Source organism: Peromyscus californicus, unplaced genomic scaffold (assembly GCF_007827085.1).
Source record: "Peromyscus californicus insignis strain IS unplaced genomic scaffold, ASM782708v3 Scaffold_9__1_contigs__length_137607984, whole genome shotgun sequence".
NCBI classification, from domain to species: domain Eukaryota; kingdom Metazoa; phylum Chordata; class Mammalia; order Rodentia; family Cricetidae; genus Peromyscus; species Peromyscus californicus.
Window position 1 is genome coordinate 106992286 of NW_026294617.1, and position 271011 is coordinate 107263296.

At 44.8% G+C, this 271011-nt stretch overlaps 7 protein-coding genes across 9 annotated transcripts; 3 read left to right on the forward strand and 4 right to left on the reverse strand.

Moving 5' to 3' along the window:
- Window positions 1-29006: 29006 nt before the first annotated feature.
- Window positions 29007-53454, reverse strand: Lrit3 (leucine rich repeat, Ig-like and transmembrane domains 3). Its single transcript, XM_052730625.1, has 4 exons — window positions 52190-53454; window positions 48443-48915; window positions 33340-33645; window positions 29007-31347 (listed from the first exon to the last, which is right to left on the reverse strand). The coding sequence occupies exons 1-4, from the start codon at window positions 52387-52389 to the stop codon at window positions 30200-30202; spliced, it is 2127 nt and encodes a 708-aa protein (XP_052586585.1). The 5' UTR covers window positions 52390-53454; the 3' UTR covers window positions 29007-30199.
- Window positions 53455-53566: 112 nt separating this feature from the next.
- On the reverse strand, window positions 53567-73167 carry Rrh (retinal pigment epithelium-derived rhodopsin homolog). Of its 2 annotated transcripts, XM_052730627.1 has the most exons (8): window positions 73058-73167; window positions 71227-71396; window positions 66203-66393; window positions 62496-62595; window positions 61816-61969; window positions 60826-60994; window positions 59648-59826; window positions 53567-57938 (listed from the first exon to the last, which is right to left on the reverse strand). In XM_052730627.1, the coding sequence occupies exons 2-8, from the start codon at window positions 71333-71335 to the stop codon at window positions 57824-57826; spliced, it is 1017 nt and encodes a 338-aa protein (XP_052586587.1). In that variant the 5' UTR covers window positions 71336-71396; window positions 73058-73167; the 3' UTR covers window positions 53567-57823. The 2 variants fall into 2 exon arrangements, with proteins under 2 accessions (XP_052586587.1, XP_052586588.1); XM_052730628.1 differs by lacking the exon at window positions 73058-73167 and having other exon boundaries at window positions 66476-71343.
- Window positions 73168-74013: 846 nt separating this feature from the next.
- Window positions 74014-82343, reverse strand: Gar1 (GAR1 ribonucleoprotein). Its single transcript, XM_052730629.1, has 7 exons — window positions 81863-82343; window positions 81465-81705; window positions 79872-80026; window positions 79434-79493; window positions 76245-76395; window positions 75114-75182; window positions 74014-74772 (listed from the first exon to the last, which is right to left on the reverse strand). The coding sequence occupies exons 2-7, from the start codon at window positions 81691-81693 to the stop codon at window positions 74759-74761; spliced, it is 678 nt and encodes a 225-aa protein (XP_052586589.1). The 5' UTR covers window positions 81694-81705; window positions 81863-82343; the 3' UTR covers window positions 74014-74758.
- Cfi (complement factor I) lies at window positions 81692-136909 on the forward strand. The gene is made up of 13 exons (XM_052732228.1): window positions 81692-81708; window positions 81777-82080; window positions 102857-103277; window positions 106420-106573; window positions 110290-110471; window positions 115444-115557; window positions 115814-115924; window positions 120003-120095; window positions 122438-122541; window positions 122709-122812; window positions 127194-127471; window positions 128866-128970; window positions 129302-136909. Exons 1-13 carry the CDS (start codon window positions 81692-81694, stop codon window positions 129517-129519), a joined length of 2205 nt encoding a protein of 734 aa, XP_052588188.1. The 3' UTR covers window positions 129520-136909.
- Window positions 136910-137384: 475 nt separating this feature from the next.
- Pla2g12a (phospholipase A2 group XIIA) lies at window positions 137385-153907 on the forward strand. Its single transcript, XM_052730574.1, has 4 exons — window positions 137385-137694; window positions 146985-147061; window positions 148370-148535; window positions 152982-153907. The coding sequence occupies exons 1-4, from the start codon at window positions 137472-137474 to the stop codon at window positions 153098-153100; spliced, it is 585 nt and encodes a 194-aa protein (XP_052586534.1). The 5' UTR covers window positions 137385-137471; the 3' UTR covers window positions 153101-153907.
- A 6206-nt stretch (window positions 153908-160113) lies between these two features.
- Casp6 (caspase 6) lies at window positions 160114-174568 on the forward strand. Of its 2 annotated transcripts, XM_052731198.1 has the most exons (7): window positions 160114-160173; window positions 164810-164850; window positions 165580-165729; window positions 166156-166232; window positions 170961-171136; window positions 173058-173214; window positions 173826-174568. In XM_052731198.1, exons 2-7 carry the CDS (start codon window positions 164822-164824, stop codon window positions 174065-174067), a joined length of 831 nt encoding a protein of 276 aa, XP_052587158.1. In that variant the 5' UTR covers window positions 160114-160173; window positions 164810-164821; the 3' UTR covers window positions 174068-174568. The 2 variants fall into 2 exon arrangements, with proteins under 2 accessions (XP_052587158.1, XP_052587159.1); XM_052731199.1 differs by lacking the exon at window positions 160114-160173 and having other exon boundaries at window positions 165583-165729.
- A 2084-nt stretch (window positions 174569-176652) lies between these two features.
- Mcub (mitochondrial calcium uniporter dominant negative subunit beta) lies at window positions 176653-246808 on the reverse strand. Its single transcript, XM_052731197.1, is given in 9 exon segments — window positions 176653-176865; window positions 178023-178139; window positions 179028-179069; window positions 179071-179232; window positions 180523-180683; window positions 182323-182427; window positions 189472-189642; window positions 190945-191020; window positions 246226-246808. Coding segments are annotated over 9 exon segments (1011 nt in total). The 5' UTR covers window positions 246325-246808; the 3' UTR covers window positions 176653-176787.
- Between the last annotated feature and the right edge of the window lie 24203 nt (window positions 246809-271011).

The window sequence follows — 271011 nt, forward strand, 5'->3', positions numbered from 1 at the left end:
ATTTCTCCTGTGTATTTTATAGTGGAATTTCTAAGATTGTTCTTTCCGTATCAGAGCGAAATCCCTGCAGCCAAGTCAAGAGATGATACAATGTGCATAGACACTTTTTCTTTCAGCAGGAGGGTAATAAAGCATCACCAGGGGCCAGAAGTGCCGGGTGGGGGTGGGGGTGGGGGAAGGAATGGGTTGTTATGATTGAGCTGTGTTAGATAAAGAAAATATAAGGGAATCTTGTAAAAGCTGGGGACCCTGGAAGTCCAGCAGAGCCAGGTGCACCTCCTTCTCGGGTAACTCAGGCTGTCTTTCCACCTCTGAGTGATAGAAAGCAGTAGTTAGCTCTCCACTGGCTGTCCCCTCCTGCACTCTCTACTTGAACCAAACTCCTTCAGGAATATTCTCAGGACCCCCCAAAACACCCAACTCTGGCCAGCCATTTGCTTTAGACTTGATGAACAATGGGGATTTCGGTCAGTTGACTTTATCCTGGAGATGGGACTTTCCTTTAAGTTGTCCCGAGGTAGGTTCCAAATTCTAGTTAAAATATAGCTTAACACAATTATCTCAAAAGCAACAGACGCATTGGTGTATACCCGTCACAGAGAGCAGAACAACCCAAGCCCTTTGCCCATGCTTAATTGGACTTTATTCTCAAAGGCAAAAGGTTAAATCACGTTTCTCGAATTCCAGCCGCCCTATGCCAGGCAGCTCTGACCCTGTATAAGGAGAAACAGACCCCGAAGGGGCAAAAGAAGTCATGTGGATGGGTGCACAGACTGTCCCATTGCTTTCTAGACTCATGGAGACTCAAGACTGAGACTGAATGTCCCACAAACAACCTGCACTGGGTATTCACCACCAACCTTGTCAGCCAGCTTCCCCTTCAACAAAGCCCACTTGCCAGTATTGATGATGACGGAGAGCAAAGGGGTTGGGAACACAGTAGAGCATAAAGCCGAATTATCGCATTAATATAAACACACACGGGACATAACCCACAACTAACTCTATTCGTTTGGGTTTGGAAATATTCATATCATTTTTGATTAGGAAACATTGGCTTTCAGGCTGCTGAGGCTGCTCCGCAGGTGGAAGTAAAGGCTGCCAAGCCCGTTGACCCGAGTTTGATTACCAGAACCAACGTGGTAGCAGGAGAGGACTGACTCCTGCAAGTTGTCTTCTGCCTTCCATTGACGCACATGGCACTCTCACTCACACCCATGTAGACACACTCACAATAAGTAATCACAATTTTAAAAAATGTAAATGTTTGTTTCCTTCATTACATGTCACCTGAGCTAATATCATTGATGCTGAACACAACGCTATCACCTTAGGAGATGCGGAACCAACAGGGACAGAGTAGGTACTTCAACTGATGGCTGATGGTAAAAATCAATCCAGCAAATTTCCAGACTGCCCACAATTACCCAAATAGTGAAATCGCTGAACTAAGCTACCTAACTAGAAAGGGCTTCCAGAGGGGTGTAGAAAGTCTGGATTCTTACTTCCAGCTCTCTTGATGAGGCACTGTGGTAAGGAACAGGAGCTCAAAAGATCTCAGAAAGAAGCAAGAATTTTAACAGCAACTTGGCTGGAGGCCATTCACATGGCATTTTGGCAATGAATCTGGTTGTTTTCTGCCCATATCCTGAGAACTTCCTGAAGCTAAGTTAAAAAGTAACAGGCTAATTTCTTTGACGGAAAAAAAAATTCAAGACTGAATACTTTTGAGTCTGTGGTGTGGTTATTTTTGATAATGCTTGTGCATATCCACAATGAAAAAGAGCAAGTCTGGTAGATGTGATCCTTTTAAAATTTTTGTTACAGTAAAACTCTAGTGTATAGATCTTAAGAATATGATCTAGTGAGTTTCATAAATGTATGTGCATATTTTACAAATGCCTCAGTCAAAATACAAAATGCTTCTGTTAGCCAGATTGCAATGGAGCCATCCCATGGCCAGCCATTGTTTTTGTTTTTCTTATCCTGTGTTAGATTGTTGTTGTTGTTGCTCTTAGACTTCATAGGTATGCAATTGTATGGCGTGTCAACTCTGTTGGGTTCTTCTGCTCAAGAGGTTCTGAGATCTGCCTGAGTTGTGCACGTTAGTCCTTTCTTCTGTTCTGAGCTGGATTGTATGCTTCTGTAAGAATGCACCACAACTTGTTTACCCAAAACCTTATTTACACGTGTGTGTTCATGTCAGTGCTCAAGTATGTGTATGTGCCCATGTGTGACTCCAGAATGGCCAGAGGTCATTCTGGAATGTCATTCTTCAGGTGCCTTTGATTTTTGAGACAGTCTCTCACTGGGACCCTCAGCTTGCCAATTAGGCTGGGCTGGCTAGCCACTGAGTCACAGAGATCACTTGTCTCTGCCCCTTCCATGCAGGGATTTCAAGTACATACCACCACATCAGCTTTTTATGTGAGTTTTACAGGGACTGAATTCAGGTCCTCGTGCCTCCACAGCACACATATCACCAACTGACCATCTCCCAGCCCTGTTTATCTGTAGCGAGTCTTTCTCTGTACCACCAGTGCAAAAAAAAAAAAACAACACGGAAACTTATTAATTGTGAAAGCTCGGCCTGTAGCTTAGGCTTGTCCCACTAGCTCTTATAACTTAAATTAACCCATTTAATCTATGTTTTGTCTCATGGCTTTTTACCTCTCTTCCATCTTGTACCTCCTGTTTCCTCTCTGTGTCCTCTGTTGTCTCCCTCACACCTATATTCACCTCAGCTTCCTCTCTCTCTGCCCACAAATCCTGCCTGACCTCTTCCTGCCTAACTATTGGCCATTTAGCTCTTTATTAAACCAATCAGAAGGTGCCTTGGCTAAAACACATTTTCACAGTGTACAAAAAGATTATTCCACAATGTTTACCCATTATCTTCATGCTGGACCTCTGGGTTGTTCTAGGTTTAGCTTGATGAGTGTTTTCATCTCTCTGTAGTTAATATCTAATAGCTGGTTCATAGGGTATATGTTTAACTTCATACAAAACATCCAAATATGTCTTCAGAGTCGCTGCCCGTATCATGCTCTCACTAGAAATGTATGCAAGCCCCTATCATTCCTTGCCCTCACCATCACCAAATTGTTAGTCTTTTTAACTTTAATCATAACTGTGTGAATGACATAATACTCATAATTTCAATGTCTTCCTCTGATAACTGTCGTGTTGACCATCTTTTTACAAGTTAATTAGCCCTTCATGTACCCTCCTTCATGTCACCTTTATCCCCTTCTAATTAGAGCACTTGACTCTTTATTATTGCATTGTTTGTCAAATACACACACATCTATCATCTACCTGCTCCTTCTTCTGCTTTCTGCCGATTTCTTTTATGTCTTCTCTACAATCAAAACTCCACCACCCCTGAAGTTTTCTCTGGCTACCGGTGACTGGCACCGTTTGCCTTGTCGGCAAAATGAAGCAGTTATTTACTTTTCAGTGATCCATAAAGATGTGTCTGTAGATAATGAGAGAAAGAGACAGCATTCAATCTGATGGATGATGTGTGGATCTTCAGGGACGCTTCAGTCAGCACTCAAGATAGGGCATGAAATATGAATATGTGAAAACAACACGAAGAATGAATGCAGGTGAAGTTCCTGTTTGTGACATAACCAATAAGGGGTGGGACTCCAAGCTCTACTCTAAGATTTCTGAGTGCCCTGAGAAAGGCAGGAGGAAAGAACGGAGCCACCTTAGCTGAGACGAGAAGACTAACTCAGTCAGTTTTTACAACACAGGATCTGAGATCACAGGAGAGCTTACGTGGTTGAAATCCATGTCACTGAAAGAGGCAACTCTCTCTCTCTCAGGGTCACCAGAGCTCTAACTTCCCTGGGTGCACTCACACATTCATCTCGACCTTGCAGGACATGTACTTTGGCTGCACTAAGCCAAGACTACAAATCGAGGCAGCTCGGAAACTGTGCAGATGAGACCGCTCGTGTGCAGTAGTGAACGCTCGTGTGCAGTGACAGTGAGTGCTCGTGTGCAGTGACAGTGAGTGCTCGTGTGCAGTGACAGTGAATGCTCATGTGCAGTGACAGTGAATGCTCGTGTGCAGTGACAGTGAATGCTCATGTGCAGTGACAGTGAATGCTCGTGTGCAGTGACAGTGAGTGCTCGTGTGCAGTGACAGTGAGTGCTCGTGTGCAGTGACAGTGAATGCTCGTGTGCAGTAGCAGTGAATGCTCGTGTGCAGTGACAGTGAGTGCTCGTGTGCAGTGACAGTGAATGCTCGTGTGCAGTAGCAGTGAATGCTCGTGTGCAGTAACAGTGAATTCTCGTGTGCAGTAACAGTGAATGCTTGTGTGCAGTGACAGTGAGTCTAAACTGTGGAGGGATTCTGTTTATAAAAGGAAGTTTTTGTTGACTTCACGGAATGCGCCAGGGACCTTCATCTCTAGTCCCTCCAGTGCAGAAGTGAGAGAAAACAAGGTCCTATGTGACGATACCGACGCGGCTCTGGCCTCTGTCCTACCACGTACACTGTGGCAGAAAGAGTGTGTGTTATTGTGCCTCAGGCTGAGGCCACGGCGTGTCCAAATGTCACTTCCAGAGGAGACAGTTGACTCCGCAATTGTGTCCACAGCGAACAAACAGGGCAGAGGCTGTGACTGCTGGCCTTTCACATGACAATGTCGTCACCATCCCTGGACTGTCTTCTTACTCTCTCTGCTAACAGGGACATGTTTTGTGTCTCGTCAGTAGATAAATGGTTGCTTTGATAGATGTCCACTCCTCTGCATTTTTCTGAAAGTGACAGCACTTTATTCTTTGCAGGTGAATGATTTTCCATTACACATACAGGAGCAAACATATTTCTAATCTCCCATATTTACTTAGACAATTGTAAAAAAGCATAAAGCCGAATTGAAAGTTACAGTTTTAAATTTTATCATTGACAATTCGCATTTGATGCTTACAGGGTCTTCTTTACATCGGAAAAGCATTAAAAATGCACTGGTATCTACCTGCAAGCTTGGGTGTGGTCTGTGCTGCTTTTCAAATGCCTTTGTTTTGAGGAAAACAGAAACTACGTTCATTGATTCCCAATCTTCTAACGAACAGGCTTGTTCTGGACTTTGGAAACGTCTCTCCACTCCTCTCTGGAGGTCCCTAAAATATCATGCTGCTTGGCAGATAGCTTGTTTTTATTTTAAGGTCAATTATGTCAGTGGAGTTTCCTCCAAAATGCTTCTGCCAGGTTCACAAGTCACGTGACCAACCATGCCTCTTGTCCATGCAGACAGTGCTTAGAGCAGAGGAGGCCCTTGGTAAATATATATATATATATACAGTTTAAAGTGAATGTGTGAATGGCTACTAGGTAAAAGCAAAAAGCAGAGAAGAAATAGTTTCCAGTGTGTGCATGTACAGACCTAAGTACAAAGATTCTCAAGATAGGCCTGCCAGCCCTCTGTGACGCTGACAGTTATTTGGGTGCCATTTCCTTGTGGAGGTCACCCCCAAATACAGCATCAGTCCACAGGAAGACCCCACTGACAACGTGGGAATGTCTGAAGAATCCCCAAGGAGAATGTGCCATTTCTACCACAGAAGGAAGTAAAGCCACTTGGGAAGGGGAGCGAGAAGCTCTGCAAACCTCACGCAACCTCTCAGCTGCCCAGGGAGCAAAGCCAAGGCGTGGTTCTCACCCCCAAATGCCACGATGAGAGAAGGATTCTGGTGTGTGGCATCTGAGTCCCGCAGCTAGGGACACACCCTCTTTATTATTTTTTTTTCTAATCACAGCTGTCCATGCTGTTCTTGGACGGCAAAGACAAGGAAAAGGCCAACTGGGCAGAACCTTAGAGAACTTTGGCTAAGGTCATGGGAGTGAATTTGGCAGCTGGACTCGCTAGCTGGACAAACTGACCTTTGCTGGAACGGATCCGTTTTTCCCTAGCACTTCAGTCGGTGGGTCCTTGTTCCCATTTTCCCCAGCATGCCAGAGCAGCATGGCTTGCAGCAGTTTGCACTTACCGACCCTGGCGTGAACGTTCACCTGGAAATACTGATCAGAAAGGCCAGCCATGGGCCTTTCACTTACTTGGCTGTTCACACCTGTGTTTTCTGAACTGAATAAAGAGTGTTCTGTAGCACATTAGTCCACTCGTGCTTTTTTATTTATAGTCCCAAACACCCATTTAATTGCATTCCTGCAAAGGGTGACTTTTCTGGGGACAGAAAAGTCAGCTATTTTCCCAGTCACATTTGCTCTTCGGTGCCAAGAATGTCCAGGTGATGTTCAGGGGAATGTGTCCCCACCATGCGTCCCCACCCCCCACCCCCGAGGTCCCCTTGGGTCACCTGCATTGAGTTTAAGCTCATGGAGCTGAGGAAAATTCTGTTGCCCACTTGAGCCCACAACTCCCAAGCAAACCTTGTTGTCCTGGTTTGACTCGGCACCAAGTAATTCACCTACATGAAACTGGAAAGCCTATGCGTCCACGGAGGTGCTAATGTCCACAACTGGTGTATTGTCTCGTGGCCCTGTGAAACAGGACAGAATTTAAATGACTGCGTGTGTGCTACAATTCTCTTTTCTAAAGTCCTCACATTAACTCTCCGTTTTGAGAGATGCGAAGAAATCACGGGTTCAAGGGTTCGTTCCAGTTCATTCACAGAGGAAATCACTTTGAAATTTCTGAGACACATCTGTTTTCAATTCTCTTAAATCTATTGTGTAGATTCAACTGCATCTAGAGGGGTGCACAGGTTTTCTCAACCCAACACCAAGGTCCTAGTGTTTTTTTATAGGAAAAGTGGTGATGTCCCAGGAATAAGAGCTCTAGAACCAAGGATCAAGGAAATGTTGCTTGAATCACGTCTGAATTTGTAGTGTGTAGCACGGGCTAGGCGGTATTAGGAAGCACACACAGAATGGTGTGTAATGTGGGCTAGGCTGTACTAGGAAACACACACACACACACACACACACACACACACACACACAGAATAGTGGCTCTCAGCATCAGCCAGGCACAGCGTAATCACCAGGGACATCTGTGGGGCATACATGGGCTGCAAAGAGGGTGCCTAGAGAAATTCAGATAAATAGAGCTTAAGCTTTTAAGGTGTTTACGCAGAGAGTGGATACAAATGGTGAGGAAGGAAGTTAGCTCAAGTTATTTATGCTAAGATAAGATACTAAAAAACAAGAGATAGTGTCAGGACATAAATAACTTGTAAATAGGGTGCCCTTTAAAATGATTGGTTGGTTCCTTCACCCCCTCCTAGGGTTTGGAGGTTTTCTGGTATAAAAGAAGCTTACTGCTTATCAATAAATGAGTTCTTGCTTGACTTGACTCCCTGCGCTGGGGAGTCTGATTGTCTCCAGGTAAGAGGGAGGCTGGGAGACAGGCAAGCAGTGCGCACTTGCCTTTCCTCGGTTCCAGGCCACCTCTTCACAGGTGACCTAAGTTCCCGGTGGGGCAGGTCCCCACAGACATCTGCAATCCCACACAGCTAGTGTACGTCTGATGAAGTCTGGTGACTGGATTAGCATCTTTAAAAGGTCCAGTGGAGCAGTCAAGTTTGAGAACTCAGGGAAGAAGCTTCGGGCTTCCACTCTCCATCATCCGTAAGGCGGGCAGACTGTCTCCCAGATTACCGTTTTTCTCGGTGACACAGTCACCTGGGTGAACTGGGGACCCTCCTTGTGGTGTGGGCCCCCACTGAAAGAATAACTCCTGCCATCAGTTCATCTCGGAGACAACCGAGATGTCCAGACAGGTGTGTCTTCCGTGGTCATCCATCCTCCTTTTTTTTTTTTTTTTTTTTATCATCAATGCCTTACATTTCTAATGTAAACAGCTTGATCTGTTGTACAGTTATGAGAACGATTTTTAAATTTAAAACACTGAGTTAACTTTTATTTCACTCAAATTTGACGTTGCATCTACCCTCGATTTCACATCATATGTAAATTAGAAGTGCATGCAGGCTTCACATTTCAAAGTAAAATACAACTATAAAGAGCACAAAGACTTTAGAGAATGCATATGCACTGTGGGAAGAGGAGGCCTTGGCAGGTGTAAGAAAGACTGGAACTATTAGAAAGAACGTCTCCTGATCAAGGAGGCAAAACACTAGAAATGATCCTAGCCGATGAAACAAGGCAAGGATTAATCTCAGCAAAGAAAACACAAATTCGAGTTGAAATTTAAAAAGGATCATTTGGTCGTCCACCAAATAGGCAATTGTCTGGGTCCTAGGTAGTGCTTTCAGTGCGGGGAAACAAATACCCAAGACAGAAGGCATCTACTATCCCGGGTGAGAGCGGTTTGGAAACACACATCACAAAGGCAATTTGTCTCTATGCTTCTTCCAGAAATCTAACCTCAGACAACAGCTGGACACACTGGCAAAGGGTTAAATTAGGCCAGGCAGTGGTGGCCCACACCTTTATTCCCAGCACTCGGGAGGCAGAGGCAGGCGGATCTCTGTGAGTTCGAGGCCAGCCTGGTCTACAGAGTGAGTTCCAGGACAGCCAGGGCTACACAGAGAAACGCTGTCTGGACCGCCCCTCCTACTGCCACCCCCACCTCCGCCAACCGAGTTAAATCAGGACACTCCTCCAGCATTTTCTGTAGCATAGCATCACATTCACACTTCTCTTATTCAGTATCTAATTTTGTGGGCCAGCTCTGCCCTCTCTCTTTAAGGCAGGCTCTGCCATAGGACACAGGTTGGCCTGGAGCTGTGAGGCTCCCTCTTCTCAAGTCCTGGGGTTGTTTTAGGCTGCCTGGTTGCATTTATTTTCCTCTCTTCTCACTCTATCTTCAGCGAACAGCGCCCCCCTTCTGTATCATGGCCCCTTCTGTTTGCTCCCCTCTTCTGTCTTCTCTCCGCAGCCCTAACACGAAGCCTCTCTCTGCCTTTCACTCCTTCCTCAGTAGCTCTCCTTGGGATGTGCGGCTCTGTGCTTGCCTCTCTATGCCCCGCAGTCACTAGAGGTGAAGTGGCGATTGCTTGCCATTGCCTGCTCCCGTGTTTTCCCAGCAGGCTTACCCATCTGTGCAGTTTAACTTCTGCAGCCGGTATTCCATCCTCAGAGCGGGGCTGGGGCGCATGCCCAGTGCTCTGATCCGCACCGAGTCCAGTGCGGGAGAAACGACACCTGAACTCTACCACAGCTTAGTCCTCCTGGAACACTGTGGATGTTTCAAATGGAAGACATCGGCCAACAACATAATCCCAGACGCACGCGTTCTAATGCAGAGCACAAGAAACACGGACGGTCAAAGCCATGGGTCTCCTGGCATTACCAGTTCCACAGGATGGGTTCCAATGAGATCCCAGGCGAGGACTTTGCAGAATGATTTAAGAATGGTCAACAAAATCAGAAACTATGTGAGTAAATTGTGGAAGGAGTTCATAGACCACATAAGCAGGTGCAGCAAGTGAGGAAGAAATTACAAGATGGGAAAGATAAAGTCCACAAAGAGACAGAAGTACCAGGGACAGTCTAGCTGAAAACCTGAAATTATGAAAGGCTCCCTAAGGGAACGTCTTAAAATTCACCGGAATTACTCAGCAATGGAATGGATTAAATGAAAGGCAGGATATTACAGTTTGAAAGCAAGGTGGATGAGTTAGAACATTCTGACAATAAAGATAAAATAATACTAAAGTACAAACAAGGCATGCAAGATGGAACACCATTTAAACATTAGGCTCAAGATCATGGCATGAGGAGGCAAAATACAAGCTAAATTCATAGCAGAAAAGTCTCAAAGCTTAAAGATATGGTCATCCATGTACAGGAGGCAGCTAGAATTCCAAACAGACAAAAGCAGAAAAGAATCTCCCCGTGTCAGATTCTGGGTAAAACATTAAGTACACAGACGAGGAAAGAATGTTGGAGGCGGCATGAGAGAAACATTGACTCCTTGTGGAGACAAGTCCATCAAAACAGCAGATTTCTCAACAAAATCTACAAGTCAAGAGGGCGTGGAATGATGTGTTTCTGGCTCTGAATGACAATATCTGCCAACCTGGATTATATATCCAGCACACCTATACATCATAATTGAAGGAGAAAGGAAAAATCCTAAATACACACAAACTAAAAGGCTCCACAATCACTAAACCATCACTATAATAAGAAAAAAACTGACAGAAGACTGAAAGAGCAGACGAGAATTATGAATGTACTAAACACTACCAAAACAACAAAATGGCAGGAATTAATATATAATACATATCAACAACAACTCTAAATGTTATGTTCTCAATTCACTAATCAAAAGATCTAGACTAACAGATTGGATTAAAAACCAGGACTTACCAATTCGTTGCCTACAAGAAACACACTACACTGGCAAAGACAGAGCCTTTGGAAGTTCCCTAAAATACAGAAGACAAAGCCTTAAGGCAAAAGCAAAGAAAAAAAACAATCCAAACAAATGGAAGTCAAAAGCAAAAAGATGCAGCTTTGAATATCTGATGAAGTATTCAGGAGAGATAAAGGTCTCTTATTAATTAAGAAAACAACCTATCAAGATCTGAAACAACTTGAAGCATACATGCTCTGACATTGGTACACCCAATTTCATAAAACAAGCACCACTAGATAATAAAGTCGCAGATTGATCTCAACATAATCCCAACGCTCATCAAAAGATAGGCGATCCAGATGATGAATCAGCAATGGAACTTCAGAGTTAAATGCAACTGTGGACCAAAGGGACTTAACAGACACCCACAGATGCAACAACCTGCATGCAACAATTGCAGAAAACACATTCTACTCAGCAATCATGGAAATTCCTCCCAAATATACCATATTTTAGGACACACAATGGATGAATTTCTAGACACATTGACAAAAGGAATAGAGTTCTCAAAAGATGAGTTACAAATTGTTAATCGAAAAAATTGTTCAATATTCTAAGCCACCATTGAAGTAAAAAATCTAAATTACATGGAGATTCCATCTCACCCCAATCAAAATAGTTGTCATCATGAAAACAAATAACAAGGCTAGGACAGTAGTGTAGCTGGTAAATTCCCTGCCTTGCAAGCATGGGGACCCAAGTCACTTCATTTCTCTAGAATCAGTGTAAACAGCAGCAACAACAAAATGGCAGGTGAGGTACTGGGCACTGGCAATCCAGTACTAGGTGGGTGCAGATAGGTGGTCTTTGAGCCATGCTGGCCAGCCAAGAGAGCCACTTGGTGAATTCTGTGACAGTGAGAGACTCTTTCTAAAATAATAATAATAGTAATAATAATAATAATAATAATAATAATAATGTGGAAAGCATCCAAGGAGTAGAAGGGAAGAGACTGTTGTCTGGCCTCCACACACATGTATACACATGTACCTGCAAACACATGAACACACACACACAGAAAGAAAGAGAGAGTGTGTGAGAGAGAGAGAGAGAGAGAGAGAGAGAGAGAGAGAGAGACAGAGACAGAGACAGAGAGACAGAGACAGAGAGACAAAGAAAGGGAGGGAGAGCAGGATGCAGGAGGTGGGGATCTTTATGCACTGATGACGAGAGCTTACATTAGTCAAGGCACTATGAAAATCAGTATGGAAATTTAAAAAAACCTAAAAAACAGAACTATCATACAATCCACAATTACCACTCCTGGGAATATACCAAAGGAATTTAACTCAGCATACTACAGAGATGCCTACCTGTACATCCATGTTTTACTGCAACATTTTTTTTTTTAACAGTAGTCAACATATGGGACTCAGCCTATATGACCATCAGTGGACACATGGAAAAGATGTTGTATGTATATAAACCAAGCTTTAGTCAGCCATAAATAAGAATTAAGTTGTCATTCTTGGAAAAGTAGATACAACTAAAGATAATCATATTAAGTGAAATAACCCAGACTCAGAAAGACAAACATATTTTCTCTCACATGCGACCATTATCTATCTACGTCCATATCATCTATATCTACACATCACATGCATGTGTGTGAGAGTATCTGAGAGAAGCAAGGAGAGTAGGAGGAGTCGGGGAGGGGATGGTTGAGGACATGAACATAATTAAGTACATTCTATACTAGAAGGAAAATGCCTTTATGAAAAACAGCCAGCATGGTATTTACATAAAGCAGACACACAGACTGATGGAACAGGACAGAGAGAGCCTGGAAGGAAGTCTACACATCTTTAGCCAAGTGATTCTCTTATAAATATGGCAAAAATAACACATTGGAGATAGGTCATCAGGAAACTAGCTATCTACATGCAGAAGAATAAACCTAGACCCCTATCTTGCACAAGCTACAAAAATCAACTCAAATGTAAGACCTGAATCTAAGAAACTACTCAGAGCAAACGTACGGTAAATGCTTCAGGACACTGGAATGGGCAAAAGTATTTGAAGCCGAGGCCTCCAAAGTACAGGAACCAAAGTAAAGACAGACAAATGGCAGCACACACCGAGAGAGAGTGCTGTGTGGCACTGGGAATGTCAGCACGGGACTGAGAAAAGCGGAGTGGAAGGCACATCTGCAACCGTGCATCAGACAAGGGGTGTATAAAGAACCCTGAGAGATCACAAAGCTTCGGGAAAGGGCACTACATCTAAATGGACAGCTCGCAAAAGAAGGTGAATGAGTACACGATGAAATGTTCAACATCACAATCACCAGGGAAACGGAAATCAAAGTCACAATGAAGCATCTCCACAGCATAGTGAGGACAGTTATTATCTTAAAACCTAAAAATGACGAGGATGTGGGGAAAAGGGAATACTTGTACATTGTTAAGAGGAATGTGTAGACTCGTTATTATGGAAACAGTAAGGAAGTTCCTGGAAAAAACTAAAAACTGAACTACTTTATTATGATGCACAAATCCCACTGCTGAGTATATAACAAAGAAAATGAAATCAGCTTTGAGAGACATCTTCACTCCCATATTGACTGCAGAACTATTCACAGTAACCAGGAAGTAGAAACAAACTATTGGCTGAAGAACAAGTAAGAAAAGGTGGTACGTAGATGACAGGATACTATTGGGTCATAAAAAGTGAAGTCCTCTCCTGTTCAGCGACATGCATGGTCCTGGAGACTGTTTTTCTAGATGAGATGAGTCAGGCACAAAAGGACAAACGTCACGTGATCTCACTCTTGGGTGATATCCAAAAATGTCTCATAGATATTGAAAGCAGACTGGTAGTTACCAGAAGGCAAGGGGTACAGGGAGAGAGGTGGATGAAGAAAGATGCTACAGTTAGGAGCATGAAGTTCTGAGGTGCCCTTGCTCAGGGGGACAAATGTAGATGTCAGTAAAGAACTTCACATTTCAAAAAGCTGGACAGATTTGGAAAGTTTCTACCATAAGGAAGTAAGTGTATAGGGAGGTGAATGTTTCCAATTATCATCATCATCATTATTTCTCAATGTTTAGGAACATTGCATGGTACCCCATTAATATATACAACTCAATTTTATGTGTTAAAATTAAAATGTGAAATATTTATGATATAAAAACTAGTTTCAGAAATAATGTATATAGTTTCTTCTCATTTTTAAAATGTTTACATTTAAACTAAAAGTCTGGAAAATTATACGCTATAAACAACTGCTGTGGCTTCTTTTGGAGACATCTCTCCATGAAGCCCATGGGGCTGGCTTTGAACTTATTATGTCGTCCAGGGTGGTTTTAAAGTCATAAGCCTCCTGCCTCTGCCTTCCAGTTACTGGATTACAGTCACGCATCAGGCCAAATATACTGACTCTTAGAAGTTATTATCTTTAAACATTTTTTGTTTTGTTTGTTTTTCAAGACAGGGTTTCTGTGTAGCCCTGGTTGTCCTGGAACTCACTCTGTAGCCCAGGCTGGTCTCAAACTCACAGGGATCTGCCTGCCTCTGCCTCCCAAGTGCTGGGATTAAACATGTGTGCCACCACTGCCCAGCTGTCTTTCAACATTTTTTTTTTTTTTTTTTTTTTTTTTTTTTTGGTTTTTTTTTGGTTTTTCGAGACAGGGTTTCTCTGTGTAGCTTTGCGCCTTTCCTGGGACTCACGTGGTAGCCCAGGCTGGCCTCGAACTCACAGAGATCCGCCTGGCTCTGCCTCCCGAGTGCTGGGATTAAAGGCGTGCGCCACCACCGCCCGGCAACATTTTTATATTTATGTATTTTATGTGTATGTGTGAGTGTCTTGCCTCCATGTGTGTCTTGCTCTTCGTATGTACTTGGCACCTGAGGAGGTCAGAAGAGGGTGTCAGATCCCTGAAACTGGAGCTGTGGATGGCTGTGAACCACCAAGTTCACAATGGGAACCGAACTTAGGTCTTCGGCAAGAGCATCCAGGGCTCTTAACCACTGAGCCATCTCTTTAGCCCCAACAGCTGTTGTCTTTGTGAAAGGATGGAACAGGTACGATTTTTTTTTTTACTATAAGCATTTCTAAGCAGCTCCTATATATATAATATATATATATATATATATATATATATATTATTTTGATAACTATAAAACATTGTAAAGCTGTTTCCATTTTAGAAAAAACAGCACCTCTCCTCTGTGATACTCCAGCCCTCGCAGATGCCTTTGGACACTTCAAGAATGCTGTGACTTCTTTAAAAGGAAGGGAAGATTGCCACCTGACTCCTGTGCAGCTCCCAAGCTCAATGGATGACAGAAAGCTGACAAATTTTATAGAATTAAACTGATCAATTGTTTCTGAGCTCCTTTTCCAACAGTGAATTAATCTATACAATGTACATGGCTGTCAAGATTTCTAATATGAAGCAAAAATAGTTCAAGAAATTGGCTTTAAAGGAGCCTGGTGTCCCCTTTCCCTCTATTCTGCAGTGGTTATAAGTACTGAAGAGAGTGAGAAGATGAATGAATGGATGGATGAAGGAATGACACAAGGAATACACTCTCTCCTATAGCCCGACCAGATTCTTTTGGTGGGAAAGAGCTGATTCATTTAAATCTTCTATTATCCATTGTAAAGATTTTTTCCTTGCAAATGAGTTAAAGGCCAACAATTGGATTAACATATTAGTGAATATGGGAGCCATAGAACTTTATTTTCTGAAACAGTTTCTGTGCTCATCACCATAACACACATTAAACCATCAGATCTAGTTTTGGCAAACTGACAGACATGATAAATCCTTCTGGAAGTATGGTCTCTAAAACATGGCCACCACCAATACACATACCGTAGGTCAAGAAGTCCATGTGAACTCCAAGAGCGTGATGAAAGACCAGTTTATGAAGGCATATTCTATGGTGCATGCAGGAATGCACACACATGCATGCTTAAAGCAGCCAAGAAGCTAAGATACACCCGTGAAGACGTGCTTCAAAAATAAAAATCCTGGCTGTCCAATTTTGCAAATTGCCAGGGTGGAAGTTAAGAGTCGGCTGAAAGTAAAGGGATATGCAGAAGGGGTGTGTGGGAAGGAGGTTGAAGGGAGCCCACAGGAAAGGGAATTCACTGAATGTTCTATTTGTGTTTCCCAGAACCTACTCCATCAGTGTGGAGGAAAGAGAGACAGCTGCCGTTTGAACATTGGCTGGTAAATGGCACAGGCCGTGTTCAAACAAATACCCCAAATGCCAGCCCCACACAGTCATGTTCTAATAGCACAAGTGCAGGCGCATCCTCTCAAAAGGGACACTTTAATCACATCAGCATCAATGTGCAGCTTCCAAGTTCTCACCACTGCTTCGGCATTAGCCTGTCGTTAAGAAGCCTCAAGACCTGGTCCGTGAAGTTCATAACACGCTCATGTTTCTTGCAGCTTGTGTTGAACATACATACACACATACGTACATGATACATAGATTCCAAACCCCAATCCCATTCCACACGGCTTTTCCTTGCCTTCCTCTGTCTCACTTCTGTATCCCTCTACCCCAGGAAAACCTTGGTTCCAAGATGCCAACACATCTACTCACTTGTTTTACCCTGAAACGCACAGGAAATTGCTTCAGAATCATGGCATAGGTAATGATCCACAAAACAAACCTACTGAAAATGTTCAAATTGCATTCTCTTGGTTCCCTCAAACTGGGGATGGGGGAAGGATAGTGATTTTTGTTTTTTGCTTTTTTTTTTTTAAAGATTTATTTATTTATTTTGTATACAGTATTCTGTTTGCATGTATCCCTGCAGGCCAGAAGAGGGCACCAGATCTCATTACAGAAGGTTGTGAGCCACCGTGTGGGTGCTGGGAATTGAACTCAGGACCTCTGGAAGAACAGCCAGTGTTCTGAGCCTCTGAGCCATCTCTCCAACCCTGTTTTTTGCTTTTTTAAGTTGTACTCAAAGTCTACTTGAGGAACCTTCTGGAGAGACGGAGTAGACATACCCCTTCCCCACTTTCTAAGTAGAAGTTGCACTATCTCAGGTATGAGGGTGATAGAAATTTCCTTTCACAATTTTAGCTCAATTAAAAGCACTGACCTGAAAATATACAGAAACACAGAGCTATTGAGAAAGAGAAGGCAGAACAGCCAGGAACCTCAAGACCCGAGAAGAGGTCCCTCCTGAATTCCCGTTCCTCATTTTGCTGTCACTGCTGTTGGTTTTGTGCCCAGGTGTTCCAGCATTAAACTCACCTGGCCAACCCAGCCATGGTGGCCCAAGAGATGACCACGGCGACAGCCAGAACGCTCTCTAGCCCAACAGGGCAGGAGAGACACATTTTGACAATACCCACCCTAGTCCAGTCAGATACCACGGGGATAAGTGGCTCCATCAGACCCTGGTCTGCAAAAGCCAAGGAAGAAGCCAAGGTTTTTACCTCCGCCAGGCTGTCAGAAGCCATCCTAACCCCTTCTCAATCACAGCTTCATGTGACATCTCAACTAGCTCAAAATAAAATTGATAATCCAAAAACAAAAACATGGCTGGGCAGACAGCTTAGTGGATAAACCGCTCGCTGTACAAGGGTGAGAACCGGAGTTCAGGTGCCCAGCACCCACGTAAACGGGGAGGGGAGGATGGTGGCCCATCCATAACCTCAACGTTCAGGAGATGGAGATGGGATACCCCTAGGGCAAGCTGGGCAGCTACACTGTAGAACTGGCAACCTCTGGGTTCAGCCTCGGTGAGTAAAGCGGAAGGCTATCAAGGAAGACATACAATGCCAATCTCTGCCAACCCCACCGCCATGCACATGTGAGCCCACATACATGCAAACATGTGCGCACACACACACACACACACACACACACACACACACACACACAGCCCATAACTCCAGTGCTAGGCAAGGCAAGGTAGGAGGAACAGAAGTTTCAGGCCAGCCTAGACTGCATGATGAGACCCTGTCTCAAAATACTAAAACCAAAACAATAGATTACCTGTATTTTTGTTCTTCCTTACTTGGAAATTCAGTTGAGGTTCATTTGTTTCTGTTTATATTTAGTATTAGCTTTGGTTTGCCCATACTAGAGGACTTGGTTTTGAGTTTTGAATGTGGACAACATTAGTATGCTTCTGAAGGGGAAAAATGACCGTGACAGACACTCAGAGACACAGCTCCTCCCCTGCTCCTTCCTCCCGGTCACGTCCTCCACCCGGCTCACCTGTCCCTGGACTGTCCCTGGACGGTGTTCCTCATCACTAACCTGTTTTTCTGCTTTCTGTTTTACCTTCTCGCGGTTCCTTTTCCAAGGGCAGGCAGATCCGTGCGGATGCATTCTATCGTTTCCTTGTCTCTACACAGAAGCTGCACTCTTAGAGACAGCTCCACCAGGGGCAGAACTTCCCCTTTACAGTTTCTTCATCTAGCCCTGCAGCCTGAAAATCTCGGCATATCACTTTGTAGACATCTTCTTTCAGCTGTAGGGTAGCAGACGGCTCCATTGTGTTAATGTTCCATTTCTTTTTTCAACTAATTTTCAATACTGGAAATCTAGGTAACAATGACAAAAAAAATACTGGAAAGGATTAATTGTGCATATCTTATTTTTTTTTCAAGGAATGCTTTTAGGATAAATTTTCTAGAACTTTGATTGCTACATGCATGTGAAATCTTGTCAGACACTGTCAGGTTCTCTACCATAGCGCTACACTTTCCATTCTTCCCACAGTGGTAAGAGAACATATCTATTTCCCAACATAGAATAAAGGGTAAAGATTGTGAATTTTTGCCAAGCACATGGAAGGGAAATATTGTCCCAGATTTTTTTTCCTCAAAACAGAGCATTTCTGTTACTATAATTTAAACTGAAACTATGTTAATTTGGACACATTTGTGAATATATTAGAGATTGTATATTGGTAGTTTGTGACAGTTGTGAAATACTTTCTTTCATTCAATCTTTATATTTTTGCCATGCAAAAGCTGTTTCACTTTTATGTACAAATACATCAATATTTTTATTGCATTTACCTTTTGAATCATAGTCATAAAGTCTCATTCTAAAACAAGTTCCAGAGAAAGCCCTTGGCATCTACTACATGCGAAGTTTCAGTTTTTATAGTTAGAACTCTGATACATATTCGTTTTATTCTTGCTGTGTAAGAACTTGATCTAGGGCCACCTTTTTCAAACGACTGATAAATGATGGCGCCGCCATCATTTAACTAAAGCTGGCCACTGTCTCCAGAGAGTTCAGATGTTTAAGGAATCTCCACTAATGTACTAAATGTTGCTGAGGCTATTTCTAGTCTTTCCAGGTACCCTATTTTTATGTTTGTCTATGTGCAGAAGACAAAAATTTTTCATCATAAAACCAGGGTTTACAATCTGGTAGAGATAATTCCTTCCCGTGCTTTTCAATGATTTATTCCCCCCCCCCCCCCGAACTTAGTAATGCCTTATCTAGCCTTTTATTTTATTGTGGGTGCTCAACAATGCAACTAGAGCAACTAGGAAGAGGCTCTGCAGTCACCCAGAGAAGGAGAGACGTTCAGCTCAATCCAGCCTCTCTTTGTGCCCACAAGGACACCAGACATGTGAGGAAGAGGTCATCCTGAAAGTGTGTCCTGCCCTGGCCACCCCTGCTGACTGTCATGTAGATTGTGTGTGGGTAAGCAATGAGCAGCTCAGCTGAGCTGATTCCAAACTCCTCAGCCATAAAATCATGTCTAAAATATAATACTGTTTCAAGCTTCTGCATTTAAACCTCTCAGGAAAAAAGGGAAACCTCTGTTCTCTGTGGCCTTGTAAAGGAGAGCTTAGCGTTCTAGAAATCTCAGCTTGAGGAATGCATGGCCGGGCAGCTCACAGGCCCAGGGGTGAACTTACTACTGTTATTTTGCTAAATAGATAAAGTATAAAATTCATATCTCTCTATGCAGAGGTTAGTGGAGTTCTCTGACCTCATCAGAGAAGTCTCTTTGTACAGCAGTTTGGCTAATGCAAAAAATCAAAATTGGTTGAAGTGCAGAGAAGACTATCAGTGGGGTGCTCACCCACAAATGGGTCATCTGTATGACATCCTCTCCTCAGGGTTCAGGGACCATCACACAATGGAGGATGGAAAAGTTTTAAGACCCAGAGCTCAAAGAGAACTGGACTGAAACAGTGACTTCTAGACAACACAATTCACTCATGAACTCACAGCAGCTATGGTTGCCTGAATATGACCCACACAAGATCAAGTCAGTCAAGACTCTAGCCTAGATGGGGAAAGGGTTCATGGGCCCCCACCCTAACTCAGGAGCTATGGACAGTTGATGACTTCTAGAGGAGAGAGAGTCAGTTTTCTTTAAGGGTGCAATTCCTGGTAGGTCAACCAGGGGTCAGGACAGCACACCGGGGAGCTGACAAGATCTGGGAGAAGTTAAAGGATGGAGTGATGAATGCGATCATGTGTTCCACATCCATATTTTACTTAAATTTTCTCCCTTCTGTGTGTTTTTTTCTCCTACTGTCACGCTTTTGAAGGGCACCATGCCTTGTCAAGCATTCTCTCTCCCAGAAGCCAGCTCTCAACTCTGGTCTCACTAGCTTCAAGCTCTTCCTTGAGCACAAGCTATGAAACACCAAGTCTCTGGGAAATGTGGGGATGGGGGCTGAGTTGAGGGGAAAACTGGAGGGTGGGAAGAGGGAAGAGGGGAATCTGTGGTTGGTATGTAAAGTGAATAGAAAATTTCTTAGTAAAAAAAAAAAAAAAGAAACACCAAGTCTCAGACCTCTGTCTGGTGGATTAGCACTTGTTCGATTACAGTTCCTGGGTGTGATTTCATCGGTGTTCAGCATTTGCTGTCTGCTCCTCTCTCCATCTTGCAGGCTCAGAAGCTTTCATTCTCTTACTCGCCATAAGCTCCAAGCTGTAGCAGGGTAAAACTTGATGCTTCTTTCTTTTCAAAGCAATTTGAAATCCGAGGTATGTTCCCTTGGCCAGTAATCCCACACAACATCAGCCATTTCTGATTATATTGTATTTTATAAGGTTTGTTGCTGTTGTTTGGAAGGATGCACAGAGATACCACAACAGACCGAGTGTGTGTTATCATATAGACCAACTGTTACTTTGCTTTTTGAGGTCATTTCTCACCCCAGAGAATACGATAAGTAGCTCAGCATCATGTATAAAGTTACTTTAGGAATATAACTCTTTACTACTGCCATAATGTGAAATATTTGGGAAGTTGGGTAAAACAGAACAAATAACAATAAAGGGGGTGTTGAAATAACAGTAACAATAGGAAAGCTGCCTTTCTGTAAAGCCTTGACTGGGCCAGTGAATTACACTAAGCGAGTGCATAACCATGGCGTGGTTTCTCCTGAGTAAAGTCAGGAGTGGTGTACCCTATGCCAACGACAGGAAAGATGGCAATGAGTCTTCACCTCTGTCTGGTTTTGTTTGATTGTGTTGTCTTTTTTACTTGACCACAGGAAGTCTGGCCCTACTACTACCCCAGTGTTTTCCTGAGGGAAAACAAGGAGATTTCTGGACAGCATCTCAGGATGCCAGAGGAACTAGATGCATGATCGGCCTCTGGTGGTCTTTGCCCACTGCCAAAATCACAGACCCAGGCACAGCCCATCTGTGGGGTGCTGTCCAGCTTGGGTGCTAGGGAGGGGTGAGGTGGTCTGAGGCTGACTGCCTCCTTACCTTCCGTGAGCTTTGAATTTATTCTGAGGTCCAGGCTAGTGTCCCAGGCTCATTAGCCGGCTTTGGGGTTTTTATAGTTCTCATAGGCGAGGAGTTGCTAGCTGAGCCTTCCACTGGAGGGGATGTTGTGTTGTGTGATATTTTGTTTGTGTCTGACAAAGAAAGCTTGCTTGGAGTCAGAGGACAGAGCTAGCCACTAGTTAACCATAGAGGTCTGGAGGTCTGTATAGAGAGAAATAGGAAGTGATAAGGCAGAGTGGAAACAGGATCTCAGCCCTTCAGGTCCGAGGATCCGGAGAGGTGGGGAGTGACTGTGGCTGCTCCCTTGCTTCTCTGATCTTTCAGATTTTACCCTGACATCTGACTCCTGGCTTTTTTAACTTTATAATTGATAAGATTAATTATATTTATGCTTCAGGAATGGACTAGGGGCTCCAGCATCTTCCTTACTCTTTCTTCCCTTTCTTATTCTTCCTACTGTGAAGGCCTATAGTCCTTCCTACCTTTTCTTTTTCCATTCTCAGTTCACCTCCGGTCTTTCTGGTAGTGGACAGCGGCTCTGTTACCTTCTACACTAATCTCTATTCGTCTCCTTTCTGTCCTGTCCACACATCATTTGATGTGGAGATGACAAAATCAATCACTAAACGTTCACAAGCTGTTGCCTGGAGCCTTTTAATTGTTTCACAATTATTCAGCTAGAAGTTTTTTTTGTTTGTTTGTTTGTTTTTTTGGTTTTTCGAGACAGGGTTTCTCTGTGTAGCTTTGCGCCTTTCCTGGAACTCACTTGGTAGCCCAGGCTGGCCTCGAACTCACAGAGATCCGCCGGCCTCTGCCTCCCGAGTGCTGGGATTAAAGGCATGCACCACCACCGCCCGGCTCAGCTAGAAGTTTTTGAATTTAAAATAATTCTTTCATTGGCTGTAGTAGAATTTCCTGTAATCCTGGTACTCAGAAGGCTGATGCTGATGCAGGAGGATTGTGAGTTCAAGGTCATCCTGGCATATAAAAGGAGAATTTGTCTCAAAAGAAAAATATAATCATAAAATATTATTTTATTTATTTATTCAGAAAGACACTTGATAATACACCTGATTTTTGGAATTGTGAGTCTATTCCATAATTCATAGTATATCCTTTACCATTTTTATGTCTCTGAATCTCAATTTTACAATCTATTATGAATAAACACATGCCAGTAAAATTGAGCAGCTTTATTTCTTTCTTTAAAATTTTTTCTTTGCATTATTCATTCTCTTCATTTGTGCCGTGTGTGCATGTACACACATGGTGTATGTGCATGTGTGTGCATGTGTATGCATGTTTGTGTGTCCATACAGGCGTGCATCTGTATGTGTGTACAATGTGTGTGCATGCCTGAGTGGTGCGTGAACAGGAGGATACAGATGCACACGATCATGTGAGTACATGTGCAGACCATGTTTTGCCCTTGCTCTCTGAAAACAGGATTTCTCACTGAAATGGAAGGTCACCATTTTGACTAGCCTGACTGGCCAGCACGCTCCCAGGATCTACCTACATCTGCTGGAGTTACAGGCCAGCCACAGGCATAGACTCAGTCATGCCTAGCTTTCTGCATGCCGGGGATCAGAGTGCAGGAACTCATGTTTGTACAGCAGACACTTTTACCTTCATATTTTTCATACTCTTTTGGAGACCCAAGTCCAGGGGTCAAAATTATTTTTTTCTTTGGACTTTCGTAAATGCTTTCCAAATTCCAGGACATACTTGTTTGACTCTGTTGCTAGAGTTTTCCTGCCTGGCCCACAGTCAGGACAAATCTCTCTCACCCGCCAGTCCCAAGCCGCTTAAACCCGATCAAATAAACACAGAGACTTATATTGGTTACAAACTGTATGGCCATGGCAGGCTTCTTGCTAACTGTTCTTACAGCTTAAATTAATCCATTTTTATTAATCTATACCTTGCCATGTGGCTTGTGGCTTACCAGTACTTTACATCTTCCTTATCCTGATGGCGACTGGCAGTGTCTCCCCCACCCAGCTTCCTGTTCTCTCAATTCTCCTCTCTGTTAGTCCCGCCTATAATTCCTGCCTGGCCACTGACCAATCAGTGATTTATTCATTGACCAATCAGCAACACATTTGACATACAGACCATCCCACAGCGCTTCCCCTTTTCTTTTCTTAAAAAGGAAGGTTTTAACCTTTACACATCTTTAAAGTCAGCTTGGTATATTTGGGAATTTGGGCGTAGCTTTTCTTACTACTTCCTGCTGGAGGGGGGCGCTGTATCTTCTGGGGAAACAGAAAATTTTAGGATTATGGAGTAGTCCGTGAGGCTGTATCGTCTGAGCCAGTTGCCTTGAAACCATTCTGGATGTTGGATCATCTGGGCCTTGGTGTCACCTTTCAGGGGGTCTTGGCTGGTCAAACCTGATGTATCTTAATCTGGAACAAATCCATAGCCTCTGGCTTTCTGTGGGAACAAAAGCAGAGTCTCCTTTCCAAAGTAACATATCCTTATATCCAAATTTTGAAGTCAAGGTACCTTTAAAATATACATTTTGGCATAACTCAACAGTTTTTACAATGAAATGTTTTTCTGGAGTTAAAAATCCTAAAGACAACACAATCCAGATTCTCTGTGTAATATTTATCTTTACATGGCTTATTTTTTATATTAATTTTACTGTCTCTTTAAAGACTTTATTTTTTAAAACTATGTATTTGTTTCTATACTGTATATATCACCTTTTTTTGTCTCTTTAAGCCTATGTATATTTTACACACATTTTAAACTATTACATCTGAATCTGTCTTATTGTGAGTCTATTGCTTTAAGCTGCAGCAGCTGTGGCTGCTGGCTCCGCCCATCTCAGCTTCCCAACATGGCGGTGGTATTACCGCCAGCTCTGGGAGCCATTGTGGGTCCATGCCTTTATCCAAGCAGCCTGCAGCCCAGAAACCTCCCCTTTTGCTCTGCACCAGCAAAGGCTAAATCCACCATGCAGCTCAAAGTGCCACTTGCAAAGGTCTCATTCCCGCCATACTGCAGATTGCGCGCACACGCCAGTAGCTCAAACCGGCAGCTGCCACTCATTTGAGAGAGACAATTAGGAACTGTTTTTAGTTCTGTTTTAGAATCTTTTTTCTCAGTTTTTAGGTAGAAACTCTTGCCCCACGTTGGGCGCCAGATATTGGTGAAATTATTAAGGCCACTCCACGTAGTTAAAGGGAGATTTATTTAATGGCATAACTTACAAATCAAGGGATAGGTAGGTCGCGGAGTCTGGGGAAGGTGTATCACAGTCCAGCGGTGTTCTCTGGAGCTCTGCTCGGTCCACCTCCACTATCCAGGGTCCTGCCCTCGAGCGAGCGCCCGCCGATCCAGATCTCGGGTCCCCAGGCGCCTCCCTTGGCCCCGCCTTGTAGGCATGACAGTTGCCGAAGTCTCAATGGGGGTTGGAACTTCCAGATCAAAGCTGGAATGGCTACCCACTACATGGCTCTATTCAGTGCTACCTTTTTTTGAACATTTTAAGAAGCTGGGTATTTAAAGCTGGGGAGATGGCTTAGCAGCTAAGAGCACTGGCTGCTCTTCCAGAGGATCAGGGCTCAGTTCCCAGGACCAGCACGGTGGCTCACCACTGTCTGTCACTCCAGTCCCGGGGGATTTGATGCCCTTTTCTGGTCTCTACAGGCACCGCACACATATTGTGTACAGACATACACAGGCAAAAGACTCAGGCACAGAAAACGGAAATAAATAAAAGTTTCAAAAAAAAAAAGAATCTAAATATTTCAGTATGTTCCACGTTATAGCACATGATAACAAAATAAAGTGTTTCTCCTAAGTGTAAAATATACAATCATTGGGGGAAACGTAATGTTAGTGTGGTGTGTGGCACGTGTGTGTCATGGTGCGTCTCTGGTGACCAGAGGGCAACTGTGCTGAGTCAGTTCCCTTCTTCCTTCTTAACGTGGGCTCCAGGGATCAAATTCATGTCATCAGAATGCCATTGTCAGCAAGTGCCTTTACCTGCTGAGCCATCTTGCCGAACCTCACAATCACTTTTAAGTGGCATGCATTGGCTGTATGTCACTGGGTTGGCTCACTACAGTGTCTCCAGTAACACTCTAAACCATTAATTGTATGGATTTTGTGCTGCCCAATATGACAGTCTTCCCTACCTGAGAAAGCATACTTAAAAGAGCAGGCTAGCAATGACATCACTGGGGTATTTTGACTATACCTCCAATGTGCATGTTTTTGAAGTAGACCACTTACAGGGTTGCAGCTTTCACTGTTAGTCCTGAATCACTTGCAGCACACCTCATGTGCTAACACTGAGCTGAGGATAACCCAGGGCTTTCTCCCAGCCTCCTGAGCCCACACCTCCAACCAGCTTTGCCTTGATGGTCAAAATCAACTCCAGGCTGGATTTGATTTTGAAGGAAATCAGTAACATACCATGTCTGATGTTCCAGGCCTCCTGTCTTGACAAACTGTCTTTGTGTAATCTGGGTGCCAGACCCACACCCACTGGTGGGCTCAGAAGTCTGCAACATTCTCCCACAGCAATAGAATTGCTAATACAGTGTGCATAATTTACTATTTATCTGAATCTTTAAAAAATCATGATGACAAAACTGAATGGCACCTGTATCATAGTAAATAAATAAAATTTTATTGACCTTTTAAGTTAAAATAAGTTAATCTAACATAAATTTAACAAAATTATTCGTAAAAATTATTTTTAAAATCCTAACAATGAATACTAAACTAAAAGCTTTAGATCATAAGACAATGCACTCAGCGGTGAGAGCACCAAGGAAGGATACATAGGAGGGAAAGGAAAGGAAGAGAAAGGAAAAGAAAGGGGAGGGGAGGGGAGGGGAGGGGAGGAGAGGGGAAGGGAGGAGAGGGGAGGGGAGGGGAGGGGAGGGGAGAGGAGGAGAGGGGAGGGGAGGGGAGGGGAGGAGAAGGGAGGGGAGGAGAAGAGAGGGGAGGAGAGGGGAGGGGAGGGGAGGAAAGGGGAGGGGAGGGAAGGAGAGGGGAGGGGAGGGGAGGAAAGGGGAGGGGAGGGAAGGAGAGGGGAGGGGAGGGGAGGGGAGGGGAGGAGAGGGGAGGGGAGGGGAGGGGAGGGGAGGAGAGGGGAGGAGAGGGAAAAAACAGAAAAGGGAGGGGAAAGGCAAAGAGAAAGATAAAGGCAAAGAGGAGGGAAAATGGGGAACTTACAAACCTTGGGAAGTTTTAGAGTCTAAACAAAAATTCTTTTTTCTTTATAACAAGGAGATGTTTAGAATCAATAACTTTTAATTCTCCGGCTACCTATAATTTCTAGGATGTAGTACATTAAAAGCCAACATGTGTCTTCCACAAAATAAATTTTATCGGAACTTGCTTCTCAGAATATTTCAGGACTCCTGACACAACTTTAGAAATCTATCCTATGCCTCAAAATCTTCACTGCACAGGGAATATAGTTTGATGTAATGGTTTCTTCTATGATCTCCCTCACTGTGCACCTGCGAGTCGGAACATTGGCAGGATTTCTAGCCACACCAAGGGATGTCAAGGGAACCCAAAGAGTGGGTAAGATTGTAGATAGGAGTGAAAGACAGTAACCAAGACAGAACAGCCATGCTTCTCCAGGGGCAGTCACACGAGAGGTACCCAAGCAGCCAAGCCAGGTGCTGTGTAGGACAATGTGGCGGTAACAGTTGAGAGCTTGACTGTGATGGGCAATGCCTGGGTCCTGTCTGTGGCGTGGTGACTGAGCAAACTTGGGATTATTATTTCAAAGCCCTCAATCTACTTGGCAGAAGGACTTGAGCATGTTACTCAGGGACTGCTGCCATCTAACCCCAGCAGGTGTCACAGGGCTTGACATGCCCTTTAAGAGATCATACTGCCTCACCGAGACAGTACCTGGAAGGGCAGAGGACTACAGTCACATCCTTTCAGTTCATTATATTGTGATTCTGCTAGTGGGTTTAATCCATGAGTCTGTGGAGAGTCCCTCTGTTGGTGGACAACTGTCAAGCTCCCCAAAGAGAAGCTGCCCCTTAGCCTTACTTTGCTACCTAGCATCATGGTTCCAAGGAACTTCTAAGTGAGATGCTCCTCTGCACATCTGGAACTGGAGACATATCATGTGGCACTCAGTGCTTCCAGATTTTTCCTCCTCATCAGAGCCCGTCCATCTTCCCAAGAGGTCAGACAAACTCAAGAATAACTTTGGCAGGTTTTGCCTGGTGGCAGCCTCCACAACAGAGGCACACAGAAGTACGTTCAGAAGGCAGTAAAGGACATAATGAAGAACACCCTCCAGGCCCACTGTGGAGCAGTCTGTGGGGCAGCACCAAGGTTCTCGACCACATCTGGCCACCAGTCGCTTTCTCAATGCTCCCTTGGGAATGGAGGTCATCATTCATTTAAGTCCCAAATCCCCTCTTCTTACCAGTTTTCAGGTCTAAGCGTTGGCTGGCTTGCCACAGGCCAGCTTCCCTCCTTTGGGCAATCATCAAAGGTCAGTCTTGGTTAACAGTTCATTCTGGAAGTGCTGTATAAGGTGGATAGGGACCACATGCTGGTGGCGTGGCCACACTCCTTCAAAGAGTAGATGACACAGACTAGGAAATCACAGTCCAGAGAACACTCTCCAAGTTTGATGGATGCTTCTCTTCCTCATGTCTGTCTTCAGCCATGTTACTTACCAGGTGCTTCCTTCGTAAACCAAATAGAACTTCTTGCAAAGGCTAGCTCTTTCTCACAGTTCATGACTAGGCCTGTAGTGAAGTAGCCCTGTCTCCCGATATCCCCAGGCCAGGATGCAAAACACTGCTAAGTGACAATGTCAGTCCTCTGAAATGCTGGGCTGCACACTATGCCCTTCATCAATCTTCATAGCCACACTACACACCACTCTTACGATGCGTACAATACTTGTAAAAAGATTATTTAAAAAAAACTAAACAGCATTTATGAAGTCTTTATCCCATGTGTTCATGGCCCTACTGTAATTTCCCTGATTTTTTTTAACTAAAAAAAAAAAATATTTTTTTTTGACCAAATGAATCCACTGACATTTCTCTTTCAAAATCTTAAAATGCCCTTTTCGGGCATTGTCTTTCAGTCCATTTGTGTGGTTCATTACTGTGCTGGCAGTTTTATGTCAACTTGACACAAGCTAGAGTCATCTGAGAGGAGGGAGCCTCGATTCAGAAAATGCCTCCATAAGACTGAGCTGTAGGACATTTTCTTAATTAGTGATTGTTGTGGGAAGGCCTATGTACCACCCCTGGGCTGGTGGCCTTGCATACTATAAGAAAGCAGGGTGAGCAAGCCTTGGTGAGCAAGCCAGTAAGCAGCACTCCTCCATGGCCTCTGCATCAGCCCCTGCCTCCAGGTTCCTGTTGTGTTTAAGTTCCTGTCCTGACGTCCTTTGGTGGTGAACTGTGATGTGGAAGTGTGAGCCAAACAATCCCCTTTCTGACCAAGTTGCTTTGCTCAGGGTGTCCATCACAGCAACGGAAACCCCGAGTGAGACAATTACATTTACTGACTTGCATGTGCTCAACTAGCCCGGCACCTCCGGGATAGAGCCAACTCAGTCACGGCAGATAATCTTTTTGATGGATGTCTGTACTTCCCTTTTTGAATCTCTGTTCACCAGGGCTCTTGGCCTCTTTCTCTTTCTTGGTGACTCACTAGCTTTCTTGCTTTCCAGCATTCTTGTGTTACCATGACTTTACCCAGTTTGTTGTTAGCCTGAAACCAGCTGTATAGAGGGAGTTTGAGAGCGGTCTTCCTGCTTGTGTATTTTTATTTATTTATTTATTTATTTATTTTCTTTCTTTCTTTCTTTCTTTCTTTCTTTCTTTCTTTCTTTCTTTCTTTCTTTCTTTCTTCCTTCTTCTTCTTCTTTTTCTTCTTCTTCTTCTTCTTCTTCTTCTTCTTCTTCTTCTTCTTCTTCTTCTTCTTCTTCTTCTTCTTCTTCTTCTTCTTCTTCTTCTTCTTCTTCTTCTTCTTCTTCTTCTTCTTCTTCTTCTTGATCCATTCATCACACAGCAATGAATGAGTTGTTTAATCTCTGGTCCCAGGGAACCTGAGGCCCACTTCTGTCTTCTGAGGGCACTGGGCAAACAGCAGGTCCTCAGATGTATGTTCAGGGAAAACACCAATCCCCACAACAATGAAAAAACAAACACAAAGGAGCAAACCACTATGCCTCAACAACAACAGAAAAGAAGTATCAAAGGCCTTCTCTCTACCTAGAGAGCACAAACAGGTCGAGGCAGAAGACAGCTGAGCTTAGAGTCCTTTGGCTGCTGTGCATCTTCTGCCCCTTAGAAGATGAAGAAAGGGAAGGGAAGGGAAGGGAGATGGTGAGATAACCGGGGAGGTGGAAAGAAATGAAGGAGGTTGTTCTTAGATTAACACATCACGAGACCCATACAGTCCATCGACCGTGTTGAAAATACAACCACTGGGTACCGTGTTAAAATACAAACCCTAGTTCTACAGAAGTTTTGTGTTTGTTATGTTCCACTTTTTGTACTTAAGCTGACTAATATCTGACTTCAAAGAATGAGATAGAAAAAGCTATTTGTGGACATAAACTTCGTTAGGGTCTCTGTTCACGCACCAGGCAGCAGTGGCGAATGCCCACAGCAAACCCCCTATAGCACTTTGAGGAGTCAGGGCCACCAGGCTTAGCTGGTTATGCTAGCATTTCCTCACAGATCAAAATATACTCTATTTTAAATGCAGAGTTTACCTATCATAAGCATTTTCTTGTCAACTTATTTTAGGAACTAAATTGTCCGAAAATTATTATAAGCTTATTAAATACCACTCAAAATTATTTATATGGATGTCATTTGTGTAATAAAAATCAAAGTCATTTGTTGTTTTAATTGAGATGTTCCTCAACTAAATTAAAAAAATACATCAAGGAGTTGGGGATTTAGCTCAGTGGTAGAGTGCTTGCCTAGCAAGCACAGGGTCCTGGGTTTGGTCCTCAGCTCCGGCAAAAAAAATACATCAAAAAAATTTGTGATTCTCATAGACGATATGAAAGTCTGTTCAAAAGCCATCCAACAGAGGGTCTATGACAGCCTGAGCACCCTCACTTCTTTGCTCACATTCATCTCACCTGCAAAACCTCAGCAATAATATTCTGGTCTACAGCCATCACTTCTGTAGTTCACCTGAGAGTCCACACTTGTCCGAGAACACAGCAGCAACTTCTCTGCATCGTCTTTGTGCCTCCGTGTCCACAGCTCTCCTATACTCTGTGATCTGGGCGACAGGGTCTCAAACTGGATATAGGTCTCTTTTGCCAAATCATCTTCCCAGAAAGCGTCCGATGTGCATTGCAATTTGCAGACTTTATATAATAAAAAACAAATGAGGGGCACGACTATAACACAGGCAGTACTGGTCACCACGATCAGGAGTGACCACTGTGAGTCACGTTCTTCCGCTCTGTTGGTAGAAAACAGGATACACTGGTCCTTCTGGGGAACCGCTCCTTTGGGACAGACACATGCTATATACTGACTGCCGGGTTCCAGGCCATCTATGGTGGCCTGGTTCTTGCTGTAGTCTGCATTCACTGGCAGCAGGTCCTTCTCTCCGTACTTGGAATACAGCACAGTCACAGCAGACCCCCGTGTGGTGGTGTTCCATGTCAAAGTCACACTCACTCCCGTTTCGCTGGCCACCCTGAAGTTGTCTATAGTGGCATTTGTTTCCGTGGGCATTGCCTGGTCCAACAACGCCAACTCCTCTTTCTTACTTGCACTGACTGGAGGAAACTTACTTCCATTCTTCTCCAGCTCTGGGCTGCTTTTCCCGCCGCCGCTGGGGTGGAGCAGGAAGGGCTGGTGGCTCATCCTGATGGTGCTTTCTGAGCTGCTGGTTTTGACACTTGTGGTTGCCAAGGCGACAGAGAAGACAGGAGGCAAAGAGAAGGAAGAAGGAGGCGATGTCGATGTAGATAGAGCAGTCGAGGGAGTGGAATAGGACGCAGTAGAAGAGAGCCCGGGCGACAACCACGACTTAGGTAGAGGTGTTGATCTTCCTGCTCCTGGGCGGGGATCCTGTTCAGGGTGCTCTCCAGGGCTCCTTCCTGTAGTGTCCGGTACTAGGGTGGTCGTAACATCACCAACAACAGTCACCGAAACCACAGCTTCTGATGTCCCGGCTAGATTTTTGGCTTTACACCTGTAATCCCCAGCATCCTTGTGGGAGATGCCTGTCAAGCTGATGATGGACCATCTGACTCCTTCTCCTGGAGACTCCTGAATTACTAGAAGAAAACAGAGGAGTATTCCATGAGGGAAAAAGGACAATTTGGAGCAATCCCACCAACTAGGAGGGAAAGAGATTCTGTACACGTCCCTCTCACACAGTTTGGGGAAAGGGCACTTTGGATGCTCTTGCTGGAAGGTGACAGTGCTGAAAATTGTTCATACCAAGTCTGGGACCTGCCGAGTGCTGTGGGGTCTGTCTGCAAGGACATGATTGCTGAAAAGTGTGTGGGGATGGAAATCAGGAGATCTGGGTGTGTGGGGATGGAAATCAGGAGATCCAGGTGTGTGGGGATGGAAATCAGGAGAGCCGGGTGTGTGGGGATGGAAATCAGGAGATCCGGGTGTGTGGGGATGGAAATCAGGAGATCCAGGTCATAGTAAACGTTTGTCTCCCAAGCAGCACGCATTGTACACAAGGAAACTGGTAAGTACAGACCCGTGTCTCTGCGTTTATGAAACAAGAGGATCAGAAAATTAATTTTCAAAGCTGCCTCCCAATTTCGATTGTGAATCTATAAAATGTTTATCATGAGACTCTACTCAGGGCTACACAGAAAACAAACAAACAAAACCCAAACCACCACAACAACAAGACTTTACTTAACTATTTCTCAAGATGTTTTCTCATTGTAATTTAATCTACGCACATGCCCAGTAGGCACCAGAGGTCATTGTTGGGCATAGGGGACTTATGGCTTCTATTCCAAACCATTCATCCCTTTTTGTTTGTTTGGTTTTTGAGACAGAATTTCTCTGTGAACCCTGGTTATCCTGGAACTTGCTCTGTAGACCAGGCTGGCCTTGAACTCGGAGATCCGCCTGCCTCTGCCTCCTGAGTGCTGGGATTAAAGTCATGTGCCACCACTGCCCAGCTGTCATCCATCCCGTATTAAAATCAGATAAACTAGAGAATTATAAGCTCACTTGTTTGCAGAGTAATATATAGAAATATGCAGGAAATTGCAGTATTTATTTGCTAAACACTAAAATTTTATCTGAAACCAAGACAGAAGCTTCCAGAAGGATAGTATTACATAAGGCAGGGTACCAATAGCCCAGATGTGAAGTCAGTAACTTAAACTGTGGGCCATCTGCTAGCAAGCTACAGGAATATTAGACCTTAACTTCTCTATTCCATCAATTTTTATTTTTTTTAACCTCAATCATAATTTTATTGTAAGAGTCCCAAGACTAATCCTATCTTTACTTAAGTGGACCAAAGCCTGGACTTGATCATCACAGGGTTTGAAATGCCTATATAATTAATATTTCTAAAAATTATATTTCTGCTCCAAAGTAAGCTCTCTGCATAATTTAGTATTTAAATGGAGTTGTTCAATATGAAAGCCTTTTTAAAAATGTTCCCAAGGTTTTGTACTTTAAAGCGGGTGTACCCAAGGTAACAGGACAAGACAAAAGCCTTGGTGGCAATCATTTATTTACTTCTACATGCAGTTTCTACATAAGGGAAGAAAATCTAACTTTTTTCTAAGTATTTATACAAAGTGAGAAAATATTGATCAATAAAATGTACTCTTGAAATCCCTTGTGTCCGGACAACTAGGACTATAGTACAGAAAGCCCTGGGTTTGAGTCTAAGAACTGAACAAAATCTCATTTGAATTTGTAGGCTAAAGGTGTAACTTTGCTGGCAGAGCACATGCCTAGCATACATAAGGCCCTGGGCTCAGTTCCCACCACTGAAAACAAAAACAACACTATAAGTCTTGACATTAAGAGAATTAGCCAGCCATTTAACATATGCACAAAGAAGCCAGGTGTGGAGGCACATGCCTTTACTCCAAGCACTCTGAGGCAGAGGCAGGCAGATCTCTGGGTTTGAGGCCAGCCTGGTCTACAGAGCTAGTGGCCAGAGAAACCTTGTCTTGAAAAAATGAAAATAAAATAAAATTTAAAAAATTGTACAAAAAACATGAGATGAAATCCAGATTTTTGTGAACTTGTTCATGCCTGAATACTAATTATACCTGTATGATTAACTGGTGAGCTGTCGGATCTGGTCCACATCAGCTGTGGGGTAGGGTAGCCAGTGGCATCACACCTCAGCAGAACGTTACTACCCAGAGCAGACGTGATTTTGGTAGCCGAGGTCATCACTGAGGGCTTCAGACACTGTTCCAGCTCCGCCCTCTGAAATAAGATTCCTTCCAGGCGCTCGGGTTCACTGCAGACCATCAGAGGATCCAGAAGTATAACAGCATGGTCAGCAACTTTCGACAACTCAATCAGTCTAGAAATGTGACAGTCACAGAACCAAGGGTTGTCCTGTAAACCTACAGCACACAGAGAAAAGGGACAGTGAGGGCCATCCTGAGGAATTCAGTTTGCAGCACAGCTTGTCTGGTGACAGAAGGTTGACACACTATCTCCCTAACAAATGAAGTTCTGGGAGGGACAAAGTCCGGTCACCTGCACATCCACTGTGCCCTAGAAGCCAGCAATCTCAATGAGCAATCCTCTTCTACTTGTTAATGCTCGTAACTGGTATTACCCGACCTCCACTCCAAACACTAACCTATGTGTCATTTAATCCCAAGGACCCTGTGAGGAAGTTGGTATTGCTATTATTTCCATTTTAGAGGTGAAGAAACCCAGGCGCAGAGGAGCCAAAATCTGGACCGACATCACATAGCTCATCAGTATCTGAGCCAAGATTTGAACCCAGGTACCAGAGAATGCCGTTAAGTACAGGGATAGAGATGCATAGTCCTGGAGTGCTCAGAAAGTACCTTCCAGCACATCACACGGTGCTAAGAGTTGCCCAGCTCAGCCTGGAATGCTCCGTGGGTTTGTGTAACTTGAAGACATACTGAGGTAAAATGAAGCTAGTGCGGCCGAACCAGCAATAGGAAACGAGAAGACCAGAAAGTGACATTGCATGGATGTCATACATGGTGGCTACCAAGGTGATGTGCCCAAAATCTCAGTGCAAGAGGCACCAGCTGCAAGGGACATAGATGTTTAGGTGGAAGTCCCATCTCGCCCCCTCCCCCCTCTCTCCAGACTCTGGCCCTGAGAAAGCCCACCAAGTGGCTCCTCCTCCTGAGATGTTCCAGACCACACTTCCAGGGTATTTAAGGGCATTTAAGGTCTGGCCCATGGACTTGCCTCGTGGTTTCTCCTCTTCCCGAGACCACCCAGTGTAGGTAGAGTTTTCCTGCCTGGCCCACAGTCAGGGCAAATCTCTCTCACCTGCCAGTCCCACAGCCGTCAGACCCGACCAAGTAAACACAGAGACTTGTATTGGTTTCAAACTGTATGGCCATGGCAGGCTTCTTGCTAACTGTTCTTTCAGCTTAAATTAATCCATTTTTATAAATCTATACCTTGCCACATGGCTCGTGGCTTACCGGCATCTTCACATGCTGTTTCTCATCTTGGCGGCTGGCAGTGTCTCTCTGACTCAGCCTTCCACTTCCCAGCTTTATTCTCCTCCTTGTCCCGCCTACACTTCCTGCCTAGCCAATGGCCAATCAGTGTTTTAATTATTGACTAATCAGCAACACATTTGACATACAGAACATCCCACAGCACTTCCCCCCCTTTTTTTTTTTTAAAAAAAAGGAAGGTTTTAACCTTAACAAAGTAAAATTACATATAATTTGGGAATTTGGGCGTAGCTTCTCTTACTACTTCCTGCTGGAGGGGGGCGCTGTATCTTATGGGGATACAAAGAAAATTTTAGGATCATGGAAAAGTCCATGAGGGTGTATCGTCTGAGCCAGTTGCCTTCAAACCATTCTGGATGTTGGATCATCTGGGCCATGGTGTCATCGGAGACCTTTCAGGGGGTCTTGGCTGGTCAAACCTGATGTGTCTTAATCTGGAACAAATCCATAGCCTCTGGCTTTCTGTGGAAACAAAAGCAGAGTCTCCTTTCCAAAGTAACATATCCTTATATCCAAATTTTGAAGTCAAGGTACCTTTAAAATATACATTTTGGCATAACTCAACAGCTTTTACAATCAAATGTTTTTCTGCAGTTAAAAGTCCCAAAGACAACACAATGCAGATTCTCTGTGTAATATCCATTTTTACGTGGCTTATTTTTTATACTACCTTTACTGTCTCTTTAAAGACTTTATTTTTTAAAACTATGTATTTGTTTCTATAACTCTATATATCATCTTTTTTGTCTCTTTCAAGCCTACGTATCTTTTACACACATTGTAAACTATTACATCTGAATCTGTCTTATTGTGAATCTATTGCCTTAAACTGCAGCAGCTGTGGCTGCTGGATCCACCCACCTCAGCTTCCCAACATGGCCATGGTTTACCGCCAGCTCTGGGAGCTATTGGGGGTCTATGCTTTTAGCCAAGCAGCGTGTAGCCCAGAAACCTCCCCTTTTGCTCTGCACCAGCAAAGGCTAAATCCACTATGCAGCTCAAAGTGCCACTTGCAAAGGCCTCATTCCCGCCATAGGCAGGTCGAGCACGCACGCTAGGAACCCACCAGTAGCTCAAACCAGCAGCTGCCGCTCATTTGAGAGAGACAATTAGGAACTGTTTTTAGCTCCGTTTTAGAATCTTTTCTCAGGTTTTTAGGTGGAAACTCTTGCCACCACGTTGGACACCATTTGTAGCTAGAGTTTTCCTGCCTGGCCCACAGTCAGGGCAAATCTCTCTCACCTGCCAGTCCCACAGCCGTCAGACCCGACCAAGTAAACACAGAGACTTGTATTGGTTTCAAACTGTATGGCCATGGCAGGCTTCTTGCTAACTGTTCTTTCAGCTTAAATTAATCCATTTTTATAAATCTATACCTTGCCACATGGCTCGTGGCTTACCGGCATCTTCACATGCTGTTTCTCATCTTGGCGGCTGGCAGTGTCTCTCTGACTCAGCCTTCCACTTCCCAGCTTTATTCTCCTCCTTGTCCCGCCTACACTTCCTGCCTAGCCAATGGCCAATCAGTGTTTTAATTATTGACTAATCAGCAACACATTTGACATACAGAACATCCCACAGCAACCCAGGAATGCTTTGCTCAGATTAAACCCGGACTTTAATTCAGCCTGATCTGATTTATTGCATCGGCGGAGAAACTCAATTTCGGGATACAGAAACCTTTCAATAGAGGCTGAAGGTTTCCAGTGCTAAGCTCCTTCGGCGTCTACCTCAGCCTTGGGAACTGTGAGCTGACGTCGTTTGGCCCTCAAAGGAGCCTGCCACTGAGAACTCAAAGGAAGGTGAGTGTACAGTTATCAGAAGGGAGAAGAAAGATCCTTGCCGCGGCGTGCCAGAAAGCTCAGTGGCACTGTCATCGGGGTGAGCGTGAAGAGTAGAAAGCATGATTATGTACAGAATGTTCTCTACCTAAGGGAATGCCCAGAAAAAAACACAGAAGCTGGTGCTGGGGAGGGGGCTTCTTGCTAGTAAAGGAGGCCACAGCCGAAGAACCCTTCAATATAAAAGAGCCAGAGTCATTGGGCTCATTCCCAGCCTCTCCAAAATTACCAAATTAAGAAAGGCATTCAGAGAAAAAAAAACAATCCATAGCGAGACTTTGAAAGTCTTGGAGAGACCCAGGAAGGTTCTTTGGAACGTGCCCTCGGACAAATGTCATTGAAGATACTTTCCTGCAACATAAGCTTGAGACAAGGCTGACCTTGGAGACTTGTAGTTACAGCTTTACTGATAGCATGGCACCTGGGCTGAATAAAAAACAGAGAACTGTGATTTAGGTGAGTCTGTCAGTGCTGGATGAGGAACTGTCCATCTGGGCTGTGTTTTCACGGGAACTGTGACAGCAGGCCATGAGGGCTCCTTCTTCTGCCTGGACTGGTTTGCTGTGGGATGTTCTGTATGGCAAATGTGTTGCTCTGATTGGTCAATAAATAAAACACTGATTGGCCAGTGGCTAGGCAGGAAGGATAGGTGGGACAAGGAGGAGAATAAAGCTGGAAGTGGAAGGCTGAGTCAGAGACACTGCCAGCCGCTGCCATGACAAACAGCATGTGAAGATGCCGGTAAGCCATGAGCCACGTGGCAAGGTATAGATTTATAGAAATGGATTAATTTAAGATATAAGAACAGTTAGCAAGAAGCCTGCCACGACCATACAGTTTGTAAGCAATATAAGTCTCTGTGTTTACTTGGTCGGGTCTGAGCGGCTGTGGGACTGGCGGGTGAGAGAGATTTGTCCTGACTGTGGGCCAGGCAGGAAAACTCCAGCTACACTGGTTACTTTTTAATCTCGTATTTGAGAAGTTTGTTTTTCTCCTCGGAGTAAATAACCTTGAGTTCTTCCCTCTTACATTAAATCCTGTGAATCTGTGACTAGTCCGCTAATAAATGTTAATTTGCACCCTTTTCTTTTAATATTGGCTCCTTCACCTGGTTGTATGCTGTAAGCAAACTTCTTGGTTTCTTTCTTATATTGAACAACTGAGTGTGGCTATGAGACTTAATACCTAGGCTGAAATTCTAATTCTCAAAAGCTCCACAACATTATACAACATGCAGTAACCTCTCCCAGAATGTAAATAATGGCAACTATTCTGCCACAGATTTACATAGGAAAAATGCACTTAATTAGAATAAAGGAGATTTAGGAAAAATTAAATATTATGATTTGGTAAACTAGAAAACCTCTAAAATAACCTTTCTGCATCAGCCTGTACAAAAACCATTTAAAAAACAAAGACCTTTAATATAAGACCTGAAACTAAGATGCTACCAGACGAAACATGTCAAGATATAAGCAGAAACAATGAATTTCTGAATAGGATTTCAATACCTTAAGTAATAGCAAGAACCGACAAATGGCATTCTATCAAATTAAAAGGTTCTGTACAGCAAGGAAGCAGTTAGCAGCAAAGAGACAACCAACTTCCAGAACGAGAGAAGTCTATGCAGCCACTCACCCAACATGGGGTGAGTAACCAGAATTCATGAAGAATTCAAAGAAGTAAACAGCACAATCACAAATAATCTAATCAGTAAGTTGGCAAATGATCTGAACACTTTCCAACCAAAGAAGTATCAATGGTCAATAAACATATTAAAAACTATTTCCTATCCTTAGTCATCATGGAAATGCGAATTGAAATTGAGAGTCCATCTCACTCCTGTCAGAATGACTAACAGTAAGAAAACAGAGGACTTGGGATGCAGCCTGCTGAGGGAAGCCTTGCAGGTGCCTGCCAGGCTTGCCACCCTACGTTCAATTCCCAGTGTGAGGAGGGAAGGAAGGGAAGAAGTGAGGGAGAGAGGGGGGAGGGGAGGGGAGAGGACAGGAGGTAAAGGAAAGGGAAGAGAGGACAGGAAGACAAGGCAGTATGAATTCTGGGAGAATGCCGGAGAGGAAGGCCTCGCATATGCTATTGGTGGGAATATAAATTAGCACAGCTACTACAAAAATCAGGTTTTTCATGCTACCATTCACACAGGCAAGTTAAGACCTCAGCCAAGGTGTCCATCAAGAGATGAATGGACAAGGAAGCTGTGCCATATACACACAACGGAGCTTTATTCGGTGTGGCTGTCTAGTTTTATGTCAACTTGGCACACGTTAGGGTCGTCTGGGAAGAAGGACTCTTGAGAAAATGCCTCCTTAGAAAATGCCTGTAGGGTTGGAGAGATGGCTCAGCGGTTAAGAGCACTGACTGCTCTTCCAGAGGTCCTGAGTTCCATTCCCAGCAACCACATGGTGGCTCACAACCATCTGTAATGAGATCTGGTGCCCTCTTCTGGCTTGCGGTCATATATGCTGTATACATAATAAAAAAATAAAATCTTTAAAAAAAAAGAAAAAAGAAAAAAAGAAAATGCCTGTAGGCAAGTCTGTAGGGTGTTTTCTTGATTGAGGACTGATGTGGGAGGACCCAGCTCAGGGTGGGCGGTGCCACCCCTGGGCAGGTGGTATACTTGTACTAGATGGTACAAGCGGGCTTAACAAGCACGCCATGAGGAGCAACCGAGTAAGCAGCATTCTTCCTCTGCTTTAGTTCCTGCCTCCACGTTCCTGCCTGGCTTGAGTTCCTGCCTGGCTTGAGTTCCTGCCTAGGACTGTCACCTGGAAGCACAAGATGAAACAAACCCTTTCCACCCCGAGTTGCCTTTGGTCATGATGTTTTATCACACTAATAGAAGCGTGAAATTGTCATTTTTGGAAAAATGGATGAAACTGGAGCTCATCGTATTGATCCAAAAATCCAGATTCAGAAAAACTAACATCATGCTTTCTTGTAGAAGGAGGGGGGAAACGATATGAAGGTAAAAGGAAGACTGTTGAGGATATGGAAGGAGAGATGAGGGAGTGGTGAGTACGAGATGATCATACAGGATGGATTTGATTAAAATACATTATATGTATGCTTGAAAATGTCACAATTAATATATGATCACTGAAAGAAGACCTAGCCTGGAGATGCGGCTTGGTGGCAGAACACTTGCCTAGCATGTGCAAGGCCCTGGGTTCAATCCCCAGCACCCCTCCCTTTTAACAAATGATATTTGGACCTTTTTCACTCTGACCTACACAGCTGAGCAAATTTATTGGATTCGTTGGTATACACAGTGTCAGAAATTTGTAAAAATCGCAAAAGGTTAGAAGTCAACTGGAATTCCAGAAGCACGGACTGTAATTAGTAATAAGTCAGTGAGAGAGATATATGGCTCCCCCCTCAGAACTGGTCAGTTCTCAGAGTGCACATCCAGTCATGGACCTGCTCACTAATTTAGGAGACAGAACACTAGTGAGAAGGACAAGAGGGGGGCAGGATGGAACAAGTCAAGTGCTTCCCATTATGTCTATACTGTCACCATGCCAAAGAATGTGAGAAGGAACATGTGACATCCAAAGATTCAGAGTGGCACCCATGTACACCCGCCTTAGTGTGGAGAAAAGATAAAGAGATAATTTATACGGTATTCATATTGACATAAAATATGAAGAGCATTATGTTTTAGATCAATCAGTTTGGGCCAACATTCAATGTATAAAACTCTATGCTCACCACAGTCAGTACCTGTTTTTAAACTTCTGAGTGTGTGCCTGTGTGAGTGTATGTGCAACATATGTGTGCAGCTGTGCACAGAGGCTGGAGGCATCAGGTCACCTGGAACTCAGTAACAGACAATTGTGAGCTGCCCGATATGGGATCTGGGAACTGAATTCAGGTCCTCTGCTGGTGCTTTTAACCATTGAGCTACCTCTCTAGCCCCAGCTATTTCATTATTTGACTTCAAGATGGATGTTTAATCTGCCCGACAGATCAAAGTCACCATTTCCTATAACAGTTATGTGTGAAGAATACTTTTCTTTAAAAATTCCTTGGCTGGCAATGCCGGACATTTTCCCACATGTCAAATATTGCACTTGTCAAGCACTGTAAAAGCACCAAGATTTGACCCCAGCCCACAATGAGTGACCCATTCCAGTTTGCCCAGGATTTTACTGACTTTCCGCACTGAGAACCACACCCTGGGAAACCTCTCAGTCTGGACAAGCCAGCCTGCCACTGTGTTATGGAACTTTGGCCAGAGTTGAAGGTCTGATCATCACAGCTATGTAGAGAATAATTATCTTTGTTATACAGGCAGTGAGCATTGGCTCTAGGAGGAGTCTTATCTCTACCTTACAAAGATTTTTCTTTAACAGAAATCTTGACAAAGAGCGCAGAGTAGAAGGGATCGTCGGTTCTCTTTTCAGAATTGACGGGAGCGTTGGTTCTCACTTCAGAATAGAAGGGAGCGTTGGTTCTCACTTGTGCCCTCAGACATTCGGAAAGCCGAGCACAGCAAACTGTCCAATGAGGACACTAAGCAGTCTCAGTTCTCACAGCCCCACGACCCTCCTAACGAAAAGCAAACCAGGGCTCAGGAAGGAGAGGAAGCCTGTCTACAGGCAGGATTTGAACAACATCCAGAATGCTAGCTTGCTGTGACTCACACCACACTCCGCTCTTTGCGACCTTGGGAAGACATTGCGTTTCTGATCCCACACCAGAAGAGACTAAAGCACAGAGGGATTACTACTTTGACTTCTTAAGTCACTTAGCGTCCCAAGTAACCCCACATTTCTTTAGCCTCCTAATCTAATAAGCCTTCTACCGTAATTTATCTCTGTCAACCAAAAACATCTACATCCGTGGGTGGTGGCTGTGTTATTATTGTCTTTAAGTAAAAACGTCAAAGCAGCAGTATCTATCTGCAGTACAAATGTCTCTATACATTAACAGTTGCATTCATACTTTAAAACTATTAAAATATGTCAGCTATGAAAAGATCAAAAATCAACTCTACTGGTTACATATAAAAGCTATATAACCAAGAGGACAGATTTTTAAATTCCTTAAAAACATGAAGCCTATTTGCTCCAGTTTTGAAACATCGAAGGTCAAAGGTACCATTTTTAAGATGGGAATAAACATACAAGAGCTAACGGCGTTCATTCATCCACTTTGTGTTTTTCCTCATGGGGACAAAGGTACAAAAAGTCACCAAGGTTAAACTATTACTCGCATTCTTTGAAGGAAATACACCAGTCACAACCACAGTGATTTGCAGGAATTAATTTGTTTCATGACTACTCTCGGATGGGGCCACTGCGTGCTGCTTCAGCCCTTCAGAGAGAGAAATTCAGTGTTTGTCATGCACCAGAACAGTTGGGTCACATAGGCTCTGTGTGTGCGTGTGTGTGTGTGTGTGTGTGTGTGTGTGTGTGTTTGGGAAAGCAGAGAGAGATTCTTAAGCAAAGCTTATTCTGCAAAGGCTAACCCTTCCCAGCAAAGCTGAGGCCTCGTTTAGCTTTGTGGAGACTGCTGTGCAGCCACACAATGGGAAGGGAAAGCCTCGCTTTGTGGAGACTGCTGTGCAGCCACACAATGGGAAGGGAAAGCCTCGCCGGCAAAGGATGTTTGTTAGAACAACCAGACGTCTAGAAAATAATAAACCGCAACTCCTGCTTTGCGTCACATACAGAGACTGTTTTGAGGTGGGTCATAGTCCTAAGCATAACAGGTAAGGATATAATATTAAAAACCGAATTTAAAGATTCTGCCTATAAAGGAAGCAGAGTCCCTCTGTGATCTGGTGGTGGGTGCATGTTTCTTAAATGGTTCTCAGAAAGTACTAAGGGTAAAATAATAATAAATCACATGTTACCAAAGTTTAAATCTTTCCTACCAAATACTCTATATAAAAGATGAATAGGTAAGCCAGAATTAAAGAAAGTGTTTATAACTGATTAAAGACACACATTCAGCAGTAAAGAAAAATGGAAAATGACCCTTCAAAATAGGCAAAAGACCTGAACAGACAGTTCATGGAGGATTATGTACATGTGGCTGGGGAGAAAATGGCAACCTAGTTGACATCATTAGTCACTAAAGGAAAGCAAAATGATTCAGCTACCTGATTGGTCTGCTGACTCCCCAGAGGAGCTGAAATGGAAAGGCTCAGCACTGTCAAGTGTTGGGGAGGGTACGGAACACCCAGGCTGTCACACAGGGCTAGTGACAATGCAGAGTGCTATATATCCCCTTCGGGAAATGAGCAGTTTCTTTAAAACCTACATGTTCCGCCATCCTTTAGCACAGCAATGTTGATCTTAGGAACTTATTCAAGAGAAAGAAAATTATACACCACCAAAAAAAAACCCCTTTGTATGAGAGTATATAAATAGAGTCAAATTCATAAAAGCCCAAACTGGAAAGAGTCAATGCATCCAACAATCAGACAGGCTGAATAACTGGTTCACACAGTGAAACTCTGCACTAAGGATTGTCTGACAGGTGAGATGACATGAGGCAGCCTTGAAGCAAGCTGCTGAGATGAAGAAGCCAGGCACAAGCATGTATGTTACAGGACAACATTCCTGTAGCATGCTAGAGCAGGTGATGGAAATCAACAGAAAGGCTACCCAACATAGGAGTGTCACTGGGAAGTGGCACAAGAGATCAAGATAATGGCCGTTTTGGGTGATGGAAAATTCCCCATCTTGATGAAGGTATCATTTTCAAGGGTACGCATTTGTAAGAATTTAGCGAATTGTATACATCAGATCTTATATTTCACAATGTACAAAGCATATCTCAGTCCCTCAATTTAAAAAACAAGCTGACAAAAGACAAATGATGTCTTTGGAGATGAACTATGAATTTGAGAGCTGATTGTGCCTCCTCAGCTGTTAAAGAGAGTGCTGATAAATACAAACCTACCTCCCCAGGCTGGTGTGACCTGGCAAGAAGGCAGAGTGTATTCATAGACTCTGGAAAATGGTTGTTGGACTGAATTAATGCCTTCGGGAAAATCTGTGGAAATATTCAGGCTGCCACTGCCCTTCAGGCAAATTCCATTCTGTTTACAAGTGAACAAATTTAGGTACCAATGAAAAAACACTGAATAAAGCATTTGGTGCCCCCTCCAACTATGAGTTTTCCCCTCTAAGGTAAACAGTGACTGTCTTTACATATGTGCCTGTGGAAATACTTGCTGGTTGGAAATTTACTTGTATTAAAATCTTTAATTCTAATTCCATAGTTAATTTAAATGTTTACCCACATGACTCTAGTTTGGGCTTTTATCAATACATTATGATGTTCTAAGTTGGTGGTTTTACTCACATAGATGAGAGAGAGCAGCTGAAATTTTGTCGCTAGTTTTTTTTTCCTTTTAATTAAATAAACACACAATCTAAAAAGGGCAGCCAAATGAGCATACATTCCATACTTCATCACAGAGGAATGGGAAGAGGCACGGGTCCTACCCCAGCTTCCCCACCGTGTGGTGCGTGAGTTGGGGCAAGTGTTGACTGTGCCTTGTGTCTTTATCTGTTATGTGTTATAACATGGTCCTTACCACAAGTTTAGACCCAAGCCCAGAAGAGTAGGCATCTGTAGAACCTCCAACTATTACCAGCAGCAATTGCAGCCACAGGAGCTGGATGTGCAATATCTACCCTCCCGAGCTTTGGTCGTGCTTTGGCCCTATATGTCTTTCTTTTTTTTTTTTTTTTTTTTTTTTTTTTTTTGGTTTTTTCAAGACAGGGTTTCTCTGTGTAGCTTTGCGCCTTTCCTGGAACTCACTTGGTAGCCCAGGCTGGCCTCGAACTCACAGAGATCTGCCTGGCTCTGCCTCCCAGTGCTGGGATTAAAGGCGTGTGCCACCACCGCCCGGCTTGTCTTTCTTTATTATGTCTTTATTTCCCCACTGGAATATGATTATTTGTTCCATGCAACTGGCTATTAGAAGTATGTAATTTTTTTATGTTTAACATGTGGCCCACATTTAAGAGATTTCCTGAAGTCTCAGAAGAGTCTGTGGATTTTGGAACAGTGTTAGGACTGTTAACAATTTGGGAGATTTTTTTTAGATATGAACTCAATGCATTTGCAATATGAGATAAAAATGAGGGGTTGAATGTTATGGTTGATTCAATCATTCATTAATTTATAAATATTCCATCTCGTTATTTTGAGAGTGGCTGTATATGTGAGCCACAGCTCAATATCCAGCATCTAAGACTCCTGATGGAATCATCTGGGCTCCAACAGTGCTGGGCAGCCCTTCAAACCAATGCCCAAGGCGTGCAAACCACACCATCAGGTTTAACACAGCAACAAGCCGCTCTCAGTACTGATCTTCTACATTGGTTCCTTTCCCATTATTGTGACAAGGCAACTTCAGAAAGGGAAGGTTTGCACATACATGTACTCACTCGCACAGCCATTACATCTTATAGAAAAAGTAGGTAAGTAGGTGTAGATTAACTGAATTCAGGATAGGGGCTGAGGCTCAGTGATACAGACTTATATATTTAGCAGGTGCAAGGCCCTAGGTTAGATCCTCTATTGTAGGATATTTTGATCGCACTCTGACACTCCTGAGACTGACGATAAAGTTTACCTTGAGTCAGATGGTGGACCTGGCTATTAGCTGACCAAAATTAACCATAGAGGTTTTGGAAGATAAACACAGGAAGTAATAGGGAGGGGCTTAGAGAGAGGCTTGGCCCTTTGGATTGAGGAAGGAGAGAGAGAGGAGGTCACTGGTCACTTCTCTCTACTGCTTCTCCTATCAATTAGGTTTTTTTTTTTTTTTTTTTTTTTTTGGTTTTTCGAGACAGGGTTTCTCTGTGTAGCTTTGCGCCTTTCCTGGAACTCGCTTTGGAGACCAGGCTGGCCTCGAACTCACAGAGATCCGCCTGGCTCTGCCTCCCGAGTGCTGGGATTAAAGGCTTGCGCCACCACCGCCCGGCTCAATTAGGTTTTTACCCCGATATCTGACTCCCAAGTTTTTACTGATAAAAGAATAATTAGATAAATGCTTCATCTGACACCCTTTTATTTTGACTCTTTAAAACTTTTCTTAAGGTATAAATATTATCTCTAAACTTCTAAGATTGTTGTAAATATGTTTAAACTTTCTGTTGTGATATTAATGGTCATATAGAGTACTAACTAATTCTAGAAATAGGCTTCATCTAGCTTCCTATACATGATTTCAGGCTTGAGTCTGAAGCAGGTAATTAGGAATTAAGTTTGTATACCCCAGGCATATTGATAGATTGTGGTCCTTTAACCTCTCTGAGATCTGCTGCATATGACAATTTAAAATGTTTAAGTTTTCTTCAGTGACCTGTGACCATTCCTGACAGTGATCTTTGAGGTCCCTAAGAAGATGATGGGGCCCCACAATGATGAATCCACTTGGATTGTAGTAATGCCACTAAGGTGACAAACACCACTCAAAGATCTGCTTTGGACTACAAACTGCTCGGGACAGTTTCAAGGTGGTTAGCTAAGATGGTCCAGCCTCATAGACTACTAGGCCAGGACTTCAGACAAGCCCTGCACTTTCCCATCACACTGAGACAGGACAACAGCTAGTTCTCCCAGGACTTAATCATTATCTCCGTTTTTCTCAGGGTCCCTTAAAGATGCCATCACCCCGACAACCGGAAGTAATTTAAGAGCACAACGCCCACATTCCCAAGAGGTGGGGTGGTGGTTTTTGGTCATTCAATGGATTATGGGTGTTTATCATTGTTTAGTGGGATTGGTAAAAGTTGTTGTTGGTCATGGTCAGGGAGAAAGCTGAGCAAAGGAGATTAGATTCAGGTATCTCATTATGAAAAGAAAAAGGGAGATATAGAAATGATAGTATAAAAGGGTAGATTATTGAATCTACTTTTAAACCAAAAAAGCAACTACTTGTCTTAGATATTTTACATTGGTATGGATTTTTGTAGATTGATAAGATTTAAGGTTATTTTTGTTATATTGTATATATGTTTTTACTCTTGCTTAAGGTATTGTACCCATGCAGCTCATTTAACAATGTAAATTTCTAGTCCTTGAGAGCTATTATTATAAACTATTTAAGATAATTAAGAAATACATGTTAGTAGTTAGTCATCTAACAATCAAATTGTGGCCATGTTAAATATATTTTCAAGGTCAAACAGATATATTTTAGATGGATAAATGGTCTTCAAACACTTCAGAGACCTACAGAATATGGCATTTAAGATGTTTTAATAACATAAGGCTTTTCATGACAGTGAGGCATGTCTGCTCCTGACAGCACCAATTTCCTTCAAAAAAGGATGATGGGCATTGAAGAACCTCCATATGGAGTTTGCTTTCATTGTGGCAAAGCTAGCCATTTGGGCAAGAAACTCCCCTTGCCTCAACTGCTGACAGTATGCTGTTCAATTGGACAGGCAGGACACAAAAGAAGGTGACTGCTGAACTTTGTCAAGACAAGGTAGGACAGTCCTTCAAAATTCCTGCCTCACAAAAAAGTCTGTCAGATATTCTAGGCCTGTAGGCCAAAGATGGATGCCCCAACATTGCAGAGGAATCTTGGGTGACTATCCAGGCAGCCAGCTGTCTCTGTCATTTCTATAGTGTTGGAAGTTGTTTGCTCTGTACTTCCTGTTTACTTAAGTAATATATCCTTCTCAAGTCTCTGATAGGGGTTAAAGATTAGATAGTTATATCATTTTCTTTATTACCAAATTAAAAAAGAAACTTACAAAAGAGATGTAAAGTTTATAAGGTTGAGAAACATAAAAACTTAATTTGTTTATCTAAGAAGATGTTTTAAGGTCTAAAAAGATACAGTTAGGATGGTAATACAAGTTATGATAGAAAGCAGCTTAGGTATAAAACTTTGGACTCCCTAAGATAGGATAGATAATATGATACTTTCTCCAAATTTGCCAAATATAAAGGACTGGACATTGTGATTGTAATTCTTATCTGGTAGTAATCCTTATTGTATATAGTTTTATTATGTTAGAGTTAAAACCTTTCCTTTTCATTTAGATAATACTTGCTAATTGTTCTTATTATATACAGTTTTACTGTGTTAAAGTTAAATCCTTACCTTTTTTGTTTATTTGTTTGTTTTGTTTGTTTTTTTCAAGACGGGGTTTCTCTGTGTAGTTTTGGCCTGTCTTGGATCTCGCTCTGTAGACCAAGTTGGCAATCCAGAGTCAGATCTATCTGACTCTGCCTCCCAAGTGCTGAGATTAAAGGTGTGTGCTACCACCACCTGGCCTAAATCCTTTCCTTTTTATTTAGACAAAAAGGGAGAAACGTTGTGGAATATTTGTGTACACTGTAAAGATGTGTCTCTGCCGAAGTTGCCTTCTAATTGGTATAATAAAGAACTGAATGGCCAATAGCTAGGCAGGAGAGGAGAGGTGGGATTTCCGTGGAGAGAGAGAAGAAGAGGAGGAGGAACCTAGGTGCTTGGATTATGCCAGCGAGACTCTGAAGAAGTTGAACATGCAGTACAGAGCAGAGGTAACTGAGCCATGTGTCAGAAGGTAGATTAATAAAAGTGGGTTATTTTGAGTTATAAGAGCTAGTTGGGAACAAGTCTAAGTCAAAGGCCAAACTTTCATAATGAGTAATAAGTCTCTGTTGTTATTTGTGGGCTGGTGGTCCCAATGAGAAAGTACTGCTACAATCCTCAGTTTTATACACACACACACACATACACACACACACACACACACACACACACACACACACACACACACACACACACACCTAAAACCATGCATAACAAGGTACCTACACATAGGATGCCCAGAAGTTTGTGAGCTTACCAAGAATAATTCTTCTCAGTGGAAGATCCAGGCTTCTGGAAGGTGTCACAGCTAAATGGGACCAGCTGTCCAGGAAATCTGGTGGCAGTGTGGCTAGTCTGTTGCTTGACAAATCCAAGTAGGTAAGGTTCTTCAGATATCTGACCACCTCGTTTGGCACACTGGCTATCCTGTTATTGTGCAAGTCCAGTGTCCGCAGGTGGGGCATGTCCAGCAGAGACCCCCACGGGAAAGCCGTTAGGGCATTCCCATCCAAACGCAGCTCATGCAGCTGCTTCAGGTTATAAAAGCTGCTGGACTCCACGCTGGCCACCGAGTTGTACGTCAGCCAGAGATACTGCAGCTCCACCAGGTAGTAGAAGGCCTCTGAGGGGATCCTTCGCACCACAGTCTTCTCTATCCGAAGCTTCACAGTGTCCACGGGGAAGTTCGTAGGAACTTCATTCATATCCAGGTCATTACACAACACTGACCTAGTAGGGTCACAAGAGCAATGCAAGATGATCTATTTACTCTCCAAGACTCATTGTAAAATACAGCCTTATTTGAAACATGTATCAGTTTTTCATTCCCTACTAGTTTCTGACAAAGTATTTGTTTAGTCTGGAAAACCTATTTATTAATAATGTCACATCATCATCATCTCCTTCCTCATCATTATCATAATATGGTAACCATTAAATTGAACCATACCAAATGGCCATTTTCACAGTAAAAATTGATCAAATATGAGCAATTTCATGGTGTTCAATGGATATTTATGGAGGGTCTTTAATGCTCGGCCTTTGAAAACAGGTCACATCCATTTCTTTATTAATCATAACACCTGTCCAAAGAGGCAGATACTAGGTGACAGAATAAAGCTGAGCTCTGCTGCCTTCTCTGTGGCCAGGGAATGCCACTTCACCAGATTCACAGTCCCATCGTCACATTATGATGATTGATTTAAACGGATGTAAGATTCCATGTCTTCCTGGCATGTCAGTGCTCGGTCAGCTTTGCTGCTATTACCAACAACCTGTTAAACATCTCAAATAACTTGTGCCCACCAATGGTAGATGACTTCTCAATGTCATCCAGCTAGTGGGAGGCTATAAAACTACCTTGCAAACCCACTTCTGTCCAACTCCAAAGTGAGTGAACCTCTTTAAGAAACAGCCAATTTTAAAAGAATCCCCTGAAAACCATAAATTGGGAGGATTTATGGTTATAAAGTGTTTGTCTAGCATGCACCAGTTCCTGAGTTAGAAGACACACAATAAACCAGGCATGGCTCACACCTGTAATCACAGCAGTCAGGAGACAGAGGCAGGAGGATCAGACATTTGAGGTATCCTGAGGTATAGAGACTTTCAAGCTAGCCTGGGCTATATGAGAGTCTGTCTTTTTTTTTTTTTTTAAAGAATCATAATTGATCCTTTTATGAGAGAACCTCTTCTGGGGGAGGGGCAGCAAATGTCCATACATTGCTTTCTGCCTAAAGAGTAGACCAGAAACAAAATGTATTCCTGTTGGCAATGACTGACTGAAGAGCCCTTGAACAAGCCATGCTGTGAATTTGTTTATTAGCATGAATAAAATAGAGTAGGGGAAAAAAAAACCTGTCCTGTGTGTGGGTTTAAATGGGAGGGATCTCAAATCTTAGATTTCCTCTACACCCATCTGAAATGCTTAAAGTGAATAAGCAGTTTTGAAAAGAAAATAACATTCAAATTGGGATGCATAACAATAAAATGACCATCCTGGAACCACATCGCAGCAAGCCCGTGAATTAAAAAAGAAAGAAAGGAAGGAAGGAAGGAAAGAAAGAAAAGTAGCCCACAGTGTAAACAGGAGAAGACAGTAGAGAGCCACGAGGCCTTGGCAGCGGCACCTCCCTTCTGTTCCTTTAGAAGACCACAGGGAACCATGAATGGTCTCCAGGCTACTTTTTAGTTTGACCTCTCTATCACAAGTTTCAGAGTCGCTTTGCACCAGAATGATAGCGTTTCCACTCCTTAAGTAGGCATTTCAATGTGCTATCGTAGGAAGAAGCTGGGTCCCCAGCTGGAGCCACAGCACCTTGGTTAGCTCAGTGGCTGCATCACAGGGTGCTGAGACCCAGGACGAGGCAGACATTGTCCCTTGCAGTTTTGTTTCCTCGCTTACCCTTGACAGGTACTGAATAGAATCCTTTTCGGGTGGGTCTCGGTGGGCATAATGTTCTGTGGTTTTTGTAAAACCCACCATGGCGGGGCCACCACCGAGAAGAAAACATTCTGACAATTTTCTAATTAGTGCCCTGGCCTGGTCATCGATTGCCGTGAGTCTCTGGGAAAACAGGCTCTGGCGTGTGTTCATGTCATTGCGTTTTACTTCTCAGGGAATGTCTCAAAAGGGTAGTAGAAGTAGGCTAAATAAAACTATTCACAAATACATTTTAAAAGTATTAACTTTTTTTTGTTTGTTTGTTTTTTTCCAGACAGGGTTTCTCTGTGTAGATTTGTGCCTTTCCTGGAACTCACTCTCTAGCCCAGGTTGGTGAGTATTAACATTCTTATCATCACCATCATCATCATCACCACCATCACCACCACCATCGTCATCATCACCATCATCATCACCACCATCATCTTCATCACCATCATCACCACCACCATCATCATCACCATCATCACCACCACTGTCATCATCACCATCATCAACACCATCATCACCACCATTGTCATCATCACCATCATCATCACCATCATCAACACCATCATCACCATCATCATCACCATCCTCACCACCATTGTCATCATCACCATCATCATCACCATCATCAACACCATCATCACCACCATTGTCATCATCACCATCATCATCATCATAAGCATTGCTGTGCTGGATATCAGACTCCTGTCCTTAGACATGCCAGGCAGTGCTGTACCATTGAGCTACACCTCTCAGCTCTAATTATTATTTGATTAAAGTTGTGTTATTCTATTAAATTTTGTTTCAGAAACTCATTGTTTATTTTAACTATCAAAATCCATTTAATTTTTAGTAAATACTTTCAGAAAACCAGAGTCTACTGTGCCCAGCTAACAAGAGCTCTGTTTTGCATTTGTCTACATGGAAAAGGATTCACATGCATCATAAATGAATTATAATTCTTCCTATGTTAAATCAATGTAAAGGCTTAATAACTTCTATGAGGGCCTACAATATCTGCTACAGGTGGTATTTCCCAAACACCTTTACTTTGGTAAATTCCATTCAAATAAAAAAAATGAATTATTAACCTCACCAACTTCATTCTTGTCCTTCCTTCTACCAAATTGACAGTGTAAACTATTCCCAGGTGAAATGGGAAACTCTGATAGTGGAGAGCATGGATAAGCTTGCAGCTCCTTCTCAGCCTCACTCTCTTGTACTTTCTGTAACAAGCCTACCCCTCACCCCATCCCACCCCAGCCCACCCCAGCCCACCCCACACTGAGCATTGCTTTCCAAGTGGTGTTTTGTGCATATGAGTGTAATAAATAATTTTGCAAGCAGAAAGTGCTTTTGAAGTTTCAGAGAGCCTTCTGAGGCTTCTGTTGTTCATGATAAAAATAACAGGGCAGTGGGCAACCAGCTAATAAAAACTGAACCTAATCTCGTAGAATCTAAACTTCCCCTGATTTTTAATTTAAAAAATTGCTTTTATAAAATCAGACTGGTTTGTTGGGGTCCTTTTTACCAGGACAATCAGAATACTTAGTAGCAAAGAGAGGAGCATACCTTGATCCTGAGCCGTCATTTCTGCCGTGATAATCACAGGTGCACTCAGAGGGACAGGTACAGCTCACTCCTCCCAGAAAACTAAGCATAAGGCACAGACATGCAAAGAGCCACATCGCTCCAAAGTGGCTATCTGAACAAAAGGTAAGTGGCAAATCAAGAGCATGTAGAAGCTGGTGTGCTGGGATGCCAGCCGACATTTAGCATCAGCAGCTTAACCAGATTAGTCGAGATCTGCGTTACTTAACCTTCAAGTGTCTTGCAGGGGATCAATGCACCCAGCCTTTGAATATGGGCTCAGCCAAGTAACACACTTGCTTCGAAAATGAAAATCAAACCCTTCAGGACAATTTCAATAGCTGCCCATGTCTAGATTCACAAGGAAACCCTTAATCAGGTACCTTTCCTATAGATGGAACTGTCACTATGGCTTAAAAACACATCCAGTGTTTAAAAGAACTCGGTATGTTGGCCTAAGCTAAAATTTTCAGTAGTTTATTTATATATTCATCGTCTCTTTTACTTCTTGCATCTTCACCAGCAAGTGTGACTTGACTTCAAATTTACTTCAAATACAGTTACCAGTGTTGCCTCATTCTGTTCATCTCCCAAAGCCAAGGAAGTGAGGCCCATGTCGTCGTCATTATATGAAGACTCTTCAATCCACTCCTGATGTGTCAGGGCTATGAATCCAGTGACAGTATGTCTTGAGTCTCTCCAAGATCATCTCTGTAGGCACATGATTTTCCTAAGCATGTTCATTTCTAACGAAGGTAACTATTTCTGTTCAAAACTATATTTTATTCCAAGTTTGGAGCACCAAAATCCTACTTAAAGATGAGCTCAGGGCTGGAAATGCAGCTCAGTTGGAAGAGTGCTCGCCTGGTATGAACAAAGCTCTGGGTCCAGTCTCCAGCCACATAAAACTGGGTATGGGGGTGTGTGCCTATAGTTTCAGCATTTAAGAGATGAAGGCAGGAGGATCAGATTCGAAAGTCATCCTCAGTACATAACAAATTGGATGCCAGACTGATACATGGATGCCATCTAAAGAAGAAACACAGAAGGTCAATTGGCATGTCTTTTAGCAATATTTAGCAACAAAATCATTTTTGAGACATTGTCTCGCTATGTAGACCAGGCTGGCTTTGAACTCATAGAAATCCATCTGCTTCTGCTGGGATTAAAAGCCTGCACTACTATTCCCTGATGCAGGGGGTAAAATTTTAACCTAATTTAATATCTACCTCTACACTCAAAATAAATGAAGTTCACGACAATAATAAAATGATTTAATCTTCGTAGTATATAATTCTGTCCATCAAGTCTAAACATGAGAAAAGATTAGATAACAAGAAGCCTGCCACGGCCATACAGTTCGTAAGAAAAAAAGAGAGAGATTTAATTCTGTAAAAATAAGAATATTACATGAAATGTTATCAAACACTAATAGAAATCATATATAAGCAATAGAGTCTGGAAAAAATTGCTCAGTCTTAAAAAAAAATCATATTGCAGCTGTTGAGACTACACAATTCACTTGTTCACCAAATATTTACTGAGTACTTGCCAACCTCCAAACCAAGTACTAAAGGTACCAAGATAAGCACCACATGGTCACTAAGCACTACAGAAGGAACTCAAGGGATAGAGACACAGGTCAACGAGGAAGCAAGAGAACATGTTCAGCCTGTGTAATCAGGCCAAGCTTTCCTGTTGGGTGGCCCCTGAGCTCCCACACAAGCAGAGGGAAGCAGGAAAGAGTGTGCTGTGTGTGTATAAAGCTTCAAGAAAACCTCAGAGAAACACAAGCGTTTTCTGTTGCTCAGGGCTAAGCAGCTGAGGCTACAGAGAAGGGGCCTTAGATGCCCTGTTCAAGAGCCACACTCAGCTTCCATGCAGCAAAAGCATAAAGGTTAAGCCGTGAGTGGCTTATCAGGTCAACAGATTACAGGGGATTTCTTGGTAGCAGTCTGGAAGGGTTCAGAGCAGCGGTTCTCACCCTTCCTAACACTGTGACCCTTTAATACAGTTCCTCATGCCATGGTGACCCCAAACCATAAAAGTGTCTTCCTTGCTACTTCCTGTCATTTTGCTATTATTATGAATTGCAATGTAAATATCTGGTATTCAGGATATCTGATGTGGGACCCCTGTGAAAGGATTTTTCGACACCCCTGTCCCCAAGGGGTCACAACCCACAGATTGAGAGCCACTAGTTTAGAGCAGGCAAGAGGGGAGTTGGAGACTTTAAGGAGGCATCCCTGGCTATGGTCCGAGTGAACAGCCATGAGGCTGTAACCTTGGTGTGCTGGTAAGAGTGTGGATAATAGAGTTTGGAGAAACACAGAGGTGGGAGAATCACTTGATCGAGTGTGGGGATGAAGAAGACCGGATTAAAGAACAATCCCAAGGTTTCCTAGTGCTCACGACACAGTGGTGGGTGGTAGGTCTGGGTTTTGATGGGTGGTAACTCTGAGTTACTGGGCACAAGAGGAAGGACATAGGTTGGTGGCAGAACTCTGCTTACTACGTGACCAAACTGGTCTTTGCATTGTCAGGTTTACGGACGTTCTGACCTAGAGAAGCAGGCCAGTTGAGTATGGAAAAGCTGTGTAGAGGCAGGGCGTCAAGCCAGTGAGCCCAGTGACTATAGGGAGCCAGATTCCACGCTTGTAGTCAGTCTTGTTGTCTAAGTTAGCTGATTGATACAGGGTTAAAACAGTAGAGCACCACTCAAGTCCTTACAGTAAAGTGAAGTTATCCTTTACTTGTTGTTAGAAGTGAACTCACAGCTTTGCAAACTAGAACCCACCATCAGGTCTCTAGTTACCGTGTCAAAACTGTCTCTGCCACCTCACTGCTCCCATGACCCTCACATGTCTCTGTAAGCAGCTCAACTGAGGGGGCTGAATGAGCCACCAGCTCCTGGCACAATGCACTCAGGGCCCTCTGGGAACACAGAACATTTTAATGTTGCCACAGGAGAATTATAAAAAGCTGAAAAGTCTCTCTGGGGCCAGGCTGAGGAGGGAAGTCTCTCTGGGTCTGTGCTGAGGAAGGAAGTCTCTCTGGAGCCAGGCTGAGGAAGGAAGTCTCTCTGGGTCTGTGCTGAGGAAGGAAGTCTCTCTGGAGCCAGGCTGAGGAAGGAAGTCTCTCTGGGTCTGTGCTGAGGAAGGAAGTCTCTCTGGGGCCAGGCTGAGGAGGGACGTCTCTCTGGGTCTGTGCTGAGGAAGGAAGTCTCTCTGGGGCTGTGCTGAGGAAGGAAGTCTCTCTGGGGCTGTGCTGAGGAAGGAAGTCTCTCTGGGGCTGTGTTGAGGAGGGAAGTCTCTCTGGGGCTGTGCTGAGGAAGGAAGTCTCTCTGGGGCCAGGCTGAGGAAGGAAGTCTCTCTGGGTCTGTGCTGAGGAAGGAAGTCTCTCTGGGGCCAGGCTGAGGAGGGACGTCTCTCTGGGTCTGTGCTGAGGAAGGAAGTCTCTCTGGGGCTGTGCTGAGGAGGGAAGTCTCTCTGGGTCTGTGCTGAGGAGGGAAGTCTCTCTGGGCCAGGCTGAGGAAGGCCTTGGCCTTGAAGCTAAGGGAGCCAGCCTTTCTTCACAGTTGTGGTGATAAACTTGACAGGATGTGGAAGCATCGAGGAGACAAATCTCTGGGCATGTCTGAGGGACTTTCTAGACTGGGAGAACTGGGGTGGAAAGAGTCCCTCTAACTGTGGGCACCACAACCCCACGAGCTGGGGTCCTGGACTAAAAAGGAGACAGCACGTGAACACCAGATTTGATGTCACTCTGCTTTCTGTCTGTCGTTACCGTGTGACCAGCTACCTCAGCTGCTCCGCACGCTGAACTCAGTTCCCTCCAACCCTGCCTCCCTTACCACAGCGACAAGAAAAGTCACTAATACAGCAGGCTGCTGAAAGTTCGGTTTGAAAGATTTGAAGGACTGGAATGAGTTTTTTAAAAGCTGGCTATGGAGTTAATGCATGATTGCCGTGGGCAAAGGCAGAAGATGGAAAACCAAACTAGAAAGTTCTAGCAATTTACCATCGTCTACACAGAGAATGGTCTCATAAACCAGTGGGCAGGATTTTAATATGCTGACAAAGGGGTTAAGGAGGCAGTTTACGGGGCGGGGGGGCAATACATAAATATATATAGTCTAAGAAGCACTTAAAGAGATGTGAAATAAGATGAATTCCTACTACAGTATATAACTCATAACTGAAATATTATAGAGCATTATTTTAAGGAATATGAAGCGAAAGAGTATACATGGCCAATACGATGCAGACCTACCATCTAGAGATAGCTAGTAACAATAAATTCTTTTACATTTCTATCCAATAACCTTAGCCTGGATAAGACTCAGATAGAATAAATTGATACCCACCCCTACAAAGATATTTGTATTAACATGTCCCCAATGTTGGATCTATTAAAGCAAAAACAACTGAGGCAGGCATGGTCGTACACATTTGTAATCCCAGACACTGAGATGCCGATCACTGCAAGTTTGAGGCCAGGCTGGGCTACATAGGAGACCTTGTCTCAAAAGAAAGCTAAGCAAAAAATTGAAACAGTTTTGTTGTCTACTTTTTCAGTAATTGTATATTGTGCTATGTTTAATAGTCACAGGCATTAAAAATGACAAACTGAGCCGGGTGGTGGCACACGCCTTTGATTCCAGCACTCAGAAGCCAGAGGCAGGCGGATCTCTGTAAGTTCGAGGCCAGCTTGGTCTACAAAGTGAGTTCCAGGACTGCCAGGGCTATTACACTGAGAAACCTTGTCTTGTAAAATCAAAAAATAAAAAATAAAGGGCTGGAGAGATGGCTCAGTGGTTAAGAGCATTGACTGCTCTTCCAGAGGTCTTGAGTTCAATTCCCAGCACCCACATGGTGGCTCACAACCATCTGTAATAAGGTCTGGCGCCCTCTTCTGGCCTGCAGGCAAACATGCAGACTACACACTGTGTATATAAGTAGTAAATAAATCTTCTATTAAAAAAAAAAAATAAAAAAAAAAAATAAAAAATAACAACAAAATACACAGATGTTATACTGTGATAAAATGTATATGTGCAATGGACTGGCATGATAGAAAGCAGTTGTGTTTAACGCCTGAATATTTTTGTTTAAATAATATGAATTAATAATTGATTCTAAATTCAAATTTTGAGATCCTAAAAATATCTTTATAGCTGGAAATATCAAACAACTCATTTCAGCAATTAATTATAATCTTGATTAACTTATTATTAACTTTTCCTAAGACTAAAATATTCTAATATTCTAGAGGCTGTTTCTTGTCTAATAGAAAACTCAGTGCATTTACAGGTCCTCGATACACTGTAACGTGTGCCTTCTAAAGAGAAGGAAAAGAGACTGTCGTTTTGTGTGCCTGGGTTCACCAAAGGGGGTCTGAAGACTCATTTATCCTCGAGGACACAGTGACTCTTCAGCACCTACTGCACAGACAGAGCTGGGTTGCCTGCCTGGGAGGAACCTGCAGTCCAACGGCAGCGTCTCTGTCTGCACTCCATCTAAATGGGTTCATATTTAAAACAAAATTAATGGATTGCCAAAAAAAAAAAAAAAAAAAACAAATAAAATGTTTGGTGGTATATTCTTTTCTCAAATCTCAGATTCTTCCAGGAGTCAATGGGCTTCGAGGCATATCCATTGGTACAGAACTTGTCTCAGGCATTGCTTGGTGAGGCTGGCATTTAAACATGGCAAACATGGCCTTCCGAAACCTGCCATAAGCAAAAAAAAAAACAAAAAAAACGTTATTCTATGATGACATGAAACGTTGAAGGCATTTGCGGTTTGTCTAAAGAGCCACTACTGCTGATGGGCATCTCTAAAGAAGTCGCTGCACCCAACCACCATCTCCAATTGAGAACCTTTATAAATATACAGACAGATGGCATGGTTAAGACCAACTTTGTACCACCGATGACAAACCTGGAGGACATCTGATAAACTCAACATCTATGTACATTTAACATGACACCTCAACTGCCAAGTGCAATAAGTTCATTTTTCACAGATCTGGTCCTCTGTGCAAAGGCCAGTTCGATTTGAGGAGGCTTGAGGATGGCTGGTCTATCCCAGAGAACTTCCAGCAGATTCTGACCTCAAAATATGCCCTTTGGTCTCCGTGTGTGCTCTGCCTCATCTGCAAGTTTGTGTGCTCTTCACGTAGCTACACTAAAGCTGTTCTCTCAGATCTATGCATTAGCATACACATTTAAACAGACACAGCAGCAGCAGTCTGTGATTCAGCAGGATTCAGCACAATTGGTTCATCATCCAACAGTAACAGAAAATGAAATAATCTAAACTTGACCCAGGAGTTCAGTAAAGGGACGAGAGCGTCTCTATTACACTCTGTGATTGACTGCTCCTGGTGAGTACACAACTAACTACCCACTGAGAGCCCAGAGTCTTGTCTGGGCTTGTTGCCTGTTTACTCTTTTCTTTGGAAAACACTATTCCATATACCTTGGTGGGACAACCATCCAAACCCAGTTTACCAGTGACCAGCCAGGAACTTTTCTGCCATGTGGTCATTTGAGATGAAGGCTGTCTTTGGATGCTGAGCGTAGAGTTTAGGTCTGGGTTGCCCAAGGATATTTCTGCCACCATGTGGAAAGAGTCTGTCACAAGAGTAGAGCTCTAAATATATAAGGTCTTGGCTGTTTTCAGCAGTTTTATAAGCCAAATAACCTTAAACTAGGTTGTTGTCCTGGCTGGTTTAATGTCAACTTGACACAGGCTAGAGTCATTTGGAAACAGAGAATGCCCCCATCAGACTGACCTGCGGACAAGCCTATGGTGCATTTTCTTGATTGACTACTGATGTGGGAGGGCCAGATCACTGTGGGCAGTGTCATCCTGAGCAGGTGGTCCTGCGTGCTATAAGAAAACAGGCTGAGCAAGCTTGTAAGCAGCACTACTGCATGGCCTCTGCATCAGTTTCTGCCTCCAGGTTTCTGGCCCGAGTTCCTTCCCTGACTTCCTTTAGTGATGGACTGTGATGTAGAACTGTAAGGTGAAAGAAACCCTTTCCTCTACAAGTTGCTTTTGACCATGGTGTTTTATCACAGCATTAGAAATCCTAACTATGGGCTGGAGAGATGGCTCAGAGGTTAAGAGCACTGGCTGCTCTTCCAGAAGTTCTGAGTTCAATTCCCAGCAACCACATGGTGGCTCACAACCATCTATAATGAGATCTGGTGCCCCCTCTTCTGGCCTGCAGGCATACATGTAGGCAGAACACTGTAATATAATAACATAATAAATAAATAAATCTTAAAAAAAAAAAAAGATGAGAGAAATCCTAACTATGACATCTGTCAAAGTCTTCTGTCACCTCTGAAAGTCTTAGAACACTAGTCACTGCCTTTAACATTCTTTCTGTGTTATCATTTTATTCAGACACACAATAAACACTACTTACTTCTTATTCGCAGCAACATAAATACAGGGGTTGTAGAATGTAGAGGATTTTGCAAACAGCGGAGCTATGATGGCCATTGCAGGAGGAATCTTTTTGGGGTCTCCAAAACAAGCCCACAAGCACACGATGGAGTAAGGGGACCATGCCAGCAGAAACATCAGTATCATTATCACAGACATCTGCAGAAAGAGATAACCACCAAGCCTAGCATCTAAAATGCTCACATGACTACTACATCTGCAGTAGCATGAGGATTTAGGCTAGAATTTTGTTGGTGACATGGAAGAGGCTGGGGCTCTGCCTTCAGTGTCCTTTGTTTCGGCTCCTGAGCTCATCTACGATAACAACTGCAAGTGGCTGTGCGGAGCCACATGTGACGTTGCTGCTAAGGGTGTGACACCCCTGCAGGGAACACCCTTTCATTTGGTGTGCTGGGGGAGCACGCAAGGCTGGCTTCAAGCAAACATGCATGCAAACCCTCTCCAACCCACTTCGAGTTTCACTGACAACTGCCCACCCCCCTTATTATTTACTAATCCCAACCAAACAAACTTTCTAAACTCCATGTGGAAACACAGTCCTATGTTAAGCTCGGTGAGTTCTATCAGTAGCCACGTGGCAGCATGTTTTACATACAGTACAAACTATATGGAGAGGAGCCCTTTGCACCGTGTGTATATGAAGGGAAAGTCTCTGCTGACAGAGCGGCCTGACCAGGGCAGATCAATGCACTCCAGGGTATAGGAAGGATCAGCTCCAAGGGGAAGACAATGTGAACCTTGTGTCCGGTGTGTTTGCACATACCAAAAGGAGACAGAAAGCTGTATAATCTAACCAAATACTGCTCCCATACCTCAGGTTGAGAGAGAAAGGTGTGTCGAGGTAGGGGGTTGGGAGGGCCAGGACCAGGACCTTGACACGGGAATCCTCAGTCTACAGGAGGAAGTCCAGGGGTCGGAGCACACAGAGACATCCAAGGAACAGATAGGCATAGTATTCAACCATATGGGGACAAACACCAGCAGAAAGAGCAGGGCAGTGAAGATAGGGGGAAAGGAAAGGAGCCGGGGGTGGGGGGGTGGGTGATGGGGATGGGTGCGGGGAGGTCCTGGGACTTTCCAGCGATGTATATTTAAAGCTTTGCTACCAATAACATTTCAAGGATTTTGACTTCTTACCTTTGTGACATCTGCCTGGTCGGCCCAGTCTCTGTTGAGGTATGCAGTGCAGTTCCGGGCAGCGTAAAGTCTCATGGACTGAGTGACATGGTAATAACAGTAAAACATCACCATCAAGGGCACAATGAAATTCACCACAATAACCATCATGGTGTAAGACACAAAAGATCTGGAAATAAGAAACAAAGATCATGACCATTCGTTTAATACCCTAAACCAAGGAAAGGGGAACAGGGTATAATTGCTAGAAATAATAGCAGCAGTCATTTTATTGGTAAAAAGCTTAGGAAGTATATTTGACTTATATTTCATAGTTCACTTAGACCATTAAACCTGTGGGTTAGTTTGTGCCAGCTAACTATCTTTGTAAATAAAGTTTTATTAAAACACAGTCATGTACATTCATTTATACTGTTGATGGCTACTTTCACAGTATGATGGCAGAGCTGAAGTGTTGCCTGAAGTTTGACCCTTTACAGAAATATTTTTAGAAGATTTTGTTTTTGAGTCATCTTTCATTTCCCTTAGTGAACGAAATGATCCTCATTTCCATGAAAACCCAGAGGAATGTCATTAAGTCAGGGCAAATCCTTGCAGGGACCCTTAGCATACTCTTGGACCCCAGACCATCTGGAAAAGAGAACACAGAGGTGGCCTCGGTTTGGGTTAGAGCTGCCTGCTCTCTGGCTTCACTAACCCTCTTCCCACGTGTGACCCAACTTTGAGATGAGTAAAGAGTGGGAGGGTGTCCCCACACTGCCTGAGCAGAGGACAGAGGAAAGAGCAAAGGACTAAGGAAAGGGACAAAGGGAGCCAGGCAACCTTGACTCGCAAGCAAGCATAATCCACTCTTTTCTGTGTCTCCATTTGTATCACACCATCACTACCAAGGACGCTTTCTCACAGTCTTTCCAAGGACACTCATGGATAGAAGGGGGAGAGATGTCTAGCTCAGGAGCATCTGACTATAAAGTGGAAGCCCATCCTTACGCATCGTTTTTCCGCCAGTTTATGGTACACGTGGCCCCAGTAGGATCTGGGGCATAACTAGCCCACCCCACGATGGGCATCAAAGCCCAGAAGAGGCCGTTGATCCAGGCGCCCAGGATCATGCTGAGGTAAGTGTTGGAGGTCATGCTTCCTCCTGTTGGGAAGCACATGAAGCATTAGTGTTGTTCACAATGACAGGACTCACTTTGGCTCCACTGATGACTCAAAAGAGTCATCAAGCACATTCTCTACAGAGTACCTTAGAGCACACAAAGCCTGCCGACGGGGTTTCACATTGTGACAAAAATGACAACCTAAAATCTCAATGATAAAAGTGTAGAGCGTAAGCAGGAACAATAAAAGCTTTCCAGGCCAAGGAAAACAAGACATACAAAGTCCCAAAGGGTGAAAGTGCCTGGCCAGTATCCAAAAGTGAGAGTGACCCTGGATGAAAGGTAACCAGGGCCAATCCTGCAGGGCCTTGCAGGACACCTAATGGAACCTGGATTGTATTTTAAGTATTGTAGGGAGCCATCAAAACTTTTGAACAAGGGTTTCCAGAAAAATAAGACTGAAGCCCGATTACAAACCATTATGCTTGTACCTTAAAATGAATACATGTTGAGTGACTGTTACATCATAAATGACTTCATTGAGAAGGACAAGAAACGTGCTATTACCTACATCAGGACAGCAGACGGTCAGGTACCGGTCCACAGCTACAACTGTGAGCAAGCCAATGCTCACCATTCCAAAAAAGATATTCAATCCAGCATAAACCTGAAAAACAAATGGTTAACAGTCCTCCCTGCCAACGCCCTCCCATGAAACATTTACATTTGTTACTGTGTAGATACGGTGTATGTGTATGTGCACGTGTACATGCCAGGGCACGTGTGTGAAGGTCAGAGGACAATTTCTGGGCGATGGCTGTCTCCTAACACCGTGGGTTACAGAGCATGACCTCAGGCTGTCGGGCCTGCATAGCGAGCGTTTGTACTGGCTGAGCCATCGTTCCAGCACTAATCACTTGTAGTCTTGTCTCATTGTTAGAATACATTTCAAACATATTAAATGCTCATTATGTTGGAACTGTGGAACAAAGGTTATGAGGGTAACCAAGCACTTTTGGGTAGAATTTGAGGCCTGCTCCACAGGAGGGAATTCACGCATGACACCATAAATATGGTAAAAAAAAAAAAAAAGGAGGAGCCTACCCCTGTTGTCTTCCTAAACGGGCGAGCTCTAACTGACTTCTAAACATGCTTAGACACACAGGCGTGTGCTACCCTCTGCCCCTGGCCAGAGAAGCTTCTCTCTGCAGTAGTCAGCAGTTAGTGCAGAGGCTCTTAGCTGGTCAGCGCTGAGAACAAGTTGCTGAGAATAATTGGGTACTCGGCCTGAAATGGACATCTTTATCAGTCCCTCCCCAACAAAAGGCTCAGGGAACATCACAAAAGAAGGGACAGAAAGAGTGCAAGAACTAGGGATGGGAAAGAACACTATGCAGTGCTGCCCTCTGGATATGGCGTGGCCATTACACCCATGATGTATAGCAGTTATGGTGACCTGTACAAGATCAAGCCAACAGGATCTTTTAAAACTCAACAGGCAACACTAATTTCATTCACTGGGTTACAGAGTATGTGTGAGAGTGAGAGAGAGGGGGAGGGGGAAGAGAGGACATGAAGGGGGCAGAGGGATGTGCTGGTAATGCCTGGGGGAGTAACAGGTGGTGGAGGGTTTGGGGTGGATATTATTGAGATACATTGTTTACATTTATAAAATTGTCAAATAAATAAAAGATATTCTATTATGGGCTGGAAAGAAGGGGCTCATCAGTTAAGAGAATTTTGCTGCTCTTGCAAAGGACCCCAGCAACAACATGGCAGCTCTCAACTAACTTCAGTCTGAGAGGGATCAGATATTATCCTCTGACCTCTGCAGGCATCAGGCACACACATAGTATATATACATACAATGGAACATACACGCAGATAAAATACTCATACACACACACAAAAAGACAAATATATACATCTAAAAATTTTGAAGATATTCTATTATGCAAATCCATATTTATTGCTATCATATTTTATGATAGCATCGAAGTGGAACCAAACTCAATGTCCATCAAACGATGACTGGATAATGAAAATCTGATACATATACAAAATGGAGTATTATTCATCTGTAAAGAAAAATGAAACTTTGGGGAAAAATGGGTAAACCTGGTAAGTGTAATATTAATGGATAAAGCTCAGAATAAAAATTGTATGTTCTTCCTCATGTGTGGATCCTAGCCTGTAAGGTATATATGTATAAATATAAACAGGTTAAATGTAGGCTCAGTATGTAAGTTGGAAAGTAGACCAAGAGACAGTAATATTAGGTAATGAGGAAGAACAGATATAAACAAAAGCATAGAGCTGTTATTTAAAAAAAGGATATAAAGCGAATTGGCTTTCTATTTTTAAATCTATTATATGTTTTTTCTTTTTTCAGGGTAGATAAGTAAATTCAACTTTCTGATTAATAAAGTAGTAAGAACCATAAAAAATTAATGTAATTGATAGTAAAAGTATAAAACTATAAGCAAAGCTCTATCGCCTCAGAAAGGCCATTCTGACTGTACAGAAGTTCACTGAGCGGCAGAGTTTGGAACTGGGCAGTGCTGAGTGGCCTCCTCAAATCAGCTGTGTGGTGTTCTTCTCTGTGTGTTAATTTAAAAAGTAACTTTCTTTTTAAAACAGAAATGTTAAACCCGATCTTAGATTTGATATTGCCTTCAGTTTTGCTTGCTAGCATTTTCAATTCAAAGAATAAAGAATTAAGCTGGGCATGGTGGCACACACCTTCAATACCAGCACTGGGGAGACAGAGGCCAGCAGCTCTCTGGGTTTGAGGCCAGCCTGGTCTACAGAGTGAGTTCCAGGACAGCCAGGGCTATACAGAGAAATCTTGTCTTGAAAAAAGAAAAAAAACCTATTTATTCTTATTTTATGTGTATGAGTGTTTTGTCTGCGTGCACATAAGTACACCATGTGTATGTGTGATGCTGGATCCCCTGGAACTGGAATTAGGGGTGGCTCTGAGCCACTATGTGGGTGCTGGAAACTCAGCTTAGGTCCTCTGTAAGGGCAGCAACCACTGAACTATCTCTCCAGCCTTAAGTGGTGGTGTCTGAATGGGTGAATAAAGAAACAGTGAAGGGATAAGACAGGGGCAGTGAGAAAAGCAGAAATCTCCAGAAGTGGAAAGGGGTGTTAATATGACTGCACGGGGTTTGGTGATTACACTGGTAAGGAGTAGAAACAAACATTGTCTCTTCCTGAAAGGAGGCCATGGTGCAAGACAGAGCAGGGTACCTACTGAGCTTTCAGAGAAATGGGTAGCACAGAATGCCTGTGTTAACTGCCAACCCAAACTGGCGGAGTATTTCTGTACCTCCTAAGAGAACCCACATCTGAGACAATCATTCATTTACATGGTTGTTATCTTTTTAATGTGTCTTCCATGTAGAGTGTTTACTGAAGCTCTGTTTATAAAAGAAAAATTCAGGAACAAATGCTTAGTCACAGGGAAATAAAGACGTATGTTGACAAAACAGTGCATGCAGGTGGTACAAGACATACATACATGCAGGCAAAAGACTGTACACACAAATATAAAATATTAAAAACTAAATGTAACCTCAATCATTACTGAAGCTATTTCCACAAAAGTAATGAATCTATTATCTTACAATATCTTGTTTTAAATTACTAGATTTTTGCTGTTTTTGTTTCTTTTTTTTTTTTTTTGGTTTTTCGAGACAGGGTTTCTCTGTGTAGCTTTGCGCCTTTCCTGGGACTCGCTTGGTAGCCCAGGCTGGCCTTGAACTCACAGAGATCCGCCTGGCTCTGCCTCCCGAGTGCTGGGATTAAAGGCGTGCGCCACCACCGCCCGGCGATTTTTGCTGTTTTGTATGTGTGATGTATATGTGCATGTAAACATGTGTGAGGTACACACACACATGTGAGCATTTGGAGGCCAGGGGTTGACATGGGTGTCTTCTCTCTTGCTTTCCACTTTTTAGTTTTATTTTATTTTTTGGGGTCTCTCCCTGAATGGGGTGTTTGGTTAAACTGGCTTGCCTCGAAGTCCCTTGGATCCAGCCACCTGCCTGCCTCTACTTCCCTCCAGCTGGAATTAAAGGTGTGTGCTGCCACACTTGGCTTTTCCATGGGTGTTGGATCCTAACTCAGGTCATCTTGCTCCCACAGCAAGCACTTTACCCACTGATCCACCTTCCCAGCCCTAGTTCTTGGGATTTTTTAAAAAGACATTTAAATTTGCATCTGTTTTCTTTACTTCATTTCATTTTCATTCCAAAGAGCTCCAATACCTGACAGCCTGTATATCCGAATTTCCAACTTCCATGCAGATCTGAAGCAGCAGACATGGGATAGCCAATGCTACTGACCCCTATATCAGTGAAAGCCAGGTTAATAATCACTGCATTCGTGGGTGTCCGCAGTTCCTTGTACTTAATGAAGATGCCCAGAACTATTATGTTGCTGAGAATGCTTATTATACCTAAGGATACACACAAAAGGATCATGCATTTTGTTTAACATTAATATTTAGAATAGAATAAAAAATTAAATATTGAAGTTACTTCAAAAAAGATAGCAATCCAGCTTAGTCCTTTGGTTTGAAGAGGTCCTGCTCTTCTTAAAACCGTAACATCTTCTGTAAAACAGAAATGAAATGAAAACACAAAGAATCTGTTGATTGTGGAAGCCAGCACTGAAGGCTGGCTCAAATGTCATCACCATTGACCATCTGTCCCTAAATACTCCTGTAGCTTTCATGACTCCAACATGTTGGGATTTTTAGGATACAGGAATGACCAGCTACCCTCTCCTGTGGAAGACTACTAAATTCCTCTTCTTTCTGCTTAGTTTCCTTTCTCAAGCCTCAATCAGTATTCCATCCTAACAGCATTTCTGTCACATTTATATTTTTTTTATTTGGTTCATTATCATTAGGCACATTAAGCATAGTAAGATCATGTGACTCCCCCAATATTTCTTAAAATTCAACTTGTCAAAATTGAAATTCTTCATTCAACGCATGAGTTTGTGCACACACACATGCAACCCCCCCCCCACACACACACACACAATACTCTTAGAATGCATACTGCAATATTCGACCATCCGGACAATAGGCCAAGACAGATTTCTGGTTCATTGGAACATCACATCTGATGACACCATAGCTATGCGATCCTCAGTCTTGGAATCAAGACACTCAGCATTTTCAGTGTCTCACCGTTGGACAGGCCCAGACAGCTTCTTTAGCTTGAGGACTAATGTTATTAAGCAGCATGCTAGTGTGGCCACTGATAATAAGAACTATTATTGAGCACACTGGGAACAAATGTTAGCCACATCAACATTCCCTACATGCTGAAAGAATGCATATGTTTTTCATGAGCCAGATGTAGGCCATCTCAGGTCCAAGTGGTAGAGGCTGCTGTAAATCAATTTCAATGGAGAAGCTAGAACCATTACTGGACTTCTTTCTAGAAGGTTACACAACAAACAAAAGAGAATTGTGTTTCCCAGGAAAAAGAACTACTTGATGAGCAATCCCCAGTTACGGTCCAAACTAGTGGGAGTAATCCCAAACACCAACACATGGAAGGATCAGCTAAGTCAGAACTTCCATTCTATCTTGGTGCTCCCATCAAACTTTGTTAGCATCCTTTTATTCCAATCTTCCATGTCCCTGTTCTCTGTCCTCCACATGGCTGGTACGATTGCTCCATCAAATAACAAGCAATAGCTCTACTGGAAGCTTCCAGTTCCCCCAGTGCTTGAAGAATGAAAAGCCCAGTGTCCTAACCTCATTGTCTAGGCTCTTGGCCCAAATCTGTTGTTATCCTCTTTCCCCACGCATGAAATAAGCCCACTGTTCTAGCAGTCTGCAAATACATCAAGCGACAAATCTTGACTTCATTTTTTTCCCACTTGAAACACCTTGTGCTGTTCCTCTGTATATGTAAATGCTAGCCATCCTTTAAAGTTCAGGCCAAGCCCAATGCAGCTCTGAAGCAGCCTCCTCTTCATGGGACTCTATATTCTTCTCCATCTGTTCCGAGGGTGCTTGCCTGTATTATCTCATTCTGGAGTGATGCTAAGTCATTCAGCTCTTACATTGTCCCACCTTCTACATCTCAGGCTCCTAATGAACTCTATCTTGAGTATGTGCCACACAGCACGTTTCTGATGATGGAATACCACTAAAACTCCAGTCAGCCCAGTTTCTATTATTCCTTCAAGCACCATGACAGCAAATTTGACAGTCCTTTGGCTCCTTTAGCAAACATACAAGAACTACAGTGGGGACAAAGAGAAGAAACACCTTGTGATTTGGATTCAAAAGGGTTAAATACGGCACATAAATTGCTGCCTCGCAAGTACATAGTCAGAAGAAAGTAACTACATTTTGGGGGAGTCTCCAATATGTTGGTACTACACAAATAATTGACCCCTTTACTCTATTCTCTCTAGCTATCTTACACACTGCATTATTTCCCGGGTTGCAGGTACTTTCCAATGACTGTACAGTAGATCCATCAATCTAAATTCTAAGTAGTCCTACTCTCCCACCTTTTGAAATCACCCCCCCCCCCCCCCGCCCATTCCTGTAGCTCCCCTTCTATCTCTTCTTGGTCTACCTGATAGTCTTTCTTCAACACTACCATATTAAATGTATATTTTCAACTCTGTCCTAGACGCCTTTCTTTCCCAGTTCAGCATTTTGAGTGGGTTCATTGCATCTGAGATTGGTGTTGTAGAACTCAAGGCCATATGCGAAGCTGAACTTGGGGGCATCATCCCCCATCTGTCCTTCCCCAGGTGTGTTCCCATCTTGGTGAACTGCATCATCAACCGGTAGCATCCCCCACCCCAAGCCCCACTAGAAGTCATTCTCGATGCTCCCTCTTCTTTCCCAGCCCCACATCAAACCATCCATTCTACCTTCCAGCTCTCGAGAGAGTCTACTTCTTTGTGCCTCCCCTAAGTCCCTACTGCTCCAACTTTGGGTCACTGCAGTGGCCTATCTCAGCTACCATCACAACACACATCTGAAATGCAACAGATACTGTCTCTATTTAACCCTTTGGTGACTCACTATAACCTTACAGGTTATGTGGTCCAGTATTGTTTGGTACTCAGTCAACTTTTTCAGCCAACCTTTCACTGCAATTTTACAATTCACCCATGACAAATTATGTCAAATCCATACACTTATCATACCCTCAATTCTCAGCTTTAAGTGATGGAAGAGAGAGTACTCAAGCATATTAAATTAACAAAATACTTGTAGCAATGGAAAATGGTAAAAGTGTACAGGAGCTCAAATCCAAACGAAAGATTAAAATAAAAACTGAATCTAGGGGGTGGTAGAGATGGTTTAGTGGCTAAGAGCACTTGCTGCTAATCTAGACAGATGACCTGAATCCTGTTCCCAGCATCTCTGTTGAACAGTGCAGAACCACCTGTAACTGCAGATCCCCAGGACCTGACATGTGGCAATCATTCATCAAGACACACACAGACACATAAGTAAAAATAGATTAGTACAACTAGGCCAGGCATAGTTCAGAAGCGGGAAGATCTTGAGTACAAGGCTAGCCTTAGCTACACAGATAGTTCTGGGCTAGTACAGACAGTAGAGCAAGCTCCTGGTTCAAAAGAATTAATTAAATACATATATAAAATCAATAAACTCAACAGTAAAAGAATCTACATAGGCACATGGTGAAAATAATAAATGGAATGATACTCACGGGCACGCACCCTTCCCCTCCGTTCTCATTCTTATTTGGAAGCTCAAGCGGTTTTTTTGTTTAAGGAGGAAAACAAGGGGATGGGAAGAACAAGAGATGCTTGACACACAGAACAAAGCAGAGGTGAGACGCGCTTCCTCCCATTCCTCTGCAAAGACCTAAGCAAAGGTCGCCTGCCCTGACGCTTCCTAACAAAACCGACCAGTCGAGTTACAGAAGGAAGCGCTAACAAGTAGGCCTGTTACAGCTGAGGACCACTTACAAGCCTGTGCTGGGAAAACCTCTTCAGCTCTTCGTCTGTATGAATCAGGGAACAAAACTCAAAAGCAGCTACAAGATCTCCTTAGGAAATTTCCTTCGCGTACTGATCTTGTGAGCAGATTTTTCCGCTCTGTATGTAGTCTCACTACATAGCCCACTCAACTCTGAAATCCTCAGCAATTCTCCTGCTTCAGCCTCCAGAATACCAGATAAATTTTGGATTTTCCCTGCCACCTACAATTAGCTGAACCAAAACTTGTCCATAGTGTCTCCATGTGATTCTAGAAATGTGGGCCCACTTTCTGCCTCTTACCACACAGAAGTATTCAAATGAATTAATCACTGCACCACTAAAATTAAAAGGAAATTGGAGCCCAAGTCAACTGTGAGGTAAAAGCTAGACAGTTGTAAAGTAGACAATATATCTACCTTATATATCTCACTCTGTTTTTAGAAATATGATTGAAATTTTCAGAAAAGCCAATCCAAAAGACAATGAATCCAATGTAACAGTTACTAAAACCTGCCACTGCCTACAGTTTGAGATTAAGTGGTTGCTGATTATAAAAGACATGGCACTGACAGAATTTGTCATTTCCTTCATGCTCTTCTCTACAAGCAAGCCTTTATCTTCATTTAATATCTGTACACTCAAGAGCATATATGCCCAACATCTATCCATGCCCCGCAGGCGCCTTGATGACATTTAATATACTCTTCCTAACAATCATGACAGATCCCTTATTATCATTATTTTACAAATGAGAAAACACAAGAGTAAGAAGGTGAAAGTCTTGTGTACACTTTCAAAGACACTAAAAGCCCACCCCTCTAGCTCCCGTTTCCCATGACTGCCTGCTGGAGGAGCTGAATTTGCATACTGTATCTGCACACCGTACTTTCTTTTTCAAACCTGAGCTTTGCCTCCAGTACCTTTCAATCTTGAGTTAGAGTCTACCAAGAAGAAAACTACGCAAATTATGCATGAGAATGGTAAATGATATAAAGCATACTTCTACCATGGTGCACACTCAGCTCATGTTTACATTTAATGTAAGAACCAGATATATGACAATTTTTATTCTAAAACTTCATTTTATAGCGTTTCTCGACCCTTTACTCTCATTTATTAAAGTCTTCCATGTCAAGAGGCAGCGTTAACAATGCTTTTGTTTATTCCTTCATTTCCATTTTCTGATTCTTACAGCTCCCTTGGTTACCAGCTAGCCCACACTGCACGCCTGTACCAAGCACCTCCACTTTTCTCCCATTCCAGAAGCAGGTAACTGAATAAACACCCGTACCTGCCACAATCAGGTAAGCTGCAATGATGCTGTGTTCGGTCTTGGAGAAGACAGAACTGTCTTCATCCCTAGAGCCTGAAGTGTTTAAATCTGAAGTGTCGCTCAGCATTTCGGAGCGTCCAGACCACCTTCGGAACAGCCTTCGGGTGATGGCAAGCAGCTTCGACAGCCTGTCAGGAAAGTTCTTTCAGGACAAATCATTTCCACTTCTAGACCTCAAAGAAAGGCTTTTTCATTAGAGGCCCTCCATTAACACACTTAATTAGGCTGAAGAGGAAAAGATTTTAATTCCTAGAACAAGGGGAAAGCTCCTTAAAGAGAAATCCCAACCACCACACATCTTAAGCAATTTAGTTCCTGTCTTTTATTTATAAGCAGATTACCAAGCAAATTCTATTCAAACAAACAAAAACAAATGCAACTCAGAAAAGCTGTCAGGAGCTGACTGAGTGTCATTCGGCCTGACATTGAGCACTCCCCCATCGTCACCAGCTATTCAGTGAAGGACTGCATTTCTGTTCTCGAGATTGAACAGCTACGGACTGCATGAGTTCCTTCACCTCAGGTCCCTGTGTTTACTTTTCCTAAAAATTTGAATACACTATTGACTCCCTACTTCCAAATCTCTCCATGAAAGGTACCAATATTGCCTGGTGTAATCCTCATGCTTTATTTTCTTTTCTACTCATATGAAAATATAGCCTAAGAAGTTAAGTTTTTTTTTCCCACCTTCCTTTCAAATAAAAATGAGGAGATCTACTATGTGTAACCGGCATGTCTCTGTGCATGTAACACACAAACACACATGGTGCGGCTTGCTTCCCCAAAATACCATCCCATAAATACCAGTCTAAGCATGAGAGCCACGTGTTCCACAGCGTGGATATGACATGCTCTATGCCACCTCAGTTAATTCTCCCACAATTTAACATGCATTAAGTTCACATTTGGTCAACCACTCAGTTTATCAAGTACAGGATAATCCTAACTAGTCTATATTGTCACATGAGAACCTAGTATGAACACGCATTGCTAGGGTAAAGGGGTATCTCAATTACTTTTCAACATTAAACTATAATTCTGTCAGCAGAACTTCAAAGCAAGGCCCAAATGTCACCAAATTTCAGTGCAGCATGTAACGGAACCACTAGAGGGCTGTACTTGCTCATCACCATTTCATTAGAGGGCCTTTCTGGTTGCACAGTTCTGTCTAGGAAACAGGTTGGGCTAGCTGACCAGTATTTGAACTTTTAAAAATGTGATTAAAAAGTGCTTGTTTTTAATAATTGAACGTGAACCAGGAATATGAACCTATCATGTAAATCTCAGTATTCCAGTTCAGGAGGAGAGGTCGATTTGACTTTGAACTAAAATATTTCAATAAAAACCTGGACCTAACAAGAGGGGTGAGATACAGAAATGAATGTTTAATGACTAAACTGTGTAAGATAAAAAGAGAAATTACACTGAGCATGGTCGTGCACTCTATAATCCCAGCACTCAAGGCCAGCCTTGGGTATAGAGTTTGAGGTCAGTTTGGTATATGAATTATGTCTCAAATAAACTAATTTTAAAAGTGTGTAATTTCTGTTTGTCTAGCAGTCTCTACAATCCCACTGCCTTTGCCATTTTAACAGCTCTTATTAATGTTGCACCCATCCTTTGGTGCTAATGCCCTTCGCAAACTGACCAAACAGACAGAACGGCTGGCCCCGAGGCTCACGTTTGAATGTTTGGTCCCTAGCAGTGAACTACCGGCAAGGATCAGGTGGTGTGCCTTGTTGGAGGGTATGCATGCCATTCCCATGCAGATCAAGATGGGAGCTCTCACCTGCTCCTGCCACCATGCCTTTGCCCTGGCCTATGGAATTACAGCACCGTGATTCTGTTAACAAAAAGGGGTAGAACTCAGACACAGGCACAACTACATGCTACTAAAACAAGCACTCAAGAATAAGCGACTCATGCTAGAACAGACTCGAGAGGGAACCAATGAAGGAAACAACCGACAGCTGGCACACGGTTCCGTACTGAGGTGCCCTCACTTGCGGGCACACGGTTCCATACTGAGGTACCCTCACTTGCTGGCACACGGTTCCATACTGAGGTACCCTCACTTGCTGGCACACGGTTCCGTACTGAGGTGCCCTCACTTGCAGGCACACGGTTCCATACTGAGGTACCCTCACTTGCAGGCACACGGTTCCATACTGAGGTGCCCTCACTTGTGGGCACACGGTTCCATACTGAGGCGGCCTGACTTGCTGGTACACAGTTCAATACTGAGGTACCCTCACTTGCTGGCACACGGTTCCATACTGAGGTACCCTCACTTGCTGGCACACAGTTCCGTACTGAGGTGCCCTCACTTGCAGGCACACGGTTCCATACTGAGGTACCCTCACTTGCTGGCACACGGTTCCATACTGAGGTGCCCTCACTTGTGGGCACACGGTTCCGTACTGAGGTGCCCTCACTTGCGGGCACACGGTTCCGTACTGAGGTGCCCTCACTTGCGGGCACACGGTTCCGTACTGAGGTGCCCTCACTTGCGGGCACACGGTTCCGTACTGAGGTGCCCTCACTTGCGGGCACACGGTTCCGTACTGAGGTGCCCTCACTTGCGGGCACACGGTTCCATACTGAGGCGGCCTCACTTACTGTAGTGCTTATTCTTGACAGCACACTAGCATGGTGACCAAAGCCAATTTCATTTATAGCATCCCTACCCAGGAAATGAAACGTGATAGGTAGTGAATATTTACTTAAAATGAAGATAAGTAACTCTTTCAAGTAAAACATTTTTTCAGAAAACTTTTAATAACCATTTTAAAATTTCTTTTCCTAAATTTCTTGAACTATAGTTTTCACATGAACAGAGCTACTCAAATCTTAACGGATTAAAAATTTTTAAAACAATTATTAACTGCAATTCTGTGTATTATAAAAACAGCTTTATTCTGTGTATTATAAAACACAAAAGTGAAATACAGCAAATGCTGCTGTTCTGTCCCTTTTCAAAGGCATTCTGAATGAGGAGTTCATTTCTAAGCAATTTTAAAGTACTGTTCCAACAGCCTGGTTTGCTGGGGTGGGGAGTTGTTCATTTGAGTGTGTCTGGTGCCTTTTAGAATCATAGTAGTATCTTTAAACAAATCTCACCTACCCCACCTTTTCTATCTGTAATTCAAGTCTAAACTTTGCTTGTTCCTCCAAATTTAAAAAAATAGGGTTGGTCCAATAAACACTAAGTTAAAGAAATAAAAAATTTTATTTAAAAAATCCAAATATGCTCCAAATAAAAAGTCCCATTGTTCTTTAAGCACCCAGAGTGCCAGGCACTGTACAAGGCGGGTTCTTCATGCTCTTCCTGGGCCAAACTGACTGTCTGTCTGCCCCTCGTTTCTCCCCAATGCTGACGATTTACTCCACTGACACAACGCAGCCTCAAGGGTGCTCCAGAGAGACTTCAGTCACAGCAGCAGCAGGTCCCTCGGTGAAAACGGAAGTGGTGGTCTGTCAACTGCCATATCTAATGTCCTCTTCCTGATCAAAAGACAATCAAGAGGGCTTGTAACAGTGCTGGTAACCAAATCGAGTTTAACAGCAGCGGGAGTCCCCATAGTGTTTGATACATTTACATTACCAAATACAATTGCCATTCATAGTACACATTTTTTTCTTTTGGTTTTCAAATTTTAATACAACCAAGTAATTTGGTGAAAAATTAAGAGAAATCCATATAGAATGGTATAGAACAGAGCTATAAATTAAGTTAAAGCCAAGAACATCCCAGTGTTTGCCACACTTGTTGGGAGGGAAAGAAATCAAAAGATAGTATCAATCGACAAATCCAGTTATTTAAAGACATCTTTTCTCATCCTCACCTCGGAATCCACCACCTCCTCTTCCTCCTCTGAAGCCCCCACCTCCACCTCTTCCACCTCTGAAGCCACCTTAAAAAGGAAATCCTTGTTAAACAATGATAGCCTCTCTCTTCTGATAAACTGTAAAAACTGTGCAATTCCTATAATCATAAAAACTAAATGTAAGTTCATCTACTGTGTTTTACATAAACTTTTAGAAGATAAAGATGAAGAAACAGCCATTTCCCAAGTGGAGCAGCAGGGTAAACAACCTTCCGTTTTTCACATTATCTCCTGTATGTGTATGTATATGTGCCACAGTATGTGCATAGAGGTCACTGGAAAACTCGTTGGAGAAATTAAAAGAATATGCTTAGACATAAATAGATATAAGACCAGCTCTCGGCATATAATCAAAATACTCACTGATAACTAAGAAACTACAATTCAGTTAAGAAATTCCTATACAGTCATATACTACATAATCATGTTTCATGCATAACATATTAAGTCTCCTAAAATTATAATGGACCTAGAAAACTCTACTATCTCACACTGTAGAGGAAGACAGCACTCACATGCTCACAGCACTTTGGGACTATATAAGCCTAGTCATCTAAGAGGACAGCACAGATTGTTGTGTACAGCACCAATACCCGACAATGGTTAAAAACAACTGCTACAGGCTTGTGTGTTTCCTCCCGTTATACTACGACTCTACAGTACATCCCTTTCACAAGAAGCTGATCATAAAAGGCGGCCCCATTTCACCAGCATTAGCCTCCATCCTTCTCCTCTCCACTGCACTAAGAAGCCATGCTGAGTGATCAAGCTCTACTGGAGGACCTGTGTAAGTGTACACGATAAAACTGCCCAACGCTGCATTTCTCAGAATATATCTGTCATTAAGCAATGGTGACTGCCTCTATTAAAGTCTCCATTAAAACATGAATAACCCAGGGGCCTGAAATCCTGCAAAGGTAAAGTTCATTTTCTTTCTTCTCTTTAAGCTGTGGAAACATGCATTTCTATCTATAGATGTGGTCAACATGTAAGAGAAGCAAAGGCAAGGAGTCTGGCTACATGCAAAACTACACTACACTGTGTAAATCACCTGTGGCTACAACCTCATTAGAAACCCCAAGAACTTACCACCTCTTCCACCACCTCGGCCACCACCTCCTCTTCCTCCTCCTCGACCTCCCCTGCCACCGCCGCCGCCGCCTCTGGGAGGTCCTTTCTCACCAGGAGGACGAGGCAGAAACCTCTGTAGCGGCAACAGCTTAAAGGGATCTATATAAAACTGAAAGTTGAACAGTAGCAGTTAGTGAGCTAACCTGAAGGGCAGTATGCTACAGTCCAAACTACTCAGGTTCAAATCCCACACCTACCATTCATACTACACAGCTCTGGGGAAAAGAATTCCCCGCCCACCTCTAAATACCTAGTTTTCTTATCTATAAAAATGTAGACAAAAGTGCCTATCACAAAGTTCCATGAAGATCATAAGATACACAAATCAGTACTTTAGACTGTATACATATGCAAAAAAAAACTAAGGTCAATTCAATCTCATGTTTTTAGAAATACATGTCTCCAAAAATCTACATCTTCATTTAAGAGAGCTGCCAAGAGAAAAATTATCAGAATCGTAACACTAAAATTCAAAATTCTGGTATTTCTTGAACATGATATTTAAAAGCTAAGTCCAGCCTATATTTAGGGCTAAATAGGACATTGTATAGGTACTAGAATGTAAGGAGGTATATGGTTTTCCAGATGCAAAACACAAGTGAGGAAGGACTTCAAAACGGAAATAAGTATGGTATTTAAAAGTCATGTCTACCACCATCAACAGAACCCCTTGTTAACTTTCCACACCCCATCAACTCAAAGCACTGCCTGAATCTGCACTGCCCAGTCTACCCACAATACAGACCTACTTAAGTTTAAATCAGTGATCAGACATGGGATGAAAACTTAAGTTCAGGAGATATGTCTGGTGCTGTGGGATGGTCTGTATGTCAAATGTGTTGCTGATTGGTCAATAAATAAATCACTGATTGGCCAGTGGCCAGGCAGGAAGGATAGGCGGGACTAACAGAGAGGAGAATTGAGAGAACAGGAAGCTGGGTGAGAGAGACACTGCCAGCCGCCACAATGAGAAACAGCATGTGAAGATGCCGTTAAGCCACGAACGAGCCATGTGGCAAGGTATAGAAATGGATTAATTTAAGCTGTAAGAACAGTTAGCAAGAAGCCTGCCATGGCCATACAGTTTGTAACCAATATAAGTCTCTGTGTTTATTTGGTTGGGTCTGAGTGGCTATGTTACTGGCGGGTGTCAGAGATTTGTCCTGACTGTGGGCCAGGCAGGAAAACTCTAGCTACAGTCTGGGCATTCCATGTGTCCAGTGCTATGTGACTAAATGCTATTGAACTGGTCAAGGAATTAATTCCATCATCACAGAAAGTACAATTAGGCCAAAATGCTATCTTTAGACTTTATAACAACCTAGGTTGGGTAAGGAGGACCTGAACTCGGACACAGTAGACTGGAAACCAAAACAGGAAACAGGATGGAGGTTGGGGGGATATATAACTAAATAAATCCTCAAACAATCTTGCAGTAAGAAAGGTAGGGATCAGAACGGCTTCAAGTTCTAACAGGGAACTTCCTGTTTTCAAGCCACACCCCATGAGAAGCCCTCCTCAGCACTGTTTCTCTCTAAGCTCTTCAGCTCCACGCACACCTTTTCAGAGTTATCTACAACCAGTGGCCACTTGCTATCAGCAAGTTATTGTCTCCATCTACTTTCCTGTTGTAATCTGGCTTCTGGACCCACCACTCCACCAGCTCTTTGACATCTGACTACCACGCTCCTGAATTCACTGACTACTACTTGTACCGCCTTCCCCCCCCCCAAACTATTCTACTTTCATGTCTGTTTGTATAGCATGTTTATGCCCCTCTCCCTTCACTGGCAATTGTGTCAGTCCTGATCTTCTGACCACCAAGTATCTTAACTCATTGTAACCCAAATGAAATTCACTATCTTCTCTCAACCTATGTTCTCCAATGCTGCCCAAGTCAGTAAGTAGGATCATAACCCAAAAGATGTTGAAAGCCAACTTCTAAGAAATGGCTGGCTGAGTTAATTACCAAGTCCCACTGATTCCTCTTCCTATATATATTTGTTCACAACCCCACCTCCTCTTCTCCATTTCCATGGACTCTAAATCTACCCCACAGCATCCATGGCTTCGTGCAGCCTAATGGCTGGCCCTTTCCAATGGGCTTTTCTGTTTCTCCAGTGTTCTTTTAAAGCACAAACGTAAAGATCAAGCTCACCCTATTATTTAGAAACAGTGCTAAAACTAAAACCTAATCTTTCTCATGACTTACCAAGCTCCTTCCTATCAGCCTTTTAATTCAGAACCTCCCCCACCTATCCTAAATGTTCTATGTCCATCGGATCCTTCTGCGGTTTGCCATCCTGATACTCCAGTTTTCTCTATGTAGAATACACTTCCCACTCTGTGGCTAGCCCAGTGCTTAAGTATTGGCCTAACTACATCAAAATTCTCCAGCTTTCTCTCTTGAAACTGCATTGTGGATGCTACCTGAGAGCAACTGGGTCAAATTTATAAGAAGGGGACCTAAAAGGATGTCATCTTAAGAGCTATCCTCAGGGATCTGTGATGGTTAATTTTAGCTTTCATTTCAAAAGCACCATCTCAAGGAAGGCTAGGAATAAATTTAGTCCCACATTAGTTTCATGTCAACTTTTTTGTTTTTTTAAATAGCATATACCATGTTAACAAAATACCTGTGAAACCCTTTAGAATCTTATCGACGTCTGCCAAGTAACTTATTTGTTTCTAAGACAGATTATTGCTATGTATCTCAAGATGGCCTGCAATTCAATATGTAGCCTAAGCTAGACTCAAAGCAGCTGCCCCCTGCCTCTCTGCCTCCAAGTGCTGGGACTATTGGCTTGCAAAACCATGCCTGGCTAAAACATTACTTTTCAAGACTAGAGAGCTTAGACTGGGTGCAGTAGCACATACCTGTAATCGCAGCACTCAGGAGGTGGAGGCAGGAAGATCACATCATGTTAGAAGTCAACCTCATCTCAATAAGTGAGTTCCAGGCCAACCAGGGCTACAACACAGAGACACTTGGGGAACAGTAAACTCAACGCCTGTGTTACTGTGCACCAGCTTCAGAGCTTCCCTGCATCACAGTGCAGGAGCCCTAAGGGTCTCAAGTAAGACCATCCCTAAGGCACACACCATTCTCTTCTGAATCTAAGAATTGTAATTCTAAGTTTGGCTCACCTTCTGTAGCTTTTTAAAGGAAGATGCCTTCATGTTTTCTGACAATTTAACTGAAAAATACTATTAATTACATTAAGGAACAACTAAGAAATAAAGATGCAAGAAGACATTAAACTTTTGAGTTTAAGCATTTAAAAAGCATGCCTGGCTATAAGAAACAAAGAAATTTCCAAGAGGAAAAGATATTTTCTTTAAAAAACACAATCAGTACCCCAATTCTACCATGATATTCCAGTGGAACCATCCTATGCAAAGCAACAGCAGAGCCAATACAATCCTGTGGCATCTGTCCAAACGGCTACTATTTCCAGAACTTCCCAAAAGGACAGTCTACTAAACGAAGCAACGGATTTGCTTTAACTGATATTTAACTGGCAGGGAGGGGAGGGACAATAATTCCTCAATGAGATCACTGGCTCATCCCATTAGAAAGGATACAAAATCTCTAAGTTGTCCAAATATCTCATCCACTTTCCCGATCTGTTCTTTGTTTTCTAAATAAACAGGAGCGTTGAAGTAAGGCACCTTGTTCTCCTCTGTGGTGCATTTACACACGATGTCATCTTCACAGGGATGCATGAACTCTCCTAATACTGAAACAGCACAAGAAAACAGACATGAAACCATTTCAGATATTGACCAACTGTGCTGGACGCATTCTTGGCCACCTGGTCTCTCCCCATATCGGATCTCCTTTAAGGCAGAGCTCAGTTATCAACACTGTGGTCCTAAGTTAGACGCCATTCATTACCTTGGGACTCTCTGCACCCTTGTACATGAAGCTAGTCACCTCACGGCAGCCACACCTGATACACGAGGAACCAGAGCAACAAATGAAGGGCTTAGAACAGAGCCTGGGACATGGACACCTTCCAACAAATGACAGCTACCGTACCTTGGCTTTTACAATTTCATTAACATTTTTCTTTTCCCCAGCCTAGAAACGTGAATCAGTCTGGTTTTTGTTGACTGTCCCCTCCTTCCTTAGAACTCGTTACCACTACCACTTCTTCACCAATGATCACCCTTTCCAGGGAAGTCTAGAATTACAAAGTAAGTACCATTGTTTCTATAACCTAGAATTAACTACCATAAGACTACAAAACTCCCTCCCTGCCCTTAACAACTAGAACCTTTTATTCTCAGCATTAACCAAGTTCTACTTATTGTGTTTCCTTTGAAATTTCTTTTTCATCCGTGTGTCCAATACACAGCCTTCAAGATAGCTATGAACTGAGTGTGGCCCAACACAAAATGGTACACTTATTTAAAACATGTTTTTGCATGGTTGTGCAAGGGAGTGTGAGTGTGTGTGTGTGTGTGTGTGTGTGTGTGTGTGTGTATGTGTGTGCTAATTAGACTACGGTTCTGTAGTGTGAACTCTGTAGATGACAATGTTAAAAGGCTGGACATATCTCCTAGCTTTCCACTTTTTCTTCATGTCACCTTATTGAACACGGCTCTCAGTATCTCATACATGGCTTACTACGACTTCCCCTTGACTTTCACCATTTTGTCCAGCAAACCAATCGCGCATACAGATCCACCCCTCTCCTCTTTCTTCCCATGACTCCATCACACCTTTCTGATAATTACTCAAAATTACTTTAGTTAGGCATTTTTCTTGCCTTCTCCCAAGCCAATTTCCCATTTTCCCTTGCTTTTTGGTAACCGACAGCACGGACTACGGAGGCTAAAAACGTGGCTTTGTATTTCAACTGTATTATTAGGGATCACAGCACCAATCTTACTACGATAGCAAAGAAACTTAATCGTGAATCATTTTCTCTCTTAGTACGGGCTGGGCACTCAATATTGTCTAATTCTCAACTTTTCAGTCCAAACTCAAGTTCACCTCCGATCGCATTTCAGTTCTCATGATCACTTCCTTATATGCTATGACATGATTCTCAGTCAGTGTGCCCTACAGACTTGCCTTTCGGAGCCTTACTATCAGACGTGCTGGAAACACAACCCACTGCCCGATTCCACTCCCACTGCAAAGGAGCTTAAGCTCTGAAGACGACTTACAGACGACACGTTCTGGGGGTCCTTGATCTTGGAATTTATTAAAGCCTCCACGACCGCCCCCTCGTCCAAATCCTCCTCGGCCGCCGCCCCTGAAATTGCCGCCGCCGCCGCCGCCGCCGCCTCCGCCTCGGAAGTGGTTGTTGCTACCCCCGCCACGGTTGAAGCCGCCGCCTCCACCACCGCGATTAAAGCCTCCGCGGCCTCCGCCGCCTCCTCCTCGGAAAGACATGTTCTCTCGGGCCTGGTGAAAGAGAAGGCCCGCTCCTTCGGGTCACTGCGGGCTCTGAGCACAGTCCCCTCGGCTCCACTCAGGACACCAGGACGGGGACGGCCCGCGCCTCGCCGCCACATCCCGGCCCGCTCCATCCCACACCCTCGCCCGCCGCCGCAGCACTCACCGCGCCACGTGCGTCTCCGGCCCCGGCTAGGCGCGAGCGCCGGGGAACACTTCCGGCGCGCTCAAACCTCCTCGGCCACCGTACCGGTGCACAATTTTACCGGGCTAGAAACGCCAAGGACTGCTCTGCGGGAAGAGCCTGTCACTAGCGGACGCTGCGGTCCTAAAGCCTCCCCTAATACAGGGTACAGCACCGGAAGAGAAGCAATCCTGTCTAATGTAATCCCCACCGCAACCTCTCCAGATGCACGAAGCCCGGGATGGCGGAAGTGACGTAAAACAGCGGCGCCCCCCAGCACGCGACGTTTCCGGAAGTGTGGTCGCGCGTTGCCCTTGGAGACCACAGGCGTCTGAATCCTTCCATCCTACTAGCCGGCGAGGCGTTCTGTCCTTGAGACGTGCTGGCTTGGCTGTGGTTGGTGTGAGAAGGTCCCAGCCTGACTCAGCTCCACAGAGGGTGGCCACATCTCAGTTTGAGCGGCGCTCCGCTCCGGGTCCGGCCGGGGCACGTCAGAACCTGCCACCGCCAACTGCGTTCTTTGCAGTTTCTTGCCTTCCCCAACCCCCCGCAAAAAAACAAACAAACAAACAAAAAAACCCTGTGTAACTCTGTATGCTATATTGTTTTTGTTTTGTCCTGTTATTATTAAAATAGGAAAATGTGTGTGTGATCTGATAGGAAGGTAACCATCTTTTAAAATTTAGTCCCAGATAGTTTATTCATTCATCAAATATGATGCACTTTCACCTTCCGTCTCCTTGACCCTCTCATCTCCGACATTGGTTTCTCTACATCGCTAAAACATAATAAAAGAAGTGACCTTTAGTTATTAAATTTGACTGACTTGTTTTATATCCGAATTGTCTGATATCAACATCTCTTGATATTTGACAAGACCACCTTTTATTTGAAAGAAGGCAAATATTGATCCCCATATCAGAAGGTTGTTGTGAATAAATTTATTTATTTATTTATTTATTTATTTATTTATTTATTTATTTTTGGTTTTTCAAGACAGGGTTTCTCTGTGTAGCTTTGCGCCTTTCCTGGATCTCGCTCTGTAGACCAGGCTGCCTTCAAACTCACAAAGATCCGCCTGGCTCTGTCTCCCGAGTGCTGGGATTAAAGGCATGGCGTGAATAAAATTTTGAAAGATCTTTGTAAAAGATACAGAAACATTAGGAATTCAAGTATGTCATTTACCCTAAAATATAGACTTCTGGAAGAAGTACATACCAGCCCCACATATAAAAAGAATTTGGCAAATGTATTTTAAATTCAGATGTTATAGCTGGATATATATACTTGTATGTAGGTACATCATAGGAGAGTAGAGTTATTTGTGGCTTTGATTTTGACATTGTCATGTAACATTAAGTTCAATGTTTGTATCTCCATTTGACCTCCCACTGTTATCTCCAACTCTGTATGATAAAACCACTGAGCCTGTACAAGACCTTCAGGAACACCTGGCAACTGACCATTTTATATATAAGTAAGGAACTGACATTCAGAGGAGAGAAACCTCCCTAGCTAGTAAGGGGGACCACTCAAACCTCAAACTCGCAGAAGGCCATCCTTTCCCCTCTCCCTTCTTTTTTAAAAATAATTTATTTTTATTTTATGTGCACTAATGTTTTGCCTGCGTGCATGTCTGTGTGAGGGTGTTGGGTCCTCTAGAACTGGAGTTACAGAGAGTTGTGAGCTGCCATGTGGAAGCCTCACAACTGCTGAGCCATCTCTCCAGCCCACCCCTCTTCCTTCTTTCTCCCAAATTGTAGATCTTTTCAGTACCCCCGTTTGTCCTCACAGCAGCAACAGACTTTGGGTTTCCAATGCCTGATACAAACCTTTAGGCATACTCTTCTTTTCTCATCAGCACCATCCCTAGCCTAGGTTTGTTGTCTCTTATCAAACATGATGAGTTTCTATTGATTCTTTGTGAAGTAACTTTGTATTGTCTTTAACTGATTACAGGCCTTTGGACACTATCACTTATTTTATTCCCACCCCAAATCACTCAATATAATCTATAAGAATTCAAATGCCCAAACATTACAACAGACAACATCTCACATTCTGGGGATGCTTGTTACCCCAGACTAAATAAACACTTACAGACTTAATTTCTTCCACTTGCCCTGCATTGGATGATATAGTGAACTTAGTGAAGTGCCTGTCCTGTACAGTCTCCTTCTCAGCCCCCAGGCATCTCTGCAGTTTCCCTTCTGAGTATGCCTAAAGCCTATTACTGAAGCTTTCTATATGATTACTAATCGGTATTTGCACACACTATCTCTCTGGCCCATCAGGTCAGAATTATTGCCTAGCTGTCTTTATAGGCCTTTATCAAAACATGTCCTCTTTCCCGAAGAAGCTCCATTTTCCATCCTCTAGAACAATCCTATATTTTGGCCATAGAAGAATGCTCTAAATAATTTTACCATTTTCAGGGCCCCTCCATAAGTTACACGCACACAACACATGCGTGAATGCATAAGATAGCACAGTGAGCAATATATGACCGAATAGTTGCCAATGCTTTTTTAACTGTATCAAAATATATATAATGCAAGTGTCACCATTGTCATTATTCTTAAATTGTTCAGTAGTATTAAGTGCATTCACACAGCTGTGCAATGCAGTGCTCTTTTGAATAGAAAGCAATGTTTTTACTGTGAATCTATGGAGCTACAGAGATGGCTCAGTGGATAAGAGCACTTGCTATACAAGCAAGAAGTCCAAACACACAAATAAAAACTGAACCTTGCTTTGGGTGCCTGTAACCCCAGTTTTGAGTAAGGGAGACAAGTGGGGCCCAGGAGCTCTTCGGCCAGCCAGCTTTGTTGAAAGAGTGAGCTTCAGCAAGAGACACTGTCTCCAAAAAAAGCATGTGGAGAATGAGAGAGGAAGACATCTGACATCTTCTCTGGCCTTGATACGCACATCCATGAGTGTGTGTACCCATGGGAGCACATGTGCATGAGGAGAGAGACAGAGAGAGAGAGAGAAATACACACAAATGAGAGACAGAGAAAGACAGAGAGACACACAAATGAGAGAGAATTTGAATCTGTTTATTTTTGTTCAACTTGTTATCTACTCTAGGTAGGCTTTAAGAATGTTAATTAACCATAACTAATGCAATAAGTGGAAGAGAAAAATTTTCCTTTTAATTTAGCAAAGATTACAATTTGATTTTGAGGAATGACAATTTCTTCTTATATGTCAAGATATATACATAAAAGTAGTATTCTAAAATAAAAGAAATAATGAAATTTACCCATTTAGTTTGAGATACTTGCATATTATTTGCTAGATAGGTGCTCAGTGCCCAGTTAGCCATGCAACTGGCACGGATTTCACCTTCGGTTGAAGTGACACAGCATCTCCCTTTGCTCTTCATGCTTGTCCAATAACAGCAGGAGGAAAAGTGTGCTTGCACAAACAAGAAACTGAAGAGCACGGTAAAATTTCTATTTCATTCCTGTGAAGGGCAGAAAGATTTTTTCTCTTATGAAATCCAGAAGTTAGAAACAAGCAAGTTAGGACAGCTCATCACCTGCTGAGTCGCAAGCCAGGACAGCTCATCACCTGCTGAGTCACAAGCCTTCCCATTCTTCCACTTCTCTCGAAGCCAGGTGCCCAGGCTGAGAAAATGTTGGGAGAGGGGCTCTCAGCCAGTCACATGGATGTCGTGTCAGAGGAAAAGGAAAACACTGCTCGGTTTATGCTACGATTTCCCCCAAATGGATTTCAATAAGGCACGAGACCTCCTCGCTTTCAAATCTAAGCAGGGTTAAGGTGCTTTTAAATGTCTTTTTGCAGTATGACTTTTTTTTTTTCAAAAATTCAACATCTATTCAAGCCCAAGGATCTTATAACCGAGTTCAGATATTTTCCCAGAGATTTGGAGATACTTGCTGAACTAGTTCACGCGGTGAAAACTGTCTGCTACGGATGCTTATTTCTACAGCCATCTTTCATCTGCAAGTCATGTGGGAACCCCTGGCCAGCTGGTTTCTGAGAACTAGTCCCACACTTTTCAACTCAGACATGCTCTTAAGAACTCAAACCTAACATTTATTTTACAGCGTAATAAATTACATGGATGCTTAGTGGCCTCTCTCAGAAATCAGCCATACGATTTGTGCGAGTAATAAGAGATTTAAATGGTTTTTGACCAGTTTATTTTTAAAAACGTTCTTGAGGGAGCTGGCCCATGTTTGGTAAATACTGTGTTTTCATTTTGAATTGTTCCATACAGGCTGATGTATAGAAGGCTTGAACTCAGCTGATGGCCCAGCTCTGGGAGGTGAGGCCTGAATGGAGGAAGAGTGTTGGTTACAGGGGCTGCTCAATCCCTTCCTCCTCTTTTGCTTCCTGGAGACTCTAAGGTGAACTGCTGTGCCATGCTGTGCCATGCTGTGCCATGCTCTCCCCACCTTGGCAGACTGACACTCTGAAACCATGGTCTATAATCAATCTCAGCACCCTTAAAAACGTTTGTGACCCCAGCATTTCTCTGCCGGGTTGGGGGCGGGGTTGAAGCAGTGTGCTGTGAACCTATTAGGATGTGTCTTTCCGTTACAGGAGTGGAAACCACCAAGGAGCCTATCCCTTACAGGCATCCTGGGTACCGGCACGAGCACAGCTCTTCCACGAAGTGCCTTGCGTTTCCCAAAGGAAGACACCATGAAGTGTATCTTCACTGTCCCTTGCTTGAGGAGGCAGCATTTTGTATCAATTTTCCCTTCAATTCCATTAGAATTTTGAGTTTACAGATGCAGCCCTTGTTCAGATCTGATAGTTCATCAGCCAGGGTGAGAAATGGTTGGGATTTTGGGTGCTATTCAGCCTCACAATATCAATCTCATCAATTTATCAGAATTTATAAAATTTATTTTTACGTGTATGGGTGTTTTGCCTGTGAGTATGTCTATGTACCTCGTGCATGCAATGCCCTCGGAGGCCAGAAAAGAGCACTGGATCCTCTGGAACTGGTGTTTCAGACCAATGTGAGCTGCCATGTGGGTGCAGGGAATTGAACCCAGGCCTTCTGGAAGAGCAGGCAGGGCTCTTAATTGTTGAGCCATCTCTCATCAGCCCCAATGGTCAGGCCTTGAAAGTGAAACCTTCTTAGTCTTTCATACTCCATCATGCCCTGGTTTACTCTCTATAATTTGAACACTGGAATGGTCTCCTTTCCATCATTTTCTTTTTAATATCTTCAGTTGTGGGCCTTCGTTCACTTTTCAGTGTTTTTGTTGTTGTTGTTGTTGTTGTTGTTGTTGCAAAAACATTTAATATAACTTAGATGTATAAATGTCCCTTCATGTTGCTTTCTTCTGTTGTTCCTACACTTAGAAATTCTACCCATTGGCTAAAGAGATGACTCAGTGGTTAAGAGTGCTTGCTGCTCTTCCCAGTTGAGTTCCCAGGACCTATTTCCAGAGATTCAGTCATCTGAAACTCCCATTCCAGGGAATCCAATGCACTTTCCTGGGCACCTGAACACACATGGCACACACTTACACACACACACACACACACACACACACACACACAATCTTTTTTTTTTTTAAAGAAATTCTACTCATTACCTAAGATTTAAAACATGTTCAGTGGGATTTCTTTTACAAATGACAACCTTGATTCTAGCTTAGCAATATTTTAAAGCATAGTAATAAAAGGTAAACTGAAAATTTTCAGCAGAAAAGAGAATCAGAAACAGTTTGCATTCACTGGGATAGTGTACATTCAGTGTCTCCTCAGTTCTTGTGATGGTTAGGTTTTTGTTAACCTGACATAAGCTAGACTCATCTGAGAAGAGAAAACCTCAATTGAGAAGATGCTCCCATCAAATCAGCCCATAGGCAAGCCTGTGGGCATTTTCCCAACTGATGATTGACAATGAAGGCCGGCCCACTGCTTGTGATGCTTGCCTGGGAGGGTGGTCCTGGGGTGTATAGGAATGCATGCTGAGCCAGCCAGTGAGCTAAGCAGTGTCCCTCCCTGGCCTTCACTTCAGATCCTCCCTCCAGGTTCCTGCCTTGAGTGCATGCCCTTCCCTCCTCCGTGATGGACAAGAGAAAGCTAAAGAAGCCCTTTCCTCCCCAGGTTGCTTATCACAGAATTAGGAACCTAAGTTAGACAAGTCTTATCTCCTACCTTCTGTCCTCATAAAATCAGAAGAAATCTGGGTCCTCTGGACTTCCATAAAACATGTTATTGTTTTCTCAGTGAGTAGTGATAGCATGCAGGTGTTTTGATTAAGATATGTGTGCTCCTAAGGACAAGAGAGGAAGCCTGGGCACAGCCGTTAAGTCAGAATGTCCTCTCTACAGTGAAAGATAAAATATTTCATGTTACACGCCCCACCCTCAAAGAAGCATTCGCCTAGTAAGATTTCTGGGACTCTTTAGACTCTTTTGACTGACAGAAAACCTGAAGGTATCATGAGGTGTCAACCACGGAGAAGAACAGTGTGTGGTATTTGAGGAGGACTCAGTGAGAGACAGGAATGCGAAATTGATGCGATAGGACAGGCCAGTCCACCCAAAACATAGAACTATACTCATTTTGAGAAGCAACCTGTACTCTTCTGGTTCCTGATAAATGTGGAATAAATAAGCCAAGGATATCATGTTATCATGTGTCTAGAACTACATTACAACCTCTACCAGAATACTCCAAGAGAAACGACACTAATTTTTAGGACAGTTTGATATTATCCAGACTCAACCATCTGTCAGCCCAGCGCTGGTATAAGGAACACAAGGCAGACGAGGCCTTGGAGGCAGAGATGGCAGCTACCCACGAGGTATTTAGCCACTATTTATTTAGCCACTGTCTTCAACAAATGCTCAATCCAGTAGCCACAGAGTCTAACACTGTGCCCACAAGATGGCACAATTCATCAAGGAGACCAAGTTCCAACTTAGTGGCTAACTGCCTACATCTGATCCCTTCAGTCCTAGAAACAAGAGTCGTATATTATCACCACAGTAGATATATTTGAGATATGGGTGTGCCTTTGGGGCCTACAGATCTAGTTAGTAGCATAAACTAAAGGATCTCAGAGTAGTCACGTCTTCCAGCAGGAGAGCCCACATAACAACCTGCCTGATAAGGGTACTCTCGTGACAGCAAAAGCGATACAGAAGTTGGCCTATGCCCATGCATTCCACTGATCATATCACATACCACACCCACAACAGGTAGTACAGCATTGGAGGACCTGCTGTGTGCAGAGCTAAGGTGCCAGTTAATGACATTCTGAGAGGACTGCTGCTGTGTTCTAGGAATCAATATGCGCATTTTACAACGGCCTCTTATTTAACAGTGTGTCTCTGATAGGACATCCAAGGGATACAGGAATGACCACAGTTACCATCACTCCCAGTGAGCAGGTGGGCGCTCAATGCTTCCTGTTCTTACAAATGTATACTCTGTGGAGTTATACTCTTGGTCCCCCAAAGTACCATACTTTCACTAGGGGTACAGTAAGGATACTCTTGAACCAGGAGTGGTAGCATTCACCTCTAATCCTAGCACTCAGGAGACAGACTGAAGAGGATCCCTATAAGTTTGAGGCCATCCTGGTCTGCATAGTAAGGGACAGGTCAGCCAAGGCTACATTGTGAAACTGACATCCTGCCTCAATATCAACAAAATCCCATAGAACCAATGAAAACTAAGGCTGTTTCCTGGTGCACACTGGGCTCTTTGTGTCTAGAGACCAAGAAGAAGGAACAGGAGCCTTGGTCTTGATGGGATAATTGGCCTTAATAACTCAGGGGAAGCAGAACTCCTGTTATCACAGCAGGGATAGGGGTGGAAGAAGTATGTGTGTCACGTGACTGCTGGAGTGCCTGTTTTGACAGTAAAGGAACAGCAACTTTGAGCTGAGAATGGAAGCCAGGACTTCCACCTATGCCCGGAAGAGGCTGTGGGATACACTGCCAGGTAAGCCACTGAAACCACAGAGGTCAAGCTTGGAGGGAAAGGGGTATGGAATCAATGAAGCAGAGACAGCAGTAAGCGTCAGCTGTGGCCTCAGCATCAACTGCGATGCCTGAGTTAGTGGAGTTTTCCCAATAACTCCCTCTTGGGAAGTTTCTCTCAGGAAGGAGAGGCCCATGGGAATTTTGGAAGAACTGCTTTTGGAGTATACTTTGGAAGGAGTTCAAAGAGTATCAAAGGGTATCAAAGGGGCCAGAAGAGACAGGTGAGTCCCCAGACATGTCCTTCAGGGAAGGACTTGCCGGCTGGCTGCGAAGAGTGCCAGAAAACACCCGACGACAAGAACTTGTCAGGTCCTTCGGTGTCTGTCTGCATCTGCTTTACCCCAGGGCATGGTGTCCTGAGCAGCGCCTGTGACCGAACAAGGTGGGATGTAATGGTCCAGTCTTTTCCTCTGAAGCAGGGAACTGGCCAATCACAGTTCTCCAGAGCACCTCTTAAGCAGGCCAAGGCTTTGTTGGACCCACACAGATGCCCCATTGCTCCTCCTGCTTTTTGCTGTTACTCTCTTCCATGGGTACTGATGCCCGATGGAATCTTGCACCAAGACTGTCTTAGATCTGCCTCTAGAGAACGCAGACAGGCAGCATTTCAGCTGCCACAGGTCTCCCCTCCTCAATCTTAAGGCAAAGGGTGTAATTTTATTTGCCAAATGACATAAAAGAAAAAAAAATTGCTTCCATGGTACTTTCTGTGTTCCCTGAAGAACAGAATCAGGGCATTGTCAGGGCCACGATGGAGCAATCGGTCTCCCCTGGTCCGAACACTTCCTATTGGTCGCCTGCCTCGGATACTTACTGCAAAGGCTGGTTTTTTTTGTTTGTTTCAGTTACGGTAAAACTCTGGATGTTAGCCAAGTCCTCCAAGAGTTCAAAAGTACAAAGCTCTAGGAGGCTTTTCCTTTTTAAATATTTTTTCAGAGGTTAAAAATTAAATTTCAGGGGAGTATATGGAATGGACAAGAGTCTTCCGTGGAGACGGCCTGCACACCTCCAGCATGAACCCCGCTCATCTTCTTCTGCTACTTTTGTACCTCCACTTGAGTTCCTGCAAGGTGAGTGACACAGTCATTATGGAAACTCTTTCAAGGAGACATTTTCAAGATTATAAAAATACAGGAAAATCCTTAAAAGATGTGATTTCGACTTAACTATTACTTTAGGGTAGTTGTTAAGAATGCAACTAGCCGGTCTCCTTATTTGTTTCTTGATAAGAGGAGTTTAAAGAAATAGTTTTTTATATGCTTGTACATGCTCATTAACATTGAGCTGAACAGGAGCTTCATTGATTCACTGCTATAAGTTATTGAAATATTAAATCAATAAACATTCACCATGCTTCTTCATGTAAGGTATGGTGATAGGAAAGTAAGGCTGATTCTTCTTTCAGTATCCTTTTAAGGAAATTGTAGAAAGATGATTAAATACGTCAAATGGAAAATAATAAACAAGACTTAAATTACGTTTGAAAATGCAAAATGGGGGAATAGCACAAGATCATGAGGATATTCCTTACTTATAACGGTATCACATCCTGATGAACCCATCATATATTGAAAGTATTGTTAAGTGGGAAATATATTTAATGTAACTAAACTTCACAGTGTAGCCTAATTTAATCATGCTCAAAGTACACTAACCTGAAGTTGGACAAAACCACCTAATAAAAGCCCATTTTATAGAGCACTAATTATTTTATACAGTTTGTTGAACACAGTTCTGAGTACTGGGAATTTTGTATACATATCAGAGTGTCAAAACACAATGTCTAGGATACACTGGCAAGATGATATTGCTCACCTGATGATCGTGTGGCAGATGGGGTGTTGTGGCCCAGCCTTTCATCAGAATTTCACCACTGTCACTAGTCCAAGAAAGATCAAAACTTGCAGCATAGTTTTCTCCTAAATATGTATCATTTTCATACTATTATAAAGAACAGGGTTATAAAATATCTCTGTAGAACAACCACTTGGCAAATAACTTTAGTGAGAGGACAAATCACCCGAAGCTGAGAGGTCAGGAAGAGACTATTGGATGAGAGGGATTTATGCTGGACCCGTCATTCCAGATTCAATTGGATCTTTGGGGAGAAAGAGTGATGCTTTGCAGCCCTTTGAGGCAGAAAAGGGAGCAGATGTTTTAAGCACCACTTGTCTTCCAGATAAGCAAATCCACCCCATCAGAGTGAAGGCTTTGCAATCTCCAAAAGAAGATAAAGCTGCCACAGTACATTGTCTCTTAAGGCTAGCCATTCTTAAGACATCTTAAATATCCGTTGATGACTGTCAACTTTGGTGATCAAGGAACCTTGAGATGGCATGGCCAAAATGTTTTGTCTTCCTGCAGCTTGTAGAAGCAACTGTGTAATGAAAAACCACTTATGAGATCTGAATTATGTATTTGACATGTACCATTTAAAATGTTATTATATTTATAAAGTGGGACTAAGCTAAACATTTATTGATAAAAATGGATTATAGTATATTTTGTTATAGAAAATACACTACACACATGTGCATAGCTATATAGACATGGCCCATAAATGTATAGTATAACTGCTTCTATATATGATAATTGAAAGGTTCTTGCTGTGTTCGTGACAGATATTTAACAGCTGTTATCTCTGGGAATTGGGTTCACTGCTGGTTTATGTTTTCTAGATTTCTAAATTTCACAACTCAAAAAACCCTTTTTGTCAAAACATTTATAATTAGAAATTTTATTTAAAATCTCTCTCTCTGTATTCTAGTTTCGTTCCTGTTACTGTGATAAATACCCTGACAAAAAGCAGCTTTATTACGTTTTTTTTTTTTTTGTTTTTTGGTTTTTCGAGACAGGGTTTCTCTGTGTAGCTTTGCACCTCTCCTGGAACTCACTTGGTAGCCCAGGCTGGCCTCGAACTCACAGAAATCCGCCTGGCTCTGCCTCCCGAGTGCTGGGATTAAAGGCATGCGCCACCAAGCAGCTTTAAAAGATAGGGTTTATTTGGTTTCTAATTCCAAGTTATAGCCCATGACTGCAGGAAAGTCAGCACGGAGAAGTAAAGCATTATATCTATAGTCAAGAGCAGAGAGAACAGACACATGAATCCTTGTTTGTGCTCAGCTAGACTCCCCCAGTACACTGGTGTAGAACCACTTCTCAGGGAACGGTGCTGCCTGCATCAACCAAGTCTTTCCACATCAATTAGCAACCAACACTGACCCCTCACAGACATGCGCTTCACTCTGGCCAACCTGATCTACAGACTTGGTCATCGAGACTTTCTTCTCTGGTAATTCTAGGTTGGGTAAAGTTGGCAGGTAAAATTAATCAATATGGTCCCATTTGTTCCTGGAACCAATTTAAAAATAAAATAAATATAGTAATACCCCACTTGAAGAAAGAAAAAGTGTCTCTCTTTTATTGAACAGTCTTCCAAATAAATAAATAAATAAATAAATAAAAGCAAGCTTCCAAATAAAGCTTTCTTCGGTGTTTTAAGAGCTAGCATTTGGGGCCCGCTCAATGGCTGCCTGGGTAAAGGTACTTGCCACCGGAGCGTATGACCTGAGTTTGTCCCTGGCACCCTCATGGTGGGAGACGAGAGCCAACTCTCACAAGTTGTCCTCTGACTCCACACACACAGGCTGTGGCTCATGCACCCCACTATCCACAAAAACAAATGAATGTAGTGAAATAAAAGAAAGGTTATTATGAAATTTGCAAAAATCTCAGGAGTTTAAAAAACATTAGTTTGAAAGAAACTGAAATTTTTTATGTCACCTTTTATAATGTAGTTTATTATAGAAGCAACCTAAATGTGTTCCAATAGCTTGAACTGTGTTCTCAAAATGAAATTATAGTCAGCTGGGGGACGTTTTTGTTATTTTTACTGCTAGAGGCAGATTTCTTCCTCAGATTTCTGATTTGATTTTCTTAAATCAGAACATCATGATAGGTTGTCGTGGAAACGGTGAAGTCAACGAGGCCTCGCTGTAAGATACCCATAAGTTGCTTTTAAGAACCAAGAAAGAATGTTACCAGACAGGACCCACTTTGCCTGCTGTTTAATATTCTGGCCATAGAAATGGCAGACTGAAACAGAGAGCTTGTTCACACTTCAGTCAGCTGTAGACAGGGGGAACTAGTGTCTGCCTCTGAGGAGAGGCTCTGGGCTAGTTACAGCAGAGGACAGCAGCAGGAGACTGGAAGTTAGGAAATACTTGGTCTATGCATACATAGTCAAATGCTCCAGCAGTTCCCTTGCCAGTCCATATGTCAGAGGCTGAGCTAAAGCAAATAAGTATAAGCAGGTGAGGGGCTTCAATCTGGAGTGTTTGGGGTTTTTTTGTTTTCTAGATTCTCCTCAGTTTAAGATCCCACTTCCCCTTGGCTTTGTCTATTTCTAACTCTTTAGGGAATCAGTGTAGGGACTGGTTCTGGGTACCTCCTACCAAACCAGGGTGTAGATCTGAGTCAGAGGAATGAAACTGCTTGGCATGCGTTTGGAACTATTCAGGTAGTGAGTAGTGAGTCTGCATTAAAGACCACCCCCACTGACTAAGCAATAGGAACATACACAGTAGGTCATCCAGTTGGTCACTATTTATTCTTTACATACTTAGCTTTAGTAGGCTCTTATGGACAGTAACCTGAGCTCAATCAGGAATTCACTTAGAGAAGTCAAGGGCTAGAGTTTGAAGCCAATCAAATTTGGGTGATTTCAGCCGTAGTGTTTCCCACAGCATGGTCCCTCCCTCCCTTTTTTTGTAATGTTCCTATAGATGGGATGTACTAGAATCATAACTTTTGCAAGATAAATTTAGCTCATGTGTGATGGATCTGTGGCTGGACCCCTTTCAGTCCCACCAAGGGACTGGCCATCAGTAGCACTTCATAAAGTTCAGCCCAAAGATAATGGAGCTAATCTCGATGCTTGCTTTTCCTAAATGTCCCAGGCTCTAGGACAGAAGTTGTACGGGGGACCATTTGTAGGAAACGTTAGCTGCTAGAAGCAACCCTATTGTATAGTAGTTAGGGTGCTTTCCAATGATCATTCATACTTGACACTATCTGTCATCTTCAAGTGCTCTCCAAGTCTCCCATATCATCTCTTGAAACAGAAGAAGGGCTTCCTGTAAAACATTCCATAAGGGCTCCATTGGACCGTCTGTGTAGGGAACCTCTGCAAGAAAAACAATCGCCAAGGCCTGGGCTCAAGTTAAAATGGTTTCCAGACAAAGTGAAGTGTTTTTTAAGAGTATTTGTTGTTCACTACAAAAAGAAAATGTCCCAGGTAATCATCTTAGAAGGAGAAAGGATTTTTTGTTTTGTTTTGTTTTGTTTTTTAATCAGACTTTTAGATATCTTAGTCCCTTGTTGTTAGGGACTGCTGCTGCCTTGGGCCTGGGGCAGCCCAGTACACTCCAGCAGATAGATGAAACCCATTCACTTTATGATGACCAGAAAACAAGAAATAGGAACAGATAAGGGCCCCAACATCTCCTTTAAAAGTAATAACTTACATCTGAGCAGTGGGAGTCTTCAATCCCAGCACTGGGGAGGCAGACCCAGGCAGAAGGCCACTCTGGTCTACAGAGTGAGTTCCAGGACAGCCAGGCTACACAGAGATACCCTGTCTTGAAAAAAAAAATTATTAGCTTACTTCCCATGACCTCACTTTCTTCTACTAAATCCCACTTAAAAGTTTCCTGTCACACTATAAGCTGGGAACCAAGGCTTCAAACATGGGCCTTTAGATCCAAACAGAGAGTATGACTCATTTCTTCCACCTGGCCAGCAGATTGAGGTTATCAAGAAGTCTGTAATTCCTGGTGGAAGCCTGAGCCACCAGATACTTCTCGACTTTATTTTTGCCACAAAGTTTCCTCCATTGTCATTCTGACCCAGCTTGAACCCAGTAGGGTTTTAATACTCAGTTTCAGAAGCCCTTTGAGACTCACAAAGCAAAGCTTTTACCCAACCATAGTGTCTACAAATTGTATTAAGTACATAAAATCTCCATTGGCTCTGGGCATCATAGTAAAGTTAATTTGCCAAAATTGCCGAAATTCTCCAGCTCTGGTGCCTCTGGACTAAGCTCCTTTTGCTATGAGGGGAGTCCCTTTGCTTTTATGGGACATGTTATATGTATCTCTGAGTCACCTTTTGAACACTTTTAGAAGTCCTGTAATGTTTTCTTTACCCATGGGAACCCAATATAGGGTGCTCTGGTATGTCTGACTTATTACATCCTTCATAACACATTCACAGATGAAGACTTTATCTTCTATTTTATATAAGAGACCCAGCCTTCTTTGGGTCTGAAGTAGGAAGAACTCCAATCGAATCCCCATTGTTGGCTCTTGTTAAGCCCTCAGGAACATTCTCGTGTGTGGTCTATACATGTGTGCTCACCCATTTGAGCATATTGGGAGAACCAAAGGTCTGCTTCACGTGTCTTCCTCAATTGCTCTCCAGCTGATCTTGTGAGTCCCCTGACTCCTGTCATGCCTGGCTTTCACACTGGTACTGGGACTCCAAAATCAGGTAGGTAATCTTGCTTACAAAGAAAGACTTTACCCTCTCAGCAATTGCCCCAGGCCCCTTGGGACCATTCTTAGAGAATATTCGTGAAATCCCAAGAATCAACAATCAGGGACATTTTGGGGGAACCTAGTGCCTCCCAGGCCTGCCCATTAGTTTTGCTTCCTGGTTTGCGCTATTGCTTCCTTGAACAGGCAGATAATTTGATATCTGTATCTGGAATTTTCCTTAGGCTGTCAACCAGTTCCCAAATAAAGACACTGAGACTTGTTATTAATTAAGAATGCTCGGCCTTAGCTCAGGCTTGCCCCACTGGCTCTTTCAACTTAATTTAACCTGTTTCTATTCATCTACGTTTTGCCTCAGGGCTTTTTACCTTTCTTTCATTCTGTATATTCTACTTTCCTGCTTCCTCCATGTCTGTCCGACTGGCCCCTGGCGTCTCCCTGTCTTCTCTTTTTCTTTCTCCCCCAGCCTAAATTTCCCCTCCTACTTACTCTCCCTGCCCGCAAGTTCCACCTACACCTCCTCCCTTGCTATTGGCAATTCAGATTTTTATTAGACCCATCAGGTGCCTCAGGCAGGCAAGACAAAACAGTCACACATCTTTACATAATTAAACAAATGCAACATGTATTTACATAGTTAAGCAAATGCAACACATCTTTGCATAGTTAAACAAATATTATGCAACATCTGTTGTCATGGACAATGGCCAGTGACTCCAACTTCTAATAAATCTGAAGCTTGCTAGCCTGTTAAATTTCTCTCCCTTAAGTCTTGTTTAACACTCTGTCTTTTTCCAAATTGATGCATGGAGCTTGGAGTGTAGCTTGGCGTTACAGCATGTGTTTAGCCTGTGCCAGATCCTGGATTTGATTCCCAGCACCACCGCCATGATTACCACCAACAAACAATGATTTCCTGGGCACAAACCCTGAGAAAGCATATTTTGTGCTCTCTCATCCTTACCCAGATGGAGGGTCCTTGCTGGGGCTATAAATTCCATCTTCTGGATGAAGGGGCTTCTGTTTCCTCTGTTGTTTGATGTGATACCACTGGATACTCATCTTTACAAGTTCTTGTTCCATAGAACCACTTCCAACCGTGAGCACCCTATGGCAGGACTGTTAGAATAGGATGGCTAGAATAAACTCATTCAATCTGGATAGAAGCAAACGCAGGTTCTTTAGTATGTTGTGACTTTTTTTTTTTTCCAGGATGGTATTAGGATAGTATGGAAGAAAAAGCAACTTTGGGATCCAGAACTATAGGCCAACTGAGATCTCCAATCAGGGTGGTAAGTTAGGGTTTGAAACCACTGGGTCACCACCATCTTTGACAATTTGGCTAATGTCCTAAGTCTCGGCTTTTGTAGTAGTAAAATCGGGTATTAAGTGGGACCAAAAAGGATACTTGAGTTCATATACAAGAAAGGTAGTCAGTAGAAGTTCTATATCTTTCTATATTATTAGTTCTATTATTTCTATATTATTTTAGCTTCAAATTTGCATTTTTTGGTGTGGGACAAATGTAAATGTTTATGAGATCTTCCTCAAAAAAAAAAAAGGTTTTTTTTTTCCCATTTCAGACTCCCATCTGCCCATATGTCCAGTCTTACCTCTTAGAAGGTTTCTTGACTTTGTTCCAGCTTAGAGGCCACAGTCTCTTCAGGTGGCAGTTAGATGTCCATTCATCAGGCTCAAGGAGCACTCTGGCATAGTTTTCAATAAATCTCATCCCAATGACTGAACAGCACATTCAGCACTCACGGGAAACTATTCTTTTAGTATGTGTTTCCCATTTGACATCTAAGAAGAAAGAAAATAGGGTTTTTTTGTTTGTTTGTTTTTGTTTTTTTGAGGTTTCCCCGAGTCTTTGTCTTTCTGAAGGGTTGAGAAGGTTACATTCAAAATTGAGAAGCTGACCTTGTGTCAATGAGAAAACCCGACAGTGTGTCTCTCACCATCCTAGTCACTAGGGCTCCATGAAGGAAGTTCTGACAGGAAGTGTGGGGTCAGAGTGAGCTCCAGAACTCATTCTCACGATCAGTGACCTCTGCATTTGGTGAACTACTCACTGTCCACTCTCTTCAAGAATTCTAGGTGTGGCTGGAGATATAGCTCACCAGCTGAGAACACTTAGGGCTCTTCCGGAACACCCGAGTTCAGATCCCTGCACCCACATCAGGTGGCTCACAACCACTTGTAACTGCAGCTCCAGGGGATCAGATGCACTCTTCTGGCCTCTGCAGGCATCTGCATTCATGTACATCTACATACAATTAAAAATAACATAAAGTTTTTGAAAAGAGCTCTATGTAGGTGGGAGCATTCCTTTTTCTTACTCTTTAACGGTCCTTGTGCTTGCTAAATGGGCACTGGATTAAAGGTTTCACAGTAGGGGGCCCCACCCAATTTGGGGATTAGGCCAGGGTTTTCTATCATAGGTCTAGTTATTCCTTGTGGCAAGTGACAGAATGGTCTTTGATCCATGCACCTGCCAATTTCATCTTTTGATGCTCCGTTCTTTCTTAAATCTGGTCCTTGCTACTGAAAAATGTTACAGGCAAATTTGACCAGTGGAAACCCTGGCATCCCTAGGGCTTTATCTATCTCTTGCTACTTATTTTATCTTTTGGGGGTACTCTAGCCAATTAATGATAGTTCACCTTGGTTGCCAACTTGACACTGGGAAGAACCCTCTGTTGAAGAATCGCCTCCAACAAACTGGCCTGCGGACATGCGTTGTGAGGCGTTGTCTTGACTGGTGGTTGATGGGGAAGGGCTCAGTGCATTGTGGGAGGTGCCAAGGTTGGCCTAGGCTGTCCAAGTGTAAGAAGTGTTTGCCATGGTCTCTGAGTCAGTCCTCTAGGTTCCTGCTTTGAGTTCCTGACTTGGCTTCCCTCAGTGATAGACTGCAATCTGTAAGCCAAAGTTGTTTTGGATCCATGTTTTATTACAGTAACAGCAACCAAACTAGAACACCAATGAAAATCAGCTGTGTCATTTCTGTTGTCTCTGTATCAATATCTATGTATAATATATTTGCTTCAAAAGCTCTAAGAATTCTGTAGGTCCTCACTGTTTTTATTTAGCTCTAATTGTTTAACCTGCTTTGCCTTGGGATTTGCAATAGTTACTTTTCTGATGCTGTACTAAAATACCATAACCGTCAGGTGATGTGTTGCATACCTTTAACCCCGGCACTTGGGAGGCAGAGGCAAGTCGATCTTTGTGAGTTCAAAGCCAGCTTCATTTACATAGTGAGTTCCAGAACTGTTGTTTTATCTTCAACACAGTGGCTGTACCTTAATCTACTGCTATTTCAGGCAGCAACTGCAACTCCACAGTTACCAGCCTGCTTCTCCGGAAGTAGCCTAGCGGCTCAGGCCACAGCCTGGTGGGAATTCTGTTCCCACAGGCACCGGCTCTGTCACTGCCACTAAAGATAGCTTTAATTAAATCTCTCCCATTCTATTTATAAATAAGACTCGAGATTCAAAGGCTGGGGTGAAAACCTGCTAGCTCAAAGAGGCTGTGTAGCAACTAGATGACCTCCTCTCCTTTCTGGTGTTTCTCAAAAACTCGTCCTTCTGTTCCACCAAAACAAAAGAAACCAATGCTGCTCAAAATCCCTCCCTACTACTTCTGGTGTGTCTCTCTACCTCTTCCAGATGCCCTTGGATGCTCTATGATTACTTTCTGTCAACTAGTTGCTAACTCAGCTTCCTGACCCAAGGCTAATTGTAGCTGGAGCGTTTTCTCTCCAGGTCCCACCAAACCCTGCAGTCCCTTAGCCCACCTATAAAATAAACACACGGATGCTTATATTATTTAAACTGCTTGGCCATTAGCTCAGGCCTATCATTGTCTAGCTCTTACTCTTATATTCAGCCCATTTCAATTAATCTATACTTTGCCACATGGCTCACGGCTTATTGGTACCTACATCTTCCTTGTCCTGGGCGGCTGCAGTCCCTCCACCTCAGCCTTCCACTTCACCCAATTTTCTTCTCTTTGTCCCGCCTATACTTCCTGCCTGGCTACTGGCCAATCAGTGTTTTATTTATTACCCAATCAGAGCAACACACGTAACATACAGAAACTCCCACAGCAGTTAATTTTATTAAATTAACGTAAATGCAAATTCAGGGTTCACAGTGTGACTGAATATCCCCCAACATAGGACAGCCAGAACTACATAGTGAGATCCTATCTCCATAAATAAATAAATAAAAATAAATAAATAAATAAAACCAAACACTGTGACCAAGGCAATTTATAAAAGGAGGCGTTTATTTGGGCTTATAGTTCCCAAGGGAAAGAAGTCTATGACAGGAGAGTAGAGACATGGAAATACAGAATGCTGAGAGGTTTTCACCTCTCTTGAGAAAAACTGAGTGATACCTTTCAGTATTAAAGTTGTTTATTCTTTAGATTCAGTCATTTCACTTCCCGATGAGTGTCTGACAGATGTAAGTAGTATATGTGGGAGATTAATAGGTAAATTTATTGTAGTATTATTTACAGCAGTGAGACAAGGGAACTAATTAAATTGCTTTTCAGATGGGGCCATTAGAAGCAAATTGCAATGGTCAGGGGACTGGAGAGTAAACTATGATCTCATGTATGCACTACCGACCTCTGGAAAACCACAAGAACCAGGCTAATGATTTTTTTTAATCCCCAAAGCAAAACAATAGAGTTGATTTCAAAACAATATGTCCTATTTCTTTGGAGCAATTAGGGATAAGTATGCAAGACCCGCTCTTCCTGCCCACACTGTGCAGCCATCTCCCCACAAGTGCCAATGGCTTTCTGATTCTGGGAAAGGAGGAATATTCACTTAAAAATAATAATAAAAAAATACCAGCCAAAGCAAAAAAGACCATATTGAACTTCCTCTGTAAGTTGAAACAGTTCATTATTTGGTACTAATAAAGAGATGTTCTGCTTTTGAATCTAATCAGAATAATTGCTGGGTAAGAAGTTGTGGGGTATTTGGACCATGTCTTTCCATGGGCTCTCCCCTAAGCATGAGGCAAACTGAATGGGCCAGTCAAACCAGTGGGAGAACTTACAATTGAAGACCACAGTGAGAGAAATTACGTTATAGTGAGTGGACCTAACAATACTCTTCCATTGGGAAGGATTCTGGGATGGATGTTTACTCTTGAGATCCAAGTTACTTACTCTCTTCAGAAAAAGAGACAAGGCTACATCTTGCTTCTTTTCGTGACCTTTCTACTTACTTTCCTTGGTGTTTTCCAAGGAAATCGTTGTGCCAGTTGGATCATGCCCTAATAATTAGGTCACCTCAAAATATCATCGGTATAAACTCTATTTAGTACACACATCTGTAGATGGAACAGGAACCAACTAAACTATGGTGGGCTCAGCTGGGAAGGGCCTATTTCTCTTATTTGGTGGTCAACTTCCCATTGGTTAGTCAAAGTCACGTGGCCAGGCCCAGAATCCAAGGGTAGGGAACTACCCCTTGCCGCCAGGGAGAGGGACTGCTAAGGAAAGAAATGAAAATTAAGGCTGTATGCCTTGTATCACAACCGTCAACATGTCACTGTTTGCACAAGACCCGAAATGTTTGTGTCTTCTCCTGTGTGTTTGTCATTTTCTTGCCTGCTAGCTTCTCTCTGTGGTCTGTTTCCCCATCACGTAGAGAATTAGAGGCCCAGAAATATGCAGTCCACAAGATTTATTTCAACCAAGATAGCATGTAAGCATGCATAGCTAAAAAAAAGCCAGAGCCCCTTACAGAAGGGGTGAGGGCTCCAGAGAGGGAACAACATCTGCCCCGCTTCCCAGGATTTTTTTTTTTAAATAGGGTGAGGAGCAGAGCATTTCTCCTTCCTGGACCTGGTACAGTGCATTTAGCCTGTTAGGTCATTTTAAATGACAGCAGGGTGCCGCGGCTGAGATTCAAGTCCTGAGACAGGGAAGCGGTGTCAGCATGAAGAAATGAAGAAGCGTCTGACCGCCAGATGAGTTTCACACAAGTGGCCGGCCCCAAATAGCTCGAGCCATCTCTATTTATACTTCAAAAATAAACATGCTTTTCCATACCAATAAACATGTTTTTCCCATGTAGTAGTAGTTCATTAAATGGTTTTGCATTTAATTAACAGAATTAATAAATGCCAAGTTTCAAATTAATCCTGTGAGATGGATTAAGCATCAAATTTGTTACTCCCTACCATGGCACTGAGATTCATTGATCTCTTCCAAGACCCACTTTTATGCGGGCCTTCTAATAGCTCAATTAATTGCATTCCTGGAACTTGCCAACCATTACTGATACTGCTTCTACCCCTTCAAATGAAACTGCTAAAAGTAGGAGATATTATTACCCTCACTGTGCAGATGAGAACATTCACTCTTCAAGAGGGTAACCTGCCCAGAGTACCCACAACTGAGGCTAGGAGGCAGGTCTATCTGATTCGTGGAACCACCAGCCCATAGTCTTGCCTACGCTGCTGGCTGGGTCTGTTTTGTTCTTTTCCTTCACTTCCTCACGTTCCGAGAACACAAAAAGCTTTCGTTTGTTATTATTCCGTCCACAGCCCACTTTCACATCGGGACCGCCTCAGGAGGATCTGGTGGACCGGAAGTGCTTGCTGAACAAATACACGCTCCGCTCCTGTAACAAAGTCTTCTGCCAGCCGTGGCAGAAATGTGTCGACGGAACCTGTGTCTGCAAACTCCCTTACAAGTGCCCCAAGAGCGGCACCCCAGTGTGTGCCACCAACGGAAGGCAGTTCCCCACGTACTGTCACCAGAAGAGTTTTGAATGTCTTAACCCAGAGACGAAGTTCTCAAATAATGGAACATGCACAGATGGAGGTAGGAAAGACCAAGTGTGTGACCAAGTCACTGTGGCGGGAGGGCAACGGCAGGCCATCCATCCTCTCACAAAAGGCTTCCTCTATGAAATATTCTAATGGCAAGTCTTAACACGGGGGCTTCTTAAACTTGTTTCCACTCATGACCCCCTTTTCACTCAGGAAAATTATTGGGTGACTCTGAGCATATGAATACACAAAATGGGCTACAAATCAAATATTGGCTAATGATTTTAAGAAGCTGATTTTAAAATGTCTTTGATATGTGTATAACTTTACCATTTATTAAACATGAAAGCAAATTTGCATCCTAATGAGATGGATGTACTTAACATGAGTTAATCCTGCCTGAATATTTGACATCGTAGGGCATAATCTTCAGTGTTTTTCAGAGCTGATCAATGTTTTGGTTCTAGAGCCCCTCAATGCTGAGAATCTTGCTTCACATACATTCATTATACAAAGTGGCAGAAGTATGCTCAGGACCATCTCAGAAATTATTGGAAATTCTGTTCTGATCTCAAGCCAATATTCATTTAATCATTAAAAAAGAAAAACAGTACTACTGAAGTCAGCAACTCAAACAGGAGTTTTTAAAAATCGAACATTCTAATCCAATCCAATCCAAAGCTGCACATTAATCTGAGGCTCCTGTGCTGAGAAGTGGGAGAAACTATTAGGAGTCTTTGTGTTCTGTAATTAATCATTACATTTCTGTAGGAGGAAAAAAGCTTTGTATGTACAGTAAAAAATGTCCCAGCAGCCTTGGATCTGAGCCAAGGTATTTCAGGCAGCATGCATCCACACTGCTCAGCATGACGCATGCTCAGTGGAAAGAGAGCATGTTGTGTGTTCGGAAACATGGCTGCAGTGAAGTCACATGAAGCAACGGGGTCACACACTGCCAGAAACTCCTCAGAGCATCGCACACATTTGATGGTTTCTCTCTTTTTTCCCCTTTCATTCTTTTTTTGTTTTGTTCTGTTCGTTTCTTTTTGAGACAGGGTTTCTCTATGTAGCCCTGACTGTCCTGGAACTCTGTAGACCAGAATGGCCTTGAATTCAGAGATCCACCTGCCTCTGCCTCCACCTCCCAAGTGCTGGGATTAAAAGTGTGCACCACCTGCCAGCTACACATTTGATTTTTAATTAACTTTTGGTTGTGTTTTCAAGAACCTTTTACCAACTTTTGCCATCTACAATCAACTAAGCAACTCTGTGGAGGGTTATGACCCACTGTTTATAAGCTGTTTTTAGGTAGTAGTGATTGAAGTGACATCTAGAAAAATCCAGGGGTCACCAGAACAGTCTTTTCTTGAGTCCCCGGGGCTCTGAGGTGCTGCTCTTTGCTGCTCGGCCCTTCAGAATGTCCCCACTCTCACTTCTACTTGGTTGAAGGGATTGTTCACTGGGCCACGCAATTGTTTCAGAATTCAGTGAAAAGGTCTTGCTATGGAGGGCTGGAGCGATGGCTCAGGAGTTAAGAGAGCTCTTGTTCTTCCAGAGCAGAATTCAGAACCCAGCACCCTTGTTAGGTGGCTCACAACTGCCTGTCACTCCAGCTGCAGGAGATCCAAAGCCCTCTTCTGACCTCTGCTGGTGCTCCCTACACACATACACACACACACACACACACACACACACACACACACACACACACGGCATAATCATACACATAAATAAACAAGTAATCCTTAAAATGTCTTAGTATGAGATTGGTACTGATACAGCCTGCTCTGGCCTCAGCTTACCCACCAGAAATCTAACCTCAGTAATGTCTCCTGGAATCTGTCCCCTCAACACTGTCCTCCCCCTCACCCAGGCCCCACCCCATTGACACTGGTTTTCCAAGGATAGCTGGAGACACTGCTGACCTGGGACCAAGGCAGCACTTCAGGCAGGACCTTGTCTATACTCAGTCCAGGGGCCTGATGCAACTAGGAAGCTAGGATCCTGGCACGCAGCTTAGGAATCTATAAAATCTAAAAGAGTAGGGGGACCTCAATGCCAGTCAAGTTTTATTTCAAGTTCCTGTAAGCTTACCCGGCTGTTAAGTGACATTCTTAGTGACCTCTCTGGGCCCCATGTTCCATCACCTGTAAAGTATGAATAGTAGAAGTCTGTAAGTCCTGAGACTCTTGGAGGAATTAAATAAAAGGAAGCATGTAGGCTCTCTGCAAAGTCTGCACAGGCAAAGACTCATTACAGTTTAGCTATCCCAGTAAGACCCAGATCTGTCCTCGGATACAAAGTTATGGCACACACTGTATTTGGAAAGGAATGCTTAAGACATTCCTCTTAAAGGCACCGTGACACAGGTGCTTTCTTTCATTGTTTCCTTCCTTCTAAGCGGGTGGGTGTTGGAGTAACATTAGTGAAGAGTAGCATCTTAGTTACTGTTCTATTGCTGGGATGAGGCACCATGAACAAGGCGACTTATAAAAGAAAGCATTTAATTGGAGACTCCCTAACAGTTTCAGAGGGTAAGTCCAAGACCCTCATAGCAGGGAGGAAGTATGGCAACAGGCAGGCAGGCATGGTGCTGGAGTAGTAGGTGAGAGTTTATATCTTATCTGCAAGTTGGAGGGAGGGAAGGAGGGAAGGAGGGAGAAAGAGAGAAAGAGAGAGACAGAGAAAGAGAGAGACAGAGAAAGAGAGAGACAGAGAGAGAGAAACAGAGACAGAGAGAGAGAGACAGAGACAGAGACACAGAGAGAGAGAGAGACTGAGCCTGGCATGGCCTTTTGAATCCTCAACTCCCACCTTGTGTCACACTTCCTCCAATAAGGCCACACCACCTTCCCAAACAGTTCCACCAGCCTTTCAAATATGAGCTTATGGGGGCCATTCTCATTCAAACCACCACAGTTAGTAAAGCAAATTCCAATCCTCAGCTTCATATCTTCAATTGAAGATAAATATAACTTTATCTTTAAGGGTTGGTATGAGAATTTAGTGGTTTATGCCAATGAACAGCATGGCCACTAACACGATTAGGACTCCCAAAATAATAGCTTATCACTTGCTAAAACAATTATGATGTTCAAAGTAAATCTGAAGTTGGGTATTTTAATAAAGACAAGTTAAAAAGGAAGAAAATAAATGAAATATTGTCTGTCTAACCTTTTGGTTTTTTATTTTAGGGAAATTTAATGTTTCCTTAAGTTATGGATCTACAGATGCAGAGGGAATTGTTCAAGTCAAACTTGTGGACCAAGATGAGAAAATGTTCATATGTAAAAAAAGCTGGGGCATGATGGAAGCCAATGTGGCCTGCTTTGACCTTGGATTTCAACAGTGAGTGCTTGTCTCAAAGGATCTGCCGGACAGTTAATTCCATTGTTCCAGCTGTTTTCTTTCTGACTGGTCAATCTCCCTGGGCTGTAATGCCCTTCTATGTAAGCTGAGAATCTAACCACCCACCTCCCAGCACTGTGGTGAGCACTAAATGTGTCCGAGTTTGCCCAGCCGTAAGAGTTCTGTGAGCAGAGAGCACCATGCTTCTGGACAGATCCTGTGGAGACTTTTACACCCTCAAACACACTCCTGACTGTTCGATTTCATGCATCTAGAGTGACATCTATTTTTTCAGATCTCATATTGTTTATTTATGACCTTTCTCTTTTTATCCTCTGTTAGCCTTGCAGAGATGTTTGTACTTGTAAATGTTTTTATTTCTTTACTTCTATATCCTTACTCTTTGCTGTTATCTTTAACTATGCCATTTCCATATTTAATTTCCCCTTTTATTATTATTACTATTTTATTAAAGGGGACAGTGCCGGGGATTGAGCCCAGGGCCTCATGCCCAGGAGTCAGTACAGCCCCAGCCCACCCTTCCGATTTGTTTCTGATTCGTTTTGTGTTGAATGCTTAACTTAAACCATTTGCAGGTGCTCTTACTTTACTGACAGACATACTGAAGGTACAATTTCCCTCTGGGAATGCTTCGTCTGTACTCTCTACGTTTCCATAAGTGGCATTTTATTTATTGTTTTTCATAACATAAATAACATTTATGTTTATGTTTCCATAAGTAACAGTTTATTTATGTTACTCATAACATATCCTAATTTTCCAATGCAATTTTTGACGTAGTTTTGAAATTTCTTTTGTGCTTTTTCAAATGAATACATTTGTTTGCTTTTAATTAACTATTTGTTATTGATTTCCTAGTTAACTGTATTGTCACAGAATGTCCCTCTATGGTAATTATTTTTTTTAAGCATTTGTTGAAATTTGTTTTTTTATTTTTATTTTTATTTTTTTTTATTTTTTTTGGTTTTTCGAGACAGGGTTTCTCTGTGTAGCTTTGCGCCTTTCCTGGAACTCACTTGGTAGTCCAGGCTGGCCTCGAACTCACAGAGATCCGCCTGGCTCTGCCTCCCGAGTGCTGGGATTAAAGGCGTGCGCCACCACCGCCCGGCAGTTTTTTTATTTTTAAATACTTATATTCAGAGGTCTATAAAATAGATATCCAGTACAATAAGCAAGCTGTTAACTGTTTTTCTCAAATCTTTCCATTTCTTTCTTTCTGTCTTTATCTTCTTTAAATATATTATTTAATATACTACCTTATTCTTTGAGAATTTCCTACATGTCTACTATATATGTTAGTCATATCCATCCATGCTATCCCTGTATCACCTGACCCCTCAACAGTTCCTTCCTCCCAACAACATATATTTTTCTTTTTATTTCTCCCATTTTTTTATAACCCACTGAGTCCTTTTAACGCTGCCAACATGTGCATGGGTGGAGTCATTTACTGGAGCATGGACAACTTACTAGTGGCCACGCCCCCAAAGAAAAATGACTGCCCCTCCCCCAGGAGCTATCAATTGCCAATAGCTTCTCAGCTAGGGGCAGGGCCTCATGAGTCCCTCCTCCACCCATTCTGGATCTTTTTCCTGGCTTGACCTTGTGTAGATCTTGAGCAGATAACCACAGCTGCTGTGAGTTCATGAGTGGGCCTTTATTATTTGAGTGAGCCACAGCATACTTCTGATTTTTCATAGTTGTGGCCTGCAACCTCTCTTTTCCAGTTAGTGGCAAACTCTTGGTCTTCAACTACATGGTAGCTCTCTTTTGCTATAAATTGCCTAAGTTCATGGACAGACTTCTCTGATTTCAGCCAGTGAGGACTGTTGGTATTTACTATATCTTCTTTGCTTTGTTTTTAAGGCAGGGTCTCATGTAGCCCAGGCTGGCCTCGAACTCAACAAGGATGGTCTTCAGCTTTTGTTGCTCCCACCTCCACCTCCAGAAATGCTAGGATGATAGGGTTGTGCCACCACACCCAGTTAATACAGTGTTGGAAACGAAACCCAGTTAGGCAAGTACACAACCAACTAACCTACACCTCAGCTATTTATCACATTTTCTACAATGATTTTAATGTGAAGTTTTCATATTCACTTCTCAATTTGCCCCAATGGCTCGTTTTTTTGGTGTGTGTGTTTGTTTTTTGGTATGACTATTCTGAATCTTCGTTGTGGACTCAGAGAAACTAGAAATACCTCTCTGTTCTCTTTTTGCTTTCATTCTAGCTAATCTGTTACTAACACTGCAATTAGTATTTTATTTTTATTTCCATTTCTGATGCATCTTTGCTCAACTTTTAATTTTAACCCATTTTCCTCTATAAAGAGAAGCAGGAAGCAATTGAATATCCTAGAATAACAGTTTACCGTGAGTCATCATTTCTGGACTGTTGGGTAAAACAGAGAAATTCTTTTCACATATTTTGAACACACTGAGACTTCAAAGAATAGCATTATATTAATTATTATTATTATTATTATTATTATTATTTTTGTTTTTCGAGTCAGGGTTTCTCTGTGTAGCTTTGCGCCTTTCCTGGATCTCACTCTGTAGCCCAGGCTGGCCTGGAACTCACAAAGATCCACCTGGCTCTGCCTCCCGAGTGCTGGGATTAAAGGTGTGCACCACCACCATCCGGCTTATATTAATTACTTTTTGCATTGCATTGACCAAAAAGGTGTAAGAGAGAGACTTAACGACAGAAACTGTGTATTCTGGCTCCCGTTTCAGAGAGCTCCCTGTTGTGACCAGGTCCACTGTTTCTAGGTCTGTGGTGAGGCAGATTATCAGGGGGGTAGAAACATGTGGAGCAGAGGATACTCGTGGTGGACAGGAAACAAGGGGCCCTAAGCATATGCCCCTACTGACCTGCTTCCTCCAATGAGACAACACCCTTTGACCATTCAAAATAAGGCTATCATATTATGAACACAGCAAGGGATTAAATTATTCATTAGGTCAGAGTCTTCATGACTAGTTCCCTCTGGAAATGTTCCTTCTCACAGACACAGCCAGCAGTGTGCTTTCCTAAAAAGAATGTTAAAACTGACAACCAAAATTCATCTTCAAAGAGATGCCAAAATACCACCTCAATACTATCAAGGCTGAAACAAAGAGGTAGTTTATTGTAAAAGCCAAACAAAACTGTTAGAGTTCAAACAAGTTGACCTCCCACATCTTAAGCAATAATGAGATCAACTAGGTAAGGGTTCCAAAATGGGGGGCAGGTGTGAAGACTCCTCAAAAGAAAAGATGGGAAGTTTGTGCTGACCTTTTCTGACGTATACTTCCAGAATCCTCAGATCAAGGCAATCCACTCTGTTTTGTGAAGAAAAAAGTAGTAACATGATAAAAAGTCAGGCATGACACTCTCTGATGGGAAGGAAACATCAAGGGTGAAGGAAGCATTCCTCCTCAGTAAAAGCTGGAAAACAAGACTTGCTGAATGTTTGCCATGCTTTCAACCCTGACTGCTTGGTTGAAATTGATTATTTTAGTTCATCATTACAAAACCCAAATTATGATTCAAGTGAAGGTTTTAAGGCAAAGGGAAGGAGAATGTTAGTGTCTCCTATAATTTGTAAATCATTTGGGGGGAAAAATTGCTGTAGCCCCTCACTTCCTACGATAAGGTTATAAACACAAAGTTGAACTGTTCCCCTATCAGATTTCACTCATTCTGTTCACAGGGGTGCTCTTGTCACACGAAGACGGTTTAATATACCTGGAAATCTCCGTATAAACGTCACCAAATGCCTGCATGTACGTTGCCGGGGAATAGAGACCAGTTTGGCGGAGTGCACCTTTACCAAGAGAAGAACTAACACTTACCAGGGCTTAGCCGATGTAGTGTGTTACACACAGGATGCAGGTTGGCAGAGTATTTCCATAAAGATTGTTTCTTTCATAAATGCCTATATTAAGTAAACAATGATGGATATGCAATTGTCAGTCAAGGAGACAATGATACCTCTATAAAGTTTGGAGTTTAGAACTGTCTTACTTAGGGTTTCTATTGCTGTGAAGAGACACCAGGACCATAGCAACTCTTACAAAGGAAATCATTTAATTGGGTGGCTTACCATTTCAGAGGTTTAGTCCATTATCATTGTGGCGGAACATGGTGGCATGCAGGCAGACATGGTGCTGTAGGAGGAGCTAAAAGTTAATACATCTGGATCTGCAAGCAACAGGAAGTGGTCTGAGACACTGGGCATAGCTAGAGCATATATGAAACTTCAAAGCCCACTCAATGACATGCTTCCTCCAACAAAGCCACATCTCCTAATAGTGCCCCTCCCTATGAGCTTATGGGGGCCATTACATTCAAACTACCACAAGAACCTATATTTGTGACCTCCATTGTTCTTTTTTTGTCACTCAAAACCTGCCGCCCAAGTTCCTTTGTGGAAGCAAAATTATCTGCCTCCTCTTCGCTTCCTTGAATATGTGAACTCAAATAACCATAGCAAATAAGTTGATTAACTATAAAGAGACACCTTGGCACCTCTTTTGATCATTAAATCCTATGTACATTATTATATTTCTTTAAAATGCTTAAGTGACTACCTCATTGCCTCAGTTTCCCCTGAAACCACATTAGAAATATTTTGGCATATGTATGGGGCCAAAGACAAGAACTATTACCCTTTCTAGTTCTAAGAAAATCAAAGTACTAGAACATGTAAATGTCTAGCCCATGTGTGTCCAAAAAGTGGAGGCTGGGTTAGTGTAGGAGCAAAAGAATAGGGGTGAACAGTAGTTCCCCATGACAGGTGATGCTCCAGGCTCCTGAATCCTCTGTGTTAGTAACTAAAACACTTAATGATTTGTTTTATTTTTATTTTTAGATTGTTTTGGTTTTTAGTTTTAATAATCATACACATTGTAGCTGGATAGTTTTCTCTCCTGGTCCCGCCAAGCCCCGGCAGTCTGACAGCCCACTTATAAAATAAACACACAGACGCTTACATTATTTAAACTGTTTGGCCTAATGGCTCAGGCTTCTAGCTATCTAGTTCTTACATCTTAAATTAATCGATTTCTATAAATCTATACCTTGCCACGTGGCTCAAGGCTTACCGGCATCTTCACATGCTGCTTGTCATGGTGGTGGCTGGCAGTGTCTCCCTCCGCCTTCCTGTTCTCTCAATTCTCCTCTCTGTTAGTCCCTCTGTTACTTCCTGCCTGGCTACTGGCCAATCAGTGTTTTATTTTTGACCAATCAGAGCAACACATTTGACATACAGACCATCCCACAGCAACACACATACAATATTTTGTGATTGAATTACTCCCCAGTAACCTCTCTTATTGTCCCTCCCCTGTGAACCCTTTCTTCTTGCCAACAAGTCTCCATTTCGCTTTCATTACTTTTCTTTTGAGAGACAGGGTCTTACTATGTATCCTTGGCTGTCCTGGAACTCCCTCTGTAGCCCAGGCTGGCCTTAAACACACAGAACTCTGCCTGCCTCTGCCTCCCAAGTGCTGGGGTTAAAGATACGCCCAGCTCTCCTCCTTCACCCCTCCCCACAGTGAGTTTAGTTTGGGCTGCTTGTATAAGCTTAAGTAAGGAGTTCTTTTTTTGGAGCATGAGCAACTCACCAGTGCTCACACTATCAAAGAAAACCACACATACACACACACACACACACACACACACACACACACACACACACACACACACAAGCACACACACTGCCAGTAGTTCCTCAGAAAGTAGACACCTCTCTGACCATGATGAAATGCTGAAGGACTGTCTGTTCAGGCCGTGTGTGTGTGCGTGTGTGTGTGTGTGTGTGTGTGTGTGTGTGTGTGTGTGAGCGTGTGTGCGTTGCTACTGTGTTATGTGGATGACAGTGTTTCACAGCACTCCTCCCCATTTTCCAGCTCGCACGTTCTTTCCATCCCCTCGTCTGCAATGGCCCCTGGGCCTTACAGAGGTGATGGAGCTATGTCCTGTTTATGGCTGAGCACTCAGTAGTCACTTCTGTTCTCAGCACATTGACCAGACCTAAGTGTCTGCAGCATCAACCTTCATCCACAGCACAAAGGCAGAGTCACACTAGTCCATGGATATAAACAAATATTTTGAAGGTATCTGGACACTATGACCGTTTAGCAAATGACAGTAGTAATATCTGAGTCACTGGTTTTGTTGCTGTGAAGAGACATCATGACCAAGGAAACTTTTATAAAAGAAAGCATTTAACTGGGGCCTTGCCTACAGTTCAGAGGTTTAGTCCAATATCGTCATGGCAGGGAACATGGCAGCATGCAGGCAGACATGGTGCTGGAGAAGGAGCTGAGTGCTACAGAGAGAGAGAGCAAGAGAGACAGAGACACACACAGAGGGAAGAGAGAGAAACGGAGAGAAATGGGGGACAGAGAGAGACATACAGACAGACAGACAGAGACAGACTGGGCCTGTCTTGGGCTTTTGAAACCTTAAAACCCACACCCAGTGACATACGTCCTCCAACAAAGCCACACCTCTAATCCTTCTAATCCTTTCAAACAGTTCTATTCCCTGGTGACCAGGCATTGAAATATATGAGCCTATGAGGGTCATTCTTATTCAAACCATTATAAGAAGGTTCTCCCCTCGGGTTAGACTTGTCATTCATAGAGATTTCACCTGCCTTAGAATACCAGGCATTTAGTGCCTCCCACAAAGTAGGCCTCAATCCAATCAGAAATTGGTGATTGCCCCCCAAACTGTCAGGCTTCTATCACACCAGTGGGCATATCTTGCCTGGATGGTTGATATTATAGCATGCAGGGTCCCCCTCTAGACTGTTGATACGTTTTCTTCCCCAGCAGCTTACATAGAACTTTCTGTCAGCTAGCTATCCAGGAGGAAGTTCACAGCTTAGATCCAGCTTGATTTCTATGTGTCTTGCAGACTAAGTGTGCGGTGTCATCAGCAACAGGGCCTTACAATCTAGTTATGATGAGCAGCCAAGAATAATGGCAGGAGCCTTTACTATCTGGGGGAGTTTCTTGGGACCTCTCTGACCAAAACTCATAGGAAGGTCTCCCACACCTAGTGCAAGGGTTTTCATTTAAAAAAAAAAATCGTAAGTCTGAGAGTAGCATTATCCACCTATGTAGGCTATCTTTGTTCCAACTTCTTTTTATTATTTTTTTAACTAGCTTGTAAAGTAGGTTTCTACATGGCTTTTTCACAATCCTTTGTTTTTACAGTCCTTCCCCCGCCCTCACATCTTCCCACCCTCCCACCCCCAAGTCTGTTCAAACCTTTTGGTTGCCTTGTATCTCCCATTGTACATGTCTTCACGTCCCATTTATCTTACTCTTTTTCTCCTCCTGCCTCCACCCACCCCATGGCTCCTTTCTTCCTTCCTGGCCTCCACTGACACTCATGCCAACCTACACACAGAAATCTAGAAATTCAAAACTAGAATCCACATTTGAGAGAAAAGGTACAGCATTTCTCTTTCCGGGCCTAGATTGTCTCATTTAGCATAAACATTTTCATTTCCACGCAAATTTAATTTTTATGACTGAATAAAATTCCATTGTGTATGTGTACCACATTATCCATTCATCAGTTGATGAACAACTAAGCTGATTCCATTTCCTAACTATTGTGCATAGACCATCAGAGAACATAGATGTGAGAGTATCCTTGTCATAAGGTATAGAGATTTTTAGATATATGTGTGGGAGTGATCTAGCTGAGTCACATGAAAGTTCTATTTTTAGCTTTTTTTTTTTTTCTAGACAGGGTTTCTCTGTGAAGCTTTTGTGCCACCACCGCAGGGCATATTTTTAGCTTTTTTTTTTTTTTTTTTTTTTTTTTTTTTTTTTTTTTTTTTTGGTTTTTCGAGACAGGGTTTCTCTGTGTAGCTTTGCGCCTTTCCTGGAACTCACTTGGTAGTCCAGGCTGGCCTCGAACTCACAGAGATCCGCCTGGCTCTGCCTCCGGAGTGCTGGGATTAAAGGCTATTTTTAGCTTTTTTAAGGGAACCTCCACACTGGTTTCCATAGTGGCTGCACCAATTTCTATTCCCATGAGAAGAAACAAGGGCTCCCCTCTCCCCAAATCCTCACCAGCATCTCTTGTCATCTGACTTGGTTCTAACAGCCATTCCGCTGGGATAAGACAGACTCTCAAAGTAGTTTGAATTTGAATTTCCCTCTGGCTAATGATGTTTAACCCTCTCTAAAGTGATTTTTTTTTTTTTTTTTTTTTTTGGTTTTTCGAGACAGGGTTTCTCTGTGTAGATTTGCGCCTTTCCTGGAACTCACTTGGTAGCCCAGGCTGGCCTCGAACTCACAGAGATCCGCCTGGCTCTGCCTCCCGAGTGCTGGGATTAAAGGCGTGCGCCACCACCGCCCGGCTCTAAAGTGATTATTAGCCAGCTGAATTTCTTCTTTGAGAACTCTCTGTTCAATTCCAGAGCTCATTTTCTGATTATGTTGCTTGTTTTCTTGATTTTCAAAACATGTCTTGTATATTCTATATATTAATCTTTTGTATTAAAATTAATCATATATGTAACTGGCAAGTATTTGCCATTCTGTAGGCTGCTCCTTCATTTTATTGATTTAATTTTAATTAATGTATTAACTTATTTTTGGTTTAGGGATGGGATCTTGCTATTTAGTTCAGGTTAACCTCAGGTCTGCAGTGATCCCTTTGTCTCAGCCCCCAAGGTGCCCCAGGATTAGAGAAATGTGCAATCATGCCCATTCCTTTGTATCATTTCTGGAAGTCATATTTTTAATCTTAGTTTTCCCTGTATCCCGTAACGTGCTAAGGATGTTATACCATGAATCCGTAAATAAATGTCACAAAGATAATCCCTGCTTTACAGATTCTCCAACCAATCAGTCCTTCCAGTGTGTGAACGGGAAACACATTCCTCAGGAGACAGTCTGCAATGGTGTCAATGAATGTGGAGATCAAAGTGATGAGCTGTGTTGCAAAGGTAGGGACAGACCCACCATTCAAATCCCCCATGTTCATTATTATGACTAAAAATGTCAACACATTTCATATGTGTGCATGCATATGGGGTGGATGTATATATGCACACGTGCACGTTTGCACACACGAGTGTATGTGTGTGCTGGGGACTGAACCCAGGGCCTTTCACATAGGTATGCTACCACTGAGCTACTGCCTCAGCCCCTACCTCTCTGGATGGTAAAGAGTGGAAATAACTTCTGCTTGTGTTTACACAGGTTGCCACGGCAAAGCTTTCCTTTGTAAGTCGGGCGTTTGCATTCCAAAGCACTATAAGTGCAATGGTGAAGTGGACTGCATTACAGGAGAAGACGAGAGTGATTGCAAAGGTAATCCAAAATTCACTGCCGATGGAACGTCTGAGGCTCCCCCGGTCTCCCTCTGGTTTCCTTTCCTCTCCTATTTAAAATAATGGGGATTAAGGCCAAGGGACGCGATCCATTAGCTTTCATGGACAAAATATGCAATAGAGTAACTACCCAAAACACCAAGCTTATTTTCCTACAGATTTTCTGAATATGTATATCATATACTTAGTAAAATACCATTGTTACTTCAACCACCCTACTTTAGGATGAGTGCCACCTTTAGTATTCCAGAAATGGTTCCAATTGCTTCCCTTTTAAAGAAAGAGCAAGTGAGAGCTGAGATGTATAACTGCTAACGCTCTCTGACGATTAAGTCACAGCAAATCCGTATCATCTCTCGATTGCATTTATCTCGTATAAGTTCCCTGTCATAGCTGGGGTTTCTATTACTGTGATAAAACACCATGACCAAAAGCAGCTTGGGCAGGAACAGGTTTACTGTATCCTACAATCCCTCAGGTCTAGCTTCATCACTGAGGAAAGTCCAGGCAGAAACCCAAAGGCAGGAACTGAAGAAGCCCTGGAAGAATGCTCCTTAGTGGTTTGCTTCGTGGGGCTTGTTCTCTATGGCTCGCTGGCTCAGCCTGTTCTCTTCTAACCCAGGACCACCTGCCCAGGGTGGCATTGCTTCCAGTGGACTGGGCCCTCCCACCTCAAGCATTAATCAAGAAAATGCCCATAAACTTGCCTACAGGCCAATCTCCCCAAGGGTATTTTCTCTGTTAAGATTCCCTACCCCCAGAAAATCTAGGTTTGTGTCAAGTTGACAAAACCCAACCAGGATACCCCCTCTTTGTTAGTGTAAGTTAAAAAATAATTATAACTTCATATAATTGTATAGTAAGTTTCCTTTTGAGTATCTGGACAGATGGAACTAAAATACTACTCTCTTTTAAAACTTAATTCTCTTGCTGAAGTGAACTTGTTATATGTTTAAATGCAAGATAAAAATCTTATTAGAATTAACATTAAGTTAAAATGAGATGCTATTTGGCTCCTTTTTTTCAACCTTTTGTAACTATTAATTTTAAGTTGCTATATTGTTTCTGATATATTAATGATTTGCATGTTTTTTACTTAAATAAAAATAATCTCTTCATGCTAATGCTTTGTTTTGTTTTTAGAAGCCAGACATCCTCAAATTCATGAAGGTAAGTCCATTTTCAATAGAAAATTTATAATTCTCGTTTGGGGTATGTGTGTAATAACATGGTGTGGGGTTTACTTTTCACACAGTTAAAAGTTATTATTCTTCACTGTGGTAAAACTCTGCTTCTGCGTTTTATTTTTCTTCAGGACTTGCACATTCAGATCAACGTAAGTTTTTATTAAAACCTTGGGATGTTGCAAAAACAGGTGATAATTGTCTTCCTGTAATTTATGTGAGCTGAGTATGGTATGAGTGCATACAAACAGGACCCCAGTTTTCTCAGTTCAGCTAGCAGAGGTCTTTGCTCACTGTGGTAGCCTTTCAGTCACACCAATGGGAAAAACCACACAGAGGGTGCTGCTCCACACATGGGACCTTTGCTCAACACCTTTCTTGTCTCCTTTTCCCTTCCAAAGCAAGCTTTTAAAGCAACCACCACCGGAAGAAATACAAAGCATTTCATATTCTGGTATCTATTTTATAAGCCATCGTTGAGCTCTTTGGAGCCACTTAAAAATTAGCGAATAAAGTACTAGCTATCATTATGACATTTCAAACAAAGTGTGTTTTAGTGGATTCTCCTGCCTCATCTCCCTCCCCTAAATCCCCCAGCTTAGTTATCATATAAAACGACTCAAGTAGTGTCTTGGGATTCCTGGGGAGGAGTCACCTCAGAACCCACCCTTGCCCTAAATGTCAATCTCAGTGAACACCTTGTGCTCCATCTCATTGTCATTTTCGCGCCTCTGCAGCTGCTGTTCGCCCCCCTCTCCTCCTCCTCTCTTTCTCCCTCCGTTCTTTCCTCTTCCTTCTCTAGCCTCGGACATCAGTGGCACAGGTGGGGAGTGGGGGTGAATTAATGATACTGCTCAGGTCTTTTTCATGTGATCGTGACTAGTTCCCTCTGGGCCTGTCTTGCTTACCTCTTACCCCTACTTGCCATTTTCCTGCCGACCACTCTAGTGTGGTTGGGTGTCTGTGTCGTTTTGTGTGTGTGTTTTCTCCTCCAGTGCACACTGTAATCTGTGGATTGTACATCCGTGATCACACATCTTTCACTGCGCTGTGTATCTTACGCTTCCTTTATCTTTCTTTTCCAAAGCACTGCCTCTGAAGGCTCTGTCTATGTTACCGTGTGTTCATCTACTCTGCTGCTTCTGGCCGCCTACATAAAGTGCATGCTCAGCTTTCCAGCTTACTCAATCTTTTGAGCAATGGACTATCAGCCCATCACCACACTGTGATAAACATCTTCTTCAGAATGTGTGAATGCTTTGAAACATCTACCTGGCAAGAGCGTAAGTCTTGGGGTAAGAAACTCCTTAACCGACAGGTAGCACGTGAATGTGCTTTGCCAGAGCCTTTAAGTACCAGTTCTCACATCCGGCTATACTGTCTGAACTCTCTCATCACCCACCAACATCTAACACCACCCATCTTTACACTGAGCCAGTTGCCAACTGCCAAGTGATGGCGTTGTCACTTAGTAACTTGGACTCTGGAATGGCCAATGGCTTGGGTCAGATTCACACAGGCCTACCAGGTTTTTGGTGTTTTTGAGAGTTTTGCCTCCTGCCTTTTCTTTTCCTTCACCAGTCCACATCTCCTCACCAGCTCACATGCTCTGCTTAATTTTAGATTTCTTTCACTGTAGTGTTTTCTCTCACAGATTTGAAGGCATCCCCTTTACAGTCTAGATATTAACCCTTTGCCAGCTTGAGACATCACAGATATCCTCTTCATTCTGTCCCCCATCTGTTTATTAGCTCCATCCATGATGAAATCTCTTGAAAAGGAATTCTTAGTTTTGGGTCAGCAAGATGGATTAGTGGATAAGCAGCTACCATCATGCCTGACGACTTGAGTATAATCCCCAGGAACTCAGTGGATGGAGAACTGACTTTTAAATTGTCCTGACTTCCACACACGTGCTCATACACACACCTACACAATATTCACACACTGTGAGTAGTGAATAAATAAATCAATGTAGAAAACGAAATGCTTAGTTTCTGTATCACCAAAGACATCAATCGTTTTCCCTGTGGCTTGTGCTTCTGAAGCTTCATGCCCTTCCAATGCCAGGACCCTTCAGCTGCACTGGACTTTCCCTCCTTGCCTTTGCTGAGCATTTAATGTTACCATTTGAGTCTTCTCTGATTCATACATGTACTCATGTGAGTATCTCTGAGAGAACCCTTCATGCCCTGGGACACAACTTCAGTATGTAATTCAGTAGATCCCTGTATGTCTGTTGCAAAGAGAATTTGAGAAACCCAGGAACGAAGTCCAAGACCACTGTGTCAAAGTGAAGTTGCTTTATCCTCATCCCAAACAGAGCAACATGCTGGTAGGAATTTGTCTCTGGATCTCCAAGCCATAGGGATTATGGTCTTGTCTGCCAAAGTGTCCTGTGATGGCAGGGTCGAAAGATACATAAAAAAGTTTAAGGAGGCACCCTAGATCATAATGCTAGCTAGCCATTCCTACACGAAAATCATTAAGACATCTCTAGGTGCATGGCTCCTGGGGGAGGCACCTTATGATGTACAATGTAGGGTGGACTTTTTAATGCCCACCTGGATCCTTGGTCAGGGCCAATGGCTGTTCTCTTCCTCATATAAAGAGCTGGAATGAGAGGGCAGAAAGGGAAATCTCTCTTTCCTGAGCTGAGTATTTTGTCTGCAGAGCATGAGTCTCGCTCCTCAGTTACACCAACAGACACCATCACCACCAGGAATTTCTACAAAGTTCATCTGCATCTTTCCAGTTGCCCAGCTATAGGAAGGAAACCAAACGACATGCTTGGGCACTTGTCTATAAAAAGAAGTGGGCCATATTTTAAATCGTCAGAGTTAAGCCATTTTAGTGATTGAATTTTCTCTAGAGACATAACATTAACCACTTGGATAATTTTCCGTTGTTTTATCACAGCAGAGGAAACTGAAGAAACAGAAATTTTGACTCCCAATATGGACACAGGTGAGTCAACTTTTTTCGTTGCTAGTTCACTGGTTTCAGCTAGCATTTTAATACCAAGTATGTATACATCATGTGTATAATATACACATATATTGTGTAATATATGTGTACGTATTACATATAAAATCAATCCAAGCAAAAATTAACTTCGATATAGGTTTAAGTAAAATGTAACACTTTCTTTCTCCTTCCTCATTGCTTTTATGAAAAGCAAACTCATGTTATGCTTGAGAATTGCTTCTAAAGCCAGATTAGTTCAAATGACTGATTCTGAAATGAAACATTACTAGAGTCCCACCTAAAGTTTTTCCTACCAGATAAGAGCTTCGCCAGTTTAGTCTTGTCAAAAATAACTTGATTTCAAGCATGACATACAATCTGTCTCTAAAATGGCAGATACTCTACACTAGCTGAGTGAGCCTGTCCTTGCTCTGTGTTATAAATCATGGTACCAGGAAGTTTCTGACAAGTTAGATAGAAGTTCCTGAGAAGGCAGTGACTTATTAAAGTTGGCAAGACTGACTTTTGAGCTTGACTCCATCATTTTTATTAACTATTTAATTTTATCACCCTTCTCAACTTAGATTATATACCAATTGGTTTGGGGAGATTTTAAAATAAAATTCATGTGATATTAACTTCTAATTTCCAGGGTCTCAAATCAGTAAACAATTTTCTAAACAAACCACTGAGTACAGGATTTATATCTCCAATCTAGAGATGCCAGGCAAGAAGGATTTTCTCTCTCTCTCTCTCTCTCTCTCTCTCTCTCTCTCTCTCTCTCTCTCTCTCTCACACACACACACACACACACACACACACACACACACCATTTTTGTCTACTAAAGATAACATTTGTTTTCAGATTCTATCTCTCCTGGTTTCACAGCCTTCAGTGAATGAGGATCTCTAATTTCTAGAGTCTAAACAAAAACTTCAGATCATCACACCCTTCCCTCAACACAGTTTGTAGGATAGGTGAGAGATTTTGATAAAATCTCTCCATATTCATTCACAACTTCTCTTTCTTGGGACCCTACCTCTTGCTGATATGCCCAAAATAATTACCATTAATATGAAGTGTCCTTTCTCATTTGAAGAAACTAATTTCTTAACCTTTTCATGCCATGACAAATACAGAGAAAGAATAAAGAAAACATCTTTACACTCCCATTTTCTTCCTTTCTTATGCATTCTCGTGCAACCCATGCTTTGAGCCCTGCTCTACTGTGTTTTCTTGGTGACAAATACATCATACATACACGCCCACCCAGGAGGGAAGCAAATGTATAATGAGGCCTGCTGATCCAACCATCCAGGGCCCTGCCATATGGCCTCTCTTGATTAATATATCTTGACAAATTATTAATTATACTAATTATATAATGAGACAAAATATATATGGGATGTTCAGTATGGGCCCATACACAAAGTACTTGCTATCATAATGCTAACATTAATATTATTGAAAAGAGATTTTCTTTTGGAAAGTGAAAAGCATAACAGTGAAAGATGCATTGCTCTGTATCATAAGCTCATTCTAATGAGTTCAAAATGTGACACACACTTCACCCTGAGATCTCAATGTGGTAATTCCTGGACATGTGGCATCTCTCATCTATCAGAGTTTGGTAAACGTTTAACCTCTCAGCCAGCTTTCCATCCCAAGTGCACTTTTAGACAGAACTTCAGAGAATCAAGTCAGTTTTAATGATGAGCCAGAATTTCCCAATAAGGTAAACAGTACAGTTTGGTCTCTAAAACTACTTACTAATGAATGTGGCCTGCTTTGACACATACTATATAATATGTATATATGTACTACATATATGCTATATAATATGTATGCATATATTACATAAATAATCTACTCACAAGTAGGAAGACCTGAGTTCAGATTCCAGTACCCATGTAAAAAGCCCAGTGGTGGTACACGTCTGTAATGGCAGTGCAGAGGTGAGGGAGAGGGGCAGATAACCGGAGCTCACTGGCCGGCCAGCCTAGCCAATTAGTGAATTCCAGGTTTAGTGAGAGACTGTCTCAAAAAATGATTGAGGAAATGATTGTGGAAAGTGATTGAGGAAGGCATCTGATGTTGACCTCTGGTCTCAAATAGACATGTGTGTATGCACCTGAATACACATACACACACACACACACACACACACACACACACACACACACACACACACAAACACCCCAAGAGAAAGAGATGGATGGACAGACAGACAGACAGATGATAGGCAGACAGGCAGACAGACAGGTAGATAGAACCAAGAAGTGTCTATCCACAAGGTAATGACTTCGTGAAAATAATGATGGACTCTTTTCCTTTCTTGAAGAGAGACAACGGATAAAGTCCTTGTTACCTAAAGTATCCTGTGGAGTCAAAAGAAACACACACACTCGAAGGAAAAGAGTGGTTGGAGGGAAGCCAGCAGACGTGGTAAGCCTGCATGAAAATCACAGTCCTCCAAGGATCAGCCTGAGTCAGACAAAAGTGAGGGAATGGTGTGCCAACAGGGATCAAGACCTTGCGTGCAAATGTCCTAGGGTTGCCTGTCTGTGACACCATCCAATAGAAGGGCAGTAACCACACAATGTCTCTTACAGGGAGACTACCCATGGCAGGTGGCAATTAAGGATGGCGAAAGAATCACCTGTGGGGGAATTTATATTGGTGGCTGTTGGGTTCTGACTGCTGCACATTGTGTCAGGTAAAGATGTCTTCAGTATGTTTCAGTTGTCTTGATACATGAGAAATAAATAATAGAGATGGTGATAGATGATAAATACAAGCTTGTGTGAGAAATTGAGTTCTACTCTGTCATCAGAAGGTATTTTTATGGTATTCATGACCAGGACTGTAGGGACCAGTCCCTCAGAACCTGTGTTCTGATGAGGGTGGAGCTTAGATACTGTAGGATCATGTTTGGGCTCATTTGCACTGTGTTAGGACAAAACTGTCCGGAAGAGTTTGAGCATTTATGAAGGGGTGACACTAACATGGCACCCCCTCTGGTTTGTCCACAAGGACATTAAAGAGCTAGTTTTACTCCACAATCACAGATGATTTTTTCAAATCCACATACCCTTGAATGAATTTAATGTGTATTCTAGGCAATAAAGGACAGGTCCAAAGGTAAATGCTATTTATCTGATACACTGTCCCATCATCGGCTGGCCCACTCTTTGAGTATGGATCAATTATTGACACATGTCCATGACTCAAAGCTGCTTTGAAGACAAGGCATTGTACCAGGTAGGGGTACCACTCGTGTCGCTATTGGGGAGATTCCAGAAGTGCAGCAGGCAATCGCTGAAGAGCCAACTGACAGAGGAGTCAGAGGAAGATCAGTCATACCGTGAAGCCCTTTGACAGGGTTTTGAGATTCTCAGGACAGAGAAAAAGGGTAGGCATAATGTGGACTCAGCTCTGGCACGTGACAAATGGGAAACACAAGTCTGACACGGGTTCTCCGAGGAGCATGATAAGTGGCTGTATTAGTTTGCTGACAGACACCCCAGAGCGGCTGGCTTTAAAAGCACAGATTGATTTCCTCACCATTCTGGAGGCTGGCCGTCCAAGACCAGTGTGCAGTGCTGTTGTTCCTGGAGTCTCTCCTGGCTTGCATGTGCTCTCTTCTCACTGTGCCCTTCAGTACCTTTCCTCTATGCACATGCAGCTCTGAGATTTCTTTTTCCCCATGGAGGCCCCTGTCTTACTGGATTAAAACCCAACCCTTACGACCTCATTAGACCTTAATGACCTGATTAAAAGCACCGTCTCCAAAGACAGTCACACTGGGGCTCAGGACCTCCACAATGCAGCAGATAAAAGTCATCTCACAATACTGATTGCTTGACAAATCAAAGTCAACTTGCAAACGGGCAGAGCTCAGGATTCTCTGCTCAGTTTGGACTTTAGAGCAAATGCAATGTCGTTTAGTGAGCACAGCTTACAGACTGGGTCCCAGGTCAGGCACTTTTACAGGTTACATTTTGTTCAGTATTCTCAGCTGTCATAAAGGGAAACTAAGATTCTTCCAATCTGGCAGATAAGCAAACTGAACAGAGAAGCTAAATAATGCCTTGGCTAAAGACTAGCCAGTCAGTCAGTAGAGCCAGGACATCTGGCATTTGATTGCAATTAAGACGCATGTCTCCTTAGCGAATTTTCAGAGGCCCTTTCTTTCTGAGAGGTGGCATTTACACTGAATGATGAAGTGTGTGTTGAATGACACCTTGGAAAATCCTTGTGGGATGGAACAGAAAGCCCTTCTTCTATCTTCCTTCTTAAAGAGGCTTCTCTCTTAGCTTCTGTGGCCCAGCATGCCCCGGGTTTCTCCCTGCCCCTCCCGCTGTACCCCTCACCTGTCTTACTAGGTTTCTTCTATGCCTGCATCACAGCGCCACTGAACAGTTGAAGTTCAATGTTCAGCCTGGCTTCCTCTTCTCCTCTTACTCACTCTTCCTAAAATTATCTGTGGTCCAGAATCCCATTCTAAGGTCACTAAATGGTAGCCACAGTAGCGCCTTTCCTCCAGCCACTGACGTATAGTCCACAGCCATCCATAGTTCCTGGCTACATCAAAATTACATTGAGAGCTGGAGAGAGGGCTCGTTCAGTTAATTGCTTACTATATAAGCACGAAGACCTGAGTATGAGCTGCAGAACCCATATTACAGACTTTCTAAGCTCGGTGTAGTGGAATGTGCTTGTAATCCCAGCACTGGGGAGGGAGCTCTTTGGGGTCTTGCTGGCCAGCCAGCCTGCCTACTTGGTGAGTTCCAGACCAATGAGAGATCTCACTACACAAACAAGGTTGGTAATGCTTAAGGAACAATATCCAAGACTGATCTCTGGTCTGCACATGCACACACATGCATGTGCACCTGTAAACATATTTGCCGCCCCCGCCCCCTGCCCCCCCACATGAACATGAGCATGCACGCGCACGCGCGCGCACACACACACACACACACACACACACACACACACACACACACACACACACACAGAGCATTGAATTCCAAATGTTCAAGGCCTAGCTTATATGCCACTTCTCTTAAATATTTTCCTGTTCAGTGTTTCCTGTCTAAAGAAACACCATTTACATGGTTAACCCAGCTAGAAATCTAAGAATCATCATATTTCGCTTTCTCAACCTTCAGGCACAGGCATTTTTTTTTTTTGGGGGGGGGGAGGGTTGAGACAGGGTTTCTCTGTGTAGCTTTGGAGCCTTTCCTGAAACTCACTCTGTAGCCCAGGCTGGCCTAGAACTCACAGAGACCCGCCTGCCTCTGCCTCCCGAGGGCTGGGACTAAAGACGAGTGCCATCACCACACGGCAGGCACAGGCATTCTTAATGCTAATTTTTCACCATTAACTTCTCAGACCTCATCTCCTTCACTATCACCCTGTGCCTGCTTGTCATCTGGATTACATGACTTGCCTCCATTTGCCTTACCTACATACACCGCCTACCCACTGCCCTAGCCGTCTGTCCTCCACTGTGTAGCCACGTTAATTCAAGGGCTCTACAGTCCTCTTCAGATGAGCATCTAAACAAAATGTCAACTCATATATCATCTAAGGCCTTATATGATTTGGCCTTTCTCTTCACCAGTCTCATCCCACTGCACACACAGCACCATTTCCTGCTCATTGATCCACCCCCTCTGGGCTTCTTCAGATGCTCAAAAGCAATGGCTCCCTTCTGTGAAGGGACTTTCATATATTCTTTCCCCTCCTGGAATGATCTCTTGACTAGTTAATATTGCTCTTTACTCAGATCTCAAGTCAACCCTTTATCTCCTTATGGAATCTTCCCTGAAGGTTCTCAACCAAAGCCCTCCTGGTAAATTATTAAAAGCCTTTCTCCTGTCCACTCCTCTCACTTCTCACAGAATATATCTCATCATCGTTGTGATCACCCATTTGATCATGTTTTATACATGCTTTCTGGTTTTGCTGACTTCTTGTAGGTGTAACCGTCTTATTAAATAAGAAACACAGAGCCGATTCAGAGAGGAAAGCCAAGAGGTCAGAGCAATAGCTAAGAGCTGAGATTAAAAACCTTACCCTTCACTGCCACTGCTGTCCTACCTCTCTGCAGGAGACCTACTTCCTGTGTTTGTGCTTTTTATTGACTTTCTATTCTGCCTTCTCATTGGTTGTAAACCCAACCACATGACCTCCTCATCATTGCCCATCTGTATAGACCTCCAGGTCTTCTATGGTTGGTATTGAGATTAAAGGCGTGTGTCTCCATGCTGGCTGTATCCTTGAACACAGAGAGATCCGCCTAGCTCTGCCTCCCAAGAGCTGGGATTAAAGGCATGCGCCACCAACGCCCGGCTCTGCTATGGCTTGCTATTAGGTCTGACCTCCAGGCAACTTTATTTATTAACATACAAATAAAATCGCATTTCAGTACAAATAAAATTTCACCATAACTTCTGCACCCCAGTGCCTAGTACAACACCTTGCAGTTGGTAAACACTATATATGTGCCCAGTAAGCCATATAAACAGAGCTAACCTTCAAGAAATATTTATGATCCCCGAGCCTATGGTACAACCCAAAGTAACAAGGATGCCAGCATTCTCAGAACACCTAAGTATAAATAAAAACATCTAAACATCACATTATCTCCTCGGACATTGCTGTTGAACTGTACTATGATTGTCTGAGTCATTATTATAGGAAGCCAAATTCTGTTCAGTTTATACTATTTGATGAGAAAACAGAAGATCACAGATAATTTTTACAAGATATACAGATGATATAATTTAAGAAGATGTTGTAAATGTTCAAGTTTTTTTGCTTATGGACAATACATTTTGTGACACACTTCATTATTTGGAAAGGTTAGATAGTAAGATCATAGGAACAGTTGGGAAATCATCACTTTCTCCATTTACCACTAAGCTAATCCTGTCCTAACTAAATTTAATTTTACAGCTTCATATCAGTGAGGATAAAAACATTCAGAAATTGAAAATTATCCTTTAAAGGGAAGAAAATAAAGATGAAGTGTCAAACTCCATATCTTTTTCTTGATATATTTTATTTCCCTTTGCTTTCTCTTACAGACCCAGTAGAGCTCCCCATTACCAAATATGGACAGCATTATTAGACTGGCTAAATCCTAACACTGAGTTGAGAGTTCGAACAGTGAGCAGAGTTATTGTTCATGAGAACTATAATGGAGCCACCTACCAAAATGACATAGCTTTGATTGAAATGAAAAAGATTCCAGGGAGGAAAGACTGTGAGCTCTTTAATTCTGTCTCTGCCTGTGTCCCGTGGTCTCCGTATCTATTCCAACCGAATGAGAAATGCATCATCTCCGGATGGGGTCGAGAGAAAGGTATATGCTTTACCTCTCGGGGTGGGAACTGAATGGGAAATGGATGGAAACTACTCTAGTACTCAGAGAAATATCACGTACAGAAAAGTGAGTGCCCATCCAGGAAGGGCTGCTGCCTGCCTGGGCTCAGAACTTGAGTAGCTGCTCAGAACCCCAATGTCAGCAGGGCCACATGAAACTGGAGTTGTTGGTTAATTCTAGAGTACTTGTCTAACGTGTGCAAGTTCCCGGGTTTGATCCCCAGGACTGAAAACAAGAAACCAAATGTGTTCTTGTGATAGTGCACATCTATAATCCCAGAAGCAGAAGCAGGAGGATCAGGAGTTCAAGACCATCCTTGAGGCCAGCAAGATTTGCTTCATTTTTGACCTAGAGAGGTGTTAAGCAGTTTTATTTCAAATGGACCTCCTGTGAGATGAAGTGCAGAAAGGGGATCACAGTTCCATATACTGTGTTGCTCAGCACAGTGCTGAGATGCAGGCAGGAGAGTGATTTGGCATCAAACATTTGTAAGGTGTTTGTAATTAAATTACTGCGACTCTACGCAGTCACTAATTGCATTAAGTATTTAATAAACAACTACTTTGTGTAAGAAGATTCTGGATGTTGGTGAGGAATGAGGCAGGCCTAGTTCCCGAGCTCCTGGAACTTTGCGCAGTGAGTAAGCAGACGCCAAACGAAAAGCTGCATCATAAAATTCTGTGATCTGGAAGACGGAAGAGGGGAGAAGGAGCAAAGTCTCGCTCCCCCCTCCATCCGTCTCCCCTGCGTGCTTATGCTTCTCTCTTTTCCCACGGTCCATCAGCCAGTAGCACATGGCCCTTCTCTTCCCACAGACCAAAGATGTTCAAGTCCACAAACTCACTTAAGTGTAAGGACGTTCTATCTCCTTGTGCATCATTTCAGATCACTTATATAGGCACTTCCTCGAGCACAAAAACACAAACACATTGACAACTTCAACTTCTAACTTCTTCAAGGCTGCTTCCTCTCTAATAGTAATTTCAAGGAAATTACTAGCTGTAAGAAAAGATATCCAAGATGTGCACATGAGATAGCCCCATCACTGCCTCCTATGCCATCCCCTACTGAACCCAGCAATAGGACAGGGCTGTCCCTCAGTCATAAGGGTCAGTGCTTTACTAAATGACTGTGTTTCAGGCCACGTGGTCAATAACTTTCCTTCACTGTTCATTTAAATTTAGAAATGTAATTCTAGGAACTAGGGCTATGAAGAGAATATGATGTGAATATGGTGTAAATATGCTAATTCATATACATAATATTAATCATGTATATTCATTTCTCTCCTTAATGGTTTACTAAATTATGACCACCTTTATTGAGATTTCTCATTTGTGGCTTCTACATGTCTGTTTTCTCACTTTGTGTAGATAACCAAAAAGTCTACTCACTTAGGTGGGGCGAAGTGAACCTGATAGGCAACTGCTCTCAGTTTTACCCAAATCGCTACTATGAAAAAGAAATGCAATGTGCAGGTAAGCGCCAAGGGGTTAACCTGGGCTATGCGTTGTATCAGTCTGCTTTTGACACTGCCGGTTTCTAACTGCATCTCCTTACACTGTGCTGTAAAGTACGTGTGCCAAGCAGGAGGACTATGCTAAGTTAGGGATACAAACAAAAGGTTTACGAATTATTTCCTATGTTGCATCTCAATCTGCAATCCCAAGAGGGACCCTAGGGCATCCCGTTATTTCCTGTGAGGAAAGGTTTTTTAAAAGTACAAGTGTTCCCACGCACCAGTGTGAGCGGCAGAAGAGAGGCATGGTGGCCTGACAAATGGAAGGAAATGTGATTTTTCTCTCTTAGGTACCAATGATGGGTCCATCGATGCCTGCAAAGGAGACTCTGGAGGTCCCTTGGTCTGCATGGATGTCAACAATGTGACCTATGTTTGGGGCATTGTGAGTTGGGGTGAAAACTGTGGAAAACCAGAATTCCCAGGTGTTTACACCAGAGTGGCTAATTATTTTGACTGGATTAGCAATCATGTGGGAAGATCCCTTATTTCTCAACATAATGTCTGAAGCTATGACCTCCTTCTTTCTACAGATATTAATTCAGGAGTCATGTTTTAATTAAAATAAAACTGTGTAATTATTTCTCAGAGCTGGCAAGAAGCAAGTCTTACTGGCCAGTTCTAAAGGTTTCTTCAAAGTTTATGCCATTTTAGAATTCTGCTGTATACTTTCCAAATAAATATTCTGCTTAAGCATACAAGGTTTTTGGTTGTTGTTTTTTTGTTGGTTTGGTTTTTTAGTGTTAGCACCACTCAGCTACACCTTTGACCGACAAATTTTATTTACAGGAAGTTTGACTAGATGAGCTCTTCAGGCAGGAATGAGGTTTTGACTACAGTAAAGGCAGAGATAATTCGGAGACATTGGAATTACACAAGACTGTTCACGCCACAGATCTGCCACCTACTGTATTAGACCTTGGGTGACTTATTCTTTTCTTTGTGTCTTGTTGTCCATCTGTATTTTGTGATTTTTCCCCCCCTGGGGAGACATGAACAAGCATCTGTTCACCCCAGATAGGGCACCAACTGAAGACCAAAGAAATCATTCCACCCAAGTCTAGCTTGGTGAACCAATGAATATATTGGGGTTCCTTACAGGAACATGGGAGAGCAGTTACTTAAGGCAGCTGGAACAGCAAGAGCCTCACCAACCATGGGCGACAACTCACAGAACGTGCATCTCCGGGGCTCCCCATCCAATCTGTAGGCAATTCCATGAAAGAGAGTCTCCTCTCGCAGCCACTGTTTACCGCTAACACTCCCCAGGAGAAGGACCTAGTGAATCCTGTACCTTTCTGAGCTTCCTGTGTCGGGTGAGTCTCTTCAGTCTCCTGCCCTTTATGAACCTCTCTCCTTCCTCGGGGTGGAGGAAAAGCCACAAGACAGCCCACAAGAAACGGTGTGAGGACGAAACCCTGTGTTTATGTTGAAAGCCTGGTGTGGTCTCTGTCACAGGGCAATGATACCTCCCAGCTCTTGTCCCATTCCTCAGCTTCTTTAAGTACTAAAACATTTTCCTCCAATTTGTCTTTGCCCTTCATGTCACAAGCTCCCCTTGACCCTTTCTGGAAACCCCTCCACAGCCCACACTGTCACAGCCACGTGACTGCTCTCAGGTCAGCAACAGGAGTCTCTTCAGTTCCTTGTTCTCAGCCTCCTGGCCAGCCACGTCCTTCTGGTTGCTTCTTTTACTGTGCTCTTTCTCGGACGTTTTGTATCTTGACTCAGTGTCCAGTTCCACTCACAGTCCAAGGACTCATGAGTGCATGTGTCCAGCCCTGACATGTCCCAGAAGAGCAGACTGAATGTGCCACTAAGTAGCAGGCATTCACAAGTCATGCTCCCCTCCCCCTCCCGCTTCTGCACGTGACATCACCATCCTCTCAGGCCTCAGCAAGAGCTCCATCTCCATCACCCTGTCCTGCTTTAATCTTGGAACAGCATTTATCATTCTCCCAACATTGTTTTTATTGGTTTACTACCTCTTTTCCAACAGTCACCCCAAGTACACTGTAAGGCAGGGGAGAGTCCTTATCTGTCCTCCTCTTGGCTGCGGCTCTTGCCCTTAATTCAGAGATGTTCAGTAAATCGGCATTAACCGACTTTAGGATTTGTTTTAAACTCAATGCTGTCCATTATTCATAATAGCAAGAACCTGGAAACAACCTAGATGCCCCTCAACTGAAGAATGGATAAAGACAATGTGGCACATATACACAATGGAGTACTACTCAGCAGAGAAAAAACAATGATATCATGAAATTTGCAGGCAAATGGAAGGAACTAGAAAATATCATCTTGAGTGAGGTAACCCAGACTCAGAAGGACAAACATAGTATGTACTCACTCATAAGTGGATACTAGATGTGAGGGAAGGGATGGCCAGACTGCAACCCACAACTCCAGAGAGGCTAGCTAACAGGAAAAGACCCTAGGAAGGACACATGGATGACCCTGTGAAGGAGAAGTGGATGAGATCTACATGAGTGGACTGGGGGTGGGGGGTGGCAGAGGGCGAGGAGTAGGGGATGAGAACATAGGGAAATGGGAGGGTCAAGCTGGAACAGGGACAGAGTGGGAGGGCAGGGAGGGAGATACCATGATAGATGAGGACATCATGGGAATAGGAAGAGGCAGGGTGCTGGGGAGGCTCTCAGGAATCCACAAGGTTGACCCCACCTTAGTCTGCTGGCAGTGGTCCAGAGGGGGTCTGGACCGGTCTACTCTGGTGACCAGCCTAGCAAATAACCTAGCTGTCATCATAGAGCCTTTGTCCAGTGACAGATGGAGGCAGATACAGAGATCCACGGCCAGGCACCAGGCTGAGCTCTGGGAATCCAATTGATAAGAGAGGAGAGATACTGCAGGCGAGGGACGTCAAGATCATGATGGGAGGACGTGCAGAGATGACCGGCCACACTAGTGGAAGCCCATGAACTGTGGACTTGTTGCATGAATCGTAAAAGTTCTTATTAATAAAATCAAACCTGTGGCCAGTTATTGGGGTGAACACTGGAAGATCAGAGACAGAACAAGCCACAGCTAACCTCACCTGGCCAACTTCTCAGCTGGTCTTCTTTCCTCAGACTGGAAGCTTCTGTGTCCTCATCCCAGTGGCTCTCAGCTGAACTGCTGCTGGAAAGCCTGAAGCTTAACCAGCCAAATGCTTCCAGTTTCTGGTCCTCACGCCTTATAAACCTTTCTGCTTTCTACCACCACTCCCTGGGATTAAAGGCTGCTTTCTGGGATTAAAGGCGTGAGTCACCATGCCTGGCTGTTTCCAATGTGGCCTTGAACTCACAGAGATCCAGAGGGATTTCTGTCTCTGGAATGCTAGGATTAAAGGCATGTGCTAACATTTTCTAGCCTAAGTATCTTGTGGCTTTTCTGTTCTCTGACCCCAGATAAGTTTATTAAGGTACACAATATTTTGGGGAACACAATACCACCACAGTGGACTGGTGGCTGTGGAGTCCCCATGGGACTGGAGTAGGCCCGCTGGATACAGAAGATGGTTGGTTGGCTTGAACTGTTTGGGGGGCACCCAGGCAGGGGGATCAGGATCTGTCCCTGGTCAATGGGCAGGCTTCTGGAATCCGGTGCCTGTGGTGTGACACCTTGCACAGCCTTGGTGCAGTGGGAAGGGGCCTGGACCTGCTTAGGCTCAGTGTGCTGGGCTCTGCTGACTCCCCATGGGAGACCTCGATTTGGGGGATGTGGGGATTCGGGGTGGCTTGGGAAAGAGGGCTGGGGGTGGGAGGAGGGAGGAGGGGGGGTGTCTGTGGATAGTATGTGGAGTGAAAAAAAAAGAAATGGTAATTGTGTTATAATGAAATAAATAGAATATATGTAAATTATATTTTTATATATTTTAATTATAAATGCTAGTTGTTTACTATGTAAAGTTATAATATATTATGGATAGATTTATAAATGAATATTTAAAATGGAAAAAAAAATAAAATCAATGCTGTCGTTGTTGAAGCAGTGAGTGGAGACATCTGTCTCCATCTGGGTTCTTGTCCCATCCTCCTCCAGAAACTGTCTTGGTCAGACAATGAGGAGTACCAAAAGGAGGTGCTTTATTGTCTGTTCTGGGTTAACAACGTGAAACAATTTGCCGTGAACTCACAGTAGCAACCAGATGCTAGTGAAGAGCTGTTACAGCTCCTGGACAATGTGTGGAAGATACCTTCGAGGCTACCTGTGTGTGGAAGTGTAAAAGTGGTAAAGGCTGCAGGCTCAGAAGCCCCTTCTGCAGTGACCTGAAACCTGCAAAACAAACAAAAGCCCAGAACGGACTGGAGCCAGGGTCTCTCTGCAGGGCAATGACACAGCTCTACGAGGCGGCTGCATATAGGGAAAGACCAAGTAGAGGAGGGGTGGGAGGGTCTGACCGCAGGGTTTTATCCGTTCGGAGGTCTCTCTCAGGGTCCTCACTCACGATAATGCGATCGGCTTACTGCAAACATAGATCCAATGCCCCCATCAGATTGGCCTGCACACAGGTCAGTGGGCCATATTCTTGATTAATCATTAATGTGGGAGGGCCAGGGAAACTGGGGGCGGGGGCGGGTGTCACTCCTGGTGAGACTGAGACATTTAAGAACAAAAACTGAGCAAGTTAGGAGGAGCATGCCAGTAAGCAGTGTTCTTCCATGGGCTCTGCTTCGGTTCCCACCTCAGGCTCCTGCCCTGACTTCTTGCCCTGACTTCCCTCAGTGATGAACTGTTGCCCAGAGCTGTAAGAGGACGTAAGGTCTTTCACCTGAAAGTTCCCTCTGATCACAATCTTTATCACAGCAACAGAAACCAAACCAAACAGGTGCTACTGTCTCTTCATATAGTCTTGCTTTTATAACCAACTTAAGTTGAAAGTAAGGATGACAGGAAAGCCCTCACCTCTCTCAGGAAAGAGACCCCAGGCCATCCTGAAGACAAAGAGTTAACTCAGAACAACTGCGGCTGCTTATTGGCGAGTTATGAGAACCAAGAGAGCTAAATGTAATTACCAGCCCTTGAGACACGGGCAAGGTAAGTGTGTGTGTGTGTGTGTGTGTGTGTGTGTGTGTGTGTGTGTGTGTGTGTTTGTGTGTGTGTGTGTGTGTGTGTGTGTTGGGGGTGGTGGTAATAACACCTGCCAACTAACAGCCAGCAGATGGTCAATGCCAATGTTAAAGCTAGAGTCAGAAATGGACAAAGCGGGACCTCAACCACCCACTACCTGGGTGGGCAGCACATGATACATGATCATCTCTCTGGTTGGGACAGGAGAACATTCAGAGGGCATATGAACCCTCCACTGGCATGGCTCATCATAGCTCAGAGAACTAATAAATCTCATGGCAATCTCAGCATGTGTCCAGTCTCTGTCACAGCCCTTTTAGAACCTTTAGAAAACAAAGTTCACTGGCTTTTTCCTCTCTTCAGAACGCTTCCCACTCTTGGGAGGGTCTCTCACTTTTCCTCAATTTCTTTCTTTTTCTTTTTTGTAATTCTTCTTAAGAAAGCATAGCCCATGCCGGGTGGTGATGGTGCACGCCTTTAATCCCAGAACTCGGGAGGCAGAGCCAGGCGGATCTCTGTGAGTTCGAGGCCAGCCTGGACTACCAAGTGAGTCCCAGGAAAGGCACAAAGCTACACAGAGAAACCCTGTCTCGAAAAAACAAAAAAACAAAAAAGAGAGAAAAAGAAAGCATAGCCCACAACTGTCCATATCTTTAATCTTCACTGGCGTGAGACAATAAACTCAAAGCTACTATTTCAGGTCAATCTGATGACCATGTGTGGTACCCTCGGGTCATATAACTGGGCTATGAAGTCTGTCATAATTGAGATTCTTCCGTCACATGGGACCAACTGGGAAGTAAAATATGAAGCTGCACTTTGCAGGAACAATAGTGAAAACTCAGTGGCGATCAGCCTGCGGTGTCAAAGAGGGCTCCCCCAGAGGTGAGCTTAATCTGACTGATGGAACGTGATGGTTATGGTTAGCTGCCAGAATAGCGTTAACTTGCCAGAATCTAGAATAATGTAGGAGATGAGCCTCTGCACATGTCTGCGCAGAACTATCCTCAATACATTGATGTGAGAAGACCTATCTCAATCGGCGGCAGGACTATTGCCCAGGCAAGGGATCCTAGGCTATATAAAGTGGGCAAAGTGATTCATTGGTTACTCTCTGCTTTCCAGTGGTGATGGCACCGGCTGCTTCAAGCTCCAGCCTCTTTGTCCTCCTCACTGTGATCAACTGGACCCTAGAACTGAGCCAGGAAAACGAACAAACCTTCTCCCTTAGGTGTTTTCTTTATATTTTATTACTATTACTATTAATTATTATTGCATGTGTGCGCGTGTATGTACAGGTCAGAGGACATCTTGGGGGACTCTCTTCTCTCTTTCTACCATGGCGTTCTATGGATCAATAGCTTATCAGGCTCATGGAGCAAACACTGCCACCTCCTGAGCTATCTCACTAGTCCTTAAGGTCCCTTCTGCCTGAGTGCTTTCTCATGGCAACAGGAAAGAAAACGAAGCCATGGAAGAGCTTTCCAAGGAGTGGCACGAGCCAAGGCCTTGCAACTTAGGGAGCCAGCCACACACACAGGTTGGAGAGCAGCTCTGTGTCCTTGGCGCCCAGGGTGCCTCAGAGAAAAGAACAAGCCAGGTGGGGCCTCCGAGAGTTGAAATCACTGAAGAATTCTAGAAAGTCCAAGCAGGAGGCAGGGTGGAAGATGTATAGTGGCGGGTGGAGGGTTGAGACGAGACATGGAAGCCAGGAGAATCTTAGACTATTTAAAGGGGAACTGAGGAAGACAGAAGCCAAGGCAAGGGTCGGAGAGACTGACCCTGACGTTAGATAAAACATGGTACCAGGGAGAGGCATTTGAGTCTATGGCAATTATGAGATTTTTCTCTTAATTATGAGGTGATTGGTGTGGCCATGGGTGACAGATAAAATAAAGAAGTGAGGGACTGAAGCGGGTTTAACCAGTTGGGTTACTTTGAATTTGTGATGTCACATGGGAGCTCAGTGAAACTGCACCGTGTGCAATAGAGGAGACAAGGGTCCAGGGAATCTGGCATTTGAGAATGTAATTCCTAGAGACAGACAGCAAACTGGGTTCTCAGAGGACAGGTTATTGTTAAGGTAAAAGATAGTAGTCAACCAAGATGTAACTGTGTAAAGAAATAGAAAAGAGAGGCTTGGTGCCAAGATCCTGGCACTTGAGAGGCCTGTGGAGGAGGATGGTGTTTTTAAGGTAAGTGAAAGGGCAGCCTGGGCTACAAGCCAAGATCCTGTCCCAGAAAAATAAACAAAAAGGGCTTTGGGTTTTAACTGAGGGCTGGTCTTAGTGCATTCTGTGCTGTTCTGGAAGACATATTCCTGGACCAGGACATCTCTCTGGTAGAAGAATTAAATGAGCCAAGCCTTGCTTTAAAATTCTGGTGATACAGTTGGTTGGGACCTCAGCAATCAGCCAGTGCAGTAACATCCAATGATCTGTGCTTTCTCTGTGTCCTCTCCCTAATCTGTGGTTATCCTTTCACTACGGTATCTAGAATTTTTAGGAGGGGTGACTGTGAATTCTGTCTTCCTTAAAATTAGACAGAGACTAGAGGAAGTGCTCTAACTCAGCGGTTCTCAATCTGTGGGTCCGACCCTTCAGGTTGCAAGGGGTCGCACACCGGATACCCTGCATATCAGATATTTACCTTACAGTTCATAACAGTAGTAAATTACAGCGATGAAGTAGCAACGAAATAATTTTATGGTTGCGAGGTCACCACAACATGGAGAACTGTATTAAAGGGTCCCGGCATTAGGAGGGTTGGGCACCACTGCTCTGATTGAGAAAGGGGTCCATCCTGAACGACCCTCAGACGGAGAAGCTACTTACAGTGCTTGGATTGCAGCGGGTCATGAGGTCCCCATGAGGACCCAAGCTCTGTAGAGTGCAGGGGGCTCGCCCTGGCAGTCACGTGATCGAACAAGCCCCTGCACTGGACCCTTGGCCACGCTCAGAAAAGGCCAAGACAGCAGAGCCCCGCAAGTCAGGCTGTGCCACGGGGGTCGTTCTTCACTGGGACGCGATATGACAGCTGAAAAGAAAAAACAAAAACAAAAACTCACTGGTGCTGAACCAAAGCAACGTATCCGTCCAGTGCATGGTCGTTTTTATGACTCCACAGAGGTGGGACGGAAAGAACGGGGAGCGTTCCCGAGACCACGTGGGCGAGGAAGTCGCCGCCTCGCCCTCGGGGCTCCCACGCTCCTGCGCAGGCGCACTCTGCAGGACGCGGCCCCGGGGAGCGGGGAGCGGCGCGCGCCCGCGCAGCCCGCCTTTCCGCGCAGCCGGGGGACGGGGCGCGACCCCGCGGGCGCGGAGGAGGCCGGGAGCCGAGCCGGAGCGCGCGCCGCTGCCCAGCCCGGCCGCCCGGCCGTGCAGATGATAGATGGTGGCTCCGCGACCGTCACCCGCCCGGGGGCCCGCGCTCCTGCTCCTGCTCCTGCTCCTGCTGGCCACCGCGCGAGGCCAGGAACAGGACCAGACCACCGACTGGAGGGCCACGCTCAAGACCATCCGCAACGGCATCCACAAGATCGACACGTACCTCAACGCCGCGCTCGACCTGCTGGGCGGCGAGGACGGCCTCTGCCAGTACAAGTGCAGCGACGGTGCGCCGCCGGGGGGCGCGGGGCGGGGAGAGGGGACGGGACGGGTGCGGGGCAGGGGGATGGGAGGATGGATGCGGGGCAGGGGGACAGGTACGGGGCAGGGGGATGGAGGGGCAAGTGAGGGGCAGGGGGATGGAGGGACAAGTGTGGGGCAGGAGGAATGGGAGACAGGTAGGGGGATGGAGGGACAAGTGTGGGCCAGGGGTATGAGGGGTACAGGTGCGGGGCGGGTAAATGAGAGGATTGGTGCGGAGCAGGGGGATGGAGGGACAGGTGCGGGGCAGGGGGATGGAGGGACAGGTGCGGGGCAGGGGGATGAAAGGATAGGTGCGGGGCAGGGGGATGAAAGGATAGGTGCGGGGCAGGGGGATGGAGGGGCAAGTGCAGAGCAGGGGGAGTGGAAGGGCAAGTGCGGGCCAGGGGGATGGAGGGGCAAGTGCGGGCCATGGGCATTGGGGGTACAGGTGCGGGGCAGGGGGATGAGAGGATAGGGGCGGGGCAGGGGGATGGAGGGACAGGTGCGGGGCAGGGGGATGAAAGGATAGGTGCGGGGCAGGGGGATGGAGGGGCAAGTGCAGAGCAGGGGGGTGGAGGGGCAAGTGCGGGCCAGGGGGATGGGGGAACAGGTGTCAGGCAGACGTGGACCGGCGTCCTCGGGTGTGGAAAGAATGAGCGGCGCTTGGAGCGTGCTGTCCTTGGGATTGAGCAAGCTGGGAACAAGTGTGAGAGAGAGGTCACCCGAGTGCGCGCTCTGCACTCTGCTCTCTCCGTTGCTTCTGGTATTATTTTTTTTCCGCCCGCCCTCCTCCCTCCCCATTTTCTTTTCCGGCAGTTGCACAGAGTTGCCTAAGATGTAGGAACCCTGGAAGTGGAGTGGAACATACTGATTTTAGCGCGGGCGGGCGGACACACGCGCGCGCGCGCGCGCGCACACACACACACACACACACACACACACACACAGCCTTGTAATTGAGTCAGCTGAGCATATAAAGCCCAACGAGAATTTTAGAGCCATCAGTTGATATTAAGTGGCATTTTGTTATCTTGCAAAGCTAAGGAAAAATAAATTGTGGCTTCTGTGTCGATTTCTGGTGTACTTGGTTTTTGAGGGAGGTGCACTGGATTGAAAGAGTTTTGCTAACTTCTAGGAAATAGTGTATTAAGACTTGTAGTTTTGTTTGGTGTTTGAGAGAGTCTCAGGTAGCCCCCACAGACATCAAACTTGGTGTAGCTGAGGCTGGCCTTGAACTCTTGAACTCAGGTGCTGGGATGAGACACCCACCGTGTCCATTTTGTAGCTTTCTTTCCTTGGATATCAGTGGCTTCTCTTCCTTACTCTCTGTCATTATTTTAGTTTTGTTTTGTTTTGTTTTTTCTCACTCTTTTCATGGTTTTAAACTTTCCATTTGAATCCAAGAACTTGCTTTATGGCACTGTGGATGGTAATAAAATCAGCACTCAAGGCAGGGATTTGGGTGTTTGGGGGTTTTGTTTTTGTTTTGTTGTTGTTGTTTAAATGTTTTTTTTTTAGCATTTGAATTTTTTGAGGGGATGGGGCTTCTGTTTGGAATTTCAAAATGTTAGGATAGAACTTGAGAAATCAAGTTTCTTATGAGATTAGCCAAGGCTACCAGCTGAAAATAATAGGGAAATCCATGACCTTGGTGAGAAAGTCTGATTGCAGAGTTGGTGATCTTAATAAAAGCCTCTATCCTGTAAAACTGTGATGCTGACTGCAGCCTGTGAGTCTCCAGATAACCTCCACCTTTCCATTCATATAGAAAACAGACCATTGCTTCTAACGATCTTAAAATTGCACCGGCGAGTGCCAGATGTATTTGGGGACTTTGTAAAATGTACTAGGGGACTTCGTGGGTAACAAGGATTAAATGATAACTTTGTTAAAGCAAAAGTTCTAACTTAATTCCTGATCATTTTGCAAATATCAGTCTTGACCACATGTCAGTGGTTGATAGGCCGGGGTTCAGCAGTGGCAGATGAAATCCCTGACCCTGGAGCTTCTGTTCTGGTGGGAAGAAGCAGGCAGTGAGTCCAAGAGCTGTGTGCTCCCTGACCTGCTGGGAGCCAGTGCCTTCAACAATAAACTTTCCCAACCTAAATGGAAGATTGGCGCAGTGGTACTGGGAAGGACTGTGTGAGCTGTTTGCCCTTTAGATAGGATGTTCCAGGACAGAAGAACATCTCAGAATTGGAAAGTAGCAAGAGTGCTCTGTGATAATCAGGGAAAGATCACCCCAGGCCGAGGGAGTACACAGTTCTAGGGGATAGGACCATCAGAAGGGCAGTCAAGGTGACTCTGAGGGATCCGTCTGTGGCAACAAAAAGATGCAGCTGTTATTTACAGAGATGAGGATGGCTTCAAAGGTACAGTCTTCATAAACAGCTCTGAGTCCTGGGCTGTAGAGGTGTTACGTTGAGAACACCTCAAAATGATACTGTTCCTCTGAAGGGTTGCTTTAAACTTTCCTTTTCCTCGTTTTCATTTTCTTCAAGTCTCACAACATTTGCCCCCAGGCTCTTAGGTAAGGCAAGAACTGCTGAATGCCGCAAATGTGTGTGCTTGCATACACTGAGAGCTCAGTGTTCGGGACCCTCTTCCCTTCGGGTCCTCTTCCCTCGGGTGGGGAAAGGCCTTAGTGAGTGATGTGAAGTTTTTAATGGGAGCAATTTTATGTTTGCCATTTTCCCTTAACTTGTGCGTGTGTGTGTGTGTGTGTGTGTGTGTGTGTGTGTGTGTGTGATGCATGTGGGTGTTTGGGTGCTGGGCCCATGTTTGCACATGTAGAAGCTAAAAGGGAGAATGTTGACGGGCTTTTTCTCTTCACCTTTGGCTCTCTCTGAAAGTGAGGCGCACTTCGCTTTGCCAGTGAGCTCCTGGGATCTGCCCCCCAACAGGCAGGCACACACTCCCCCGCCCAGCTGTTTACCTGGGTGCTAGGGATGGGAACTCAGCTGACTCCATGTGGCTGGCGTAACCACCACCCTTACCACTTGAGCCGGCTTCCCAGCCCTTAGCTTTTTTTCTCTCTGACATCAAAGGAAATGAAGGGAGAATAGTTTTCCATTTCTGTTGAGAAATAAAGGTAAGATAGCTGTTTCTAGAATTTTGAGTAAGTTGCTCATTCCTCTGGTGATATGTGTGCTAACAGGGACCTCTGAGTGCTGTACTGAGAATTAAGCATCAGTGGAGGTAAGGAAGCCAGAATAGAGCTAGGCTGCTGTGTGCAAGGGTCCAGACAAAAGGTTGCGGTGATTTTGTCTAAGCTGGTAGGAGATGGAGTGATGAGAGGGTTGAGTTTGAGGTGTAATTTGAAGGAAGAACCTAAAGGATTTGCTGTTGGCTTGGCAGTGATTGTGACTAAGGCAGGAAATGATAGCAGAGGTGATGGAGGAGAGGCGGAGGGAATACTGGAGTCATGTCCTTGCACACCTGAAAAGTATAGTTTCTAGTGTGCAAAGAGAGAGGCTGGCCAGGAGCAGGCAGCCTCCCCTGTTAATAGGGTGGAGGTAGGATGTGGGCGCACACGGTATGTGCGTGGGTTCCGATTGGGAAGAAGGAATGAAGCCATTAGCTTCTAGAAGTCCTAAGAACGATGTCAGGAGACCTGAGGGAACTAGGAAATGGTTGGCCTCGGAGGAGAGAGTTTCTCTCAGGGCCACATGGAGATGAATGGTTTAAGTCTCCAGTGTTTAGCAGGTTGGGAGTGCCCGCTGTACGTCCTACAAACCCAGTGTAAGATCTTTGTGTGACCCAGTTACCTCCTCTAAGAGTCCCACCTGCTTCATTTTCTTTCGGTGAAATGAGTGTGTCTGTTTGAGAGCATTTATATCAACTTTGGAAAAAATAATGTGGGGGCGGGGGAGGGGGGAGAGAGAATGGTAAGTTTCTCAGTTCCTGTAAATACTTGGGTTTTGGCTGCATGGGGAGATGAGGAAACATTAAGAAGTCCACCACTTAGGTCAGCGGTTCCCAACCTTCCTCATGCTGGGACCCTTTAATACAGTTCCTCATGTTGTGTGACCCCCAGCCATACAATTATTTTGTGCTACTTCATAACTGTAATTTTGCTACTCTTATTAATCATAATGTATATATGGAATGTGCAGGGTGGTCTTAGATGACCCCTGTGAAAGGGTCATTTGACCCCAGAGGGGTCGTGACCCACAGGTTGAGAATCGCTGGCTTATGTCAGCAGGTACAAGTCATGAATGGCCTTCCCATGCAGCTCTACTCTTGGGTCTAGTTCTTCCTCCCATTTCCTTCTCAGTCTTCTATATCTGTGTGAAATCCGGGCAGCGTGGCCACAGCACATCATGACGTAGTGGCTTGACTCTTACTGTGGTCCTTCCATTAATGAGCTTCTGTTACTTTGTAAAAGCTGGTAACGGCAGAAACGTTAAAAGTCTTAATGTTCAGCATCGCTTAACACCACTTACAACAATATTTTAAGTAAGAGTACTTGACTCCATATTTATTTTATCTTATTTTATGTGTGTGAGTGTTTTGCCTGTGTGTATGCATGCTAGCCATATGCATGTAGTGCCTTCAGAGACCAGCAGAGGGCATCGACCCTGGAGCTGGAGTTAGGGACTGTTGTGAGCCTCTATATGGGTGCTAGGAACCAAATCTGAGTCCTCTGCAAGAGAAGCAAGTGTACTTAACTGCTGAGCCAACCCTCCAGGCCTCATGAATCAATTCCGTTTTTAATAAGTAGCTTTCTATATAATTTGTTCTAAATAATTATCTTTTAAATGTAACCTTACTTATCATGTGTCCGTGTAATTTTATTGGGGGGGGGGTCAAAGAGAGAGGGAGAGCGAGAGAAAGAATGTACACATGAACATGCCGTGGTGTACGTGTGGAGGTCGGAGGACAGCCTTTGGGACTGGCTCTCTCCTTTCACTGTGGGATCTAGGGGTCAAACTCAGGTCATCAGGTTTGAAGAGGAAGGCATTTTGCTTGCTGAGCCATCTTTCAAGCTTTGAAATAATTTTTTTTTTTTTTTGGTTTTTCGAGACAGGGTTTCTCTGTGTAGCTTTTCCTGGAACTCGCTTTGGAGACCAGGCTGGCCTCGAACTCACAGAGATCCACCTGGCTCTGCCTCCCGAGTGCTGGGATTGAAGGCGTGTGCCACCACCGCCCGGCTGAAATAATATTTTAATATAAGGTGAATTTAGAACTTTAAAACAATGAACTGTTTGAGCAAAATAGCTCCCTCTAATGTCCGTGGTGGGTCTATTTCTCCATTCCATGAAAAAAAAAAAAGTTTTAATTTTGGCAGAGTATTTCCCATTATTTTCATCTGGTAATTTCTTGGGCACTCATTATACGCTAGGCATCTTCTAGGAAAGGAGGACAAAGCGGTTTCCATAGAAACTGTTCTGCTGATTTGGCTCAGAAGCATTAGAAAGAAAAGCCACCGATGGGGTGAGCTGGGAAGGCTGTGAGAGAAACAACGTCAGTTAGTTGTTCTAAAGAGACTCTAGACTAACCAAACACACATGCACATGCCCCTTTCGGGGCGGATGTTAGGGAGTCAGCCCCAGCGTTTATTCCGGTATTCTTTCCAGTGTCTCATATACAGCAGGTATGGCTCTTTCTCACTCAGTGTTACCAACTTGCCTCTGCAGGAAGCATTTGCGTGTGTGAGGTGGCGACGCTACACCGTCACATTCTCGTTTCGCCCATGGAGTTGCTCTACTGTCTCTGCTCCCCGCTCTGCTGTGGCTCCAGAGTGGGCGTGTTTGTTCGGGACTTTTTCCTAACTTCATTTGCTTCTGACCAGCCTCTTGCTCAACAGGAATGATCTCTTATGAAGAAAGTGTGTACATGTATTGGTGGAATACTTACATGCCTGTGTTAGGTCACTGCCCCTACAGTCATCAAGATGTCAGGAAGCATTTCTACAGGTGGGGACTGGAGAGAAATTAGATAAGGCACAAAGAGAAGCAAAGATAGAAGCAGTGTTGTATAAACAGGAAAATAAATGCGTTCCCAGTTCTAAAAGGAAAAAAAAATGGACGGTTAAGAGACTATCAGAAGCCTTCAGTTACCTTCATTTTTTTCTCTTTGTATCAGCTGTCTGAGGGTGGTAATGTTTGGACATGAATGGAGCCAGATGTCTGTGGACTTGTAGGTGGGAAGGGGAATGTACATGTCATCTGAACAAGTAGAAACATAGGACAAGCTGTCATTTCAAATGCTAAGCGCATCCTGTTTTCCTGCAGTTTTTTAGGTGATGTGTTTCTGAATTTAAAACAATTGTTAACCGGGGAAAAAAACTATATCTAGTAAATGCCCTCTTTTCCGATTTGAACACACTATAGTGTATTTGTAGTGCTTTTAAAAGGATTGTTAATATAGAGTTCCAGATACCTGACTCTCCCCTCAAATAAAAAAAAAAGAAAAAAAAGATTATTAATAGTCTGACTCGTTAACTAGTGTACATCTCTAGAGCAGTGGTTCTCAACCTTCCTAATGCTGCGACCCTTCAGTACAGTTCCTCGTGTTGTGACCACCAACCATAAAATGATTTCATTGCTACTTCCTATCTGTAAATTTGCACTGTTATGAATCATAATGTAAGTATCTGATACGCAGGCTGTCTGATATGTGACCCCCGTGAAAGGGTCGTTAGCCACAGGGGGTTGCAGCCCACAGCTTGAGAACCACTGCTCTAGAGACCTGTAAGCACTGAAACCACTCCCTGTTAAAACCCGTTCAAGAGAAGGCCTTCCACTGATGTGTAAGGAACTGGAGTGTGTTTCCCAGGAACTTTGCCAGGTTAGCCTCTCTCCCTGCTGCTATAGTTTGAGTATGGCTTGGCCCCTCCAAAACCGAAATCTCGTCTCCATTGAAAGGTGCAGTCGGAAGAGATGAAAACTTTATGAGACGCAGAGGACTCTGTCCTCATGGATTGATTAGTCTGTGTCTACTTATGGATCGATGGGGTTATCTTGTGACTGAGTGTGCAGTAAAAGCCTCTTTGGCTGGTTTCTCCCACGCTGGTCTCTCTAGTCATGTGATGCTCTGCCCTCTCAGAGGATGAAGCCAGCCAGAAGTCCATAGCTAGCTGCAACTCCTGAACGTTGGACCCCAAGTGTGAGCCAAAACAAACCTCCTTTAAAAAGTTACCTCGGCTATTTTGATATTAGCAGCAGGAAATAGCCTGGGCTGGGGGTGTAGCCTGGGCTAGAACACTGGCTTCACATTCGCAAGGCCCGGAGTTCAGTCAATCCCCAGCACTAAAAAAATAAACGAGACAGAGAGAAAGAGAGACAGAGACAGAGAGAGAGAGAGAGAGAGAGAGAGAGAGAGAGAGAGAGAGAGAGAGATGAACTAAGACTTTAAACCATAGATAAAAATGTGTAGTTTCTCACGATTGTCCCCTGGGAAATTAAACTAGCAAACAGTTGACTTAAGCAAAGTCTCGACTGGCTGAGTGGTCTCCCCACAGGTTTGGATGAATAACATCATAACTGCTTCTAGAGAGGGTTCATCTATAGCAAGATGCTGCTGGCCTCAGTCCAGATTAATATCTATGGCTCAAGTGTATGACTCCAGGCCATACTAGGCAAATACCTCCAGATAAAAAGTTCACTGAACAATGGTGGGTGAAACAATGCTGGATGACTAAGTAAAGCCAACAGAAATTCTGTAACTGGTCGAAAAAATTAATTACAGAAATTGTGAAATTCTACAAGTAGGTATTTACTTATGTTTCGGTTTTTTCTTTTTCTTTTTTTTTTTTTTTTTTTTTTTTTTTTTTTGCGACGGGGTCTCTTTGTAGCCCTGGCTGTCCTGGAACTCTCGATGTAAACCTGACTGGCCTTGAACTCAGAGAAATCCTCCAGCCTCTGCCTCCCTAGTGCTGAGATTAAAGGTGTGCACTACCCCACCCAGCTAAGAGTAGATATTTTTAAAGCTCAATTTTAGGAAGTACTTTTTTAAAAATTGCTATCATTTGATAGTTTAGCCCTGAGATATAGCTTCCATAAGCCGTGTTAAAATGAATGGTCTGTCACCTCAAAAAGGGTTCATCATATAAAATGGCATTAGTTTGGGGTGCCACATTTTACAGTTTATTCACTTGTGTGTGTATGATGTATGTATATGGGTGCATACATTCCACGGTGTGCATGTGGAGGTCAAGAGGACCACTCATGGTAATCTGTTCTCTTTGTCATGTGGGTTGTGGAGGGATTGAACTCAGGTAGTTACGCTGGGTAACATATTTTACCAGCTAAGCTATCTTGGTGGCCCCTGGCTGCCACCTTTCAAAGAGATGTAACAAGCTAGATGTGGTCAGTCTTTGGAGGCCAGTGAATGAAGTCCCAGGAAACTTAAAAGACTGAAAAGTAAACAGCAGTAGTATTTATTAATTCACAATGAATATTAGTGTTGCCATAGGGATTACTCTGCTAAGTCTACCCAGTGTTCATTGATTCGACCATTTGTCAACAAGTATTCATTGAGAATGTAATTACATGCCAGAAACTGTGCTAGGCATGTACAATAAAAAAAAGTCCTGCCTCGGGTTTACATTTCAGAATGAAGAAACCATTAGTAAATGAAGTAGGCAGATTCATGACATGTGTGTTAGAAATCATACAAGTCAAAAGTATCACCAGGAAAAACCACGCTGAAATGTGAATGTTAGTCTGCTTGGGCTACTGTGACAAAATGCCGTAAACTGGGTGGGTTATGAAATTATTAGATTACCATGGCCTAACCTCATCTGTCTTAGATTAGGCTCAGCTGAGCCCCTGATGGTTGATGGTTGGTTATATAGCTTTTTTTGTGCAATGAAAGATTTGTTGGAGGTGAGGAAGATACAGCGCATGCCTTACAGGCTTTTACCCACAAAACTCAAGTATTAGATGTGCAGGAAGACAGGCTGTGTTGATCTTTCACACATGTGATGTCGTATCGTGTGCACCTTTGAGATCTCCAGCGGTCCAGGGTAAGCTATTGCATGTTTTGACCATATATGCTTATAAATATATATAAATATAAGGTAATAAGTAATTACCTTCATGAATGCTGCACATTTTCATATGCTCTGCATTCTTCACAAGAGAACTAAAAATAATTCCACGATCAATCATTCTAATATTCATCAAAATAAATACATCATTATTTGTTTTGTCCAACTAAATATTTAATATCCTCAAGGCTAGTCAAGCACCTTGTTTACCTTTATAAATATGTATTTTATTTCTTCCATATTTTAAACTAAATATGACATCATTTGTATTTCACATAGGATCGAAGCCTTTTCCACGATACGGATACAAACAGTCCCCTCCAAATGGATGTGGCTCTCCATTGTTCGGTGTTCATGTAAATACTTCTTTTTTCCCCTTGATAAGTTTTGTGACTGTTAGTCTAATATTTTTAGTAATACAAGACTTAAGTGTGCCTGTCTTCAGGCTCATAAATAATTTTTGATTTCTGTAATGATTGTGTTTATTATTGTTTTCTAATAAAACACATTTAACGATTAAACAATACTAAATGGGTTTAAAATAATGATTTATTTTATCTTGTATAGATGTCACAGAAATCATATTTTCTAAGTATCACAAACATAACTTAAAATTTTCAAGTGCAAAGTGATACTGCTTAGGGACACCAAAGTAGATTATGTGCTCTTTCTCTATAAAGCAAGGGCTGATGGGAGTGGCAGTGGGGTTACTATAGCAACTGTTCCTGGGGAGACTAGACAGGCCAGTGGCCACAGGTAGAGGTGTGTGAGGATTGTGTAAGTTAATTGAAATAACTGAAGATAAATTATAAATTTAAAGTAATGGTACCTCTAGAAAATGGAAAAATGCTTAACGTTAAAAAACAAACCACCATTTGAATTGTAGGCAGTTAAGACTTTTGTGCACCATTTCACAGAAAGTACATTTCTTTGGAGGGGGAGACACAAAATACTTTGAAGTATCCTAAGATCGTAATTGTTTAGGCCCAAGAGAAGTCTGTTAATGTGCTTAGGCTTACTTGGTTTTTTTTTTAAAGCTATGCCTCGGGTCTAGGGAGAGATGGCTCGGTGACTCAGAGTATTTCTGTGCAGACATGAGGACCTGAGTTTGAATCCCCCACACCAACATACAAGCCAGGCATGCCACATGTGCCTGTGACCCTGATGTTGAGGGACGGGGACAGGCAGATCCTGGGAGCTCTTTAGGTAATCTATAACCAAAACAGTGATCTTCAGGTTCAGCGAGAGACTGTGTCTCGGGTTAATGAGGCAGACAGCCATAGAGGAGGACATTCCACGTCCTCAGGCTGCCCTCCTGTGGCCACTGTTCCTCACACACAGGCTCCCCACACAAATAAATAAGGGAAGAAAGTTAGTTAGTTGTGTGTTGTGTTTGGGATAGTTGAATGTTGTGAAAGTTACTGACTTGTTAGCTCTCACATTGCGAAATGGAGAGGAGTGTGGTGTGGCTGAAACAGTTACGTGGCTAAGAATGGGCGAGGAGACTCGGGAGATTATAACGCAGGAAGCATTCACAGGTAGATGTGGGTCTGGGGGCTGTCTAAGGCAGTTGCTATTTACTCAGTGAAGTCCATTTGAATGCATTCCCAATGCCGGGAGGTTCGCATCTCACTGACTGTCGCCCATGGCACTGCATCCCACAGCTGAACATCGGCATCCCTTCCCTGACCAAGTGTTGCAACCAGCATGACAGGTGCTACGAGACCTGTGGCCGAAGCAAGAACGATTGTGACGAGGAGTTCCAGTACTGCCTCTCCAAGATCTGCCGCGATGTGCAGAAGACCCTGGGCCTTGCTCAGCACGTGCAGGGTAAGGACGGGCCCGCCGGCCGGGATTCAGGTGTTTTTCATCCTGCAGTGAACACAGGCTCAGCATAGAAGCATACCAAAGGAGCCTTTGCACAGTCTTTAGCCGTTATGATACAGCCTCTTCAGTTGCCTGGAGCGAGGAGCTAGCCCATCATTTTGTAATCTGAAATTATACACAGCTACGAAAGCAGTGTTCAGAAAACTCGGAGGAGTATCTGAGGCAGAGAAGGGAAGAGTTCATCTTCCTTGTGCCCTGGACTATATGTCTAATCGTTCAGAAACTAAACATTGAGGCCTTGAAGCAAGCTGGGATGCTGTACTAAAGTGTAATAGATTGAAGGTGGTTAAAGGCAACAGAAATGTATTGCCATGGTTCAGGAGGCTTGGGAGTACAAGCTGAGGGCATGAGCAGTCACTGTCTATCAAGGTTTCTGGTCTGGGCTCGGAGGCCACACCTTCCGGCTGTACGGTGCCTGGGGGAAGGGACTGAGCAGCCCTCTGGGATCCTGTTACCTTTGCCTGGGCTCCTGTCATGTTGCATGTGCTGGGATTACACTGAGGATCTGCTGGGCAGGCCCTCTCCTCCTGAGCTGTGTCCTAAAGGAGTACCTTTTTTAATGTGACCAATCCATTTATGAGTGTACTGCCCTCATGACCTAATCACTTCCCATTACTTCCCAAAGTCCTTCCCAGCTTAATTCCTTTACCTTGGAGGCTGAGGCTTCAACAAATAATTCTTAGAGGAACATAGCCTGAAGCATTTGCTTATATTGTTCTATTATTAAATAAACTCGGGAGTTAGATATCGGGGTAAAAACCTGATTGAGCAGAGAACTGACCAGTGACCTCCTCTCTCTCTTTCCCTGATCCAAAAGGGCTATGAATCCTTTAAAGCCCCTCCCTACTACTTCCTGTGTCTCTCTATCTGTATCCTGGGTCCTCTAAAACCTCTATGGCCAATTCTGGTCAACTAGTCACTAACTCCACCTTCTGATTCAAGGTAAACTTTATTGTCAGCCTCTGAGTGTCAGTGCAAACAAATATCCCTCAACAGTAGACATTCGCAGCACCAGGGAATTTAAGAGTGCAGTACAGTGCTGGGCCACACGGTAGCACACACCTTTAATCCCAGCACTTGGGAGGCAGAGCCAGGAGGATCTCTGAGTTCAAGGTCAGCCTGGTCTACAGAGTGAGATCCAGGACAGGCACCAAAACTACACAGAGAAGCCCTGCCTTGAAAAAAAAAGTACAGTACAGCTCATGTGTCCATAATCCCAGAACTCAGGAGGCTGCACATTGCATGGCCTTTCCTGGGGGTGTGTAAAGAAACACCTGTTCATACTAGATAGGGCACCAATAGCAGACCAAGGAAACAATGCCATCAGAGTCCAGTGTGAACTCACTGAGCAGTGAGTTCACCAAGGTCACTTGCAGGAGCACAGGCGACTCAGAAGCAGCACGTCACTGGACGTTCCACTCTAGCACGGGTGATGAGGACGTGGGAATGCGGCTTCATTAGGGTCCCAACCCGCAATCCGCCTTCCTCCTCCTGTGTACACTTACATCCTTAGGACCAAGTTCAGCTGGGATGCACATGGAAAAGGTGACTGGAGTCTCAGGGAGGGAATGTTGACAGCCACTCTACTATTACCACAGACTAGCTAAACATGGTTTATTTATGGTCATGACCGTGGCGCCAAGGCATTCTGTGGGTCACCACAGCAGTCTCTGCTCCATGATGACTGATGGTCAGGTCAGGTCCAGACAAAGTAGCTTCACTACAGCACTCCACCCTTTCCTTAGCTCTTACATTCTTTCTGCTCTTTCTTGCCCCTTTCTGCCCTTTTTTTGTGATACTTCCTGAGCCTTGGAGAGGTGAGAGGTAGAGGTAGGTAGGTGTGTAAGAGTGTGTGTGTGTGTGTGTGTGTGTGTGTGTGTGTGTGTGTGTGTGTGTGTGCATGTGGGCCATTCTTTTCTAAGCAATGGATCTCTATGCCATGACAACAGATAGTTACCCTCAGTGTTTAACCAGTTATGAGATAAGCCATACTCACTGTAAAAATAAACCTTCCTCCATGAACGAAGCAGACAGCAGCAACAACCTGTGGGCATCAACAAGAATGAACATTTATTTAACTGGCAATTGAACAAAACAGTAGTAATGCTTGTCACAGTGCAGCCTGCGATTTCCCCAGGGTTCTGCCTTGACTTCCATACCAAACGTGAGTTCCCCGTGTGTAGCAGGCCTTAGATCCGATCAGAAAGTAGTTGGTGTACCCGTAACTGGTATTCCATAGTGCATCAGTGGGCACTTCTTGCATGGCGTGTTGATGGCGTAGAGGGCCATGCCAAGGCAGAGCAGCTTTTGACAATACTTCCCTAACAAGCTGTCGTATTCTGGCCTACAGATGTTAGCCTTCGGGGAGAGGCTTCCAGATCGCTCCCAACCCTGTGTCATCATGTCCTCTAACCCCGGGGACTTACTGTCCAGTCATGGTGTGGGACAAACACAGTGGCAGCAGAAAGGATTCCATCCAAGTCTGTGGTGAACTCGTACATTTATTGTGTGACTTACAGGGACGTGGGTGACTGTTGTGCCTACAGTAGTCCGTCCTACCTAGAGTAGACGATGACTCACAGAAGCTGCGTTGCTGGAGTCCCAACCTCCAGTCAGCCTTGTCATAGCCGACCTGAAATGTCTGTGGGAATATACATCACTGTTCAAATATGAACATTTATAAGACTCTCCACTGTAAAGCCAAAGGATGTACTATACACTAAAGTCAGAAGTAGGAAAGAAAACTAACATTTTTATGCATTTTCCTTAAAATATTGTGCTAGCTAATGTATTCATGTTTTCTTTTGATGCTCACAAAAACCCCCGAGTGCAGGACAGGATCCCTGTATCTGTCAGGGAAGGACAGCGAGGCCAGGAACTTGTCCCGTGTAAGCCCTTGACTTACTGTCTGACTGACTCTGTCTGATCTGGAGCCCATGCTCTGTCTATTGGCGGCTGCTCTAGACAGCCCCATGCCGCAGCTCCTATTCTGAAATCCCAGGAAAAACTGTCCAGGAAGGGGCCTCTGCCTCAGGTGAAGCCTGAACTGACTCCTCCACCCACTAGCCTGCTTTTGGCTACAGTAACAAACTGAAGTGTACGTGGATAGATTTCTTGTTTTCTTACCTCAAAAGGACAGAGAAGTGGAGCCAAGTGATTGTCTCCTGAGATGCCTCGCAGTTCAGTCTGAGTTTCTCTGGTTGATTGTGCTCTGTAATGGTGCAGTCTTTTGGAGAACTTCACAAAGGATGAGTTTTAAATATCCAAAATTTTTTTTTTTTTTGGTCGGAGCTGAGGTCCGAACCCAGGGCCTTGCGCTTGCTAGGCAAGTACTCTACCACTGAGCTAAATCCCCAACCCCAAAGGATGAGTTTTAGAGCAGGATTCTTCCTTCATATGAATATTTGAAAAAAGGTTGTTTTGGCTGCTGAACGCTATTGTGGTTTAGCTCTGTGAATGTAGCATGTCTGAGGTTTCTTAGAATAGGAAAGGTAAGTTGATGACTTCCTTATAGTCTTAAAAATTTTTACACCTACCAGGAGAAACTATTTTGGATTCCCATGAGCATCCACCCTGAAGCCAAATTTTAGAATTAGTCAAAGAAAGAGAATGGGTACCATTTAGTACGAGCATCTGCAATAAATGTGATCAGTTCTTAGAAGCCACTGGTCGTAGTGACGCCTTGAGGTTTCTGAGATTTTTTTATTTGCTTGTTTTAAATTTTTTTTTTATTAAATTTGTGTGTGTACGCACGCATGCGCATGCACATAGACCACAGCACACATGTGGAGGTCACAGGGCACAGCTCCTGGGGTTGGTTCTCGCCTAGTGCCTTCGTCCAGAGTCATGGCGCTAGCCCGGGGGTTTCTCTTTTTTTTTTTTTGGTTTTTCGAGACAGGGTTTCTCTGTATAGCTTTGCTCCTTTCCTGGATCTCGCTCTGTAAAGCTTCCCTTCTAGGACTGAGAGGACAACATGTGCTTATTAACATGTCAGAGGCCCCAGCCTCGCCCTCCAGCAGCAACCCCAGCAGAGCCTCCCTTACCATGTAAACTCTGCAGTTGGCAGACATCTTTATTGTGATGACGTTTCCCAGCTGAAAGGAAAACTAACACCGATGACCCAATTGGTGTCTCATAAAGATTATTGCCCACAAAAAAAAAACTGTTGTGAACGATGGAGATGGAGCATGCGTTCATGTATTTATGAAAAGAGACTGAAATGGAATCTGGACGGTGTGCTGCTGGTGTGAGGGACTGGGATGGCTTTGGCCTGCCACATGTTTGAGGGCCCGCTGAGGGGTGTGAGCCTGTGCTCCAGCGGGAGCAGAGGTGGGAACGGAGCAGCGCTCGACGCTTGCCCGGCAGTGATGACGTATCTCTGCTCCGCAGCGTGTGAAACGACGGTGGAGCTCCTGTTTGACAGCGTCATACATTTGGGCTGCAAGCCATACCTGGACAGCCAGCGAGCCGCGTGCTGGTGCCGTTACGAAGAAAAATCGGATCTGTAAGGAAGCCGCGGACGGCCGGTGAGCAACGAGAGTGGAGGACAGCTAAAGGACTGCCTGAAGCGGCCTTACTTCTGTGATGGGTCATTTTAAGACCTTCCCAGACTGTGTTTTGATTTGAAAACCTCCAAGTGGAAAGGGGTGGGGGGCGGAAAGAAGTGGAGAGAAGAGCGTGCTCGGGACTGGGGGTTCGGAGAGAAGCAAGCATGCTTGCCTTCATGGGTGTCGCCGTCTCGGTGGCTCCCCAAAAACAGGAAGGAAAGCTTGGAGACTGTGTGACTAGGTTTTCATAGAGATACTTAACAATAAAAATGAGAGCAGATGTAAAATTCGTTGTAAGGACTTTCCAACATTATTTTGAAACATAGGACAATCTTCCCTTAGAAGTACTATTTACTTTGAAATTTCAAATATGCACTCACGCAGAGAGGAAGGAACTGCTGTTTCTCTAGAGCCTTCTGAGATAGGATATATTGTGTTGGTCCAGGAACAGAGCCTCTCAGTGTGCATCGCTTGCTTGTGCAGTTGGAACCCTGGCCGGTACTTCTCTTCAGGGACAACCCAGGACACCTAAGTATTGTGATGTGAACAATATTCAGAGACACGGCACTTCCATTTCACAAAACAAATGTCATCTTTTCCTAGGAGTCCTAGAAAAGATGGACTTAATGAGGCAGATCCGAGCAGTATATGCGGTCGGGTTAGATGTTTGTTCCCCAATACCCGTTCCTCATCTTAGATTCTGGAGTATTTTTAAAAGATTGACCTTTTACTAATAATGGAGATCTTAATAAAAGTTATTCTTGATAATGTTTTCTTCTTATTTCTTGAGTGTTTTCATGTCTCTAATTGTGGAATCAAAGAGGATAGGAAAGACCACGTAGAAAGAACTGTCTTCTGTGGACCTCTTACTTACACTGAAATTAACTGGTGTGCGAGCAGATCCCAGAAAACCTCGGCCGTCTCTTAAAATGTCCACGAATATTGGAAATATTTTCATGGCCTCAGAATGTTCAGCTATACTGGCCATTGGCTGCTGATTCTCCCCATCCAAGACACCAAACCACGTGTATCTTTTAAGTAACACGTAACTGGAATGCGAAGGTCCACTGCTTGGAACGTCAGGAGGGAACACAGTGCTGAGTGGTTCTGTAAGTCACTCCAGGTGGCCCTGGCGGAAGGAACGGCCTTCTGAAGAAGGCTGCGTTCTCGCTGCCCTCATGGAGTCTTCTCTCAAAGGTGAGATGATGGCCGCCACCTTGATGAGGGATGTGTTCGCTATCAGACAAAGCAAGGGTGTGCCTTGGGGCCAAGTGAGCAAATCGGGCTCCAGTAAAAATGCATGGGGCCCTGAACTGGCACTCTTAGGAGGGGAATGAAACAGGCAAGAGTCTTTCGACACACACTGTGTTGCATTGTTCCAAAGTCACAGACATTAACTGCAGTATATGTGTATATATTGAAATGGGCTATAGTGAGTGAGGAGTGAAGTAACTCTTGCAGTTTGCTGTTTTTCTACACTTTTATTCTGCAAAACCAGCCAGGTCCCTAAGTAACAATGAATGAGTGTAACCAATGTCTATAAAAATAGTAGGTACTTTTTAGTATCTACTTTTATAGTTTTATAGTATAACATATGCTATATATATCCAATATATATACTTTTATAGTATAACAATGTATATAAAAATAGTAGGTACTTTTTTTAAAGGCAATAGGGCTGGATAGGTTGCTCAGCAGTTAAGAGAGCCAATTGATCCTTCATAGGACACAGGTTCAGTTCCCAGCACCCACATGGCAACCCATGACCATCTTAACTCCAGTTCCAGGGGAATCTACCTTTTCTGACTTCTGTAGGCATGAGGCATGCAAGAGGTACACAGACTTTCATACATATAAAATAAATCTAAAACTTTAAATAAAAATTTAAAAGTAATAGATGCTAACAGTAAAACTATACCAGTGAATGAAAAGAAAAAAGAAATAAAGAGGAAGGACATGGCTGCTCCTGGTATGGTGGAGGAGGACGTTTATTGTAGATAAAAGGGAGGGCATAGTCAGAGGCAGGGGCATCTGGGAGAGCCCAGAGTGGACATGACCCTGAGCCATGTGAGGAGAGTGGGGAGGGGAGAGCCAGGAAAGTAAAAGGTAGATGTAAGGGCCAAGTAACCAAAATGGATGGATTATATAGAGAAGCACCTGGGGGAAGGAAGCCCAGCCCACTCCCTGGGCTGGAGAAGTTTAGGGTAGGGGGCGGGTATACCAGCCATCCTCTGAAACAGGTAGGGATCCAGGGATGATGGGAGAACCTGGTGGCCAGGTCTGTTTGCTTTGTTAAATAGGCGCCTCAGATAACCATTTGTCCCAGGCTTGAGACCTAATAATCAGTAGTCTTACTTCTGTGTGCCAGCTATAGTGATATTATTCTTTCTGATTTTAGATTACTTATTTCTTAAATTTTATTTATGTGTATGGACGTTTTGTCTCCATGGATGTCTATGTACCACGTGCATGCCTGGTATCTGCAGAAGCCAGAAGAGGGCTGGCAGTTCCCTTGAAACTGGAGTTACAGACCATGGTGAGTGGCTGGGAATTGAACCTGGGATCCTCTGGAAAATCATCCAGTGCTCTTAACCACTGAGCCTTGAAAGATACTACTGATATGAAATAAATAATCCAGGGGCTGGAGAAATGGCTCAGTGGTTAAGAATGTTCCCCATTGATTTCTCTCAGAACTCCTGTTATGCCCAGATTGTGACCCCAAAGATTCCACCACAGACCTTAGGTACAGAATGCAATAGCATGGTTTATTTCTGTTTGTTTACAAGCCACGGGCAAGGAAGCTCAATCCAAAGCACTCACTCGTAGTAACCGTGAGGCCAGGAGGAACTTGCTTTTTCTTTGTGTGGCTAGCTTTTTAAAGGCAAAATCCACAAGCTCTTCAGGGGGGTTGGGGGATTTTTGCACGGGTGCAACTCGGATTGGTTTATCTTTATCTCTGTTCTCTTTTAATTGGGTGAGGGTATGTAACCTTTGAATTTACTGGTTGGTGGTTACAATTTATTACTTTGGGGGCAGTCCAGCACAAGTCCCAGGCTTTGTCCTTGAGCCACCATGGGGGCTGGCTGGCCAAGCACGTACTGCACATAACTCTAAGTTGGTGAGGGGCCCCAGACAGTAAACATCTGACTGAACTTTGAGCAGTCAGAGTGCGTGCAGAAAGGGAGCTACTGCAAGGACTATGTCTTTTGTTCATGGCCCTCCCAGAAACTGCTTGCTCAAGTCTCAGGAAACTGAAATTGAGGCCTGATCTCTGAGAGAAGACTGAGCAGCCTGTTATGGCATCTGCTTGGTCCTTTCACTCCGTCATAGAGAGGATGTCTGTCCTAGGTCACTGCTTCTGGGTCTGATGAGAATATAAACGTAGAGACTTGTGGCAGATCAAAGTGGCTCCCTTCATCGCCCACAGAGGCAGGGACAGGAAGAGGCTGAGGACAAGACACACCCTTCAAGGGTCTGTCTCTGATTTCTGGTGGGGGAGCTCCACCTTCCACAATTTTCCATCAAATTCCCATAGTTCATTCAGTTGTGAACTGACCTGGGTATAGGGCCACTGATCCAGGTAGCACCCTTATGATCTCACTCCTTAGCAGCACCAGCAGGTGGGAGACAAGCTTTCAGTACACAAGCCTTTGGAGGACATTCTGGATCCAACTGTAATACACATTTTCTTAAGCAGACCAGTCAGAATCCTAGAAGTTTAGTGTTTCTGTGATTTCTATAAGGGAAACAAATTAGAAAGTTGGTAGAATTAGCACTGAAAACTGACCAAAATTTGATTTTCTAGTGATTTAGACTATATTCCTTGTGTTTCATTCCTAGGGTGGGTAACAAGCTAAGCCTTTGGTATAATACCTCTCTAACAGTGAGTCATCTTCAGGGATGGGATAGCCCATCTGTCAGTTACCTTTTGGTCTCTATTATAGCTGGCTTATCTTACTAAATGTTCACTTTTTGTCTTCTTCCTTCCACAGGGAAGGAGGTTGCATCTAGTGACTGTCTTGTAGGAACGTGCATCCGACTCACTGATGTGGGCTTCAGCCACTGATCGTGGCTAGTGCTTGCTTTACAAGTCTAAAATGATGCATCTGTGATTTTTAAATAAACTGTTACAGTTTGGATAGGAACCCAGGCTAATGTGTTTGAACACTTGGTCGCCAGCTACTGGAGCTGTTTGGGAGACTGTGGAATCTTTGGAAGGCAGGGCTATTAACTGGAGGAAGTGAGTGTGCTAAAGTGGCTGAGCCTTTAGCACAGTCCCCCCAGGCCTGCTTCTGCCTCAGTCTCTGTCTACTTCCTGACTGCTCACAACACCACTGACAGGAATTGCTTCTGCTTTAGTACCTTCCCCTGGAGGATGCAGGGGATCATCAGGGCCACCATATACCCATCCTTCCCCTGGAGGATGCAGGGGATCATCAGGAACACCATAAACCCATCCTTCCCTTGGAGGATGCAGGGGATCATCAGGACCACCATAAACTCATCCTCCATCACCGTGCTTCTTTTGGGTACTTTTATCACAGGGATTAGGAAAGTGGCTAATTCCTGAATTCACAAATTCAAGACCAGCCTGAGTTATATGGGAAGATCATGTATCCATAGGAAAAAAATACCATATTTTGAGATAATAAAGTACTTAGCAAAAACCTTTTATCTGCTCCTTTCAAATAAGTCGAAGGTCAGCAGTCGTGGGTTCTGCTCCTATGTGGTGAGGTATAAGTGCATTGTCAGTACTCAGACAAACAATGAGAGCCATACCCAAACCACAGGCAGTCCTGGGAGGCAGACAAGCTATTCCAACCAGTAAGTCATGAAGGCTAATGTCAAAACCCTGAAGCTCTGTGCTAGGTATAGGCAGCTGGGCTGGGGAATGAGGAAACCTAAATAAGGAAAAATAGGCCACGCCTGCTTTCCCCAAACAAGGAGCTTTCCCCTTGAAAAACAGGGTTCTGAGTACTTGGCAGGTGTAACTATTGTCACAACCACCGCTGGAGAAAGAGGTCGATTTGCCGTGTCCTAATGGCAGAGGATGGTATTGGGACAGTGACTATTACTAAGGCCAAGCCACTCAAAAGGGGCCCAGTGAATTGCGGACAAGTTTTTAGAACAAGGAAAAAGGTTTATTCGGTATGCTAGCAAGACTGAAGACACTGTAGACAGTCATCCTGAAAGCCTTTTTGTTGCACGCATCCTAAATGGTCTTACGATAAAAACCCGGAGCCAGACATCAGGGTGAAAGCAGAAAGATCAGAGACACTGAGCAAGCCACAGCTACCACCTCTTCCCTCACCAACTCCTCAGCCTGACAGAGCCTCCGCAAAAGATCGAATTCCTGTCTCCTCTGCCTTCTATTCCTTTCTCTGCCCACCTGTATCACTTCCTGTCTCAACCTTCCTAGTGCTGGGATTAAAGGTGTGTGATCCCAAGTGCTGGGATTAAAGGTGTGTGATCCCAAGTGCTGGAGTTAAAGGTGTGTGTCCCGACTGCCTGGCTGTTTCTCTTTTAAACTGAATCAATCTCGTGTAGCCCAGTGTGGCCTTGAATTCATAGAAATCCAGACGGATCTCTGCCTCCCGAGTGCTAGGGTTAAAGGTGTGTGACACCACTGCCTGACCTCTATGGCTAACTCTGTGGCTGGCTCTGTCCTCTGATCTTCAGTCAAGCTTTATTTGATACACAATATGTCACCACACCTTTTACTTTTTATTTCAATAGAAATGGGGACTTTAAGACTAGTGTAGGGCACAGGCTGTGAAAAGATCCCTGCAGATGCCCAATGCCTACTATTAGCTAGCGGGAATGAAACTGTAGACATGTTAGCCTGCCCTGCCCTTTAAAGAACCCCCGCCTCAGCCAGCGCCATCTTCTGGTCTCCAGGGGCACTGCACTCATATACCAGAAGCCCGGTGTGGTGGCACAAGACAGTTAGCACAACACTGAGTGTGGAGTCAGGAGGATCAAGGTCATAGATCTCAGCTATAGGAGACTCTAGGAAGGAAGGAGGAAGGGAAGAAACCCCAGGAATTGCATTCAGTTTTGTTTGGCTTAAACCACCTGTCCAAACAAAAGGCAAAAGGTGCAATGCTGTGGAATATTATTTTAAGGTGTGTTACTTTTTTTTTTCCCTGCTGCCTTTGTTAACAATGCAAAGACATGTTATGTTTGTTTGATCAAATAAAATTAACCTGAGGTCAAGAGACTGAGTCAGCAACTAGCTGACAGGAAGTGGTAGGGAGGAACCGCCTGTAGCCAGGGTCCTTAAAGGGGTGGGGCGGAGCAGAAAGACACGTAGCATTTTGGGAGCCGGGAGCAAGGAGAGGTTAGGTTTTTGCTATTCAGCCTCTCTGAGCAAGCAGCATTTCACCTCAACCTTTGAATCCTGTGTTCTATAGAAGGGTAGAGATCTAGATAAGGTTTCCCTTAGTGGTCCTGAGAGAGCCGGTTCCTGAGGGAACAGAATTCCCGGGCTGCGGCCCTTGCGGCCCAACCGCTGCCGGTAGCTGCAGTTGCAGTTGCTAATTAGGACAGCAGTTGCTTAAGGGGCAGCCACAGTGTTGAATAAAAACAACAGCGCGGGAAATAAGTCATTGCCAAGTCCTCTAAAGGAACTGGCTGTGGAGAAAGCCTTCTACACTAAAGTGGAACACTAGATGGAGTGGCGAGCTGTGGGTGCAGGACGGCCACGTTGAGTTCACCAGCCGGGGCGTGAAGTTGCCCCGCTGCTCTCCCCGAGGCAGTGGTGGGCAGTGGTGTCCTCACTTCCCCATTACCCACCCCCCCCCCACACACACACACACGTACGCAGGGGAGGAGCTCCGCTGTGAAAGGGGGGGGGGCGGAGGCACGGTGGCGTCCTAGAGTTGCCGGGGTGACGAGGGCCCAGCTGTAGCTGCGAGCTCATCTGGGGGAGGCGGAGGCGGCCCCTGGGGCGGGGCGGGGCGGGGCGGGGCTGGCAGGAAGCGGGGCCTGCGGAGCAGTGGCTAGGGGGCTAGGACGCCCGGAGCTCCCCGGAGGTAAGTGTGGGCACGGGTGCGAGCGTGGGGCGAGCGGCTGTCCCCCGAGACTGGCGGGACTGGCAGAAGTTGCAGGACTGCGGCGCTGAGCGGTGGCGGACGGAGCAGTGTTTGCCCAGGCTAACCCTGCCGAGCTCCTTTGTCCTCCCGCTCCGTAGCGTCTGGGTGGTTTAAACTTTAAAGGGCGGCGCTTGCGCGGTGCGGCCAAGAACTTGGCTTTGCAGGTTGAGTCCTGTTTTGTTGCTCGCTTCTGCCCCAAGTGGTGGGAAGTGGCTGTCCAGGGTGCGGGGCTCAGGCCTGCGGGAGCTGGGTGGACACCGCCGGCCCCGTGCTGCGTGCAGCCAGCAAACCTGCTGCTGTCCGGCCGGAGTAACTTTTCTCCATAGAGTGATAAATGGCTAGCGCTCGCTTCAGAACAGGCTTCCTGTCGCCTATCAAAACCGGCAACTGGTTGAAGTTAGAAACGTCAAGCGCGATTGGTCTTTAAGGTCGGTCAGAGGCGGCCAAGCTGTGAAAGTCCCCATGGTCCTGCAGAGAGTGGCCCTGTTGAACACACAGGGTCTAGTGGTCATCTCCAGTTTAGGAATGAGTGGTGAGGGGTGGGAAATCGGGGTGGGAAAACGCGTGCACCGATCCCCTCCCCTTTTTGTTTGATTCCTTTTCTCTCCTGCCCCTTTCCTTCTAGGAAGGAGGTGACTTTACTTCTTGTAGGCTGTTAAATGGTTGGCAGGGAATATGGGTAGATTCTCGTGATAACTAGTTTGGAAAGTGCCCTCCGGTGGAGTACCTGGTGACAGGTTGTACAGACTTTGGAATCCACCAGCGGACCTACCTGGCTTTCACTTCCCTCGGAGTTGACCTTAAGCTGGTCTGGCCCATGTTCTGTATTCTTGGGCTTTGGAAGTAGTAAGATAAAGTATCTACAGTGCCAGGCAATCAACGAACAGTGGCTGGTAGCATTTTCCGGAAATTACCATAAAGAGATGAAAAAAAAAAAGTAGTGAGTGATTTTGCACAAATTTAACTAAAGGAACTAGAAGGAGCTGTTTGCATTAGGGTGCGACAGAAAAGAGAAGCGAGAGGACGCCAAGAATCAGGTTTAACGATATGCACATTTTTAAATTTTTTCATTTCTTCCTCTCTCATTCAACACATCCCAACCGCAGCTTCCCCTCCCTCTACTCATCCCAGCCCTTCCCTCCCCACATCCTCGGTCCCCCAGATCCACTGCCTTCCCCCAGAAAAGAGCAGGCCTCCCAGGGGCATCAACCAAACACGCACAAGATACAATACGACAGAGCACAAGCCCGCACATCAAGGCTGGGTGAGGCAAGGGTGACCACAAATCCCCAAATCTCATGTAGAGTGTCTTAATCCAGCTCCTAAAGAGGCTGAGGTGGGAGAATCGCAGGTTTAAGGCCAGCCAGGGTAACGTAAACTACACCTCGGAAAAAGAAGATAATGCTGGATCTGGTGATACTTTGCTGTCACCACTCAGAGGGCTGAGGCAGGAGGAATGTGCAGCTGAGGCCAGCCTGGGATCACTGCTTTAAAACTCTTGGCTAAGATGAGACTTCCTTGAGAAGCCCGCTCCTTGTGCTGGAGACGTTTATGTCAAGTTGACACAAACTAAAGTCATTTTGAGAGGAGGGAAGCTCAGTGGCTCTAGAACTGTGGTTCTCAACCTGTGGGTCACGACCCACTTGGGGTCAGGTATCAGATATTTACATTGTGTTTCATACCAGTAGCAAAATTACAGTTACAGAGTAGCAACAAAAATAATTTTTTTGGGGGGGTGGGGGTGGGGGTCACTACAACATGAGGAACTGTATTAAAGGGTCACACGGCATTAGGAAGGGTGAGAACCCCTGCATTGTAGATCAGGCTGTAGACAGCCGGTGGGGCATTTTCTTAATTAGTTATCAGTGTGGGAGGGCACAGTCCACTGCGGGTGGTGGCACCCCTGGGCTGATAGTCCTGAGTTCTATAAGGAAGCAGTCTGGGCAAGCCACCAGGAGCAAGCCAGTAAGCAGCGCTCCTCCATGGCCTGTGCATCAGCTCCTGCCTCCAGATTCCTGTCCTGTTTGAGTTCCTGCGCTGATTTCCTTCGATGATGAACAGTTCTGAGGAAGTGTGAGCCAAATAAACCCTTTCGTCTCCAGCTTGCTGTCTGGTCCTGGTGTTTCATCGCAGCAACAGAGGCAGGTGTCTCTGGTGTCTGTTGTAATCTCCTAAGCATTCCTCCTTTCTCTCCTAATGCCTATGCTTAAGTCCATATCTAAACTGTCTGAGGCTGACAGGATGGCTTAGCAGATAAAGGCATTTGCCGCCAGGCCTGGGGACCTGGGACCATATTATGGAAGGAAGAAGCCTGTCCTGCAGGTTGTCACCTGACCTTTACAATGCCGTGGCATGTATTCACCAGCCTTCATGCAAATGTGTTAAATAAATACGTGTTAAAAACTTTATTAATAGATTCCACCTTTACATTAAACAATCTGAATCTGAGCCTTGAAACTGAATGTCTTTTGTTTGTTTGTTTGTTTGTTTTTTGAGACAGGGTTTCTCTGTGTAGTTTTGGTGCCTGTCCTGGATCTCACTCAGTAGACCAGGACTCGAACTCACACAGATCTGCCTGGCTCTGCCTCCCGAGTGCTGGGATTAAAGGCGGCCTGAATGTCATTTTTAATAGATTTTCTTGAGCAACTTAAAATTAAGTCTACCTGAGGGAAATATGTGAGACAACCCAGACTGAAGCTTCTCATTGAATAGGAAGAGCAGAGTTGCTCTCCAGGCCTTTCATCCCCAGGGACTTGTCAGGTTATGACTGGCATCTTGCCACAGCAACCCTCTGGAACACTTTGAACTGCCTTAGGCAATGCATTCGGTGGAGGCGAAGCCAAAGGAGGTAATGACCAGCAGATCAGCCGCCATCTTCTCAAGACCAGCTACCTTCCACCCAGGCTAGAGAACCTCCGGGTGAGGATAGTAGTTGGCTTTCTGGCCTGGTTTTGTCTCATTGGAAGTTTATTCAGTTTCTCTGTAGTATTGTTGGCTGAAAGATGAGGAAAGGCTATGTAAAGGAGGGAGCGCCCCACAGCTCTGTGGTGTGGCAGGAATGAAGCCCCTGTGCTCTCTGGTTCCTGTGACAGCTAGCACAGGCCCAAGGGCAGTTACCTGAAGGAAACCTTGGGAGAGTGGAGACTGAGGTAAAGGACCTTCGCTAGATTGGAGACTGAGGTAAAGGACCTTCGCTAGATTCTTAAACTTCAGTATATAAGTTTCTTTGTTACAAAGGCAGACTGCCAGCCCCATCCCGGATTCTGGTTCTGCAAGTCTCAGTGATGATGGAGAACCAGGAGTCCTCTTCCTAACCCTCACACCTGGAATTTGGAGGCACTTTGAGGAAACCCGCTTAGCACTTACTGGACCAGGAAATGCCCTACTGAACTCTTCATTGAGAAATAGTGTTGCCTGGGCAAACTCCAAGAGAGATAGGCTAAAAGGGGCCCGGGCCACCTCCCCGCTCATGCTCACCGCCAGCGTGATGGTGGTTTTGTTTTAGTGACATGGGGTGGAACAGTCAGATGCCGGGGAGACTCCCTGAGGACAGAGGGGGAAGTAATCCATTCTGCCTTGAGGACCTCTGCCAGAAGATGTCTCCCGTTAGCTCTCCTCTTGTTCAGAACTCTCGCCTCCCCTCCCTTTAACCTGTTAATTAACCAGATGGAAACAGATGATCGGTCCACTTTCAGGACAGAGGCCATTGGCGGCACGTGCCTCTTTACATCTCATTTTGTTGAAAGCTGGGCCTGGAGGCGCAATGCGTTGAGCCCATGAGTGTGAGACCTTCCTGAACAACAAAGTGAGACCTTGTCTCACTCAGAATAATTAAAGGTTGAGCTCCTGTTGCACTTGCCACATCTTCACATGCTCAGCAGCCACCGGTGGCTGGTGACCAACCAACCCATGACATGGCTCAGCACAGACACTTCCGTCACACAGCACCCACCAGAGCAGGGAAGGAGTGTTCCGAGGGTGGTGAAGTGTGATCAGTAGTGAGTACGGGGGTCCCTTAGCCGTGTTTTCAGGGGAGAGATGTCATTCAGAAGATCACCTAAGTGTATTCCATGGACTGGGAGCATTAACCGCAGACTGGATTTAGTTCTCTTCTGTGACTCACCTGCTTCTCTCTTTGCAAAAGCATTTTTGTGTATAACAAAGCAGCTGTGTATTTCCTTCAAACGCTGTAATCACAGAATTGTTTAACTCAAGGCAGATGTGTTTGGGTATTTTCTCCATTTCTGCTTATGAGTTGTTATTTTGCAGGCAAGAAAAGCATTGTGTTGCCGTAGCTGATTTACTGATCAGGTAGCTTCCCTTCATTTCCAGGAGTCTTAGATTGGAGGTCAGAGGGGCGGAGGATGTTTGCTATACTTCAGTTAAAAGTAAAAATAACAAGCCAGGCATGGTGGTGTACGCCTTTAATCCCAGCCCTCAGGCAAAGGCAGGTGATCTCTGTGAGTTAGAGGCCAGCCAGGTTTATATAGAGAGTTCAGGGCCTGCGAGGGCTGCATAATAAAATCTTGTCTCAATAAAATAAAGTTAACAAACATTAACTTTGTTTTCCTAATAGGTGAAGTTAAACATGACAGAAACAGATGGCTTCTACAAAAGGTAAAAGTGTGTTCTTGTCTAATAAAAGCCTTTTCCTTTCCTGGTCCCAACCATCTTCTAGAAAGGAAAGTAAGAATGTAATTGTTATATAAGTTCAGTGTTCTTCAGCATATTGGGAACCGATGTGTAGGTATGGTTAGAACAGTAGTTCTCAGCCTGTGGGTTGTTTCCCTTTGGGGGGTCAAATGACCCTTTCATAGGGGTCGCTTAAGACCATCAGAAAAGCACAGATACTCACATGATGATTTATAACGGTAGCAAAATCACAGTGACAAAGTAGCAACAGACATAATGTTATGGTTGGGGAGGGGGTTCACCACCGCATGAGGAACTGTATGAAAGGGTGGCAGCATCAGGAAGGTTGAGAAGCACTGGGTTAGGGGCTGTATCTTCTTGTCAGAGGACCTGGAGTGATGTTCAAATGATGCCGTCTCTGGTAAGGTGTGGGTCTAGTACTAGAGCTTGGCCCTGGGCCTGGCTGTTGTTGTCCTGTGTCTCTGGGTCCTGGAGAGCAGGAAGAAGCATCAGTGCGGAGGGCCTGGGATGGAGGCTGAAGATGGGACACAGTGTTGCTACCCAACCATTAACTTTCTTCACTGGTACAGTCTCCCAGTGCCCAGCCCTGTAGAAGCAGCAGGCTCCCATCTAGACATTGGTTTGGGCTTAGTGGGCTCGTATTTAACATGATTTAACATGGGTTGTTTGTTTGTTTGTTTGACTCTTCGGCAGTAGGGACGTGTTTGATCCTGCAGAACAGTACAAGATGGACCACAAGAGGAGAGGAGTCGCCCTGATCTTCAATCACGAGAGGTTCTTCTGGCACCTGACACTCCCAGAGAGGCGGGGCACCAGTGCAGACAGGGACAACCTGACTCGAAGGTGGTTTTCTCCGTCGTGACGATACTCCGAAGTGACTGCTAACCATAATTTAGCACCGATGACAGATTAAGAGCCCTCACTTAGACCCAGCATGTGCTTAGCATGCATGAGGCCCCAGGTCTAATCCCGGCACACACACAGGAAACCCCCCACCTACCCCCAAAAATAGACTGAGCCTCCCCTGAGAACTTTCCTGGGCTGTCTTCCTCACCCTGTTCTATTGATTGTGACTAGGTTTTTCCTTGTTCCTAACAGACATGCAGTGCGTAGATGGTCATGGTCGTCATTGAATCGGCTCTTGTCACTGTTAAGCCCTTTCATCAGGAGGATGATCAAGAGGAATTACCATTGTCATGAAAATAGGCATGGAATTCCTCAGGATGTAAGGCTATTGGATGGCTAATTCTGACTTTATTGTGTTTCCAGGTTTTCAGAGCTAGGCTTTGAAGTGAAATGCTTTAATGATCTCAAAGCGCAAGAACTACTGCTCACAATCCATGAGGGTAGGTGGTCTTGTTCCTGAAGATATGTATTTTATGTTAGCCTGGAGGACCCGTACAAGTCATTCACGATGCAGCAAAAAACCGTTAATAATTTCCAGCAAGTCATAGGTGTCAGTCTTGCCTCTGTATTTACACTCCTCATCGGACCTAGAGATCTGGCAAGGTATTATGCCTCCAAAGATTCCATTAGCATGCTTCCAGTTATATATTTATGTATTATTGTTAGTCGAGAGTTGAAGGAAGTGACTTGTTTGATGGTGAACATCTGAAATGCTAATTCTTCAGATGCTGGGTCTTTCTCAGTAGGCTTGCTGATTTAGCCTTGCCCTAGCTGTTCCTTTCCTTGTGTCTTTCTACTGTTGCATCTCTGAGCAGTAGGTATTCTGATTATAATGCAGCTTAGAGTCGGTCCCTATGCCATTCTAAGAGCTTTCAAATCAGTTGCTAATGGACTATTAGTGCTATTTGCATAATCACCTCGCACTTTCTCCCACACTTTCTTGTAATTAAATAATTATGGCTGCTTCCAAGGCTTTCTACTTTGGTCGTAAGCTTTGGAGGACACCGGGTCTTAATGCTCCTGGGAGCTCTAAGAGTTAGTTAGGCATGGCTGTCAGAGGTGCAGCCACAGGGGTAACTGTTGAGTTGTAGTTTCTGGGTCTTTTCAGTCTACGGTAGGAAAGTCTGCTCATTCAAAGAAACTTTTCATGTATTGCCACAGTCAAGTGGGCCTTTAAAAAGAATTTGTAAATTACCACATATTCACTCTCTAAAGCGGGTTTCATAGTGACATTCATACTCCCATTTTTGGAACATGCGTTTTGACCATGTCCACTCTTCACCTTCTGTCCCCTCATCTCCCTCCCTCCAGTCCCCCTCCTCTTCCAAGCAGTCTGCCGTCTGTGTTCATGTCATATGAGTTATGACAGGTGAGAGAACAGTGTGAAGCCGAAGACCGCACTTTCAGGCATCATTTGAGAGACTGTGAATCCTCTCTTTCTGGGTCTGGCCTGCTTTGCGTAGGGTGATGGTCTCCAGTGCCATGCGTTTTCTTGAAGCTCAAATATTTTGTTCCTCTTCATGGCTGAATAAAACTCCATTGTGTGTATCTACCACATTTTCTCTGTTTGTTAGGAGTCGAAGGACAACTAAGCTGATGCCATAGTTTGTCTGTTGTGAGTAGTGCCGCAGCAGTAGTGAGCAGACATCTCTGTCACGTGCTGTCCTGGGTTCCCTTGGGTATGTTCCCAGGAGTGATCCTGCTGGTAGCTGTGTTTTATTTTCTAAGGACACTCCATATTGATTTCCATGGTGGCCGGGCTCACTTACACTCTGACCAGTGTTGTACAAGGGCTCCTTCCTCCCCAGCCTGCTTTCCCCACCTCACAAGCCTGGCTTCCCCACCTCACCAGCCCACTTCTCATCCTCACCAGACGGTTTTGGTTTGGTTTGGTTTTTTAATGGGAGCCATTCGGACAGAGGTAAAATGATCTCAAAGTATTTTTGGTTTGCATTTCTCTGATGGCTGAGGTGGGCGAGCATTCTGTCCTCCAGCTACCGACAACTGGTACTTCATATTTTGAGACGCATTCTTTCGTTTCATTTACCAATTTCTGGTTGGATGATATGATTTTCTAGTAGGTTTTTTCTTCATTGTTTATATAGTCCAGATGCTAACCTAATCCTTTCGGATGTGGAGCCGACAAGGACTCCTCCCGTTCCGTAGGCTAGAACCTCACTCTGGTGTTTCTTTTGCTGTGAAGTCCACCTCAGCGATCTGCTTCTGCCTGTATCTTGAAATGCTTGTAGTAGTTTCAGCTCTTAAAGTTGCTTCTCCTTGTGCGTGTCCAGTTTTCCCAGGACAGTTTGTCAAAGAGATTGTCTTTTGTCTTCTCCCTCATGTATGTTTTGATGCCTTTGTCAAAAACTTGACTTCTGGAGTTATGTGGGTTTATTTCCGAGTCCTCGATCCCACTGGTCAGTGTCTCTCTCTGTGTGCTGACATCATGCTGGTTTGTTACTAACTTCTGCCGTCTAACTTGAAATCAACCTGGCCGTAGCCCAGCTTTGTTCTGTCTGCCCTGGGTTGCCCTGGCTGGTTCGGGCCCCTCGTAGTTCAGTATTCAACTCAGGATGTTTTCTAATTCTGTGAAGAATTACCATGAGAACCTGTAGGTAGCGTTTGTATTATAGACCTTTTTCTTAATATTGTCAAGCCATGAGCATGGGGGCCTGTCTTTTACCCCCTTAGTTTATTCCTGTTTATTTCTTTTTTTGATGCTATTTTGAATATTATTGTAGCATGTATCTTTTTTTTTTTAGATTTCTTTATTATGTATACAGTGTTCTGCCTGCATGGATGCCTACAGGTCAGAAGAGGGCACCAGATCTCATTACAGATGGTTGTGAGCCACCATGTGGTTGCTGGGAATTGAACTCAGGACCTCTGGAAGAGCAGTCGGTGCTCTTAACCTCTGAGCCATCTCTCCAGCCCCGTAGCATGTATCTTAAAAGTTCTTATTAATAAAAACAAACCTGGGGCCGGGCGGGGGTGGTGGCGCACGCCTTTAATCCCAGCACTCGGGAGGCAGAGCCAGGCGGATCTCTGTGAGTTCGAGGCCAGCCTGGTCTCCAAAAGCGAGTTCCAGGAAAGGCGCAAAGCTACACAGAGAAACCCTGTCTCGAAAAACCAAAAAAAAAAAAAACAAACCTGGGGCCAGTTATTGGGGTGAATACTGGAAGATCAGAGAGACAGAACAAGCCACAGCTAACCTCACCTGGCCAACTTCTCAGCTGATCTTGTTTCCTCAGACTGGAAGCCTCTGTGTCCTCATATCCAAATGGCTCTCAGCTGAACTGTGCTGCTCAAAACCTAAAAGCTTAACCAGCCAAATGCTTCTAGTTTCTGGTCCTCAAGCCTTATAGACCTTTCTGCTTTCTACCATCACTCCCTGGGATTAAAGGCTTGTTTTCTGGGATTAAAGGCGTGAGTCACCATGCTTGGCTGTATCCTTTAACAGATGGATTTATGCCTCTGGAGTGCTAGGATTAAAGGCGTGTGCTACCACTGCCTATCCTAAGTATCTAGTGGCTTTTCTGTTCTCTGACCCCAGATAGGTTTATTAGGGTACACAATATTTTGGGGAACACAATACCACCACATATTGTGAATAGGATTCTATTCCTGCTTCCTTTCTCAATCATAGCAGATAAGGAAGCTTCTGGTTGTGGTGTCTTACTGTTTTGTTGAAAATGTTTATAAGGTCTAAATTTTCTGGTTGAGTATCTAGTGTTTATTTACTTTTAAAATGTTATGGGTATGAGTGTTGTGCCTGCATGTATGGAAGGGTACCACGTTCGTACCTGGTGCCTTCAGAGGCCAAAAGAGAGAGAGCATCGGAGTCCCTGGAATCAGTGACAGATGGTTGTGAGCTGCCATGTGGGTGCTGGGAACTGAACCCAGGGCAGCCTGTGATCCTACCTGCTGAGTTCTCTCTCCAGCCACTTAGTGTCTTTTAAATATAGGATCTCACCGTCTATAAATATGAATAATTTACTTCTTTTCTATGGTCTTTTTTTTTTTTTTTTAATCTTGCCTGAAAAGCATTCTATTGAGTAAAAGTAGGAGGAGCATGTGTTCTTTTGTCTTTCGAGGAAATGCTTTGCTTTTCCTTTACTGGGGAGTTGCTGTTAGGTCTTAGGTCTGTCATGTGGAGCCTGGGTGGTGTTACATTGTGTTCCTGTTGTTGCTGGTTTCTTCGGGATTTCAGGCAGGAGAGGAGGTTGAACTTTGTCAACATCTTTTTCTGTAGCTCTCAAGTTGATGATGTACTTCGGTCTTTGAGTCTATTTGCATACAAGGAACCATCATTATAATCCTGCAGTTGAGCTAACTTGTTCATGGTGTCTGTTTCTTTTAATGTGTTGTTGAATTTCTCTTGCAATCATTTTACTGAGAATTTCTGTATCCATGGTCCTTGGGGATGTTGGTCTGTGATGTGTTCATTATATCTTTAAGTAACTTGGATCTTAAAGGAGCTTTATCATTTTTTTCTAAATCATTTTTCTGTACTTAAGAAAAGTTAGTAAAAGGTAATGTCTTTTGTTTTGGTCTTGGTTTTGGAGACAGGGTTTCTCTGTGTAACAGCCCTAGCTGTCCTGGAACTCACTTTGTAGACCAGGCTGGCCTCGAACTCACAGATGTCCACCTGCCTCTGCCTCCTGAGTGCTGGGATTAAAGGCGTGCGCCACCACGACTGACTGAAAAGCAAATATCTTTAATGAAATTGCTTTAAACTTTAATAATTGGTTTTTAAGCCAGCATGATAAGACACACACCTGGAATCCTGGCACCAGGCTGAGGGTGGAGGATTGCTGGATATGTAAGGCCAGGGTGGAGGATTGCTGGATATGTAAGGCCAGGGTGGAGGATTGCTGGGTATGTAAGGCCAGCGTTCATGGGCAAGAATGTCAGGCCCTGTCTCAAACAACCAACATTTAGAAAGAATTTAGGGCCAGCCTGGCTATAGAATGAGACCCAATGAATGAAGAAAAAGAATGAAGAAAAAAGACAAAGATGTTTTACTACAGGAGTTTGTATTAGCGAGAGTAGGCCCCTCTCCCGATGTTTCGTGAGTGTATTTTTTTTGTACCCATAACTTGAAGTTCCACTTGTGGATAACATGCTTTTGTTTTCACCTCTGCACACGTTTTGGGGGGCATCTGTAGTGTCGAACTCAAGCCATGTGGATGCCGATTGCTTCCTGTGTGTCTTCCTGAGCCACGGTGAAGGCAACCACATTTATGCATATGACGCCAAAATTGAAATTCAGACATTGACTGGCTTGTTCAAAGGAGACAAGTGCCAGAGCCTGGTCGGAAAACCCAAGATATTTATCATTCAGGTAAGACGGACACAGCATTATTTCAATGATAAAATTCAGTTGATTATCACGGTTAAAAAGTCCATTTCTAAAATAAGTTTCTCCAGTAATTGGAAAGGCCCTTTTTGAATCCTGGTCTAATAGAGTTGAATTTTGAGCTGTTAACATTTATTATGAGTGTTTTGATCCAGGAAGTGGTGATACACCTTTAATCCCAGCACTTGGGAGGCAGAGGCAGGCAGATCTTTGTGAGTTCAATGCCAGCCTGGTCTACAGAGCGAGTTCCAGGCCAGTCAGAGCTACATAGTGGGACCCTGTCTAAAGAAACAAAAAGGCAAAAACAGGAGTGATTTGATTAGCATTTGATATGACAGATACTCACCAGTGTGCCTCTGCGTGGCTGGGCTGGGTGTGGAGGACGAGCCACTGGAAGGGAAGACCTGATTGCAGAACAGGAACCATGCAAGGGCCTGGCCTTGGGTCTGCGGGAGCTGGAGTGCTTGCAAGCCAGTGGATGTAGGAATAAGCAGGCTAACCCGGCCCTGCCTCATCCCTTTTACACTTCCCCAAACTCACGCCAAGCTGCCAAATAGTTGTAGACATAAAAAGCAAACGTTTGGAGCATGAGAAATATATATTATTTGGTATTGGAGACTTCAGCATATGAGTTTCAGGGTAGAGCAAGGTTTAGCCTGTAACATCGAAGAGTAGAATTTAGTGCATTGGCAGACCACTTGCCTAGAAACATGAGGCCCTCAAACCAGAAAATAAAAGAATGTAATGCGGCCAGGCAGTGGTGGCACTCGACTTTAATCCCAGCACTCAGGAGGGGAGGCAGGCGGATCTCTGTGAGTTCGAGGCCAGCCTGGTCTGCAGAGCAAGATCCAGGAAAGGCACAAAGCTACACAGAGAAACCCTGTCTCAAAAAACCAAAAAAAAAAAAAAAAAAAAAAAAAAGAATGTAATGCAAGTTCCTGAATCAGAATAGTTATAAATTTAGAACTCACTTTAAAGTGGGAACAGAGGCTGGAGGGAGAGAGAGAGACATACAGACAGTGAGTGTGTCTTCCTGAGCCACGATGGTTCAGTGATGTACAGCACCTCCTGCTGCTCTTGCAGAGCACCTCCTGAGTTCTGGTCCCTGCTCCAGAGGACCCAACACCCTCTTCTGAACCCTGGGGGGCACCTGTACTCACATGTGAACATTCACATAGAAACTTTGACCGGGCGGTGGTGGCGCACGCCTTTAATCCCAGCACTCGGGAGGCAGAGCCAGGCTGATCTCTGTTGAGTTTGAGGCCAGCCTGGTCTACAGAGCGAGATCCAGGACAGGGACCAGAACTACATGGAAAAACCTTGTTTTGAAAAAAAAACCCAACTTTGTTTAAGACAGGGTTTCTCTGTGTAGCCCTAGCTGTCATGGAACTCATTCTGTAGACCAGGCTGGCTTCAAACTCAGAGATCCACCTGCCTGTGCCTTCTGAGTGCTGGAATTGTTGGGATTAAAGGCGAATACCACCACCTTGGATACTTAATTTTCAAACATTAAAAAATACAGTGGGAAGAGAAGATGAAGGAATGCTGTTTCAACTATTGACAAATTATGACCGAAACTAGACAGGGAAAACACCATTTGGAAATCATTACCTGATTGAATAAAAACATTTAGGTAGATAGTTTTTAAAAAGGCGCCTATACCATTCAGCATATCTTGGTGTTTATTGGGGTGGGGAGGTGTTGTAAACATTGTCTAAAAGGAAATATCACCAGGGAGGCAGCTGTGTTAGCTTTCTGTCTCTCAGAGGCTGCTTTCATTGAGTTTGAATTGCTCACGTGGCTTCTGTTACTGAAGGGAGGTGTGCTGGATTACATATTCTCACTGCACACTGAGCATTGGGAACAAGAGAGCAGGCAGAGAAGAGATCACTCCTCTGTTTTGTAGGCCTGTCGGGGCAACCAGCATGACGTGCCAGTGGTTCCTCTGGACGTGGTGGATCATCAGACAGACGTGCCAGACAACGTAACACAGGTGGATGCTGCCTCCGTGTACACGCTGCCTGCCGGGGCAGACTTCCTCATGTGCTACTCTGTTGCGGAAGGTGAGTGAGCGGAACGCCACCGCATGGACGCCCTTAGCTCACTCTGTGTCACCTTTGAATTGGATCAGGTCTTTCACAATTAAATCACCACGTTCTGTTAAAAAGCCACAGACCTAGTCACGTTGAGGAAATCCTTTGGTTGATTAATGAAATGTAAAATGCAACAACATTCCTGTATAACTCTATTATAATACTACAGTAACATCAACAACAGCTGTGTAATCATGGTGGGTCATTTGGTGATAGCGTAGCAGTGCTGTTCTGATCTATTTGTGGAGAGTCTTGTTGAAAAACATTTTGCTGACTTCTTTGTTTTTGAGCTGAATAGTTTTGTTTAATCTCTGGCCTTGTAAAATCATTGGCTCTTCTTTTGTTCTAGTTTTCTTTTTTAGGGAGTGAGGGAAATTCCATTAGTTCTATGTATATAAAACCAGAGAATTAATATGTTTTCCTACATGAGGTTAAGCCATAGATAAAACCGTAACCACATGATGAGCAGGGCCTATTCTTTCCCAAGGACTTTCATTTCTGTAACTGAATTAATCATAAAAGTGTCTTTCAGTCACCTTGAAGCAAAAGGAAATGAAACACCTCCCCTCATCTTCTTTTAGGGTATTACTCTCACCGAGAAACTGTGAATGGCTCTTGGTACATCCAGGATTTGTGTGAGATGCTGGCGAGGTATGGCAGCTCCCTAGAGTTCACGGAGCTGCTCACGCTGGTGAACAGGAAGGTCTCTCAGCGCCGCGTGGACTTCTGCAAAGACCCAAGTGCAATCGGCAAGAAGCAGGTTCCCTGCTTCGCCTCAATGCTGACCAAAAAGCTGCATTTCGGTCCCAAATCTAGTAAGTAGGCCATTGGTCTCGTCTACATGTATTTCACACTCATTCTCCTCTATGCAGCTGTCTGTTGGTTGAAGCGTTTACAGTACATCGATGTAAATGGTTTCAAGGTTTAAGATACCATGGAAAACTGCTGTTTTGTAGTTGTCCATTTTTAATCATGCTAGAGATGATGAAAGGGCTAAAAAATCCTCAGGAAATTACTATGTGTAAAAAATGTCTCCTAGCATTTATTACATTTGCAGTGAACTGCAAGATTACCCAAAATACCAGCCAGTTTGCCTTAAATTTATACAAGTTTATTGTATAATGTTCTTAAAGATTTTTGAAACTCAGAATGAGATTGTTTTCATTTAATAAAATATCTAAAACTTATAGCTTACATAATTTATAGTGACCTATTTTACTTGGTCGTGTATCTGTTTATTGTCTTATTTACCTATAATTAAGGTATTTTGTATATAAATTTAATTCCCATTTTGGAAAAAAAATAAATGAACCTTAAAGAATTATTCTCTGTCACTCTGAGGATTAAATATAGTATCCAGTGACACACAGCCACTGTAGGCACACAAGGAGTGACAGACACTTACCCACTGTAGGCACACACATAGTAATATCTAGGCACACACACAGTGAGACCTAAATAATACAAGCACACGTGCCTGACACCTGCCTAATACAGGCGCCTGTGCGGTGACACCCGGCCATGTCAGTCAAGCGGTGGCACTGAGTCACTAGGCAAAGCACACCTGCAGTGACTCTTAGCCACTGTACACACACATGTAGTTACACTTAGCCACTAGAGGCCCCCACAGTGGTGCCTGGCCACTGTAGGCAGACATGCAGCAACTCCTGGCCACTGTAGGCAGACATGCAGCAACTCCTGGCCACTCTAGGCAGACATGCAGTAACTCCTGGCCACTCTAGGCAGAAATGCAGTAACTCCTGGCCACTGTAGACAGACATGCAGCAACTCCTGGCCACTGTAGGCACACATGCAGCAACTCCTGGCCACTCTAGACAGACATGTAGCAACTCCTGACTGTAGCAGGAATCTTAAAAGTTCTTATTAATAAAATCAAACCTGAAGCCAGGTATTGGGGTGAATGCTGGAAGATCAGGAGACAGAACAAGCCACAGCTAACCTCACCTCGCCAGTTCCTCAGCTGATCCTGTTGCCTCAGACTGGAAGCCTCTGAGTCCTTATCCAAATGAATCTCAGCTGAACTGCTGCTCGGAAGCCTGAATGCTTAACCAGCCAAAAGCTTCTAGTTTCTGGTCTTCACACCTTATATACCTTTCTGCTTTCTGCCCTCACTTCCTGGGAGTAAAGGCTCACTTTCTGGGATTAAAGGCGTGAGTCACCATGCTTGGCTGTATCCTTGAACTCACAGAGATCCAGGTAGATCTCTGCCTCTGGAATGCTAGGATTAAAGGCGTGTGCTACCACTGCCTAACCTCTATGTTTAATAGTGTGGCTGTTCTGTTCTCTGACCCCAGATAAGTTTATTAGCGTGCATAATATTTCGGGGAACACAATACCACCACACCTGGCCACTGTAGGCAGACATGCAGTAACTCCTGGCAACTATAGGCAAAACATCTGACAAAATGTGATTCCACAGTAACTTAAAATGGAAGCTCCTGACATTTCTAGCAGACTCATTAAACATGTAATTAATTTTACCTTTAAGGTTCAATTCTTATTAACGTGACATAACATTTTGAATAATAGTATTTTGTTAATCATCTGCTGGTTGAGGTGGTTTATATTTGGGGCTTTGGGAACAGAAGCACACAAGTGGCTGCTATACAAGCAATGCTTTACTCACAGAAACTAAACCGACGAGCAGGGAGCCGAATGGTACTGACCTAGGCCCTCTGTGTATATGTGACCGTTGTGTGACGTCATCTTCTTGTGAGAATCCTAACAGTGAGAGCAGGGACTGTCTGGACTCTGTTGCCTGCTTTTGGGCCCCATTCCTCCTACCAGATTTCCTCATCCAGCCTTAATAGATGAGGAGGAGCCTAGTCTCACTGCGATTTGAATACACATGGCTGGCTGATATCCATGGGGGTTTCACCTGTATCTGAGGAGAAACAGTGGAAGGGGAGGACAGGAGGGGGTTGGAGGGAAGAATTGGGAAGAGGGAGGGAGGGGGAACTTTGGTTGGGGTGTAAAAACAAACAAAAAGCAATGCCTTAGAGTCTTTCTTCAGCTGCAGTGGAGAGGGTACCACTGTGGCTAGTGGGGCTTTTGTACCTTTGAAAAAATATTACAGTCATACAACTGTTTCATGATAAAAAACAATAACTGGGCATGGTGGCTCATACTTGTAATTACAGCACCCAGGAAACTTAGACAGGAGGATTGCTTAGAGTACGAGGCAGCTTGAGCCACAGTGTGAAACCCTGTCTCAAGAAATGAAGTTCAAGTTAACAAGGTGATTCCAGATGAACCTAAGAACCAAAGTGAGTGAGAGACAGAACGCTGGTCCCTTGACCTCCACGTGGACCAGCCGGGGGAAAAGTTTGGGTACCAGCAGCTTCGCCAGGGCACACAGGCCATTTGAAACATCAGTCCACACAGATCCACAAACCAGGCATCAAGTTTATTAACCAAACAATGTCTGAAACCATCAAATGGAAATGAACAGGACCTTAAAAATGTCCAATTGGTAAGTTACAAAATTGGCGCAATAGCCCTGGGCTGTTTAAAAACATAAGACTAAGTCTTCTTGCGGAGTTCCTCTCCTGGCATTCGGAAATGGAGGTAGTGGCGCACGTTCTCCAGGGATTCTGTAGCCTGTGGTGGGGAGGAAAAAAATAAATAACAGCTTGAAATCAGAGGAAATAAGAAATACCAGCATTGCCCTTTGAGAGGAATTATAAAATTTAACCTCTCCTTGAGACTAGAAAACATTTAAATTACTGAGGTAAATGCCTTGTTTGAATCCCTTTTTGATGTTTTTTTTGTTTGTTTGGTGAGGTACTTGCTTTTTTGAGACAGGGTCTCACTGTGTACCTCTGGCTGTCCAGAAACTGGCTATGTAGATCAGGTTGGCCTCGACTTGTAAAGCCTCTCCAGTGCTGGGATACATCAAAGGTGTACGCTACTATGCCCAGCCTTAAATCCTTTTTTAAAAGATGAGTTTATGGCTTCATTTGACCTCATCATGGTGCCCTGAAAAGAAACTGCCGGTAATCCTTCTCATCGTGGGTTTTGCTTTGTTTTGTTTTCAGTTAATATTCTGTTTTGTTTTGTTTTTGTTCTTCGAGACAGGGTTTCTTTGTATAGTCCTGGCTGTCCTGGATCTCGCTCTGTAGACCAGGCTGGGCTCAAACTCACAGAGATCTCCTGCCTCTGCCTCCCGAGTGTTGTGATTAAAGGCGTGTTTCACCATCACCAGGCGAGTTCTGTGGTGGTATTTTACTTGTACTGAAATGTGATTTTAATTGTATGTTAATAAATAAAGTTGTCTGGGGGTCAGAGCTATTAGAGCCATAGCAAGTACGTGGCGGTGGTGGCGCACGCCTTTAAGGACCTGGAGGGCGGTACATACAGGCAGTGACGAGGCAGTCACATGTTTGGGTTTACAACCAATGAGAAGGCAGAACAGCTAGAGTATATAAAGACATACACACACAGGAAGTAGGTCCTTTTCGGAGAGCTCTCTTGGCTGAAGAGGATCCCTGAATCAGGAAGGGTGAGGCTCTTAGCTCTGACCTCTTGGCTTTCTTCTCTGAATCGGCTCTGTGTTTCTTATTTAATAAGACCGTTGGTTACATCTACAGAGTTCATATTCTTTTTAAAAATAATTAAAAAAAAAAGATCCATCCCAATCTTTTGCTAAACAATACATGAAAATTTCAGCCCAACATTTACTAACCTGTGAAAAATGAGCCAACATTTCCCTGTCTCCCAAACAAAGCCAGCTCGGAGATGTGCTTGCTATAAAATACCTCAGCCAGGTCCTCCTTTAACTTGTTGTATAGTTCCACATCAAAGCGCTGTCCTTGAGACTTCCTGTGGAAGAACTGAAGGAATTGTCTGCTCCGCACAGATGCGTAAGTGTAGTTCTGAAAGAGAGGAGACGGAGATACTAACTCCGCAGCGCCAAGGCAAAGTGGGGAGAAGGAAGGAGTGTTTGCAGAGCGAACAGCCGCAGAGGTAGGGCATGCAGCCGGAGTCGGGAGTAGCTGCTCCTCTTACGAGCAGGCAAACCGGGAAGAGAAAACACATTGCCGAAGAAGAAAAGCGGAAAAGTTTGGCAAAGCAACCTTGCCAAAAGCTAGTTACTGGATACCACTAACTTTTGTAGTCCAAGTTCAATGTCATTGTTTAACGAGGACATGGAGAACAGAAATGCAGCATTTTTCCCAATGGAGGAGTTCATGTGTTTACACTGATTCGTCTGTAGGAATTGAAATTTTTGTTGTGATAAAGCCTCCATCCAACCTTGTGGGGGAAAAAAATTTACTGGCTTCAGAAAACTTGGAACATGAAAGGGTTTTATTGGTTGCTGCTGGTGCCCGCTAGTTTCATGTCGACTTGACGGAAGCTACAGCCATCTGGGAGGAGGGAGCCTCAGCTGAGAAGCCAGATCAGGCGGTAGGCAAGCCTGTCGGGTATTTCCTTAATCAGTGATACGGGAGGCCCAGGCTCAGTTGTGGGCAGTGCCACCCCTGGGCTGGTTGTCCGAGGTGCTATAAGAAAACGGGCTGAGCAAGCCACGAGCGGCACCCCTCCATGGTCTCTGCGCCAGCTCCTGCCTCCAGGTTCCTGCCCAGTCTGAGTTCCTGCCGTGGTTTCCCCTCAGTGGACCGGGATTCAGGATAGGTAAGCCAAATAAACCCTTTCCTCCCCAAGGTACTTTTGGTCATGGTGCTTTATCAGAGCGGTAGACAATTGAGTGACTTGGATGAGGAATTCTTTAGACAAATGTTCTGACTTCCCTGACTACTCACCTGCCGAGTTATGATGAAGTATGCAAAAAAGACCATGGAGTTTTGCAAACGTCAGGAAGAACGTCACTGGTTCCATGATGTCCCAGGAGTACACCCACCAAGTAAGCCAGGCCAGTGCGCCTCCCTGCACGGAGAGCAGAGCTAAGCCCGCCCATAGGAGTCCGCTGGTCTTGGCTTCTGACTGAGCTTCTATTCTAGCCTTGACCTGGAGGAGGAAGGGGGAAACCATTCATTCAGTTTACAAGTTTAACAGCTCAAGGGGCAAACAAAGGCAACAGGAAACATTTGAAGCCGTGCACACTTTGCATTGCTTTGGATAGGTCAGGTATGTGGAGTAATGAGATTTAGAGAGTGTGTATTATCGGCTCATTTCTAAACCAGTTCATTCATCTATTTTGTTTTTCATCGTAAAGATAATGCCTACTCAAAGAAAACAGACAGACTAGCTGAGGGTAGTGTCACACTCTTTAATCCCCGCACTCAGGAGGGCAGAGGCAGGAAGATCTCTGAGTTAAAGCTCAACCGGCGGCGGGGGGGGGGGGGGGGGGGGGGGGGGGGGGGGGGGGGGGGGGGGGGGACGACGACGACAAACAAACCCCCTGAACACAGTTATGTTTACAATTAGATGCCTAGAAATCCTGGTCTGAAATCACCGGCATGTTTTCCTTGACCCCCACTTCTGGGAATTCATCTACAGATAGTCTGTGCACACGTGGTTCTCCACAGGTGCCTGTGGTCCTGCTTCATTTCCTGAAGCAGGTCTTGCTATGTGCATGGAGCCTTGTCTTGCCTGCACCTTGCTATGCAGACCAGACTCGTTTTTGAATTCAGAGATCTGCCTTCCTTTGCCTTCCAACTGCTGGGTTTAAAGACAGCCACCACCATACCCGGCATAGCAATTTCTTGAAAAGCAAAATGTGGATAAATAATCCAGGAAAATAAAACAAAACAAAAAAGTTTCTCTACCATTCTTTCAATACCCTTGGAAATAATGACTACATTTCTAGAAACTTTCCATTCATATTCAAAGATTAGTTACCTTTTTTTTTAATTACAAGTAGAATTATAGCTTAAAGAATGCAAGTTTCCCCTTATATTAGCTACCCCATGCCTACCCACCAAAAAAATAAGTTTTATTTTTTTCTCCATAATTTGGAAAAAAGAAACAAGCATAGATGTTATGAGGAAGCCGTTACTAACTTCCCACCCACAGTTCTCTCAGACAGAGCTGGGACCTGTGATGTGGCACCCCACAGCATCCCATCTCACAGTCTGCTCTCCCCAGAGACTCGTGGCTGAGGCTGAGGAAGCAGAAGACATCAGCTCTGGAGTCAGATCATCAGGGTGTCACTGGTGCGTACTCAGCTCACAGGTCATGTTCCAGATTAAAGGCCAAAGGGAGGCTACACCAACCGCCCAAACGGTCCGTGACTCCTGGCACTCCCTACGAAGAGGCATAAACTTCCAAACGGATCCAGCTGTGCAGCCTTCCCACCTGCTCCAAGGGCTGCAGCTGTTCCTTCAGGTGGTCAATCTTTGCCATCAGATGGCGCTCTCTTTTCTTCTGGAATTCTTCTAAATGCAAGACCGTAAATAGTCTGTGAACCAAGGATTTCATGTTTTCCATCTCAATCATGTGCACTTCACTTGGTTTTTCTGAGAAAAAGTAAGAGAGATGTAGGCATTTACTACATTTTTTTTTTTCTCCAGGCGAGTCTAGACCAGTGGTTCTCAATCTGTGGTCACCACCCCTTGGGGGGGAGGGTCACAGGGGTCGCTAACACTGTCAGGGAAACACAGATATTCACATTACAATTTATGACAGTAGCAAAGTTACAGTTATGAAGTAGCAATGAAAATAATATTGTGATCGAGGGTCCCCACAACCTGAGGAGCTGTATTAAAGGGTTGCAGCATTAGGAAGGTTGAGGACCACTGCTCAAATGGATAAGGTGAGCAGCATCCAAGAACACAGAGTAGACAGAGATGGATATGCTAAGAAAGAAACTAAGGAACACTGGAAATAAATCCACCACACCCCAGGGGGAACTGTCTCCCACAGGCTCCCATCAGTGACTAGACACCAGGGAGGCAAGAATCTGTGAGCTTGATGATCCGGCTAAACAAACCCCCAAAGCTGAAAACCAAGGGCAAGGAGAGGGGAAAGCCAGGAGATTACCTATGGGCTATGGGACAATGACAAAAGGTATCATGTCTACCTGCTGGGAACACCATATGGAGAAGGAAGAAGGGACAGTGGAGTGGTGATAATAGAAACTTCAGAAGCAAATTGCTAATGTCAAAAATGTTTCAGGCTGAATATCTCTTACCCACAATGCTAGGGACCAGACACTTATTTCAGATTTTACATGTTTCAGATTTTGGAATCTTTGCGTGATGGGATAGGAATGGGACCCAGATAAAGATAACACTTACATTTCATATATACCTCATATACATAGACTGAAGGTGATTTTATCATATATATTTAATATGTACATATATTACACTAAGCAAACACTCTGTCTCTTGGTATACCCACATCCTCCATGCATCTACATTCTGACTGCAACCCATCCCAAGGACGCTAGGGTGGGATTTTCCACTAGTATTACCCCTAATTTCAAAAAGTTTTGGATTTCTGATTTTCAGTTTAGGATTGTACAACCTGCAGTTTGAAATTAAAAGCAAACTTCTTAAAGAGTTAAGGCTTCTAGTTTCAGATTTGGCATGTGAGCCTGAAAGTCCCCATTCCTTCTTAAAGCAAATAAAAAGGGAGACAAACTGAAAGTCAGCACCTCTCCTGAGAGCAGTCAGGGCTGAGCACAGTCTGCAGCCCTACTACCTCGACTGTTTCCAGTCTGGTCTGATCTTGGAAGCCAAGCAGGGTCAGTCCTGGTTAGTGGTTGGATGGGAGACTGAGGTCAGAGGGCAAACCACGGTTCCCAATCTTGTGGAGGGTGACTGAGAATCGCAACTTCCCTGCACTGTACTTGAAAACTTGCTAGAGGCCCCTAGCATGTGAAACACTAGAGATTTGAAACTTTGAAACCCCCGGGTGGGGGTGGAAGAGGGGGAGAGTTTCAGGTATGAGGATCATACCCACACTTTTGAGAGCTCTACCCAGTTCCTATGGTCAAAATCAGGAGGAATCGCCCTCCTGCTTTTGGTAGAAGGAACATGGCCATTCTGTAATATCTCAGGAAACAGTTCTCAAAGCAAAAGCAGGTTGCTTTTGCTCCCTGTAGAAGCTCCCACACGGCGAAGTTAAGATGGCTGGTGGGCCGTTGCTTACCTTTCTTGTGACACTGGACATCGTATGCTAGTTTGTTAATGACGAGTTTAAAGTCTTTCATTAGCAAAGTGTCCATCAACGTTGAAGCTGGAATCTCACTGCCATCTGGAAGAAACAATACATAACTATGCCAGCTTTGAAGCAGTGGGTGCTGTATCACAACATGTAAAAACCAAGACTCGCTTTTTATGATCCGGTCGTGGACCTTCGCCTTCTAGGTGGCCCCCCTTTCTCACTAAGGAAATTTTCTCCAGTTGCTTTATTATCTTCCATTCCTCTGGACCATGTGTAACAGGCAGGCACTCCTCTCCCACTGCGCCAGGTGGACTGGAACCCAGACCAGTGTCCGTGGTTAAAATGGTCTGCAAGGTTCAGGGAGGAGGGAATTCACGCCAAGGCCAGGCCCATGGAAGCAGCATTGTCTAGGTTGACCTTGCAGCCATCTTGAGTTCCAGCCTTCATGGTGGCCCTTAGCAGGCCTGGTCTGTTGCCTTGTGTTGTTCTGAAGTACGCTTTAAGCAGGCAAACCCATCAGCCTGGAAGGTGGAATGTTTAGACCAAAGCCCTGACAGCTGTCAGAGCCAGGAATGTGCCTGGCATCCTTGAGACTCACTTGAGATAAACCAGGCCTACTCTGCTTTAGATGAAATCACTTTGGGGGGTGGTGAGGACTACTATGCAAGCCTTTTCCATCTGACTCTTTGTGAAGATTTTGTTTTTCTTTCTTTGAGATAGGACATGGTTCTAGTTAGGTTTTGCTGTGGGAGGATCTTTCTGTCAATGTGTGTTGTTCTTACTGGTTGATAATAAAAGCTGACTTGGCCTGTAGCCAAACAGAGTAAGGCTGGGTGGGAAAGCCAAATGGAAATACAGGGAGAAGGAAGGGTGGAGGCAGCAGATGCCAGCCAGCCTCTGAGGAAGCAAGATGTGTAGGAAGTGAGGTAACAAGCCATGAACCACGCATAAATGAGAAATATGGGTTAAGAGTTAGAGCTAGTTAGTAATAAGCCTGAGCTACCAGCTGAGCATTTATAATTAATATAAGCCTTTGAGTGATTATTTGGAAGCAGCTGCAGAATGGGGTGGGACAGAAAAAATGCTAGTTACAGGGTTTCTGTTGCTGTGAAAAACCACTGGACCAAAAACTTTTGGAGGAAAGGGTTTATTTGGCATATAGGTTATAGTCCATCATTAAGGAAAGCCAAGGCAGGAACCGAAGCAGAGGCCACAGAGGAACACTGCCTACTGGCTTGTTCTCCATGGCTTCTTCACCTTGCTATCTTGTACAGTCCAGACCCACCTGCCCAGGCTGGCACCACCTACGATGAGCTGGGCCCTTCCACACCAATCATTAATCAAGAAAATGCCCCACAAATACGTTGTCTTAGTTCCTGTTCTATTGCTGTGAGGCGATGACAAGAGCATGGAAACTTTTAAAAGAAACTATTAAATCGGGGCACTTGCTTACAGTTTCAGAGGGTTAATTCCATGCTCATCATGGCAGGGAATGTGGGGGCATGCAGGCAGGCAGGGCTCTGAAGTAGTAGCTGAGAGCTCACATCTGAGCCACAAGTTCCAGACAGAGAGAGAGAGACACTTGGCTTAGCATGGACTCTTAAAACCTCAAAGCCCACCCCCAGTGACGCACCTCCTCCAACAAGCCCACACCTCCTAATCTTTCCCAAAGGATTCCATGAACTAGGGCCCCATCATTCAAATGTACGAATCTCTGGCGGGGGAAGGAGCATTCTCACTTTAGCCACATGGCCATGAGCTAATTTGAGTAAGGCATTCTTTAACTGAGAGTCCCTCGTTCCTGTGTCAAATTGACAAAACAACAAACAAAACAACAAAAGAAAAAACAAAAATCCTAAGCAGCACGGGGTTTCATATAGCCTAAGCTAGCCTCCCACTCACTAAGTAGCTGAGGATGACCTTGAACTCCTAATCCTCCTGCTTCTCAGGTGATGCAGCGCTACATCTGAAGGGATCCCCATTGTGATGCACACCAGGGCACCAATATGTCAGATTCTGGGTAGCGTTGAATCGGTCTTCACTTTTCTTTAGTCTTAAATCACTTTATGATATGTCCTCAAAACCTGAGACGGGGCCTTCTGGAACAAAGTGGTAGTAGTGGAGCCTAGTAGACAGACCTAGGCTGACCCAGTCTGCTGTGTGCCTCTCTGTGATGCTGCCTGTATCTGACCCTCGACTTCTGTCACTTCCAACCTGACAACCTGACAGCGTACTCTTGCTTAGCTAAAGTTCACTACGGCTGCTTACAGCCCAGTCCATGACTGGTGTGTGTGTGTGTGTGTGTGTGTGTGTGTGTGTGTGTGTGTGTGTGTGTAATATATATTTATGCGGGCAGTGACATTTTTGATTGGTGTTAGTTCAAAACTTAGTAGCCTAGGCTGGGCATGGTGGCACACACATTTAATCCCAGCACCAAGGGGGCAGAGGCAAACAGACCTCTGAGTTCAAGGCCAGCCTGGTTCATATAGTGAGTTCCAGGCCACCCTGGGGCTACACAGCCCAGCAGCCCCCGAAAGTGCCAACCACCACTGGCTCATAGCTCCTTTTTAGCATGGAAGAAGGAGAAAAAACTACAAGGAGATTGGGTAGCAGAGAGAGAAAAATAGACTTGATTAAGTCTAAAAATTAAATTGCAGTTATGTGATTTGTTTTATGAGAATGGATAGAGACCATGAAGAGAATCTAATAGCCATTTCAAAGGTCTCAGAGATAAGAGATTGAATTACAAGAGATATTTGAGGGAACAGGAAATGAAGTCAATCAGTCAACAGCTGTAGGCGGAATTGAAATGGGGACTGGTCAAGATATAAGATGGGGCTTAAATTAAAAAAAAAAAAAAAAAGGAATGGTTTTAAAACCAAAACCTTAGGACCATAAACCACATAGCATCTAAATGTAGAATCAACAACCATCAAGCCTGGCTTTATCACTAAAGAAAAGTAGCTTCAACTGCAGACATCATGACTGAACTCCATCTTACATCCCGACATGACAAAGTGCTCCTTGTCAAATCCCCTCAAAGACTAAGCCTCTGAAACTCTGTACTGTATTTCCCAGATGTAGCCTGAAGGAAGTCCACCTACCTTCCTGAGTGTGTACTTCCTGAAACTTCTTCCTAATCCCTGACCTCGCCTCATCTCTGAATTCTTCCTCTGAGGATCAAGGTTCTAGAAACACGGGGTAGAGGTCTCAAGTCTGGTCTCTGCAGACCTCCTCACCCTTAATCCTCCAGTAATAAAGCCAACCTAAGATATTCATATTCTTGAATGTTCCCTAACCCTGGTTTAACCCCATCACGGCTCACCACCGGCACCATCACATAGTACCTTCTTCACTACAGCCAAAGAAGGTTCAAAATAAAGTTACGTTCTCCAACTTTCCATCACAACAATACCCTTAGCTCTAGGTCCAGTGGGTATTCCCCAGTTGCTGGCTAGCTCTGCATCTTATAGCTGTTTGAGAAACCTTCCTATTTCAGGGATCTTCCAGCTTCCAGCACTTTGGTTTAGCACTTGGGAGTATTTCAGGTATGGAGGGATTGTGGAGGAGGCAGTCTCCTGGAGAGTTTTACCCTCAAAGTGCTTTGCATCACTTCTCTCATACAGCCTGTTTAAAAACCAAAACCCACAGAGCTTTAATGCAGTCCAAGTGTTAGGAAAGCAAAGTCACTGGGTGGAAGTGGAGAACCAGTGCCAGGCAGGGAGTCCTTTCCGTTCCTCAGAACAGCCCACACGTCATCATGTGAAATACATTCTGGAAAGTTCTGGATGTGTATTTCCTCCTGCCCGGGTTTCTGCTTGTATGTTCAGCCAGTGCTGTTTCAGCGACAGTATCAGTATGCCCAGGGAAGTCCGCTCGCACAGTGGGAAGACCTGGCTGCCTGCCTCCCCTCTGGCTCGATGGCTCTACTGTTCCAGGAGGCAGTTAGGTTTGCACTCAGGTCTGTTGCGCGAATCAGTCTGGGTCTTTGGGTTCCTGTGCAGCTGGGGTGAGACCAAGTTCTCAGGAATTGGCAAATAATAGTTACAGCTATAGCAGATTCAGAATGCGCTTTTCAAGTGCAAATTGAACACAGGCAAATTCCACACACGGGCCTGTTTTCTTTTCTTTTTTTTTTAAGATTGATTTATTATGTATACAGAAGAGGGGTGCCAGATCTCATTACAGATGGTTGTGAGCCACCATGTGGTTGCTGGGAATTGAACTCAGGACCTCTGGAAGAGCAGTCGGTGCTCTTAACCTCTGAGCCATCTCTCCAGCCCGGGCCTGTTTTCTTAAACAACAACAAAAGAACAAAACAATGGCTTTTTTATCTGACATCCCAAGTGTCATTCAAAAACTTACATTTAATGACGTCAACTAAAATCCTCAATAAAGACTCTTCAACTCAAAGAGCCCCATTCCTAATTTCCTTAGAGAAAAACCTCTTTCTGACTTCCTCGTACTGTTTTTAAAGTTATTTGGAGGAAAACAGCAAGGGAAACATCATCCATTTTTATCAACCCATCCTTTCCCACCTCTTTTCACTCATTTATCCAAGGCTTACTGAATGCTTCCGTGGAGGCGCTGCTCAATTCAACCCCACCTGAGTTCTATGTGTGCATCTGTCTGCTGCTAGATTCCCAGGGCTGGCAGGAAGTCCCCTGGATGCCCACTGCTCCTGTGTCTGAGTTATTCAGAAGCCTGTTGTAGCCACAAAGCAGGAAGAAAGCTCTCCTTTGACCCCTTACAATAACCCACGAGGCTCTTTCAACCTGCTCCCCTCACCTCTGAGAATCCCCCCTCCTCCTGCCCCACTGCCTCTTTTGAGGGTCTACTCCCAACATAAGGCCTCTGCCCCAGAGTTCCTGGGAACTGCAAGGCCCCATCATCTCCAGGTCCCTTTCATCAACTCCAGGCCCCATCACCTCCTCCACGTCCCTCTCATCTTCTCCAGATTCTTCTCATTAACTCTAAGTCTCTACATCTCCTCTGTAGCATGAATCTTAAAAGTTCTTATTAATAAAACAAACCTGGAGTCAAGTATTGGGGTGAAGCTGGAAGATCAGAGAATCAGAACAAGCCACAGCTAACCTCACCTGGCCAACTTCTCAGCTGGTCTTGTTTCCTCAGACTGGAAGCTTCTGTGTCCTCATCCCAATGGCTCTCAGCTGAACTGTGCTGCTCAAAAGCCTGAAGCTTAACCAGCTAAAAGCTTAGCCAGCCAAATGCTTCTAGTTCCTGGTCTTCACTATATATATATATATATATATATATAAATAAAACTTTCTGCTTTCTACCACCACTCCCTGGGATTAAAGGCGTGAGTAACCGTGCTTGACTGTATCCTTGAACAGATGGATTTCTGCCTCTGGAATGCTAGGATTAAAGGCGTGTGCTACCACTGCCTATCCTCATGTTTAGTATTGTGGCTGTTCTGTCTCTGACCTCAGATAAGTTTATTAGGGTGCACAATATTTTGGGGAACACAATACCACCACACTCCTCCAAGTCTCAATCTCTGTCTCTGTCTCTCTCTCTTCTGAGACAGGGTTTCTCTGTGTAGTCCTGGCTGTCCTGGAACTCACTCTGTAGACCAGGCTGACCTCACACTCCCAGAGATCCACCTGCCTCTGCCTCCAGGTCCCACTCTTTTCCTCCAAGTCCCTCTCATCTTCTCCAGGCCTCCACCATCTCCTCTAGATCCCTCTCATCATCTCCAAGCCTCACTGTCTCCTCCAGGTCCCCCCATCTTCTCCAGATCTTTACTCAGATGTGACTTTGGTGACTCACCCGTGTTCCTTACCCTGCTTTCCTCCATTAATGTTTACTAGTTAACATGTGGCATAATTATTGCTTTGTCTTCTTTCTTTTTCCTCCTAAAATGTAAGTTCTATTTAGGACAGGAGCTCTTATCTCTCCGGTTCTTAGCTCTTCTCTAGTGTCTACAGCAAGGCCTGGTTATATGTTAGATGTTCAACAAATATCTGTTGGATGAATAAATTCTTTAATCTCCATGTTTCCAATTTCTGTATCTATCTCTTAGTTGTTTCGTAACTTGGTTAGGGAAAAAAACTGTTTATTTTTCTTTCTTTTTTAGCTTTAATTTTTTTAAACTATGTACACATGTAGGTTTGTGCATATGACTGTAATGCCTGTGGAGGCCAGGAGAGGGCGGTAGATGCCCTGGAGATGGAGTTACAGGGTGTTGAGCCCTGCTCATTGTGGGTGTTGGAATACCACTTTTCCCCACTGAGTCTTTTCCCCAGCCCCTGTTCATTTCCTTTTCAAAACTACAACAGTAATCGTCAACTTTCAAATAAGCTTACATAGAACTTTTAATACAATAAAAGAACGATAATTTATTGAAGTATATTTACCAGTGGCCTTTAAATATGGAACTGGAGATAAATAATTCCTTATGCAAATTAAGGGGCAGTTGGTCTAGACCCATTTCATGCCATGATAATATAAAATCTATATTGTATACTTAAATACATAAATGATTAGCTACCTCTCCTATTGTTAAAATGTGTATTTTCCTAAGAGCTGATTCTATGAAAACAATCCCTAACTGTAATTGCTTTATAGTAAAAATTAATTCACTATCTGTAAATTTTCTACTGGCTATTTTAATAGCAGACAATACATTTTATTCTCAATTATTCAATTTTTCTGAAAATTACACACTAATGCCATTATATTAAAATTTTCTCATAGGAAAAAGATCTCTGGTTGTTTATAAAATGAATAACTGAAATTTACACTAAATGTATTCTATCTTCTTTTATTTAATAGAATTGAGACTCTTCTTTCTGTTTGTTTTGTTTTTATGTTGAGACATTGTCTCAGGACATACCCCAGACTAGCTTTGAACTCTCAATCTTCCTGTCTCAGCTTCTCAAGTACTTGGATTCTAGACACACACCACTGTGCTGGCTTTGAGTGATTATGTTAACAGTACTGGTATGTAAGAAGGAAGGGCTCCATAAAGGGTAGGCATTGGTTGTATAATGAATGATTTAAATTATTATATAATGAAATTCTTATCAGGAGAGTAAAGAACCAAGACGCACGTGTGGAAGGGAAGAGAAAGCAGCTGGAGGTAGAGGTCTGGGATGCACAGATACACACCTGCTGTGGTGACGGCCGCAGTCTTGATGCCCTTGTCTTCATTTTGTAAGTCCTGAAGGAAGGAGCCCACTGTCGACAACATTGGCTTGACCACAAACTGGCAGCGCTCTTTTCTGGATGGCAGAGTGAGGGTCACCAAGGGGAGACCATGTCTATAGTTAACTGTTACTTCTGTGAAGACAAAAATGAGGTAAAATATGAACATGTAGGGTATGACCTTAAAACTTGAAAATACAAGAATTTATCAGGGCTAGAGAGATGACTCAGTGGTTTAAAACACTGGCTGCTTCTGCAGAAGGCCCAGGTTTGGTTCCCTGCACCCTCATGGCAGCTCAGATAGTCCGTAACTCCATTTCCAGGAGATCCAATGACTGTTTTGATCTCTGTGGGCCCCTGTATGCACATGGTTGATGCATATACATACACTCGGGCACACACACGTACACATAAACTAAATATTTTTAAGTGAGATAAAATACAGGAATTGATGCATTTCATTGAGCATTACATGTGTGCATACAATGTGTTTTGATCAGACTCAGCCCCTATTCCCTCCACTCCCTTTGTCCCCATCCCCTCCACCACTTTCCCCTCCAATTTCATGTGCCCTTTTCTTCTTTTTAAAACCCACCTTTAATCCCAGTACTGCAGAAGCAGAGGCAGTTGGGTTGCTGAGTTCGAGGCAGGCCTGGTCTATATAGTGACTTGCTGAACAGCCAGGGCTACTTAGTGAGACCTTGTCTCCAAAGAAAACAAGAGCAAAAATCCATGACTGGCTAGGTCATTGACCATGGAGCGGCCTTTAAACCTAATCAGAAAGTGAGTGGTTGCTCCCATAACCAAGAGCAGTGGCGATCACCTATAATGTTGATGGGGGTGCAGATCTTTGGCATATTATTGACCAATGATTCAAAAGAGGTGACTCGTACCCAGCACTGGGTTTTTGATTGATAGTCTATGGTGACTGGGAGAGGCATCACCCTCCCACCCCCATTATAAGGTAAAGTAATGGAATGCTCATGCTTATATAAGTAATTCATAAGTCTCGGAATTCCTATAAAATTTGTATCACTCCTATGGTATCTGCATTGTGCTACAGTTTGCCATTCCATACATGACGGGCCTACTATTCTGTAACAGTTTGCTGTAGCTTCTCCTGCTCAACATCATAATTATCTGCCCGATGTCTTCATAGGTAACGAGTTCAGATCCTCAAGGCAGAAACTCACTCATTTTTATCTGACTCATCTCCAGTTCCTAAGGTCACTTGGTGAAGTTTTCCAAAAGGCATCACCGGAGATGGTATACCAACAGAAAGGCAAGAAACTGAATACAACCAGTAGGTGGGGTAGGATGAGGTGGGGTGGGGTAGAGTGAGCAGAGCCTGTTCAGCTCAAGACTGTATCTCCCACTTTATTTGGAAGAGTGGCAATAAGTTAGCCTATAAATCAAGGAAATGATAAGAAAACTTACCATCAGGTGGCATCACTGTTCCATAATGGAGGGCTTGGTAGTAGTTTGGATTTCCATACACTTTCATATATAAAACCTGTAAGAAAGATTGTGTCTTAAAAAACAAACAAACAACAACAAAAACAATGGGAAAGCAAAATTCAGAAGAGTCTTTGTCAGCTTATAGGACAAGCATGGTGAAATGTGAACTTTGAACTTTGTTTTTTTTTTTTAAGATTTATTTATTTATTTATTTATTTATTTATTTATTTATTTATTTATTTATTTATTATGTATATAGTGTTCTGTCTGCGTGTATCCCTACAGGCCAGAAGGGAGCACCAGATCTCATTACAGATGGTTGTGAGTCACCATGTGGATGCTGGGAATTGAACTCAGGACCTCTGGAAGAGCAGTCAGTGCTCTTAACCACTGCGCCATCTCTCCAGCCCTGAACTTTGTATGTGTGCCCCACACAGGCATGGTGGAATGTGAACTTTGTATGTGTGCCCCACACAGGCCAGGTGTGGTGGTTTGAATGAGAATGGCCTTATAGGCTCATAGATAAATGCTTGGTCTGCGGTTGGTGAAACTGTTTAAAAAGGATTAGGGGTGTGGCCTTGTTGGGGTAGGTGTGGCCTTATTGGAGGAGGTGTGTCACTAGGGGTGGGCTTTGAGGCTTCAAAAGCCCACAGCAGGCCCAGGCTTTGCCTGCCTCTATCTTGTAGATCAGATGTAAGTTCTTATCTACTGTTCCAGCGCCATGCCTGCCTCCCTGCCTGCCAGCACCATGTTTCCCACCATGATGATCATGGATGAACCCTCTGGAACTGTAAGCAATGCTTTCTTTTATAAGTTGCCTTGGTCATGGTGTCTCTTCACAGCAATAGAACAGTGACTGAGACATCAGGTGCTAAACATGTCACAGGCAATGAGTTGCACCAAGTGTCATCTGTCACATTGATTTAAGGCTGTCCATTTGAATTTTATGACTAAAAGTATATCCTATTATCAAGTTTCAGAAGAAAAACAGCTAATTACTTTTTAAATGTGTTTGTTTATTTGCTTTTGAGACAGAGTCTCTCTCTATAGCTCTGGCTGTCCTGGAACTTTCTATGTAGATCAGACTGGCCTTGGACTCAGAGAGATCCACCTGCCTCTGTCTCTCAAGTGTGGGATTAAAGGCATATGCCACTACACCTGGCTTTTACTCCTTAAAATGGATATGCCTCAATTAATAAACATACATAGGGGTTCTCCAAGTTTTTATAATGAATGTTATAATGCTATTGCTTTTACTGAAATGAAATAAAATTAAGGAAACACACACACATTGCAGAAATATGAAGTCTCAGTCAGTTAGTTCATTAAACCTGCCTGATGGTTCAAATACTTCTCAGTGTACAAGTCAAAGGTAGGACAGTAAGCTATGCCCAAAGCCCCGCCCCTCTACAACCCCACACTCCCACATAGCATTCACAGTTTGGGGCCGAGTGTGTGCACTGTCTTGACTTTCTAAAACATCACCATCCTTACCTGAGGTTGATTCTGTGGCAGAGTCTGTATAGAGCTAATGAAATTGGGATATAAAGAAAACAACCATCCTCAATCTTACCAACCCTGAATGTGTGCCAGTACATTCACATGTGTGCACACGTGTGTGTGTGTGTGTGTGTGTGTGTGTGTGTGTGTGTGTACATATGCACAAACCCTGACTTTCCTTTTTAAAACTCTTTAGATTTACTTATTTTTATTTTATGTGTGTGGATGTTTTTCTTGCTTATATGTTTATGTACCAAATGAATGCCTGATGTCCACAGAAGCCAGACAAGGGCATCAGATCCCCTGGAATTGGAGGTACAGACAGTTGGAAGCTGCCATGTGGATGCTAGGAGTCAAACCCAGGTCCTCTGAAAGAACAGGCAATGCTCTTAAGTTGACAACTCTCCAGCCTCTTGAACAGTGAGTTCAAAGCTATCAGAGTAAGACCCTTTCTCAAAACAATAACAAAAAGGTACAAATGTTTACTCTGTAGTTATATGTAATTTAAACTTTATATACTGTTCTATGTATGTATGGGGGGGATAGGGGTGTGTGTGTGTGTGTGTGTGTGTGTGTGTGTGTGTGTGTGTGTGCACCTGTATGTTCTGAGAAGGATTATGTGCAGTAAGATGCCTGATAGCAGCATCTGGATCCTTGCTGAACATGAAAAAGATGGAGCACCATGACTTGAAAACAGAACAGAGCTTTCCTGGGAGAAGAGACATTTGTAGCGTCTCTGGCTTAAGTTACAAAACAAATGTAAGCTAGAGGAGCAGTTTTTATTTCAGCTTCAGCAGTGAAATATTAGTCCAGAAAAGTGAAAACAGCCTGCTTCCGACTAGAAGCCTTTTGATGTTGTTGTTTTTGTTTTTGTTTTTCGAGACAGGGTTTCGCTGTAGCTTCGGAGCCTGTCCTGGATCTCGCTCTGTAGACCAGGCTGGCCTCGAACTCACAGAGATCCACCTGCCTCTGCCTCCTGAGTGTAGAAGCCTTTTGGGGATGCTTTGATTCCTGCACCTCGCGAAGCCTGCCTGGGACGCCAGTCTCAGCAGGAGTGCTGTGATCTGTCCTCACCACACCCGCGAGAACGGCCTCTCTTGCCAGGTCGCCCCGTTTTATTTCACACGTATCCTTAGATCATGTGATTTCCTTTAAACCAGACTTAAGAGACAAGCTGGAAACTGGCTTAGAAAAAAAAAAAATCTTGGTTGCCAATAGTATTTGGCTGCTCAGAATTATCAAATTGTCTTTGAAAAATGAATTCTGATTCTTGGAGACATGAAGAAAGAGGCTGTTCAGTGGGAGAGCACCTGCCTAACAGGCATCAGGGGCTGGGTTCAAATACCCAGAACCACAAAAATAAATAAAGAATTAAAATAGATGGCTCAAGGTCTGAAGGCAATACCAAAATACAGACACAAAGCAGTTTTCAAAACCAATCCTTACTATGCACAATCAAATTAAGAGAACCATCATCTACTATCTCAAACAAGGTATTTTATCTAGATGTATTTACAGTTCAGAGCCTTCATACTTGTATCTAGCATCCAAATAGTCTTTGTATAGTTACATCCATTTATTCAAACCAGTCCTTTAAATACAGCAGGTGTGCGTAAAGACCTCTTTGCATGGTAAATGAGGTAACTCCATATTGGGAAACAAAGGGGAATTATATAAAGGTAATGTTTTGGGGTTCCTTTAGCAATCATATAATTCTAAACTGGTATGTACCCTGTGTGGTAAACCTGCATGGGACAGATCCCTTCACTACAGATCTGAATACATAGAGAAAGAATAAATAAACTTCAGTGAATAGTGGCTGTATATCTAATGTCACCTAAGCAACAATTTAATTACCTAATATTTACTAAGCAATTACTACATGCTGAGTGACTACCAGTCTTCCAAACTTCTGCTATCAAATTAACCACTCTTGCCTGCTTGGTTGTTGTTACTATGGAAGACATCACTAGAACGTGGTTAGGATCGCAGCCCCTCCTGCCACCCAAGGACGTCGTTGTCCAGACTATTTTTCAGTTACAGTTTCCCACGGGTGGACAAAGGATGGTCAGGTTTCTCCAGCCTTCTTCCTTGCCGTGAAAAGGCTGGCTGCATGTACCTCTCTCTCCTCACCCTTCACACATTCCTTACCCACTGCAGTCATTTTTCCTCCTGTCCTTCCCCCTTGGAACGGTCCTGTCTCCAATAATTTGGCATTGCCTTGGGTTTCTGGTTACATGTTTTCAGCTTTACTTTCAGATTTCCTGTCTTAGAGTTTCTATTGCTGTGAAGAGACACCATGACCGTGGCAGCTCTTACAAAGGAAAACATTTAATTGGGTAGCTTACAGTTTCAGAGGTTTAGTCCATTATCATCATGTTGAGAAACATGGTAGCATGCAGACAGATGATGCTAGAGAAGGAGCTGAGAGTTCTACATCTTTTTGTTTGTTTGGGTTTTTTGTTTTTGTTTTTTTAAGATTTATTTATTTATTATGCATACAATGTTCTGCCTGCATGTATGTCTGTAGGCCAGAAGAGGGCGCCAGATCTCAATTACAGATGGTTGTGAGCCACCATGTGGTTGCTGGGAATTGAACTTAGGACCTCCGGAAGAGCAGTCAGTGCTCTTAACCTCTGATCCATCTCTCCAGCCCGAGTTCTACATCTTGATCTGAAGGCAGCATATTTGATCTCAAAGCCCACCCCCACAGTGACACGCTTCCTCCAACAAGGCCACACCTCCTAATAGTGCCACACCCTATGGGTCAAGCATTCAAACACGTGAATCTATGGGGGCAGTTCCTATCCAAACCACCACATTTCCTTCCTTGTCTTTTTTTTTTTTTTTTTTTTTTTTTTGGTTATTTGAGACAGGGTTTCTCTGTATAGCTTTGAGCCTTTCCTGGAACTCACTTGGTAGCCCAGGCTGGTCTCGAACTCACAGAGATCCGCCTGCCTCTGCCTCCCAAGTGCTGGGATTAAAGGCATGTGCCACCACCACCCGGCCTCTTCCTTGTCTTTTAAGTGTCGGTATTTTGTAGAGTTTCATGAGAAACAACCTGTCCTTTTACTCCATGAACTGTCATCTGCTCACAGAGTCCCAACTGAACTGCTGTGCTGTTGGCCTGACCCAGCGTCTACAGTCTGGAGCCTCTTTCTAAACTGTGTGTGCATGACTAAAACATAATGAATATATTCAGATCTCATGTCCACCCACCTCTACTTCTAGTTTTGAACTTTTACCTTATTGTCTGTATTCTAATTTCATTATCATTATTAGTTTGCATATCAGCCTCTAGGCCTGCCATTGACTAGGCTGCCATACCTGATACCTGGTGAAGATAGTCCTGAATTAAACCTGACCTTCACAGAAGACTGAGAAGGAATAAAAGAAACATTTAAAGCTTCACTAAGTCACTTCTGAAAATAACAATACAGTAAAATACAGCTATGGCAAAATGTTCTATTGGTCTACTAGTATCCAAGAATTTTCTTGGGAGGAGGACTATATGCCATAGATATGAAGATCTACTTAAACATACAATAGAGGTTTTGTGGTTGTTGTTTTGAGGTGGCTCACTGAAACCCTACTGTGCAAACTAATTGCCACCCCAACACACAATGGCTGGGTAAATAGGAAGATGGCCTGGTGTTCAGATCCACTGGGAGAGACCAAAGACTTGTTAGGTTCAATTCAAATTTAGTTGAAATGAATTCATCCTTACTGCTACAGAAGGATGGCAGCCTTGGAACCAGTCAGCATGCCGTGTCCAAGGGGGCTTAAGATGGGGTTTTAAGGTGGACATCAGAAGGTGTATTACAACTATCCATGGAATCCACAGCTGGGCTGGAGCATTGTTTTACTTCCCTGGTTTTTTTTCCTTCCCTGTAATATAGTAATAAAAAGACCACTCCGTCCCTTTCCCACAGCCATAAGCAAGTTTTACAGAAACCAAGTCAGCTGTTCATACCTCCCAGCCCATTATCCTATCCTTATCCCACCTGCAGGCCACTAGGATCTCCCAGGGATTCCAGAGCAAAAGGTCAACAGCCCTTAAAGGATGCCTGGCTCCAGATTAAGTTTCTTTAGCCCTCACGGGGGACCTGTGTAAATTATGACTCAGGTCTGAGCGCTCTAACGGCTGGGCTAGAGCAGTTCACTTCTGGGCAGCAAAAACACGATGCCATCAGGTTAGGGCTGGCTCTCACAGCCCACATGGACAGTGCCTTGTAGGAGCACCACAGGGACAGAAGGACATCAGAGCCCTCAGACAGACAGCTGGCAAGATGGCATGACCTCAGATGTTTAGAAAGGGAAAAAGAGTAAGCAGTTGCTAAGTGGGTGGGTGGGGGGTCCACATCGACAGCTGTGGGGGAGAAAAGCCATTGACAAGATGGCACCACTGTCTAGAGCCTTCAAAAGGAGAGGAAGGTTGTCAGGAAGGGAACCTGCAGAGACAAAAGGTTGGAAGCAGATGTGCATAATGAGGGGATGCAGAGGAGAGAAACGATGGCCGAGATGGGGGCCAGAGATAAGACAGACCTGAGCTCAATTTCCATCTAGCGCAGGTCAAAAATAGCATCTTCAGGGGATGGGGATGTTTGGTTTTCTGAAACATGTTCTCACTATGCAGTCCTGAGTGGCTTGGGGACTCCATGTGTTGACTCCACAGAGGCCCGCCTCCATCTGCCTCCCAGGGCTGAGCTGAAAAGACACACCACCATGCCTCGCCAGAAAACCCTGCTCCTTTTATCTCCAGGAACTCACGATTTTCAGGATGAAACCTTGCTATATTTAGATTAGATTTTGATTTAGTAAGATTTAAAGTTCACTTTAAGGAGATAAAAGATTAAGGGGTTTATAAAAGAAGAAGTCAAGCAGCAACCCGTGGAGAGGCCCCTGTGGGGGACCCGAGGCTTCCAGCTGGCAGCTAGCTGGGAACCTCTGGACAACCACACTCCTGTCTCGCAGCATCCCAGGAGACACCCAACCAAGCTGCTCCACATTCCTGCACCACAGAATCCTGCCAATCAATCTTCAGAAGCCCTTCTTGCGATGACCACTGGGCCACATGGTACCAAGTAAAGGCTGGTGAACTAAACAGATTTCACAGGGGAAAAATGAATCACCTGACTGAAAGCAACTCCCACAGAAGAAAAGCTCAGAGCACTACTTTTAATCGGATTAAATAATAAAGGGAGAGCCAACCGGTCTCTGGCAGCTATCAGTTACCATAGCCCCGTCAGCTGGCAATGGGAGTTTGTTTCCGGGGTCCACAAAGCAGGGCACAGAACTGCAGGCTTGCAGAAGAGACACCATAGGTAACTGGCCCACACCCCTGAAGCCATACCTCCTCTCCTTCACCCACTCTGTCTGTCCCGGTGCATCCAAAGTGTATGCTGTTCACTGTTCATCGCCATATGTGATGCATATGTGGTGTCCACTCACTTCCATGCTATTACGTAACGTATTTTCTACTTGAAAATGAACTACAATGCAGTGAAGGAATTTCACGCTCCTTTCTAGTTCCCCAATACTGGGGCAGCGAGGTCGAAGCCACAGTTGTGGAATCATGGAATGTAGCAGGAATCTTAAAAAGTTCTTATTAATAAAATCAAACCTGAGGCCAGGTATTGGGGTGAACACTGGAAGATCAGAGAGACAGAACAAGCCACAGCTAACCTCACCTGGCCAACTTCTCAGCTGGTCCTGTTTCCTCAGACTGGAAGCCTGTGTCCTCATATCCAAATGGCTCTCAGCTTAACTGCTGCTGGAAAGCCTGAAGCTTAACCAGCCAAATGCTTCTAGTTTCTGGTCCTCACACCTTATATACCTTTCTGCTTTCTGCCATCACTCCCTGGGATTAAAGGCTCACTTTCTGGGATTAAAGGCGTGAGTCACCATGCTTGGCTGTATCCTTGAACTCAGAGATCCAGGTAGATCTCTGCCTCTGGAATGCTAGGATTAAAGGTGTGTGCTACCACTGCCTATCCTAAGTATCTAGTGGCTTTTCTGTTCTCTGACCCTAGATAAGTTTATTAGGGTACACAATATTTTGGGGAACACAATACCACCACAATGGAGTTCCCAGAACACTAATAGATAAGGATCTAAAATTCAAAATGTATTTGTCATCAATAACTGTGAACCCAGGGCTTGGCCGTGTGTGTGTGTGTGTGTGTGTGTGTGTGTGTGTGTGTGTGTGTGTGAGAGAGAGAGAGAGAGAGAGAGAGAGAGAGAGAGAGAGAGAGAGAGAGAGAGAGAGAGAGTGTGGTGTTAAAAATTACATCACGTAGAACTCCACAGACAGGTGCGCACTCAGTGACCTACTGAGCAGAACCCTCTCCCACAACAGCCTCTACAATGGATGACAGCACTTAGCTCCCCCACCTGAGGTCCACTGACCTCCAGCCAGAGGCTGAATGTCAAGGCCGAAAAGCTGAAGGAGAGAATGAACATCGAGTGAAGAGCTCGAAGGGATTGTGTGCCTTCTGTGAAATGGTGCATGGGGCGGGGGAATGACAAGACGCGACAGATGACGTACACAGACTCATACAGCTGCAACTCGGTCGTCTGACTGAAAATAGCTCCCGAAAAGGAAAGACGGCCCCAGCATTCTTTGCTATCCTGATTAAATTAAAAAAGCAGGCCACGGCCCTCAAATCAAATTTCCAGGGAACAGCCTCGGCTGGGGAAAAGTCCAACACTTCAAACTGTCTCAGATAGCAAAGGAAATCTCATTAATTTGTATAATCAATATGTGTTAATCAAAAGTGTTCTCAGGGCAGACTGAGTTTTGGCTTAGGGAGATCAAGAAGGAAACATGATCTAAGTTTCCCTAAGACCCTACCCAACAGGGCCACAAATAATTCTTCCTTAGCAAAAAGGCCAAATGGTTCCCCTTATTGCTTCCCACCTGGTGGCTTCCCATCTCACCCACATCTGCTTCGTTTCAGATGCCGCCCCTTCTTGGCTTTATTATAACCCTAACTATGAGGCCAAACAGTTGGGCTAAAAGCTGCAGGGATGGACTGTCCAGACCGGAACCCTGGTTCCACTTACAGGGTCTGCGCCCAGGTCCTCAACCTTTCTGGACCCAACTCCTTTCCCCGCAAGGAAACCTATCAAGAGTCAAGCACAGGGTGCAGGGCTACAATCCCACCACTCGGGAGGCTGAAGGAAGATGAGGGCCTTGAGTTCAAAGCCAGCGTGGGAAACGTGGGGAGACCCCAACTCGAAAATGGAAGGGGAGGAAAGAAGGAAATCCCATTTAGCAGAAGGCACAAGTTACGTTCTCTTCCAGGTCAGCCTGTGACCTCCCGCGCTCACCTCTGTAAATGGCATCGCCATCCACTCAGCGATCACGGGTCTCCGCTCTTTTCTCTCCCTCCATTACCTACCCACACAGCAAGTACCGGCAACTGTGCTTCAAAACTAAAGTCCAAAGTAACCCAGTCTTACTTCCTCTGTCCCACTCTGTCCCCCTGACTACTCCCAGCACCTCCTAACTGGCTTCTTGGCTTTGGATTTTATCCTCTGCCGTCCACTCTCCCTAGAATAGTTAATTTCATCATCAAAAAGTGAGCACCAGATCTTGTTACCCTGTGCTAAACACTCAGCGTCCCCTGTCGAATCAACCCCAGATCCCTGCCTCCTGGACTTCTTTATCCTCTCTTCTCCTTCCTTTCCTCTGTGCCCTTGGAGCACCAGCTCTGCCTTTTCTTCTCTTATTTCCCTTCCTCTTTTGCCTCTGTGTGTTGAGATGGGTTTTTAGGTGGCCCAGGATGACCTCAAATTCACGATGTGGCCAAGATGACCTTCAATTCTTGATCCTCCTGCCTCATCTTCCAACCGCTAGGTTACAGGCATGCAACACTAACCCAGCTTAGCACCTGGGCTTTCTAATGAATTCCATACCTGCATTCTTAAATACAGTTTCATTCTTGCTTGAGGACTCTACGCTTTCCACTCCCTTCAGTTGGAAGTCTTTCTTCGAGTCTGAACCACTGGCTCCTGTCATGACTCAGGAGTGGCCTTGAGTGCCTTCCCTTACCCGATCCTGTTCTAGCCTCCTCCTGGTCCATGTCGCCTGTTCATCTCAAGCTGATATTAAATTATCTATGTGTTTCTTCCTAATTGACCTCTCCCCACTAAAGCTTCCAAGAAGCAAAGGTCACACCGCTGGTGTTTGCCACTTTCTCTCTAGCACTTTGAGACATGCCTGGCACACAGTGGATACACATAAAAATATCTGTGACACCCTGTAACCTCTGCACTTGGAGGCTGAGGCAGGACCATGCAGGTTTGATTTCAGCCTGGGCTACTTAATGAGAACTATCTCAAAAAACAAAAAACTATTAAATGAAAGACTGTTTTAAGTCTACAATATGGCATCACCACTATTCTAACGTGTTTATGAAAAATGCTATAGCCACACAAAGAGAAAGCAATTCACTTCCTGAAGTAAAAGCAAGACTAAATCCTTCCAAAGCATACTGTATAGTGAGCAACCACAGAAGCTCGTCCAGTCCTCCTTGGCAAGAACGCCAAGGGCTTGTCTTCCCTTCCAAGATGCTTTCAAATATGTGACAGGAAACGTTGCTCATCCTCTCTCAGTCACCGAGAAACTTGAAGAATTCAGATTTGGGCATAAATCATGTACTTTAGGGAATTTATTAAAAAATAAAAAAGCTAAATTTAGGAATAATGGGGGTTGCTTAGGAGAGACAACTGCAAGTGTTTGCCAGGCATGCTGGCTCACAGCTGTGGTGCAGAGCTTTGGAAACTGAGGCAGGAGTCTGAGCCAGACTGGCCTCAGGAGAAAGATCCAGAGGGGAGGGGAGAACCATGATCAGAATATAGTGTCTGAATTTTTAATACACACACACACACACACACACACACACACACACACACACACACACACATATATATATATATATATATATATATGAGAGGGAGAGAGAGAACTTGCCAGAAAACCACAATCTGAATGAGAGAGAGGTGGGGGAGTGTGACTAAAGCCTCGAGCTACATCAATTTCATTACTTTATTAACCACTTCCAGCCAAGGACCTCACAGCATCCATCCAGTACTTCCACATGGATCACTGGCATTTTTCCACATACTAATTCCTATAGCACTTCCCTTTATCTACTTATCCCTTAAAGCTTAACAAATACCCTCCCAAAAATGGTTTTGTGAGGGAAGAAGACAACTTGTTTTAATCTCAATATAAAATGCCGCAACTACACTTTAATGTGTTGGTAGGATCTTGTGTGACTGCGCACAGGCTTCATGAAAATAGCATTCTCCTTGGCAACACAAATAATTAACATCCAATCTCTAATATTTTTGCCAATTTCTACTTAACTGTAAACTCAGCTTTAATTTAACAGCTGTAGACAACAACATCCACCCTTTCTTACTTGGTTAGTTCTTCGACTTTCGCTTACAAACAGCAATGAGTTTGGTAAACCTGCAACACCTCTTTTAAAAGCCTGAGTAAGTCCAAACCGCAGAAGTGACGATAAGCCACCTGTTTGGTAAATAAGTCATTTATTACAGTCAGGATTTCCTAAAGAGATATCTGGTACAAAGATCCAAGTTTATATTAATGAAAATGAATCAGAGTGGCCATTTAACAGTGGAAGCTAAGTGTGGTGCATTCTTCCCTCGGTATCTGGGGCAGGGAGGGAGCGCTGGTTCCAAGGCCCCTTGAGGATATCAAAGTGTGTGTTCATTGGATGCCATGTAAATTAAACTGTTCAGAGAATGACAAGGAAAAAATTCTGTTATGGGGCTGGAGTGATAGCTCAGTGCTTAAGAGCACTTGCTGCTCTTCCCAAGGACCCAGGTTTTTGCTTTGTTTTGTTTGAAAATAGTTTTTTTTTTCCCCGTACAATATATTCTGATCATGGTTTCCTCTCCACCAACTCCTCCCAGATCCTCTCTACCTTTTCATCCTCCCCACCTCCCCACCTCCCCACCTCCCCACCTCCCCATCCTCCCCATCCTCCCCATCCTCCCCATCCTCCCCACCTCCCCACCTCCCCACCTCCCCATCCTCCCCACCTCCCCACCTCCCCATCTCCCCATCTCCCCATCCTCCCCATCTCCCCATCTCCCCATCCTCCCCATCCTCCCCACCTCCCCATCCTCCCCACCTCCCCATCCTCCCTACCTCCCCATCTACCCAAATCCACACTCTTTCTTCCTCTCCTTAGAAAACAAATGGGCAACAACAACAAAAAAACAAAGCCAAACTAAATAGGACAAAACAGAAAAAAGGAGCCAAAGAAAAAGCAAAAGAAACATGTACAGACGCACAAACACACACACACACACACACACACACACACACACACACACACACTTGCACACACACAAATCCCATTAAAACACAAAATAATAAACCATAATATATAAGCAAAAACGTGTAGGATAAAGGAAAACGCCCACACAAAGCATTCTGAGGCAAAGGAGCTCTGAAAACGCCGCCGAGTTCATTTTGGGTTGGTCACCTCCGTCCGGGCTTGGGACCTGCCCTGACGTGTATTTGCTGCAGTGAGCTCAGCTGCAGAAAACTAGTTTTTCCTTTGGGAACAGCTGTCAACTGGATAGCTTCTGGGTTAGGGATGGGAGCTCGTGTCCACTTCCACTCTCAGAGCTGGGACCCCAGCTGGCTTAGACCTGCGCAGGCCCTATGCATGCTGCCACGGCCAGAGGACCCAGATTTGACTCCCAGCACCCACATGGCAACGTATGAGCATCTGTCACTCCAGTCCCAGGGAATCCAATGTTCTCTTTTGATCTCTGAGGGCACAAGGCCTGCATATGGTGCACAGACATCCATGAAAGCACAACACCCACACACATGAAAAAAAAATCATTTGAACCTGGGTGTGAACTTCAACTTTGTAGCATTTGCCCTGCAAGCTACGTAACCCTCGGAGACTCTTAGTTATAGCCTGTTAAACACACTTTCCTGTTGTGGTCTACTTGAGAATGAAGTCATAGCAAACAGGTGAGGTGCTACTACATTGACTGCCAATGGATAATAGCTTATTTCTCAATTCTAATGTTATAGTTAAAGTGACATGTATTTGTGTTGTCTTGTTACTTCTGTGCTAATTAGAATTCATCTTCTTGCGTCTTAACTAAGAAATCTGTTGGAAGAACAGTGTGGCACTTTTCTTCTGGAGAGACAGGAAGCAGAGCAGCACCCCGCTAGAGGATGAGTCAGCCATCTTAGTCACTTCCCACAAGTTCAAGCTTTCAGATTCACGGCAGATTGGTCTCGGGGGTTAGCAAGCACTGGTCAACTGAAAAGATACGCTGAGAGGTGTCTATCGGGGAAACACTCATAGACAGGACGGCTTCCTAACGTCCGTCTCCTCTATGTCACAGTTGAAATATTTGGGGCATAGGGTTGTTAGTTCAGTTTAGAAAACTTAGGAGCTGGGCATGGTGGTACAACTGTAATAATTACAGCACTTAGAGATGGAGGCAGGAAGACCAAGAACTCAAGGCCACCCTTGGTTATGTAGTGAGTTTAAGGCGAGCATTGGCTGCGTTGACACCATATTTCAAACACACACACAGATAGACAGACCACACACACACACACACACACACACACACACACACACACACACACACACACACACGGCGTGAGATGCTGGAGAATGAACCCTGGGCTGCACACAAGCTACACAGATGCTCTACCACTGAAGTACGTCTCAGGTCAAATATTAAAACAGCTTCTGATAGTGGTAGGTGATATTAAATGGAAAGCTCTGAAATTAGTAAGGAATAACAGATATTAAAGTTCCATGGAAAAAAATACTTCTGCACCTAGCTGACACTTTTTATCCTTGAGTTCTGCATCCAGAGCCAAAGCAGAGATTGAAACTAGTTTTTAGAAGCCGATTTATTATTATGTGCACGTGTGTATGATGTGTGTGTGTGTGTGTGTGTGTGTGTGTGTGTGTGTGTGTGTGATGCTTAGGAGGTCAGAGGACATCTTCCGGGAGTTGGTTCTTTCCTTCCACTGTGGGATCTGGAGACTGAACTCAGGTTGTCAGGTTTGCGCAGTGCCCTTGTACATTCGGAGCCATCTCACTGGCCCTAAAACATGGTTTCCAAAGTGTCACAGGGCTCGGAGGAAGCTCAGCCACCAGAGTGTCGGTTGTGCAAGCATGATGACTGGACTTCCACCCCCAGCAGCCGGGTAAAGAGCCAAGACAGCTCTCCAGCTCTCCAAAGCACTTTCCATAGTGTGGTGGCGCATGCCTTTAATCCCAGCGCTCGGGAGGCAGAGCCAGGTGGATCCCTGTGAGTTTGAAGTTAGCCTGGTCTACAGAGCAAGTTCAAGGGAAGACAGGGGTACACAATGAGACTCCATCTCAAGAGAGAAAAGGTGGCAGTGGAGGACACATGTTCACATCACCGTACAGAGAGCCACAATTTCTAGATGTTAATTTTTAGATATTAAACATCATACATTTCTTTTATAAAGCCTTTTATAGACTTCCCAAAAGTAGTAATTCAGTTACTGGGATTCAGTAATAGGGATTTTTCTAGTAAATTCTTTCTCTGCAAATGTTTTATATATTTTCTGTAAGAATTTCTAGAAGGAATTTGGGATGAGTAAAAACTGTGAGACTGAAAAAAATAAAAATAAAACAACAGCAAAAAAACGTGTGAGACTGGTCAAGAAAGAAGTGATGCTACTCAAATGGAATGCAATGTAAACTTTATAAACTGTTTGTTTCTGGAATTTTCCACTTAACCCTTTCAGGCCATAACTGACAATAGGTAACTCTAGCTGGAAAGGGCGATCTTAGAAGGGATCTGAACTGCCAGCCTCAGGATCTAAGCTTCATTGGAGACAGCCATTATCTCAGAATGCAGACACTGGCCAACAGAAACTCTAATCCAGAAGATTCTTTGTAACTGAAAGACTAGAAAAGGATTAAGACTCAATCTCTTGTAAGATTTGGTACTAAGGACCAATGCACTCTGGAAAGATTATATCCAATGGGAAAATCACATTTCGCAGAACAATGAGGTACCTCACCTGGCCCTCAACCTCTCTCTTGTTTTCCCAGATCATTTATTGAGCTCTACTACCTAAGGTGAGTATACAGGTGTCTTAGTTAGGGTTTCTATTGCTGTGAAGAGACACCATGACCACCACAACTCTTATAAAGAAAACATTTAACTGGGGTGGCTCACTCACAGTTTCAGAAGTTCAGTCCATTATCATCATGGCAGCACACAGGCAGACCAGGTGCTGCAGGAATAGCTGAGAGTCCTACATCTTGCAGGCAACAGAAAGTCAACTGAGACACTGGGTGGTATCCTGACCATAGGAAACCTCAAAGCCCACCTCCACTGTGACGCACTTCCTCCAACAAGGCCATACCCATTCCAACAGAGCTAGACCTCCTAATAGTGCCATTTCCTACAAGATTATGGGGGCAAATTACATTCAAACGACTACAATAGGGAATTCTAAAATTATGTGATACAGTTTGTGATGTGTGGTAGTTTGAATAAAAATGTCCCCCAAGGGCTCAGGCATCTGAACATCTGGTCCCCAGTTGATGGCACTGTTTGGGGTTTAAGAGATAAGACCTCGCTGGAGGGATGAACATTAGACACACACCACAGACAGGCCATCTATGACAAACACAGACAGATGGAAGACACAGGGAGAGGAGTGGAGAATTCAAATTGGGCCTGCTTTTGCTCTAAAGTATTCTAAATGGAGGTCTTTTTTTTCATTACTTAATGTAACACCAAAGCAGAAAAAGAAGTAGTATTTATCAATAAATATTTTTATATTTCATCACAAATTCCAGAAACCCAGGTTTTATATCCTTTAGTGAATATGTTTGCTCAAATGAGAACTGTATCTTAAGTTGCCACTGGATAAGTAAAAAGAGGAGGAAATACAGAATCAACCTGTCTTTTCTTTCTAATACCGTATTCTATATTTTTCTCTTTTTACAACAAGTATACATTCCTCGTGTGGTTGAAAACACACATATATTTATTGATGTCATAAAATCGAAAGAGTCCAAACATTGACTTATGTTCATGTTTCCCACGGATCCGCTGCAGAGGTAACAAATCCGTTCATGTCATTTCACTGCGATTTAACCGCTATTGGGTAGTAACTCTGGTAGGGACATTATCATTTTGTGACTTGTCATTAAGCAAGAACAAGTACAAAATCACAATGCTGTGTCTAATGCACTCTCCCCCTTATTGTCCTATAATGTGAAATCCTGAGGGGTAAAATATGCTTCACTCCTTCAGTGTACAGCTACTGTGGGGTGCTTCGTTCTTCTATAATTCTATACTGACCATTGAAATCCATCTACTTCTTCTTCTAAGCATTTCAGAGTGCTATCTAGCCTTCATTTCATCTGCCTTCTAGCGCTTCCCCTGGTATATTAAAATGAGCTACATCGAGGGCCTCAAGATAGACAATGAGTCATACAAACTCTCTGAACCACCCAGACTCCAGGCAACTGTATAATTTAGAATAGTTATGGAATTAAGTACACTTTTGTTTTTAATGTGTTGTTGTTTGGGATAAAGTCTTATGTAGCCCAAGCTGGCCTCAAAGACGCTGACTAGCAGGGGTGTTCAAGAAGCTAGTCTTGAACTCCTAATCTTTCTGTCTCCACCTTCCAAGTGTGGGTGTTACAGGTGTGCACAACCATGTCTGGAATTCCCTATAATCTTTCTCTTTCGTCCCATTTTTTTCTTTCAAAGCAATTCAATCCATTAATATTCATGAAAAAAATCACCTAACCTGGCAGCTTTACTCTGGCTTACAGCGAGAAGAGGTTAAATTTTTGCTTTTTAAGCAAGTCGTCCAGTGTCTCCAAGCTGTGCCTTCATGACTCAGAAAGTGGGAATCAACTTGCCTCAACTGGCTAGACTTCTCAAGGACTTGGAGGGGAACCTTGGTTAATTACAAGGCCCTGGTGAGCATGGTGGCTCACCCCTGTAATCACGATGCTTGAGAGGAAGATATAGAATGATCAGGAGTTTCGGGACAGCCTAGGCTATGCGATCCTGGGCTACATAAAACCCTGTTTCGAACAAAAAAAACCCACCACCAGCAATAACTATAAATCATCATAAAAACACCACCACCGTGAATATGATAAATGTTCTTCACTCATGATCACCTTCCAATCTCTTCATAGAGATGACAAAGAAGGGAACAGTTATTGTCATGAAATCACTCGTATACAGAATTAGGACCAAAACTGAATTCTAATTGACACATATATGAAGCTACTGTACCTATTTTTTTTTTAATATTTATTTATTTATTATGTATACAGCATATATGACTGTAAGCCAGAAGAGGGCACCAGATCTCATTACAGGTGGTTGTGAGCCACCATATGGTTGCTGGGAATTGAACTCAGGACCTCTGGAAAAGCAGTCAGTGCTCTTAACCTCTGAGCCATCTCTCCAGCCCTACTGTACCTATTTTTCTGGAGCATCTCAACAAACATTCTTCTCCAGATCACCTTTTCCCATTATATCTGGTCAGTTACCTAATTTAAAGGATGCTTTAGGGTACATGTGCAATAAATTCTAAGTGCAATTGGGACTAATGTTTACCTTTTAATAAAGATTCAGACACATAACCTACCATAACAAATACTATTCCATGATAAGTGTGATGAGCAGGTTCCTGTCCATAGTCTGCAGTGAAGACAGGATAGGCCTTACTTGTCAACTGTTGCTGGGTTGATGAGCCACAGGAGTGTCCTGCAAAGCTCTGATTTGGGTGCTAGGTCTCATACACACAGGTAGCCGGGCATCTGTCTTAGCACCCGTAGGGCTGTATGTCAGAAGCAGGGAAGACAGTGCCCGGTGGTGAATTATGAATCTACTCATCAGAGCCTTCAACTATGTCCGGAAGGATAGGAATCCCCAAAACAGGGAGCTAACAGAAGGATTCAAAGACAGAGCACATAGAAGTCTAGACTGACACCGAAGAGCCGCGTGACCTGGTACCCGTCATCATCGACAAAAGGAGAAAACAGCACCTACTTCATAAAATGGACATGGCATGAAAGACAAGCAGGTATGTAAAAATCCTCAACACTCAGTCAGTGTCATGACATCGACTGTTATAATTATTACTATAAATTTCTCAAGCCAGGCAGTGGTGGCATATGCCTTTAATCGAGTCCCGGCAGAGGCAGGTGGATCTCTGAGTTCAAGGCCAACCTGGTCTACAGAGTGAGTTCTAGGACAGCCAGGGCTACACAGAGAAACCCTGTCTCAAAAAAATGTTCTAAATATATATATATATATATATATATATATATATAATTAGATAGATAGATAGATAGATAGATAGATAGATAGATAGATAGATAGATAGATAGATAGATAGATAGATTTTCAGGCAAAACCAGTACGAACCTTGTTGTGGTTTGAATGAGAATGGCGCCCATAGGCTCACATATTTGCATGCTTAGCCCCCAATTGATGAACTGTTTGGTTAGGATTAAGAGGTGTGGGCTTGTTGCAGGAGATGTGTCGCTGGGGGGTGGGCCTTGAGGTTTCTAAAGCCCATGCCAGGCCCAGTGTCTTTTTCTCTGCCTGCTGCCTGCGGCTCAGGATGCTCCAGTAGCACTCAGCTACTGCTCCAGTGCCATGCCTGTCTGCTTCCAGCTATGATGACAATGGACTAACCCTCTAAAACTGTAAGCAAGCCCCAAGTCAAATGTGTTCTTTTTATAAGGATGGCCTTGGTCATGATGTCTCTTCACGGAAATGGAACACATCATCCAAAACACAATTATAGACCAGTTCAACGACAGCCTTAAGAAATATTTTTAAGCCAGGCGGTGGTGGCGGCGCACGCCTTTAATCCCAGCACTTGGGAGGCAGAGCCAGGCGGATCTCTGTGAGTTCAAGGTCAGTCTGGTCTACAGAGCGAGATCCAGGACAGGTACCACCAAAACTACAACACAGAGAAACCTTGTCTCGAAAAACATATATATATTATATAATATATATATATAATTTTAAGGCATTGGGATCAAAACCAGAGCCCTGCACATAATGCTCTACCACTGAGCTACATCCCAGCACTTGGGAGGCAGAGAAATATATAGCGGGGGAAATCTGGTAGGAGGAGAGAAAAGAGATGAAGGAGTGAAAGGAGGAAGCAGCCAGAGAAGGAGGACTCCAGGGACCAGCCACCCAGCTACACAGCAAGCCGTGGAGTAAGAGGAAGATTTACAGAAGAAAGAGAACAGGAAAAGCCCAGAGGCAAGAGGTAGATGGGATAATTTAAGTTAAGGAAAGCTGGCAAGAAACAAGCCATGCTAAAGCTGGGCATTCATAATTAAGAATAAGCCTCTGTGTGATTTATTTGGGAGCTGGCCCAAATTTATTTTGGCAGGCCCCCCCCTAAAAAGAGTAAAAACAACCATCAAAACACACACACACACACACACACACACACACACACACACACACACACACACTAAAATAACACTTCTTTTAAGTACAGAAAATTAAACCTTTGTGCATCCCATAGTGTGGACCTACTAAATATTGAATTATATTTTACCTCTATGAAAAGGTCAGCTGCAACATTATTTATAACAGCAAAAAAAAAAAAAACTGGAAACACTCCAACTGCCCAATTATAGTGGGAAGATTAAATAAATTATGAATCTATAAAATATGACCATCACTTGGCTCTGTCACTTAGCTGCTTAAAACACTCATCTCATAAGATGTGGCCTGTGTGGAGTAGTAGCGCTGTTTTCAAGGGGCTAGAGAAGCGGCTCAGTGGTAGAGCCCTCGCCTCCGGTCCACAAGTTCCCAGGTTTGATCCTTAGCAACAAAACAATTTTTTTCGAGAAGATACTGATGCAAGGAAAGATTCGTGATAATTTGGAAGACTTTAGAACTCAACTATATACATTATTACTGTAATTGTATAAACGTATAAGTAACCATCATGCTTCTATTTCAAAACGCTTTCATAATTATACACTTTCACTTCTAAGCTGCTTTTCCATGAAATCTGGATTTAGTGCATCAATAAGCTGTCACAGTCTCCCCATTACCCTGTGCAGGGCACACATGGGAAGTGTGGTGAGGTTTCCTTGCTTGTTGCATTGGTTGGTAAGTTCTACAGACATGTAGTGCACAAGGCTAGTATGACTGATATTCTGGGGTGCACAACAGTACCACAAGTAGAAAGGGCAAGCCTAGAGCAAACAGAGAGATCTGATGTCAGCCATGGCTCTGTGTAGAAGCACCTGTTTCAAGAGTTGAAGTTGGGACTATTAACTTGAACATCTAAATGTCACTGTTGTTTTGAAGATGGTCAAATCAAAACGCTAATTGCCAGGTGTCCTGGTACGCCCTGGAATCCCAGCACTCCAGATGCTGAAGTGGAGGATTTTGAGTTCCAGGCCAGCTTCCCTGGGCTGCATAGCAAGTTCAAGGCTAGCAGAGCTCCACAGAAAGACCCGTCTCAACAACAAAAACCCCAACTAATATTAAATGAAGATAGATAATAATAATATGGCTAGCTCAAAGGATATCAATAGAAGTGCAATAAGAACCAGAGAAAATACAACATGATGCTAGATTCTTAGATTGGCCATCTGAATCTTCACATACTCATTTATAAACAAAAATAAAATTAAGCTAGGTATGGTGGTGCATGCCGTTAATCCTAGCATTCAGGAGGCAGAGGCAGGATTATCTATGCAAGACCAAAGCCAGCCTAGGCTATACAAGACCTTGTCTCAAAAAACAAAAACAAATATTATAACAACAGCAGTGATAAAGCCCATGTACAAGTTCTGGAAATTTTTCAGCACAGGCTCTATCAATGCAAGATATCTTTTGCAACTTTGGTTCATGTTTCTGCTTTCTTGGAAGAAAACAAACAATACAATTTGAACTTTGGTATGCTTTTGCTTTTTTATTTGCTTGAATACATGGCGGGGGGCAGGTGGTACATGTACATATGTTTGCATGGCACTTTTATTCTTGTTATTTGTTCTTTTGAGACAGTGTATCATGTAGCTCAAGCTGGCCCAGAATTTCCGCTGTATTCAAAGATGACCCTAAATTCCTGATGCTCCTGCCTTCACCTGCCAAATGCTAGGTTTACAGGCATTAGCTGCCATCCCCACTTGGCACATGTTTTGTTAAGAGCATGTTGCATATGAACATGCTTGCACATAGAAAAAAGATTAGAAAGAAAACACCAAATACCAATGCAGTTATTTTATAAGTGGTAGAATTAGTACAGATTTTCTTTGTTTTTTTTTCTTTATTGAAATTACAGGAGGAGGAGTTAGTGAAAACAAGTTCTTAATCAAGAGCTTGGAACAGGGACGCCTTTAATCCCAACACCGGGGAAGGAGACATCTCCGTGGGATGGAACCAGAATGGATCTGAGCACTCTGTCTGAGGCCAACCCAGGGCCCAGCTGCTGATCCTGTGAAACCCAACAACTTGGAGGTGTTGGTGAGACTACCCTGCTCAGCTGAAATCCATCCAGGAGAGGATTCAGAATCCGACAGTTTGAACTCTGAGGAAACAAGATCAGCTGAGGAGTTGATGAATGAGCAAAACGTGACCTGAGAACGCAAAAGAAGGCGCCGCCCAGCCACCAAACCAGATCACCAGAATTGTAAGAATACACTTCACTGACTGAGAACAGGTAAGCCCCCATCTCCGGACCGGATCTGGCAGATCAGGTCTCTATCCCCTAGGTCCTACCCATCGAAGTCCCAGAGACCAGACAGCTACCTTTCCCTGCTCCCCCACCAAAACCCCCCCCCAAACAAAAGACTAACCCCTACAAACCTAACAACCACTGAAACCATAAGCACACTATTGGTGAAATTATTAAGGCCACTCCACGTAGTTAAAAGGAGATTTATTTAATGGCGTAACTTACAAATTAAGGAATAGGTAGGTCGCGGAGTCTGGGGAAGGTGTATCACAGTCCAGCGGTGTTCTCTGGAGCTCTGCTCGGTCCACCTCTCCAGTCCAGGGTCCCGCAACAGAGAGAGCGCCCGCCGATCCAGATCTCGGGTCCCCCGGCGCCTCCCTTGGCCCCGCCTTGTAGGCGTGACAGTTGCCGAAGTCTCAATGGGGGTTGGAACTTCCAGATCAAAGCTGGAATGGCTACCCACTACAGCACACTCTACACCAACTGGGAACAACTGCTCCCAGAGACAGAACCCACTGATTTGACTAAGCTGCTCCCAAAGAAACAGAGCCCAAGAGCACCAATTTAACCAAGAACTCCTAGTGAACCAAGACTAAAAATTAGAACAAGAGAGGCACCTTCAGACACAGTCACTGCGTGCAACGGGCAGAGGAAGAGATGAGTAGACGCCTATGGTGATATTTTATTTGTACTAAAATGTGATTTGTATGTTAATAAATAAAGTTCCCCAGGGGGTCAGAGCTAATAGAAAGCCATAGCAGAAACTGGGTGGTGGTGGTGGTGGTGGTGGTGGTGGCGGCGGCGGCAGCGGCGGCGGCAGCGGCAGTGCACGCCTTTAATCCCAGTTCTTGGGAGGCAGAACTAGGCGGATCTCTGTGTGTTCAAGGATACAGCCAGCATGGAGACACACGCCTTTAATCTCAATACCAACCATAGAAGACCTGGAGGTCTGTACAGATATGCAGTGACAAGGAGGTCATGTGGTTGGGTTTACAACCAATGAGAAGGCAGAACAGAAAGTCAATAAAAAGCACAAACACACAGGAAGTAGCTCTCTTTTGGAGAGGTAGGACAACAGCGACAGTGAAGGGTAAGGTTTTTAGCTCTTAGCTATTGCTCTGACCTCTTGGCTTTCATCTCTGTATTGGCTCTGTGTTTCTTATTTAATAAGACAGTTACATCTACATTTGGCACCCACGTGGCAAGAATCCATAAAAAAACCACTTGGCTTGGCTTGGCAGCAGGTCTGGTTTCCCACCTGGGCGGCCTGGCTCCCTAACTCGAGTCCAGGTCAGCTTGGTCTCAGGCCGGACTGACCATAGCCCCAAGCGGTTAGCTGCAGCTGGAGCTACTTGCTTAAAGCCAGTGCTACAAACAACTCAGGCCTGCCCTGCCAAACAGGGCCACTGCCTGTAAAGCCAACACACGTGGTCGGAGCTTAAGGAAGCCGGAGCCCAGGCTTGACTTAGCTCAAGCGGGAACACGTGGCTGGATTTAAGCTTTTAGCCAGAACTTGTGGCTACGCTTTCTTGCTCTTGCGCTCTCTCTCTCTCTCTCTCTCTCTCTCTCTCTCTCTCTCTCTCTCTCTCTCTCTCTCTCTGTCTCTCTCTGGATTCACACCTCGGACACTAAGTGGCTGTTTTGAAATTCCCTCAGATTTCTACTGTTCTACGCAGACTTGGTAAGTCAATTAAGATATCAGATATTTTAAAGGAAACCATTTAAAAGAGAATTTTTTTCCACATTAAAAAAAATGGGTTTTATGTGTACATTGGAACAAAATTGGGCTTTGTTTGAAATTTTAGGCATTCTCCTACGGGAATATTAATGCAGAGGGAAGATATTATATTGGAATGAATGGATATTTTTACCAAATAAACCGAATAAAAAATTAAAACCTTATGTGGAAAAAATCTCTGACTTGATTTGGAAAGGAAAATTGAGACTTTGTCAATTAGCAGGAATAGACCCAGCAGAAATTGTCGTACCTTTAATTAAAAAGGACATTTGAAAAGGGACTGTAAACAGGTCATTCCTAGAAACAATGTTTCTTCAAGGAACAATGGCAACAGACACCAGTGCAAAAATACAGGCAACAACATGAAGACCTATATGACAACATCAGAACCTAGTGATTCTACACCTGCAAGACCTGGACATACCAAGGCAGAAAAAAACAGAAGAAATCAATCCTAAAAATGACTTTAAGAAGATAATAGAGGCCCTTAAAGAAGAAATAAAAAAATTCCCTTAAAGAGGAAATAAAAAATTCCCTTAAAGAGGAAATGAAAAACTCCATTAAAGAGGAAATAAAAAATTCTTTTAAAGAAATGGAAGAAAAAACAAACAAAAAATTGGAAGAAATCAAAGAAAGCCAAGAAAAAGTAATTAAACAGATGAAAGAAACATTCCAAGATCTAAAAAATGAAATTGAGACAATAAAGAAAACACAAGCTGAGGGAATGCTGGAGGTAGAAATCCTGACTAAATGAACAGGAACTACAGAAACAAGCATAACCAACCAAATGCAAGAGATGGAACAGAGAATCTCTGACACTGAAGACACAATAGAGAAAATAGATTTGTCAGTCAAAGAAAACACTAAAGACAAAAAAGTTGTAACACAAAATGTCCGAGAAATTTGGGACACCATGAAAAGACCAAACCTAAGAATAATAGGGATAGAAGAATGAGAAGAATACCAACTCAAAGGCACAGAAAATATATTCAACAAAATCATAGAAGAAAACTTTCCTAACCTAAAGAAAGAAATACCTATGAAGATACAAGAAGCTTACAGAACACCAAATAGGCTGGATCCAAAAAAAAAAAAGTCCCCTTGCCACATAATAGTCAAAACACTAAATATACAGAACAAAGAAAAAATATTAAGAGCTGCAAAGGAAAAAGACCGAGTAACATATAAAAGCTTTCCAAGCATATGGACCTAAGAAACAAGCTGGTGTAGCTATCCTAATATCTAATAAAATAGACTTCAAACTAAAATCAATCAAAAGAGATCAGGATGGACATTACATATTTATCTCAGGAAAAATCCACCAAGATGAAGTCTCGATTCTGAACATTTATGCCCCAAAGGCACCCACATTTGTAAAAAAAAATTACTAAAGCTTAAAACGCACATCAAACCACACACGTTAGTAGTGGGAGATTTCAACACACCACTCTCACCAAAGGACAGATCTACCAGACTGAAACTTAACAAAGAAATAAAGGACCTAACAGATGTTATGACTCAAATGGACTTAATAGATATCTACAAAACATTCCATTCTAACACAAAAGAATATACCTTCTTCTCAGCACCCCATGAACCCTTCTCAAAAATTGACCACATGCTTGGTCACAAAACAAATCTCAACAGATACAAAAAAATTGGAATAATGTCCTGTATCTTATCAGACCACCATGCCTTAAAGTTAGACTTCAACAACAACAAAAATTATAGAAAGCCTACAATCTCATGGAAACTGGATAATGCCCACCTGAAACATCAATGGGTCAAGGAAGAAATAAAGAAAGAAATTAAAAATTTCCTAAAATTCAATGAAAATGAAAGTACAACATGCCCAAACTTATGGGACACTATGAAATTACAGGATCTTAAAAAAAAAAAAAAGATACATCTGCAATTCTTTAAAAAAAAAAACCTATAGAAGTCAACTAGGTAAGTTATGCACACATGTTCAAAAGTCCAAATTAAATCAAAATAAGGCAGAGCTAGATAAAGGCAGAAATGGTAAGGTCTGGGATGGGGTTACTTCCTGAGCAATGTACCTGTCCCCAGGTCACCCTTGTGAATGTTGTCTTTGTTTTAACTTGCTGAGCTCTCGTGCATAAACATATCTATGACAACTGTATTGCTCAGAAGGCTGACACCATCATCTCATCTCTTCACGAGTTAGTCACATTCCCTAGAAGAGGACCCCAATCTAAATGAAAGATATAAACCGGGGAGCTGGCACTAATGGTATGAGTAAAGAAATATGCCAGAGCACAACTTCGCCATGTTAAATTTCATTCAGGTCTCCTGTTTCCCAGTGGGTACATAAGTTCAGTTGTGCATGATGCCAATAAATATGAATGTAAATAAAATGTTGGAGTTCCTTAAAAGAGGGCAAGTGTGCAGGATGGACTTGGAGCCTAAAGGTGTTGTAAACCATATATATATATATATATATATATATATATATACACACACACACATATATATATATATAATTTTTATTGAAAATAGATTTTTATTTGATGTATTCTGATCACAGTTTTTCCTCTTCCAACACCTCCCAGATCCTCCCCATCTTCCCACCCACCCAAATCCATACCCTTTTTCTCTCTCTTATTAGAATATAGGCAACTAAAACAAATCAGAACAGAAAAGGAGAGCCAAAGGGAAAAAGCACAAGAAACACACGCAGATGCAGAAACACACACACACACCTGCGCACACACAAATCCCATAAGAATAGTAATATAAAATAAAAGAGCAAACCATAACATAGATGCAATGTTGCCAGAGTCTCTGTAAGTTCCTGTGTGCATCAGCCCTGTTGTGTCGAGAAGGTCTGTTTCTTTGATGCTTCTTACAGTCTTTCTGCCTCCTCATCCACAAAGTTCCTGAGCCCTGAGGGAGGGGATTTGATGGACACATGCCATTTAAGACTGAATGTTCCAAGGTCTCTGTGGGTCTCTGTGTTTGTTCCCATCTGCTGTAGGAGGAAGTTTTTCTGATGATGGCCGAACAAAACACTGATCTATGAGTGTAGCAGAATTTTCAACCAATCCTGTTTATAGGCTGCAATTTAGTCTATAGTTTAAGCGGTACTAGTTCCATCGAATCCTGTGGGTGGCTTGTATAAAGTGACTAATGTTTGGCTTTTCTCCCCACTGCCCATGGCTAAGTGTGAAGGGCACTGATCTGCACTGTGGGTTCAGAGATCAGTTGGGTTCCACCAGGAGAGCAAACTGCTGCATGTGTGTGACATTCATGGAAAGAGTATAAAGATTTATTACGGAGATTTGACCTGGTACAACTGTGAGAACAGCTTATATAGCTCTATAAGGCCGCTGTCCTGTCAGATACTGGAGCTGAGGTCCACAGGCAGGCCAGCAGGAATGAAAGGTGGATGAAAAGTGGGTAAAGAAGAAACGTGAAACAGCCTGGGACCTGGGAGGGGGTATGGTGCAGATAACGTGTCTCTAGTTTTGCAGATGCTGCCATCCAGATGCTATAATAGAATGACTGTTTAGGCAGTTTGCAAGTTGAACTTGACGGCTCAGAGTTCTGGGGACTGGGAAGCCCACAGCGTATCAGCATGGCTGGGTTCTAGGGAGGGCTCTTCTGGGGGTTGCAGCTGGTTACCTTCTAGCTGTGTGCTCACATGGCAGAGAGGAGGGGAGCAAGCACTTCCTGCCTCTTCTCACAAGGGCACTAACCAGTAACCTAGGTCTTCTCCCAGACCCCATCTTCAAGTAGCACACCGGGGATTAGGCTCTCAATGTTTATATTTTAGAAGAATCCAAACCTCTCTCCGCACCACCGAACCATATGTGGAAATGGACTTTTCCCAGGGCCCTGTTCTTAGGACCCAGGCCTGATCCGGTGATACAATTCTGAACGCTGTAATAATGGTGAAATGGAATGAGAATTTGGGGGCCTTGGATGCAAGTTAATGGTTTTCATTTGGTTTCTTGAGACAAGGTCTCATATTAACCTAGGCTGTCCTGGAACTTGTGTAAGCAAGGCTTTGAAAGTGTTTTTCTTGTCTTTGTTTGTGTTGCTGGGGGTTGAACCTGTGACTAAGTATTAAGGGCACTGATCCAATTCCACCACTTAGCTACATTCTTAGCCCTGTATTTTGCACGTTGGAGGGATAGGAATCATGGGCAGACTCTTGTAGGCAGCTTCAAATACAGTCCTGGAACATGAAGTATCTTGACACAGGAAGATCTTATGACATAGAGTATCCTTGATATAGGAACATGCCATGGAGCAGGATAGACGGTAGCTCATAAAAATAAGTTATGAGCCCGGTGGTGGTGGCGCACGCCTTTAATCCCAGCACTCGGAAGGCAGAGGCAGGCGGATCTCTGTGAGTTCGAGGCCAGCCTGGTCTACAGCGCGAGATCCAGGAAAGGCGCAAAGCTACACAGAGAAACCCTGTCTCGAAAAACAAACAAACAAAAAAAATAAGTTATGAAACATCACTAAGACAGGTGACATCCATCAATGTCAACCCTGTTGTGATGTTATTACTACAGTCTTGGAAAATGTTACTTTGGAGAGAAATGATCAACAGTTATACCTGGTCTCTATTATTTTCGCAACCTGCCTGTGAATCTACAATACTTTCAATGAATGTGCCAACTGAAAGAAAGCACTTGGCTCCAAGTGACCTGAACCCTGATGTTATCAGACTTGGGGTTACAACCTTTGCCCCAAGCCATGTCCATCCATCCATCCATCACCAATGAGTCAATTAAAAGAGCCAAATTTAAAGTGGAAAATAGTAAAAGAATTATTCAATGTAGCAGTATCAGGAAGAGGAACAAGGAGACTCATGGGACATTCCTCTCCCTCCAGTCCATCTTCAGGGTCCTGAATTGAGATCAAAGTTTAAACAGCGGCCAAGGATATGGAGGTCTAACTAGTCTCCGTGACAGTGTGGTCCCGCCCACTTGCCCATCATTATCTGGCCTTCGGTGTCAGCCTGTAAGGCGGTCTGACAAGCAGTTAGAACTGTGTGACATCTTTCCAGGAGACAAGATGTCCCTGTGGCTAGTGCATTTTCCCTCTCCCAGCATGAGATTCCCACGGAAATCCCCATTTCTCTGGAGTCCACTGTTTTGACATCTGATGGTCAGCTTGGGAGACAAAAATGTCTCTCCAGAAGATCGTCCTTTCTTCCAGGCCCGTAACACGGCTATTCCCGCTCTGTGTTCCCCTTTGGTGTGGGTGAGACCCACTGACTTCCTTCTAACAAATGGAACATGGAAAGAGTGATAAAATGACTGTCTGCTGACAGACTCCCTCCATTTGTTGCCTTAAGGCTGTTTGGAGAACTAAACCACTGGAGGGGAGGCCCAAGCGGCAAAGAACTGTCTTCTGTCATCAGGCAGCCGGAAAGCAAAGCCTGTAGCCCATTTCTCTGAACCCTGCTACCAACAAAGGCAAGAGCAGAGAAGCCCTGTGGTGACATGTCAGTCAAGCTTTCAGGAAGTGAGCAACTCTGAAGAAAGCCCGGGTTCCAATAAAAATGTTTCCAAGCCACTAAATATGAATCTGTAGTTGACAGAACATGCTACGTGTCTTTCTGTTCCAATGTTTTCCTGTTGTTCCTCTTCCTCTCTTTTATCATCGGGACCTTTTACTCTTGTTCTGTTGTTATATCAGTAACTCAGGAGGAAGCAGCCCTGTATTTGTTGGACCAGCCATCTCTCATCAGAAGTCATCTCCCATTCCTCTGTTCAGGACTGAATGCTTGCCATCTCCCTCCTCTCCTCATACGTTGAAGCCCTAATTCCCCAGGGGTGATACATGGGAAGTAGTGACTGTGAGATGAATTGGGTTTAGATGAGGTCATAGGGTGGGGCCCCATGACTGGACTAGTTCATTTAAAAGAATAGGAACACTAGGACTTTCCCTCTGGCCTCAGGAAACATACCAAACCGTGGTCATCATCAAGCCACGCAGAGTGCCCTCACTAGCACCTGTACTGGAGAGGTGCCAGCCCCTGGAACTGAGAAATAAATGTCGGTTTTTAGCCCACCCAATCTACACTATCTGGTTATAGCAGATTAATACATTCCCAAGACCAACAAAATGAGCAAGAAGCTCCTTTTAAATGAGTTCTTCTAAATTTTCCATGCCACAAGTACAGTGAAGGGGATGGGGAGCTTCTGTGACAGAATGTTCCTGTACCTCAATCACTCCATCAATGCAGCGTAATCACAAGGCTTTATTTTCTTCCTAGAGTTTCAGCTAGCAATGGAATTGAAAATACCCCAGTTTGCCATCTGCTGCCTTTTCTCAACAATGAGCCATACCAATAAAAAGCAATAGCCTTTAAATAATCAGCCTTCTTCATTTAACAGAGAGAAAAAGAAATCCAGGCCTAGACTCCTGGTTCTGCTGAATCACAGTGAGGCTTGGCTCTCGTGAGAAGCCCTCCCCTGTACAAATCTAGACAACTGACTTTCATCTTTTATCTGTCTAATCGAGTGTGTGTGTGTGAGTGTGTGTGTGAGTGTGTATGTGTGTCTGAGAGAGAGAGAGAGAGAAGAGAGAGAGAGAGAGAGAGAGAGAGAGAGAGAGAGAGAGAGAGAGAGAGGGGGAAGGAGGGAGGGAGGGAGGGAGGGAGGGAGGGAGGGAGGGAGGGAGGGAGGGGGGGGGGAGGGAGGGAGAGAGAGAGAGAGAGAGAGAGAGAGAGAGAGAGAGAGAAAGGGAGGGAGGGAGGGAGGGAGGGAGAGAGAGAGAGAGAGAGTCTCAGAATTGTGTGAGCATCCTTAAATATGAGAAAATAAAGCCCCTTGGATTTTCATCCTGGCCTCTAAAACATAAATATGGCTTTAAAAAATGCTTATTTTCACCTTTTCTGGGAGGATTTTACTTTTTGCACATCCAGAAATCGGATCTATAGTCATTTTTTTTTCTGGCTAATTATCTTTGTTTTCCAAAACCATGGTACAGCCAGTTACAGCCCAGAATGGGCCCCTCAGCTAAGATCCAAATGGCCAGGGTGATTATGCAGCCTGGGTACCTACAGCAGCCCAGATTGCCGGCTTATAAACTCCCTTCCCCCGCAAGAAGCATGTCTATGTGGCCCCTAGAAAGCTGTATTTCCATTAGCCTCCCACCCATGCCCATGCAGAAAATCAAATTAAACTTAATGGGCTACATTCGAAAAAGCAGAAGGGTTCTTAAGGAGAGAGAGAGGGGAGTAAGAGAAGGGGTGGGATAGGGGAGAAAATGACTAAAATTTATCATATAAGTGTATGAAATGGTAAAACAATAAAAAATTAAAGCTAGTATAAATCTAGGATCCTTCCCATGTACCTCAAGGAGGTGCAAAACCCTTCTCCTCCTTTTGGAAGGGCAGGGTGGTGGCTGCCTCTCTTCTAGACCTAAATGAATAGAATGCATTATTTCCCACTTTTACTGATGGAATGAAACTTACCACCCAGAGAGAATCCTTGGGACTTTCATTGTATTACCTCTGCATCCAGTTAGGGGAGCCAGGAGCTCACCATTCTATAATAATTATGCATCGCACCAGACTTTGCAAGTGAACTAACATAGTCAACCCACCGCACTTTTATTAAAACAGTAGGAAACAGCAGACCCCAAATCAAAAAAGCACGTTTGAAAGGAAGCCTCTCTAGGAAGCAACCAAGAACTCCTCAGCTCACTTAGGTTAGAAGAAAAGAGGCTTCCTCAGATATAAGAGCTGTTTCTAGGACCATTCAACTAAGGCTCATTGAGTAAAAGTGTGTCCTATGCAAGCCTGATAACCTGAGTTCAATTCCCAGAAAGAGTCCATAAAAAGCCACACTCAATGGCACACGTCTGTAGATGGGAGGCAGAAGCAGCAGGATCAGGCAGAAGCTTGGAGCTAGCTCACCTGGAGGACGCAGCACAATGGCACAACCAGCAGACATACCCTGACGCTACAAGGTGGGAGGTGAGGACCGACGGGCAGAAAGCTGTCCTCTAACCTCAGACAAGCACCATGACACATGTGCACACACGCATGGGCATGAGCACACACACACACACACACACATACACATACTCGAGTAAATACAATAAAATAAGGAGTTGGAGGGATGGCTCAGTGGTACTGCCCTTGCGTAGGACCAGCAGTTAGTTCCCAGCACCCATATGCGCCTTACAACCATCTGTAACTCTTTCTCATCTGGACCTCCCAGACTCCAGAACTGAACCACATAAACCTTCACTCTTTACATGTTACTCAACTTGTGTGCTCACGTACAGCAGAAAATGGGCAAGGCCAGGCTTCAGGGTTTCCTGTTACTCTGGTTGTTTCCTTAACTCTAAAGATGCTCTCAACTGCATGATACACACAGACTGAAGAGGTCAAGGGGAGGACCATGCCCTCAATCGTACGATACACATAGAAGAGGTCGAGGGGAGGACCATGCCCTCAATCGTACGATACACATAGAAGAGGTCAGGGGAGGACCATGCCCTCAATCGTACGATACACACAGAAGAGGTCTAGGGGAGGACCAAGCCAAGCCAGGGAGCTTGGAAACTGCATGAAGCTATCCCTGCTCTTATTCATTGTAGAATATTTTGATTGCACTCTGATACTCCCGAGACTCCCAATAAAGCTAAACCTTGAATCAGGGGTGAAGACAGCGACTCGCCATAGAGAAACCAAGAATTTGGATAAAGACGACCTACAGGAAAGAAAGGGCAGGGACTTGAGTTTGGTGCTCTCTCTTGGTTTTAGGGACAAGAGACACGTCTCTTGCTGGGTCTCTGGCCAGAAAGCAAGGTCAGCTGGTTGCTTCTCATCTTCTCTGATCTAGCAGGACTTCCTTCCCAAATCTGACTTCTGAGTCTTTGTTGGTAAACGGAACGATAGAGATCTAGTTTAAACCTGCATATTGTAACTGGAAGGCCCTCCACACCCAGGCCTGAGTGGCTAGTAGGTGTTGACTGCGAGGCCGTGAGGCCACAGACAATAATTAAAATATGCTGTGGGATGGTCTGTATGTCAAATGTGTTGCTGATTGGTCAATGAATAAATCACTGATTGGCAGTGGCCAGGCAGGAAGTATAGGCGGGACTAACAGAGAGGAGAATTGAGAGAACAGGAAGCTGGGTGGGGGAGACACTGCCAGCCGCCATCAGGACAAGGAAGATGTAAAGTACCGGTAAGCCACAAGCCACATGGCAAGGTATAGATTAATAGAAATGGATTAATTTAAGCTGTAAGAACAGTTAGCAAAAAGCCTGCCACGGCCATACAGTTTGTAACCAATATAAGTCTCTGTGTTTACTTGGTCGGGTCTGAGTGGCCGTGGGACTGGCGAGTGACAGAGATTTGTCCTGACTGTGGGCCAGGCAGGAAAACTCTAGCTACAAAAATACCAGTAGATTCATGTGCTAAGCCGACAGAAAAACGTCACCTGTACCTCCAACCCTTTAAAGTTCCTTTACCTCAGATCACATCCTACCTGTTAACACCCCAGGATGCTGCTTCTAATGCCTTAACTCTACCAAGTAGGATGGCCAAGGGTTCCCTGTCTATTGTGATCATTTTTCAGCACAATGAAGGCTGTAGGGCTACTGTTTACACAGGAGACAGGCGCCTTGAACTTAATGTGTTTACAAAGCTTCCAGCATGTGCTTGTATCTTTATTTTTATCAACTATGCAACGCTTAAGACACAGCTTTATAAATGAGTCATTTAGTGGCTCTGAAAAAAACCTAGATTGTTACGTTTTTTAAAACTCTGGGCTGGACAGGAAGTGCCATAGCTGCCTCAGGATCCTCCACCCCCTGGGGCTGACAGAAGGACTGACCAACCCCCTCAATAAGAGAGAATATTCTCACTTCCCATGAGCTTTTGTTTCAAGCTTACAGTAAGAGTAACTTGTTTTGTTTTATTTTGTTTTTCGAGACAGGGTTTCTCTGTGTAGCTTTGGCGCCTTTCCTGGAACTCACAGAGATCCACCTGCCTCTGCCTCCCGAGTGTTGGGATTAAAGGTGTGCGCCACCACCGCCACGCTAAATATCATTTTTTTAAAAAATTTGACTCATAGCCGGGCGGTGGTGGCGCACGCCTTTAATCCCAGCACTCGGGAGGCAGAGCCAGGTGGATCTCTGTGAGTTCGAGGCCAGCCTGGGCTACCAAGTGAGTTCCAGGAAAGGCACAAAGCTACACAGAGAAACCCTGTCTCGAAAAAACCAAAAAAAAAAAAAAAAAAAAATTTGACTCATTTTCCGAATAAACTCAAGTTGACTATGATACACACATCTTTGCTGTGTATGGAAATAGCGGGGATTTTTGTATTGACCTACAGGTGCATTTGAGTGAGTATGAAGATCTGTCCCCTTCTTTAGATATGTGAGTGGTCACCTGCCATAAAAGTGTCATGAACTTACTGATTTGCAGTGAAAATGCCACTGTAGACACACAGGACCCTCAAGCAAAGGCAAACCTACATGTCTGTCTCTATGTAGTGGGCAATCAGTCTCAATAACTAAACATGTTATGGGGAGAAAAGAAAGCAGTCCACAAACTCTGGGCTTCAAATCCAGAAGTGAGTATTTTAAAGCACAAAACAGAAACGGCACACATGGCCCTGACCTCACATAACATCCATCCCGTCTAATTAATTCACAAGTACAAATCACGGGAAACCAACGCCGTGTGGAATACAATCAGTGGTGATGAAGATGTGGCATTCGGGCTTAGGGAGAGAGCTGCTAAGGAATGTGGCAGAGGCTGATGATAGAGAGGGATGCAGATACGGAAATAGAAAGTCCAGGCGCTATCCAGTCACAAGCACCTTTTTCTGTTTGCTTTTTTTTTTTTTTTTTAACCAGCAGGAATTAGGTGATTCCTTCTAGGATTAATTCTGGGCCTCCCAAATCTCAATTATGATTTCTGTGTTCCATAAAAGACAAAAGAGAGAAATAGCAAAAGAGCTGATTGAGAAAGCACAGGACTCACTAAGCCTGGATTTGAGCCCTGACTCTGCTAGGTTTGTGCGATTTATTTGACCTTCCTAGGCTTCAATTTTCTCATTTATGAATGATAACATCTGGGTAAAGTCTATGAATGGCAAGGTTATACAGCAACTACATGAGTTTATGCATACAGAAAGTATCAATAAATTATTTTTAAGTTATCACATTTCCAGCCGGTGACCAACCATGAACTGTGATACTATACATTACTGTATCTGCATTTAAGGGGGTAAGTTCCAGCTGGAGAGATGTCTTAGTGGTTAAGACTGTTTGCTGCTCTTACAGAGAAGCCCAGTGTTTTTCCAGAGCCCATGGCAGTCTGAGAGCAGATGCACTCACATAGAGATATGCACATGAATACACATAATTTAAACAAACAAGTACAATAGAATAGTGTTTTGTTGTTGATTTTTTCCGAGGCGCCACCACCGCCGGCCCAATAGAACAGCTTTAAACTTAAGAGTAGGTTTGGCGTTCTTGTGGGACCCTTAACAGTGGCAGTGGGGGTGTCTTTGACTCCTTTGCCTGTCCTGGGGACCCTTTTCCTCCTACTGGGTTGTCTCTTTCAACCTTGATATGAGGGTTTGTGCCTAGTCTTATTGCATCTTGTTATGCCATGTTCAGTTGATATCCCTGGGAGGCCTGCTCTTTTCTGAAGGGAAACAGGAGGACGAGTGGATCTGGGGGAGAGGGATGGTGTGTGTGTGTGTGTGTGTGTGTGTGTGTGTGTGTGTGTGTGTGTGTAGTGGGGGGGATGGAAAGAGTGGAGGGAGGAAAACTGTGGTAGGGATGTAATGTATGAGAGAATAAATAAATAAGCTAATTAATTAATTAAAAAACAAAACTTAAGACTGGACTGTCTCCTTTGGAGCAGACGGAGACTGGCTCAAGGACACAGAAGACAGCTGTGTACCAGGTTAGTTGCAATCTTGCTGTGAACACATACTGACTCAGGCAGGGTCTCTCTGTGTAGCCCTGGCTGCCTTGGAACTTGCTGTGTAGACCAGGCTGGCCTCGAACTCAGAGATCTGTCTGCCTCTACTTCCTGAGTGCTGAGATTACAGGCATGTGGCCACTACACCAAGCTATCCCAACAGTCTTAAGACTTAAAGTCTCACTTAAATCTGATTTTATGAAAAATTAAATCTCTTAATAAATTAAATAATTTCTTTCTCTGCAAAGCCAAATGCTTGCTTCTCCTGGAGATAAATATGTAATTTATTCAGATTTTTATCCAACAGTTTACTTATTCTGAGGAAATGTCATAACCTCAGGAAGTAGTTTGGCTAGGTCATTGTATTAGTTAGGTTTCTACTGCTGTGATAAATATCATGGCCAAAGGCAACTGGGAAGGGAAGGGTTTATTTGGCCTACACCTCCACTGTCCTTCATGAAGCTAAGTCAGGGCAGGAACTCAGAGCAGAGAACTAGAGGCAGGAACTAAAGCAGAAACCACAGAGAGTGCTGCCCACTGACCTGCTCCTCTGACCTTGCTCAGCCTGTTTTCTCATACCATCCAGGACCAGCTGCCCAGGTCTGGCACCATTCACAGTGGGATGGGTCCTCCTAGATCATTCATGAATCAAGAAAATGCACCACAGGCTGGAGAGATGGCCCAGTTGTTAAAAAAAACCTACTACTCTTGCAGAGGACCTGGGTTCTGTTCCAAGCATCCACATGGTGGCTCAAAACATTCTAACTCTAGTTCCAGGGGAGAAAAGAAAGAGAAGGAAGGAAGGAAGGAAGGAAGGAAGGAAGGAAGGAAGGAAGGAAGGAAGGAAGGAAAGAAGGGAAAAAATTGACCCACAGGCCAATCTGATAGAAGGATTTCCCAATTGAAGTTTCCTCTTCCCAGATGATTCTAGCATGTGTCAAATTGACCAAAAAACAACAACAACAACAACAACTAACCGGCCCTGCCATCTCTGTGATGATCTGATGATCATTTCATTGCATCTCTCAGAGAATTCAAGCATCTATTTTAGACCCCAGACCAGTGAAGTTTTAGCAGCAGTTGAAGCTCTTCAAGTCAACCACCTTCATCAAAGCTTGAAAAGTAAGAGCCATCCCTCTACAGCAAAATAGACTAGTTATTGGGGTGCTCATCTTAGAGGTCACAGGCTGGGTTTATGCCTCAGTTGTTAAGCAATTGATTGCATAAGGGTAATTTCAACACATCTCCCAGTGCTATAGTGAAGGAACTGAGTGGAAAAAGCCTTCTGGCCTGATTGGCATATGTGGAGGATGGGCTGTGGTTATGTATTATTATTAATTAAAACAAAGAGTGCTAACTTCAATGGCTGCTGATAGTCAACATTCATAGGATGTAAATAAGCTTGACTTTGAAAATTGGATTCTTCATTGAGCGCCTGAACCAGAACTTTGCAATTTCAGTTTGAATGCATTTAGGAATGCTAATGTGTAAGGGAATGGTTACTCCTATGGGTCTGGCTTGGCGCTTGCGTCAGGGTTGTGGCCCACAACTTCCTCCTTTTTTCCCCTCTCAGTCAGGACTAGTACTGAATTACTGCATCATCCCTACTGGCTTTCCTGCAATCACACTCGGGGAACAATCCTTTGTGTGTAAACTCTCCTGTTTATGCTACTCTGGGTGGGCCATCTGTTCCCTGTTGGAACCAGGAATTATGCTATCACTTTCTACCCTCATTGGAAACCATGGGTCTTCCCATCATGTTTTGCTTTAGGGTTTAAGTATTGTACTTTGAATGAGTGATGCCCCTCATAGGTTCATGGATTTGAGTACTTTGGTTCTCAGTTGGTAGCTGTGTTTGGGGAGGTTATGGAACCTTGAGGAGGTGGAAGTATGTCACTGGGGACCCTGCCTCAATTCCTGTTCTGTTTATTGTACATGGACGAAAATGTGGTCAACCTGCTTTCTGTTCCTTCAGCCATGCTTTCCCTGACTGTGGCCAGGCCCTCTCTGCCATGGCAGATTTTGCCCTGTTGGAAGCATAAGTCAAATAAATAAATCCCTTTTTCTCTCACTTGCTTTTTTTCAGGATATTTTATCACAGCACAAGTGTTATCTTTGTTTTGGTCAATTTGTTTTGCCTTTTTTGTTGGTTTGTTTTTGTTTTTCCCAAAAGAGAAAATATTTGTTCTCTGTCCTGTTTTCCCACTTCTTTGGTTACTCATGAGACTGACTCTTTTTCGTGTTTATTCATATTTTTATTCTCTTTTTTTTTTTTTAGAACCACTCATGGCCACTGTCCATTTCTCTACTAAGATCTTGCTCTTTCCCCTATAGGCCTGAATGATGACTTCTTATATATTTCCTGTTTAGACAAAAGAACAAATATCTACTTGAGTTGGCTTAAGCAAGGACAGAAATTACTCTAAGGACACAAGAATGTCTCTCGGGGGGGAACCAAACGGATTCAATGAAGCCTCATGAATGCACTAGAATCAGAGACCAGTGTGATGTTGAAGGTGGAAAGTTCTCTTCATCCTTGTTTTTCACATAAGTATCACCTTGCTTAGGACCTGCAAATTGATTTTCCCTGCTTCACGGTAGGCAGTGGTCCCCACCCAACAGCTCCATGTGCAGTTAGTAGAGCTTTGAATGCCAGACGGCAGGCTGAGTTCCAAATTAGGGGGTCAGTGAAATGAAGGTCATGCCCTGCTAAGACAGACAGTCATTGAACTGTGTAGACAAGATGCTGAACCATTTAGATAGAAGTAGGACATTCCCCGAAAAGCAAGATGGTATGTAGAGCCCACAAAGTTATTTTCTCGAGTTGCAAAGCTAAGAGCCTCACTATGTGAAAATATTAATAATTTTAATGTTGTACCAGTGAAAGATTGTTGTCTAATGTCTAATAGGTTTAAGCAAACCAGCATAAATATTAAGGTTTTTTTCTTCTAGCTCAATGTTTGAAAGGTACATTCAGGCCATGTAATTTCTAAGAGAGATTTGACTTTGATGTTTTCACAAAAATTGTAGGCTTAACAGCTACTGTTGATTACAATGTTTAGTCACTGACAGACATTCCAACTCCACTAATTAAATGGCAGCACAATCTCACTAAAAAGAATAAACTCATTAAATGAAGCTTCATATAAGAGTAAGGCTACAAGCTGATAGCAGAGCAGCTGAGCTTAAGCACGGCGAGGTCATGTTGCTTCTGGGCAAAACTGTACAACATTCTAAACCCAAATATTTTGCAGCGATTACTAGTTTAATAAAAGTAAAAAGGCTCAAAACAAATCTACTCTCACAAAATACTTATCAACAACCTAAAGCCTTCCCTTGGGCAGCAAGAGAGATATTGAGGTGTGGGCAGAGAGACATGTGTAGCAACCAACTGATCTTTTGCAAGGCATCTGAGTTTATATGTCTCTATAATTTCACTGTTTTCCAACTTTTTGATGGATATCACAGGTTTAATTTTAAAAAAACAAACAAACGGGGTCTTATATAGTCTGTTCTTGAACTCCCCATACAAACAAGGATGTCCTTGAACTTCTGATCCTTCTGTGCCCACCTCTTGAGGACTGGGGTTCCATTCATATACTACCATAGACATTTGTATGATGTTGGAAGCTCAGAGAATATGAGAAATGAAGGGAATCTTAAGGATTAAGGGCCCAATTCCAGATCCCACTACTCAAGTCAGCCTCTTGGTTTTTCAATATTCCACCCCTATCCTCTGAGTCTTCATTCTAATGCCCCTACATGCTTATTTGTACCCAGCCTCATACACTGTTTTGGATCTCTGTGACTCATCCATGCAGTGTTTGAGCTATATCCCAAGACCATGGAATAGCCACATGTTTCTTCCTTGCTTCCTGTTCTGATAAGTAGGTACTCTTACCATGCTCTGGCCCTGCTTCCCTTCTTCCCTTGGCCTAGACAGCTTGGCCATGCTCACATGCAGCTCCCATCTTCAGCAGAGCACAAGGACTATCCTAGCACTCCGTGGTGATTATCAATGCCTTGCCTACCTGCTCCAAATTACTCCATTGGATTGCTTTGTCTAAATGGATCTGAGTCTTTAAATGCTTTTCCTTTGCAAAATAGCTCTGAAGTTTTGTTTTTAACAGGGGACACTGGAGAGACCCTTGAGAAACGAATTGGTTTTGCATCCCGGTTCTGGCATAGGTACTTAGCAGGCTGTTAAGGTGTGGACACTGATGGCTTCCGCCAGCACCAGCCTCCTGCCATGCTAATGGTGTCCACAGCTTCTGCCTGAGTTCCTCTTGTGACACACATGGTTCCTGTAGTAGGAGAAGCAATGAAGAGCCAGAATAGGTACCATAGTCTCTTCAACTGAACTGAACCCTGCCCACCTGTTCTCCCCAGGGTTGAGACAGGTCTCCTTGCTGAGACACTTTTTCAAGGGGACCACTTTCTCACATGATGCGCTCTCAGACATTTGAATGTACATATCTTGAACTGGGGCTGCAGCTCAGTGGGGAAAGAGCTCACCCAGCAGGCACAAAGCCCTGGGCGTGATTTCTAACACTGTACAAATGTGGCACAGGAGTATATGAATGCGATCCCAGCACCCAAGAGGTGGAGGCAGAAGGCTCAGAAGTTCAAGGGCATCCTTGGGGAGTTCAAAGGCCAGCCTGGACTAGATGAGACCCTATCTAAGAAAAATAAAAACAATTTTTTTTAAAAAAATCTCACTTTATTTGATTTCTTTTACAAAACTGTTAGAAAAAATATCTAGCTCCTTAATTATCGCCTGTATGAATCTTGAACATCTTACTAACCATCTGTGATGGTTAGTGTTGTCAAGGTGATGGGCTCTGGAATCACCTGGGAGACAAGCCTCCAGGGACACCTGTGAGGGATTGTTTAGCCACGAGAATGTCTGTGAGAAATTATCTCATGGGTTAATTGACGTGGAAAGACCCAGTGTAACTGTGGGTGGGGCCATTCCCAGCATGGGGATCCAGGACTGTCTAACACAGAGAAAATAACCTGAACACAAACGTTCATCACTCTCTGCTTCCTGACTGGGATGCAATGTGACCAGCCACCCCCACTCCTGCCACTATAGCTTTCCCTCCAGAATGGACTGTCCCCTCAAATCCTGAGCCAAAGCAAATCCTTTCCCCTCTAAACTGCTTTGTCAGCACAGCCATGGAGAAAACAGCCAGGACATCACGTCCACCAGTGATGTGTCAGTGTCCTTTGGTTAAGTACTGCCTCAATAACAAGACATGATGCCTTTGGTGAACCTGATAATCCTTCTGGGATATGATGGGACTGGACCTCTCTTCCCTCAGTGAAAGAGTCCTACAAGGTGAGTGTTCTAGAACACCACATTCATGGCAGCTTGCAGGTGAACTGGAATTCCCTGAGCTTCCCTACAGAGCAACCAAGTGAGAACTGGCTCAGACTACCCTCTCCCCCATTGAGAGAGGCTGCCTTTTGTAGAACTGCTGAGTTTTCTACTGACCTCAGACCAATGGCCAATCCATGTTTATCAACCCATGTCAGCCTGCTGTAGTGGAGGATGTGAACAGGAAGCCTCCAGAGAAAGTGATCATTTCTATTGTGATGCCAGCTGGGGACAATTATGTCTAGAACAGAAGTAATATTATATACATTCGGTAAAACATACATGTGTATATTACATGTTAGCTCTTTAGGACAAGGCTTTCATTGAGGCCCTGTTAATATTTCAGTGACAATTCTGCAGTATCGAAGTTTAAGGATACACAAGTATCTACAGCAAACTCACCACCTTGTTAGGTAAACAATTATGCTAAAGCATCATGGAAAGCAGCATGAATGGAAAACCCTTCTAACATTCCAAGATCACCCTTCTAACACTGACCATTAGCAACAGCCAAGCCCAACAAATCAGAACCAAAAATCATGTTTATAAGCCAAAAACATATGATTAGGCCAACATGGTAAGGAAATACACAAAGCTGGGCTAATGCCGCTTTATCTGTCTGTTCCCTAGCTGCAGATTAGCCTTGGTGCTCTCTGTTTTATTCTAAGGCACAGCATCTTTATCCTAAGTAGCCGATTTCCTGTTTGGGAAGCCACACTCACACTGAGCTAATGAAATCTCATTAAGCTCATATACTAGAAGCCTATGACATTTCTTTAGCACTGACTATTGCTCCTGTAGCTGCTGATCACAGTTCTTCTGAAGGAACTCATCCCCTGAAACGGCACCCCAAGCATCTTTCCTTGGCTGTCTTCTCCTTAACACGTGTCCTCTTGTAAATGCAAAGTCTGGCCTCCAATGCTGACTGAACTGTTAGAAGGCTTGTCTCTCTCTCTCCTTTAGCTTAGGGTACACTGGGAAGACTTCGCCCCTTCCTATTAAGTTTCTGCCTGGAGGGCTGCTTATAATGAACCCAGCCAGGTGTCAAATGATCCTGTTCCAGACATATTAAAAATGCTGAATCTCCACAATTCACTTTTAAGTTTTTCAGGAAGAAATCATGTTTCCCTGTAATTATTCCCCAGAGAGGGAAGAACCCCTGGGGTGCTTTGGCAATTCAGTGACCACCCCCTGAAACAAAGTTACCTTGTTTCTGGTCAACAGAATTGTGGGAGATATAGCTAAATTTCCCTTGAACTCTTTTTCCTTCTTCCACGGCAATCAGGTTTAGATGTGATGTGGCTCCTGGTCAGGACTACAGCACTCAACCCTTTGTACTGAATGCAGCCATGCACCACATTCCATGAAATATTCAATGGAATATGAGCTCAAGTGACATGTAACACCCCAAGGCCCGGCCCACATTACCTTGCAAAACTAACGTACTGTGAGCATTTGACTTTGGAAGCTGCCCGTGGTTGCCAGAGCAGTACATCAACACGGGCTCCCGAGTGTCTCCTGAAGGTGAGGAGCAAAGCTAGTGCTTGATCCATTTTTAAAGCTCAGAACCATTTCATGAGAGACAAACCTTGGAATTAAGAACGCAGAAGTTCCTCAAGGCTCAATGGCACCAGAGAAACCAAAATGACGCCACCAACACCACATATCTTGATTTTTGTTGTCATTGCTGCTGTGTTTTGTTTTTTGGAGACAGGGGGTGGTGAGTTGACTAAGAATGGACCCCATAGGCTCATATTTGGATGCTTACTCACCACAAATGGAACTCGTTGAGAAGGATTAGAAGGATTAGGAGGTGTGGCCTTGTTGGAGGAAGTGTGTCAAAATACGGCCAGTCTGTCTGTCTTCTGTCTGTCTGTCTGTCTATCTTTCTGTCTTCCCACCACCTCCAGACCAGAAAAGAACCTTCTACTAAAAGCCCATGTTGCATCACCAAGGAATGGCACTGGAAGGTGTTTCCCAACTGCCTGGAAGACTGAGCTGAACAGCATCCTTAAATACGGCAAAAATCTGGGCAAGGATGTTTACACCAATCACAGTGACCTTTGCCCAAATGAAGGACTGTGCTGGTATCAGTACAGGTCTCATGCTGCATAGAACCATCAGTAGGCAATGCTTCCCCCTCTGGCTTGAGTGAAAACCTTTGCTAGAGTTCCCCCAAGGCTTGTGATGGCAAGTTATTTGTAACCGCAGTGGTTAGGAAGCACCTTTTGGAGTGGAGTTGTTTGGAGACAGCAACTGCAGTGGTTACAACAGTCTTAAGTAGCCCTGATGTATTCAAAGAGGCCAGGCTGGGTATGAAGCCAGCCTTGCCAGTTGCTTGGCTGATAGTCCTTCACTCAGAGCAGCACAGGTACCAGGGATGGGTTTACCAGCCATCAGTTAAGGAGTCAAACTCCCTAGCCCTTGGTGTCCTGGTTACCTAAGAGGATCAGTAAACATTCAAAGTGGTGCTTACAACTCAAGTCCTATCACCAACAGTACCTTAACAGTTCACAACGGTGCTTCACTCTCAACCAAATGCTCTTGGGGGACGTTGTATTGTTTTATCTGTCTCCCCCATGACTTAATGGTCATGCTGGAGAGAAATCAGTGGGAATTAACTCCCATGGCACTGCCCTTTTCAATGCCACCCTTTTGCCCATCATATCTCTTTGCCCCAAAGAATTAGAATTTATCACATGACCAGTTATTTTCTTGACCACAGACAGCAGCTCACTCTATGCTTTAATCACATTGTCTCTCTCTCTCTTTTTTTTTTTTTAATTTCACACCTTTGGGACACTGGAGCCTAAATGCAGAAAATGGTTGAAATTTATCCTCACTTTCACACTCATCACCTTGATCCATAGTACCAGTTCCTGTTACTCTAGCTCCATGGGCAGTAGCCATGACATCATGATATGTCCTTTTTGTTCTCAATTAGCTCATCCATACAGACTGAGCTGCTAGGTCCAAATTCATCTTCTAGTGTACTATCTTTATTGCTACCATGAAAATCTTGGTAGAGAGTCCATAAACCAAAGGTCAGCCAATGGTGTCTAGGGATTGAATTTCATCTGCTGTTTTTGGAAGTAGAGTTTATTAGAACATACCTTTGCCTGTTCATGTACACATTGTCTGCAATGCCTAAACTATTGAGTATCTAGAATTTCATAGGGAAAGTTTAACCTACCAATCTTTGGTTTCGATTAACATCATTTCTCATGCAGACAATGGAATCTATCTTCTTATACTTCATTCATGTATCACCAACTGCAAGTACTTGTGCTAGCAAATAAAGAGACTGTATATGCCCATATACATATCTACAGCCTATATGATAACTGGTTTTGAAGAGTTACAGTGCCCAAAGAAAGATATTGTGCATGGAAGGAGAAAGTCCTAATGCAGGGGAGCAGAAAGGCACCCAATGAGTAAGAAAAACATAATTAGATAAAAGGATAATTTCCATCTATCTAGTCAGTAAAGACCAAATATCAAAGCTTAGTGAGAAAGAAAACAGGCATCCATTAGTGGCCATATGGCAAACTGTTCCGCTGTATAAAATGTGTTACATCCATTGTTCTTTTCATTCAGCTATTAATCATGGATAACCATGCTGGAGACTTCTATAGTAATTCTGCGAGCCTCCAACAGCATCCACCACAGCATTTCAGTCTCTACAATTCAGAGGTTTCTGGTTAGCCACTAGACATTGTGACATGCACTAGTCAGCTCAGCACTCAGGAGGCTGAGTCATGAAGAGCTCAAGTTTCTGTCCGTCTGGGTAACGAGACTCTGTCTGGGAAAGAATAAAAGGCAAAGCAGAGACAATGGTGCCCAAGACACAGACCCCAAAACACAGTGGGGCACAGCCAAAAAGGGAGCTTGTCTTTCCAGTGGGTAGATGGTTGAGGGCCCTAAGACTTTCTGGGAACACAAGTTCCTTGGATCCAGTTGTCTCCTCAGCTTCTAGAGGGTCAGCTGACTTCAGAAGGTGGGAACGGACACCCCTATATCTGAATTCTAGCCCCTTGGAGGAGAGAAAGGAAGGAAGAAATCAGCTTCCTCCTTCCGTCCCTCCTTCCTTCCTTCCTCTCTATTATTTTTCCTTGTGGCAATCCTCCTGTCTCTGCCTTCCTGAGGGGCCACAGGAGTGATTCACCATGCCTAGCAAGGCAATCCACTCCCTAACTAAAGAGTGAACCAGCCATTATTCTAATCCACCTTCCTTGGCATAGCTAGAACTTGGTTATAATCTCCTGAGTGCCAAAGAGGTGAAGATGTAGCTTTTGACAATGACCCAGTGCTATAGCCATAGCAACAAGATTGGTTATGTCTGAGGAAACAGGCTAGGAGGCCATAGGATAGAATGAATTTTTTGATTCAGTCAATCCCCAATCTATTTTTTAATGTGGTATTCCCAACTTGAAGTCTATTCTGAACCAGTATAGATCAGCCATCCAACATCCCATTCCCTGCTTGTCCCCACTGCACACACACAAAACAACCAGTGTTGTGGGTTAGTGTGGGGCACCTCAGACTGGTAAGAAGAGAGGAAATGTTTCTCTGGAACACATTGACATTCTAGGAAATGTGTTCTGCAGCATGCAACAGTTTCTAACAGAACCCTTGTATTATAACAGAGGTTCTCAACCTTCCTAATGCTGTGACTGTAATATAGTTCTTCATGTTGTGGTGACCCCCAACCATACAATTATTGTAGCTGCTACTTCATATCAGTAATTTTGCTACTCTTGTAAATAGTAATGTAAATAGCTGATATTGCTGATGGTCTTCGGTGACCCCTATGAAGGAGTCAGTCAATCCCTGAAAGGGATTGAAACCCACCCATCGAGAACCTTTGTATTATAAACTGCTACTCTATCCAGAGTTCCAATGTAAGTGGAATCACAGATGGTACTTCATAGAGAAGGGTATGTGGCTTCCCACGGCAGCTCAGGGTGCTCTAAGCAACTGCTTGCAGACACCCCTCTGACCATCCTCCTTCCCCCGCTCAAACGTGTCTGCTAACCCTGTTATGCCCAGATTAGGACCCCAAAGACAAACCACCACAGACCTTAGGTTCAGAATGCAATTAGCATGGTTTATTTCTGTTTGTTTACAAGCCGCGGACAGGGAAGCTCGATCCAAAGCACTCACTCGTAGTAACCGTGAGGCCAGGAGGAACTTGCTTTTTCTTTGTGTGGCTAGCTTTTTAAAGGCAAAATCCACAAGCCCTTCAGGGGGGTTGGGGGAGTTTTGCTCGGGTGCAACTCGGATTGGTTTATTTTTATCTCTGTTCTCTTTTAATTGGGTGAGGGTATGTAACCTTTGAATTTACTGGTTGGTGGTTACAATTTATTACTTTGAGGGCAGTCCAGCACAGGTCCCAGGCTTTGTCCTTGAGCCACCATGGGGGCTGGCTGGTCAAGCACGTACTGCACATAACTCTAAGTTGGTGAGGGGCCCCAGAAAGTAAACATCTGGCTAAACTTTGAGCAGTCTTTTGTTCATGGCCCTCCCAGAAACTGCTTGCTCAAGTCTCAGGAAACTGAAATTGAGGCCTGATCTCTGAGAGAAGACTGAGCAGCCTGTTATGGCATCTGCTTGGTCCTTTCAACCCTTTCCCCCTGCTCTCAGAGCTTGCTTAAATCTGACCTCATCTCTGCAGCTTCTGGGTGTTTGATTTTGAGACAAGATCTTGCTATGTAGCCCAGTCTGAGTTGGAACTCACTATGTAGACCAGGCTAAACTCAAATTCCAGATTCTCCTGCCTCAGCCTCCAGAACACTGGGACAGCAAAAGTATGGTGAGCTCCCCCTCCACAATTTCTCATGATGTTCTAGCTCGGAACTCTTCTAGAATTTATTGTCTCTAATAATTAATACTGTCTCATGAAAGTCAGAACCAGGGGGAGTGGTGCCTGCCACTCACAGAAGAGCCAATCTAACCAGGGGACAACTTGCAGCTGAGGCATTTTAGGAATGAAGGTGGAACGGGTCTTGAGTTAGTCACAGTGACGGCGGCACAGCAGAGGCCCTGACAATAGCTAGAACACCCCCCCACACACACACACACCCGATATTTAAAATGCCACCCATTTTTTAATCCTCCTCACTAAGTCTAGAGAAATTGGACCAATGGCTAGAATCCTTGCAAGGACCCTCCGGCTCTATAAGGAAATAAGTCTCTGTTCAACCTTCAATACCTGCATACTCTAGGCTGTGTAAGTCTGCGGATAGATAGCGTCTCTGTGCTGGGCTCAGTACTTGGCGTGGGAACACTCAGTAGTATTCAGAACTCAGCATTGCCCCCCCCCAGGGCTTCCTGCAGTGGATGGCAGAGGGAGGAGCAGTGGATGGCAGTTTTATCCAGGCCTACTCTTCACACCAAGGAGAAATGCCCACATTCACACCAGGAATGAAGTGCTGGTTCTCAAGGGTCTGTGCACACCCCACTACAAAAACCACATTTCTTTTTTTTTTTTTTAGGTTTATTCTATTTTATATTTTGTCCAGGAGTTATATTTGTGAGCAAATACCTTTAAAATAAAATTTTAAGTAATTTCTAAATTACCTAAATTTTAATGATTAAACTTGTAGTCCGGGGCTGGTGGGAAGGCTTAGTGGCTAAGGGTACCTCCCACCCAGCCTGAGGACCTTAGTTCAATCCCAGGACCCCATGATAGGAGAGAACAGTACTGAAAGATGTTCTCTGACCCCCACACCCCTCCCCAACACATAGTACATAAATGTAATTTTTTATAAATTTATAGTCAGATGGAGCATGGTGATGCATGCCTTTAATAATATATATAATATTATATAGTCTAATATAGTCTCCCGCTCCAGGTTATCTGACACCTGGCCTCTGTGGACACTTGCAGTATCCATTCCCAGACACATAAGTAAAAATGAAATCACTTCTTTAAAAAATTCCTGATAATGCATATCTGGTATAGAACTAAATATGAGTTAAAACCATAGTTTGGCTATAACAGAAAAGTACATAAAGATTATTTTGGTTAACTTAAAAAATCAATTATATATGGCTCCTAAGACAAAATGATTAAGGAGTTGTGTACAATAATCTGTTCTCTGTCGTCCATCCTGCCAGCCTTCTACCCAACAGCCATCTGTCCTATACCTACTGTGTGGGGTGGAGATGGTCAGTGACGGAGGAGGAATCATTTGGACCACAGTGAATCATTAGAACCCAGCTGGGATAATCCTAAGAACACAGTTAAATGCAATGCATGGTCCAGTGACATGAGCGCTCTAGCTAAAGAAAGTGTCATTTGCCTGAAGCCGTCAGGGAGCCCGCCACAAAACTCAGGTGGGGATGGAGATGGGTGGCCACTAGAAGCAGGGTAATGGGAGGGGTAAGTGGCAGTCTAAGGAAAACCAGAGCCACCCACAGGAAGGAGAAAAACACAGGGCAAACCATGAGACATAAAGAGCTCAGCCACGCTGGACATGGTTACGTGGGGCATGGAGTAGGGAGTGGGGCTAGATAGAGGCAGGAAGCTGGGACACACTCTGGATCAACTGCAGCTTTCATTTGAAAGTTTACTTGTTTGGGTGTCAAGAATAACAAAGCCATAGAAAGATCTTTTACAAGCTTCAGAGAAACTGCTTCCTCTTGAAGAATGGAAGTTGTTTTTAATTCTCCGAGCAGCAAGCAGATCTGCAGAAGAGAGCTGGCGGACTGTAAAATGCCACAGATATCCTCCAGCAGGGGTTCAGAAAGCCCATACTGTGCGGATCTGTTTACAAGGGTTTTCTACACCAATTTTCCTTCTTCCAGGTTTACGGTCACATTACTGTCAGCCTCTAGAAAGCGCAATTATTCATTATTATCCATTAGCAGCCTTTAAACGCAGTCTTCAAATAGCTCATTTAGAAGCCAGGCACGATGGCACACACCTGTAATCCCGACACTCAGGAGCTTGAAGTGGGTGGATCTCTTGAGCTTGGGAGCTGGAAATCAACCAGAGGAACACACAAAAGGCTCCCTCTAAAAGGCTAGAAAACCAGCACTAGGGAAATTCATCTAACATTTTATAAATTTTACAGCCCCCCCTCTCCCAATGAAGAGACCCATGGTCAGAGAAACAACAAGATTTTGCCAAAAAGAATCAGTCTGTTCATTCTTCTTGACAGGTTCAGTGAGGTTGGTATTTACTGTTTATACCCAAGAGGTTTAAAATACATGAGCTTATCTTTAGAAGTCTAAAAGGTGATTTATTTTATTTTATTTTATTTTATTTTGCCAATGCAATCATTATGAAAAGCAGGGTATAACAAGATTGCTAACTATGTTGGTAGCAATTCCGAGGGGGAGGAAGAAAGAAAAGGGAATATCCTACTGAGCTTAGATGTCTACGCAATCCAGTAACTGTGTCCCAAGAGCCCCAGGGAGGCTCTTGGCAGCCTCCAAGCTGTCTTCTCCCCAGGTTTGCCACGAGGCTTGGAGCCCCTGCTTGGTTCTTGACAGGAGGTCACTTCATTGAGTTACACATTTCCTGTTTTTCTGTACAGGCTATAAAAACGTCAACTTTAAACCTGGTTCTTGCACCTCTTTTACTGTTTATTTCCTGCCCTTTAATCCATTCAAACAAGTGCTCTTCAATGGGCTTGCTTACCTGCACAGTCACCCATCAGTTCTTACCAATACTCTAGATCTCAAGACAGAAACTTCTCAAATTGTAATACTTTCTAGTCCCTTTGAGTAAAACTTTGTCAAACCAAATAATACCAGTTAGAGCTTGGAGTAGTGGCACACGCCTTCAATCCCAGCACTCTGGAGGTTGAGGCAGGGGGTTCTCTCTGAATTCAAGGTCAGTCTGGTCTGCATAGTGAGATCCAGGTCATCCAAAGCTACATAGTAAGACCCTGTTTCAAACAATAATAAAATTAAAATGCCAGTTAGGAGGTTATTAAACTGGAAGCTCTGAGGTTTACAGGCCTGGATAATTGAGCCAACCCTCTTTGACTTAAATGTGGACCACAGAGGTAGCAATAAAATAGGAAGATATAGAATATGAAGGTAGGAGGAAGAAAAGATGAGGAATCCAGGCCTGACAGGCCTCAGCAGTCAATGCACTTGTCCACATGTTGGAGGACCTGAATTCAAATGCCCAGAAACTCAGAGAAACCACAGGTGTCTGTTATCCTGGGGTGCCTGCAGTGAGACAAGAGGCAGAGACAAGAGAATTTCCAGAATCTAAGGTAGACTGGCATATGTAAACAACAAAGACATCCTGCCTAAAACAAGGTGGATGGATGGTGAGGACCAACACCCAAGCATGACCTCCACAAGCATACCCACACACACACACACACACACACACACACACACACATATACACATCATACATCATATGCATACACCACTCACACATATCATATATCATACACATATACCACACACACACATCATACATCATATGCATATACCACACACACATATCATGCATCATACACATACACCACACACATATCATACATCATATGAATATAACACACACACACACACACCACACACACACATACACACAGTTAGTGCCTCACAGCAATTCACTTCATCTGACACCTCTGTGGGAAAAGCACCAAAGAAACAATGTGAGCAAGAAGCAAATGGTCTACCACACTCCCACTCTTTACTTCTTAAAACACATTGGTTCAAACACCAAAGTGCTGATTTTTTTTTATACTTCTCAGAACTGTATTTACCAATGACCTTTCTCCCATGAAAATGATTATGAAAAAATGGGTGATGATACGATGGGCAAAACTTGGCAGAGGACATAGAGCTGAGCACCATAGATGATAAAATGTCAGCCGGAAGCCTTGGCTTTCGTTAGAAGTGAGTCGAGAGCTGGTTCTCAGCTTTCCGGCAGCCAGTACCCAGCGATGACACCACTGAGTCTGCTTGCTGTTCATGACGACCACTCCTTCTTCCTCCGTCTGTTCAGGAGAATCCCACCCCTTCGAACCCGGAGACCACACAGCAGTGTCTTCCCGGCTCCTCTTGAAGGCCCTGCTCACTGCTCACACCCACAGAGATGTTGCTCCAAAGGTGTGTCAGTGGGAAACTCAGTGGAAACATTTGGGTATGGAGTCCCAAGACACAAGGTTTAAACATCTAGCTCACAGCCAGAGTGCTGGCATTGTGTAAAAGCCAAGCATCTGGGCTGGAGAGATGTCTCAGGGGTTAAGAACACTGGCTGCTCTTCCTGAGGACCAGGGTTTGATTCCTAGTACCCACATGGCAGCTCACAACTGCCTGTAACTCTAGTTCCAGGGGATCCGACACCTTCTTCTGGCCTTTGCAGGTACCAGGCATTCACATGATACACAGACATATTGGCAGACTAAACAGTCATGAGCATAAAATAAAATTCAAAATTATAAAAAGAACCAATGATACCAGGCTAAGTGGGATCCAAAATAGATTCCTAGAACATGCTGTTTTGTTCATTGCTTATTGGCTTATGGCCTTTATGTTAGCCTATAATTAATACCTACAGTGGTTTTAACGCTCTAATGTTGCACATTCTTGAACAGGTGACATTTCATAGATGAAGATTCTGGAATGAAATACTGAGGGGCTCAGTTTATTCCGTTAGGACATAAAAACCCAACTGAGTAAATGAAACTTCGCTCGAAGGGTGTGCTAGCTTTTGTTCAAGGACAAGCTTCCTGGCACTATTAACTCTAAAGGAGGAAAGATTCGTTTTGACTCAGGATGGAAGAGGCTTTACTCCGAGGTCATCTGGCCCTGTTGTACCGACTGCACAGTGTATCCTGGAGAAGGCATGTGGCAGGGGACGTCTGTTCACAACACGGAAGCAAAAAGAGCCAGGAGAGGACCCCCAAGTCCCCAACGCCCTGCCACAGGCATTCCCCGGCCATCTAGCATCCCCCCACTAGGCCCTACCGGTCCCATGATGGGCTTTAGGGAGACATTCAAGGTCCGAACTGTAACAAAAGGAATACGCGAGGTCGTCAGCCTTGGACCGCAGGGGATCAAGGAGAGAACGTATTTGATGCAGGACACACCTTTGCCTCCTTTGGTGACCTCCTTCAGTCCAGGTCACTAATTTCTCAAGGGATTTACCAATTTTTAAGGAAATCATCGGTACATGAGTGGCAGAATGCAGATGAAGGCCAACAGAGATGAGTCCTTCCACTATGCCGCCATAGGAGGAACCCAAGATATGTGCCAGAGGCTCAAGGAGCTGAGCAACACTGCTCTGGGCCTCATGAGGAAACTGTCAAGACCCCTGGGTGGGGGCTCAGTCAGTCCTCAAAACACTTGCTTCCTCATCGAATGGACAGAAGATAGAAATGGATAAATGTCAGCCACGAGGAAGCAGCACTGTACTGATGACCTAAGGCAGAACTCTTCAATCATGAAGTTTTCTGAAATTGATAGTTCTCCATTCAATGTTATGTTCCATCCCTGGGTGAGAAGACAACAAGATGGCAGGCCTGGAGATGACAAGGGGCTTTAAGAGCAAGAAGACAAATCCCCTTGGTTTTCAAAGTCGGGGACAGGCTCACCCAGACTGAATAATGGCCTGGGCAAACTTACAGAGCTGAGAGGTGACGGGGCCAGGGCTGCTGGCACCCCCATGGCCCAGCTGCCTGATACCAAGGAAATTAGATGATCTGCACACGTGCCAGCATCAAAGAGTCAGCAAATATTTCACCTCAGGCTGCCCAGCTTAGGGCCTTATCAGCAGATACCTATCTGCCAAGACACCAGATGATTTCCTAGTCTAGTTTGCTACAAAACAACACAAACGCACTTATGAGAGTAAATAGCAAGCGGTCATTTTTTTTTTTTTTTTTTTTTTTTTTTTTTTTGGTTTTTTTGAGACAGGGTTTCTCTGTGTAGCTTTGCGCCTTTTCCTGGAACTCACTTGGTAGCCCAGGCTGGCCTCGAACTCACAGAGATCCGCCTGGCTCTGCCTCCCGAGTGCTGGGATTAAAGGCGTGCGCCACCACCGCCCGGCTACAAGCGGTCATTTTTAAAGCACTGATTCCTACAGTGTTTAACAGAGAATCCAGTCTAGAACTACTTTGAGGTCAAAGCATCAGTCACCAGTGCAACTGAGAGAGAGACAGAGAGAGAGAGAGAGAGAGAGAGAGAGAGAGAGAGACAGAGACAGAGACAGAGACAGAGACAGACAGAGAGAGAGAGAGAGAGAGAGAGAGAGAGAGAGAGAGAGAGAGAGAGATCGGAAACCAGAACTGCACAGCACACCATCACTCCAGGGGCCGACTAGAGGTGAAATAGGAGGGTGTGGCAAACAGAAACAATTTGCTCACTAAACCCCACAGACGAAACCAACATTTCCAAGTCAACACTTGTAGGGTCAAAATCTGGCCGCTTTGTTTCTGGAAGTTCCAAAAAAAAAAAAAAAAAAAAAAGCAAACTTGACCCTTGAGTTTCTTAGCAAACGCCACTTGCCTTTTAAAAGATTGTTAAACAGCTTGTGTTGGGGATTTAAATGATGTTTTGGGAACACAAAATCCTATCAGGATTTTTGTTTGTTTGTTTGTTTCAATCTCAGCAGCAGAAAACCCGAATTAAGGAAGGCACAAGCAGGCAAGAGCTTTCTGTTTGGAGACAACTCACCAGGCACTGTAATCGCTCAAAGCGATGTCCATGTGTACCAGCAGGAGCCTCCAGTCACCCTGACAACCACAGCCAGAGCGCTGGAGGCAGAGAGGCTGTCACCAGACATGATGATCACGGATTCCAGGCCAGGCCAAAAGTGATGCAATATGGTCATTTGTTTGTGCTTCAGATAAGATGTGTTCTTTAATAAACAATTCTGCTACATTAAACGTATCATTGTCAACAAAAAGTTTTTTTCCTACCCATAAAACACTGGCAGACAATTACCACCCACCATATAAAACATGAGAACCATATATTTCTCAAAGTTATTAAATGCACACTCATAATTTCAGAAAAGACCAATTATAGTTGGGAATGCTTATTAAAGATGTGGCTTATAACAGACAAGTCCTTGCAAGCTAGGATTTTATGAGAAAATCGCTTTTCTTTATCCTTTTTTTTTTCTACCTGTTTTCATGGGCTTTGGGTGACATTAATGCTTTTGCAGGGGGGAAACATGCAGCGACGATATTTATCTTAAGCCTCAGGGCATTTCATATGGAAATCAGTGAGATCTTAGAATAAAAATGTCCCTATAATGGGGAGATATGATTTGCAGAAAATGGTTTAGCAGTCGTTGCTGAAACTCTTAAGGAGCCTGGAGATTGCAAAGCTGTACACACAGAGGCAAACCTGCAGCCTTGGCTTTATTATGGGATGGGATATTTTGTCACATGGGCAAAATGGTGGATGCATTCTGGCTTCTGAAATTCTGCAAATTGTCTTTATGGCCTGGGCAGCTGACTTGAGACTGCAGATTAAATCATTCAAACTTAAGGCTTCTTAAGATGCTGAATGAGCTCTAACCAAAGCGCTAACCACCGTCTCCCTATTAGACCTATTCAGCCCCTCTGTATCTTTTTTCATTAGAGGCAGGTATGCCGTGGTATCTAGCCTCAGGTGGACAGTGCACAGAAAAGGGCTTAGACTGGTGTTGATCATTTGAGAAAGGGCAGCCAGTCTTGGAAGCCATAACATGTTATTCCAGGTATTTTTAAATGGGCGTGACCTAGCAGTAGGTGGGTGTGGCCTAGTAGAGTGGCGCTCAGTAGTTTGATTCCATTCTCAGCACTAAGATGTTGTCAAATAAGCTTAATAATAATTAACAGTGTTTAGTTATCATGTGTGTTTCTGTGGTGTGAGGCAAAGAAAGGAGTAGGTTGTTTGAGTGTTTGGAATGTCTTTGACTCTGAAAGGTAACCTTTCAAGTACGATTTTCAGAAGTCACTCCCCCAACCCACCTTCAGGGAGTTTAGGTTTTAAGGAGTTTGCCCTTTTCTTGGGTATTAGCATCAAAATGGACTTCTTCACTTGCTTTCATACATTTAAGGAAAGTGTTTTTCAAATGCATTGAAATATTTCCTGCATCAATCCAAATTCTGAAGCATTAAGATAATGCTTTGGGGCAGAATCCAAGGATGGGGGTGGGGGTTGGGCACCAAAAGAAACAGGAAGTGAAAGTGTCAGAGCAGACACTGCTTCTTTCTCACTGCCCAGCTGAAAGACAATAAATAAGTATATCGCTCTGCCTTCAGCAATCTGAAGCTAACCCAGTAATTGAGGGGTTGGCCGACTCAGCGCCCCCCCCCCCCCGCCCCCCGTGCCGCCGTGCGCCCCCAGGCAGCCCGAGGTTCTTTCTCCCTGGCTCTTCCTACGTCCTTTTTGGTGCACACCCACACTTCTTCCCTCCTCCTCGAGGTTCCACACAGGCCATGACACAAAACAGTGTCCGCCTAACTGTTCCTCACAGCACACACTTCTGATTCACCGCTGCCTCCTGTTTACATGTAATGACGGGTGTAAAAAGGAGGGGCTCGGGGTTTGGAGGATGGACAAGACACGGTCCTGGGCCAGTCCACCCTGGAGAAGGCAGCCCTGGTTATAGCCTACCCCGAAGACAGCCACCTCGGGGACATCCCATCCCTGGACGCAGACATCCAGCAGACAGCCCACCCTGAGGACAGCAGGCGGTCCTCTCCAGGGCCCTCCTCCACCACAGTGACACAGATCGCAGGACACGGCGGTGGAGACCCTTGGGATCGGCTGGCTGCACTCCCGGGAGATGCGCCCCACGCGGGTCACTCTGGCCTGTCTCCGCGCAGCCCAGGGACGAGTCACCTGCGGCCACCACCTGTGGGGCACCCGACGTGCGTGCGGAGCAGCACGCAGGGAAGAGCCTGGCTTTCACTCCCGCCAAAGTTGCCCGCCGCAAACTTTCCACCCGCGGCGCTTTTTACCTGGGGTGTGGGTGTCCGTGGCCTCGGACACGCACGGTCGCGGGCTCGGATCGTCTGCAGCAGCCTCGACCGTCCCAGAGAGAGCCCGCTCGGGAGCATCCTCCTGCCCGGCCCGAGCTCCTGGCATCAGCGACGCATCCTCCTGCCGCCAGAGCCCAGCCCGCTGTGGGCTCAGCCCGCCCCGCCGCCGACTGGGGCGGTGACAGGAGGGTGTGTCCCCGCTTCCACTTCGCTTGGTGCACACCCGGCCGCCAGGCTGGGTATTTTTCCTCCGACAAAAAAAATAAAATAAAATAAACAAAGTGACAGGCTTCCCGGACTTAGGTTTCTGGTGCCTCTCTTCCCGCACAAATTTCTTGAGAAAAGAACAAGAGCCGGGTTCACACCACGCAGCTGTTGATGTAGAAATTCACAGCAGCCAGTGCCGGAAGTAGTGAGGCACGCCCGGGACTTAGATTTGGAAGCAGACGCCTGATGATCGGAAGTTCAAAGTCACCCTCCACTAAATAGTTGGAGGCCACTATTCTGAGCTACTTGAAACTCTTGTCAATAACCGGAACCAAAACTCCCACAACCAGTTTCTGGCATCGTGTGCTGGGAGAGTAGTTCTCTCCATCGACAACAACCCCCCCGCCCCCAAGCCTGCGCGAGCGCACCTCTTCCCGCGCCCCCCCCCCCCCCCCCCCGGTCCCCTCGCCTTTACTTACACGGGGAGACCCAGGGTCATGGGGAAAGGACTTCTGGGATCTGGCAGGGGAAAGGTACCTGGAAATTATTCTTTGCCCAGCTGGAGAAAGGAAGAGAAATGGATTTGTCAAACTCCACCTCCAGGTGGGCTCCAGGGCTTGAGTTGAGTCTGCCCGGCCTGAGCCCATGGTAGAGTCAGCCCAGGGATCTAGCTGCGCCAGAGGATTGTAGTTCATTACAGGCTGGCCCAAATCCAGACTCGGGGAAATTTTCTTCCCCAGCAGAACTGGCTTCTCTTTTGGGGACAGATGAAAGGACCCTGCTCTCCCAGGGGCAGGAGTTAAGCATTGTGAAAGCGCTGTTAAAAACCGCTATTACTGTTAATGATCAGTTCTGTAGGTTCGTATTATAAGCACTCCTGACGCTCGCTTTCCTGTAAATAGCAAACATGTGGGGGTGGGGAGGCAGTTTGGCTTCCCAGTTGGCAGCTGTTGGACTTTCCCTTGATTCTCCGGCTGCCTTGAGCTAAAGGACTGTCAGCCAGCTACCCTGCCACTTTGAGCAGTCACAGACGCCTTGAGGAAACTACACGATGATCAAACTCAGCTCCTGAAGTTACAGCTCCGGCACAGACCTTTTTTTTTTGCTAGCACACGCCCTGAAACTATTTTATACAGCCCAGAGGGGAAGCACTTCAGCTGGTAGTAGCTCAAAAGCTACAGTGTTGTGGTTGGTGGAAACACAAAGCACCCATATGCAAGTTTTGCTGGGACTGGTACAAACACCCCTTCTCTAGCTATATGAACAGGGTGTTTGGCTGGCTTGGTGAGCCAGCTGAGAGACACCATTGCATTTTGCCTGCTCCAGTGTTACAACGTTAGGTCCAATAAAAGGCTTCTCTAGGCCAATGGCAGTGATGCACTTTAAGCCCAACAATCAGGAAGCAGAAGCAAGAGGATTTTGTAAGTTCAAGGCCAGCGGGGTCTACATAGCAAGTTCCAAGTCAGTCAGGGATACACAGTGAGACCTGGTCCCAAAATTAAAAAAAGAAATGGTCTTCTATACAATTGTCAAAGTTAGGGTTTCTATTGCTGCAGTGAAACACCTTGACCAAAAAGCAAATGGGGGTTGGTATTTGGCCTATGCTTCCACATCGTAGTCCATCATTGAAGGAAGTCAGGACAGGAACTCAAACAGGACAGGAACCTGGAGGCTGGAGCTGATGCAGAGGCCATGGAGGGGTGCTGCTTACTGGTTTGCTCCCCATGGCTTGCTCAGCCTGCTTTCTTATAGAACCCAGGACCCCCAGCCTAGGGATGGCACACCCTACCACAGGCTGGGCCCTCCCCCATTGATCACTAATTGAGAAAATGCCCTACAGGCTTGCCTGCAGCCTGATCTTACAGAAGCATTTTCTTAATCCAGGTTCCCTCCTCTCAGAAGGCTTCAGCTTGTGTCAAGCTGACATAAAACTATCTAGCACAAGAATGGACTTTTCTGCTTTGATAGGGTAGGCTGAGCTGGTTATGCAAAGGGAAAAATCAGAGATAAAAAAGCAGTGGCAGCAACAGTGGCAGTCACAGGGCTAGGACAGCAAGCTGAGCACCAGGAGCAGTGGAGAAACCAAGTCCTCCGACGACCCCAGGGGAGGCAGAGCTGTGGAGGATGGCAGGCAGGCCACGCCACAGAAGTGGGGGGAGCCGCAGGAGTGGGGGAGCCGCAGGAGTGGGGGGAGCCGCAGGTTGCGCTGACAAGCCGCAGAACTAGAATTGCAGAAACGGGTGACCCAGACAGGCAGTGCGGGAGAGCTGGATGTTAGGCCAAGCTCTGCAAAAGCAGAGCCGCTGTGGCAAGTCCAGCAGCAAAGGCAAAAGGAATGGTGATGCTCCCGAGCGAGCCAAATGAGCCAAGGCTGATGACTGACATCGTTGCAAGGGCCTGCCGAGATGGGTCAGCAGAGGATTGGAGTTCCATTCTCAAACCACGGGGACCTCCAGTTCCATGGGACCGGATGCCCAGGTATCCGGCATGTACTTGGTGCACGTGCATGAATGCAGGCAAAACACTTGGCACACATAAAATAATCTAAGAAAACTTTTTGAAACATGCTTCAAAATGTCATCGATCCAAGGGGCTGCAGGATGGAAGCTCAAAGACGCCAACAACTAGAAAATCTGATGTTCTGGCTCCGGGACTTTTTGTTTACAAAATGAATATCAACAAGGTGTTTACAAATATTTCAAGGGCCATACTTGGCAGCTCATACCTAAATCCCAGCACTTCGGAGGCAGAGGCAAGGGGATCACTACAAATTTGCAACCTGCCTCTAATGCATAATGACTTCCAGGCAAGGGCTGTCTAGCAAGACCCTTTCTCAAAACAAAACACCAACAATAAAACCCATGGAGTGTCATTCTAAGATTCCTGTTACACATGAAGCCAGAGTTTGAATCTAGTATTTAGGTCTAGAATTACATAACTATGACTCCAAGATTTTAACCTTAATCTAACACTTCCTGTCTTCTGCTATGAGCTGACGACTGGCCTTAGCCCAGCCACAGATGTCATAGACAGACAGGATTAGGGTGACGCTACAAACGTGCTGTGCAAATCCTGAACTTGAAATTTGGATATTTTGTACATCATGAAACCACTCGAATTTTCACTTGTGTGTATACATATTCACGCATGTGTATCGATGCCTGTGAAGGCCAGGTGTCAATCTGTGGCGTCACTTCTTAGGAGCTGTGTTCCTTGGCTTTTCCCAGGACAGCAACTCTCACGCAGACCCCTTGCTCATTGATTAAGGTAGACTGTCTGGCCAAAAAGCTCCAAGGATCTTCCTGTCTCTGCCTCTCCAGCACCAGGATTGCAAACATATCACTATACCAGACTTTTTCTTTTGGGCCACCGACCAACCCCCAAATCATGACATGGAGACCTATTATTAGTTACGAACGCTTGACCTTATCTTAACTCTTATTTTAATCTGTTTCTCTTTATGTTTTTCCCTCAGGGCTTTTTATCCTTTTCTTCCTTTTCTTTTGATCTCTCTCTCTCTCTCTCTCTCTCTCTCTCTCTCTCTCTCTCTCTCTCTCTCTCTCTCTCCTGCTGTCTCCATGGCTGGCTGCCGGTCGGCCTCAGGCATGTCACTCTCTTTCTCCCTCACTCTCTCTCCTGCCTTCTCTCCTTTCTCTAGAGCCTAGATATCTCTTCCTACTTATTCTCTCTGCCCATCAGCCCCACCTATCCCTCTTCTGCCTAGCTATTGGCCAGTCAGCTCTTTATTAAACCAATCAGTACCTTAGGCAGGCAAGGTGAAACAAATGTAACACATCTTTACATAATTTAACAAATGCTTCACAAACAAATGTAACACATCCTTATATCATTAAACAAATGCAGCATAAACAAATGTAACACATCATTACATCATTAACAGATGCAGCATAAACAAATGTAACACACGTTTACACAGTTAAAGTAACAGTCCACAGCACAAACAAATATAACATAAGTTCACATAGTTAAAATAGCATTCCACAACATATCACCATGCCAACTTCCTACTGTAAGTGCTGGGGACTGAGTGCAGGTCCTCATGCTTGCATAGCAAGAACTGACAGAGCGTTCTCTACAGCACGTGGTTTTGATTTTGAAAACTATGACTTAGCACTTGGGAACCTGAGGCAGGAGGATTATCACTAAGGAGGTTGAAGCAGAAGGCCTATGAGTTCAAGAACCGTCTGGACCACATCGAATTTCAGTACAGCATACGCTGAGTCATACAGTTTTGTCTCAAAAACCCAAATGAGTACATGAGAACAGGCCAAACCCCACCCCTGTGGCTCTCCATGAGCACCAAGCCTTGAATCTGATAACATGTGGACACCGTAGATTAAAATGGCTTGGTTGTTTCTGAAACACATGTTAAGTGTCGTTAACCAACTGACTATACTGAAGAGGAGAGAGGGCAGAAATGGCAGCACACACACACACAAAGTTTGTCTCTGGAGTCGGTAAGAACTTCAGTGATGGCAGGGACCGGGAGGCATTGTGAGGACAAAGCGCAGACTCCGTAGGCAAGGATCCTTCGGTTCTGTGCACAGTTGCATTGTGAGATGATGTCATCATCACCAGACTCTGTCATCATCCCCAGACTTTGCACACATCTTCCACACAGTCTTCATGAAACTCTTACCCAAGAATTAGGATTACGTCACACAGGGATGAGGCTAAGAAATGGTGAGAGCTTGCCCAGGTCATACAGCTAGAAGAGGGGCCATCACGTGCCGAGTGCAGAACTGTGATTGTTTTTTGTTTTTTCTCTCTCATGACCACAGTTATTTCCACTATACCTTCTCAGCCTGTGTTCCAATTTCTATCCGAGCATCACCCAACACTCTTAACACGGTAGGAAATTCCAAACTCATCTTCTGAAGGGTTTCAGTTGAATGGCCCATGCTTTGTTCTTTTCGGGAGTTGTATGTGTCCATTAACTTTCAGTATCAAATATGGAAGTCTTAAAAGGCACTGTGAAGTCTCTAGATCCCAGAGGAGGTTCTCATTGCTGGTTATATAGTAACAAAGCAATTCCTCTTCAGAACCTGTACAAGTTCCTCATTGTCAGTATAAGGAGCACAAATGGCCAGAAAGCACTCATGACTTCTGACTCAGTGGGAGTATTGTGTCCATCTGGGAGCTAAGGCCCCACAACTCTGTGAATGCAGGTTAAGATGGAAGGCTCACTTTGATCTTCAGATTATCTGGATACAGGCCGATGTCAGCAGCTGATTCAAATGGTTCCTGGTAATAGCACTCCCAACTACCTTACTAACTGACCTCTCTATCAGGCCAGCTGCTTTTTAGGGTGGCAGGCTACAGTAAGACTAGTGAGTTTCCACTGCCAAACATCTTAAGAGTCCCTTGAGCAGAAGCAATGTTGTGAAGGCATTGAGGGAGCCCACAGAGGGCTATGTTGACAGAAACATGGGCAGAGTAAGCAACTCCATAAACTCCATGTCCACACATACATGTGTGTGTGACCTGGAAGAAAAACTGCTCCATGATCTGCATGTCATTGGGTAGCTACCTGCTTCCCCAGGGAAAGATGCCACACTGAGGTACCAAAGCTGGTTCCAGCTAATGATAGGCTAAGAATACAATGGCTGCAACCAGCTGGACTTTTAGAAGGCTATCCAGTGTGTGTACCTTGCAGCTTCTGTCCTCACAGATGAGACCTCTTTGTATACAAGTCCTTGAGCCAAGACTAGAGTGGCAGCCAGGGCACAGGAGGCATTATATGAGCTCCTGCGGGTTCCGGCAGGCCCACTCTGTGATTTTGCAATCAGTAGTCTACACAGCCTCTCTGGCCTAGGGGCTTTATTCTGGAATCTCTGTGCAGCCTAGGACTCCATCACTCTGGCATTCTGCGTGCCTGCAAAAGCAGCAGCAGCTCGTGGACAACATCAAGTTCACGTCATCTTGAGATACAGCCAGGTTGCCTTGACTCATGGCTGCAGGGGTTTTGGAGTCCCTGAATGCCTGATTGGAGACAACGTCTTCCTGTGTGGTCCTTTCCTGCACAATGTTCTAGAAGCTCTTTTCATGGACTTTCCTTTCAAATTCTTTTTTCAAATAGACTTGCATTTGTGCATCCTGTAGCCTTCGGTGGCAGAGGTCTCAGCTTTTCCTCTTACTCCAGCACCAAGGGCGCAGATTCCCTCGGTGACACCCCTCTGTTTAACAGTGACAGCCTCTTGGTCCCCAGCTGCCTTAGCCACAACTTTAAATGTGCTCACTCTTTCCTTTGACAGGTTGCTTGAATTTCTAGTTAGGATAGCACAGGTTTCTCCTTTCCTCTCAAGGACCATGTCTGCAGTTCTTCTATTCTTTTCTTGAGATAGGGCTTACTTCGTCACAGGCTAACCCCAAACTTGCTGGATAGCCAAAATGATCCGGAACTCCTGAGCTTCTTGCTTCCACGGCCCAAGTTCCCATTACATGCCCATGTCACTACATCTGGCTTCCTTTTCAACTCATTTGCTAACTTAGAATTACTCTACACAGCCGGATAGTGGTGGCTCACACCTTTAGCCTCAGCACTCAGAAGGCAGAGGCAGGCAGATCAATGAGTTTGAGACTAGCTTGGTCTACAGAGTGGGTTCCAGAACAGCCAGCACTACTACACAGAGAAATCCTATCTCAAAAAACCAAATATATCTATAGCTATAAAAAGATATACTATTATATATAATATATACATAAAAATATATAATATGTAATACATATATCATTCCATGGAATTTTTTTTACAAACATTTACTAAATACCTAGTATATGCCAGATATGATAAACACTGAAATAAAAAAGGCAGTTGTTGTGGGATATTAGTTGAAGATGTGTTATATTTCGTTTATGCTGTGGAATATTTGTTTAATGATGCAAAGATGTGTTGCATTCTTTTATGCTGCATTTGTTTAACTCTGTAAAGCTGTGTTACTTTGCCTGCCTAAGGCACCTGATTGGTCTAATAAAGAGCTGAACAGCCAATATCAAGGCAGGAGAAAGATAGGTGGGCCTGAGAGAATAAATAGAAGGGGAAGGGAGGAGAAAAGGAGGAGAGAGGGGGGTCAGGGGTCAGCCACCCAGCTACACAACCAGCCACAGAGTAAGAAGGAATGAAAGAATACAGAGTAGAGAAAGGCAAAAGGTAGATGGGATAATTTAATTTAAGAAAAGCTGGCTAGAAATAAGCCAAGCTAGGGCTGGGCATTCCTAAGAATAAGTCTCTGTGTGTTTATTTGGGAGCTGGATGGTGGGCCCTCAAAGAGCAAAGAGTAAAATAACCACTACAGGCAATGTCTATGTTTTAAGAAAGAATGCTGGTCGGGTGGTGGCAGTGCACACTTTAAATCCCAGCACTTGGGAGGCAGAAGCAGGCAGATCTCTGTGAGTTTGAGGCCAGCCTGGACTACAGAGTGAGTTCCAGGACAGCCAGTGTTGTTACATAGAAAAATACCTTTCTGAGAGAGAGAGAGAGAGAGAGAGAGAGAGAGAGAGAGAGAGAGAGAGAGAGAGAGATTATAACATGGCATGGCTGGGGTTGTGGGGGAGACGAGCACAGTAAGGGCGCATCTAACCCCAAGGAATGTCTAACCTAGCACTCAGCAAAGCCTGAAGGAAGTAGTAATGCTTTGGCTGAGTTCAGAGGGGCTCATTGAGCAAAGCTAGGCAGGAAGGGGGTCCAGCAGGCCTCCCAAGAAGGGAGGCTTGGGTGTGAATGGCAGCAGCTCCTATATCACTACACAGGTAGCCAGTCGTTCTTAGCTGAGTGCTACGTTCTGCTTTCAAGTTCTATGTTCTGCTTGCAAGCCATCTTCCACTCCAACTTTGTTCCGATCTGTTTTTTCTCAGATTAAGTCCCAAGGGATCCCCATAAATCCTATTAAGGCAATTTAGACTCATTCATTTGGGGGTGAGGTTTGGCTTTCAGCTGACAGCTTATGAGCATGCCATTTCAGTCCTAGTTACTAAACACCTTAGTTCTAAGCCTTGGTCTTCCTTGTTTAAATGTGTTCTTCAGCCATTTATTCAAATATTCTTCATTCCTGACTCTGAAAAAAATAATAAAAACTCATTTTTAATAATTAATTGGGAGCAGGTCACAGTACCTTCTATCCTATTCCAATTTGTCATCCAATAGGAAGTTCAATCCTAATGGAGAAGGACTACAAAGAAGAAATTGAATACCAGGGCTGTGAGTGATTCATTAAAAATTAAAGATGAGAAATTCGTTTAAAAATGGGAGTGTCCTCTTAACTGGTACAGTTTTACAACTTGCCTAAGGGTAAATGTGAAATGAATTGCTTGTAAGTGTTGGTGGCCCAGGGGTGAGCACAGAGCCTTCCAGGAAGGGCTGGTCAGTTCTATTAGGCATTCAATTAAGTTAGCACGGTTTTGTACACTCTGCCTTGGGATGGGCACTTGGTGATATGGGAAGTAGGATAAGAAGTTCAAACAAGATATAGGTGGACTGGGGGTGCAGCCTAGTGGTAGAGTACCTGCCAAACATGCAGAAAACCTGGGGTTCGACTCCTAAGCTGGGGAGGGAGGGAGGAGGAGGGAGGATAGAACTAAGGAATAGTCAATCCCTCCCCTTAAGTAAGTTCATATGTAATAAAGAACTGAAAGGAACATACAAAAATTGTTTTTTTATTTTTAAGAACTTGAACACACAATTATAAAACTATAGATTTACTTAAAAACACAGTATTTCTATTGCATTTCTCTTAATCTGCTATTATCATCAGTAAGTGTTATAAGCAAAGTATAGGTTAGGCTATACATACTTGGGTTTTTTGTTTCTGTTTTTGCAATGTCATAATTATTTCACTTCTGAGCTATCTTAAAATCTCATTATAGGAAACCAGAAAAATAAAGTATAAAGTATGCACATATATGTCACCAAACACTAATTAAAATAATCTGCACCACCTAAGTGGCTCTCGGTAAGGTAATCATATTTGCAGCAAAGCAGAGTCAACAGAAGCATGGTCACCTCTCTGCAGGGCTGCTCTCCTGAGGGGCTGTCCATCCCCACTGTCAGGGACAGGGCAGCTCGAGTCGGCTCCTGGGTGACCTATGTGTGGGATGGGGCCTGCATAGGTACTTCTGGACAATCTTATAAAATTAATCTTTGGACAGAAAACAGGATTTTTGTGAAGAATAGTTGTCCTAGTAAAATCCAAATAAAATATTAACTACCATTTGTGCATACAATTTTTAGTAATCTTAAGTCAGACTCAGAATGACAAATATATTTTCTCTCATATCCAGAACCTAAATACACACATTCCTAACAAGACATTAGATGGTGGATGATGATGGGAAACAGTGGAGAAACACAAAATATATTTACTCTCATTTCAAAAATTTTATTTTATTTTTTGAGACATGGTCTTACTATGCAGCCGTGGATGACCTGGAACTTAATATGTAGACCAGGCTAGACTTGAACTCAAAGATGCACCTGCCTCTACCTCCTTAGCTGGGATTAAATGTGTGCACTACAACACCCAGTTCATACTTATTCTCATAAGTGAAATCTAGATTTCAGTGTGTGGGGGGAGGAGGGGGGAGAGGACGGGGTCAGAAGTGGGACTCTGGAGGAGGACTGGTGTGTGGTGTGGGGAGGACGGGGGCAGAAGTGGGACTCTGGAGGACTGGAGTGTGGGGAGGATGGGGGCAGAAGTGGGACTCTGGAGGAGGACTGGAGTGTGGGGAGGACGGGGGCAGAAGTGGGACTCTGGAGGAGGACTGGAGTGTGGGGAGGACGGGGCAGAAGTGGGACTCTAGGAGGACTGGAGTGTGGGGAGGACGGGGTCAGAAGTGGGACTCTGGAGGAGGACTGGAGTGTGGGGAGGACGAGGGCAGAAGTGGGACTCTGGAGGACTGGAGTGTGGGGAGGACGGGGGCAGAAGTGGGACTCTGGAGGAGGACTAGTGTGTGGGGAGGACGGGGGCAGAAGTGGGACTCTGGAGGACTGGAATGTGGGGAGGACGGGGGCAGAAGTGGGACTCTGGAGGAGGACTAGTGTGTGGGGAGGACGGGGGCAGAAGTGGGACTCTGGAGGACTGGAGTGTGGGGAGGATGGGGCAGAAGTGGGACTCTGGAGGAGGACTGGTGTGTGGGGAGGATGGGGGCAGATGTGGGACTCTGGAGGACTGGAGTGTGGGGAGGACGGGGGGTCAGAAGTGGGACGCTGGAGGAGGACTGGAATGTGGGGAGGACGGGGGCAGAAGTGGGACTCTGGAGGAGGACTGGAGTGTGGGGAGGATGGGGCAGAAGTGGGACTCTGGAGGAGGACTGGAGTGTGGGGAGGACGGGGGAGAAGTGGGACTCTGGAGGAGGACTGGAGTTTGGGGAGGACGGGGTCAGAAGTGGGACTCTGGAGGACTGGAGTGTGGGGAGGACGGGGTCAGAAGTGGGACTCTGGAGGAGGACTGGAGTGTGGGGAGGACGGGGGCAGAAGTGGGACTCTGGAGGAGGACTGGAGTGTGGGGAGGACGGGGTCAGAAGTGGGACTCTGGAGGAGGACTGGAGTGTGGGGAGGACGGGGTCAGAAGTGGGACTCTGGAGGACTGGAGTGTGGGGAGGACGGGGTCAGAAGTGGGACTCTGGAGGACTGGAGTGTGGGGAGGACGGGGGCAGAAGTGGGACTCTGGAGGAGGACTGGAGTGTGGGGAGGATGGGGTAGAAGTGGGACTCTGGAGGAGGACTGGAGTGTGGGGAGGATGGGGGCAGAAGTGGGACTCTGGAGGACTGGAGTGTGGGGGAGGACGGGGGCAGAAGTGGGACTCTGGAGGACTGGAGTGTTGGGAGGATGGGGGGGCAGAAGTGGGACTCTGGAGGACTGGAGTGTGGGGAGGACGGGGTCAGAAGTGGGACTCTGGAGGACTGGAGTGTGGGGAGGACGGGGTCAGAAGTGGGACTCTGGAGGAGGACTGGAGTGTGGGGAGGACGGGGGCAGAAGTGGGACTCTGGAGGAGGACTAGTGTGTGGGGAGGACGGGGGCAGAAGTGGGACTCTGGAGGACTGGAATGTGGGGAGGACGGGGGCAGAAGTGGGACTCTGGAGGAGGACTAGTGTGTGGGGAGGACGGGGGCAGAAGTGGGACTCTGCAGGACTGGAGTGTGGGGAGGATGGGGCAGAAGTGGGACTCTGGAGGAGGACTGGAGTGTGGGGAGGATGGGGCAGAAGTGGGACTCTGGAGGAGGACTGGTGTGTGGGGAGGATGGGGGCAGATGTGGGACTCTGGAGGACTGGAGTGTGGGGAGGACGGGGGGTCAGAAGTGGTACTCTGGAGGAGGACTGGAGTGTGGGGAGGATGGGGGCAGAAGTGGGACTCTGGAGGAGGACTGGAGTGTGGGGAGGATGGGGCAGAAGTGGGACTCTGGAGGAGGACTGGAGTGTGGGGAGGACGGGGGAGAAGTGGGACTCTGGAGGAGGACTGGAGTGTGGGGAGGACGGGGTCAGAAGTGGGACTCTGGAGGACTGGAGTGTGGGGAGGACGGGGTCAGAAGTGGGACTCTGGAGGAGGACTGGAGTGTGGGGAGGACGGGGGCAGAAGTGGGACTCTGGAGGAGGACTGGAGTGTGGGGAGGACGGGGTCAGAAGTGGGACTCTGGAGGAGGACTGGAGTGTGGGGAGGACGGGGTCAGAAGTGGGACTCTGGAGGACTGGAGTGTGGGGAGGACGGGGGCAGAAGTGGGACTCTGGAGGACTGGAGTGTGGGGAGGACGGGGGCAGAAGTGGGACTCTGGAGGAGGACTGGAGTGTGGGGGAGGATGGGGTAGAAGTGGGACTCTGGAGGAGGACTGGAGTGTGGGGAGGATGGGGGCAGAAGTGGGACTCTGGAGGACTAAAGTGTGGGGAGGATGGGGGGGCAGAAGTGGGACTCTGGAGGACTGGAGTGTGGGGAGGATGGGGGGGCAGAAGTGGGACTCTGGAGGACTGGAGTGTGGGGAGGACGGGGGAGAAGTGGGACTCTGGAGGACTGGAGTGTGGGGAGGACGGGGGCAGAAGTGGGACACTGGAGGAGGACTGGAGTGTGGGGAGGACGGGGTCAGAAGTGGGACTCTGGAGGACTGGAGTGTGGGGAGGACGAGGCAGAAGTGGGACTCTGGAGGAGGACTGGAGTGTGGGGAGGACGGGGGCAGAAGTGGGACTCTGGAGGACTGGTGGTGTGGGGAGGACGGGGTCAGAAGTGGGACTCTGGAGGACTGGAGTGTGGGGGAGGACGGGGGCAGAAGTGGGACTCTGGAGGAGGACTGGATTGTGGGGAGGACGGGGTCAGAAGTGGGACTCTGGAGGAGGACTGGAGTGTGGGGAGGACGGGGGCAGAAGTGGGACTCTGGAGGAGGACTGGAGTGTGGGGAGGACGGGTCAGAAGTGGGACTCTGGAGGAGGACTGGAGTGTGGGGAGGACGGGGTCAGAAGTGGGACTCTGGAGGACTGGAGTGTGGGGAGGACGGGGGCAGAAGTGGGACTCTGGAGGACTGGAGTGTGGGGAGGACGGGGGCAGAAGTGGGACTCTGGAGGAGGACTGGAGTGTGGGGAGGATGGGGGTAGAAGTGGGACTCTGGAGGAGGACTGGAGTGTGGGGAGGATGGGGGCAGAAGTGGGACTCTGGAGGACTAAAGTGTGGGGAGGACGGGGGCAGAAGTGGGACTCTGGAGGACTGGAGTGTGGGGAGGATGGGGGGGCAGAAGTGGGACTCTGGAGGACTGGAGTGTGGGGAGGACGGGGGAGAAGTGGGACTCTGGAGGACTGGAGTGTGGGGAGGACGGGGGCAGAAGTGGGACACTGGAGGAGGACTGGAGTGTGGGGAGGACGGGGTCAGAAGTGGGACTCTGGAGGACTGGAGTGTGGGGAGGACGAGGCAGAAGTGGGACTCTGGAGGAGGACTGGAGTGTGGGGAGGACGGGGGCAGAAGTGGGACTCTGGAGGACTGGTGTGTGGGGAGGACGGGGTCAGAAGTGGGACTCTGGAGGACTGGAGTGTGGGGAGGACGGGGGCAGAAGTGGGACTCTGGAGGAGGACTGGAGTGTGGGGAGGATGGGGCAGAAGTGGGACTCTGGAGGACTGGAGTGTGGGGAGGACGGGGGAGAAGTGGGACTCTGGAGGAGGACTGGAGTGTGGGGAGGACGGGGTCAGAAGTGGGACTCTGGAGGACTGGAGTGTGGGGAGGACGGGGTCAGAAGTGGGACTCTGGAGGACTGGAGTGTGGGGAGGACGGGGTCAGAAGTGGGACTCTGGAGGAGGACTGGAGTGTGGGGAGGACGGGGCAGAAGTGGGACTCTGGAGGACTGGAGTGTGGGGAGGATGGGGGCAGAAGTGGGACTCTGGAGGACTGGAGTGTGGGGAGGACGGGGGGTCAGATTTGGGACTCTGGAGGACTGGAGTGTGGGGAGGATGGGGTCAGAAGTGGGACTCTGGAGGACTGGAGTGTGGGGAGGACGGGGGCAGAAGTGGGACTCTGGAGGACTGGAGTGTGGGGAGGATGGGGGCAGAAGTGGGACTCTGGAGGACTGGAGTGTGGGGAGGACGGGGGCAGAAGTGGGACTCTGGAGGAGGACTGGAGTGTGGGGAGGACGGGGTCAGAAGTGGGACTCTGGAGGAGGACTGGAGTGTGGGGAGGACGGGGTCAGATGTGGGACTCTGGAGGAGGACTGGAGTGTGGGGAGGACTGGGGCAGAAGTGGGACTCTGGAGGACTGGAGTGTGGGGAGGATGGGGGCAGAATTGGGACTCTGGAGGAGGACTGGAGTGTGGGGAGGACGGGGTCAGAAGTGGGACTCTGGAGGACTGGAGTGTGGGGAGGACGGGGGCAGAAGTGGGACTCTGGAGGACTGGAGTGTGGGGAGGACGGGGGCAGAAGTGGGACTCTGGAGGAGGACTGGAGTGTGGGGAGGATGGGGTAGAAGTGGGACTCTGGAGGAGGACTGGAGTGTGGGGAGGATGGGGGCAGAAGTGGGACTCTGGAGGACTGGAGTGTGGGGAGGACGGGGGCAGAAGTGGGACTCTGGAGGAGGACTGGAGTGTGGGGAGGATGGGGCAGAAGTGGGAGTCTGGAGGACTGGAGTGTGGGGAGGATGGGGGGGCAGAAGTGGGACTCTGGAGGACTGGAGTGTGGGGAGGACGGGGGCAGAAGTGGGACTCTGGAGGACTGGAGTGTGGTGAGGACGGGGGCAGAAGTGGGACTCTGGAGGAGGACTGGAGTGTGGGGAGGACGGGGGCAGAAGTGGGACTCTGGAGGAGGACTGGAGTGTGGGGAGGACGGGGGCAGAAGTGGGACTCTGGAGGACTGGAGTGTGGGGAGGACGGGGGCAGAAGTGGGACTCTGGAGGACTGGAGTGTGGGGGAGGACGGGGGCAGAAGTGGGACTCTGGAGGACTGGTGTGTGGGGAGGACGGGGTCAGAAGTGGGACTCTGGAGGAGGACTGGAGTGTGGGGAGGACGGGGGAGAAGTGGGACTCTGGAGGACTGGAGTGTGGGGAGGACGGGGGAGAAGTTGGACTCTGGAGGACTGGAGTGTGGGGAGGACGGGGGCAGAAGTGGGACTCTGGAGGACTGGAGTGTGGGGAGGACGGGGGAGAAGTGGGACTCTGGAGGACTGGAGTGTGGGGAGGACTGGGGAGAAGTGGGACTCTGGAGGACTGGAGTGTGGGGAGGACGGGGCAGAAGTGGGACTCTGGAGGACTGGAGTGTGGTGAGGACGGGGGCAGAAGTGGGACTCTGGAGGAGGACTGGAGTGTGGGGAGGACGGGGGCAGAAGTGGGACTCTGGAGGAGGACTGGAGTGTGGGGAGGACGGGGGCAGAAGTGGGACTCTGGAGGACTGGAGTGTGGGGAGGACGGGGGCAGAAGTGGGACTCTGGAGGACTGGTGTGTGGGGAGGACGGGGTCAGAAGTGGGACTCTGGAGGAGGACTGGAGTGTGGGGAGGACGGGGGAGAAGTGGGACTCTGGAGGACTGGAGTGTGGGGAGGACGGGGTCAGAAGTGGGACTCTGGAGGAGGACTGGAGTGTGGGGAGGACGGGGGAGAAGTGGGACTCTGGAGGACTGGTGTGTGGGGAGGACGGGGTCAGAAGTGGGACTCTGGAGGAGGACTGGAGTGTGGGGAGGATGGGGAGAAGTGGGACTCTGGAGGACTGGAGTGTGGGGAGGATGGGGGCAGAAGTGGGACTCTGGAGGACTGGAGTGTGGGGAGGACGGGGGCAGAAGTGGGACTATGGAGGACTGGAGTGTGGGGAGGATGGGGTAGAAGTGGGACTCTGGAGGACTGGAGTGTGGGGAGGATGGGGGCAGAAGTGGGACTCTGGAGGAGGACTGGAGTGTGGGGAGGACGGGGGCAGAAGTGGGACTCTGGAGGACTGGAGTGTGGGGAGGATGGGGGCAGAAGTGGGACTCTGGAGGAGGACTGGAGTGTGGGGAGGACGGGGGAGAAGTGGGACTCTGGAGGACTGGAGTGTGGGGAGGATGGGGGAGATGTGGGACTCTGGAGGAGGACTGGAGTGTGGGGAGGACGGGGGAGAAGTGGGACTCTGGAGGACTGGAGTGTGGGGAGGACGGGGGCAGAAGTGGGACTCTGGAGGAGGACTGGAGTGTGGGGAGGACGGGGGAGAAGTGGGACTCTGGAGGACTGGAGTGTGGGGAGGATGGGGCAGAAGTGGGACTCTGGAGGAGGACTGGAGTGTGGGGAGGACGGGGGCAGAAGTGGGACTCTGGAGGACTGGAGTGTGGGGAGGACGGGGTCAGAAGTGGGACTCTGGAGGAGGACTGGAGTGTGGGGAGGACGGGGCAGAAGTGGGACTCTGGAGGACTGGAGTGTGGGGAGGACGGGGCAGAAGTGGGACTCTAGGAGGACTGGAGTGTGGGGAGGACGGGGTCAGAAGTGGGACTCTGGAGGAGGACTGGAGTGTGGGGAGGACGGGGGCAGAAGTGGGACTCTGGAGGACTGGAGTGTGGGGAGGACGGGGGCAGAAGTGGGACTCTGGAGGAGGACTAGTGTGTGGGGAGGACGGGGGCAGAAGTGGGACTCTGGAGGACTGGAATGTGGGGAGGACGGGGGCAGAAGTGGGACTCTGGAGGAGGACTAGTGTGTGGGGAGGACGGGGGCAGAAGTGGGACTCTGGAGGACTGGAGTGTGGGGAGGATGGGGCAGAAGTGGGACTCTGGAGAGAGGATAGGTGTGTGGGGAGGATGGGGCAGAAGTGGGACTCTGGAGGAGGACTGGTGTGTGGGGAGGATGGGGGCAGATGTGGGACTCTGGAGGACTGGAGTGTGGGGAGGACGGGGGGTCATTAGTGGGACTCTGGAGGAGGACTGGAGTGTGGGGAGGACGGGGGCAGAAGTGGGACTCTGGAGGAGGACTGGAGTGTGGGGAGGATGGGGCAGAAGTGGGACTCTGGAGGAGGACTGGAGTGTGGGGAGGACGGGGGAGAAGTGGGACTCTGGAGGAGGACTGGAGTGTGGGGAGGACGGGGTCAGAAGTGGGACTCTGGAGGACTGGAGTGTGGGGAGGACGGGGTCAGAAGTGGGACTCTGGAGGAGGACTGGAGTGTGGGGAGGACGGGGGCAGAAGTGGGACTCTGGAGGAGGACTGGAGTGTGGGGAGGACGGGGGCAGAAGTGGGACTCTGGAGGAGGACTGGAGTGTGGGGAGGACGGGGTCAGAAGTGGGACTCTGGAGGACTGGAGTGTGGGGGAGGACGGGGTCAGAAGTGGGACTCTGGAGGACTGGAGTGTGGGGAGGACTGGGGCAGAAGTGGGACTCTGGAGGAGGACTGGAGTGTGGGGAGGATGGGGGCAGAAGTGGGACTCTGGAGGACTGGAGTGTGGGGAGGACGGGGTCAGAAGTGGGACTCTGGAGGACTGGAGTGTGGGGAGGACGGGGGCAGAAGTGGGACTCTGGAGGAGGACTGGAGTGTGGGGAGGACGGGGGCAGAAGTGGGACTCTGGAGGAGGACTGGAGTGTGGGGAGGACGGGGGCAGAAGTGGGACTCTGGAGGAGGACTGGAGTGTGGGGAGGACGGGGGCAGAAGTGGGACTCTGGAGGAGGACTGGAGTTTTGGGATGATGGGGGCAGAAGTGGGACTCTGGAGGACTGGAGTGTGGGGAGGACGGGGGCAGAAGTGGGACTCTGGAGGACTGGAGTGTGGGGAGGACGGGGGCAGAAGTGGGACTCTGGAGGACTGGTGTGTGGGGAGGACGGGGTCAGAAGTGGGACTCTGGAGGAGGACTGGAGTGTGGGGAGGACGGGGGCAGAAGTGGGACTCTGGAGGACTGGAGTGTGGGGAGGACGGGGCAGAAGTGGGACTCTGGAGGACTGGAGTGTGGGGAGGACGGGGGCAGAAGTGGGACTCTGGAGGACTGGTGTGTGGGGAGGACGGGGCAGAAGTGGGACTCTGGAGGAGGACTGGAGTGTGGGGAGGACGGGGTCAGAAGTGGGACTCTGGAGGACTGGAGTGTGGGGAGGACGGGGCAGAAGTGGGACTCTGGAGGAGGACTGGAGTGTGGGGAGGATGGGGGCAGAAGTGGGACTCTGGAGGAGGACTGGAGTGTGGGGAGGACGGGGGCAGAAGTGGGACTCTGGAGGACTGGTGTGTGGGGAGGATGGGGGCAGAAGTGGGACTCTGGAGGACTGGAGTGTGGGGAGGACGGGGCAGAAGTGGGACTCTGGAGGAGGACTGGAGTGTGGGGAGGATGGGGGCAGAAGTGGGACTCTGGAGGAGGACTGGAGTGTGGGGAGGACGGGGGAGAAGTGGGACTCTGGAGGACTGGTGTGTCGGGAGGACGGGGGCAGGAGTGGGACTCTGGAGGTCTGGAGTGTGGGGAGGACGGGGGCAGAAGTGGGACTCTGGAGGACTGGAGTGTGTGTGGGGAGGACGGGGGCAGAAGTGGGACTCTGGAGGACTGGAGTGTGGGGAGGACGGGGCAGAAGTGGGACTCTGGAGGAGGACTGGAGTGTGGGGAGGACGGGGTCAGAAGTGGGACTCTGGAGGAGGACTGGAGTGTGGGGAGGACTGGGGCAGAAGTGGGACTCTGGAGGAGGACTGGAGTGTGGGGAGGATGGGGCAGAAGTGGGACTCTGGAGGACTGGAGTGTGGGGAGGACGGGGGCAGGATTGGGACTCTGGAGGAGGACTGGAGTGTGGGGAGGACGGGGGGTCAGAAGTGGGACTCTGGAGGACTGGAGTGTGGGGAGGATGGGGGCGGAAGTGGGACTCTGGAGGACTGGAGTGTGGGGAGGACGGGGGCAGAAGTGGGACTCTGGAGGACTGGAGTGTGGGGAGGACGGGGTCAGATGTGGGACTCTGGAGGACTGGAGTGTGGGGAGGTCGGGGGCAGAAGTGGGACTCTGGAGGAGGACTGGAGTGTGGGGAGGACGGGGTCAGAAGTGGGACTCTGGAGGAGGACTGGAGTGTGGGGAGGACGGGGTCAGAAGTGGGACTCTGGAGGAGGACTGGAATGTGGGGAGGACGGGGGCAGAAGTGGGACTCTGGAGGAGCACTGGAGTGTGGGGAGGACGGGGGCAGATGTGGGACTCTGGAGGAGGACTGGAGTGTGGGGAGGACGGGGGCAGAAGTGGGACTCTGGAGGAGGACTGGAGTGTGGGGAGGACGGGGTCAGATGTGGGACTCTGGAGGACTGGAGTGTGGGGAGGACGGGTGCAGAAGTGGGACTCTGGAGGAGGACTGGAGTGTGGGGAGGACGGGGTCAGATGTGGGACTCTGGAGGACTGGAGTGTGGGGAGGACGGGGGCAGAAGAGGGACTCTGGAGGAGGACTGGAGTGTGGGGAGGACGGGGGCAGAAGTGGGACTCTGGAGGAGGACTGGAGTGTGGGGAGGACGGGGGCAGAAGTGGGACTCTGGAGGAGGACTGGAGTGTGGGGAGGACGGGGTCAGAAGTGGGACTCTGGAGGAGGACTGGAGTGTGGGGAGGACGGGGGCAGAAGTGGGACTCTGGAGGAGGACTGGAGTGTGGGGAGGACGGGGGCAGAAGTGGGACTCTGGAGGAGGACTGGTGTGTGGGGAGGACGGGGTCAGAAGTGGGACTCTGGAGGACTGGAGTGTGGGGAGGACGGGGGTCAGAAGTGGGACTCTGGAGGAGGACAGGAGTGTGGGGAGGACGGGGGCAGAAGTGGGACTCTGGAGGACTGGAGTGTGGGGAGGACGGGGGCAGAAGTGGGACTCTGGAGGACTGGAGTGTGGGGAGGACGGGGGCAGAAGTGGGACTCTGGAGGAGGACTGGAGTGTGGGGAGGACGGGGGCAGAAGTGGGACTCTGGAGGAGGACTGGAGTGTGGGGAGGACGGGGGCAGAAATGGGACTCTGGAGGAGGACTGGAGTGTGGAGAGGACGGGGGCAGAAGTGAAGGAGCAAATATGTCAAGGTACAATGAGATATGGTATTAAACGTCACAAGGAATGCTATTACCGTGTATGCTAGCTGGAAACCTCAATACAAGGCGGCGGCGGCGGCGGGTGGGGCCTGTGAAATGGCTCAGGGGATAGGGGCACTTGCCACCAAGTCTGATTACCTGACTTTGATCCACATAATCCGCATGGCGGGAGAGAACTAACACAGGTGTGCCTCTGAGTAAATAAACATTTTAAAAAAAAAAAAGCATAAAGAAGCCCGAAGACCAAATTTCAGTGATCTGTAGGACCTCATTTAGTGGCGTTCTAGCTGGCGTCATTGTCGCTGTGATGAAAGACTGGCCACAAACGGCATGGAGGAAAATATACCAAGCTTGTGAGTTAGACTCCCTCACCGAGGGAGTGAAGGCAGGAGCCTGGAGGCCTCAGCTGAAGCAGAGACCACAGTGAAACTGCTGCTCACTGGTTCCTCTCCAGGGCTCGCTCACAGCATCCACGAGCTTTCTTAGTCAACCCAGGGGCGGGACTGCCCAGATGGGCGGGGCCCTCCCACATCAATCATTAATGAAGAAAATGACACAAACGGACCCCCAAGCCCATGCAGTGGGGGCTGTTCCCTCCTTCCTTAGGTGAGGTGACACCTTACCAGGCAGTGCTAGCTTGTGTTGACAGGAACTAATCAGTGCAAGTGGTGACAAGTAATTAGTGCTCATTATCCAAAAGAATGAACACCTGTAAGTGCGCGTCATTCACCAACGGGTGGGTCTGTGTATGTCCCATCAGAAGACAGCCATGGCTACCTCCCCTGCTAAAGCCACGTACACACGTGTGCTTGCCTACTTCTTACAGACCTCGTAAGGAGGCAGGAAGGGTGACGCCTGATTTTCTGGTGGGCAACATTTCCCTGAATTCAGAGATCAGAGGGGAATGAATCATAAACTACTTTCCTATCATTTTGTAGTTCAGGTCTTTGTCTTGCGTGACAAGCTAATGTATGAATGCTTCCTCCCTCCTTTGATTATGAGTCTCAGGGCTGAATTCCAGCCATCAGGCTTAGCAGCAAGAACCTTTACCCACGGAGCTATCTTGGTGACCCATTGTTTCCTTTTCTTGGTTACTTTGACTATCTCGACAATATCTTCAATTTTAAGCAGTTTTTATATTTTCCTATTTTCAAAAATAGTTTAGGGGACATACATGTCAAATAGCCTCATGGCTTCCTTAACATAATTTCCTTATCTGGGTATTTTCTGGTCTCATGACTACTACAGTTATATTCTCAAGTAACATTGCCTGGGGGAGGTAACTCACTGGTAGAGTGCTCACCTGGCATGCACGAAGCCCCGGGTTCCAACCACAGCATCTTACGAAATCAGGTACAGTGAGGCACACCTGTAATCCTGTCCCTCAGGTGAAGATATGGGATCAGAAACTCAAGGTTATCCCGCTCTGCTGCATAGTACCTTTGAGGCCAGGAGACCCTGTCTCAAAACAAAAACAAGTAAAAATAAATGGCTAATGCTACTTGACACATACATACATACTAATGTCTGGATACTCTTCTAAAATACAGTATGTGTTTCTGGTCAAGCCTCTGCCCAAGTGGAGGAAATATTACAGTTACACAAAAATTTCTCCCTGGAATTTTATTCTGATCCCCAGCCTAAGATCAGTGTCTTGTCTTCTTTCCTTTTATTTTATTTTTTTGGAGGGATGGTATTATGTAGCCCAGGCTAGCTCAGAATTTACCATGTCACTGAGGATAACCTTGAACTCTTAATTTTCTTGTCTCCATGTCCCAAGCACTGGGATTACAGCTACACACCGGGCTTTGGAACCTAGACAGCTTCGATAGAAAAGAGAGCTCCTGGTAAGCATGCCCTTTGCTCACCCAACAGTTGGTGTCTCACAAAGCAATTGGCCAGTAATTGGCCAGTCTTGTCCCCTGAGACCATCACAATAAGTGTCCTCACATGTACATTCTAACACACTCACCCCATGCTCTTACTGACATCCATCTTCTGAGGGATGACGTCCCTTGTCATTCTGAATTGGACATACTTAATTTTTTAGGCACACACACACACACATACATACTTGGCAGTGGTGGGCCATCACACATGCCAGAGCAACTGTATGAAGGCCAGAGGACAACTTGAGAAAACCTGTCTTCTCCTTCCACCATGTGGATCCCAAGGACAAAACTCAGATCACCAGGCTCGGTGACAAGTACCCTTACCCGCTGAGCCATCTTTCTAGCCAAGGAAAGGTATTTTAAAGTTATTAGGTAGACTGGAGAGATGGTTCTGTGGTGGAGAGCACTTGCTGCTCTTGCAGTGGGCCCAGAATTGTTCTCCCAGCACCTACATAGCGGTGAACAACTGCCTACAACCCCAGATCACAGAATGTGGTGCCTTCTTCTAGCCTCTGTGGGGACTGCACACACATGGTGCAGACATACATGCAGGCAAAACCATACACCTAAAGTTAAATATTAAAAGAACTAGTACACACGTGTCATACAAAGTGATTGGTTTTATAATGAATGACATTTTGATCAAGAATATCATGGACTTTGAATTATATTCATTCTCCATTACCCTCTCTTGACCCTCTTCTCCCCTAATAGTTTCCCTTCTGCTATCATGCTTCATACATGCATATTTATGCATACATTTGTGTATTGACTATTATATATAACATATATACACACATATATTTATATATAATCTCCTCCTCCTCTCTAGCTATCTTTGATAACATCCCAAGTATTTACTCCCAGATATACTGGGTACAACCTACAGCAGTCCTCATGGCCATTTTTTTTTTTTTTTTTTTTTTTGGTTTTTCGAGACAGGGTTTCTCTGTGTAGCTTTGCGCCTCTCCTGGAACTCACTTGGTAGCCCAGACTGGCCTCGAACTCACAGAGATCCGCCTGGCTCTGCCTCCTGAGTGCTGGGATTAAAGGCGTGCGCCACCACCGCCCGGCCCATGGCCATTTTTTTAAAACACACACACAACACACACACACACACAGGAAGAAAGAGCTGGTATTTGTCTGAGTCTGGCTTAACAAGATGATTTTTTATTCCAGTTATCTTTTTACAAATGGTGTAATGTTGTTCTTATAAATAAATTAAAAACCTCTAAAATGTATACATAGAATGTGTGGTTTGGGTTCTCATCCCTGTGAATTCCTCCTCATCTGTAGGAGCCCAGATTATTTTTCCTCTTTGTTACAGGTTCCCCAAGCTCATGCTACTCGGCATCATACCCTGTCACTTGCAGTCCTTTACTTGTCACTTTAGGGACACTTTCATAATTACCAGAGGATCCAGTTTAAGCCTGGAGCTTTCTATCCTGACTCCCTCCTCTAGCTATCTTTAATAATATCCCAAGTGTGTTGTAGAGTATTATTTTAAGATGTGTTACATTTGTTTATGCTGTGGAATATTTGTTTAATGATGCAAAGATGGGTTGCATTTTTTATGTTGGATTTGTTTAACTCTGTGAAGCTGTGCTACTTTGCCTGTCTAAACACCTGATCGGTCTAATAAAGAGCTGAATGGGGCTGGAGAGATGGCTCAATGGTTAAGAGCACTGACTGTTCTTCCAGAGGTCCTGAGTTCAATTCCCAGCACCCACATGGTGGCTCTCAACCATCTGTAATGAGCATATGTATATATAATAAATAGCTAAATCTTTAAAAAAAAAAAAGAGCTGAATGATCAATAGCAAGGCAGGAGAAAAGATAGACGGGGCTGGCAGGCAGAGAGAATAAATAAGAGTCTGGGAGGAGAGATGGAGGAGCAAGAAACAAGGAGAAAGAAAGCTAGGGGGCAGCCAGCCAGCCACAGAGTAAGAGTGAAAGTAAGAAAAGGAAAAAGCCCAGAGGCAAAAGGTAGATGGTATATTTAAGAAAAGCTGGCTAGAAATAAGTCAAGCTAAGGCTGGACATTCATAACTAAGTCTCTGAATTTACTTGGGAGCTGGGTGGTCGGCCCCCCAAAAAAGCAAAGAGTAAAAACAACCAACTACACAAGTGTTTACTCCCAGATAGTCTTGACATGGACATTAAAAATGTGTGCCTGCTTGTCTGTACCTGCACCACATGCATCCAGTGCCCCGGAGGCTGGAGGACAGCAAGTTTCTCCTAGAACTGAAATTGCAGGGGCTGCAAGCCACCCCTTGTAGGTGCTCCTGACCACTGAGTCATCACTCTTCCTGTGACAATGACTTGACCCCATCCCAAACTCAAACCTGACTCCTGTATCCTGACCACGCATTCCTTCTGTATGGATAGCCCACCAGGCCTTGGACCGCATTGGGATCTGCAAACACTAGGTCCACTCTGTCACCCATTTTGTGTTCCTGTAGTTTAATGTTCCTGTAGTTTAAATGAGTCCTTCCGTGTATCCCGTTTTAAAGACAGGGTCTCACTCTGTGGACAAGGACAGCCTTGCACTCCTGGTCCTGCCTGATCCTAGGATTGCAGGTGTGCCCACCAGACACAGTCCTGCCTGTCAGATGCGCTACATACCAACAGTCAGGGCAGCCTCACTCTTCTGGAGGTACCAGGCACTTCCCTACTTCTCTGCTGATCTTCTGACCCCCTTTAAAATTATTTTCATTGCTACTTCATCACTGTTTTGCTACTGTTATGAATCATAATGTAAATACCTGACATGCAGAATATCTGATATGCAACCCCTGTGAAAGGGTCACTCAACCCCCACAGGGGTCGCTACCCACAGGTTGAGAACTGTGGTTACAGGGTTTCTTGTTTTGTTTTTTGCCTTGTGCTATGTTAAGCGATTTAGTAATTTTTAAAATAAATAAAAGAGTTCACAAAGATAAAACACTCTTCAAGTAGAAATACCACATTTTTGTTCTACAATGACAGTATTAGACCAGTAAGATGGCTCAGCAGATCCATGAAAGCTTCCCACGACAGCATGAAGGCCAGGTAGATGAGATAATTAACTTCCAGTGTCCTGACCCTCCACACTTGTTCCCATTCACACACACACACACACACACACACACACACGATAAATAACGGACTGACAGTGTTTAGTTGCCCTTAGGGACCTGCAGTAAGCTCCTGGGTGGTGACAGCAGGGTGCAGAGACAGAGTCCCGTGGGGGCTGTGGGTGGGGA

Coding starts and splice junctions, on each gene's coding strand:
- Lrit3 (XM_052730625.1), bottom strand. CDS start 52,389: ATGTCGGCTGGCATCCCAGCACACCAGCTTCTACATGCTCTTGATTTG. Junction 33,646..48,442: donor ACTGAGAAGAATTATTCTTG/GTAAGCTCACAA, acceptor TGTGTGCTGTAG/GTTTACAGGACAACCCTTGG. Junction 31,348..33,339: donor CTCACCAGTTAATCATACAG/GTATAATTAGTA, acceptor GTTTTCTTCTAG/TAATTCAGGAGTCTCCAGGA.
- Casp6 (XM_052731198.1), top strand. CDS start 164,822: ATGACAGAAACAGATGGCTTCTACAAAAG. Junction 164,851..165,579: donor ACAGATGGCTTCTACAAAAG/GTAAAAGTGTGT, acceptor ACTCTTCGGCAG/TAGGGACGTGTTTGATCCTG. Junction 173,215..173,825: donor GTGCTACTCTGTTGCGGAAG/GTGAGTGAGCGG, acceptor ATCTTCTTTTAG/GGTATTACTCTCACCGAGAA.
- Pla2g12a (XM_052730574.1), top strand. CDS start 137,472: ATGGTGGCTCCGCGACCGTCACCCGCCCGGGGGCCCGCGCTCCTGCTC. Junction 147,062..148,369: donor CTCCATTGTTCGGTGTTCAT/GTAAATACTTCT, acceptor TGCATCCCACAG/CTGAACATCGGCATCCCTTC. Junction 148,536..152,981: donor CCTTGCTCAGCACGTGCAGG/GTAAGGACGGGC, acceptor TCTGCTCCGCAG/CGTGTGAAACGACGGTGGAG.
- Rrh (XM_052730627.1), bottom strand. CDS start 71,335: ATGCTGAGCGACACTTCAGATTTAAACACTTCAGGCTCTAGGGATGAA. Junction 61,970..62,495: donor CGTCTGCTGTCCTGATGTAG/GTAATAGCACGT, acceptor GCTTCCCAACAG/GAGGAAGCATGACCTCCAAC. Junction 60,995..61,815: donor AACTGGCGGAAAAACGATGC/GTAAGGATGGGC, acceptor TCTTATTTCCAG/ATCTTTTGTGTCTTACACCA.
- Cfi (XM_052732228.1), top strand. Junction 120,096..122,437: donor GACTCCCAATATGGACACAG/GTGAGTCAACTT, acceptor CCTTTCTTGAAG/AGAGACAACGGATAAAGTCC. Junction 127,472..128,865: donor CGGATGGGGTCGAGAGAAAG/GTATATGCTTTA, acceptor CACTTTGTGTAG/ATAACCAAAAAGTCTACTCA.
- Gar1 (XM_052730629.1), bottom strand. CDS start 81,693: ATGTCTTTCCGAGGAGGAGGCGGCGGAGGCCGCGGAGGCTTTAATCGC. Junction 76,396..79,433: donor CCTTTAAAAAGCTACAGAAG/GTGAGCCAAACT, acceptor TTCAACTTTCAG/TTTTATATAGATCCCTTTAA. Junction 75,183..76,244: donor CCGAGGTGGTGGAAGAGGTG/GTAAGTTCTTGG, acceptor TTCCTTTTTAAG/GTGGCTTCAGAGGTGGAAGA.